Source organism: Monodelphis domestica, chromosome 2 (assembly GCF_027887165.1).
Source record: "Monodelphis domestica isolate mMonDom1 chromosome 2, mMonDom1.pri, whole genome shotgun sequence".
Classification (NCBI taxonomy): domain Eukaryota; kingdom Metazoa; phylum Chordata; class Mammalia; order Didelphimorphia; family Didelphidae; genus Monodelphis; species Monodelphis domestica.
In genome coordinates this window covers 32,496,062-32,784,419 of record NC_077228.1, presented here as the reverse complement: position 1 = coordinate 32,784,419, position 288,358 = coordinate 32,496,062, and the positions used below count along the sequence as shown (strand labels likewise).

At 41.8% G+C, this 288,358-nt stretch overlaps 7 protein-coding genes, 1 long non-coding RNA gene, 1 other non-coding gene and 1 pseudogene across 16 annotated transcripts; 3 read left to right on the top strand and 7 right to left on the bottom strand.

Annotated features, from left to right (window-relative positions):
- Positions 1 to 27,519: 27,519 nt before the first annotated feature.
- Positions 27,520 to 30,656, bottom strand: LOC130457059 (uncharacterized). The gene is made up of 2 exons (XR_008916052.1): positions 29,449 to 30,656; positions 27,520 to 28,117 (listed from the first exon to the last, which is right to left on the bottom strand). It is a non-coding gene; the product is annotated as an uncharacterized LOC130457059 (long non-coding RNA).
- An 8,844-nt stretch (positions 30,657 to 39,500) lies between these two features.
- On the top strand, positions 39,501 to 41,400 carry HPDL (4-hydroxyphenylpyruvate dioxygenase like). Its single transcript, XM_007480254.3, has one exon. The coding sequence runs from the start codon at positions 39,771 to 39,773 to the stop codon at positions 40,947 to 40,949; it is 1,179 nt and encodes a 392-aa protein (XP_007480316.1). The 5' UTR covers positions 39,501 to 39,770; the 3' UTR covers positions 40,950 to 41,400.
- A 13,943-nt stretch (positions 41,401 to 55,343) lies between these two features.
- MUTYH (mutY DNA glycosylase) lies at positions 55,344 to 59,831 on the bottom strand. Of its 4 annotated transcripts, none has more exons than XM_007480251.3 (16): positions 59,693 to 59,831; positions 58,910 to 59,093; positions 58,613 to 58,734; positions 58,481 to 58,520; positions 58,337 to 58,410; positions 58,077 to 58,118; positions 57,930 to 58,001; positions 57,625 to 57,738; positions 57,386 to 57,483; positions 57,138 to 57,282; positions 56,971 to 57,052; positions 56,660 to 56,851; positions 56,295 to 56,434; positions 56,075 to 56,224; positions 55,950 to 55,991; positions 55,344 to 55,537 (listed from the first exon to the last, which is right to left on the bottom strand). In XM_007480251.3, exons 2-16 carry the CDS (start codon positions 58,968 to 58,970, stop codon positions 55,454 to 55,456), a joined length of 1,458 nt encoding a protein of 485 aa, XP_007480313.2. In that variant the 5' UTR covers positions 58,971 to 59,093; positions 59,693 to 59,831; the 3' UTR covers positions 55,344 to 55,453. The 4 variants fall into 4 exon arrangements, with proteins under 4 accessions (XP_007480313.2, XP_016285292.2, XP_056671211.1 ...); XM_016429806.2 differs by having other exon boundaries at positions 59,519 to 59,696; XM_056815233.1 differs by lacking the exon at positions 57,625 to 57,738.
- A 117-nt stretch (positions 59,832 to 59,948) lies between these two features.
- TOE1 (target of EGR1, exonuclease) lies at positions 59,949 to 65,969 on the top strand. Of its 3 annotated transcripts, none has more exons than XM_007480253.3 (8): positions 59,949 to 60,086; positions 63,396 to 63,529; positions 63,620 to 63,660; positions 63,843 to 63,939; positions 64,010 to 64,168; positions 64,361 to 64,620; positions 64,719 to 64,893; positions 64,973 to 65,969. In XM_007480253.3, exons 1-8 carry the CDS (start codon positions 59,975 to 59,977, stop codon positions 65,669 to 65,671), a joined length of 1,677 nt encoding a protein of 558 aa, XP_007480315.1. In that variant the 5' UTR covers positions 59,949 to 59,974; the 3' UTR covers positions 65,672 to 65,969. The 3 variants fall into 3 exon arrangements, with proteins under 3 accessions (XP_007480315.1, XP_001375931.1, XP_056671210.1); XM_001375894.4 differs by having other exon boundaries at positions 59,975 to 60,155; XM_056815232.1 differs by lacking the exon at positions 59,949 to 60,086 and adding an exon at positions 62,841 to 63,069.
- On the bottom strand, positions 65,888 to 251,800 carry TESK2 (testis associated actin remodelling kinase 2). The gene is made up of 11 exons (XM_001375884.4): positions 251,486 to 251,800; positions 226,344 to 226,640; positions 189,938 to 190,059; positions 150,358 to 150,406; positions 93,694 to 93,840; positions 71,355 to 71,437; positions 71,072 to 71,156; positions 70,604 to 70,687; positions 70,429 to 70,515; positions 67,801 to 67,918; positions 65,888 to 67,673 (listed from the first exon to the last, which is right to left on the bottom strand). The coding sequence occupies exons 2-11, from the start codon at positions 226,563 to 226,565 to the stop codon at positions 66,949 to 66,951; spliced, it is 1,722 nt and encodes a 573-aa protein (XP_001375921.1). The 5' UTR covers positions 226,566 to 226,640; positions 251,486 to 251,800; the 3' UTR covers positions 65,888 to 66,948.
- Positions 90,695 to 90,810, bottom strand: LOC130457640 (U5 spliceosomal RNA). The gene has a single exon (XR_008916933.1). It is a non-coding gene; the product is annotated as a U5 spliceosomal RNA (small nuclear RNA).
- Positions 127,697 to 146,867, bottom strand: LOC130457588 (ribulose-phosphate 3-epimerase-like; annotated as a pseudogene).
- A 7,660-nt stretch (positions 251,801 to 259,460) lies between the features above and the next one.
- Positions 259,461 to 265,638, bottom strand: CCDC163 (CCDC163 homolog). 2 transcript variants are annotated; one of them, XM_007480246.3, is made up of 10 exons: positions 265,506 to 265,638; positions 264,779 to 264,818; positions 264,395 to 264,573; positions 264,219 to 264,300; positions 263,934 to 264,093; positions 263,599 to 263,666; positions 262,127 to 262,194; positions 261,700 to 261,800; positions 260,200 to 260,327; positions 259,461 to 259,868 (listed from the first exon to the last, which is right to left on the bottom strand). In XM_007480246.3, exons 3-10 carry the CDS (start codon positions 264,443 to 264,445, stop codon positions 259,735 to 259,737), a joined length of 792 nt encoding a protein of 263 aa, XP_007480308.1. In that variant the 5' UTR covers positions 264,446 to 264,573; positions 264,779 to 264,818; positions 265,506 to 265,638; the 3' UTR covers positions 259,461 to 259,734. The 2 variants fall into 2 exon arrangements, with proteins under 2 accessions (XP_007480308.1, XP_007480309.1); XM_007480247.3 differs by having other exon boundaries at positions 264,779 to 264,815.
- A 512-nt stretch (positions 265,639 to 266,150) lies between these two features.
- Positions 266,151 to 270,952, top strand: MMACHC (metabolism of cobalamin associated C). Of its 2 annotated transcripts, none has more exons than XM_007480248.3 (4): positions 266,151 to 266,327; positions 268,455 to 268,649; positions 269,041 to 269,193; positions 269,701 to 270,952. In XM_007480248.3, exons 1-4 carry the CDS (start codon positions 266,247 to 266,249, stop codon positions 270,103 to 270,105), a joined length of 834 nt encoding a protein of 277 aa, XP_007480310.2. In that variant the 5' UTR covers positions 266,151 to 266,246; the 3' UTR covers positions 270,106 to 270,952. The 2 variants fall into 2 exon arrangements, with proteins under 2 accessions (XP_007480310.2, XP_007480311.2); XM_007480249.3 differs by lacking the exon at positions 266,151 to 266,327 and adding an exon at positions 266,415 to 267,373 and having other exon boundaries at positions 268,535 to 268,649.
- A 596-nt stretch (positions 270,953 to 271,548) lies between these two features.
- PRDX1 (peroxiredoxin 1) lies at positions 271,549 to 277,358 on the bottom strand. The gene is made up of 5 exons (XM_007480250.3): positions 277,248 to 277,358; positions 275,803 to 275,956; positions 274,984 to 275,106; positions 274,010 to 274,140; positions 271,549 to 271,984 (listed from the first exon to the last, which is right to left on the bottom strand). Exons 1-5 carry the CDS (start codon positions 277,351 to 277,353, stop codon positions 271,899 to 271,901), a joined length of 600 nt encoding a protein of 199 aa, XP_007480312.1. The 5' UTR covers positions 277,354 to 277,358; the 3' UTR covers positions 271,549 to 271,898.
- Between the last annotated feature and the right edge of the window lie 11,000 nt (positions 277,359 to 288,358).

Below are 288,358 nucleotides of genomic sequence, written 5' to 3'. Positions count from 1 at the left end.
TCCATGATTCATGTTCCACCCCTCCAGCCGACACACAATTCCACTGGGTTTTACATGTGTCATTGATCAGAACTCATTTCCATATTGCTGATATTTGTACCAAGGTGATCGCTTAGAGTCTACATCCCCAATCATATCCCCATCAAATCATGTGATCAAGCAGCTGTTTTTCTTCTGTGTTTCTACTTCCACAGTTAAAAGAAATTACTTCTGATTGAAGAGAACAGAAAGGAAATAACCTGTAAGAGTAGGACAAATGGGAGCCAAAATGGCAGAGAAGGTACACAGACCATCTGATGGCTACCAAATTGCCCTCCAAAAAACTATGATATTACACAAATGAATTCTGGTGGCAAAACCCACAAAAAGGCAAGTTAAAGTAATGTTTCAGCCCAAAACAACTTAGAAGGCTGACACAAAAGATCTAGTGCACCAGAGTAGAAGCAGAGTGCAAAGAAGAATGCAAGGTAGACTGCACTGTGGCAACAAGCCTTGGGGGTGGCTGAGTCAGCAGCAAAAGCTTCTGGAGTTATCAGTCACAGACAGTGGGGTGGGGTTGGTGGGGACAACTGCTCAGAAAGAGATAACAGAGATCCCTTTGCTAACTCTAGGTGCAAGGCTCTTATACAGTGCCCATACACAGATCCAGGTGGCAGTCCTGGGTTGGGGTCTCAGGATGAGGAGGAGCACCAGCATATAGCAACACTTGCAGCCACAGGGGAGGAGGGGACCCTGCTCACAGTTCCAAGATAGAAAAGAATGCTTGGGGTTACTCACAGATCAGAGCACAGGCTGGGACAGTATTAAGCAGCCTCTCCTTACATCATACCACCTTGGAAGAACTGGAAGCAGATAGATCCCCAGTGCCAGCTCTGAAGGCAGCACAAAGAATCTGAAGCTTGGAACAATGCTCCCTTCACCACAGTTACCAAGCCCAACTTTAATAGTTTTGTTTTGTTTTTTCAATTAAAAGGTAATAAAAAAAAATATGGGAAAAGAGCCAACAACCAACAAAAGAAACTCAGCATGGAAAGATAGTTTGGTAATCTGGTCTCAGACACTTCCTAGCTGTATGACCCTGGGCAAGTCACTTAACCCTCACTGCCTAGCCTTTACTACTCTTCTGCCTTGGAACCAATACATAATATTGATTCTAAGGTAAAAGGTAAGGGAAAAAAGAAAGAAAGAAAGAAAGAAAGAAAGAAAGAAAGAAAGAAAGAAAGAAAGAAAGAAAGAAAGAAACAAACAAACAAACAAACAAACAAACAAACAAACAAACAAACAAGGAAGGAAGGAAGGAGGGAGGGAAGGAGAGAAGGAGAGAAGGAAGGAAAGGAGAGAAGGAAGGAAAGGAGAAAAGGAGGGAAGGAAGAAAGATATTTTGGCAATAGGGAAGACCAAAATGCAAACTCAGAACAACAAAGTCATTACTGCTTCATCTAAAGCCTCCAAGAAAAATGTGAATTGTTCTCAAGCCAAAAAAGAAGTAATGGAGGAGCTCAAAAATAAATAAAAATCAATTAAGAGAGACAGAATAAAAGTTGGGAAAAGAAACAAGAGTGATGCAGGAAAATCATGAAAAAGGAGTTGATAGCCTGGTAACAGAGGCACCAAAAAAAATGCTGAAGAAATCCATATCTTAAAAAATAGAAAAAGTCAATTGGTAAAAAAGGCACAAACATCCACCAAATAAACAAACTCCTTTAAAAAGTAGAACTGGCCAAATGGAAAAAGACATACAAAAATGCATCAAAAAGAAGAATTTCTTAAAAGGCAGAATTGGAAAAAGAGGGGGGAAAAATCACTGACGAAAAGAATTCTTTAAAAAGTAACAAATGAAAAAGAAGTTATATAAGTTTACTCAAGAAAATCCTGTCTTAAAAATTAGAATTGGGCAAGTAGAAGCTAATGACTTCATGAGACTTCAAGCAACAATCCAACAGAGTCAAAGGAATGAAAATATAGAAGAAAATGTGAAATATCTAATTGGAAAAACAATTGACCCAGAAAAATAAATCCAGGAGAGATAATATAAGAATTATTGAACTACCAGAAAGTCATTATAAAAAAAAAAAGCTTAGACATCATCTTTCAAAAAATTATTATGATATTCCAGGACCAGAGAGAAAATTAGAAATGGAAAGAATCCATTGATCACCTTCTGAAAGAGACCCCAAAAGGATAACTCTTAGGAATATTACAGTAGAAAATATTGCAAGCAACCAAAAAGAAACAATTCAAATATCATAGAGCTACAGTCAAGGTAACACAAAATTTAGTAGCTTCTACATTAAAGGATTGGAGGGCATGGAATATGATAGTCTATAGGGCAGAGGAGTTGGGTGTAAGAATGTAACACTAATCTGAATCCTTATTCTTTTGAGGTTGCAATTCAATCCCACCCTTTGAATGAATTAAGAACAAGGGTTGGGGCTTAACTGTATAAGGAGAATGCACTCACTCTCTGGGAAGACATCAGAAGTCTTCTAGTGCCCTGACACCTGGAAGATATTTGCTTCTTGCCCCACGTGACTCCTGGCATCCAGAAGACCAGCCTGATCTGGATGGAGGTCAAGTCCACCAAATCAGGGAAATTTAGAAAAAAAATGGCATCATGGAAAGATATTTTTGGGTCTGGAAAAAAAGGGAGCCTCTTGGGCCCTGAAATCATGGTGAGAGGAAGCAACCAGGTAAGCTCAAACCCAGATAAATGCTTGCTAGGAGAGGAGGCTTGTGAAAGGAACATCTGGCCATAAGTGCTGGTGCCTCTTTCCCCCCTTTAACACACTCTTTTAATTTATTTAATAAATAATTATTAAGATACAGTCTCTATAGGATTTTAATCTTTTTTTTATTTTATTTTTTTTTAAAATAAAACCCTTACCTTCCGTCTTGGAGTCAATACTGGGTATTGGCTCCAAGGCAGAAGAGTGGTAAGGGCTAGGCAATGGGGGTCAAGTGACTTGCCCAGGGTCACACAGCTAGGAAGTGGCTGAGGCCGGATTTGAACCTAGGACCTCCCGTCTCTAGGCCTGGCTCTCAATCCACTGAGCTACCCAGCTGCCCCCAGGATTTTAATCTTAACATAGGACTTCAACCAAGAATGCTTACCTAGTAGAATTGAGCATAACCATTCAGGGGAAAAAATGGGTCTTCAATAAAATAGAGGGCTTTCAAACATTCCTGATGAAAAGACTGGAGCTGAATGACTCTCAAATACAAGACACAAATGAAGTCTAAAAAGGAATACAGAAAAGAGAAATCAAAAGATATTCAATAAGGTTAAACTGTTCATGAATTTACCTAGGAAGATGCTTCTTATAACTCCCAAGAACTTTATTATTATTAGGGCAGTTAAAAGTAGAATGCACAGAGGGCAAGGGTGTAAGTCAAATAGTATAGATATGATATCTAAAAAAATAAAATTAAGGAGTGAGAAAGAGGAATGCATTGGGAGAAGGGGGAAGGGAAAATAGAATGGGGTAATCATCCCCCATAAAAGAGGTATGAAAGAGCTTTTATAATGGAGGGGAGCACATGAACTTTACTCTCATTGGAATTGGCTCAATGAGGGAAGAACATATACAATCAAGTGGATATAGAAATCTATTGTACCCTACCAGAAACAGGAAGGGTAGGGTATAAAAGAAAGGGGTGGAGTTGATAGAAAAGATGACAAATTGGGGAGGGGAGGTTAGAAACTAAACAAGGGGAGATAAGATGGAGAGTAATACACAGTAATCATAATGATAAAAACATTTTTTTACAAGTCTCTCTAGTAAAAGGTTTTATTTCTCAGATAGAGAAATGAGTTGGATGTATAAAAATATAAGCCATTCCCCAAATGATAAATGGTCAAAGGATATGGCAAGCAGTTTGAAAAGTAAATAAAGAGCTTTATAGTCATGCAAAAAATACTCTAAATTCCTATTAATTAAAAAGTGCAAATTAAAACAACTCTGTGTACCATGCCACACCTATCAGATTGACTGGTAATGTTATATAGAAAACAACTGGTATATAATTTGTGTAAGCCACCTGTAAATATCCTGAAGAATAATCTCTGTTCTTAAGCACTTTGAAAATATTTCTAACTAAATTATTGTAAACTTTTTTCAATGGTTAGGGTGATAGCGATATAAAAAATGGGTTTTAGAGATGAAATCAGCCCCAAATTTGTAAATTAATTTTGTCTGTATGAGTGTGTCACAAACAAAAGAGTGGTTGCCTTAAAACTGTGACCATAAAAATATGGTTTCAAGACAGTGTCTTGCTTTAAATAAAAAATAAAGTGGTCGCCATAGGAAAAATTCCCAAATATGAAAATACCCAAGTCAGCTGGGTTTTATGGAGATTTTAATTAATACAAATAAAGGAATTAAGGAAAGGGAGAGAAAAGTAAGAGGGAATAGTAGAAAAAAGCCTAGACCAGCCTAGGTTTAAGAGAGACCAGTCAGTCTTTAATCACTCACCACAAGATTTTTCCAAGCAAAATTCTAGTGTTCAAAGAGACCCTCCAGTTTAGCTCAGGAAGCTCCACTTTAGCTTCCAAGGCTTCATTTTTATTCAGAGGCCTTCTGGCCTCCTTTTAAAGAGAATTTTCTCCTATGTCACCTCCCCTAAGTTTTCACATCTAACAATCACAGTAGATGTTTTCACAGGACTGACCATTCTTAATTCACATCTTCTTTAGTTCTCAACTTCTCTGGGTAGACTAAAACTTCTAAGTAAGTTCACACCTCTTTGCCCCTTGCAAGTTTGCAAGTTGCCTGACCTTTTAGTGATTAATTTGACCTTCATAGGTACTTAGCACCCTTTTGTATTACATCTAAAAATAGACCTAGCTTAAGGGATTTTGCCTTACTTTAAGTATGGGTTAAGTACTTTTCCTTGTTCAGTAAGGAGTTTACAACTTCATCTTCCCCTAAAGTATGCATAAGTATGGGTGGAGTAATGTTAGAGTTCTCACATTCCTGATCAAGTACCTTCATTGTTTAAAATGGGGAATGGTCTTAACCAAATGTTCTAAGGTAGAATCTGAGAATTTTTAACATTCACAATCTGAGAAATTTTAAGATTCACAAGTGAAATCTTTGTGAACACCATGGAGGTGTGCAGAAGGTGAGTGTTCAGCAAACCACTGTACAATTTTTTTCCATGTGCTAAAAATTGAGCCAAGCAGCTTAACAAGGCTTTGAGCTTTTCTACCTAGCATGCACTTGTCTCCTCACTGCCTCCAGGTGCCAGGCTACCTCCTCTCTCTCAAGGGTTTAAATTTGCCACTTCAAAGATCTCTATAAGTGATGATATTGTTGCCCTTGTTGTTGGCTCCAGAATATGTAAAACTGGGGATTACAGGAAATGGTGCCCCTCTGGCTGTCTTCCCTTCCATTGCTGGTCACCCTAGACATTAGGGTATGATGGTGGGCATGGGCCAGAATGATAGCTACAAGGGAGATGAGGTCCAGAGCAAGTACCCTAAAGTACCTCATTGAACAGGGTATTAGCACCAACTGGGATAACATGGACAAGATCTGGCATCATGCTTTCTATGATATTACACAAATGAATTCTGGTGGCAAAACCCACAAAAAGGCAAGTTAAAGTAATGTTTCAGCCCAAAACAACTTAGAAGGCTGACACAAAAGATCTAGTGCACCAGAGTAGAAGCAGAGTGCAAAGAAGAATGCAAGGTAGACTGCACTGTGGCAACAAGCCTTGGGGGTGGCTGAGTCAGCAGCAAAAGCTTCTGGAGTTATCAGTCACAGACAGTGGGGTGGGGTTGGTGGGGACAACTGCTCAGAAAGAGATAACAGAGATCCCTTTGCTAACTCTAGGTGCAAGGCTCTTATACAGTGCCCATACACAGATCCAGGTGGCAGTCCTGGGTTGGGGTCTCAGGATGAGGAGGAGCACCAGCATATAGCAACACTTGCAGCCACAGGGGAGGAGGGGACCCTGCTCACAGTTCCAAGATAGAAAAGAATGCTTGGGGTTACTCACAGATCAGAGCACAGGCTGGGACAGTATTAAGCAGCCTCTCCTTACATCATACCACCTTGGAAGAACTGGAAGCAGATAGATCCCCAGTGCCAGCTCTGAAGGCAGCACAAAGAATCTGAAGCTTGGAACAATGCTCCCTTCACCACAGTTACCAAGCCCAACTTTAATAGTTTTGTTTTGTTTTTTCAATTAAAAGGTAATAAAAAAAAATATGGGAAAAGAGCCAACAACCAACAAAAGAAACTCAGCATGGAAAGATAGTTTGGTAATCTGGTCTCAGACACTTCCTAGCTGTATGACCCTGGGCAAGTCACTTAACCCTCACTGCCTAGCCTTTACTACTCTTCTGCCTTGGAACCAATACATAATATTGATTCTAAGGTAAAAGGTAAGGGAAAAAAGAAAGAAAGAAAGAAAGAAAGAAAGAAAGAAAGAAAGAAAGAAAGAAAGAAAGAAAGAAACAAACAAACAAACAAACAAACAAACAAACAAACAAACAAACAAGGAAGGAAGGAAGGAGGGAGGGAAGGAGAGAAGGAGAGAAGGAAGGAAAGGAGAGAAGGAAGGAAAGGAGAAAAGGAGGGAAGGAAGAAAGATATTTTGGCAATAGGGAAGACCAAAATGCAAACTCAGAACAACAAAGTCATTACTGCTTCATCTAAAGCCTCCAAGAAAAATGTGAATTGTTCTCAAGCCAAAAAAGAAGTAATGGAGGAGCTCAAAAATAAATAAAAATCAATTAAGAGAGACAGAATAAAAGTTGGGAAAAGAAACAAGAGTGATGCAGGAAAATCATGAAAAAGGAGTTGATAGCCTGGTAACAGAGGCACCAAAAAAAATGCTGAAGAAATCCATATCTTAAAAAATAGAAAAAGTCAATTGGTAAAAAAGGCACAAACATCCACCAAATAAACAAACTCCTTTAAAAAGTAGAACTGGCCAAATGGAAAAAGACATACAAAAATGCATCAAAAAGAAGAATTTCTTAAAAGGCAGAATTGGAAAAAGAGGGGGGAAAAATCACTGACGAAAAGAATTCTTTAAAAAGTAACAAATGAAAAAGAAGTTATATAAGTTTACTCAAGAAAATCCTGTCTTAAAAATTAGAATTGGGCAAGTAGAAGCTAATGACTTCATGAGACTTCAAGCAACAATCCAACAGAGTCAAAGGAATGAAAATATAGAAGAAAATGTGAAATATCTAATTGGAAAAACAATTGACCCAGAAAAATAAATCCAGGAGAGATAATATAAGAATTATTGAACTACCAGAAAGTCATTATAAAAAAAAAAAGCTTAGACATCATCTTTCAAAAAATTATTATGATATTCCAGGACCAGAGAGAAAATTAGAAATGGAAAGAATCCATTGATCACCTTCTGAAAGAGACCCCAAAAGGATAACTCTTAGGAATATTACAGTAGAAAATATTGCAAGCAACCAAAAAGAAACAATTCAAATATCATAGAGCTACAGTCAAGGTAACACAAAATTTAGTAGCTTCTACATTAAAGGATTGGAGGGCATGGAATATGATAGTCTATAGGGCAGAGGAGTTGGGTGTAAGAATGTAACACTAATCTGAATCCTTATTCTTTTGAGGTTGCAATTCAATCCCACCCTTTGAATGAATTAAGAACAAGGGTTGGGGCTTAACTGTATAAGGGGAATGCACTCACTCTCTGGGAAGACATCAGAAGTCTTCTAGTGCCCTGACACCTGGAAGATATTTGCTTCTTGCCCCACGTGACTCCTGGCATCCAGAAGACCAGCCTGATCTGGATGGAGGTCAAGTCCACCAAATCAGGGAAATTTAGAAAAAAAATGGCATCATGGAAAGATATTTTTGGGTCTGGAAAAAAAGGGAGCCTCTTGGGCCCTGAAATCATGGTGAGAGGAAGCAACCAGGTAAGCTCAAACCCAGATAAATGCTTGCTAGGAGAGGAGGCTTGTGAAAGGAACATCTGGCCATAAGTGCTGGTGCCTCTTTCCCCCCTTTAACACACTCTTTTAATTTATTTAATAAATAATTATTAAGATACAGTCTCTATAGGATTTTAATCTTTTTTTTTATTTTTTTTTAAATAAAACCCTTACCTTCCATCTTGGAGTCAATACTGGGTATTGGCTCCAAGGCAGAAGAGTGGTAAGGGCTAGGCAATGGGGGTCAAGTGACTTGCCCAGGGTCACACAGCTAGGAAGTGGCTGAGGCTGGATTTGAACCTAGGACCTCCCGTCTCTAGGCCTGGCTCTCAATCCACTGAGCTACCCAGCTGCCCCCAGGATTTTAATCTTAACATAGGACTTCAACCAAGAATGCTTACCTAGTAGAATTGAGCATAACCATTCAGGGGAAAAAATGGGTCTTCAATAAAATAGAGGGCTTTCAAACATTCCTGATGAAAAGACTGGAGCTGAATGACTCTCAAATACAAGACACAAATGAAGTCTAAAAAGGAATACAGAAAAGAGAAATCAAAAGATATTCAATAAGGTTAAACTGTTCATGAATTTACCTAGGAAGATGCTTCTTATAACTCCCAAGAACTTTATTATTATTAGGGCAGTTAAAAGTAGAATGCACAGAGGGCAAGGGTGTAAGTCAAATAGTATAGATATGATATCTAAAAAAATAAAATTAAGGAGTGAGAAAGAGGAATGCATTGGGAGAAGGGGGAAGGGAAAATAGAATGGGGTAATCATCCCCCATAAAAGAGGTATGAAAGAGCTTTTATAATGGAGGGGAGCACATGAACTTTACTCTCATTGGAATTGGCTCAATGAGGGAAGAACATATACAATCAAGTGGATATAGAAATCTATTGTACCCTACCAGAAACAGGAAGGGTAGGGTATAAAAGAAAGGGGTGGAGTTGATAGAAAAGATGACAAATTGGGGAGGGGAGGTTAGAAACTAAACAAGGGGAGATAAGATGGAGAGTAATACACAGTAATCATAATGATAAAAACATTTTTTTACAAGTCTCTCTAGTAAAAGGTTTTATTTCTCAGATAGAGAAATGAGTTGGATGTATAAAAATATAAGCCATTCCCCAAATGATAAATGGTCAAAGGATATGGCAAGCAGTTTGAAAAGTAAATAAAGAGCTTTATAGTCATGCAAAAAATACTCTAAATTCCTATTAATTAAAAAGTGCAAATTAAAACAACTCTGTGTACCATGCCACACCTATCAGATTGACTGGTAATGTTATATAGAAAACAACTGGTATATAATTTGTGTAAGCCACCTGTAAATATCCTGAAGAATAATCTCTGTTCTTAAGCACTTTGAAAATATTTCTAACTAAATTATTGTAAACTTTTTTCAATGGTTAGGGTGATAGCGATATAAAAAATGGGTTTTAGAGATGAAATCAGCCCCAAATTTGTAAATTAATTTTGTCTGTATGAGTGTGTCACAAACAAAAGAGTGGTTGCCTTAAAACTGTGACCATAAAAATATGGTTTCAAGACAGTGTCTTGCTTTAAATAAAAAATAAAGTGGTCGCCATAGGAAAAATTCCCAAATATGAAAATACCCAAGTCAGCTGGGTTTTATGGAGATTTTAATTAATACAAATAAAGGAATTAAGGAAAGGGAGAGAAAAGTAAGAGGGAATAGTAGAAAAAAGCCTAGACCAGCCTAGGTTTAAGAGAGACCAGTCAGTCTTTAATCACTCACCACAAGATTTTTCCAAGCAAAATTCTAGTGTTCAAAGAGACCCTCCAGTTTAGCTCAGGAAGCTCCACTTTAGCTTCCAAGGCTTCATTTTTATTCAGAGGCCTTCTGGCCTCCTTTTAAAGAGAATTTTCTCCTATGTCACCTCCCCTAAGTTTTCACATCTAACAATCACAGTAGATGTTTTCACAGGACTGACCATTCTTAATTCACATCTTCTTTAGTTCTCAACTTCTCTGGGTAGACTAAAACTTCTAAGTAAGTTCACACCTCTTTGCCCCTTGCAAGTTTGCAAGTTGCCTGACCTTTTAGTGATTAATTTGACCTTCATAGGTACTTAGCACCCTTTTGTATTACATCTAAAAATAGACCTAGCTTAAGGGATTTTGCCTTACTTTAAGTATGGGTTAAGTACTTTTCCTTGTTCAGTAAGGAGTTTACAACTTCATCTTCCCCTAAAGTATGCATAAGTATGGGTGGAGTAATGTTAGAGTTCTCACATTCCTGATCAAGTACCTTCATTGTTTAAAATGGGGAATGGTCTTAACCAAATGTTCTAAGGTAGAATCTGAGAATTTTTAACATTCACAATCTGAGAAATTTTAAGATTCACAAGTGAAATCTTTGTGAACACCATGGAGGTGTGCAGAAGGTGAGTGTTCAGCAAACCACTGTACAATTTTTTTCCATGTGCTAAAAATTGAGCCAAGCAGCTTAACAAGGCTTTGAGCTTTTCTACCTAGCATGCACTTGTCTCCTCACTGCCTCCAGGTGCCAGGCTACCTCCTCTCTCTCAAGGGTTTAAATTTGCCACTTCAAAGATCTCTATAAGTGATGATATTGTTGCCCTTGTTGTTGGCTCCAGAATATGTAAAACTGGGGATTACAGGAAATGGTGCCCCTCTGGCTGTCTTCCCTTCCATTGCTGGTCACCCTAGACATTAGGGTATGATGGTGGGCATGGGCCAGAATGATAGCTACAAGGGAGATGAGGTCCAGAGCAAGTACCCTAAAGTACCTCATTGAACAGGGTATTAGCACCAACTGGGATAACATGGACAAGATCTGGCATCATGCTTTCTATGATATTACACAAATGAATTCTGGTGGCAAAACCCACAAAAAGGCAAGTTAAAGTAATGTTTCAGCCCAAAACAACTTAGAAGGCTGACACAAAAGATCTAGTGCACCAGAGTAGAAGCAGAGTGCAAAGAAGAATGCAAGGTAGACTGCACTGTGGCAACAAGCCTTGGGGGTGGCTGAGTCAGCAGCAAAAGCTTCTGGAGTTATCAGTCACAGACAGTGGGGTGGGGTTGGTGGGGACAACTGCTCAGAAAGAGATAACAGAGATCCCTTTGCTAACTCTAGGTGCAAGGCTCTTATACAGTGCCCATACACAGATCCAGGTGGCAGTCCTGGGTTGGGGTCTCAGGATGAGGAGGAGCACCAGCATATAGCAACACTTGCAGCCACAGGGGAGGAGGGGACCCTGCTCACAGTTCCAAGATAGAAAAGAATGCTTGGGGTTACTCACAGATCAGAGCACAGGCTGGGACAGTATTAAGCAGCCTCTCCTTACATCATACCACCTTGGAAGAACTGGAAGCAGATAGATCCCCAGTGCCAGCTCTGAAGGCAGCACAAAGAATCTGAAGCTTGGAACAATGCTCCCTTCACCACAGTTACCAAGCCCAACTTTAATAGTTTTGTTTTGTTTTTTCAATTAAAAGGTAATAAAAAAAAATATGGGAAAAGAGCCAACAACCAACAAAAGAAACTCAGCATGGAAAGATAGTTTGGTAATCTGGTCTCAGACACTTCCTAGCTGTATGACCCTGGGCAAGTCACTTAACCCTCACTGCCTAGCCTTTACTACTCTTCTGCCTTGGAACCAATACATAATATTGATTCTAAGGTAAAAGGTAAGGGAAAAAAGAAAGAAAGAAAGAAAGAAAGAAAGAAAGAAAGAAAGAAAGAAAGAAAGAAAGAAAGAAAGAAACAAACAAACAAACAAACAAACAAACAAACAAGGAAGGAAGGAAGGAGGGAGGGAAGGAGAGAAGGAGAGAAGGAAGGAAAGGAGAGAAGGAAGGAAAGGAGAAAAGGAGGGAAGGAAGAAAGATATTTTGGCAATAGGGAAGACCAAAATGCAAACTCAGAACAACAAAGTCATTACTGCTTCATCTAAAGCCTCCAAGAAAAATGTGAATTGTTCTCAAGCCAAAAAAGAAGTAATGGAGGAGCTCAAAAATAAATAAAAATCAATTAAGAGAGACAGAATAAAAGTTGGGAAAAGAAACAAGAGTGATGCAGGAAAATCATGAAAAAGGAGTTGATAGCCTGGTAACAGAGGCACCAAAAAAAATGCTGAAGAAATCCATATCTTAAAAAATAGAAAAAGTCAATTGGTAAAAAAGGCACAAACATCCACCAAATAAACAAACTCCTTTAAAAAGTAGAACTGGCCAAATGGAAAAAGACATACAAAAATGCATCAAAAAGAAGAATTTCTTAAAAGGCAGAATTGGAAAAAGAGGGGGGAAAAATCACTGACGAAAAGAATTCTTTAAAAAGTAACAAATGAAAAAGAAGTTATATAAGTTTACTCAAGAAAATCCTGTCTTAAAAATTAGAATTGGGCAAGTAGAAGCTAATGACTTCATGAGACTTCAAGCAACAATCCAACAGAGTCAAAGGAATGAAAATATAGAAGAAAATGTGAAATATCTAATTGGAAAAACAATTGACCCAGAAAAATAAATCCAGGAGAGATAATATAAGAATTATTGAACTACCAGAAAGTCATTATAAAAAAAAAAAGCTTAGACATCATCTTTCAAAAAATTATTATGATATTCCAGGACCAGAGAGAAAATTAGAAATGGAAAGAATCCATTGATCACCTTCTGAAAGAGACCCCAAAAGGATAACTCTTAGGAATATTACAGTAGAAAATATTGCAAGCAACCAAAAAGAAACAATTCAAATATCATAGAGCTACAGTCAAGGTAACACAAAATTTAGTAGCTTCTACATTAAAGGATTGGAGGGCATGGAATATGATAGTCTATAGGGCAGAGGAGTTGGGTGTAAGAATGTAACACTAATCTGAATCCTTATTCTTTTGAGGTTGCAATTCAATCCCACCCTTTGAATGAATTAAGAACAAGGGTTGGGGCTTAACTGTATAAGGGGAATGCACTCACTCTCTGGGAAGACATCAGAAGTCTTCTAGTGCCCTGACACCTGGAAGATATTTGCTTCTTGCCCCACGTGACTCCTGGCATCCAGAAGACCAGCCTGATCTGGATGGAGGTCAAGTCCACCAAATCAGGGAAATTTAGAAAAAAAATGGCATCATGGAAAGATATTTTTGGGTCTGGAAAAAAAGGGAGCCTCTTGGGCCCTGAAATCATGGTGAGAGGAAGCAACCAGGTAAGCTCAAACCCAGATAAATGCTTGCTAGGAGAGGAGGCTTGTGAAAGGAACATCTGGCCATAAGTGCTGGTGCCTCTTTCCCCCCTTTAACACACTCTTTTAATTTATTTAATAAATAATTATTAAGATACAGTCTCTATAGGATTTTAATCTTTTTTTTTATTTTTTTTTAAATAAAACCCTTACCTTCCATCTTGGAGTCAATACTGGGTATTGGCTCCAAGGCAGAAGAGTGGTAAGGGCTAGGCAATGGGGGTCAAGTGACTTGCCCAGGGTCACACAGCTAGGAAGTGGCTGAGGCTGGATTTGAACCTAGGACCTCCCGTCTCTAGGCCTGGCTCTCAATCCACTGAGCTACCCAGCTGCCCCCAGGATTTTAATCTTAACATAGGACTTCAACCAAGAATGCTTACCTAGTAGAATTGAGCATAACCATTCAGGGGAAAAAATGGGTCTTCAATAAAATAGAGGGCTTTCAAACATTCCTGATGAAAAGACTGGAGCTGAATGACTCTCAAATACAAGACACAAATGAAGTCTAAAAAGGAATACAGAAAAGAGAAATCAAAAGATATTCAATAAGGTTAAACTGTTCATGAATTTACCTAGGAAGATGCTTCTTATAACTCCCAAGAACTTTATTATTATTAGGGCAGTTAAAAGTAGAATGCACAGAGGGCAAGGGTGTAAGTCAAATAGTATAGATATGATATCTAAAAAAATAAAATTAAGGAGTGAGAAAGAGGAATGCATTGGGAGAAGGGGGAAGGGAAAATAGAATGGGGTAATCATCCCCCATAAAAGAGGTATGAAAGAGCTTTTATAATGGAGGGGAGCACATGAACTTTACTCTCATTGGAATTGGCTCAATGAGGGAAGAACATATACAATCAAGTGGATATAGAAATCTATTGTACCCTACCAGAAACAGGAAGGGTAGGGTATAAAAGAAAGGGGTGGAGTTGATAGAAAAGATGACAAATTGGGGAGGGGAGGTTAGAAACTAAACAAGGGGAGATAAGATGGAGAGTAATACACAGTAATCATAATGATAAAAACATTTTTTTACAAGTCTCTCTAGTAAAAGGTTTTATTTCTCAGATAGAGAAATGAGTTGGATGTATAAAAATATAAGCCATTCCCCAAATGATAAATGGTCAAAGGATATGGCAAGCAGTTTGAAAAGTAAATAAAGAGCTTTATAGTCATGCAAAAAATACTCTAAATTCCTATTAATTAAAAAGTGCAAATTAAAACAACTCTGTGTACCATGCCACACCTATCAGATTGACTGGTAATGTTATATAGAAAACAACTGGTATATAATTTGTGTAAGCCACCTGTAAATATCCTGAAGAATAATCTCTGTTCTTAAGCACTTTGAAAATATTTCTAACTAAATTATTGTAAACTTTTTTCAATGGTTAGGGTGATAGCGATATAAAAAATGGGTTTTAGAGATGAAATCAGCCCCAAATTTGTAAATTAATTTTGTCTGTATGAGTGTGTCACAAACAAAAGAGTGGTTGCCTTAAAACTGTGACCATAAAAATATGGTTTCAAGACAGTGTCTTGCTTTAAATAAAAAATAAAGTGGTCGCCATAGGAAAAATTCCCAAATATGAAAATACCCAAGTCAGCTGGGTTTTATGGAGATTTTAATTAATACAAATAAAGGAATTAAGGAAAGGGAGAGAAAAGTAAGAGGGAATAGTAGAAAAAAGCCTAGACCAGCCTAGGTTTAAGAGAGACCAGTCAGTCTTTAATCACTCACCACAAGATTTTTCCAAGCAAAATTCTAGTGTTCAAAGAGACCCTCCAGTTTAGCTCAGGAAGCTCCACTTTAGCTTCCAAGGCTTCATTTTTATTCAGAGGCCTTCTGGCCTCCTTTTAAAGAGAATTTTCTCCTATGTCACCTCCCCTAAGTTTTCACATCTAACAATCACAGTAGATGTTTTCACAGGACTGACCATTCTTAATTCACATCTTCTTTAGTTCTCAACTTCTCTGGGTAGACTAAAACTTCTAAGTAAGTTCACACCTCTTTGCCCCTTGCAAGTTTGCAAGTTGCCTGACCTTTTAGTGATTAATTTGACCTTCATAGGTACTTAGCACCCTTTTGTATTACATCTAAAAATAGACCTAGCTTAAGGGATTTTGCCTTACTTTAAGTATGGGTTAAGTACTTTTCCTTGTTCAGTAAGGAGTTTACAACTTCATCTTCCCCTAAAGTATGCATAAGTATGGGTGGAGTAATGTTAGAGTTCTCACATTCCTGATCAAGTACCTTCATTGTTTAAAATGGGGAATGGTCTTAACCAAATGTTCTAAGGTAGAATCTGAGAATTTTTAACATTCACAATCTGAGAAATTTTAAGATTCACAAGTGAAATCTTTGTGAACACCATGGAGGTGTGCAGAAGGTGAGTGTTCAGCAAACCACTGTACAATTTTTTTCCATGTGCTAAAAATTGAGCCAAGCAGCTTAACAAGGCTTTGAGCTTTTCTACCTAGCATGCACTTGTCTCCTCACTGCCTCCAGGTGCCAGGCTACCTCCTCTCTCTCAAGGGTTTAAATTTGCCACTTCAAAGATCTCTATAAGTGATGATATTGTTGCCCTTGTTGTTGGCTCCAGAATATGTAAAACTGGGGATTACAGGAAATGGTGCCCCTCTGGCTGTCTTCCCTTCCATTGCTGGTCACCCTAGACATTAGGGTATGATGGTGGGCATGGGCCAGAATGATAGCTACAAGGGAGATGAGGTCCAGAGCAAGTACCCTAAAGTACCTCATTGAACAGGGTATTAGCACCAACTGGGATAACATGGACAAGATCTGGCATCATGCTTTCTATGATATTACACAAATGAATTCTGGTGGCAAAACCCACAAAAAGGCAAGTTAAAGTAATGTTTCAGCCCAAAACAACTTAGAAGGCTGACACAAAAGATCTAGTGCACCAGAGTAGAAGCAGAGTGCAAAGAAGAATGCAAGGTAGACTGCACTGTGGCAACAAGCCTTGGGGGTGGCTGAGTCAGCAGCAAAAGCTTCTGGAGTTATCAGTCACAGACAGTGGGGTGGGGTTGGTGGGGACAACTGCTCAGAAAGAGATAACAGAGATCCCTTTGCTAACTCTAGGTGCAAGGCTCTTATACAGTGCCCATACACAGATCCAGGTGGCAGTCCTGGGTTGGGGTCTCAGGATGAGGAGGAGCACCAGCATATAGCAACACTTGCAGCCACAGGGGAGGAGGGGACCCTGCTCACAGTTCCAAGATAGAAAAGAATGCTTGGGGTTACTCACAGATCAGAGCACAGGCTGGGACAGTATTAAGCAGCCTCTCCTTACATCATACCACCTTGGAAGAACTGGAAGCAGATAGATCCCCAGTGCCAGCTCTGAAGGCAGCACAAAGAATCTGAAGCTTGGAACAATGCTCCCTTCACCACAGTTACCAAGCCCAACTTTAATAGTTTTGTTTTGTTTTTTCAATTAAAAGGTAATAAAAAAAAATATGGGAAAAGAGCCAACAACCAACAAAAGAAACTCAGCATGGAAAGATAGTTTGGTAATCTGGTCTCAGACACTTCCTAGCTGTATGACCCTGGGCAAGTCACTTAACCCTCACTGCCTAGCCTTTACTACTCTTCTGCCTTGGAACCAATACATAATATTGATTCTAAGGTAAAAGGTAAGGGAAAAAAGAAAGAAAGAAAGAAAGAAAGAAAGAAAGAAAGAAAGAAAGAAAGAAAGAAAGAAAGAAAGAAAGAAAGAAAGAAAGAAAGAAAGAAACAAACAAACAAACAAACAAACAAACAAGGAAGGAAGGAAGGAGGGAGGGAAGGAGAGAAGGAGAGAAGGAAGGAAAGGAGAGAAGGAAGGAAAGGAGAAAAGGAGGGAAGGAAGAAAGATATTTTGGCAATAGGGAAGACCAAAATGCAAACTCAGAACAACAAAGTCATTACTGCTTCATCTAAAGCCTCCAAGAAAAATGTGAATTGTTCTCAAGCCAAAAAAGAAGTAATGGAGGAGCTCAAAAATAAATAAAAATCAATTAAGAGAGACAGAATAAAAGTTGGGAAAAGAAACAAGAGTGATGCAGGAAAATCATGAAAAAGGAGTTGATAGCCTGGTAACAGAGGCACCAAAAAAAATGCTGAAGAAATCCATATCTTAAAAAATAGAAAAAGTCAATTGGTAAAAAAGGCACAAACATCCACCAAATAAACAAACTCCTTTAAAAAGTAGAACTGGCCAAATGGAAAAAGACATACAAAAATGCATCAAAAAGAAGAATTTCTTAAAAGGCAGAATTGGAAAAAGAGGGGGGAAAAATCACTGACGAAAAGAATTCTTTAAAAAGTAACAAATGAAAAAGAAGTTATATAAGTTTACTCAAGAAAATCCTGTCTTAAAAATTAGAATTGGGCAAGTAGAAGCTAATGACTTCATGAGACTTCAAGCAACAATCCAACAGAGTCAAAGGAATGAAAATATAGAAGAAAATGTGAAATATCTAATTGGAAAAACAATTGACCCAGAAAAATAAATCCAGGAGAGATAATATAAGAATTATTGAACTACCAGAAAGTCATTATAAAAAAAAAAAGCTTAGACATCATCTTTCAAAAAATTATTATGATATTCCAGGACCAGAGAGAAAATTAGAAATGGAAAGAATCCATTGATCACCTTCTGAAAGAGACCCCAAAAGGATAACTCTTAGGAATATTACAGTAGAAAATATTGCAAGCAACCAAAAAGAAACAATTCAAATATCATAGAGCTACAGTCAAGGTAACACAAAATTTAGTAGCTTCTACATTAAAGGATTGGAGGGCATGGAATATGATAGTCTATAGGGCAGAGGAGTTGGGTGTAAGAATGTAACACTAATCTGAATCCTTATTCTTTTGAGGTTGCAATTCAATCCCACCCTTTGAATGAATTAAGAACAAGGGTTGGGGCTTAACTGTATAAGGGGAATGCACTCACTCTCTGGGAAGACATCAGAAGTCTTCTAGTGCCCTGACACCTGGAAGATATTTGCTTCTTGCCCCACGTGACTCCTGGCATCCAGAAGACCAGCCTGATCTGGATGGAGGTCAAGTCCACCAAATCAGGGAAATTTAGAAAAAAAATGGCATCATGGAAAGATATTTTTGGGTCTGGAAAAAAAGGGAGCCTCTTGGGCCCTGAAATCATGGTGAGAGGAAGCAACCAGGTAAGCTCAAACCCAGATAAATGCTTGCTAGGAGAGGAGGCTTGTGAAAGGAACATCTGGCCATAAGTGCTGGTGCCTCTTTCCCCCCTTTAACACACTCTTTTAATTTATTTAATAAATAATTATTAAGATACAGTCTCTATAGGATTTTAATCTTTTTTTTATTTTATTTTTTTTTTAAATAAAACCCTTACCTTCCATCTTGGAGTCAATACTGGGTATTGGCTCCAAGGCAGAAGAGTGGTAAGGGCTAGGCAATGGGGGTCAAGTGACTTGCCCAGGGTCACACAGCTAGGAAGTGGCTGAGGCTGGATTTGAACCTAGGACCTCCCGTCTCTAGGCCTGGCTCTCAATCCACTGAGCTACCCAGCTGCCCCCAGGATTTTAATCTTAACATAGGACTTCAACCAAGAATGCTTACCTAGTAGAATTGAGCATAACCATTCAGGGGAAAAAATGGGTCTTCAATAAAATAGAGGGCTTTCAAACATTCCTGATGAAAAGACTGGAGCTGAATGACTCTCAAATACAAGACACAAATGAAGTCTAAAAAGGAATACAGAAAAGAGAAATCAAAAGATATTCAATAAGGTTAAACTGTTCATGAATTTACCTAGGAAGATGCTTCTTATAACTCCCAAGAACTTTATTATTATTAGGGCAGTTAAAAGTAGAATGCACAGAGGGCAAGGGTGTAAGTCAAATAGTATAGATATGATATCTAAAAAAATAAAATTAAGGAGTGAGAAAGAGGAATGCATTGGGAGAAGGGGGAAGGGAAAATAGAATGGGGTAATCATCCCCCATAAAAGAGGTATGAAAGAGCTTTTATAATGGAGGGGAGCACATGAACTTTACTCTCATTGGAATTGGCTCAATGAGGGAAGAACATATACAATCAAGTGGATATAGAAATCTATTGTACCCTACCAGAAACAGGAAGGGTAGGGTATAAAAGAAAGGGGTGGAGTTGATAGAAAAGATGACAAATTGGGGAGGGGAGGTTAGAAACTAAACAAGGGGAGATAAGATGGAGAGTAATACACAGTAATCATAATGATAAAAACATTTTTTTACAAGTCTCTCTAGTAAAAGGTTTTATTTCTCAGATAGAGAAATGAGTTGGATGTATAAAAATATAAGCCATTCCCCAAATGATAAATGGTCAAAGGATATGGCAAGCAGTTTGAAAAGTAAATAAAGAGCTTTATAGTCATGCAAAAAATACTCTAAATTCCTATTAATTAAAAAGTGCAAATTAAAACAACTCTGTGTACCATGCCACACCTATCAGATTGACTGGTAATGTTATATAGAAAACAACTGGTATATAATTTGTGTAAGCCACCTGTAAATATCCTGAAGAATAATCTCTGTTCTTAAGCACTTTGAAAATATTTCTAACTAAATTATTGTAAACTTTTTTCAATGGTTAGGGTGATAGCGATATAAAAAATGGGTTTTAGAGATGAAATCAGCCCCAAATTTGTAAATTAATTTTGTCTGTATGAGTGTGTCACAAACAAAAGAGTGGTTGCCTTAAAACTGTGACCATAAAAATATGGTTTCAAGACAGTGTCTTGCTTTAAATAAAAAATAAAGTGGTCGCCATAGGAAAAATTCCCAAATATGAAAATACCCAAGTCAGCTGGGTTTTATGGAGATTTTAATTAATACAAATAAAGGAATTAAGGAAAGGGAGAGAAAAGTAAGAGGGAATAGTAGAAAAAAGCCTAGACCAGCCTAGGTTTAAGAGAGACCAGTCAGTCTTTAATCACTCACCACAAGATTTTTCCAAGCAAAATTCTAGTGTTCAAAGAGACCCTCCAGTTTAGCTCAGGAAGCTCCACTTTAGCTTCCAAGGCTTCATTTTTATTCAGAGGCCTTCTGGCCTCCTTTTAAAGAGAATTTTCTCCTATGTCACCTCCCCTAAGTTTTCACATCTAACAATCACAGTAGATGTTTTCACAGGACTGACCATTCTTAATTCACATCTTCTTTAGTTCTCAACTTCTCTGGGTAGACTAAAACTTCTAAGTAAGTTCACACCTCTTTGCCCCTTGCAAGTTTGCAAGTTGCCTGACCTTTTAGTGATTAATTTGACCTTCATAGGTACTTAGCACCCTTTTGTATTACATCTAAAAATAGACCTAGCTTAAGGGATTTTGCCTTACTTTAAGTATGGGTTAAGTACTTTTCCTTGTTCAGTAAGGAGTTTACAACTTCATCTTCCCCTAAAGTATGCATAAGTATGGGTGGAGTAATGTTAGAGTTCTCACATTCCTGATTAAGTACCTTCATTGTTTAAAATGGGGAATGGTCTTAACCAAATGTTCTAAGGTAGAATCTGAGAATTTTTAACATTCACAATCTGAGAAATTTTAAGATTCACAAGTGAAATCTTTGTGAACACCATGGAGGTGTGCAGAAGGTGAGTGTTCAGCAAACCACTGTACAATTTTTTTCCATGTGCTAAAAATTGAGCCAAGCAGCTTAACAAGGCTTTGAGCTTTTCTACCTAGCATGCACTTGTCTCCTCACTGCCTCCAGGTGCCAGGCTACCTCCTCTCTCTCAAGGGTTTAAATTTGCCACTTCAAAGATCTCTATAAGTGATGATATTGTTGCCCTTGTTGTTGGCTCCAGAATATGTAAAACTGGGGATTACAGGAAATGGTGCCCCTCTGGCTGTCTTCCCTTCCATTGCTGGTCACCCTAGACATTAGGGTATGATGGTGGGCATGGGCCAGAATGATAGCTACAAGGGAGATGAGGTCCAGAGCAAGTACCCTAAAGTACCTCATTGAACAGGGTATTAGCACCAACTGGGATAACATGGACAAGATCTGGCATCATGCTTTCAACAATGAGCTCCCTGTGGGCCCTGAAAAATACCTGTGCCGGTCACAAAAGCCCCCAGATCCCCAAAATCAACAGAGAAAAAATAGCATATTTGAGACCTTCAACACCCTCACCATGGACATCGGCCATCCAGGCTGTGCTGTCCTGGTATGCCTCTGGCTGTACCACTGATACTGTATGGATCTGGCTGGCTGTGATGTGATGGGCTGCTTCTTGAAGATCCTGACCAGGAGTGGGTATGGTTTTACTATCACAACTGAGAAGAAAATCATAAATGACATCAAGGAGAAACCGGGTTATGTAGCCCTAGGCTTCAAGCAGGAGATGTCCACCAATCCATCTAGCTGTTGTCTGGAAAAGAGCTACAAGCACCCTGATGGTCAGGTTATCACCACTGGCAATGAGAGGTTCCAGTTCCCAGAAATTCTCTTTCAACCATCTTTCTTAGGTATGGAATCCTGTGGAATCCACGAAGCTACCTTCAAAAAAACTCAACCAAGAAATGTGATGTTGACATATGTAAGGATTTATATGCCAATACCATATTATCTAGTGGTACCATCATGTGCCTAGGCATTGCCATTAAGATGCAGGAGATTACAGCCCTAGCTTAGAGCACAATGAAAATTAAAACCATTGCCCCACCCGAGGACAAATACTCTCTTTGTATTGGAGACCACATCCTGGCCTCCCTGTCCCTCTTCCAACAGACATGATTCAGCAAGCAAGACTATGATCAAGACTTCCATTGTCCACCACAAATGCTTCTTTTTAAAAAAAATTAATTTTAATTTTTTAATTTAATTTTATTGATTAAGAAAAATTTTCCATGGTTCTATGATTTATGTTTTCTCCCTCCCCTCCTCCCACCCCCTCCTGTAGCCAACAAGCAATTCCACTGGGTTTTACATGTGTCATTGATCAAGACCTATTTCATTATTATTGATATTTTCACTAGGGTGATCATTCAGAGTCCACATCCCCAATCATGTTCCCATTGACCCATGTGATCAAGCAGTTGTTTTTTTTCTGTGTGTCTACTCCCACAGTTCTCTTTCGGTGTGGATAGCATCTTTCTCATAAATCCTTCAGAATAGTCCTGGGTCATTGCATTGTTGCTAGTAGAGAAGACCATTACATTCAATTGTACCACAGTGTATCAGTCTCTGTGTACAATATCTGGTTCTGCTCCTCTCTGCATCAATTCCTGGAAATTGCTCCAGTTCACATGGAATTCCTCCACTTTATTATTCCTTTGAGCACAATAGTATTCCATCACCAACAGATACCACTGTTTGCTCAGCCATTCCCCAATCGAAGGGCATCCCCATATTTTCCAATTTTTTGCCACCACAAAGAGCGCAGCTATGAATATTCTTGTACATGTATTTTTCCTTATTATCTCTTTGGGGTACAAACCCAGCAGTGCTATGGCTGGATCAAAGGGCAGACAGTCTTTTAGCGCCCTTTGGGCATAGTTCCAAATTGCCCTCCAGAATGCTTGAATCAATTCACAACTCCAACAGCAATATACATTAGTGTCCCAATTGTGCCACATTCCCTCTATTTATTACTTTCCTTTGCTGTCATGTTAGTCAATCTGCTAGATGTGAGGTGATACCTCAGAGTTGTTTTGATTTGCATCTCTTTAATTATAAGAGATTTAAAACACTTTTTTTTTTTAAACCCTTACCTTCCGTCTTGGAGTCAATACTGTGTATTGGCTCTGAGGCAGAAGAGTGGTAAGGGCTAGGCAATGGGGGTCAAGTGACTTGCCCAGGGTCACACAGCTGGGAAGTGTCTGAGGCCAGATTTGAACCTAGGACCTCCCGTCTCTAGGACTGGCTCTTAATCCACTGAGCTACCCAGCTGCCCCCTAAAACACTTTTTAATGGGCTTACTGATAGCTTTGATTTCTTTATCTGAAAATTGCCTATTCATGTCCCTTGTCCACTTATCAATTGGGGAATCACCAGGAATGCTTCTAAAAGAACTCTTTCCATTGGATTGGCCAGCTTGACAAAAATGGAAAATGTCAAATTCTGCAGGGTTGTGAGAAAACAGGTACACTGATATATTATTGGAGGTGTGATTTGGTCCACTCATTTTGGAAAGTAATTTGAAACTGTACCACAAATGCCATTAAATTGTGCCTACCTTTTGATCCAGCAATACCACTATTAGTACTATACCCCTAAAGAAAATGAAAGAGGGAAAGGACCTAGGTTACACAGATATTTAGAGTAGCTCTTTTAATTGAGCCAAAGAACTGGAAACTGATGGGATGACCATCAATGAGGAAATGTCTGAACTATAAAGGTTAAAATTATGGTTGAGACTGAATGTAATAATTATATTTGGTCGCCAAGGATTTTATTTATAAAATCTTAATGAAATACCCAAGTCAGCTGAAAAATTTATGGTGTTTTAATTGATAGTGGAGGAGATTAAGAAGGAAGAAGGAAGGAATAGTTCCCCACCCATGGCCTGGCTAGTACCAAGCAGGGAGATTAGGAGATAAGGTTTTGGAGTATGAAGAAGGAAAGAGTTAGCCTGAACTCAAAAAAGAAAGGGCTAAGCCAAGATGCCCTGAACCTGAAACAGCTCCAGGGCAAAACTCACTGCCAAACCCAGACAAAATAACTGTCACAACTCCAAGATGGCAGAATGCCTAGCATGCTGCCAGCTACAGTTGCCTCTCCAGGGAAAGAGGAAGAGAGAGGAAGTGACGTGCCTTATATAGACAGTTTTACATCACTTTCCTGCATCTCAATTTTACCAATGATAGCTTAGCTTGACTTAGGACAGTCCAGGTGTCTGTCAGCTGTTTCTGCACATGTCTGTTGAAGGCCATTTCCTCAGATAATTAAATCTTTGACTTAGGTGCAGACCTTTCTAATCTTGTTAACTAAGGAGGGGGGAGAAATGTAGAATTTCCAAGACCTGATTCTGTTAGTCCAAGTATCTATTGTTATTGATCAGGAAATAGCTAAATCAGATCTTCTATAGTAAGGTTGATTAGGGTGGAATAGTTTTAAAATCCACAGAACAAATAGTGGTATATGAATGTAATGGAATACTATTGTAAGAAATGATGAAGGGGATGGTTTCAGAAAAACCTAAGAAAACTTATATAAACTGATGCAAAGTGAAGTGAGCAAACCCAGAAAAAGAAGTTGGACTAACAACAGTATTTTGAAGATAGTTGACTGTGAGACTTAGAAACTCTGATCATCACAATGACTAGTCACAACTCCAAAGGACTTGTGATGAAACATGAAACATAGCCCGCTCTTTTTTTTTACATTTTTTTTATTTTTATGGCCCCCTAGCTAGATTTGTGCTGTAGGGGGAGGAGAAAGATGAAGGTGTCAGAGTAAAGCCTCAGAATGTCATATCCTTCATGTTATCAGAGTAGCTTTTCAAACCAGCTGAGGGCTTCCCACAAAACAGGAACCACAAAGCAAGCCCACATTCTCCATTCATGGTTCTGAGACATTGAAAAAAAGCTCCAGTTCTATTTATTCTATCTTCTACATGACTCTCTTTAGCATTTTATACCACATGTATTTTTAACTTTCTTTCTCTGCATCCCTCTCCCCAAAATTTCTATTTGGGGAAATGAAAAGATGTATAGGAAAAGGGAAGTGTGCATTTGTGTGTGACCCAAAAATATTTTTATAGGCTGATCATAATGCAGTGCTTATATGCATTAAAACAATTTTATATTCCTTAATTGCTTAAATTAACTTGCTTATCTGATTGTTTCATGTATTTTTTTCCCTATTAATATGCCTACTATTTTTCTTCTCCCTCATATTTATTTTTTTTCCATTTGGATAAGTTTATTTAATCAATTTAGAACATTATTCCTTGGTTACAATAATCACATTCATTTCCCTCCCTCCCCTCCACCCACTCTTCCCTCAGCCAACGCCCAATTTCATTGGGTATTACTTGTGTCCTTGATCAGGACCTATTTCCATGTTGTTGTTTACACTACGATGTTCATTTAGAGTTTACATCCCCAACCATATCCCTTCGACCCATGTATTCAAGCAGTTGTTTTTCTTTGGTGTTTTTACTCCTGCAGTGTTTCCTCTGGATGTGAATAGTGGTTTTTCTCATAGGTTCCTCCAAGTTGTTCAGGGTCATTGCATTGCCACTAATGGAGAAGTCAATTATGTTCGATTGTACCACAGTGTATCAGTCTCTGTGCACAAGGTTCTCCTGGTTCTGCTCCTCTCACTCTGCATCACTTCCTGGAGGTTGTTCCAGTCTCCATGAAATTCCTCCACTTTATTATTCCTTTGAGCACAATAGTATTCCATCACCAACAGATACCACAATGTGTTCAGCCATTCCAAGTGAAGGGCATCCCCTCATTTTCCATTTTTTTTTGCCACCACAAAGAGCGCAGCTATGAATATTCTTGTACAAGTCTTTTTCCTTATTATCTCTTTGGGGTACAAACCCAGCAGTGCTATGACTGGATCAAAGGGCAGACAGTCTTTTAGCGCCCATTGGGCATAGTTCCAAATTGCCTTCCAGAATGGTTAGATCAATTCACAACTCCACCAGCAATGAATTAATGTCCCAACTTTGCCACATCCCCTCCAGCATTCATTACTTTCCTTTGCTGTCATGTTAGCCAATCTGCTAGATGTGAGGTGATACCTCAGAGTTGTTTTAATTTGCATCTCTCTGATTATACGAGATTTAGAGCACTTTTTCATGTGCTTATTAATATTATTGATTTCTTTAACTGAAAATTGCCTATTCATGTCCCTTGCCCATTTATCAATTGGAGACTGGCTTGATTTTTTTGTACAACTGGTTTAGCTCTTTATAAATTTGAGTAATTAGACCTTTGTCAGAGGTTTTTGTAATGAAGATTGTTTCCCAATTTGTTGCTTCCCTTCTAATTTTGGATGCATTCGTTTTGTTTGTACAAAAACTTTTTAATTTGATGTAATCAAAATTATTGATTTTACATTTTGTGGTTTTTTTCTAGCTCTTGCTTAGTTTTAAAGTCTTTCCTTTCCCAAAGAAATGACAAGTATACTATTCTGTGTTCATCTAATTGGCTTATAGTTTCCTTCTTTATATTCAGGTCATTCACGCATTCTGTGTTTATCTTGGTTTAGGGTGTGAGATGTTGATCCAAACCCAATCTCTCCCATACTGTCTTCCAATTTTCCCAGCAGTTTTTATCAAAAAGTGGGTTTTGGTCCCCAAAACTGGGATCTTTGGGTTTATCATAGACTGTCTTGTTGAGGTCCATAGTCTGCTCTTGATAGCGAGTTGATGGATTCAGAGTAGAATAAAGAATCTTTCTTTTTCTTTCTCTTTCCTTCCTTCCTTCCTTCCTTCCTTCCTTCCTTCCTTCCTTCCTTCCTTCCTTCCTTCCTTCCTTCCTTCCCTCCCTCCTTCCCTCCCTCCCTCCCTCCCCCCTCCCTCCTTCCTTCCCTCCCAGAATTCTTTTTTTGACTCAAGAATCCTTTTCCCTTCATTCATGGTAGCAATGTTATGTTATTGTTTTTAAGCTGTGTGTAACTCCTCCCTGACTCTCTCTTTTTCCCACATGCGCAGCTAGGTGAGCTCTTCTCTTTTTCTCTAGCCTTTTATTTTTCTTTTTGCTTCAAGTTATTAATAAATCTTATTAACTATAATACTTGGAGGATTTTGGATATTGATTTTTAACCTACATGAGGTCCCTTCTAGGTCTAAATCTTCTTTTTCTTTTTCTTTTTTTGAGATAAGAGTCTTCCTATTTCCCTTTCTGAAAGTACAGCCACTCATGGATCTGATTCTAATACTGATTGGCGTGAAAGCTTTAATCTATTCTCTTTCTGACTTGGCCCAGTTAGCTTCTTCTGAGCCACCTTGGTAACCCTCTACTCTAAGAGCTCACCATATCAGCACCAGAATGAGAGGGGACACTGACTGGACTTGGCCCTACTATAGCACAAAACTCTCATACTTATAATAAAGATAGATAATCTGTGGGAGAATAGTTCTAGTTGTGGTAGTTGGATATACTCTGGTTGTGAGTAGAGAACTACTAGGGAAACCTCAGGCTGCCTAGTTATAATGGAGATAGATATATTTCTGAGAGATAGAGAGATGCTACTAGTAGAGATACTCTGGGGGTGCCTATTGATCACTATTAGTGGTTAATAGATCAAGATATTTCCTACCCTTCCTCCTCCCTTCACCTCCCAGTTTCCACCCATGCCCTTCTGCCTCCCTTTCCCCTCCCCCGGTCTTAGGCAGCCACCTTATAAGTAACTCAGGGGAACTATAAGATTTCAGAGAAATATTCTTTACTTTTCTTTTCTCAAGTAAGGGGGTTTATTGGGAACAACTGGATGGAGAACTGAAGTAAAATGAGGTGAGAGGGATGAGGGTTTCCCTAATTTATAATGAGGGATAGGAGGAGTTTGGGAAATGTCAGTCCTGTCACAATTGTGACTCAGGGACAGTCAGAGGTGGAGGACAACTGTTTAATATTCTTTTCTTCTTTAAACCAATCAGATAATCTTTGCTTGAGTAATTCAAGTCCAGACTGTCTAAAACCACAAAGGTCTCTCTCTGCCTAGGTCAGAAAAACCAGTCCCTTCTTTGGTCAGAAACACCAGAGAAGAACTCTCTCAGTTCATCTCCTCTGGCCAGGCTCCAACTGGCCTTTCCTAGGAACATTCTATTTTGGAATTTTCACCTTGATTGGCAGATCAGGTCCCCAGCTTTTTATCTTGCATGCATGAAAATTCTCTCTTCCTTCATGCCTCTTCTACACACTCAAGAGATCCACTAGCATCAGCTTTCCCAGTGGCAGGGACTATAGACCTGCATTACCACACTCAGCCAGGTCTAATTTAAAATGCTAAGATCCTATAAACCTGCCCTATTAGAAAGAAGAAAACAACAACAAAAAGTTATTAATATGAAAAAATGGGAAATGGATAAAAGAACAGACATCAGTACTGACCATTATCATTTCCTACATAAATTCCATTCATGTCAAAACCAGGATTTTAATCCACATGCTCTGAAGCCACAATGTATTTCCCCCTTTCTTCTCCCTCAGACAGGATGATTACTGAAGTCTGTTTGAGTTCTGAAATTCTTTGATTCTGTATTTTCCCTATCTATAAAAGAGGTCAGGGATCCCCCTTACACAGTGGGTCTAAACTGTAGGAAACAGAGAAATAATAGAAGCTCCCACTACAGGCTCGGTGGAGAGCTTAGACCTTGGTCAGACATTGAAGACCCTAAGGCAGTGGTTCTCAACCTTTCTAATGCCGTGACCCCGCAATACAGTTCCTCATGTTGCAGTGACCCCAAACCAAAAAATTATTTTGGTGGCTACTTCAAAACTGTAATTTTGCTACAGTTATGATTTGGAATGTAAATACCTGATATGCATTATGTATGCTCATTGCTACAAATCAAACATAATTTAAACATAGTGATTAATCACAAAAATAGTATTTAATTATATGTTGAGAAATATTAATCCAGCAGGAGGCAGCCTGAGTGCTGGGGCGGGAGGTAAGTCCTGCCTGGGGAGGGGGCCTACAGATGCTGCCTTCTTCTTCCTGTCATCTCCCTCCAGCTTGAGCTGAGGCTTCACTTTGCTGGGGTTACTCGGCTCCATTATCCTTTCCGGGACTCGTTCTTAACCCCTCCAGAGCCAGTGCCCGGGTGCTCTCTCTGGGTCTCTGTTTGAGTTCGGTCTCCAGGCAACAGGGTAAATCCATTGCCCCTTATAGGGGGAGGGCTGCTGATAGGTAACTGATATTAGTACAATGTACGGGCAGCAGGGTCCCCGTTCTTTCCGAGATCTTGCTGTAAAGTAGCATGATTTCTCAGAGGCTAAAGCCATTGGAAATATGTATTTTCTGATGGCTTTAGGCGACCCCTGTGTTTTGGTCGTTTGACCCCCACCAGGGTCGCGACCCACAGGTTGAGAACCGCTGCCCTAAGGTTATTCACTACATCCTGGGTCATCTCCAGTCATCCTGACTCTTATATTGCCATTGAACGTCAATGACTCTTGAAGAGAAAGTGAGACTGATGACTTGGTGCAACTCTGCCTCCCTTAAATCCAATTCACTCACAAATCAAGACATCACCCTACCATATCACTGATCCTCTTTGAAAATGAAGGCTATCAAACAACGTTCATGTTCTAATGACATTGAGGGAATCAATGAACTTTGCTGAAGGACTTACCTGTAGCCAGTGGTCCATTCCATCACTATGGAAACCTGCTGGAGCCAGATGAACCTCAAAGCTCCAGTCCTGGACCTTGGGCCTCACCCCCTGAGTACCGTGTCCCTTGCACCATGAAATGAATACCATAATATTAGTTGTTCTTGTTATAGCCAGAAAGTTCACAAAAGACTTTCATAAAATCATAGACTCTAAGACCATTGAGGCCAACCTGGGCCTGAGCTAGAAATCCCCCTGTGCAAAGTCCTTGAAGCATCATTCAGTCCCTCCCTCTGGTAAAGTGAACCTTCTACCTCCCCAGGCAGTGTAAACCTTAAAATTTCCCAGACCCTACTTTATAAGATTGGATTAAGACCATTCCCCATTTGGGCAGTGAATTCTACTTAAAGCAGGAATGTGAGAATTCTACTTTACCTACTTGGGTCTGCCCTAGGGGAAGATAAAGTTATAAACTCTTTTCTGAACAATGAAAAGTACTTAAACCCATACTTTTCTTAAGCTAAGTACCTATAAAGGTCAAGCAACTTGTGAATTTACAAGGAATAAAGAACTGGAAAACTTACTCAGAGCTTTCCTGGTGTGAATTACTCAAAAATCCACACCTTCTTAGGTGTGGACTAAGAATGGGCGGTCCTTTAGAAACATCTACAGTGATTGGTAGATGTAAGGACTTAGGGGAGGTGACAGAGGAGATTTTGCCCTTAAAAATAAGAACTCAGGGAAGAGCTGGAAAGTCATTCTGAAACATAGAGACTCATTCTGAGGAGACTGATTCTGAAACATTCAGATGGAGGAGGGAGCTGGTGAAAGCAGCTGAGATGCTGCTGGCCTGGTGTCATTAGAAATCCTTACTTAGACAGATCTTATGGTGAGTTATAAAAAACTGACTGATTTCTCTTTTAAGACTCAGGTCTAGGCCATATTGGCTTGAGGCCCTTCATACTTATTCTTTTCTTACTCTCTCTCTCTTTCTTTGATTACTCATTGTATTGTTAATTAAAATCTCTATAAAACCCAATTGACTTGGGTATTTGAATAATTGGGAATATTTCCCTGGCGACCACCTTATATTTGATTTTAAACCCAAGACACTGTAGTGAAACATATTTCTGTGGTCAAATTTACTCACCCTCTCTTATATCTATCACAATTTATATCTTCCACTATTTTAATCACTACAGTTTAAGACCTCAACCATTTTAAATCTCACAGCAGCCCTGGCTGCTCTGGGGCTAACTCACATGGTTAGAAAGTTCTTCATGATGGATGAACAACTTGTGGCATGTGATTATAATGGAATACTATAAGGAATGATGAACAAGATGAATGCAGAAAAACCTGGAAAACTTATGTGAACTGATGCAAAGTAAAGTGAGCAGAACCAGGAAAACACTATATACAATAATAGAAATATAATACAATGATCGACTGTGAAGGGTTAAATTATTGTCGGCAAAGCAAGTCTCCAAGATAACCACAAGGGACCCGTGATGAAAACACTCTCCACAGCCAAAGAAGGAACTGTTGGAGTCCGAGTGTCCATCAAAGCAGGCCATCTTCCGCTATATTTCCTTCATGAGGTTTCTATTGTATGTGGGATATGTGTCTTCTGCATATATAGAATATATATATATATCTCCATAACAAGCAATATAGAATAACGTATGATATGAAAATACTGGCGTAACGTATATCTGACTATTCACTGTCTGGGGTGGGGAAGGGAAGGAGAGAGAAAATCTGATTCCTAACAAGTCAGAAAACAGTTGTCAGAAATTGTTTCGATCTGTAACTAAAAAAAGAGATTCAGTAAATTTTTTTCAAAGGAAAGTTCTTCTTGCTATCTAGCCTCAATTTGCCTTTTTTTCAATGCTCCCCATTGATTTTGGTCCTTTGCTATAGGACTCTGCAGACTGATTCTCCCTTCCCAGGACAACTCCCGTGCCCTTTCTGAGTCTTCTCTAGCAGAATCAAGTTCAACACACCCAGGCCTTCAACCCGCCCTCATAAAACATGCACTCAAGGCCCTTTCCATCCTAATTGTGCCCCTTCAACAACCTGATCACCCTCCCCTGGCAGAGCTCCATTTCATCGGCTCCTTTGGGAACAATGATGAATAGAAGAGAGTCCAGCACCCCTCATGTGACCCAACCAAGGGTTGAGGGCAGGAGGACCCGCTCATCTCTTGGCCTGAGGGACAGGCATACGACAGGTTTCTTGTTTTACAGTGAAGAACCCAAGACTCGGAGACATGAGGCCCCTTGCTTGGGTCACACAGTCCATGGGCAGGGAACTGCCATTCAAACCCAGATCTTGACTCTGCAGTCAGTTCTCTGCATCCTTGGCTCTCAGTGTTCCGGGGCCTCTTCCTCCCATGGGTCTTGGTCCATAGATGATTCTGGAGTCCCATTTCTTCCTTTTACTCCCATTTTCCTCCCAGAAGTTTGTCTGAGACCCATAGCAGCTCTCCTATAGGTGGCCTGAGGGGAAAGGGCTTTGATCACAAGCAGGTCCTGATCCCCAAGGTGGCCCCAGTGCACAGATCCTCTTGGCCAGGCAGAGAAGCAGACACAGGAGAACATTAACCAAGATGGGAAGGGAAGGAGTCCGGAGCCACAGAGCCTATCAACCCACAACCAACCAGGGAAAAAGGCTCTCAGCCCGAAATCTCTGGACTTGACCCAGAATTCCAGAATATCAGACTCAGACCAGCTCATCCAGCCTGTACAGAATCCCCTGCAGTGAGTATCCAGCCTCTATTTGTAGACCTCCAATGATGGGGAACTTATTACCTCATCAGGCAGCCCGTTACAGGATAAGACAGCTTTCACTGTAAGGAAATTTGGCCTGCTATTAAATGTCAGTCAGCTTCTTTGCAACTGCTTGGGAGCAACTGTTTACTGTTGCCTATATAGCTGGAACTGTCAGCATCTTCAAAAAAGCTGAATTATCACTGGCTGTGGGCTGTGTTTTTACTGCTTTCCAGTCTGTTGGTAAATGTTTAACAAATAGGTTCTCCTTGGGGGGGGGGGGGATGTAAGTGCGGGCACACACACACACTTTAAAATTTAATCTGCATTAAAGAGATGAATTAAAGAGAAAGGGAAATTTTAAAAAAAGATTTAAACCTAGAAGGGACCTCACGTAGATTAAAAATCAATATCCAAAATCCTCCAAGTATTATAGTTAATAAGATTTATTAATAATAACTTGAAGCAAAAAGAAAAATAAAAGGCTAGAGAAAAAGAGAAGAGCTCATCTAGCTGAGCATATGGGAAAAAGAGAGAGCCAGGGAGGAGTTACCCACAGCTTAAAAACAATAACAAACATAACATTGTTACCTTGAATGAAGGGAAAAGGATTCTTGAGTCAAAAAAAGAATTCTGGGAGATGGAGTCCAAGGGTTCAAGATTTTCTAATCACACACTCAGAAGTTATCTAATCCAATCCCTAATTTTACAGATGAAGAAACTAATGTTCATAGAGGCTATGACGAACCCTTCTCCCTCATTACTATGAGCTCTTTGAGAGTAGGGACCATTTTTTGCCTTTTTTTGCATGCCCACAGCTTAGCATAGAGCTTGGCACATAGTAGGTACTTAATAAATGCTTGTTGATGACTTAACTTGACTTTTTTATTGTTGTTTCATTGTCTAGTTATTTTGGTCATGTCTGAGGACCCCATTTTGGGTTTTCTTGGCAAAGATAATGGAGCCATTTGCCATTTCTTTTTCTAGCTTATTTGATAGATGAAACGGAGGCAAACAAGGTTAAGTGATTTGTCCAGGACCACACAGCTAGGAAGTATCTAGCCCAGATTTGAACTCAGGAAGATAAGTCCTCCTGACTCCAGCCCAGGCACTACCTAGGTGACCCCTAGGGTTGTACTGCTTGTATCAAAGGTGAGTTTAGTATCAGGAGTTAGAGATGCTATAATCCTCCAAGGAATTTCTTCACTTATCAAATGAGGCTATGGGTTTTTTAATTAATATTCAATAACTAAGTATTATATTTAAAAAGTTTTTTATTAATAATAACCAAAGTAAAAAGAAGTACCTGAACTCAGCCCCGAGGGAGAGGTACAGCCCAATTAATTACCATCACACAAACCTGGAGGATGCAGGGAAAGGGAAAAAGATTCTAGGTAATACAGAAAGGAACTTTGGGTAATGTAGTTTTAGTGGTCCAAGAATGTCTAACTATACAAGGCAGGTGAATTAACATGTGATAAAATGGAATATTACTCAAAAGATTAAAATATGAAATTCAGAAGTTCACAAGCCCATTCCCCATTTTGCCCTCAAAGGCAAAGATTCAACAATTTGGCATATAGTGACCACAGAGGTTTTTATAGGGTGCATGCATAAATAGTTCACATTGTCAACTAGAAAAAAAACACAGAACTATCACTCTTTAATCAAGGGAAAAGGGGTTAGCGCTGCTACTACGACAACAGAGCTGATTTCAAAGACTGCACTGGAGTCAAGACGCCCTGGTCACCAGCCCCTGGGAGTGCCACCGACTCAGGATGGACTCCGAGGAACAAAAGAACTTGGGGAACTGTATATACCACTCTAGGTGACCTGGGGGCTTTAGGATTAGAGGGACAGTTGATTGACCTTACAATGGTGAGAAAGGGAAATGAAGAGTTCCAGACAGGAATAATAGTGAGGGGCTGGGGCCCCACAATGGACACAAAAGGGAAAGACTCAGCCTAGGGCTGGGTCACCTTGGTCATGGACCATAGCCTAGGGGGAAGAAACCATTGGGACAAAAGGGATGTTCAATATTGGATGGGATTAGCTGTTCCCACCCAAACTACCAGGAAGTTCACTGTCTGGTGAAGAGGGACCTTCCCTCAGGGGGAAACTCTCCTGTGACAAGGTCAAAACCTGGGGTTTCTACACTCAGACTAAATAAACTGGGGATCTCTAGATTTCCATGTTGACAACATGTATCTATCGGTCAATTTAGAAGCATTTATGAAGGGACTGGCTTATAAGCCGAGAATGCAAAAAGGTGAATAGTCAGTCACTGCCCTCAACGAGCTTATGGTGTTATGGTGGGCAGATGTGTTCCCCTGGGGTTTGGGAAGGATACCTTTTGCAAGAATGCAAGACTCCAAAACTTAGCTTAAAAACAAAAAGAGAAATTTATTAGTTTAGGGAGTAATGTTGAGAATGGCCAGGAGGATGGTACAGATGGAACAGCAAGATGGAAGGCTGCTCCTTGGGAGGACAGCATGGATGGAAAGGCCATCCCCCAGACGACATCAGTTCTGGGGATTTTATACTCTTTACAACAGATGTGTGGACGGCGACCTAGAGAGCTAGTCACTCAGGCATTTGGTGGGGTGAGGTGGTCTGCCTGGAGGCATAAAGATTCCTTAACAAATCCATATCCTGTGATGTAGCCTGATCGGATGGATCACATCATCTCAGGACCCTAGAGGGGTCATTGGTTGTTTTTAGGCTCAGAGACATGAGGATGCAAGGGAGGGAGGGAGTTTCCCTGATACTAGTTTGCCTGGGTTTCTGGGGGTACAGTGCCCATGTCAATGGTCCGGTTGGGAGAGACAATGTGCATCTATGTAAGAGTGACCCTCTAAGGGTCTATCTCTGACTCATTTTGAACATAGGTTTGCTCACTGTTCTGAGAGAAGCTGTTACCAAAGTAGTTATTGTCAAAGTCCTGAGACAGCAGGTCCTTATTTTGAATGGGAGGAGCTATAATATTCTGGAGCAATATGGATGCCCAAATCTGGGATTATGGTTCAAATGAAATTTGTCTGTTTATAGACAGAAGAGCAGTAAGGAATATATGCCAGGCCAGGGTGATTGTTTACAGAGATGAACCAGAAAGAAAAGGAAAAAAAGAGATCAATGACATCATCCAAGTTGAAAGTGATAGAAAGTGATGCTGTTGAGAAACAGGTCCAGCTAAATTGAGTGAGGCCATCAGAGATACCATCCAATGGATTGAATAATTTCCCTGAGGCCATGTAAAGAACAGTGTGGATTAACTCAGACTGGGAGTGGAAGTTCCTTTTTGCTACAGCCATCACATCCATTGGGTAACTTTTATGGACAGTTTCTGCATCAGAAAAAGGACACCTAAATTTAGGGTTCCAGAGTGGTGAGTAACCCTGAGTTTATGGGATATCCTCATGCCCACCTCTTCTTGGTAGGTTGTTTTCAGTGTATGGCTAGTCCCCGCCCCTCCTCTACATACTCCATGAATTGGTGGGAGAGTGTAACCCAGTTTGGGTGTGGATTGTGATGTGTTTCTTCCCACATTTGCTTTAATATGTTAACATGGAATCTAGGAATCCCAAACTTGTGGCCTAGTGAGATCTGGTGAACTCCAAGTTTTAGGACTAGCTTATAGGTTGGAGACCCCAAAGCTTGTCCTTGTTCCTTTTTCCCATGGGAATCTACCCTCTAGGGAATCCCAGGCTGGCTGTTTCAGACTGAGAGACCCTCAGGGGAATGACAATCCTAGTTGGGTGGGACTAAGCATATGCTAAAGACCCTCTTTATTTTAGGTAATCTCCCCTATTGTATCAGGACCTTTTCCAAGAATCACATCTGGGCAGGAACCATCCTTTAGTATCCATTCTAAGTAGCCCCTCCTCTTACACCCTAGCCTCTAGCTATGAGTTCTTTCCCAAGCTTGATTGTATCCTGTGTATCAGTGTAGTTTGAACACTCCCATTTTCTTTGTAGCTATAGTGATCTTTCCTTGATCTTTCAATCATCTTTCCTTGTCCCTGGATTCCCCAAATTCTTTTGTTCCCTGGATTCCATTTAGTGAGGTGGCACTCCCAGGGGTCAGTGACCAGAGCAGCCAGGGTTCAATCCTCCGACTCTGTGAAGCTGGCAAGCAGCTCCATTGTCGGGGTCTATTATTGCAATGAACCCCTTGTTCCCTTGATTAAAGAGTGATTTTGACTATTTAATAGTTCTGTGTTTTTTTCCCAGTCGACAAATATATGAGATTATTTCATCTGCCTTATCTTTAGGTAAATGGTTAGGTTCAAGATGGAAGAGTGCTAGCATTATGAGTGATTGGTTGTGTGTAAATGGAAGCACATCGGTGAGGACCTGAGAACTAGAGTGAAGAATACACCTAGTAGTACCCTGAGAGAATTTGAGTATAATTCTGTGATAGTGATCCTTCTCTGGGGAATTAAACCTGGCAGCATGATAGCAAGCTGGGCTGAGGAAGCAGCTCCAGAAGAGCAAGTGGGTAGCCCATTCTCCAGGTGAAAGGGACTACCATGAGGTGGCCACTGCCACACACATTTAGGCATATGTAAAAGATACCAGATGATGGGGGGAGGCATTGGTATCTTAGATAGGAAAGGCTCTGGTGACTGAGGACTGCCTTCTCTGATGGGCACTGACCATCCCAAAGCTGCCCTTTTTCAATGGGTTATTTACTTTTACCCTTCTTGTCCCCTCTGTCCTGTCCCTTTTATGGTAGCCAGAGCAGCTAAATAACCCACCCCAGAGATGTTACTTACAGCCTGGATCTGGGTTGAGCCTTTTTTTTTTTAAACCCTTACCTTCTGTCTTGGAGTGCTCCAAGGCCGGAAGAGCAGGAAGGGCTAGGCAATGGGTGTTAAGTGACTTGCCCAGAGTCACACAACATGGAAGTGTCTGAGGTGAGATTTGAACCCAGGACCTCCAGCTCTCTATCCCTCTCTATCCCTAGTTGCCTGAATCTTGGCCAAGTCTTGAGCAAGTACCCAATAAAGCTCCTATTTCATCAAGGAAAAAAACGAACCAAAAAGCTACCTACATATCAGGTGCTGTTGGCATTGTTGCTCTGGGGCCACAGTTAGGATGGACACCTCTGATCCCTTGACCTGTGGGAGTTCACAAGCTCACTATTAGTCAGTGGAGTGGAGAAGGAAAACTCCCTCCTTCTCCGCCCCCCCCCCCAAAGGCAATTCCTCTTGGGTGACCACCCCCACTGGATTCCTCTGAGCTGGAATGTGAGATTTCAGACCCGACTTCTTGTGTTATGGCTGGGTCTGAGGATGTGTCCAATTCTTTCAGCCAATCACAAAGTACTTCCAAGGTGGCCATTATCTGCTTTTCTCCAGGGACCCAAAGCACCCATGATCTTGCAAATTGCCAGGTGATTTATTTACATCAAATATCCTTTTTTTTTTTTTAACATTTCATGTTGAATTTTATGATATACTCAAAAGGGAAAACCAGTGACATTTAACCGAGATGGTTCCAGGCACCAAGTAGGACAGAGGTTTGGAACCAGGAAGCCCAGGGTTAGAAGCCAGCCTTAGTCACTTACTAGCTATGTGACCTTGGGCAAATCACTTAATCTGTAGCCTCAGTTTCCTCAACTGTAAAATGGGGTAATAATTGTACCTACCTCTCAAGATGATAATGAGGACCAAACTTTTTTTTTTTTTGGCCAGAGTGGTACACAGTAGGTGCCCAATCAATGTCCCCCCCCCCCCTTTTTGTGTGTTTTATTGTGTCCATGGACATCTGCATGCCCTTGGACTTGTTAAGTTCAGAATAAGAATGTAGAACTCTGGGTACATCAGAAGGCCAGTGGTGAAGGCTTGGCAGAGAATGAAGCCCCGGCCCCAGTACTGCAGATTAAGCTTCCTCGGTGCCCCTCTGCCCTGCGGCCCCCATATCCAAAGGCTTCCAGACCCTCAGATGGTGAAAGTTCCAAGGTTCCAGTCAGTTCCCAAAAAGTCCACGTGGGATGCTCCCCACAAGTGGCCGAGTGGCCACGCTGGGTGAGAGGCAACACGTGGGTGGCTGCCAGAGATGGGGGGAGCTCAGGGCCTCTTTCCTTTATCATAAATGGGGGATCCTCTGCTTTGGGCCTCACCATAAGCCCTGCAAGGTAAAAAGTACAATTCCCATTTTACAGATAAGTGAAACTGAGGTCAGTGATAGGGCCACTGCTACAGAGGTAGTAAGGGTCTAGGGCTGAATTTGAACCCAGCGCACACTTGCTTTGCCTTGCTGGGGGGCCTCTTCAGACATTCGCACAGAAGTAAGAAACCTCGGCAGATTGGTCATAATTCGAGAGTGCTTGGAAGATAAAATGTACGCCTGAGAGATGGGATGAGGTCCTGGGTTCTGGCCTCAGCCACTTCCTAGCTGGGTGACCCTGAGCAAGTCACTTAACTCTCACTGCCAAGCCCCGACGGCTCTCCTGCCTTGGAAGCATACACAGTGCCGATTCTAAGACAGAAGGCAGGGGTTAACAATAAATAAAACAAAAATACAGTGGATAAGGGTTCACAGAAAACTTTTGGAACCTGAACTCAGCTCCCCAAGGACAGAATGGGGGGTGGGGCATGGATATCGGCAGGATGAAGGGGCCGCCAGGGAAGGCAGTGAGGGCTCCCGCCTCGGATGCAGGAGGGGGTGTGGGGGTGCCTCTGCCCTCCTCGGACCTCTCTGCTCCCGCGGAGCCATCGGAGCTGTCTCCTCCGTCTGCCCATAGGGAGCAGGCTGGGCGCTCTCCCTCCCTTGGGCCTCTGTGTCCGCAGCAGGGACGGACCTAAGGGCCCCGCCAGGCTCAGATGAAGGCGCTGGATTCGTTCGTCACGAAGCGGGGCTGGGGGCTGCGAGGTAGCCGGCCGGGTGGCTGAGGCACCGGGAAGCCGGGATGGGTGGCCCTGAAGGGTCTTTGCGCGGAGGCTGGACGACCTCTGGTGGCCAAACGTGGTAACTAACGCGTGGGCCATGTGCTCAGCAGACAGGCTGGAGCAGTCCGGGTAGCCCGGGACGGGCTCATGTTCGGATTCGGGTCGTCCACAAATGCTGAAGTTCTTCAAAGCTCTGACACTGGATATGACCGGGGGAGCGGGGAGGGCCTGGGACACCCCCCTCCCCAGCTCGAGCACGTGCGGGGCGGTTCCCGGAGGACCCACCCCCAGCCGAACGTGGATGGATGCCCCCCAATCTCCCTGGGGCTCCCATTCTCCTACCGGGCTCCGAGTGGGGTGAATCCTGGACGCGGGGAAGGAGCAGGGGTGGTCCAGCGTGGAGGGGTCCAGGCCAGGCTACCTCGTCCTTGCAGCGGCCCGCCCTCCTCCCTCCTTCCCGCCCGTGTCACCTGCCCTGCCCTGCCCTGCCCCCGCCCCGGGCCCGCCCCTCGCTCCTCCTTAGGCCCCACCTACACTCCGGTGCCCTCTACGGCACCCGGGCGGACCGACCCCGGCCAGATAGAGAATCTCAGCTCCTGCAGCCCGGGACCTCAAGCTGTCTGCTGGGAGCCCTCAGACAACGGGAAGCTCACTCCCGGCGGTCTGCTCCTCCGTCCCCATGGCTGCCCCGGTGACCCGCCTCTGCCACATCTCCTTGCACGTGCCCCGCGGGCAGCCCCTAGCCCGGGACCTGCAGCGCTGCTTCGGCTTCCGGCCGCTGGCCATGCGGGAGGCGGGCGGCTGGCACCAGCTGGCCCTGCGCTGCGGAGACGCGGTGTTCTTGGTGAATGAGCGCGCCCAGGGCCCGGGGCCCGCCTCCGACGGGCTCCTCTACGACGTGGACCCCAAGCACCCTGTGCCCACCGCCTCCAACGTGTGCTTCGAGGTGGCCGACATACAGGGCGCCGTTGGGGCGCTGCGGGCGCTCGGCTGCCCGGTAGCCGTGGCGCCCAGGGCCGTGTCTGACGCCCAGGGCACCGTCACCTACGCCGTGGTGCGCTCCCCGGCCGGCAACCTGATCCACACGCTGCTGGAGCGGGGCAACTATGGGGGTCCCTTTCTGCCGGGCTTCCGGGCCTGTGGCCACCCGAAGGCCCCGGACCCCAGCGGCCTAGAAGGCTGCTTCAGCCACGTGGATCACATGGCGCTGGCCTGCCCGCAGGGCGCTTCCCAGACCTGGCTGCGCTGGTACCAGGACTGCCTGGGCTTCCGCTGCTTCCCCCTGGGCCCCGACGAGCAGCCCCCAGAGCAGGGCTTGCAGATCTGGGCGGGCCAGGCAGGGGGCCTGCAGCTGACTGCCCTGCGGGCACCCCCAGGTAGCAAAGCCCCCATGCTGGTGCTGGCCGAGTCCCTGCCTGGCCTGCCCGGGGCCCAGGACCAGATCGAGCGGTTCTTGGCCCAGCACAGGAGCCCAGGGCTGCAGCACGTGGCACTCTACACCCGGGACATCCTCACAGCCACCCATCTGGTGGCTGAGGCCGGTGGCCGCCTGGTGGCCCCTCCACCCACCTACTACCAGCAGACCAACAAAGTGGCCCAGATTGTGGCCGCTGGTGGAGAGCCGGAGAGGCTGGCCGAGCTGGGCATCCTGCTGGACCGGGACCAGAAGCAAGGCTCTGGCACCAGTTTCCTGATGCAGGTCTTCACCAAGCCTCTCTTCTCTGAGGAGACCTTCTTCTTGGAGCTCATCCAAAGACAGGGCTCCTCCACCGGCTTTGGTCAAGGCAACATCCAGGCTCTGTGGGAAGCCCTGGAGGAGTACCTGACCTCCAGCCAGGGGGCTGGGGAGCCCCGCTGAAGAAGAGCTGCCCCCCCCCTCCAGTTAGGCCTTGCTGCCCCACCTGCCCTGCAGCCACCTTGAAACCCTCTAGGGCAGCAGCCCAGCTTCCTCCCCCTGCTGCTGGCATCCCAGGGAGAACACTTGACTTGCCCTCTTCTCACTCCCTCCTGCCTCTCACTGCCCCTTCATGGCAAGGGGTCTGTTTTCAACTCTGGACTTAAGGCGCCCTGAGAGGACCCCTGACCTCGGCCTGCCTCACTGCCCAGGCAGGATTGAGTCTCTGAATTGCCTGCTCTGACAGGGCCTCCCCTTGGCCAGGTATGACAGCAATGACAGGGGCCAATGCTGGTTCCTTGGAAGCTGCCCTAAAGCAATGGGGATGACCAGAAGTGTCCGGAAGCTTCAAAGGAGGCCTCGCCTCATCCCCCTACCTGTCCACCCTCTACTAATAAAGACCTTCCAAACAGCACTGCATGGTTGGCTTTCACTTCTCCCCAGGGTTGGGAGGGCCCCCTCTGGTGTGATGAGGGAATGGGGGTGTCTAGCAGCTGTTCTGCTCTCCCTAGGTCATCCAAGGCCATTTTCAGGCTCATTGAGTTGTCCCAGCTGGGGCTTGACCTGGAGATCCTGGCATGGCTTGCCATGTTCCAAATGAGGAAAGTAAGGCCAAGGAGGTTGAATGACTTGTCCAGGGTCACACAGCTACTAAGTGACTGAGGTCAGATTTGAATTTGAGACTGAGTCTTTTTGGCTCCAGGGCCAGAACTCTATGCAATCTCATTACCTAGAAGCCACAGAACTAATTGACTTCTTTGTGTTCCTGAACAGAAAGTTAGATCACAATCCCCAGGCTTATTGAAACAAGACTTGGTAAGGGAAGAAATCCAATTGAAAGAGGATGCTGGGGAGACTCCACATCACATGTTGCTCTGAAGGGCAGCTACTGACTCAGATTGAGAACCAGGACTAGTGAGGGAAGTCCTGAGTTCAAATCTAGCCTCAGACACTACTTAGCTGTGTGACCCTGGGCCAGTCACTCCCAACTACTAAAAGAAAGGAATAAGTATGAAGGGCCTTAAGCCAACATGGCCTAGACCTGAGTCTTAAGAGAGAGAGATCAGTCAGTCAGTCTTTTATCACTCACCACAAGGTCTGTCTAAGCAAGGATTCTAGTGACACCAGGCTCCATCTCAGCTGACTTCACCAGAGAGAGTTCCAGCCAGAGTCCTCCTCAAAGAGAGATCCAGCCAGAGACTGTTTCAAAGGGCTTCTCTCCAGAGCCTCCAGAGGGACAGAGTCCCCTCAGAGGAGCTCCAGCGAGACCTCCTTAGAGATTGTTCTCCAGAGCCTCTCTCAAGAGATTCTTCCCAAGCAATCCTCATCAGAGAGCTTTCTCCAAAAGGATTGCCTTTTCAAGAGATTCTGCTTTTTCTTATATAGGGGGTTTTCTCCTATGTCACCTCCCCTAAGTCCTTACATCTACCAATCACAGTAGATGTTTTCCAAAGGACAACCCATTCTAAAAACACTGCTGGGTCGACTAATCCCCTCAGTAAGTCTGAACCAGAGAAAACACAGCTGAGTCGACTAATCCCCTCAAGAGAAAACCTCTAAGTAAATTTTCACCTCTTTGCTCCTGGCAAGTTTACAAGTTGCCCGACCTATATAGGTACCTAGCATCCCATTGTATCAATTCTAAAAACAGGCATGGCTCAAAGAACTCCCAGCCTCATCATAAGCATGGGTCCAAGTACTTTCATTGTTTAGCAAGGAGTTTTCTCCCCTAAAGCAGGTGGAGTAGAGGTCCTCCCATTTCTGATCCTGGCGAGTTCTCACAGTCAAAATGGGGAATGTTCCCAGTAGGGAATTGTTCCAATTGAGAATTCCCCGATGGGAAAATTTTTAACATTCACAAGTCTGAGAAATTTCAAGATTTACAATGATCTGGGATAATTCTGAAAGACTTATGATGGGGGATGCTACCCACCTCCAGAGAAAGAACTATTGGAGTTGGATGTAGATCAAAGCATACTATCTTTTATAACCATTTATTTATGGTTTTATTTATAAGGAACATTACGTCCCCACCTTAAAGCCCTCATGTAGCCATGTCACATGGTGGAAGGAGTAATAAGATGGGAAAACTAAAGCCAGGATTGATAAATTACTTGTCCACGACAAAGTAGATGGACACAGCTTGTATGCTAACTCCAAATCCAGGACATTACGATGTCCTACTACATTGCATTTGTTGCCCCAGAAAAATGTCCCAATTCATTGCCTGAATTTAGGTGACCAAGTTCATTTCCTGTCCTAGACTGCTTTCTGGATTCTAGCATAAATCAGATCTTGTTTTTTCTCCTTCCTATTTCTGAATCCAAGAGAAAAGAGACTATTTAGTAAGAAAGGGTGGTCAGTAGTGTCAACTAGTCATATTTCAGAGATATGGTTTGGTTCCAGATAATAAAGAAAATATTATAACAAATTATTTGGTTTCCCAGTGCATATAAAAGTTATGTTTAGGGGGCGGCTGGGTTGCTCAGTGGATGGAGGGCCAGGCCTAGGGATGGGAGGTCCTAGGTTCAGATATGACCTCAGACACTTCCCAGCTGTGTGACCTTGGGCAAGTCACTTGACCCCCATTGCCTAGCCCTTACCACTCTTCTGACTTGGAACCAATACACAGTATTAATTCCAAGATGGAAGGTAAGAGTTTTAAAAAAAAGTTATATTTACAATGATATATTGATATATGTATATATATATATAAATAAACAAAATAATAAATAGTGTAATAGAATTATGTCTAAGAAATGTGCATACTTTAATTAAAAATACTTTACTACTAAAAAATGTTAGCCAATGCTAGCTTTCAGCAAGTAGTGATCTTTTTGCTGGTGGAGAGTCTGGCTTGACATTGATGGCTGCTGACTGATCAGGGTAGAGGTTGCTGAAGGTTGGGGTGGCTACAGCAATTTCATAAAATAGGACAATGAAGTTTGCTTCATTGAATATCTCTTCTCTTCACTTGAACACGTAAAGACCATTATAGGGTTATTCATTGGCCTAATTTCAATATTGTTTTGTCTCAGGGAATAGGGAGGCCTGCGAAGAGGGAGAGAGATGGGAGAATGGTTAGGGGATGGAACAGTCAGAACACCCATTTATTGATTAAGTTTATTATTTTTGTATGGTACCCCAAAACAAATACAATAGTAATATCAAAGATCACTGAGCACAGATCACTGTAATAGATATAATAATGATGAAAAGATTTGAAATATTGTGAGAATTACCAAAACGTGGCACAGGGACACCACGTGAGCATATGTTGTTGGAAAAATGGCACCCGTAGACTTGCTTGAAGTAGGGTTGCAATAAATCTTTCAATTTCTAAAAAACTCAATATCTGCAAAGTGTAGTAAAGCGAAGCATAATAAAATGAGAAATGCCTGTACTGCCAGAAAAGTCCAGAAGAATGAGGCCTGGAAAATGAGCCAATGGATTTAACAATTAGGAGTTCATTGGTAGCGTAGCCCAAGGGCAGTTTCAGGAGGGCGATGTTCTGAAAAGGGGTTGAGAAGAGAAGAGGTGTTGGATGTCGGCACTTGAAGAACTCTTTCTTCCTAGAAGTTACAGAATCACAGTATTTGAGAGATAGAAGGGACTTCTGTGGTCTTGAAAGAAAGTCTTCAAGGAAAAGTTGGATGACCATTCAAGTCCAAGATTCAGTGATTCTGTGAACCTTTTCCAAAAGTTGATTAATAAAGGGGAGAAGTTCCATCTAGAATGATTTAAGCAATAAATTAATCAATCAACTATATATATATGTGTGTGTGTGTGTGTGTGTGTGTGTGTGTGTGTGTGTGTGTGTGTGTGTGTGTGTATCACTATAACAGGGTCAGGAGGACCTGAGTTCAAATCCAGCCTCAGACATTTACTACCTATAACCCTAGGCAAGTCACTTAACCCTGTTTACCTTATTTTCCTCATCTGTAAAATGAATTGGAGAAGGTGATGGCAAACTGCTTCAGCATCTTTGCTGAGAAAACATCAAATGGGGTCATGAAGAATAAGACCATGGCTGAAATGACTCAATGACAATGGCAAAAATATACCAGGCACCATGATAGGTGTTGAGGACACAAAAACAAAAATGAAACTGCTCTTGCCCTTAAGGAGCTTTCATTCTATTGAGCTATGAAGGTTGTCAACTGATTCCAGATCATTGAACAGAGTCCATTGGTAGTTAGAATGAGAACTTAAGTCTATTGACATTAGTTGCACTAAATTGAATTCCCAAGGAATTCTTGTGGAAGCAATTCTATGTCTCCTCCAAAGGAAAGCTGATGGCTCCCTCAGGCTGGATAATGGCCCATGTTTCATTAAGGATCCAGAGGACTGGAAGGTTCCTCTCTCCCTCCCTTCCTCTCCAGGAGCTTGGAGGACAGAATTGTTCTAGGGTGAAAGTATGGTTCCATCTGTCCAATTCCTGGCCTGGGATCCACCTCAAAATCTCAGAAGAGGCAAAACACCAGCCTGCTAAGAATGAGTGTCTTCAAGATGGAATTTATCTGTTCAGTTAGTTTCTACTGAGGGTAGAAACTGCTTCATGATCAGCCATCTGTCCAGTTGCTAATGATCTCTAATCTCTGATATCCTGAAGGAAGCTCAGAGAGCAGCAGGATTCTGGGAAGTGGGGGAGAAAGGAGGGAGATACCTCTGAAAACACACCATCACATCATCTGGAGGAGTCCTGCCTGATTATTCCTGAACTCCCTGGCACAAAGCATTACTTAAGTTGGTAATTGTAAAGTTCTTCATCACTTTTCCCCTTCTCCTCCCTCTCTCAATTAATCCTCCCTCCAAGAGAACCAGATGGTGGCAGAATCTGCATATCCTCTGTAGAGAGCTCCACCTGTAGGGAAGAACCACAGAATATTAGAATTGGAAAGGCCATGGGGATCATAGATTTAGAGCTGAAAAGGACCTCAGAGATTATTTAGTGTAATGCCATCATTTTATTTTTATTTTTAATTGAATTTTTTTCAGTTAGCAAATATCTATTTTCTCTCTCTCACAACTCCTGTCCCATTGAGAAAACAAAAAACAAACCCTTTAGAACAAATATGCAATAGTGAAACAAAATGAATTCCCATATTGGCCACATCCAAAATTATATATCTCAATCTGTACCCTGAATCCAACTAATTTCTAAAATTATTATTATAGAATCTTCCTTCCTTCTCTTCCTTCTCTTCCTTCTCTTCCTTCTCTTTCTTTCTTTCTTTCTTTCTTTCTTTCTTTCTTTCTTTCTTTCTTTCTTTCTTTCTTTCTTTCTTTCTTTCTTTCTTTCTTTCTTTCTTTCTTTCTTTCTTTCTTTCTTTCTTTCTTTCTTTCTTTCTTTCTTTCTTTCTTTCTTTCTTTCTTTCTTTCTTTCTTTCTTCCTTCCCTTCTTCCTTCTTTAACTCCCTTTCTTTTCCTTTCTTTCTTCTCTCTCTCTTTTTCTTTTCCCATTCAGATATAAGCTCCCTGAGGGCAATAACTGTTTCCTTTTTGTTTGTATTTGTATTTCCAGTGCTTGGCACAGTGCCTGGGATAGAGTATGACCTTAATAAATACTTGATTTTTGACCTAGAGTGGTGAGTATGTATGCGAGCATGTACTATGTGAGTACAGAGAATTGGATTAATTTCAGAGATGAGTGGAGGAAGAATCACAACTTCCCAACTCATTGATAAGAGAGAATAAAGAGCTGGAGATGACTCATAGGTTATGAACCCAGAAAATAGAAGGATAATGTTTCCCTTGGAAGAAAGGGAGATTAAATAGAGAAGAGATAGATTCCATTTTGATTATGTTGATTTTGAGATGCCAAGGTCAAATCCACTAAGAGCTGTCCAATAGATCCTGGTAATGTAGGGCTGAAATTTAGGAGAGAGATTAGTAATGTGATTCATCTGCCTAGGGATCCTAATTGAACCCAAGGGAGAAGAAAAGAAGAGGGTTGAGAATGCTTACACCTATGTTTAGAAGGTGGAATATGTATAGAAATTTAGTAAAGGAAACTGAGTAGGAAAAAGACTAGGAGAAAGCAGTGTCATTAAGAATGAAGGAGAAGGGAGGAGGGGGAGGAGGGAAAGGAAGATCAGCAGGGTTAAGGACAGAGAGGGATAGGGGAAAGTCAAAGAGACAGAGAGGGATAGAGACAGAGTCAGGGAAAGAGAGAGAGAAAGGAGAAAGAGCAGGAGGGAGAGAGGGAGAGACAGAGAGCCAGGGAGAAAGAAAGAGACAGACAGAGAGGGGGAGGAGAGAGAGAGAGGAGAGAGACAAAGAGACAGAGAGAGGGAGAGAAAGAGGGAGGAAGGAAGCGAAGGAGAGAGAGATAAGAGAGAAAGAGATAGAGATAATAAGCATGAGAAAGAGACAAGAGAGGTATAAGAGAGATAAAAGGAGAGATAAGAGAAAGATATAAAAGAAAGACAGAAATAATAGATAGAGATAAGAGAAAGAGATAGAGATTAAGAGATAAGAGAGATGAGAGATAAGATAGGGAAGGAGATGAGAGATAAGATGAAAGATAAGAAAGATAAGAGATGAGAAAAAGAGATAGAGGTAAGAATTAGAGAAAGAGATAGAGATAAGTTAGGGAGAGATAAGAAACAGAAATAAGAGATAGGAAAGATAAGAAATAGAGATGTGAGAGAAATCGAGATAAGAGAGAGATGAGAGATAAAAGATAGATAAGTGAGAAAGAGAGGAGAGAGATAAGAGAGATGATAGTGATAAGAAGAGGGTGTGAACCTAACTCCTAAATCCAGAGAATGAATTGTTGCAGAAAGATGCCAGAAAATCCACACTACATCAAGAAGATCAAGAATGAACTTTGGATATGGTTGATTGAACTGAACTTTGACTGAACATTTATTGTAAATGTATACATTTATGCCAAAAGGGACTGCCCCTAATTTGGCTTTCTGTCAATGTGCCTAGCAAATCATTGGTTTTGCTTTCTTTCTTTCTATTCCTCCCTTACTACTCTAATTTCCTCTTAGAAAATTGAATATTGTATATATCTATAGTTAGAAGTGCATTTAGGACTACAAGATGATTATGTTAAATGATCAATGGGGAGACTAGTCTCCCAATGATCATCAGGGGGGATTGTGAACCTTAAAAATTCTCAGACCCTACTTCATAGGGTTAGGATTGTAAACCTTAAAAATTCCCTATTAGGACCATTCTCCATTTGGGCAGTGAAAGTAACTTAGATCAGGAATGTGAGAACTCTACTTAGATCAGGAATGTGAGAACTCTACTTCACCATACTTAAGCATGCCTTAGGGGAAGATAAAGTTGTAAACTCTTTGCTGAACAATGAAAAGTACTTAAACCCATACTTATAGTAAGACAAAAAGTTCTTAAGCTATGCCTATTTTTAGGACTAATACAAAAGGGTGCTAAGTACCTATAAAAGTCAGGCAACTTGTGAATTTACAAGGAGCAAAGAGGTGAGAACTTACTCAGAGATTCTAGTCTACTCAGGTGTGAATTACTCAAAATTACTCAAAACTACTTCTTAGGTGTGAACTAAGAATGGTCTGTCCTTTGAAAAACGTCTACTGTGATTGGTAGATGGGAGAACTTAGGGGAGGTGACATAGGAGAAAATTCCCTTTATAAGGAGATGACAGTGTCTTGAAGGGGAGTCTCTTGAAGCTGTTGAAGACAGTCTGAGGGAGGCTGACTCTGGCTGGAACTCCCTCTGAGGAGACTCTGTCCCTCTGAATCCTTACTTGGACAGATCTTGTGGCGAGTGATAAAAGACTGACTGATCCCTCTCTTCCATGCCAGCCTAGGCTGGTATAGCCCTTTCTCATTTATTTCCTTTTTCTCTCTCTCTTTCTTAATTCCTCATTTGTATGAATTAAATTCTCTATAAAACCCAGTTGACTTGTATATTCATAATTGGGAATATTTCCCTGGTGACCACCTTATATATTGATTTAAAAACAAGGCACTGTAGTGAAAACATATTTTCTGTGGTCACAATTTACTCATCCACTACTACAATTTAAGTCTTCCACTATTTTAACTCTTACAAGAGACAAGAGAGAGAAAAGAAGCTAACCATGGACAATCTTGACTTTTCCTTTACTCTTTATTACCTCAAGTCTATGATTCACAGCTGCTAGACCAAGGTAAGTTCAAACATGTTTTTTCTCTTTAAAATAAATAGAGCACAGCTATTTTAAGTCCTAGAGCAGGGCTCTGAGGTCTCACCTGGAGAAGTTGTTTTCAACCCCCCCCCCACCCCCCTCAGGGGAATAACAACCCAATGAACCTCCCTCAGGATTTCACATGGGGGTGGGGTGGGTGGGGTGAAGCAACCCCTCCCTGTCCAACAAAATATTATCTCCATATCAACCCCCCCTCCCCCCCATATTGGAGAAAGTTAGTCAGTCATTTGTTATTAGAGAGTGATTGTTAAACTGATGTTAACAAAGCTTTAGCCTTGTTTTGCTCCAGGAAGTTGACTTTCCCTTTTTCAAGGTGTCTCTAGAATTAACTTAAGTGAGAAGTGAAACCTGGGGAGATCAGTCAGGAAGAGCAGCATTAAAGTAACAACAACAAAAAAAAGGTCCATTTTACCCAATTTTTATAAACTCTTATTGCCTGAACCAACTCAGAAAAATAGCGTTTTTGCCCAAAGAGGGAAAAACATGATCAGAAGCAGGTGGTTCTAGCATTTTAGCCTGAGGGGGAAGAAAACTCTCTCAAACCTCTTAATTAAATTACAGGCTGTACAAAGCTTCAGTAGCCTCCCTGTTGCCCCTTGGCAAAAGGCTTCCTGACCTGCCCTCCACCCAAAAGTGAATTAGATCAAGGTGTGTCTACATTCTTAAAGAGACCACACCCTGACCCTAACCCCCAGCCAACAGCGCCATCTTTTGGCAAAAACCAGATTTACAATCAGTTTAATAATTAAATTTAAACATGATATAAAAAAAACATTAAAAATGATTTTTAATAGCATTTCCCAGACTGGAACAACATTGTTTCTTTGACATTTAAAATGGCTCATAACCCCAGAGAACATTTCACAATGGATCTATTTAGCACTGCTCCTGGGGATACTAATTTTTTATTGAATTGAAATTATTTATTTAACTAATTAATTTAGAATATTTTTCCATGGTTCCATGATTCATGTTCTTTCCCTCCCCTCCTCCCACCCCCTCCTATAGCCAATGAGCAATTCCACTGGGTTTTACCTGTATCATTATTCAAGACCTATTTCCATATAATTGATATTTACATCAGGGTGATTGTTTAGAGTCTGCATCCCCAATCATATCCCCATCAACCCACATGATCAAGCAGCTGTTTTTCTTCTGCATTTCTACTCCCACAGTTCTTTCTCTGGATGTGGATAGCTTCTTTCTCATAAGTCACTCAGGATTGTCCTGGGCCATTGCATTGCTGCTAGTAGAGAAGTCCATTACATTCGATTGTGCCACAGTGTATCAGTCTCTGTGTACAATGTTCTCCTGGTTCTGCTCCTTTCACTCTGCATCAATTCCTGGAGGTCTTTCCAGTTCATATGGAATCCCTCCTGGGGATACTTATAATGACAGGATATGTAGCATTTCATCTGCCTCTCTTTAAAAGAAACTTGACAAATAGCCTAAGTAATCTAGAGATGCAAATAAGAGATTCATCTCAGCCTCACCCTGTACCGCGCATTTCCTGTCCAACCCAACCAATTACCCCTTCTACTACTCAACAAATTGTGGAACAAAAAGCTCAGATTGAGTAAAACTCAAGTTGATTGGAAAATGTGGAGGAGAGTTTGGGGTAGCTCAAGGCTTTTATGAAAAGCATGAAAAGAACTTAAAAACCCCCCAGAGTGAGAGAGATTTATCTATCCATACTTTCTCATCATCAGAGTCAATTCAGTCTGTCCCATCCAGTGATGATACTGGGGAGGGGAAGGAACCTTAATGAGTCTAGAGGTGAATTTTAAGCCTTTCCAGATCCCATTGCTTAATTGATGTAAACTGTTTGAGTCTGTTCCCCTCCAAAATAGTAAAGAAGCCTGTAACACAATTATCGGAATTGGAAAAAAAAATTGGAGAAAAGGACTCTGGAATTCAGTGCCTGTATCCTGTCACATATATTGTATTTGCTGATTGTTTGTTTTTAAGAATTAATTTCATTTGTTAAGTTCACATGTTAATCTATTCTATAATGTTCCATTATTTGTACCTCCCCCTATGACTGGACTGGAAAAAATGCCACTGTAAAAGTCCATAAACAAGTTGTGAAAACCCTTTTCCATAGCAAAACCATAAGTCTTTATAGATGCTAGCTCTGTCACTAGATCCATGGAGGTCACATGTTGACTAAACAGCCTTTTGCTCTTTTTAGACAACCTTTGGAGAATTTAATGACTTAAGAATTTAAATTGATTTTAAGGGGTCTTCAGAAGTGCTGATAGCCCCAGTACCTCTGACTAATCATTTTCTTGCCTTTGAGTTGTTTGTAACGAGAGGTAAAGGGTCCATGTAGTAACTGAAGTGAAGTGCTACAGCATTATTATATTCCCCACCTCCGCATTTATAAAAAATGTAATGGATGAGACATATAATAGTCTCATACCAGAGGAGCTGAGAAGGTTTTCCTAGGGTGTGTGGCATCCCTGAATGGCTCCCAAGAGGGAGATTTCCCATGAAGCTAAAGTAGCTTCTGGATACTTTTTAACTCTTCAGCTTAATCTACCTCCACCAGAATGATCTAGATTCTTGGTGACATTTTAGACCCAAAAAGGTTTTCATCAGCAATATAGAGGTTTGTGTTTTTCTTCTATTTGTTTTTCTTTTTATGTTTTTCTTTTGATAATTGACTCATACACCCCATAACTCAACTATGTATCCTAAGCTGATCTGGGTGTTGGTCAATACTCTCCTCAGGGGATATAGTATATAGTTTCATAAAATCCACAATTTAAAATTTTGTTTGCCTCAGTTTCCTCATCTGTAAAATAGGAGGAAATGTCAAACCAATGTCTTTGCCAAAGAAACCCCAAATGGGGTCACAAAGAATCAGACACAACTAAATGTCAATAGTATTTATGAGACATTCTATTTTCTAAAGCATTTGGCAGATGTGTGTATTATTTATAATTTAAAATAAGAATGAAATAGTATTTCATCTTATCCTTACAACAGCCCTGGGAGATACTTACTATATAAGTACTATTATTATCCCCATTTTACAGACAGAAACCAAGGCAGACAGAAAAGAAATTATTTATTTGAGGCTACACAGCTAGAAGGTATCTGAGGCCAGATTTGAACTCCAAGTTTTTCTGATTGCAGGTCCAGGACCATTCTATTCAATGCACCATTTATCTACCTACCTCTAGGATGAAACTAAGTCCTAGAGTGGAGATTTGCCCATAAGCAATCACAAGGCTTTTATTTCAACTCAGGAGCAAGTCCTCTTTCTCCCCTACCATACTGCTTCTCCCTTGACCTGTCTGGGGTCTACATGAAAGACTTCTGACATAAAGAATTTACTTATCCATGTCCTTGTTGTAGCACCCTAGTAGATTAGAAACTTGCTGAGGGCAAGGGTTGCTTCATTTTTGCCTTTGATTCACAGCAAACTGGTGCAATGCTTTGCACATTATAGGAACTTAAGTGTTTTTTGAATTGAATTTAATGACTTTCCACCCAATAATTCCGCAGTAGGCAGTATAAATATAATTATTTCCATTTTATAGACGTGGAAACTAAGGTTCAAGAAAAATGATTTGTATAGGGTCAAATATTTGTAAGAAATGGAGCTGGGAATCTAGATTTCAGGTCCAGAACTCTCCACTAAATTATATCAACTATACAGAAGGCAGCTAGATTGGCACCATAGTATGCCAGTGTCCATTAGTCCAGGTTTGTATGATTTATAAGAAATGGTTCAGGAAATTTGGATTCTAAGTCCAGTACTCTCTACATTAAATTATGATGATACAAAAAAAAAATTCTAAATCCCTTCTGATTAGATAAATGCACATCAAAACAATGCTGAGATACCACCTCACACCTAGCAGATTGGCCAATAAGGCAGCAAAGGAAAGTAATAAATGCTGGAGGGGATGTGGCAAAATAGGGACATTAATGCATTGCTGGTGGGGTTGTGAAGTGATCCCATCATTCTGGAAGGCAGTTTGGAACCATGCCCAAAGGGAGATAAAAGACTGTCTGCCCTTTGATCCAGCTATAGCACTGCTGGGTTTGTACACCAAAGAGATTTAAAAAAATGGAAAAGGTTGTTTGTACGAAAATATTTCTAGCTGCACTTTTTGTGGTGGCAAAATATTGAAACAGGAAGGGATGCCCCTCGATTGGGGAATGGTGGAACAAATTGTGGTATATGATGGTGATGGAATACTACTGTGCTCTAAAGAATGATAAATTGATGGATATCTATAAGAACTGGAAAGACCAACATGAACTGATGCAGAGTGAAATAAGCAGAACCAGGAGAACATTGTATACAGTAACAGCACTATTGTGGAATGATCAAATGTAATGGACTTTGCTACTGGTAGCAATGCAATGATCCAAGACAGCCCTGAGGAACTTAGGATAAAGTTCTGGGCCTGGAGTCAGGAAGATTCATCTCCCCGAGTTCAAATCCAACCTCAGCCACTCCCTGTGTGACCCTAGACAAGTCACTTATCCCCGTTTGCCTTTATTTTTTCATCTGTAAAATGAGCTGGAGAAGGAAATGGCAGCCACTCCAGGATCTTTGCCTAGTGAACTCCTGAACGCCACTTTTCCCTTGTCGGATGCCCCAAGATCAGCCTTGGATTTTGGAGGGCAAGTTTCTTCTTGAGTTTAAAAATAGCCCATTCTCTGACTGAATTAAGAATAAAGGCTGATGCTTGTATGCCGACAAACTACTTCAGATGAGGGAAAGCCGTGGAGGGAGGCGCCGTATGGCTTGTGGCTCCCTGATGCCGGAGATGCCCGCCTCTTGTCCCCCCCAACTCCTGGAGCCAGGAGGAGCGGCTGCTGATCCAGACTGAGTCTGAGGGACTAGGCAAAGGGAGAGCACTCAAAGCATAGTTCTGGGTCTGGAAAAGAAGCTGCTCTTTTCGGCCAGGATTTTCGGAGCGAGACACCAGCTCGGGAGCCTGGTGGAGGTTTGGGAAGGGCCAGCTGCCCTCGACAGGAGGCCTTTTCCTTCTCTGACCTGCTCTACCCAACTCCAAGAGACAGCCTGGTCTGAGGATATCTACAAGCTGCAAAAGAATTGCGAACTACTGAATTTGGTACTAAAAACGTTTTTAAAGTTAAAAAGTGTTTTGAAAAGTAATCGTGTAAAAAGGAATTTCAAAGGATCAACGATCCCATGAACATGATTATTTAATCATAGTAATTCTCCATAAGAACTAAAAATGGACACACATATAGCCCTGAGAGCCTTGTATTTTGCTATAGACAAAGATACTGGCATAGTTTGCCCGTTTCTTCTCTGGCTCACTACAGATGAGGGTCCTGAGGCAAAAGGGATTAAGTGACTGGCGCAGGGTCACAGAACTAGGGTCTGAGGCCAGATTTGAGCTCAGGTCTGCCTTTGTGACAGGGAGGGGTGGCTGTGACCCCGGGGAAATCCCTTAAGTGGTTTCCTCATCTGCAAAATGGGGACAATAATAGGAACTCCCCGCCCGTTGTGAGGACAGAATGAGAAGAGGGAATCCATAGAGAGCATGACAAAGCCCAGTTCTTCAGCAGGTTCCATCAGGCCTCCCAGGGCACGAGCTGAGCTGTCTCTCTCCCCGGCCAAGGCAAGGCCTGGGGGTCCAGGATCCAGCCAGAGGACGCTGCCTTTCCCTTGAAGTGTCCAAAGAGAATTCTGGGGCTGTTGGAAGGCGCTCCTGAGCTGCTCTGGAGGCCGGGGAGGTCTGGGCAGAGACGTGCCATCGCCCACCCTCAGAGGCACATCAGAGAAGGCCCAGCCAGTCTCCTCCCTGGGGGTGGCGTCCAGCCTGTGCTCGGCCCTCGGAGGCCCGGCGCTCCTCCCTCCTCCTAAGGCAGTCCAGGCCCCGGCTAACTGGCTCCCTGGAAAAACAGTCCAGGGACAACAACAACGGGGCCTCTGGGAGGCCGGAGAGCCAAGTGCGTCCGTTGGCAGAGCAGGCAGGGAGAGGGCCGGCTGTGACCCAGGAACGTGGGCTTTTACTTCCTCGCTCGCCAACCAGCTGCTGAGGCACAGACACCTGGCAGGGCCGGGAGAGGCTCGCGTGCCCCGGGGGGAGCGGCCTGGCTTCTGGCCCCCACCAGCCCTGCCGTGAGGCATGCTGGGCACCTTCTCTTCACCTTCTTGGTAAAGGCACCAGGGAGAGTCTTTTAAAAAAGCAGCTTTATTTACACAACAAGAATCTCATTGCTGACCTGCAGCCAGGTGGGAGGGAAGGGAAAGGGGCAGCTGCCTGGGGCCTGGCCGTGGGGCCAGTCAGGGGGTAGAAGTTGGCTTGAGAAAGGCACTGAGGGTCAGCTGGCGGCCGGAAGCAGCAGGACCTGGGGACCTTTTGGAGGCCTGTGGAGGAAGCCAAGAAGATGGGGGTCCCTGGCAGCCAAGGGAGGCCGAGAGCACAGAACCCTCGTGCCAGAGCTGGCATGAGGCAAAGATAAGACTAGGCCTGGACGCAGAGAACTGAGGCTCTGACGCTGACTCACAGAGGGACTCTGGGCAAGGTCTTGATCTTCCCAAGCCTCAGTTTCCTCCTCTGTCTAATGGGGCCAATCCTTTCCCCGGCTCCTTTCCACGCTTGTGACGGGGCACAACTAATAAGCCTTTGAGGGCTTGCCATTGGGTGCTGTAGAGGCGCCAGTGCAGGAAGTGCTGGGAGCTGGTGTGGCCTGGGCTTCAGTTACACCCAGACTTCTGAGCTGCATCACCCTAGGCAAGTCCCCTGCCCTCTCTGGGCTCCGAGGTCCCAGGAACTTACCTTCCCTCGGCCTGAGCGCTGGCCCTCAAACAGCCGGAGAACCTGCCAGGGATGGGGTCGGGAGGCTGGTGAGCGGGAGGGAGGGTGGGTGTCCCCCAGCCTCAATGCCCCCTCCCCCTGGGTACCTTTTTCATGGCTGTGGGGACGGCTGCGGCCTGGAACTCAGTCCGGGTCACCCAGCGGGCACCTGGGGGGGGGAGGCCCTGGAGGGGCTCTGCCAGGGCCAGGCCATACACCACGTAGGTCTGTCGGATGTGGGAGAAAACATGGACCACCTGAGGAAAGTGGGGGTGAGCAGGGGCCGCGGGGGCGGCCACGCTGCCCCCCTCTTGCCTCTCTGCTCACCTCGCCCAGGTGCCGCAGGCTCCTCAGGGGAAGGGGATGATCCACCCAGGTCCTCAGGGCTTTCCCAAGGGCCTGGCGCTGGACGGCCTCGGGGCCTTCGGCCTGCACGGAGGGGAACTCCCAGAGGCCGGCCAAGAGGCCTGGCGGAGAGAAGGCAGCGGTGTCAGGCCACGGGCCTCCCTCCTCCCCAAGGAGAGCTCGGGGACCCCAGGCGAGGGGAGGACCCTGGGGCGCAGGAAGGCAGGGACTTTCCCCAGGTCACCAGGCTGTGACAGGAGAGGATCTGAATCCAGGCCTTGAGGCCAGATCAGCGCTTGGTCCCCGACCCTCCGCCTGGGTCCGGTGCCTGGGTCCGGTCTCCGTACCTGACTTGGGCCTCTGCACCAGGAGGAAGCGGCCGCTCTCAGAGCCCGGCTGCTGAAGGACACAGACGGCCGCCCGCTGCTCCCGGGGGGCTTTGCGGGCAGGCTGGCGGGGAAAGTTGGCCACGCCGAGGTCCTGGCGCCACGGCTGCGCAGGGGGCAGGCACAGAGGGCACGGGGCGGCATTCTTGGGGGCTGGAAACGGAGTCAGGCTGGGGCGGAGGTCTGGGGGGGGCCCATCTCCCTCTTGGGGCCGACCCACACCCAGGCACCGAGGGGACCCGAAGCTCCCTGAGCTGGGCCCGGACACTCACCACATTCCTCCACGTCAAGGGGCGTCCCCCGCTCCGGGCTGCCCCGCGACGTCCGAGCCGTCTGCTCGTGCTCCCTCTCCACCTGCCGTCAGGGATGGGGCACTCGGCTGGGGCTCCGGCCCTCGGCCCTCTCCTCCCCCCAGGCCGCCCCGCTCCGGGGTGCTCACCCTCTTCTGGGCCCGACAGAAGTCCCGCACGGGGCACTCCGGGCACAGGGGGCTGCGGGGGGTGCACACTGTAGCGCCCAGCTCCATGGCCGCCTGGTTGAAGTCCCCCGGCCGGGCCGGCTCCACCAGCTGCTGGGCCAGGCTCCTGCCAGACACGTCGGTGGGCCGCAGCTCCCCCCAAGCCACCCCAGAGAAGAGCCGCCTCCAGACCCCTTTGCCCAGGCCCCGCCCAGGCCCGCTCAGCCTACCAGAGATGCTGGGTGACGAGGGGACTGCCCGGGTCGGCCCCAATGGCTCGCGTGCGGCACAGCACTCGGCTCACGTTCCCGTCCACCACGCCAGTCGCCTGGTAGAGAGAGGAGCGGCCCCGGGCTCACTGCCCCGCCCCGGCATTCCCCCTCCCCCAGGGAAGCAGCTGTGAGCGTCCGCAGGGGCCGGGAGGGGGACCCAGAGTGGGGGGTCCCCCAGGTCGGAGGTGCTCCCTGACCTGGCCGAAGGCGATGGAGGCGATGGCCCCGGCCGTGTACCTCCCCACCCCGGGAAGCAGCCTCTGCAGCATCTCTGCCGTTCGGGGTACGCAGCCCCCCAGCTCCTCCACCACCTGTGGGAGGGGGAAGACGCGCCGGAGTCACCCCAACAGCTCTGGGCAGGCACGTGGCAGCTCGTTCCCCTGATGCTCCTGGGATGGGCACTGAGGAAGCGCCCGCTGCGTGCCAGGCCGAGACCCGCCCAGGTGCCGCAGCGGGATCCGAACTGGAGTCTCCCGCTTCTGTCCGCTCTGCGGCCCCTCACCTTGCGTGCGCCCTCCTGCAGTCTCCGGCCCCGCGAATAGTAGCCCAGGCCGGCCCACAGCTCGTTCACCTCCTGCAGGGACAAGACACGCACGTCAGCGGACGAGGAAGACCCCCGACGCCCCCCCTCCCGCCTCGCGGCTCTCACCTCCAAGGTCGCCCCTGCCAAGTCCTGCAGCGTCGGCCACTTCTGCGGGCCAGGAAGAGACATCAGAGGTCAGTGGGGGAGGCGGGACCTCCCTGGACCCTGGCTACTGAGGGGGTAAACTGAGGCACAGGGGCGGAGTGGGGCACAGGGATCCACCCGGGGCATGTGGGCCTGCAATCCCTCCCTGGGCTGGGGATGTTGTGATGTCTGGGGTCAGGGGTGGGGGCGGGGGCGGGCAGCGGCCTGGGCTCAGACATCACCTGCATCCACTTGGTATAGTAGCCGGTCACTGTGGCCACCTGGGTCTGCTGGAGCATGATCTCAGACACCCAGACTGCGGGGAGGAGGCGGTTAGAGCAGAGGAAGGGCCCCCCAACCCCACGTCCCCCGGGGCCCCCTCTCACCGGAGTAGGCCCTCCTGTCTGGGTCCGGCTCTGCGGCCGCCTGAGGACAGAGTTGGGGGGCTGGAGCTCAAGCCGGAGGCTGGACTCGGGCCCATCCCCTCCCCTGCCCGGCCCAGCCTCCCCCATACGCACCCTCCTCCGCCAGGGCAGGTCGCGCTTGGCCCGGTCATACCAGCTAAGGAGGCTGGCGCGGAAGCCGGCGACCTCGGCATCCCCAAACAGATGGTACACGGCCAGGCCGGGGGTCCCTGAGTCTGTGGGGACGGGCGACAGGTGAAGCCCCCTGGGGCCAAGTAGGGGGTCCCCCTGCCCTGCACTGCCCAGCTTCCATGTGCCAAGGGGAGGGCCCCTGGTCTGGAGACTTTCCCTACCCCCAAACAGGTTCTGTAGGTTCTGGGCTGCTCCCCAAAATGGAAGGGGGCCCCTCACCGGTGCCCAGGCCGATTTGCTCCCTTCCCTTCTGGCTGCTTTCCTTTCGGGGCTTCTTCATGGTCGGCCGAGGGTCAGGATGGACAGGGCTGGGGTCTGGGTCAGCTGATGTCCGCTGTGCCAGGGAGGTGGGGTCAGTGACCCCAGGGAAGAGCCTTCCAGCTCTTGGTCTCAGTCTCCCAATCTGTAAAATGGAGATGCGGCCTCCTGGTGCTTGGTGCACTGAAAAGTGCCACACGAGACCAGGGATCTCTCTAGGCACAGAGGGGGCATTCCATCTCTAGCCACCATGTCTTTGTTTGGGCTGCCCCTCCAGCCTGGCACACCCTTCCTCCTCCTCTGCACCTAGAGAATGGGAGCAGCCTTGGTGCTCTTAATCCCGGCCGGAGATCATCTGGTGCTAGGCTAGGAAGGTTTCACTGTACAGAGGTGGGGCTCACCTCTGCCTCCCCCCCCCCCCACCGTTTTCCCAGGATCTGGGGGTCCCCCATCAGGACCAAGGACTGCCAGGTGCCCATTTCTGGGTCTCCTTTATAAGACGGATCAAGACCCTGGCCTTCATATGGCCAGAAGTGGGGGCTTCAAGTCTCCCCAACACGTGCCCAGGACCTGGAGGCTCCAGTAGAACCTTCTGTCCCAAGGGAGGGTGACGTGCTCGAGCGCTGGAAGACAGTGGGGGAGGGAAGAGGCGGGGAGGGAGAAGGGGGGAAGGACCGCCCGCGGTGGCTAATGGGGGCGGGGGAGGGCTTGAGAGGCCACGCGTGCGCTCAGAATCCTCTTTACCGTTATCCAGTTACCGCGCTCCCGCGGAAAGCCTGGAAGAGTCGGAGACCTCCGGCCAATCCCAACCCGAGCAGGGGCTCGGGGCGGGATCTCGGCGCAGCAGCCAATGGGCTCCTAGCGCGAGTCAGGTCCGCTGAGGGTCCTCGAGGCTAGGCTGCCCGACCGTACGCCTGCAGCACGGAGTCGCGCGCGGGGTGTCGAGAGGCCGAGGCAGGCGTTCAGGCAGTGCCTCAGAAAGGTCCACACGGAGACGGTGGTCCCGCCCCGGACTGTTAAGGCGTTATGGCGGCCGGCGCGGAGGCGGAGGCGGAGACAGACACAGACACGGAGGCCGAAAACGAGACCCCGGAAGTCTCCAGCGAAGACTCAGGGACCGAGATACCGATTTCTATGTGTGAGAGCGAGAAGAGAACCCGGGAAAGGGAAGGCCGGGAGGGGGAAGGCCGGCCTGGGATCCGCAGAGGTGAGGCGGGGGCTGGCTGACTTCAAGTCCCAGGATGCACCGCAGTGTCGTCCGGCTTGAGCGGGGGTGGGTCGCTGGTGTGAGGGCCCTTTGAAGCATGCCGGGAGCGGTTGTGGGAGGGGGGCGGGGCCGGGGAAAGACCTTGAGGCATGCCGGGAGCTGTGGTTTTAGGCAAGGAGCGAGGCATGCCGGGAACTGGCATGAATTATCTGAGCTGAAAGATTCTAACAAGGAAATTTATTCTCTGTCCAGTCTACGTTTGTGATGAACGAGGCATGGAAAAGCGAACGGGCCCCCTTGGCAGCTGGTGGACATCCTTTCCCATTGCTCTCTAGGCTGGGGCTACTCCGGGTGTGAGGGTTGGACTGGACCTGGAGCAAGCCTTTCCCCCTTCTACCTCAGTTTTCCAAACTGTAAAGAATGGGTTCAGGCCTATCAGAGGCTAAATCTGTCGCGACATTAAAGGAGTGGGGCTGGGGAAAAAGAATAAGCCCCTCTTTCTCCTGATGGAGTTGGGACGAAGCATTCAGTCATCAAGCATTTATTATTATTTTCTCCCTCACCTTGCCTTAGAATCAATACTAAATATTGGTTCCAAGGCAGAAGAGAGACAAGGGCTAGACAGTGGGGTTAAGTGACTTGCCCAGGGCCAAATTTGAACCCAGGACCTTCCATCTCTAGGCCTGGCTCTCAATCTACTGAGTCACCTAGGTGCATTTGTTAACCATTTACTATGTGCCAGCTGTCCCATGCCAATGTGTCAGGGCATAAAGGTCATGGAGGGAGGAGGTCTTGGAGTTGAGGCAGCTGAGAGGAAGGAGACACCTGGGCATAGGGATCCACAGCCATGGTAGAGGAGGTCAGGCCCAAGTCAGGGAGAGCAGGGCAGCACCAGCTGGGCCAATTTAGGGAGAGATGGATGTCAGTCAGCCTGCACTTAAGTTCATACCGTATGCTAAAAAGATGGGCTGGGCCTGGAAAGGACCTAGAAGCAGAGGCAGTTCCTAGAGCTGCCTCCTGAGCAGAAAAGACTGGGAGGACCTTTGGTGACCACCACACAAATGGGAGATTTTGCAGAGAAAGGAGTTCAGGCTGTCTTTGGTGGGACCAGTTCAGAATGTCTAATGAGCAGTTGGATCTATATTCAGAGCTAGAGGAGTCATTCACTTAAAAGAAGATGAATGGAGGCCCAGAGGAGTTAAGCAACATACCCAAGGTCACTTAGGGCTGGGGCTCTTTTCTACTGTGCTGCCTGCTTTCTTGAGGGCAGTTCTAGAGCTCAGGGAAGAACCTGGGACTGGATATCCAGGGAGATAGGAGTCCCCTGCTTAGGAGGAGTGATTGAACCCTAGATGAGGTCACCAGATGAGATAATAGAGAACCAGGATTCAGAACTCTTCAGGCAGGTGATGAAGCCTGGGTACCTCTTCTCCAAAGAATGTTTTAAATGTATCAGATGGAGAGGATGACTCGGGTCCCAGATTCTGTGGAAATACATTTATCTGAATACTGAAAACAAGTCTTGGGCCCTAGATTAAGAATGCCTGGTGTAGGGGGTCCAGGATGGAGCTCTGGGGGACTCCCAGGGTTAGGACAGGATACAGAGGAGATCCAGGAGAGAGCAGGGTCACACAACTCTGCAGAGAGGATGATGATCAGAAAAAGGTGCTTTATACTGGCTTCTCCAAGGCAGACATCCCTGGTGCTTCCCTTCACTGCTGCCTGCTCATGTCTCCTCTGTATTTCTCCATTGTATGTCTGCTGCTCCAAAGCTGAGACTTATCAGTTTGTGCTCCCAGGCTCCTGGCACTGTATCTTAGGTAGGATCTGGATCATGAATTTGTTTTCTTCCTTTAAAAAAAAAACTCTTATCTTCTGTCTTAGTAGCAATTCTAAGACAAAAGAGTAGCAAGGGCAAGGCAATTGGGATTAAGTGACTTGTCCACGGTCACACAGTTAGAAAGTGTCTCAGGGGCAGCTGGGTAGCTCAGTGGATTGAGAGCTAGCCCTAGAGACGGGAGGTCCTAGGTTCAAATCTGGCCTCAGACACTTCCCAGCTGTGTGACCCTGGGCAAGTCACTTGACCCCCATTGCCTAGCCCTTACCACTCTTCTGCCTTCTGAAGGTAAGGGTTTAAAAAAAAAAGAAAGAAAGAAAGTATCTGAAGTCAGATTTGAACCCAGGCCCTCCTGACCCTTGCAACATCTCCTGTGCCACTTTGCTGCCTCAATGGACCTTGGATTTCATAGGAGTATAAAACTCCTGGTGTGAAAACTTCATTGCTGAAGATTTTCAACTAGTTTTGAACTAAGAGCATTGAAGGGTGCTGCCAATCAATATAATGTGTGCCCTGGACATAACAGGCACTTAACTAAATTTCTTACATTTGTGTAAATAATAGGAAGTAACTCAGTTGGCCTTCTGTTTTCTAATCTATAACATAAGGCTCAAGGCTCCTTCTGGCTTTTTTGAGGCAGTTGGTGGCTCAGTGCCAGGCCTGGAGTTAGGAGGACCTAGATTCAAATCTGGCCTGAAATACTTCCTACCTTCTTTGTCTCAGTTTTCCTCATCTGTAAAATGGGGGTGATAGCAGCCCAGGATTGTGGCGATAGAGCAAGATATTTGTAAAGCACCTAGCATCCTTCAGGTGCTATAAAAAATGTGAACTATTACTACTGTTCTGTGTCATGGACTCTCAGGCTTTGCCCCATCCTGGTGACCTTCCTCTGGATACTTTCCAGCTCATCAGTGTCCTTCCTAACCTATGGCGTTCCAGAGGGAGTCTGGACCATCCTCTGTGTTGTCTCATTGAGGGCAGCTCAAGATCATGGGAACTTGCAGTCTCCCATCCACCCTCCAATCTTCTTTTCACACCAGGTTTTCTGCCAGGCCTTCCTATTTTGTACTTGTGGAGGTGAGGCTCTATACTCCTTATTTGTTTTAAAGAATCTTTTGTTAGGCTGCGCCTAGTTCTACATGGAAGAGTCCTTTTGGAATGACCCTGTTGTCCTGTGTGCACACCAGCCAGGCATGCTTTCTGTATAATCCAAGTCATTGATGAAAGAGCGAAGCAGCCCTTGGGCTTTCCTTTGGAGATCTTCCAACCTGATATTTTCATGACCGCTCTTGGTTTGGTTTGGCCAGCATCTAGCTGGGTTAGGTTATCTGGGGATTCCTGGGCGGAAGTGATCCATGGGGTTGCAGCCGGCCTGCCTCCATGGTTTCCATTCCTCCGTTCAGGTTGTGGCATGGAGCTCCCAGAGCCATCTTCTCTTCAAGTACCTGTGGTGGATGTGCAGATAGATAACTTCAAGGACATGTGGCCTTCTATTCTCTTGGCAATCCAGACGGCCAGCTTCGTAGCTGTGGACACGGTGAGGGACCAGGGTACAAGGATCCTCTGGGCTAGGTTGGCCAAGGCCTAGCTGTGTTCCTTCATTCATTGTCTTCTCTGCTTCCCCCAGGAACTCAGTGGGCTTGGGGAGAGGAAGAATTTGCTGGATCAGTAAGTCAAGTCCCTGCCCTTGTCCCCAGTACCTGGCCCAGCCCTCTCAGAGCTCTGGGACCAGGAGCTGGTTTGTCTTCTGGGGAGGAGCCATCCTGGGAGGTGGGCTCTGAGCAGGGGCTGGGGCTGGGGCCTCTGGGTGGGATATTCTTCCCCAGCTTGTGGGACATCTCTTCTGCCAGTTGCATCGAAGAGCGATATAAAGCCGTGGCCAAAGCAGCTCGGACCCGTTCTGTCCTCTCCCTGGGCTTGGCCTGCTTCAGGCAACAGATTACCAAGGTAATTACCAAAGGAGCCAGGGGGCAGGGCCAAGCTTCAGATCCCTCCTTGATGTCTGCCTCTCTCCCAGGCTGACCACAGTTACCTCGTGCAAGTGTTCAATCTCACTCTGCTGTGCATGCAAGAGTACATCATCGAGCCACAGTCGGTCCAGTTCCTGGTGCAGCACGGCTTTGACTTCAACCGGCAGTACACCCAGGGCATCCCCTACCACAAGGGCAACGACAAGGTAGGCCTGCACTGCACTCCTGGCTGTGGACACCCTGACCAGGCCTGGAGCTGGGCTGGTGAGGAAGCTCCCGGGCTCTGCACAGGCTGCTTGGGATCAGAGGCTCAGACAGCTGGGACTTTGGGTCTGGAATGGGACGTGGGCACTTGGGGGGTCAGGGCAGAGGGGCCACCCCTGCCTCTCCGCCCACAGGGGAATGACAGCCAGATCCAAGGAGTCCGGATGCTGTTCCTGGAGCTGATCCGTGCCCGCCGGCCGCTGGTGTTACACAACGGGTTGATCGACCTGGCCTTCCTCTATGAGAGCTTTTATGCTCACCTCCCGGACAAGCTGGTCACTTTCACGGCTGACCTCTTTGAGATGTTCCCGGCTGGTATCTATGATACCAAGTATGCTGCTGAATTCCAAGCGCGCTTTGTGGCCTCCTACTTGGAATATGCCTACAGGAAGTGGTGAGGGAGCCCATCCCTGCTCAGGAAGCAGGCTCAGGGCTTGGCAGGGGGGGTGTGTGTCTAGGACCCCCCCAACATGTCATGTTTGCTGATTGCAGTGAACGGGAGAATGGGAAGCAGCAGATTGCTGGAGCTCCCCACGTGGTCTTGGATTTCTGCCGCTACCCATCTAGTATGGACTCCCACATTGACTACCGTGGCTGTTCCACACCCAGGGCCCGCACCCACTTGAGCTCCAACCTCGCCACTTCTGGCATCTGTGACACTTTTTCCGTGAGTGTCTTTCTGGGGCGGGGGGGCATAGAGGGAACTGAGAATCTCCTTTCTTCTTGCCTCTTTTCTTCTCTCTCAGGCCTACGGCTGGTGCCCCCTGGGCCTGCAGTGCCCTCTGTCCCATGATGTTGACCTCATCATCAGCACAGATGAGGCTATGGAGGACAAAAGAAGGCGGCGGGGCCGGCGGAGGAAGCGGTGGAAGGCACGGCAAGGCCGGACTGGGCCTCTGCCCACGGATGGGCCAACCCCTACAAAACAGACCTGCAGGGAAGGCCTTGGGATTGAATGGGAAGATGGGAACAACCCCCTAGGGGACGAGGATGAGGGCGAGGTTGAGTTTAATGCTGAAGCCGAGGGGGAGTTTGATGCTGAAGCTGAGGGTGAGGCTGAGACCGAAGAAGGTGAAGGTGAGGCTGAGATTGACGATGAGGCTGAGGAGTTGATTTCGTGTGGTCCAGAGGCAAGTTCCAGTGAGGACCTGGAACCAGAACTGGAGCTGAGGCCAAGGGAAAGACCTAGGTCTAGGGGTCCCAACATAGGAGGTGGGCTGCACCGTGCTGGCTTCGATGCTTTCATGACAGGCTACGTCATGGCCTATCTGGGGCTGAGTAAGAATTCCAAGCCCTCCAGCCATGACCAGCTTTGGTTACCAGAGTGCCACAATAAGGTGTATCTGAGTGGCAAGGCTGTTCCCCTGCCCATTGCCAAGAGCCACTTCTCTAGGACCTCAAAAGCCCACAATGAGAAGATGAAGCTGGCCTGGGGCTGTAGCTAAGCCAGACCGTCAGGGAGCAGTGCCGGGGGGAGGCTGGGCCCCTGGGCTTCCTCTTCTTTGGCTTGCCCTTTTACCACCCCACACCTGGGAGACGGGTGTGGTCAGGGCCTGGATTGGGGCAGTTAGAGCCTGAGACGATAGAAGCCTGTGAGGAGAGCAGGACTCCTGTGGATAGCATCCCCTTCCCAGGGCCCCAGAAAGCCAAGTCTGACCAGCTACCTGCAACTCTTTAATTTTTAAATCTGAAAGCAACTTGGTAAAGTTTTACAAAAAAGAAAGAAATTATGAAACAACTTAACTGGCTTCATCTTTGGTTCTGCTTGCGGCTCCACCAGAACAGCCCCTCCTCCCCCCCACCCCACTTAGAAACAACCCACTTGCTCTCGCTTCACACGTTCCCAAACAGACACATTAGAAACGTGTGCAAAGCCAGCTTGGGCAGTGCTAACAAAGCTAGGGCTGGGGACCCAGGCAGTGGCCAGAGCCCCTGCTCCCAGTCACAAATTGAGCTATTTACAGATGGCCAAGTTTTAAGACTCCTTCATAAATATGAAAATAGATACGTCATCTGGACATTCTAAATGTTCTAAACTCGGGAAACCCAAGGTTAGGCAGCCTGCTCAGTCCTGGCTGCCCCGTGTGCCCCCACCTTCCCCTTTTGCATAGAATCCACCTTAGGGACAGTAGGACTGGAGCAGTAAGTGCAAACGAGAGATCTGAAATTCAAGTGTCATGTACTGGCAAGAAGTGTCCGCGTCCTTAGGTGGGAGACTCGGCCCCCTCCCCTCCTGCCACTGCTGGTTTGTCCATCTGCATCAAAGTTTAGCTCTAGACTCCAAAAAGGAGTTTGTGGCCCCAGCAACCTTGCCATGGGCCTGGGGAGGAGGCCCAGGGTCTAGTGTGTACCCCTGCCCCGTCCCCCCACTCTGACAGAGCTGTGCTGGGAAATAAAGATGCTTATTTGGAATCAGCTGAGAGGGATGGCCTTAATGGTCCCCAGAACAATTAGGAAATAGCTGGGATTGGTGAGGCCACAGAGAATGCTGGTTCAGAGGGCCCTGGATTTAATGGGCTGAGCTCTGGACCAATGATAAGGGGCCAGGGAAGGCCCCACATGAAGCAGGCCAGCTCCTTGTCTCTCCATGTAACTGCTCTCCACTTCCTGAGAAGGGGCTGGACACAGGAGGGCTCAGAGCTGGGGCAGGGGTGGAGCCGAGGCTCAGGTTTTGTAAGAAATCGCCCCTGAACCGGAATCTGGCCCTGTCCAGGCTCGCCCGTCACACTAGCCGAACTTGGCTGCTTCTGCTGCCTGCTGCAGCGCTGACAGGGCTAGGCAATAGGTTCAAGGATTGCTGGGAATCCTCGATTTCCATAGCCTCTGGGGCCAGGGGCCCAAAGCCATTCTCCTCCTGGGAGCTAACAGTACAGGAACAACAGTCCATCGCTTCCTGCTCTGAGGCATGGGAGGAGGCTGGGCCCCGGAATGGGGGGATCTCGGTGACACCATACTTAAGGCTGCTTAGTAGCCTCAGGGGGCCCTCAAAGGGGGTCTCTTCTCGACCCCCAAAAGGGCCAGCCTCCTGCTGTAGGAACTCGGGGCAGCTAGGCAGAGAACGCCAGCGGCGGAGAGGCTGGGCTACGGGCTCCTGCCATTCTGCAGGAAGACGGCTAATGCCCCCACCAGAGCCCCCAGGCCCGGGAGCGTCCAGGTCAAACACTAGAGAGATGACCGACTTGCTGGGCATGTCAAAGAATTTGATTTTGCCCCCCTTGAGGTCCTGGCGGGCACTGAAGGGATTAATCTTGGGGGTGTGGCTCCCTCCGCTGCGCTGGGGTACATAGTAGGGGTCTAGCACGTTCACTGCGCGCGGGGGTTTGTGGGAGAAGATGTCTGACTGGCTTCGGGACAACCAGATGGTGCGACGTGGACGGGGAGACTTGGGTAGAATCTTGTCGTCCAGGGAGCTGGGCCGCTTCACACCGGGGCCCTTCTCCAGAAGCCCTGAAAAGATGGAGGCCGTCAGGGCTCGCCCACACGTCCTGCCTGGTCCCCGGCTGCCCCTCTCCCACAACCCTGGGCTCCTCCCTGGGTCAGGGCCCATTTCTCCTCAGGGGCTGCTGGGACTCACCCTTGCCAATGGACACGGACTTCCTGTCTTTCTCCAGTTCTTCTTTCTGCAGGCGGCTCAGAGTCTCTTCCAGGGTCTTCACAATTTCTGCAAAGGGGGGCCGGAGCTTTGGGTCCATCTGAGAACACAGCAGGGGTGAATGAGCCCCATGGATCCCCGGCCGCCCTCCTCCTGGGGCCGGGGGAGGGTTCCAAGCTCAGCAGAAGACGGCTAAGGGCCCCCCGGCCGCCCATTGCCAGGCCAACTCAAACATTCAGCCCCCCATTTCTGGAGGTCTCACCCCTCTTCCCTCCGAGCTCCCCACAGTGCTCTCTCCTTCCCAAAACTGCCCTGAAGTTCCCTCAGTCATCAGGGCCAGGCAGTGGGCTAGGTTGCAGGGGGGCAGAGAAAGAATCCCGGCCCTCGAGACATCCAGGGGATAAACGGCCACATCCATATTAGAGACGGACAAGGCAAATGGGAGTGATCTTAGAAGGGAGGCATCAGCAGTGGGGGTCTGGGGGCATCTAGAGAGGGTTCCAGAGGAGTCCTGAAGGAAGCCAGAGAAGCCAGGAGGCTGAGGAGAGGAGGGAAAGCATGCCCGGCGTAGGGGATGGCTAGTACAAAGGTGGGGAGTCGGGAGACAGCGTGTGGTGTGTAAAAACAAGCAGAAGGCCTGAGAAGGAAGGACCTGTTGTGTCCCCCAATAGAATGTGGGCTCCTAGAGGGCAAGGATCCTCCTCCATTTCTCTGCCTCCCTCATTCCTCCTTCTAGTCAAATGGGCTAACAATGCCCTCTCCTGCCTGGGGCCTTGACCCTGTACCCAGAACGTCCCTTCTCAGGCCCTGGCACCATCCTGCTCCCCAAGAATGCCTCCTGCTGCCATCATTGGCGCTCTTCTACACTTGCATCACAATATGGGGACACCAAGTCACTCCCATAGACCGGAAGCCCTTTGCAGACCAGGGACCTTTTCCTGGGCGTTTCCCCAAAGCCTGGCTGCATGGCAGGAAGCACTCTCTAATCCAATTCAGTTTTACAAACCCTGAGCATTCCCTAACCCCAGAGGTCTCGGAGCTGGCTGTCTTCTGGGGCACAGGCCAAGCTGGAGCTCGGTTTGCTTTTTTAACCTCTTACCTTCCTTCTCAGAATCAACACTGTGTGTTGGTTGTTGGTTCCAAGGAAGAAGAGAGGTAAAGGCTAGGCAATGGGGGTCAAATGTCTTGCCCAGGGTCACGGCCGAATTTGAACCCAGGACCTCCCGTCTCTAGGCCTGGCTCTCCATCCACTGAGCCACCCAGCTGCCCCCACACCTTGCGGGTTCTAAGGGCTCTAACCTTCTCCAAAGAGGGTCCCAGACTACCTGCGTAGGAGGGAAAGGAAATCTGGCATTTGAGACCCTGCCTGATCCCGAGACCAGGCACCACTGTGGTCTCTACCTCAGGCTTCTGGGTCAGTGTTCTTTTCTCTCCTCCATCCTCCCCCAGCAGGTTCCCTAATAATAACAGCTAGCACTGACAGAGTGCCTGGAGCATTGCAAAGCACTGCACCAACAATCCAGAGGAGGCCTGAGGAGGCCCAAAGACAGCCTGACGCTCACTGCCTTGGTCCTGAAGGCAGCCCCAGAGTCCGTGCTTGCCTTAACACACTATTGGTGAGTGAGGCTGCGGTCCACTAGGAGCCCCAGATCTCTTCCATCCCATCCTGTCTCCCACTAGCCTAGACTTAGGAAGGTGATCTTGGAACCGAGCTGTATGGCGCTGGTCCTGCTGCCTTTTACCTTCTCAGACTCAGCTCCAGGCTCATGTCTTGTCGAGATCCTTTTAGCTTCTACCTCAGACATCAGTGTTTGCTATGCCACACTCCAGCTTGGAGCCACCTGCCAGTCTGATGAGCCGGGCACGAATGCCTTTGCCAGCTCATTGGTAAAAGTATCAAACAGCCCAGGGCCAAGCCCGGTCACTCAAGCAGTCAGTCAATAAATGTTAGTGGTGTGCACGCTGTATGCCAGGCGCTGCGCTAAGGGCTGGGAATGCAAAAGGGGGCAAGAGGCAGTCCCTGCGCTTTGGAGCTCACAGTTGAATGGAGGAGACCACAGGCAGACAGCTCTGGGGAGTCAGGCTCTCCCCAGAGGAGAGGCTTCCTGGAGGAAGTGGCATTGGGGGAAGGGCAGGCCGTGGAGATGAGGAGGGGGAGAGCTGCAGGCATGGAGCAGCTGCCCTTGTGGAGACGGAGCGCCCGGAAGTCAGGACAGGGCCAGATTAGAGGGCTTTGAATGTCAAACAAAGGCTTTTGTATGTGATCCAGGAGGGACAAGGAGCACCTGAGATCACCCCGGGAGACCGTCAGGTCAGGTCATGTTTTGCACCCCAAATCCTGGGACTATAATAGAGCAAGTGGCCAGTAAAGATGCTGGCTGACTGACCGCCGCGGGGGGATGGGGATTCCCCGGAAGGCCCCAGAGACACAGAGGCAGACCACAGCTCAGGCGGAGCCCTCAGAACCACTCGCGGATGGCAGGGGCTGAGGGGGCACTAACTGGGGGTCGTGGTGGAGGTCCAGGCTGAGCCGCGGCCTCTGAGGTCTGGCCCGGCTCTGGAGGATCTGAGCCCTGGTTCTGCCCGCGGCCGAAGAAAGGGGGAACTCACGTTGCAGCAGTTGAAGGCGAGCTGCAGGAAGTCTGGAGGACAGTCTCCTACCATGTGCTGGAAGGCATCATAGTCCAGGCCAAAGTTCTGTGAATGAACATGGAGGAAAGTGGTGGGACGGGATGACCGGCGGCCTCTCCCGGGCCCTGACCCGACTGGCCCAGGGCTCACCCACCTCAGTCCGGGGCAGATAGTCTGGGTCAGCTTGGATTCGGGCGATGATCTCACAGAGGATGATCCCATAGGAGAACACATCGGCCTGAAGGGAGACAAGGAGGGCACGTGAGGCCCGCCCTGTCCCCGGGAGCTCATTTCACCCCCCCACATCCTATACAATATGGCCTCTTCTATTCTGGAAGCCCGTTAGGAGGGGATGAGCCTGGAGAGGGTCCCCAGAAAAAAAGGGGGGAGCAAAGCAGCAGCCCTCCCCCTGCCACGCTATAGGCCAGGCCAGGCCCAACCTGCAACTCCCAGCATTGGCCACAGCTCAGCCTAGGCCTCTTGCTGCCTCCCCAGCGACCAGGCTCCTGAAGACAGGCCACGTGGGAAGAAAGTAATGTCTGTTCCCCCAAGCTGGGGGGTTCCTGGGTCCTGGGATTAGCCCAGGCCCTCCAGCAGCCTCCCCAGCTCCTGACATACTTACCTTCTCATTGTAGGGCTCATCTCTGAGAACCTCCGGTGCCATCCAGAAAGGGGAGCCCACCACGGCCAGCTTCTCACTCCCTGCCCTGTGGGAAGGCAGAGCAGTCACACGCCCAGGAATGGAGAGGTAGAGAGGCCTGGGAAAGCCTGGGCGGGCTGGCACGTAGGCCTTAGCCCCGGGGGCAAGCCACCCCCCAGCAGGGGGCCCGGATGTCAGCTGGGACTTCACAGGAATGCCAACGTCCGGGGGAGCTCTAAGCCTCTCTTCAGAAGGCATCACCTACCCACAGTCAGGTATCTTCTCCGCCAGGCCGAAGTCAGCCACCACAGCAGAGTAACCGTTTTCTTCATTCTTAATCAGGCAGTTCTACATTTTTGAGGAAAGGAGAGGAAAAAAGACTTTAATCTGACCCACTGAGCTTCCTATCTGTCCCCCTCCCACGCTAAGGGCGCCCAGGAGCACTGGCGTTGGCATCTTAGACGCCACCGAGTCTAACCCCTCATTTTACAGATGGGGCACCTGCGGCGGGCCGTGAGCTGCATCTTCTCTGCTTCAGCACCCGGGCTGAAAGCCGCTCCGTCTCAGGGCTGTGTGCAAGCCCGCTGAAGCAGGGAAGCCGCACTGGCTCCAGGGCCTGGTCTAGCTTGGGCAGCTGGCTTCTCCGCTCTTCCTTCTGGAGACTCCGTGGATCCGCCACATCGACCTGTTTGCTTAATAGAAGTTCCCTTTCCTACCACACTTGGCCTTGTTTCAAAAAATGTTTTATTGTCCCAATCACGCGTATTAGCAATTTTCAACATACATTTCCCCAATTATGAGATGTAAACCGTCTCGCTCTTCCCTTCCCTCCCTGTTCCCGGAGACAGAGACCGATTTGGTCTGGGTCACCCACGCAGAACGCTTCCACGCTGGTCCCTGTGGTGAAAGAGTACCATCGCAGCCCACAGCATTTACTGGCGATCCCCAAAGCCTGAGGGTCTGCACTCCAGGCCTTTCCCATTATGGCCCAGGCTGCCTCTCTCTGAAGCCACAAGAGATCCTTTAGCCCCTGAGCTCCCGAAGCGCCTGGGCTGTGTGCGGGCAAGGCCGGGAGAGCTCCCCACTCATCCCTGGAGCTTTCCCTGGCTACCAGGTCCTGGGGCATAGGAAGGGCTCAGAGATGGTCCATGCCCTCAGGGAGCTCCTGGTCCAACAGGGTGCAAATGCCAAACAGGAAGTAAAAAAGAGAAGCTGAGCCAAGCCCTTCCCAAAGATCACATCCGTGGAGGGCACGCGTGAAGGCGGCTTGAAAGGACAGGCAGAACTTGCCCCCTGGGGACGGTGGCAGGAAGCGGACTAAAGACAAGGGCTGGCGGAAGGCATCGGGGAGGCCCCTCTGGGCCGTGGGGAGTCGTGCTGCAGAAAGCCCGGATCGGGGAGTCTAGATAACCCCAGGCTGAGGAAGAGGGGGATTCTCTACGGCCAGAAGGGAGCCACGAAGGCTTTTCAGCAGATTGTCGTGGTTTGAGGAACTATTCAATAAACGAGAGATAGAGATGAACTAAAATATTCTGCCAATTGACTTGTAGCAATAACCAAACCCGCCTAAGAAAAGTCATTGAAAGCAGCCCAACTCAAACGGAGTTCCCAAGAGGTCTCCGATCCGTCTGCTGCCCCCCAGGCCCCCCATCCTAATTCAGAACACTGCCGGCTCTCCTTCGCTTTGAGGGAGTCGGGCCAGGATGGCTGCCTCAGCCCCGGCAGACCGCACGTCCTCCTGGGCACTAGCAGTGGAGTCCGTGGTTTCGTTTCTCCCAATGACCCAAAAGGAGCCCCCATTTTGTTTTCGACTTCTCATCACTCCAAACTGGCAGCCCGTACTCACTCGTTTCCCAGGGGGCATGGCCCTAACCACTTGCCAGGGAAGTGGGCCTCGCTTCAGCCTTCCCAAGAGCCGTCAATGCCCTCATTCATAGCTGGCCTGCCAACAAGGGCGGAGCGAATCGGATCTGCTCACCCCTGGTCCCAGGTTCCAACATGAAATTCTCCTTCTCTCACCCCTAAATCCCACAGGAGAGCCCCTTCTCTTCCTCTGACTAAAACACTGTTTTATGACCCTGAAAAAGTGTCTCTTGAAAGGCCGCTTGGCCACTGGCAACGACCCACAGAGGCACTCTCTCACCCTTTGTTATCTTGCATCAAAGCCTCCATTGATCAGGCCCCGAGTTCCTGTGCTCACCTCAAACCACCCTGGAGAATACTCTCGCACCTGGGCTTCTCCGTTTGCACCGCGGGCCCTGGCCCGGGGCCCGTCCTGACATGGGACAGAGGACCGGGGAGGGCTCCGCGAGTCTAATCGGATGGAAGCCACAGGCTCCTCTTTACTTAGAAGCAAACCTAACGGGCTCCCCCCTCCGGGGCTGAGGACTGGCCACATTTGATCTTCACTGGACAAGGAGAAGCCTTCAAGGCAGAGAACTGCACACAGCCTGGCCTTGGCCATTAGGCACCCTGGGACCTGGACAGCAGCTCTTCCACTCGGGGCCGAGTCGCTGAGCTACATCTCTGTTTCCCTAAAAGGTTGGGGGGGGGTGATAATCGACTGAAATCACGTCAAGTGCTTTGGGAAATGCTATCTCCATGTGGCCGGGACTATTACGGCACCGAGAGGGCTCTCAGCTGAAGCTCCTGCCCTCCCAGCCGCGTAGGCCCATTTCCCAAGGCTCCCATGAGCTTGCGGAGGCCTCACAGACTTTGGGGCAGTGCCAACCTCCAAGGTGCAGACATGCGCTCTGGGGGGGGGGTGCAGGGGGCGGTGTGGCCGGGACGCAGCCTTGCCCAGGCCCGATGGCGAGAGATGGCCCCGCTTATATGTACTCAAGAAGCTTCCTCACCCTTCTGCCCAGCCAGGGTGAGCAGGGGCCTAGCTAAGGCTCCACAGAGTCTCACTGAATTCAGAAAACCAACGATGCTGGGCTCAGCCTAGAACGCCTGCACGTCACAGGCCTCTTATGGTTTGTCGTTCAGTTGGTTCAGTCGATTCTGACTCATCTTAACAAAGATACCAGAGTGGTTTGCAACTTCCTACTACAGCTCATTTTACAGATGAGGAAACTGAGGCAAGCAGGGTTAAGTGACTAGCCCAGGATCACCGAGCCAGTACGTGTCTAATGCCAGATTTGTATCAGAGGTCAGCAAACACAGTCAGGACTGGAACATATATTCCCTGACAAAATGCAGAGAAGGGGTCATTTCATGGTTGCTTGAAGACCTCTACGGATGGCAGCCCACGTCCCTCTGGAGCAGCCTTCGCAGTTAGAGATTATTTCCCTGGGCCAGGCAGCGCACCCCTCCTGCCTGCCATAAGAGAGCCCCTCCAATACTTCCTCTGGATCCATCCCTGGCTTGGCTTCCCTTCTTAGAATGTCCAGAGCCACCATTTGGCTCATAACATTGCTATGAGGTAAGTCATACTAGTGACTTGCTTAAGGTCACCAAGCTAGTGCCCAAGTGAGAGGGCATTTTGCTGGCAGCCGGTGGTATAGTGGACAGAATGCCAGACTTGGTATCGGGACTTCAAATATGGCCTCAGATGCCCATTAGCAGTGTGACCTGTGGCAACTTACTTGCCTCTGAATGCCTCCATTTTTCTCATCTGCTAAATGGAGATAATATTGGGACTCACTTCCCAAGATTGTTGTGAGGATAAAATGACGTCTTTGCAAAGGGGCTTTGTAAACCCTGAAGTGCTATCTAAATGCTCTTACTACTTTTGGTATTCATACTAAATATCTTTAGACTAGGGCCACTCAAGAATTTGCCTGGGAGATTCCCAGCCTCCTAAGTAGGTTTGTACTGATAACTATACTACTGGCAGAGGCTAGAGGGACAACTTTTTGGCAGTTCAACCCTCTATGGGGTTGCTTGCTTAGAATTAAGGTCAGGTAGGACTCAGAGGTAACCTCCCACCCCCTTCCCCGTCCCCATCCCCATTCCAGGACTTCTTTTTGAAATGCTGGATTTAAAAAGAAAGAAAGAAAAAAAGATCCAAAGAAAGGCCAGGGGGAGAAGGGGCAGCTTGTTCTCTGAACTCAACTCAGATGCTGCTTCTGTTTTTCTGCCAGGAGTTTGATCACTGAACTCAGAACGATGGCCCAAAAATGGGCAATAGGGATTTGAAACCCAAGCTCAAAAGGAGCCAGTTAAGAGTGTCAGATTGCCCTGGCTGAGGGTGGGTCACCAGGCTCAGCCAGCCTAGAGCTCAGAAATGAACTGAAAGGGCTGGCAGCTGTGAGTGTTAAACAGGAGTAAGTGATCTTTCAATATCTGGAGAGGATGCTTTGCCACAGAACAGAGAAAAGGCAAATATCTCAATTTTCAAAAAAAAAAAAAAGTGGGGGTGTGGTGGGGGAAGAGAGTGAAATCTCTAACCCAGGTGTTCTTAACCCTTTTTTTGTGGTATGGAGCTTTTGATAGCTTGGTGAAGCCTATGGATCTCTTTTCAGAATGTTTTTAAATGCATAAAATAAAATACAAAGGATTATATCATATCTCCATATAAAATATATTAAAATCTATATTGCCATATTGAAATGTATAAAATATATTGAAATAAGGATGTAATTTTTTTCCCATCTAAGTTTACAGATTCCATGAAATCTATGCATGGGCCCATGGGAAAGAACTCCTGTCACAAACTATAGAATGACCCTCTTTCCAGACTCTCCTCCTAGACTCTTATTTTTAAAGTAGGATACTATCATTTCCCCTCTCCTAATCTCTTCCAGATTCCTTTTGTGTGTGTTGTCTTCACCCTTTAGAAAGAACATAAGCCCCTTTAGAGCTGGGACTCTTGCTTTTTTATTATATTTGTATTCTAAGAAAATGCTAGAACATTATCAAAGAGATGGTTTATGAGTACTCAGAAAAGGAAGCAGTAATCACCAATAACCAGCATGGTTTCATCTAAAACAAGCTAGAGGAGCCTAATTCCCTTTTTCAATTGGGTTGCTAACATACATCAGGGAAACGTCAGTTAATAAGACAACTGGCAAAGTTTTTTATAATATCTTCTGACAAGATAGAGAGAAATAGGTTAGATAATGAGAATTAGAGTATTCAGAACAACTTGAACGGCTGATCCCAAAGAGTCTCATCAATGGTAGAGCACCATCTAAAGGGAAAATACTAGGAGATACACAGGGACTTGTGATGTGGATCATTTTTATCAAGGGCTTGCATGAAGCTAGAGAAGGCATGCATATAGATCTGTCAATGAAGCCAAGATGGGAGGGCTACAACACGTTGGATGGCAGAGTTAGTACCCAAAAAGATTTCATCAGGTTAGAATGATGGATCAAATCAAAGACAGGGCCATGTAAAGTGAGCTGGATCATGGAAGTGGTTTGCCCAGGCTGAGGGATGCTATAAGATGCACAGGACAGGTAAGAAGCACTGAGATGCTGGTAAATGTCCAGGTCAAGTCTGTCACTATCACAGTGCTAACTAGCATCTCACAGGACTTTGCTGGGACTCATCACAGCAATGCTAAAGCTCATCCATGCCTCTTCACTCTGCTAAGACTAGGCAAATCTGTGGTTAGATAGGACTTGGACCAAGACCCGTGTTTCATACTTCACCTTTCTCCTCTAGGACTTAGGTAAGGACTTAGGTCAAGACTGACCTAAGCTATCAGGACCTCCACTGCAGGGAAGAGGGTGATATCACCAGTGGGTGACATAAGATAGATTGAAGAGAACTTAGGATCACACACACACACACACACACACACACACACACACACACACACATTTTCTAACCAAAGAATTCTGTGTGTGTGTGTGTGTGTGTGTGTGTGTGTGTGTGTGTCTCTGTCTGTCTGTCTCCAGAATTCTCTGCTTAGAAAATGAGTCCATGGCACAAAGACTTGTACAAAAATATTCACAGCTGCGCTCTTTGTGGTGGCCCAAAACTGGAAAACGAGGGGATGCCCTTCAATTGGGGAATGGCTGAACAAACTGTGGTATATGTTGGTGATGGAATACTATTGTGCTAAAAGGAATAATAAAGTGGAGGAGTTCCATGGAGACTGGAACAACCTCCAGGAAGTGATGCAGAGTGAGAGGAGCAGAACCAGGAGAACATTGTACACAGAGACTAATACACTGTGGTATAATCGAACGTAATGGACTTCTCCATTAGTGGCGGTGTAATGTCCCTGAACAACTTTCAGGGATCCAGGAGAAAAAAACACCATTCATAAGCAAAGGATAAACTATGGGAGTGGAAACACCGAGAAAAAGCAACTGCCTGACTACAGAGGTTGAGGGGACATGACAGAGGAGAGACTCTAAATGAACACTCTAATGCAAATACTATCAACAAAGCAATGGGTTCAAATCAAGAAAACATCTAATGCCCAGTGGACTTACGCGTCGGCTATGGGGGGTGGGGGGGAGGAAAAGAAAATGATCTATGTCTTTAACGAATAATGCTTGGAAATGATCAAATAAAATATATTTAAAAAAAAAGAAAAAGAAAATGAGTCCATGGAAGGATCCTTGAGAAATCCTGATAAGATCCTTGAGAAAATAGAGGGCACAGGACACCCTGGGGTATACTCATGTAGAGAACATATGACAGGTGTGATGATCCAAGGGAAAGGGTGGTTTTAAGAACCAAGAGAGAATAGCATTACCAAGACTCAGGGTGGAGGAAGTAACTGGGAAGAAGGGATGGTTAACAGTATCAGATGGAGCAATGGAGACAATAAATCTAAGAGCTGTTGGATTTCACAATTAAAGATTATGAATAATTGTGGAGAGAACATGTTCATTTGAATTCTGAGGTTGGAAGTCAGATTGCAAGAGGCTGAGGAGTGAATAGAAGGTGAGGAAGCAACAGCACAAAGTAGAGAAAGCTTCTTCTAGGAGTTGGGCTGTCAGTAATCTAAATGTGAGATCTTCATCTAGTGATCGACAAGTGGATACACTATCCAATGTACTGAATGATGCACATTTGGGGATGTTTTGTGGGAAACTAGAAGACAAAAGGAAACTCTGACTCAATGGAAGAATGGCTTATAGGTTCTCTCCTTGGAGAGGCAAAAAAAAGGAATTGGCCAAGATTTTTTTTTTATTATCCATTCAAAGGCAACAGGAAATATTTCAAGACATTTGGTTATCTTGTATTTTTCATGTTAAACCCTTGCAAAAAAGACTGCAATTAAAATAATTGCACTTTCATCTGTTATGTTGTTGTTGTTTAGTTGTGTCTGACCTTTCATAACCACATAGACCATTGCTATTTGTTTTCTTGGCAAGGATACTGGAGTGGTTTGCCATTTCCTTCACCATCAGGTTCTTTTCTCGTGCAATCAGAGGTTAAGTAACTTACCCAGGGTCATATGGCTAGAAAGTACCTGAGACCAGATTTGTACTCAGGTCTTCCTCACTTCAGGCCCAGCATTCTATCCACTGAGTAACCTACCTGCTTCCTAGGCATATGAAGGTTATGTGACTTGCCCAAGGTCACACAGTTAGGAAGAGTCTGTGGCTGGAATTTTAACTCTGATCTTTCTGATTCCAGGCCCAGTGCACTGAGCCACAACTGACTCTACTTCTGTTATAAAGGATGAAAAAATAGAGATACTCTATGAAGAACATGACAAGATCCTCCAAATTAATAGTAACATATTTTATAGGCATGTTACATGTTTTTACATGTTTTATATATACATACTTTACAATTTCAATATTGATGTCATCAGGGCAAAATGTCTTGAATTAGAGACTCCCAGAATCTAAGACCTAAAGGTACCTTTAGAATACAGATTTAGATAGCCCAGATGTGATAAAGAAGGCATTCTAAAGTATTATCAACAAGAGGTCAATTAGCATTTGTTTGAAGACTCCTAACAAAGAGGAGCCCAATAACTTTTAAGGTAGTGCCTTCCATTCATTAATACCATGTGATTCTGCCCCAAACCCAGAGCTGCCCAGCAGGAAACTTTATTTTCTAAGACCCAAGAAGCCCTGGCTCCTCTTCAGAACAAGGAGATAGCATCAGATGTCATATTAATCCAACTGATTCCATCTCAGCTCCACTAACCTTTATGGAGCACTTACTTCATGCTATGCTAGGTGCCTAACAGACAAAGCCCTAGGAGGCCTTCTCACACTCCCAAGAATCTAGTAACTGGGCCATCAAAATCACCCAGGGTCTTCAGTAGGTCCTGTAATGATGAGTGCATGAGGAAATTTTGGAATCTTGGCATCAGGAGTGAAGGACACAAAGTGTTGGTTGGAGAGTAAGGCATGCTGAGAAAGGAAACTAACCTGAGAGAGATCTAGATGGAATTCTTGGCCTTTCAGTTGAGTCCTTGACCTGGCAGGACGTGTTTCCTAGCTGGAGGATTTCACCGAGAGCCACAAGAGAATATCCTGTTCCTGTATTCAATTTCTTCTGTAGATCCATCACCTATCTAATATCTCCAAGCACCTCTTAACTGAGAAGATCCCTCGAACCCCAAAGTGGGGCTGTGGACTCACAGAGGAGAGAGCCCAGCTCCCTTGCCCTTCCTATTTATAGATTTTATAGGCTACACACACAAATTATAGGGTTATTTAATTGGGGAACAGGCGAAGAAACCTGGGTCCATGAAACTACGCTGCCCAGGTGATAGACCATATTAGGAAAAAACATTAGGGAAACCAACACCTACTTTCCATCTCCCTATTTGCCTACAATATCACTATTAAACTTTACCAACTGCAGTCAGATTTGTCCAGTTTCTTGGCTTATACTTGAGGAGATATCTGAATCAAGTTCAACAGAGAGACAAGTCCATCCCTCACTGAAGCTTGTCTCCAAATCCTTTCTGTGCCAAAGAAACTGAGGTTGTCCTTGGACTTATTTGGTAGGGGAACCTTGTTGTTAATACTCCATCACCCCATTCTGTTAGGGAACCTCAATATGCAGCTATATAAGGGACCTTCACCTCAATCATGAGTAATCACATTGAAACTCAAAACCAAAGAGCCCAACCCAGCTGAACTTAGTCCCATCAAAAGCCTCAGGAAGACAGGGAAGCTCAAACTACAACAGCCCTCCCCCACAGACTGCTGGACTTTAATTTAATACAATCAAAAGCCTCCAGAGGACAGGGAAGCTCAAACTACAACACCCTTCCACCATAGACTGTAGGGAGAGACCTTCTGTCAAAGCTCCTAGAGGGAAGACTTACAGAAACCCCCAAAACAAAAAAAATTAGAGGAGCAAGAGCAAGACAAATACGGGGAGCAAAGAAGGGGTAAATGTGAGCAAACAACAGAAAAAGAAGAAAGAAATTACAATAGACAGCTTCCGTACAGGCAACGAGCAAAGAGCAAACAGAACATAGGGGGAGGGATCAGCAAAAGATAAATCAGAAATTCCAGCAAATTGGATACAGGCTTTGGAAGAACTCAAAATGCAATTCAAAACACAATTAAGAGAGGCTGAAGACAATTGGGAAAAGAACTTAAAAACTAAGATAAGTCATCTGGAAACAGAAAATAGTGTTTTGAAAGCCAAAATCAACCAGCTTGAAAATGAGGCAAAGGAGATGAAAAATGACCTCCAAAGAAAATCAGACCAGAAGGAGAAGGATGACCAAAAATCCAGGGATAAAATCTAGTCTTAAAGAACCAGAATACAACAACTAGAATTAAGTGACCTCACAAGGCAACAGGACACTATAAGCATCTCATTCACAAAACAGAGGATTTAGAAAATTGTTCAAGGAGAGACAATTTAAGAATAATTGGTCTACCAGAAGACAAAAGAAAAAGCCTGGACATAAAACTACAGGAAATTATTCAAGAAAACTGCCCTGATATTATATCACAAGAGGGAAAAGTGGAGATTGAAAGAATCCACAGATCACCTCCTGTACTTAATCCCCAACTGACAACACCCAGGAATGTTATAGCCAAATTCAAGAATTATCAGACCAAAGAAAAAATATTACAAGCTGCCAAGAAAAAGTCATTCAGATACCATGGAACCACAGTGAGGATAACACAGGATCTGGCTACATCTATACTGAAGGACTGAAAGACATGGAATGTGATATTCCGGAAAGCAAGGGAACTATGTCTACAACCAAGAATCAACTACCCAGCAAACCTGACTATATTCTTACAGGGGAAAGTATGGTCATTCAACAAAATAGAAGAATCCCAAGAATTTGTAAAGAAAAGACCAGACCTGAACAGAAAATCTGATATCCAAGCACAGAACTCAAGAGAACCATCAAAAGGTAATTTAAAAAGAGGGAAAAAAGAAAAACAAAGCCCCCCCCCTTTTTTTAGACACTCAATAAGTTAAAATGATATGTATCCCTATAAGAAAAGAGGTCATTGGTAACTCTTAAAAACTGTTATCACCTGGGCAGCTAGAAGAATTACACTTAGAGGGAATAGTGACAAACTGTATAGGATGAAATAACAAGACATAAATAGGTATATAGATATATGTATGCATAAATACATATACATGTATATAAATATATAAATATATTTATATATTTACAACTAGGGCTAATAAAAGAGGTTAATACTAAAAGAAAATGGGAAAAGAAACAAAAGGGGGTAAATTTATGTCACAAAGAAGCTCATGGTGGGAGGGGGGAGAACATCAATACACTGGAAGGGTAAAGAGGCTGAAGATAGGAAATACTCAACTCTTACATGCTCATTGAAATTGACTCAAAGAGGGAAGAACATTGGGGCAGAGAATAGATTCATGCCCTATAAGGGAGTAGAAGGGTAACAAATGGACTGATGGGGAGGGAAGCAGAATAAGGGAGGGAGAGGGTGGGGGGTAGTTTTAAAAAGACTGTAAAGAAAATAAGGGGGGGGAATAAGAAGGGAGGGGGTAGAAAGGGAAGTAAAATAAGGGAGGGAACTAGGGGGACTGATTAAAAACAAACACTGGTGTAGAAGGAAATGGTGAAAGAAGAAAAGGCAGGACTAGGAGTAGAAATCAAAATGCTGGGAAATACACAGCTAGTAATCATAACTCTGAATGTGAATGGAATGAACTCACACATAAAATACAAGTGAATAGCAGAGTGGATTAGAATCCAAAACCCTACCATATGGTGTCTATAAGAAACACACATGAGGAAGGTAGATACGCATAGGGTGAAAGTAAGAGGATGGAGCAAAATCTATTGGGCATCAACTGATAAAAAGAAGGCAGGAGTCGCAATCATGATATCTGACAAAGCCAAAGTAAAAATAAATCTAGTTAAAAGAGATAGGGAAGGTAATTATATCCCGATAAAATGCAGTATAGACAATGAGGAAATATCAGTACTCAACATGTATGCACCAAATGGCATAGCATCCAAATTTCTAAACGAGAAACTAGTGGAGCTCAAGGATGAAATAGGTAGAAAAACTATACTAGTGGGAGACCTGAACCTTCCTCTATCTGAACTAGATAAATCAAACCAAAAAAATAAATAAGAAAGAGGTAAGAGAAGTGAATGAAATCTTAGAAAAATTAGAGTTAGTAGATATGTGGAGAAAAATAGGGACAAAAAAGGAATATACCTTATTTTCAGCAGCACACAGTACATTCACAAAAATTGACAATGTATTAGGGCATAAAAACATTTCAAACAAGTGCAAAAGAGCAGAAATAATAAATGCAACTTTCTCAGATCACAATGCAATGAAAATAATAATTAGTAAGGGAACATGGAGAGGTAAATTAAAAATTAATTGGAAATTAAACAATACAATTCTCCAAAACCGGCTAGTCAAAGGACAAATCATAGAAACAATTAATAATTTCATTGAAGAAAATGACAATGATGAGACATCCTTTCAAAACCTATGGGATGCAGCCAACGCAGTACTCAGGGGGAAATTTATATCCTTGCATTCATATATTAACAAATTAGGGAAAGCAGAGCTCAATGAATTGGGCATGCAAATTAAAAAACTAGAAAGTGAACAAATTAAAAATCCTCAGAGGAAGACTAAATTAGAGATCCTAAAAATCAAAGGAGAAATTAATAAAATTGAAAGTCCAAGAACTATTGATTTAATAAATAAGACAAGAAGCTGGTACTTTGAAAAAACAAATAAAACAGACAAAGTACTGGTCAGTCTAATTTAAAAAAGGAAAGAAGAAAACCAAACTGACAGTATCCAAGATGAAAAGGGAAACCTTATCTCTAATGAAGAGGAAATTAAGGCAATCATTAAAAACTATTATGCCCAATTATATGGCAACAAATATGGCAATCTAGGTGGTATGGATGATTACTTACAAAAATATAAATTGCCTATACTAACAGAGGAAGAAATAGATTACCTAAACAACCCCATATCAGAAAAAGAAATTGAACAAGCCATCAAAGAACCCCCTAAGAAAAAATCCCCAGGTCCAGATGTATTCACAAATGAATTCTATCAAACATTCAAAGAACAACTAATCCCAATATTATACAAACTATTTGACAGAATAAGCAAAGAAGGAGTTCTACCAAATTCATTTTACGACACAAATATGGTACTGAATCCAAAACCGGGCAGGTCAAAAACAGAGAAAGAAAACTATAGACCAATCTCCTTAATGAATATATATGCAAAAATCTTAAATAGGATACTAGCAAAAAGACTCCAGCAAGTCATGTGATTTTTAAATTCTCTCTATCTTGTTTGGTTTAGCACCTAGGAATGTGCGCACCCACACTACATGGGCATGTGCTAGCTAAAGACAAATCAGAAACAACTAACTGCCCCCCCTGGGATGTCCTAAACCAAGCTTGAGCCACCATTGGCACATGTGAGACACAGGAAGTGAAGTAGAGAACAGCCTCTGGAGTTCTCACTACTTCCTGTGGAGAGGGTGAGACGCCAGTTCTATCCTGGAGCTCGAGCATGGAGGAGCCCTGCAGACAGCTTCTCTTCAGATTGGTCACATGAATGATAAGAACTGACTCCCTTCTCTGCCTTGGCTCTCCAAGGCCTTAGACACCCACCTTAGCTCAGCCTGAGCCAGAGAGGTTTTTGAGTTAACTTCCTTTTCCTTCTCTCCCTCTTTCTCTCTCCCTCCAATAATTTCTTCCTCCTGTTGTAATTAAATCACCATAAAACTCCATTCTAACTTGAGTGTTTCATTTTAGGATTTTATAAGTAAAATCCTTGGTGACCTAAAATTATTATACTCGGTTTTAAACCATAAATTTAACACTAACAGTCATCACAAGGGTTATTCACTATGACCAGGTGGGATTCATACCAGGAATGTAAGGGATGGTTCAATATTAGGAAAACCATCCACATAATTGACCATATTAACAAGCAAACTGACAAAAATCACATGATTATCTCAATAGATGCAGGAAAAACCTTTGATAAAATACAACATCCATTCCTATTGAAAACACTAGAAAGTATAGGAATAGAAGGGCCTTTCCTAAAAATAATAAACAGTACATATATATATAAAACCATCAGCAAACATCATCTGCAATGAGGATAAACTAGAAGCCTTCCCAATAAGATCAGGAGTGAAACAAGGATGCCCATTATCACCTCTATCATTTAATATTGTAATAGAAACACTAGTAGTAGCAATTAGAAAAGAAAAAGAAATTGAAGGTATTAAAATTGGCAATGAGGAGACCAAGCTATCACTCTTTGCAGATGATATGACGGTCTACTTAAAGAATCCTAGAGATTCAACCAAAAAGCTAATTGAAATAATCAACAACTTTAGCAAATTCGCAGGATACAAAATAAACCCACATAAGTCATCAGCATTTCTATATATCTCCAACCCATTTCAGCAGCAAGAATTAGAAAGAGAAATTCCATTTAAGATCACCCTAGACAAAATAAAGTACTTAGGAATCTATCTGCTGAGACAAACACAGGAACTATATGAACACAACTACAAAACACTCTCCACACAATTAAAACTAGACCTAAACAACTGGAGAAACATTGATTGCTCATGGGTAGGACGAGCTAACATAATAAAAATGACAATCCTGCCCAAATTAATTTACTTATTTAGTGCCATACCTATTGAACTACCAAAAAACTTTTTTACTGAACTAGAAAAAACCATAACAAAGTTCATTTGGAAGAACAAAAGATCAAGGATATCTAAGGAAATCATGGGGAAAAAAATGAAAAGAAAGGAGGACTTGCAGTCCCAGATCTCAAACTATATTATAAAGCAGTGGTCATCAAAACAATTTGGTACTGGCTAAGAGACAGAAAGGAGGATCAGTGGAATAGACTATGGGTAAATGACCTCAGCAAGACAGTTATTATGATAAGCCCAAAGATCCCAGTTTTGGGGACCAAAACCCACTATTTGATAAAAACTGCTGGGAAAATTGGAAGACAGTATGGGAGGAATTAGGTTTGGATCAACATCTCACACTCTACACCAAGATTAACTCAGAATGGGTGAATGACCTGAATATAAAGAAGGAAACTATAAGCAAATTAGGTGAACACAGAATAGTATACTTGTCAGATCTTTGGAAAAGGAAAGACTTTAAAACCAAGCAAGAGCTAAAAAAAATCACAAAATGTAAAGTCAATAATGTTGATTACATCAAATTAAAAAGGTTTTGTACAAACAAAACGAATGCATCCAAAATTAGAAGGGAAGCAACAAATTGGGAAACAATCTTCATTACAAAAACCTCTGACAAAGGTCTAATTACTCAAATTTATAAAGAGCTAAACCAGTTATACAAAAAATTAAGCCATTCTCCAATTGAAAAATGGGCAAGGGACATGAATAGGCAATTTTCAGTTAAAGAAATCAAAACTATTAATAAGCACATGAAAAAGTGCTCTAAATCTCTAATAATCGGAGAAATGCAAATCAAAACAACTCTGAGGTATCACCTCACACCTAGCAGATTGGTTAACATGACAGCAAAGGAAAGTAATGAATACTGGAGGGGCTGTGGCAAAGTTTGGACATTAATGCATTGCTGGTAGAGTTGTGAACTGATCCAACCATTCTGGAGGGCAATTTGGAACGATGCCCAAAGGGCAATAAAAGACTGTCTGCCCTTTGACCCAGCCATAGCACTGCTGGGTTTGTATCCCAAAGAGATAATAAGGAAAAAGACATGTACAAGAATATTCATAGCTGTGTTCTTTGTGGTGGCAAAAAATTGGAAAATGAGGGGATGCCCTTCAATTGGGGAATGGCTGAACAAATGGTGGCATATGTTGGTGATGGAATACTATTGTGCTCAAAGGAATAATAAAGTGGAGGAATTCCATGGGGACTGGAACAACCTCCAGGAACTGATGCAGAATGAGAGGAGCAGAACCAGGAAAACATTGTACACAGAGACTGATACACTGTGGTACAATCGAATGTAATGGACTTCTCTATTAGTGGCAATGCAGTGATCCTGAACAACTTGGAGGAATCTATGAGAAAAACCACTATCCACATTCAGAGGAAACACTGTGGGAATAAAAACACCAAAGAAAAATAACTGCTCGAATACATGGGTCGAAGGGATATGGTTGGGGATACAGACTCTAAATGAACATCCTAGTGCAAACAACATCATTGAAATGAGTTCTGATCAATGGCACAAGTAATACCCAATGAAATTGCATGTCGGCTGTGGGAAGGGTGGGTGGAGGGGAGGGAGGGAATTAAAGTGAGTATTGTAACCAAAAAAAAAAAAGTTCTCGAGAATGTCCTCGTATCCCTTCTGCTGACTTCCATGTGAGCCCTTGCCTTGTATGAATTCTCTATAAAATAGTATTTTAGGCAAGCATTCATTTAGCATTCCAACATGGCCAGACCATCGAAACTTGAGAAAGGACTTCACTGTCAAGTACCTTATCTTGCCCAATTGACCTTTAGAACCTTCCTAAGACAATTTAAACAGAAGCAATTATGTTTCCTGGCATGGCACTGGTATGCTGTCTAAATTTCAGAAGCATACAATAATGAGGTTAGCACAATGGCTCTGTAGGCCTTCATTTGGGTAGGCAGCTTTAATATTTCTACTTTCTTACACTTTCCTTTAGAGCCTTTCAAACACTAAGTTAGTTCTGGCAATACATGCATCAGATTTATTATTTATGTAGATATCCCTGAAAAGTACTGTCAAGGTAAGTAAACTTATTAATACTCATTTGCTATATCCAGTGGTTCCACATATGGATGATATAGTGCTAGCTGGTAGAGGAACCAGCTATTTTCTTGATATTAATTTCCAGGCTAAAATTAGCATAAGTGACAGAGAATTAATTCATACTCAGTTGTATCTCAGTCTTAGAGGCTGCACTGAGTGTACAATCATCTTCAGAAAGAAAGTCATACACTAACTCCCTCTCTACTTTAGTTTTGGTTTATAGCCTTTTCAAGTTAAATAATTTATCCTCAGTGAGGTTGTTCATATTTATGTTGTTTTTGTCCTCATTGAAGGCATCCAATAACATCATTTTCACTTTTACTTTTGATGGAGTTAAACATTGCCTTCTTACAGCAGGACAAACCATCCTGTTGGAAAACACTATGGAATTCTCATTTTTCATATAGTAGCTTCTGAATTTCACTATCATTTTTTATTAAGCCAATCCTCATATAATTATTCTAGCACAGATGAGTAAAAGTAGTGCTGTGCACCAAATCTCTGAAAACTTCCCTTTCCTTTTCTCCTCCACTGTTATCAACTGTGCATTGGCTCTGATTTCCATCCAAGTCTGCAACAAGTTGTTAGGGCACAGAGGAACACTCTAATCTGTTGACATTGTCTTCTGGCAGTTGTTTTGCTTTGAGGTTTCCACCTTTGTTGAATGTGAATGTGTAGCTTGGAGAGGATAAGTCTATGATCAGTCCAGCACTCTGTACTATGAATTGCTTTCATTACTCTCACATTCTGTCTTGACTCTTTTCCTTAAAATAATATAGTCTATTAAATGCCAATGTTTATCGAGAGAGTATATCCACAAAGTTTTATTGCATTTAGGTAAATGGAAGACAGTGTTGAGTGATGAGAATATCATGAGACTATGACGTTGGTGATGGGAAGATCATGAGACCAAGCCACTGTGTAAGGCGAAGAGACAGGCAGAACATAAGAGTGACTGCAAGAAAACCTCAAATGGGAGCATAAGAGTTGAACACAACTGAAACAAATGAACAACCACAAGAATATTTTGTATATGTAGCTCCTGTAATTTTTGCAGATCCTTATCCCAACTTCCACTCTCACTGAAAAGTCATGTCCCCAGATTTGGACTCCATCACCCCCTTTGGGTTTTAGAGGGTACCCTATGTGGATGGGATGATTCTCTAATGTCATGGGCTTAAGCCCCCATTAGTGAGCTTTTCTCTGATTATCAGTTGAAAATCACTTTAATCAGTTTAATCTGGATCAGTGACAGGTTCTGGCTGTTTTTGTACTCTGTCCCAGTTCAGGTCCAATCCCTACTGTTTCTGCTATTGCTCTTGACTCTAAGTTCCAATCTCAGGCCCTAGTTCAGTCCTCCCATGAGGACTCTTTGCAGCGACTGACTGGCTGGATATCCTTCCTAATAATACTCACAGGCCTTTTTTTGTTTTCTTATGTGGACTAAGTCTGGGGAAATGACTCATGCTTTCTCCTTAAGACTTCTCAATCACTATTCTAGATCTTTGTTGGAGTAGCAGTGTGGAAGAACAGAGCTCTTGTGATTTCTCCTACTCCACTTTACTGTTCCCTCGCACATATTATATAACAGTATGTCTACTAATGAGTCTCCTTGATTCAACTTTCTCCCTGCATTGGTTGACCTTCCACCCAGCTATGAAAGTGATTTTCCTAAAGCACAGATCTGATCACATCCCACTCCTAATCAAGAAATGCCAGTGGCTCCCACAGCATAAAGTTTAAACCTTGTTTAGTTTTTAAAGCCCTACACAACCTAGATCCAAGCTAGAGTTCCAACTTCATCGGACATTATTCCACTTCTGATAAAAGATGACCTAGATCAGATCATATGAGTTTTTACTAGAAGGGAGGAGAGCCTCTCTCTAACACAAAGCCCCAACCAAAGAAGGGAGAATGGAAGAATGCGTGACAAAAAAGATAAGAGTTTTGATGACGTGAGGAATGCCCAAAATGCAAAGCCATCAATGAAGAATAACTCCCAAAGTATCAAAGAAAAATATAGCTTACAGAAATCAATTGAATTCCTAGAAGAAATTATGCAAGAATTTGTGTTTTTAAAAAATTAAAATGATATTATAAGTGAAATGGAGGTAATAGAGGAAAAATTGATAAAGAAATGAGAGCTATGATGAAAAGATTTGGAAAAAGAATGAAAAGCTTATCACAGGAAGTAAAAAATCTTACACAAGCAACAGATTCCACAAAAATTACAATGGACCAAAGCAAAGTTGCTGATTACTTAAGACAAGCAAAATGCCCATAAATTCATTGGTGGTAAAGTGTCCAGAAGGCAAGTTACTAAAAAACTGCTCCCAAGAGTGAGTCCTCTCCTGGAGGGGTCAAGAAACCATCATTACAGGTTAGGTTCTGTTACTCTCCATGAAATCAAACATTATCAGATGTCCACCAAACATATGACTTATAAACTCCCCTTCCAGCATCTGGTCCATGAAACTACTCAGGGCTTCAAAATATATCTGGGTTCCCAGAGGGCAGCAATTGGGACTTTGCAGGAGAGAAGGCTGGCTTGTTAGAGGACACCAACTATATGTTATCCACACTAAACTTTGGTGTGGATTGGGGTGTGTCACAATCATCCCAAAAGATATCCAGTCAGCACAGTGGAGGACATGCTTAAACTCCACTATGATGGGAAATAGGCTTCATCCTCAAAACAGAAAAAAAAAAAAAAAGATCTCTTCTTCCCATTATCATTAGTTCTAAACATGAGATATTGGTCAAAACGACCCTAAGTATATGACTGTAAGAGGAAAAATAAAGGTCAGAATCAACAATTCACCCTTATAACAATTACAAATAAACCTGCTGGGGATGACTAGGTGGCTCAGTGGATAAAGTCTCTAGGACAAGAGGTCCTGGGTTCAAAGCTGACCTCAGAAACTTCCTAGATGCTGAGCAGGCCTTGCATTTATGTGACCCTAGAGCCAGTGGGAGCCAGGAAAGATTGAGACAGGATAGGTCAGGCCCTGGGGTTTCCATTAATGATTTTGGAAGTGGGGGGAGGACCAATTAGGAAGGAGAAAGACTAGAGTCAAGGAATTTCCTGCGGGAAGAGGGGCAGCAGAGAGATCTCAGATATGGGGATTCAAATGGGGCTAAAGAGTTGGATGGACTTCCACTCCCAATTTGCTCCTTGTGGGGGTGGGAAAGGGCAAGGGAGGGAACCTAAAATGCCCAGCTGAGTTGACTGACTAGTCTCAAGAGACTGAAGAAGGAAATAGGCTTTTGTGGCTTTAGCATAAGTTTCAGTGAAAGCAACTCACCTCACCTCATAGGTTCTGAAAATAAATTAAGCTCAGCGATCAGCGTCACTGATCAGTACCACAGAGAGAAAAAAAAGCAGAAATATGGAAGAAAAGCCTGAGAAGAAAAGTAAAAGAGCTGAGTTCTTACTTTTTCACTACAAAGATAACCTCGCCAGAGCGAGGTCTCTAAAAATTAGTTACTGACTCTTGGTCGTTCCTCTCCACGGAAATCTTTAGTAAAAGGCGAAAGATTTATACGATCTGAAGAGAAACCAGAGTATGACTTCGGTCTGAAGCCTGCCCCAGCCCCAGAGACAGGACCCCGGGTACACTCAGGGCGACTTTCTCCTGCTATGCAAAGTACGATTGTGAATATGCAGATTAAGACCGAAAGCTCGCTCCTTCCTCAGGTGCGGGAGCCAGAAGGCAGAGGGGGCGTGGCGCCTCCCTCCACGTGAGGCTGCACCGGAGCTGGAGCTGGAGCCTCAGCTGCTCGGGTTCTCTCAGCTCTGGTTCTAGCAGCCAGCCAGGGAACCAGATTCGAACCCTTGCAGCCACTTAGGCTTTATGGAGCTTTGGGCTAAGTGGTGTTTCTGCACCAGGATCTTGTTTCTCTTTTTGCCGGAAGATTACTCTCACCCCTCATTTCACCCACAAACTCCTAGAAGTTGATAGCTGCAAATAGTGGGTTTGCACCCCCACTCTGGCCCCTCATCTCCCTGGTCCTCCCTAGTTGGGGGTACCGTTTCCTCCTCAAACACAGCACGTTTCCTGAGGCTACTGAGAAGTTGGAATAAAGAACAGCACAAAACCAAAAAATTCTGAAAGACCAGCATGACCAAGGTGACCAAGACTTCAGCATGACAATGATCCCCAAGGACACATTTTGGGGGACATGGTTACCTCGGGAGCTTGTTTGGCTCGACTCTTATTTAATTGTTATATGGGTTTTGTACTTTTTTTATGAACAGGGGAGAGATAAGAGGAAAAAATATATTCTTGATAATTGAAAAAAAATAAATAGCTTTAGGTAAAAGGAAAAAAAGAAGAGATGACATTTCCGTAGTACTTTAAGGTAGGAATTTTAGATTTTCTCCACCCTGCTTAGTCTCTAGAATTTTAGCAACCAGGAATGTATACATCCCACTTAAGGATTAAGTGTGAGGGAGGAAGGTCTATGACCTACATGTGCTAGCAAGTGACAAATCAGAAACAACTGACTGACCCCCTGGGCTGTCCAATAGCCAAGTTTAAGCCACCATTGGTACATGTGAGACACAGGAAGTGACATAAAGAGCTACCTTTATATTTTGCATCACTTCCTATGAGAGGAAGTTAGCCATGAGACCTCAGACTGCTTCCCTTAGACTGTCAGATGGTGAGTGCTAGATTTAATCCTCTGCCGCGCTCCCCCCCACTCCTATCTGGTATCTCTCTCCTTTTCTTCTCTTTCTTCCTTAATATCTTCACTCTATTGTAAATAAACCACCATAAAATTCTATTCTGACTTGAGCATTTCATTGGGATTTAGAATTTAAAATCCCTGGCGACCAACTAAAAATAAATTCAGTCCAACCCTAAGTTTTACCCCTAACAAAGGTTTGGGAAGTTCTTGACATCTATTGTTTAATTTAATATTTTTCTTATATATATTTATCTGTTTTTAAGCCGTTATCTTCTGTCTTGGAATTGATATCAATTCCAAGGCAGAAGAGAGGTAAGGGCTAGGCAAATGGGGTTAAGTGACTTGCCCTGAGACATAGAACTAGGAAGAGTTTGAGGCCAGGTTCTCTATCCACTGAGCCACCTAGCTGCCCCCTGTAGATACTTAAATATGTATTTGTCTTTTCCCTGAGTAGAATGTAAATTATTTGAGAATTGTTGTTCAGTCATGTTTGACTCATATGACCATATGGACTTTGTCCATGGAGTTTTCTTGACAAAGATACTGAAGTAGTTTGCTGTTTTCTTCTTCCATGTGTCCCTATTTTATGAGGCAAATAGGGGTTAAATAACTTGCTCACATGGCTATTAAGTATATGAGACTAGATTTGAACCCAGACCTTGCTGATTCCTGGCCAGGGGCTCTATCTATCGCATCACCAGCTGCCCCCTTGAGAATTGGAATTGTTAAATTCTTTGTAATAGGGCTTAACACAGTCTGGCACATAGTGAGTGTTTAATAAATACGGGATTGCTTGAACCTTGAGTTGGTTGGCAAGAGATCTTGATTCTTGCCTTTATTTCATCTCTGACTCTGAGCTCACAGACCAGTTCCTTCCCCTCCTGTTACGTCAATATTGTTATTATGTCAGTTATAATACTGACTTTCAGTCTCCCCATCTAACTGGAAAGAAAGCCCAAAGACATCTTAAAATCAACATGTTCAACACTGGCCTAATTCTCGTTCCCTCCCTAGGGCTCTGCCACACTCTCCGTTTACACAGGTTCTAAATCTAGGTGTATCCTTGACTGCTCACTTGCCCCTCCCCATATCAAATCGATTATAGCCAGCTTCTATCTTTTTCTCTAACATCTCCTACGTGGCCTCTTCTCACCCCTGACACGGTTGCCCCCCCTCATGCCCTCACGCCTGTTGGTTTCTCTGCCTATTCAAAGCCATCAAAACACGCACACTCACACTCTCGGTGTCTGCTTGTCTCTCTGCCACTTAAGTTCCAATAGGCACACAGGCTATTTTGCTCCCTGTCACACCTGACCAATAAACCAGGCCTTTAGTCTGGCTGTCTCCCTCCCTGGAATGCTCTCCCTCCTAATCTCCAATCTTGGCTTTTTTCTAAAACTAAACTCAAATCCTGCCTTTTGTACGAATCCTTTCCCAATCTCTGTCCTCAATGCTAAGGCCTTTCCTCTGATATTTTCTCCAGTTTCACCAGCATATATCTTCTAATGTTTGCGTTTGAATGGAAGCTGCTTGAGAGCGAAGTTGACTTTGCCTTCCTTCGTGAACTCACTAATTAGCACAGTGCTGGGCACAAAATAGGTGCTTAATAAATGCTGGTTGCGTCAATTTACTAACTCCAGGGTTCCATCCTATCTGAGATTCTATGCTTGATATAAAGCATTCTGACAGGAAGGAGGACCAGCACAGTCATGCCTATCAATTGGAAGCCGGGGGAAACCCTTCCAAATCTTTTTTGTACCTTGGATGTGAGGTCCCGATGGAAAATGCCCTTAAAGTGAAGGTAGCGAAGTCCCATAGCTATGTCACAGGCCAGCTTCACTCTCACCGTCCAAGGTAGGTGTTGGTCACTGTCTAGGAGCTGTTCCAAGTTCCCACAGTTGATATACTGCAAAATAGGACAGGGAAAAAGAAAGGTTGTCAGATACAATGACGTTGCCTATGACATCATGGAGTTCAGTTCATCTGTGTCCGCCCCCCATGGAGCGGAGCACAAACCCCATACGCACCAAGTGCTCAGGAAATATATGCCGAATGAAACTGTGAATGAGGGAAACAAATGCAAAGGTAAAATGAATGAATGAATGATGCCAGCTTATTTGCTTATATATCTTCCATGATGGGCCTTTTTTATTTTTAAATTTTTACTGAACTTTTTTATCTAAAAAGAATTCTCTTCCCCCCACCCTCCACCAGGCGGAAAACAGTCTGCTATAGGTTAGACCAGTGCGTTCATACAATACATATTTCCATATTCCTCAGGCCAAGACAGACACATCCATGATGGACCCTCTGAAGCGAGGAGTGCTGACCCTACCACGACATCCACTCAAACATTTGCCAAGACTCTACCAGCCAGTCAACCAGCATTGGCTAAGTGCCAAGGCACCATGCTAAGCACTGGGGCACAAAGAAAAGCCAAAGATAGGCTCGGCTCTCAAGAAACTCAGGCTAACGGGGGCACAGCAAGCCAACAACTACTGCAAAGATGCAATACACAAGCTAAGTTTCAGGTAATGAATAAGGAAAAGGTACCAGCATTTAACAGGATGGGCAAAGGCTCCTTACACTTTAGCTGACTTGAAAGAATCCAGGAAGGCCCAAAGGCAGAGATAAGAAGGAAGGGCATTCCTCTGGGGGGATGGGAGATAGCCAGAGATGTTATAGGTGGGAGATGGAGTGCTTTGATTGAGAAATAGGAGGTTCAGTGTCATTAGGGCTCCCCTGTATAATGAATGGGAAGACTGTAAAGGTAAAGAGAGGTCAAGTTGTGTAGGGCTTTATAATCCAAATAGAAGATTTTGTATTTGGTACTAGAAACAATAGAGAATCCCTGGAGATGACTGAATAGAGGAGTTATAGGGTCAGACTGAACTTTAGGGAGACCCATTTACGGGCTGGAAGTAAAATGGATTGAAGTGGGGAGACCCTGAGGCAGGTAGGCCAACCAGACGTTTATTGTAACAGTCCAGTTGTGAGATTCTGGGAGCCTGAACTAAGGTGGTGGTATTGTAAGAGCGATGAAAGGGGAATAACCAAGAGATGTCATGCTGGTAACAATCAATGGGCCTTGGCTAAAGTCTGAACATGGGGCTTTGGGGCTGAGTAGTTGAGGAGGACATTTAGATTTTGTGCCTGGGCTGTTGGGGGAAAGTGGTGCCCTTGACAGAGTTTGGGAGAGGGAAAGGCTTAGGAAAGTTCATTTTGGAACTGTTGAGGTTAAGGCGTCTTGTCTGTAAGACATCCTATCTGAAATGTAGTTCTAATATGTAGTTGGAGATGAGACCGAAGGTCAGTAGAGAGGTTAGAGATGGACAAATAAAGCAGAGAATCACCTGCATAGAGATGAGATTCCAGCCAATATGCCACGATTCTTCATAGTCCTCAAGTCCTGGGCTTGTTTCAGAAAGGGGCTACAAAGGACTTAGAGAGAATCTATGGCCATATAGTTAAAGTGAACCAACAGGAACTCACTAGTAAGCTACATGGCTTTCCCCCAGGTACCAGGTTACACCAGTGCATGTCATGGAGAGAAGACTCAACGAAGGCAGGTATTAAAGAATGGAGTATAACAGACAGTCATGCAAATGTAGTAGATTTAATCCTGCTTGAGAACCCTTGTCAGAAAAATCTCAACATGAGCTGCTGCCATTGCCCTCTCCCTGGCCTAATCTTTAAAGTCCTGTATTTTTAACACCTATTTTCAGAGAAGAATTTCTGGGCCCTTCCTTGGAGAGAGAGAGACAGACAGGCAGAGACAGAGAGAGAGAGAGACAGAGAGAAACAGACACAGAAAGAGAGACACAGAGACAGAGTTGAAAGGAAACTTGGAAACCTCCCCATAACAAATACTTGCAATTTGCTACTCCCATCATTGCCCTTATACCAGAGCAATGACTTCCTTGTTCCCCAAAAGTGGTTTTTGGGCCTAGAAAACCTATCCCTATTTCCTATAATCTCTCTGGACTAAAGTCCTTGCTCCTAGCTATTTGGGCCCTAAGCAAATCCTTCTGGAGTCAGAGATTTTAACACTATACTGGTATAGGCCTATTTAGCTCTTAGGGGACAAAGAGACTTGGGCTCTTTTTCTCTCCCCCCCAAGAGTCTTAAAAAGGGAGATATTATTGTGACTACTTTGAAAATGTATATTTCTATTTTTGTATATCTTATTTTATTTAAAATAAGAAGTTTTATTTTATTTCTATTTCTGTTCCTGATTTCTCAGATCCCCTAACATTCCATCAAAAGACATTAGTATAATTGCTTCAAGGCTTATATAGCACTTTATAAATATTATTCTACTTTATTCACACAACAACCCTGAGACATGTCTTTTTTTTTTTAAACTTCTTTGGGATACAGACCTACTAGTGGTATTTCTGGGTCAAAGGGTCTGCACAATTTTGTAGTCCTTTGGTCCTAGTTTCAAATTGTTCTCCAGAATGGTTGGGTCAGTTCACAGCTCCACCAACAATTCCTTTTATGGTTCTTCTTCTTATAAATTTGGCTTAGTTCCCTACATATTTGAGCAATAAGAACTTTATCTGAGAAACATGCAAAGATCTTTTCCCAGGTTTCCTACTTTTCTGTTAACTTTTGTTGCTTTAGGCTATGATTATGATGAAATATTATTGTGCTATAAGAAATGATGGGCAAGATGGTTTCAAAATCCTGGGAAGACATATGAACTGATAAAATGTGAAGCGAACAGAACCACGAGAACATTGTACATGGTAACAGAGATACTGAAATTAGGGCCATGAAAGGCTTATTATCTACTCTGATCAAAACAATGATCAGACATTTCCAAAAGACCCATGATGAAAAATGCTATCTACCTCTGGAGAGAGAGCTGATGAACTAAGTGCAGATTAAAGCATATTTTTTTAATTTCTTTATGTTTCTTGCTTTTCATTTCATTTTTTGCAACATTGCTAATGTAGAAAAGTTTTACATAACTTTATACGTAAAATGGTTATAGCATTTCTTGACTTCTCAATGGGTTGGGGAGGGCTGAAAAGAAGGAAAGAATCTGTAACTAAAAATTAAAAACAAAAACAAAAACAAAAAACACCCCTCCAAACCTGGGATATGAATGACATTACTGTCCTTAGAGAAATGGGGCACATAGAGGTGAAGTGACTTGCCCAGGGTCAGAAAGGTATTAAATGTGTGAGGCCATATTTGAATTCAGCTCTTGTTGACTCCAGGCCCAGCATTCTCCCCACTGCAGAGCCTTAGACACAGATTACAGAATTCTGGGAGCAAATTCCGACTCTGACACTTGGTAGGTATGTGGTCCTCAGCAAGTCATTTCATGTCTCTGTTTTCCCATTTCCTCACCTATAAGATGGGGATAACAACATCTAGTAGACCTACTGGAGGTACTGTGGTAAAAGGCCTCTTGGGACCACATGTACAGATGCTTCACAGACTCTAAGAGGCCAACAAAATCTCCAGTATGGCTATTCTCCTCTAATGCCTCATCTCAGCTTATTAGTGATTTGAAGCATTTTTTCATACGGCTCTTGACAGCTTGGGTGTCTTTTGAAAACTACCTGTTCATGGGCTTGTTTCTTCCCTCCTTCCTCTGACCACTTATCAGCTGGAGAATAGCTTTTTTTCTTTTTATAACCCATATAAATTCACTGCCACAAAAAGAGAACAAAAGCAGCTAGAAAGAAATCTTAAGTCAGCAAATATCTGACTTACTTGTCAAATTGAGAGAATTGGCTGCTAAAGGCAACATCAGCTTAGCATATAAACTCATTTGTAAAAAATTACCAAGTAGGATAATGGATAATTATAAGCAATATTGGCTCATAAATCAAAGAAGCAGTAGTAGATGCATAAAACTAGTTTAAATGAGGCTTGGCAAGGCATCTATTTTAGCAAAGACATCCCGAGGGCATTTAAAAATGAATATGAAAGAAAGGCAACTGAAGAAAAATGGAAGAGATTTTTTCAAATTGTTATAACAAACTATTTTATCTATTATGGCTGGTGGAACTACTATACTATAAGCATCCGAGAAATGGAAATGACCCCAAAGAGAAAAAAGTTAGGAAAAGCACCCAGATTTGTCCAACATATATGGAGGCAATCTGTGCAAGGGCTGATACAACTATGAGATCCTCTCATAACTGACCTGTTGTTGTTCATTTGTTTTAATCATGTCTGACTCTTGTGACCTCCATTGGGAGTTTTCTTTGTAAAGATATTGGAATGGTTTGCTATTTCCTTCTCCTGCTCATTTTATGGATAAGGAAACTGAGGCAAACAAGATTAAGTGACTTGCCTGGGATCACACAGCTAGTAAGTGTGTGAAGTTAGATTTGAATTCATTCATAAAAATGGGTCTTCTTGACTCCAGGCCCAGAACTTTATGCACTGTATCACTTAGCTGCCCCTGTAACCTATATATAAGAAGCTAACGGAGGGGAATGGAGCTAAAAGAGTGGAAAAACTTTGGTCCTTTTTTATTCTGAAATATGCCACAATTTGCATAGCCATGACCCAATTAATGGACATTCTTTCACTTTCCAATTCTTTGCCAACACAAAAAAGTATTATAAATATTTTTGTATGTATAGGCACTTTTCCCTTCTTTTAAAAAATCTCTTTGGGATACAAACCTAGTAGTGATATAGTTGAATCAAATAATATGTATGGTTTTATGGCCCTTTGGGTATAATTCCAAATTGCTCTCCAAAATGGTTGGATAAGCTCACAGCTCTTCCAACAGTGCTTTAGTGCTCCAATTTTTTCTATATCCCCATCAACATTTGTCATTTTTCCTTTTCTGCCATATTAGCCAATCTGATAGGTGTGAGGGGGTACTTTGGAGTTGTTTTAATTTGCCTGCCTCTAATCAATAGCGATTTAGAGCATTTTCTCACCTGATTATAGATAGCTTTGATATTTTCATCTGAAAAATGCCTGTTTGTATTGACCATTTCTCAATTAAGGAATGACTTGTATTCTTATAAAATTAACTCAGTTCTCTATGTATTTGAGAAATAAGGCCTTTATCAGAGAAATTCGCTGTAATTTTTTTTCACAGTTATAATTACTTTATATTTTACTCTATCATACTTTTTCCCATTTATCCTTCTCTCTCTCCCCCCTTTCACCCTTTCTGACCACTGCTTCTGTTAACTCATTCTCCCTTCATCAGCCTCATCCCATTCTGTTATCCATTTCTCTTCCTACTTCCCTGTAGGGTATGGTATATTTCTATACCCAACTGAGTATGTATGTTATTCCTTCTTTGAGTTAATTCTGATGAGAGTAAAGTTCAAGCATTGTCTGCCACCCTCTGATCTTCCCCTCTACTATAAAAGTTCATTTGTTCCTCTTCTATATAAGACAATTTCCTCTTTTCTACCTCTCCCTTCAATCAGTGCATGTCTTTCCCACCCCTTAATTTTATTTTTTTAGGAATCATCCCCTTAGAGTAAAAACTCACACCTATGCCCTTTGTCTGTATATACTTTTTCCAACTGCCCTAACAATGATAAAGTTCTTAGGAGTTACAAATACCATCTTCCCATGTGGAAATGTACAGTTTAACTTTACTGAATCCCTTATGATTTCTTTCTTGTTTACCTTTTTATGCTTCCCTTCAATCTTGTATTTGACAGTCAAACTTTTTATTCAGCTCTGGTCTTTTATCAGGAATGCTTGAAAGTCCTCTATTTCATTAAATATCCATTTTTTCCCCCTGAAGGATTAGATTCAGTTTTGTCGAGTAGGAGATTCTTGGTTGTAATCCTAGTTCCTTTGCCCTCCAGAAAATCATATTCTAAGTCCTTTGGTCCTTTAACATATTTTCTTCAGTGAGCTTTCATACCTCCTTTTCCATTTAGTCAATTTTAGTTGTTAAGGAATTCTTTTCTTTTTTTTACCCTTACTTTCTGTCAATACTGTATGTTGGTTCCTAGACAGAAGAGCTGTAAGGGCAAGGCAGTGGAGTTAAATGACTTGCACAGGGTCATACAGTTAGGAAGTGTCTAAGGTCAGATAAGGAAAAATGCATATATGCTTTTAAAGAAATTCTTCTCTTAGGGGGCAGCTAGGTGGCTCAGTGGATTGAGAGACAGGTCCAGAGATGGAGGTCCTGGGTTCAAATCTTCCCTTAGACACTTCCTAGCTGTGTGACCCTGGGCAAGTCACTTAACCCCCATTGCCTAGCCCTTACCACTCTTCTGCCTTGGAGCCAATACACTGACTCCAAGACAGAAGATAAGGGTTTAAAAAAAAAAAAGAAATTCTTCTCTTCAGTGGATTTTTATATCTCTTTTACCATTTGACCTATTCTGTTTTTAAAAGGGTTATTTTTTCAGTATTTTTGTGCTTCCTTTACCAAGCTTTTTTCCCCATGTATTTCTTGCATCATTCTCATTTCTCTTCCCAATTTCCCTACCTCTCTTATTTGATTTAAAAAAAAAAAAAACCTTTTCTAGGAATTCTTTTTTGGACTTGAGACCAATTCACATTTTTCTCTGATGCTTTTGTGGGTTCTGCTGCTCCATAATTTGTTTTGAGAAGGAAATTTGAGAGAGCTCAGGTAAATTCTTATATTTACTTTGCCATCTTAGTTCTACCCCCAAGTATATAGTAGATACCTAACAAATGTTTATTCCTTTATGCCCAAAGTACTTTAAAAGAATGCATACCCTTTGATCCACTAATACCACTACTAGGTTTGTACCCCAAAGAGATAACTAATTAATTAATTAATTTGGAAGATTTTCCATGGTTATATGATTCATCTTCTTTCCTTCCCCTCTTCCCTCCCCTGTCCTTGAGCTGATGAGCAATTCCACTGGGTTATTTGTCTATCATTGTTCAAAATCCATTTACATATTATTCATATTTGCAATAGAGTAATCTTTTAAAACCAAAACCCCCAATCCTAAAGCCATAGAACCACGTGAGCAATCATATGTTTTTCTTCTGTGTTTCTGCTCCCACAGTTCTTTCTAATAAATTCCTCTGGATTGTCCTGGATCATTGCATTGCTGCTAGTAATAAAGTCCATTACATTCGATTGTGCTACGGCATATCAGTCTCTGTATACAAGGTTCTCCTGGTTCTGCTCCTTTCAGTCTGCATCAATTCCTGGAGGTCTTTCTGGTTCACGTGGAATTCCTCCAATTCATCATTTCTTTCAACACAATAGTATTCTATCACTATCAGACACCACAATTTGTTCAGCCATTCCCCAATTGAGGGACACCCCCTCATTTTCCAGCAATACCACTGCTGGGTTTGTACACCAAAGAAATAATAAGGAAAAACACTTGTACAAAAATATTCATAGCTGCGCTTTTTGTGGTGGAAAAAGACTGGAAAATGAGGGGATGTCCCTTGATTGGGAAACAGCTGAACAAATTGTGGTATATGATGGTGATGGAATAGTACAATAAGGAACAATAAACTGCTTGATTTCCATACAAGCTGGAAAGACCTCCATGAACTGATGTAGAATGAACTGAGTAGAACCAGTAGAACACTGTACACAGAGACTGAAACATTGTGGGACAATCATATGTAACGGACTTTGCTACTGATTGTGATGCAATGATCCAGGACAATCCCAAGGGACTTATGAGAAAGAGTGCTATCCACATCTAGAGAAAGAACTGTGGGAGTAGAAACACAGAAGAAAACCATTTGATTTTTCATTTGTTTATATGGGTATTGGTTGTGGGGTTTTGATTTTTAAAAGACTATTACAAAAATGAATAACATGGCAATAGATATTGAGTGATAATTTATGTATAACCCAGGAATTGCTTGTCAGTTCTGGGTGGTGGGAAGGAAAGAACATGAATCATGTAACTACAGAAAAATATTTAAATTTAAAAATTGAGAAAAATAAATGCTTATTCCTTTTTCTTATCCAATATCAGGTCCACCATGCCACTTCCCAGCTTTGCTACTACACCAAATGCCACTGTCTTGCTTACTTTTATTTGCATCCCCAGTGCTTAGCACAATACCTGGCACATAGTATGTATTTAATAAATAGTTTTTTTTCACTTATTCATTCAAGAAGGATTCCCTGTAGATAATAAGGTTCTCCAGATATATTTGTATTCAGGTAATTTCATGATTGCCTCAAGCCTCAGAATCTCGCAGAGCTTCCAAGAACTCAAGGGAGTTTGACCTGACCATCTACAAAGAATAGACCAAGAAGAAAAAGACTATCCATTGCCCAGATTCCATCATGCATTTAGATGGACAACCTATAGAATATATTTATCAGTATTTATATCTGGGAAACATATTAACAATAGACAATAAGTTGGGGCTGGAGTTGAACAAGAGGAATACAGTGTGTTGGATTTTGTCTTTGGGAAATTACATAGCTTTTTTAATGACCTTCCTATAAAAGCAAACCTTCCTGTGAAAGCAGAGGCCTATTCTTTTTAGTAGCAATATTCTTCTGGTGTTACTGGCATTACTGTATGGCAGGTGTAAGAGAGGAAAATAGATCCAGCATGCAAAAAGATAAACTCAAGCGGGAAAAGGGCAAGGAATACAGAGAATTCCAGGAAGGAACCCAAAAGAGCTGAGGAGAAAACTGCCAGATTCAACTCACTTCTCTTTGGGAGCTCCTCTAGAGTGGTTGGTCTAAGAGAAACCTCTGAGACAAGACCTTTTGAGCAGCAATGACTATCTCTCAGGATACTCAAACCCCTTGGATCCAGCTGGAGATAAAAGGAATGGATGGGACTTTATTATAAAGCCATCCACCCAAAGAAGACTTCTCTCTCTATCCCCTAAAGTTGTCTTGTTAACTTCATGATACAACTAGGATAAATAGAAGTCAGGACAGAAATCATAAGTGACCAAGGGGGGTCAGGCAGATAGCCTGATCCCTCAGGATCTGGGGAGGGGGTAAGGGACCTCCCACTATCCACTTCCCTTACTCAACAACCCTATTCTCCTTGTCCTATGTGTCCCTTTAGTATAAAAGAGTTATTACTCCTAGACCAAGTTTGCCTGCCTCATATCATCAAGGAAGGGAACTGAAGCTTTGGGAGGAAAGCCATACTTTCTCCTCAAGGGAGGAGAGTCAGCTTCAGTCCTTAACCTTTATACTCAACCCAGTTTATGAAGGGACATATTCTGTCCCTCTAAAAGACAATTTGTTTTGTCTTTCCTAGGGAAATAGAGAGGAGGATCAATCTATCTGATCTCTCCATCTCCTGGCTATGTCACACCTCTCTCACTCTCTAGTCCCCAAAGTAAACAATAGGTGACCCTATTCTGGTCATCTATTACACAGGAAAACATGGAATATGCTCTCTTCTAGCTAGAAGTAGGGCAGGCCTCGAAGAAAAGAAGCAACTGTTGTCTCTTCCAGATTCCCTTCTAAAACTATGAAAGGCTTTTTGCAGAACTGAAGGCTAAGAAGGTGGCTGCAAAAAAAGTTTTGGCAGATAAGAAGGAAGGTCACCTACGAAAGAACTAAAATCTGCCACAAGAAAAACAGAGAGTAGTGAAATCTAACCAGCTAGAAAGACACAAAAACTGGCAACTACTATATGCTAAACCCCAGCTGGCTTTGGAAATAAAAAGAGGCGTCCAGAGTGCCATCCCAAAGGTCTATAAAGTCCTGCCGCACCTGTACCATTGCCAATTCTTCAATGGCATGTTTATGAAACTCGACAACCAGAACTGCTCATTTAAGTTGCCAACAATCACTGAATTTCCAAGTCCAATGGCCTTTTCTCAGTCTATATCCTTCTTGACCTTACCTGGAAGCACTCTTCTCTAAATATTTGTGATGGTACTTTTTCATGGTTCCTACTTCTTCCTGCCTGACAACTTCCTCCTTAGTTTCTTTTGCTGGATCTTCATGAAGGTCATGACAGCTAACTTGGAGTATCCCAGAGTGCTCTATCTGGCACTTCCTCTGGCTGTCCTTTGGTCCTGAAATACTTTTCCTCTCATCTCCACCTACTGCTTTTCCAGGTTTTCTTCAAGTTCCAGCTAAAACCCTATAGGAAGCTCCAATAGATTCGGAGCTTCTTGAGATCAGAAAACATGCTTTCCCCTTTCTTTATAGCTCAGTACTTATCCCAGTGTCTGGCACATCGTAGATGCTTCCTAAATCTTCGCTGACTTACTAACCATGACCCCCAGGTTAATAACTCCTTATCTCCCTGTAACTCCTCATTTTATAGAGGGATAGAGGCCCCAGGTAATAAAGTGCAAAGATGGCTTGGATCCCAAGTCTCTGACTCCAAGCCCTGTGTTCTTGCCAATAGCTAGCACTAGTTTCTCCTTGTTTCATTAGGGGCCAAATCTTCAGACAAGTTCAGCACATAGGAAGAAAACCGGCAACCCAATTCACTATGGCTAAAAAAGTCATAAAGCAATATCATTCAAGCCAGGAACAGCTAAAGCTAGTGCCAAGGGCCAGTTCTCCTCTTGAGATGAAGTCAAGGCCCTTATGGAGAAAGGCCAAGTCTCTGCCCTACTTTGCAGGGAGACCCAACAATGCTCTTCCTCTGTTTGTTTGTACTTGTGGAGTTGTAGCGAACACAAAACCTGTAGAAAAGGAAGCTTTATTTCTGCACTGTCTGAAGCAACACCCCCAAACCAGACTGTGGGCAGTGCAAGGTATAAGCCTGGAAACCTGCTTTTCTCAGCTCAAGTCTTTGCTGCCACTTTGGGAACACAAGACTCAACCGCTTTGTTTCCAAATCCCTTCTCTTTTCCTGGTCAGGCTATCCTTCAACAGCAGGGGTCTTGCCTACAGGAGGAAAGAAAAACTGAACCTACCAGAAAAAATGCTAAGGATGGCTCATCTAACCCCCAGCATGTTACTTCTCACCTTGGGGACAAGTGTCTTTAGAGCCTCTGTTACTGTACACAAAATCTGTACAAGTACCACCTTTTTTTCTTGATTTTTGAATCAAAACATAAAATCAGTGTCAGTTTACCATTAGGAGAGAACAGCATTTGGTGAAATAATAGACAGGGACAACTTTCACTGATATCCTTTTCCTTATTTACTTGACATTTTTACTTATTTTACCTGTAACTTATTAAATACTTATTATATGCCCAGCACTATGCTATATGGTGATAGAAAGGTCCAGTGGTCCTTAGGATACACTGCTGAGGAAGAGGAAACCTCATAGAATTTGGGTGGGAAAGGCTCGGCCTGAAGCTATTATTGCATGAGGGGGATAGTCTCAAAGGCAGACTGCAATTAGTCTAGGGTCAATGGGGAATGAAGGACAGGACATACTTTATCATCATTAGTAACAGTAATAACAGCTCACATTTCTATAGCACTCCAAGATTTTCAAAGAGCTTTGTGTAAATTCTCTTAATTAATTCTTTCAACAACCCTGTGAAGCAGGTGCTATTATTATCATTATAAGATGAAGAAGAAAAGTAGAGTGGATAGGAGCAGATGTCACAGCCAACAAAGCCACTCAGGGAATGGAGGATTATACAAAACAGTGGAAAAGGTTCTGTATTTGGAGTCATGAGATCTGGGTTCAGATCCCACCAGTATCAATGATCAAAGGCAAATTCTTGGGCAAGTCAGGCATAGACTCTTTGGGCTTCAATTTCCTCAAACTAGGAATGCTTATAAAGATACCTGGAGAAAGAAAGAAGGAAGAAAATGATAGAATCATTATCTTAAAGTCTTTGAATGGTTGCAACCTGTAAGAGAAAAGAGATGTTCTGTTTGGTTGCAAAGGTAAGAATGAAGAGCGACAGGATTTAAAGAACCAAATTTAGGCCTGATCTGAGGGGAAAACACAAACAGGAATTGAGCTGGATGATACCAAAGGACTTTTAGCCATAAATTTGTGATTCTACAGATACTTGCCTAGGTTCCATCTTCCTAACATCCAGAAACAAAAAGGTGATTGTAAAAGCCAGTCTCTATTTTAAGGGTTCAAAGTCTAATGGGGGAGCCATATTATGGAAACAAGTATGTTCAAACAAGCTACAGACAGGAGAAATCAGAGAGAATTGAAAGGAGGGAAGGCACTGTATTACAGGGGATTAGGGAAATGAGGAATACTTTGGAAAGTGTGACTTTAGCTAGGACTTGAAGGGAGCATAGAGGCAGAGGTGAGGAAAGTGTTTTAGGCATATGGAACCACCACTGAAAACACCTAGAGTTGGCAGATGGAGTGTCTTGTTTGAGGAAGAGCAAGGAGGTCAATTACAGATCATAGAACAGGGCTTTAAAGGTCAAATAGAAATTTGACAAACTAAACAAGGATGAATTGACAGTATTCAGAAGTTCAACCGGCTTGTGAAGGACCTTGAGATGAAGGAATAAGGAGATGTTTAGCTCAAAGAAGAAAAGATTCATTGTAAAAAAAAGAGAGATTTGCTTAGCTATAAGGGCAGAACTTGGAACAATTAAGCAGTTTGCAGAATGACAAATTTAAGTTCAATATAAGGAAAATCAAGGAGAGAGATTGAGAAGCACTGGGTTATGCTCAGAACAGATGCTTAAGAAAAGGGTGAAGGAAGGGACAGCTGGGTGGCTCAGTGGATTGAAATCCAGGCCTAGAGGTCCTGGGTTCAAATTCGACCTCAGATACTTCCCAGCTGTGTGACACTTAACCCCCATTGCCCAACCCTGACTGCCCTTCTGCCTTGGAACCAATAAACAATATTGATTCCAAGATGGAAGGTAAGGGTTTAAAAAAGAAAAAGAAAAGGGTGAACTTAAGCTTCTCAACTCCCTCCCAACTTCCCTCCCAACTCTGAGAATCTGCTGATTGTTCCTATCTCAACCCCAATCAGCAGGCTCTTTAAGCATCAGTGGCCACCTTCAGTCAAGAAGAGAGAATGGAGTTCCAAAATACACTACATTTATCCATTGTTAGTCAACAACTGACAATTACCCCTCAGGCATGGCCTCCCTGCATAAAAGAGAGAAAATCAATTTTAAAAATCTAATCAACATTTATCTATTATCCAGTGCCTAAGTACTGGAGATAAAAAGAGGCAAAAGAGAGACTCTGTTTTAAAGAATTTCACTAGCTAATGGAAGAGACAACAAGTACGAAAATATGTACAAACAGGTTACACATGAGGAAATAAGAGAAGGAAGACACTATCATTGAGAGAAGCTGGGAAAGACCTCCTGAAAGAGAAGGCAAGGACAAGGTGACTCTTTTGCCATCTTAGGTGCACAGGCAGTTAACTACAAGAGCCTAGGCTGGCATCGCCTTGTCTTTGTTTTGTTTGAGGTCTAAGTTTTTTACTGATTTGTTTTTTAATTACTTCCTGATCCTCCTTTCCTAATGCTAGCACAGGACCTAGTCCACAGTTGGTACTTAATAAATGCTTTTGGATTGACTGATGCCACAGAAAGATTTCAAAAAGAGAAAAAAAGCAGTTGAGCAAAAATAATGTCAAGTGAGCCTCATACAATATATACTGTTCTCCACTTATCGTCAACCACAACAGCAAATAAGGGAGGGGGATCGATTTTCTAAATATTAAAAAATATTATTCAGCACTTAAACACCATTTTAAAAAGCATTTCTATATACACAGTAAAAAAAAAAAAGAGGATTGTATAAGGGACCATGAATATCTATTTCATAGTGCTCACTTTTTAAAGTCTATTATAACTTCAACATGTTCTCAAACTGTCCTGCTCCTGGGTTTCTTTCTGGACTTTGTTCTGTTGTTTTGAAGGTCACAACATCTCTTGAATATATGCCCCTTCTCTCCTTTGACTATGCCCACACCCTAGGACAGGTCTGCCTCACTTCGTGCCTGGACTATTATAATAACCTGTTAGTGTGTCTGCCTGCCTCAAGTTTCTCCCCATTCCAATTTATCTTCCATTCAGAATACAAGTTTGGCTGTGTAACCTCTCCTCTCCCCATCCCCTATTTCAGTCAGTTCCTGAGGCTTTCTTCCCCCCAAGGCCAAATATAGCATCCTCTGTCTTTTATACCCCTTCATAATCTGGTCCTCTCTTACCTTTCTAGTCTTCTTACTTCTTGTACCCTGTCCCCATGCACTCTGACATCCAATGACAACAAGATAAGCCCTTTCTTGAATCTGAGTATTTTCACTGGCTCTCCCACCTCCTTAGAACTCTCTTCCTCCTCATTGCTTCTCCCTAGCTTCTCTGGCTTCCTTTGATTTCCAGCTAAAAAACTTTGTGGAAGTTTTTCCTAGTCCACCTTAATGAGAGACTTCCCTCTGTTGATTATCTCCAATTTATCCTGTATGTATCTTTTTGTAGAGGCAACAAGGTGGCACAGAGAATAGAGTGCTGGGCCTAGAGTCAGAAGGACATGGGTTCAAATCTGATCTCAAATACTCATTAGTTCTGTGACCCAAGGCAAGTCGCTTCACCCTGTTGGCCTCAGTTTCCTCATCTGTTAAATGAGTTGGAGAAGAAAACAGCAAACCACTTCTGGATATTTGCCAAGAAAAATCCCAAAGGAGTCATGAAGAATCAGATACAACTGAAATGACTGACAACAATCTTTTTGTACATAGTTGTTTTTGTGTCATCTCTTCTGTTAAACTGAGCTTTTTGAGTGCAGGAAATATGTTCTTCCTTTCTCTGTGCCATCAGCACTGAGCACAGAATTCATTGGCTCAATGGACTCTTTTGGGAGGCAATACTATTGCTGCCTCTCTTCATCCTGAACCCTTGTCTCCCATTAAACAGAGAAAAAACAAAACCCTTATAATAAAAAGACAATCAAGCAAAACAAATCTATAGCCTGTCTACCCATTAGAGCAGATGCTCTTTAAGAACAAGTGAGGACTTTGCTTTTGCTTTTCCTCATCTCAAGTGATTACCTGGCATGTGGTAAGGGCCTGCTAGATGCTCTTTTTGTACTCTAGGTTCATTATTTCTGAGAGTATGTAGGTAACATGCTTCAATACAGGTTCTTTGGAGTTAGGGCTGGTCATTGCTTTCAGTGGGGTTCTTAAGCCTTTTAGAAAACCCTTTTTTGACTGCCTACTCTTTGATCCAGCCATAGCACTGCTGGGTTTGTACTCCAAAGAGAAAGACTTATATAAAAATATTTATAGCCATGCTCTTCGTGGTGGCAAAAAATTGGATAATGAGGGGATACCCTCCAATTGGGGAATGGCTGAGCAAATTGTGGTATCTGATAGTGATGGAATACTACTGTGCTCAGAGAAACAATGAACTAGAAGAATTCCATGTGAACTGCAACGACCTCCAGGAATTGATGCAGAGTAAAAGGAGCAGAACCAGGAGAACATTATACACAGAGACTGATACATTGTGGCATGGTCAAATGTAATAGACTTTGCTAACTAGTAGCAATGCAATGACCCAGGACAATTCTGAGGGACTTATGGGAAAGAAGCTATCCACATCCAGAAAAAGAACTGTGGAAGCAGAAATGCAGAAGAAAAACAACTGCTTGATCACATGGGTCAATGAGGATATGATTGGGGTTATAAACCCTAAATGATCACCCTAGTGAAATTATCAATAATATGGAAATAGGTCTTGATCAATGACACATGTAAAACCCAGTGGAATTGTGCATCGGATATGGAAGGGGGCTGGGAGGAGGGGAGGGAAAGAACATGATTTTTGTAATCCTGGAAAAATGCTCTAAATTAATCAATTAAATAAAATTTAAAAAATATGAGGGGAAAAGAAAAAAAAACAAAAAGAAAAACCTTTTTTTCTTTAGAGTGTGGTTATCCTTGCATAACTGAATTTCTAGTTATACTGATTTCACTCTGCATCTAGTTCACGCTACCCAAATTCTTTAAGATCTCTTTCGTCATTTCCAACCATACAATACTGTTTGTTCTATCATATCCATATACATAATTTTTTCAATTGTTCTCCATATACCTTTAGTTTCCAGTTCTATTCAATTCTTTTAAACCTCCCCCTTTAAGATCAGGAGATTTTTAGCCTGAAAAATTCCCTCCCTAGTAAGAGAGGACAAAACCAGGAGCACTGGGAAGAAATTGCAAAGAGGCAAATTTAGTCATATAATCAAGATAAACTTTTTAACAATTAGAGTGTCTAAGATAGGCTGGGGTGGGGGTGGGGGTGGGGGTGGGGAGAGGGAGAGGGAGAGAAAGGGAAGGAGAGAGGGAGGGAGAGACAGAGAGAGAGACAGAGAGAGACACACACACACTTCACTTTCCCTCAGTGGTTTTTCATCAGAGGCTAACATTCCATTCCATCATATAGGTTATATAGCAAAGGTTCCTTTTATGTATGAATTGAACTAAGTGGTCACTGCGATCCCTTTCAACTCTCAAACCCTGTGATTTTATGACATGACCTCAACATTCTATTCTTGAGGCAGCTAAGTGACCCAATGGATAATCAGTGTCAATAAGATGAATTTTTTAAAAAGTCAAAATACTAGATTCTGTCTCCTCAGACACTTATTAAATATATCTTGGGAAAAGCTGTCCATCTCAATTTGCTTATCTGTAAAATGGGGATAATAACAGCAAATTCCCAGGGTTCCTATGAGAATAAAATTAGATAATATTTATAAAGTGCTTTATAAACCTTGGAGCACTACATAATTGCTAACTATTATTATCATCATCATAACTCTGACATTTTATGATTCTAGGTTAACATTCTATGTTAGCATTAAAAAAATTAAACTTCCTCCAACTGTTAGTACTCCTATACCATGGACTATCCCAAGAATCTGGAAATAAGAATAATTTGTTGAAAAATTAAGATGACAAAAATGATCAGAATAAATCATACTACAAATCTGACTTGGTTGTAAGGTCCCAAGTAATAAATGTTGGAGGGGATGTGACAAAATTGGGACATTAATACATTGCTGGTAGAGTGGCAAAGTAATCCCACCATTCTGAAAGGCAATTTGGAATTATGCCCAAAGGGCTTTAAAAGAATATATGACCTTTAATTTAGCAATACCACTACTAGGTTTGTATCCCAAAGAGATAGATCCAGTAGATAATGGCACCCAGGAGATAACGGTCTGGACCAGGGTTACAGAAGCCTAAGAAACTGGAAGCTCTGCATTAAACTCAATATTCAGGTAAAGTTTGGATTAAATATACTTAAAGTGCTTTCAAATCAAATCCTAGTATTCAATATTTTCTAAACAATTTTTAATAACTGTTAACCACTTGGTCTTTACTAGGATGAGCAGCTCCCAGTTTAGTATTCTCTATCAACTTTGGCCTCCCCTTACCCTCCCTGTCCCTAGCACTACCTCAATAAAGAACATAAAGAAAACAAATTATGCTGGGAGATTGGCAGGAATCATAAAATATCTGGTGCTTTTCTAGTGCTTTCAGTTTTGCAAGACACTTTACATAGATCTTCATTTGAACCTCGCAACTGTAATCTGAACCTAGACCTTCCTGCTCTGCAGGGTGTCATGCTGGTTCTGGGTATATGAAAAGTGCTCATTTCCATAAGCCACAAGACATTCTTCTCTTCGTTTCAATTATAGTTAGCTAAACAACCTGTATCCTGTCAAGGTTAGTGTACTTAGAGTAATAATAACTAATCAATCACATCTTTCTAATCCTAGATGCATTAATTTTGCACATGAAAAAGCTTTTCAAATTTATGTACTGAATTTTCCTATATTATCTCCTCTATTCATTCTTTGGTTAAGAATTCATACCCTTCTATGACAAAATTTCTGGGAAAACTGGAAAATAGTATGGCAGAAACTAGGCACAGACCAATATCTCACACCCTATACCAAAATAAGTTCAAAATGGGTATATGATTTAGACTTAAAGGGTGATACCATAAGCAAACTAGTAGAATGTAGAGTAGTCTACCTGTCAGATCTATGGAGAAGGGAAGAGTTTGTGACAAATAAGAAACAGAAAACATTATAAGATGTAAAATGAATAATTTTTATTATATTAAATGTAAAAGCTTTTGTACAAACAAAACTAACGTAACCAAGATTAGAGAAGAAACAACTGGGGGGAAAAACCCTTTGTAGCAAATTTCTCTGATAAAGGTCAAATTTATAAAGAACTAAGTTAAAAAAATTTTTTTTAAATAAGTGTCTGAGGCTGGTTTTGAACTCAGGATTTTCCAGACTCTATCCACTGACCCATCTAACTAACTCAAATTTGTAAGAATAGAAGTCATTCTCCAACTGACAAATAATCAAAGGACTAGAGCCAGGAAAATTTTCAGAATTCCAAGAGCAGATTCTGGCCATGAGAGCTGCTAACGGAATCTTCATACTGCTAGCAGGGGGAGTGGACTCTGGCTGACAGGTAGCCATCTTGGATAGAATTCTATGTTCCAGGCACTCAGGGAACATTCTGCTGGGGCCTACCACACTGCAGTTATATTAGCATATGTCAATATGCTAATATATAGTTGTATGTAGCATATATTAATATGTAATGTTATGTCTGTGGTGGCTAGAAGTTTATGATGGATATTACAAAGATATAATGTGTATGACTAGATGACTTTTGGTGTTGATGAATTACAGAATATGGTTATTGCATTACAATTGAAACTGGATAAAACTGAAACAACTTGTGAAGAATTGATGAGAATTACTGGAATGGCAAAGGATCTAAAGCAACAGAAACTAGTGAAGCTTGCAGGGGCTAAACAACAAGCTCCTACAAAGCTGGAACTAGAAGCTGAGGCTTTAGAACATAAACCAGTTACAATGTGTCCTTTGAGAGATGTCTCTTACGTTACACCCGACCAAGTGCATTGTGCATATTAGACAGCACAAGAATTTTACTCAAGGAGAACTGGAATCTTTAAAGAAATGGATCCCGAAATATGAAGACAAACCAACCTAAGTTGTAAAAGAGCTAGAGAGAGTTATCAAAATCTATAATCTGAGCTACTAAGATTTTGATCTTCTTTAGGACGAGATTTTAACTAAGAGAGAGAAACAGCATATTATAGAGCAAACAAGTACCAAATACTGCTCTCACTCCACAGTTGCCTGAGTACAATGATCTTGAGATAAATTCTGTGGAGAATTACAGGCAACTGGGAATGGCAAGGGAGTCTCTCTTAGAAACCACAAGAGCAAATTATAAGTGCCCAGGGACATGGTCAAAATTGGAGAGGTTGAGGCAAGACAATGGGGAGACTCCACCTAGCTTCCTTCACAGGATTACTGATTGTGGGGAATGTTGATTTGGCCTAGATTTACTCTCTGAGGAAAATGTAAGTTACATAAGGAGGCAATTCGTGAAGAATGCCTGTCCTGTGGGGTGTGAACCTCTGAGAAAGGCCTATTATCTTGAGACTCCTTTCCCCTGGCTGGGACTTGGAATTTCTACTTGGCCCAGAGGAAGCTAGAGCTCTGCCTCTCTCTCTCTCTCTCTCTCTCTCTCCCCTTTTCTCTCTTCCTTAATATCTTCCCTCTATTGTAAAAATAAACTACCATAAATTCCATTTTACTTTAGTAATTCATTGTGGGATTTAGAAATTAAACCCCTGGTGACCACCAATAATATATTAAGTCCAACCAATAAAATTTAACAGGAGAATATCCAAAAGGGTGATTTGCAAAAGGGAGTCTGCTCAGCATAAGGATGTGATCAATATGGTATGATTAAATTAAGTTTATATACTGATTGTGGGAAAGAAATTGTTGATGATAAAGAATTAAAAGAATTTTTAAATGATGAGGTAATTAATGAGAATTATGAAATAATTAATGAAAATACTGAAATTGTAAATGTAAGCAATGGAAATATAAAGACAAGTGGAATGTGTAGTGAGTCACAAAAATCCTGGCAAAATGTTAGCAGTGTGCAAACATGGGACAACAAGGATGTAGAAATAAATGGGGAGGTGGAAAGTGATGGACAGGAGCTGCAGCTTTCTGCTCCTGATGTGCTAGCTCCTATTATAGGAACACATTCTCCACTGAGCAACACAGAGCCTCATGTTACTCTGAAAGTGGGAGAACAGATTTAATATTGCCTTGTGGACATAGGGGCTTATAAATCTGTTCTGCAAACATCCCCAGAAGATTATAAGGCTATGGGAACTATGGAGGTGGTAGGAGTAATTGGGAGACCACAAAGGGTAAAGAAGTTGCAACCCAAAATGGTAACATTGGGTCCTTTATCTGTAGAACACTCTTTCTTGCTAATGCCCAACTCACTTATGAATTTACTTGGGAGAGATCTTTTATGTAACTTAAGAGCCACAATTCAGTGCACAACCAAAGGAGACATATCTTTAGGACTTCCTGAAAGAGCTATGGATCTTTTCCCAATGTTATTTTTTGATACAGTTGAGGCAGAAGGTGAAAGAAGGAGAGTTTATCCTATATCTGATGATATACTAGAACATGTATGGGCTTCTCATTCTACAGATGTTGGTCTATTAAAATGTGCAAACCCCAGTTAAAGTTAAGACCAAAGGAAGTCCTCCACCTTGCATAGCACAATATTCCCTAAGTAAAGAGGCAGTAGCTAGTATCACCCCTATCATAGAATCATTACTGAAGCAAGACATTATAGTCTCATGTATTATGGAATTCAATACACCCATACTCCCAATAAAGAAACCAAAACTGGATGAAAATGGGAAACCGTGTTATCGATTCATCCGAGATTTAAGGGCTATTAATGACTATGTGGTAAAATCCCACCCAATTGTTCCAAGTCCAGCCACAATTATCTCATCAATACCAAGCAGTACCAGATATTTCACGGTAGTAGACTTATGTTCCACTTTCTTTTCAATACCAATACACCAAGACTTACAAAAGATATTTGCTTTCACTTGGCAAGGAAGAAGTTTCTGTTGGAGTGTTTACCTCAAGGGTTCTGTAAAAGTCCATCTCTTTTCACAAATCCTTAATAAATATCTAGAGATAATCAGATTTAAAGACAACAAACTTGTCCACTTTGTGGATGGCATACTTTTAGCTTCTCCCAGTGCAAAAGTATGTTTAAGGGATAGCAAATTTCTTTTATGTGAATTGTGTAAAAGGGGACATAAGGCAAAACTTCAATGGTGCTTACCAAGAGTTGAATATTTGGTATTTGTTTTATCTGGGGGTTCTAGAAGCATTTCCCAAAAATATAGTGGACATTCGAAAGCTAAGTACCCCAAAGACTGAAAAACAGCCAAGAGCTATACTGGGGACAACAGGATTCTGTAGACAATAGATCCTTGGGTATAGTGAATTGACCAAAATACTTAAATATTTAACTAAAGATACAGAACCTGAACTGCTCAAATTAAAGCCAGAACGTCTACAGGCAATAACTAAACTTAAGGAAGCAATTCTTTCTGCTCCAGCACTTGGGATCCCAGATTATGAAAAACCTTTTATACTATTTGTTCATAAGTGGAAGGGGATAGCAGAGGGGTTCTTGCACAGACTTTAGGGCCAAATTATCTCCCAATTGCATATTGCAGTGCACAGCTAGATCCTATTGCAGCTGAGATAGCTCCATGCTTGTGTGGAGTGGCTGCTGCAGCATTGTTAGTGCACAAGTCTACAGACTTAGTTCTTGAGTTCCCATTGACAGTCTTTTATCCACACCAAATTGAAGCCCTTATGTTAAAATATTGCACTTGGGCTTTTTCTGATCAACATATAGCCAAATATGACATAGTTCTTCTTGGGAATGAAAACACACAAATCAAGAGGCATAGTGTTTTAAATCCAGCCACATTATTACCTGATTTGCTTACAAATGGGGAACCATTGCATGACTGTACTGAAGTGGTCCAATTAATAGAACAACCAAAGCAGGATTTGAAAAATACACCACTTGACAATCGTGACCTTGTGCTTTATACAGACCATCTTTCATGCAGAAAGGTATCCGTTTTACAAGGGCAGCAGAGGTAACTGAGTCTGAAACACTGTGGTATGGATGGTTCATTACCCAAGCACATGAGTGCATAAGGGGCAGAGTTGGTAGCTTTGAGATATGCCTATATGTTAGCTGAAGGCAAAAGGGCTAATATATATACAGATTCCTGTTATGCATTCTCTATCTGCCATGCAACTGGTTCCATCTGCAAGCAGAAAAGTTTTATTACATCAGGGGGAAAACAGATAGCTCATAAGAAGATTATCACAGAGTTCTTGACTGCTATTCAAAAACCAAAAGAATTGGCTGTGATACACTGCCGAGGTTATTCTTTTGGCAGAGATGCAGTTTCTTGAGGTAATTATCATGTTGATGTTACTGTTCATTCTGCTGCACAAAATTCCTCAATTTACATAACGAATTTCTCAGTCAAAGAATCTGAAGATCTTGAAAGAACATATCTAGACTCAGAAATTCAAACATAGCAGCATAGTTTTGGAGCTAGGAAAGAGAATGGCATTTGGATATCATCAACTGGAAAGTCAAAACTCCCAAAGGCATTTTTCAATTGTATTTGCCAGGCTATTCACAACAAAGGCCATTTTGAGACACAGGCTTTGGTTGACACTGTAAAAAGAGTATGGAGTACCCCAGGAATTACCACTGTGGCAAACAAAACTTGTTCCAGCTGTTCTATTTATCAGAAATTCAATCAGGGTGTTTTTAAGAAAAAAGGTCTAGGTGGGAGACCATTAGTTTGAACTCCTTTTGAAAATCTGCAAATAGATTATATTACTATACCCAAAGCAGAGACATATAAGTATTGCTTAGTATTGGTAGATAAATTGACAAGATGGCCAGAAGCATTTTCATCTGCTAGGAGCATTTCAGCATTTGTAGTTAAGATCTTGCTGAGGGAGAGTGTTCCAAGATTTGGAGTATCAGTCAGAATTGACTCTGATAAAGGGGCCCATTTTACAGATAGCATTCTAAAACAAGTGTATGAGAACTTGGGAATTTCAGTAAAGATTCATGTCCCATACCATCCACAAAGTTTAGGTCAAGTAGAAAGAATAGAGAAATCAAGATTATGACGGAAACTTTTTACTGAGACATGTCTGAAATGGCCAGACATTTTACTCCTAGTGTTATTCTATATCAATACAAGATCAAGAGCTGATATCTATATTTCACCATTTGAAATGTATGGTCATCCACCTTTACAAGCCAAAAGTTGTAAAACTGTCTATGCATCAATGTTAGGGGGAGACATCCAGATAGCATCCTATATAAGCGCCTTACAAAACAGATTAAGAGAACTGCAAGATATGGGACTTCTAGTTCAGAGTGGTCCTCTGGACTATTCATTACATAACATCAAGCCAGGTGACTCAGTTTACATAAATAATTTTAATAAAACCTCAGCAACACAGCAATCATGGGTTGGTCCATTCACTGTAATTTTAACTTCACCTTCCACAAAAAAAGTATTAGACAAAGAGTCATGGTTCCATTGCTCACATGTTAAAAAGGAAGAAGAAGAAGAGGAGGAGGAGGAGGAAGAGAAAAGAGATCCAGAAGAAGAAGATGAAGAAATAGCTGAGAGATTATCATCAGGCAATATGTCTACAGGCAAAAAGATCAGGGAAGAGGTCAACAGATCAGAAGGAGAGGACTGAAGATAGAAGACATCGTAGCAGAATCCCAGAGGAAGTACAGCAGACTGGACATTGACAGGATAATAGACTTACACAAGAATCTACTACAGAAAAGGATGATAGACTGATTTGTATTTAATTTGTAAGGTTTTGTATCATGTTGCACACAGCATATGTTCGCTATAGATACATGCATCAGTACATATTATAATGCAGACAGAGTAAGAAAATAGAGGAGACAATAGACAATATGGGAAGAGGAGTATCTGAAGATCTGGTGAGTATAATTTTATCCAACATATACATTTAGGACATATTAATCAAAAGATATTCACATTAGCTCTATGAGGTCTTATCTGGATGAAATGTATTTGGGACATCTCACTCAGGTAATAGCAGGACACATATAGGATTATATAGATTTTTTTTGTTTTGTAGTATTATCAGAGGATGGAGATTTTCTTACACAAACATGTACATATCTGTAACATACTTTGAATTTGTATCATAGTTTAACATAGGGTAAGTGAATGTGTAAATAAGTGTGTAAAATATATAGATATAAATTTTGTATAGATTTTGTATATTGTATATTTCTGTATATTAATGTATATTTATGTATACTTGAGTGTGAATAGTTGAAAGAGTGCAAAAGATATACTTTTATAATCTGTATATATTTGTAAATTTGTACAGAAAAATTTTTACAGAACTATAAAAATATGTGCATAGTTAAAAGTTTCCAAGGATAGGATTTTGGTAGGATAAGATAGTTACCAAGTTTGACAGATTGTTTTAAGATTTTTAGATACATCAGTGTTACAGTGAAAGGTTGTTATCTTGTTTTGGAACTGTTTGAATTTTGCATTTTGCAATTTTGATGTTCTTGTTATAATTTTGTTGTATTCTGTATGTTGAGTTTTACTATTGTTATTGCAACTTGTTCATTTGTTCTCCTTTATGTAATTGCTTATTGTAATTCCCTTTTCCCCTAAATTCTGTAGTGTAAGGTAGATGATAGAAAGGAATAGATAGATAAATTTTAGATAAGAACTGTTTGTTGTGGGATTAGGTAAAATAGAATAGGTTTAGAGTAAAGGGGGATTTATATAGTGATGAGCATATGGCAAATCTATGATTTGGTCAGATGCTCAGAGGGTGGAATGTAGGAATGTAAGTAAGGGATAGAGAAAATTCATAGATTGTCTTTAAGAGGGAAGGAGGAGAATTTGGATATAAGCCCTGGAGGGGAAAGATTCTGGAAGGAGAGGAGGATCTTGGGGTTTGACTGGTTTTAACTATCACTCCTGATTCTGGCTTTCTACTGAGCTGGAAGGAGGATTTTTGCTCTGGCATTCCCTTGGAAATCCTGATCTTGTGGAAAGATTTGGATATTCCTGGGAGACTTGTCTTTTCCCTGGAGTACTGAGATTCAACTGTCTGAGAGCTGCCAGTCAAAGACCACTTGGCTCAGGTAATTCCAAGGGTTTGTCACCTAGGACTCTGGGTTACCTAGGAAGCCAACCCCAGGCTTGAGAGGGAATTCAGGCTATTAAGTGAGTCCTGTCTTCTTAGCCTTCTTAAAGACAATCTGGGTAGTTAGGTTAGCAGACAGTTAGATAGTATTTTGGGGTTTTAGGTAAGAACAGGGAGTAGACAGGTAGGTCTTACAAGGTGTATAGAAGGTGGGTCTGAATTTAGATCTGTAGTTTAAGACCCTTCCCACCCTTTCCCTTTACCTTAGTTATTCAAATAAACTTGGTTTCAAAAGCCCAAGGGTTTTCTGCTTTGCTGGTCCCTAGGTGGGTGTTTCTCATCTCCCATCCATTTAGGCCTTTCCCAAACAATCTACCTCCCTTTGGAGGAAGGATTTTATTTCAACACAAACAAGCGTTTTTCAGATGAAGGGAATCAAAGCTATCTATAATCAAATGAAAAGATGTTCTAAATCCCTCTTGATTACAGAAATGCAAATTATAACAACTCTGAGAAGGAGGAAGGAGACAAGATGGTGGCTAAGTAGTAGTGAAAACTGAAACTGCTCTGGCAATTCTTCCAAACCAATCTTTAAAAAGCACCTCAAAATGAGAGGAGTCAAAAACCAAAAGCAAGACAGAGTGACAGGGCTCTCCCTCTGAATACAACTTAAAAGGTAGGCAGAGAAAGTTGATTTTCATGGGTCAAGGGGGAGTCAGAAGCAAAACTGGACACAGTAGAGTAGTGGCCAACCATCCCCCTCACCTACTGCACCAGGCTCCAAACCTAGGCATAATTTAACTTCAGAATCTCGGGACCCTGCCTACACTGACAATAGAGCATCTCACACCCTAGACCCACCCCTTGAAGTCCCAGGCCCTGGCACCAGCCCTCAATGAGGCTTGGAAGTCCATAGTGCTGAGCCCTTTCACCCTAGCCAGAGACCTAGTCCTAGGACAAACCCTTTCAAGGCAGCAGAGGAGACAGAATCAGCAAGGAACTCTCAGAATTACCAGTGTATGGGCAAAAAAAAAAATAAGACTTGGAAAATGAGCAAACAACAGAAAAAACACTTAACCTTGGAAAAATGGGGGAAAGAAATTAAGTAATGCAAAAAGAAAATAACAGCTTAAAAAGCAAAACTAGTCAACTAGAAAAGAGGCCCAAAAAAGTTTCTTAAAAAACAGAATTGACCTACTGGAAATCTTTAAGTAAATTAGGTGAACACAGAACAGATTGTCTACCTGCCAGATCTATGGAAAAGGGAAGAATTTATGACTAAACAAGAGATAGAGAACATTACAAAATGTAAAATGAATAATTCTGATTATATTAAATTAAAAGTTTTTGTAAAAACAAAATGAATGCAACCAAGATTAGAAGGAAAGCAATAAACTGAGGAGGAAATTTATAACAAATTTCTGTAATAAAGGTCTCATTTCTCTAATATGTAAAGAACTAAGTCAAATTTATAAGAATACAAGTCATTCCCTAATTGACAAATGGCCAATGGACATGAATAGGCAGTTTTCAGATAAATCAAAACTATCAATAAGCACATGAAAAAGTGTTCTAAATCTGTTATAATAAAAGAAATGTAAATTTAAAAAAAAGCTAAGGTACAACCTCACACCTAGCAGATTGGTCAATATGACAGTAAAGGAAAATAATAAATATTGGAGGGGTTGTGGCAAAATCAGAAGACTAATGCATTGCTGGTGGAGTTGTGAATTAATCCAGCCATTCTGGAAGGCAATTTGGAATTATGCTCAAAGGACTTTAAAAGAATACATACCTTTTGATCCAGCAATACCACTACTAGATTTGTACCCCAAAGAGATAAAAAGGAAAAATACTTGTACAAAAATATTCATAGCCACACTCTTTTTGGTGGCAAAAAATTGGAAAATGAAGGGTTGTCCCTGGATTAGGGAATGGCTGAACAAATTGTGGTATATGATGGTAATGGAATACTGTTGTAACTATTGTGCTATAAAGAATGATGATCTGGAGGATTTCTGTATGAACTGGGAGAACCTCAATGAACTGATACAGAGTGAAATGAGCAGAACCAGGAGAACATTGCACACAGAAAGTAAAACATTGTGGAACAATCCAATGTAATGGACTTTGCTACTAGTAGCAATGCAACAAGCCAGGGCTCTCCTGAAGGACTTATGGGAAAGAATGCTAATCACATTGAGAGAAAGAACTATGGGAATAGAAATGCAAAAATCCCCAAACATATGACATTGCTTATCACATGCATATATGGGTATGTGATGTGGGGTTTAGGTTTTAAAAGATCACTCTATAGCAAAAATGAATAATATGGAAATAGGTATCAAGTTATAATAATTGTACAGCCAAGTGGAAGTGCTTGTTGGTTCTGGGAGGGGGGAGAGAAAAGGGGAGGAAAAGAAAATGAATACTGTAAACATGGAAAAATATATAAAAATTAAAATAAGAAAAAATATATTTATAGCCACTCTCTTTGTGGTGACAAAGAATTGGAAACCAAAGGGATGTCCCTCAACTGGGGAAAGACTGAACAAATTGTGGTATATGATAGTGATGGAATACTATTGTGCTATAAGAAATGATGAACAGGATTTCAGAAATAGATATAAAGACCTACATGAACTGATGCAGAGTGAAATAAGCAGAACCAGGAAAACATTACACACAATAACAGCAATATTGTGGAATGAACAAATGTGATAGACTTTGTTACCGACAGCAAAACAATGATCCAGGACAATTCTGAGGGATTTAGGACAAAGAATGCTATCCACCTCCAGAGAAAGAACTGTTGGAATAGGAATGTGGATGAAAACATACAATTTTTCACTTTAGTTTATTTGGGTTTTTATTTGGGGGTTTTGGTTTTATATGAGAATTCTCTCACAACAATGTCCAATATAGAAGTAAGTTTTGCATGATAATACATGTTAAACCCAGATCAAATTGCTTACCATCTCTGGGAGGGGGTAGGGAAGGGAGGAATGGAGAAAATTTGGATCTTTTAGTTTGGGTAAATATATGTGGAAAATTGTTGTTGTGTATAATTGGGAAAATAATATATGTGTGTTGATAGATGATAGATATTTATAAATCATTCATCCCCTCCTACCTTGCTGTGAAAAGTCTATGATTTGCTTCTTTTCCATTTTTTTTCCTATTTAATGTAATGTATTTGAAATGCTTCCAGAAAAGTTTAAGGTCATTACACAAAAACATTCTCCTTTATTCAAGCCTTTTTTTCCTGGGCCGAACTGGAGCCATCTCTTTGCCCAATACTTAGCCAGTCTGGGACTCATAATCTCCTCAAAGGATGGTTCCACTCTTTCCCTTTCTAAACATTCTCTCTTCTCCTACCTGCCTTTTTTTTTTTTAAATCAGTGGTAGCCTACATTAACTATTACCCGCAAGAAACAAATCACTTTCTATACCTTCCCCTATTTTTTTGGTAGAGGTGGAGGTTCACAAGTGTGGAACATTTCATAAAATGTCAGAATTTTTCTATATATTGGTGAGTTCTGCTGAACTTTTTATTTTTTCTTTTTATTTAAACTTTATTATAAGAGTTGGCTCTCTAGGGATGACGGAAGGAATATAGTGGAAAATGTAGGTAATATAAAAATAGATATCAGTCAAATTTGTTTTTATAAATATTTACAAGGCCTTGGGAATCAACCTTAACTATGTAAAAGTATGTCCCATACACATTATATTTCTGTTCAAGGAATCACTAATCCTAGGTTCTTTCAGTCACCCTGATTCATAACCTTGGAGTTATCCTTGACCCCCACAATCTTAAGTATCTTCAGTCAATTTGTTGCCAAGTTCACTCAATGTTATCTCCATGACATCTTTCAAACCACACAGGAGCATATCCTATGCATACTCCTTAATTGTGCCCTGACTGTTCTAGATTAATTCCTTCACTCTTCAGTTCACCACATCTTTAGTTCTAAATATTCTCTTCTCTCCTTATGTTATCTGTACCATTTATTCCCTTTTCCTCAGCAGAGAATCTGGTATTATAGTTAAAAATAAAATAAAATGAAGATCCTCATGAACTCCCTCTTTTCTCCAGTTTTACACCTAAAATTACCTCAACATTATACTCATTTTCCCCTTCTTTGAGTCTTTTAGGTCATTTTTCTCAATGCCAACCCAGAAGTCTGCCTTTGAGTCAAATCCCTTCCTGTCCTAAAAGTAACCTGCTCCTTCAATCAAGCCCCTCCCTCCCTAATTTTCTATATCTTTTTACTCACTGACCTTTCCCCTACTGCCTATAAACATGTCCATATCTCTCCTATATTCTTAATCTTTACTTGGTCCTACCATTTCCTCAAACTATTATCCCAGCTCTTTGAAAACCAAATTCATAAAAAATGTTGTCTACATATTATCTCCAATTCTTTTTTTTTTAATTTTATAATATTTTATTTGATCATTTCCAAGCATTATTCGTTAAAGACAAAGATCATTTTCTTTTCCTCCCCCCACCCCCCATAGCCGACGCGTGATTCCACTGGGTATCACATGTGTTCTTAATTCGAACCCATTGCCATGTTGTTAATATTTGCATTAGAGTTTCGTTTAGAGTCTCTCCTCTGTCATGTCCCCTCAACTGCTGTAGTCAGGCAGTTGCTTTTCCTCAGTGTTTCTACTCCCACAGTTTATCCTCTGCTTATGAATAGTGTTTTTTCTCCTAGATCCCTGCAGATTGTTCAGGGACATTACACCTCCCCTAATGGAGAAGTCCATTACATTCGATTATACCACAGTGTATTAGTCTCTGTGTACAATGTTCTCCTGGTTCTGCTCCTTTCGCTCTGCATCACTTCCTGGAGGTTGTTCCAGTCTCCATGGAATTCCTCTACTTTATTATTCCTTTGAGCACAATAGTGTTCCATCACCAACATATACCACAATTTGCTCAGCCATTTCCCAATTGATGGGCATCCCCTCGTTTTCCAATTTTTGGCCACCACAAAGAGCGCAGCTATTATATTCTTGTACAAGTCTTTTTCTCCATTATCTCTTTGGGGTACAGACCCAGCAGTGCTATGGCTGGATCAAAGAGTAGACATTCTTTTGTCGCCCTTTGGGCATAGTTCCAAATTGCCCTCCAGAATGGTTGGATCAGTTCACAACTCCACCAGCAATGAATTAATGTCCCTACTTTGCCACATCCCCTCCAGCATTCATTACTTTCCTTTGCTGTCATGTTAGCCAATCTGCTAGGTGTGAGGTGATACCTCAGAGTTGTTTTGATTTGCATCTCTCTGATTATAAGAGATTTAGAACACTTTTTCATGTGCTTATTAATAGTTTTGATTTCTTTATCTGAGAACTGCCTATCCATGTCCCTTGCCCATTTATCAATTGGAGAATGGCTTGATTTTTTGTACAATTGATTTAGCTCTTTATAAATTTGGGTAATTAAACCTTTATCAGAGGTTTCTATGAAGATTTTTTCCCAATTTGTTGTTTCCCTTCTGAGTTTAGTTACATTGGTTTTGTTTGTACAAAAGCTTTTTAATTTGATGTAGTCAAAATTATTTATTTTACTTTTTGTGATTCTTTCTATGTCTTGCTTGGTTTTAAAGTCTTTCCCCTCCCAAAGGTCTGATATGTATACTATTCTGTGTTTACCCAATTTACTTATGGTTTCCTTCTTTATGTTTAAGTCATTCACCCATTTTGAATTTATCTTGGTGTAGGGTGTGAGGTGTTGCTCTATTCTTAATCTCTCCCATACTGTCTTCCAATTTTCCCAGTAGTTTTTATCGAATAGTGGATTTTTGTCCCAAAAGCTGGGATCTTTGGGTTTATCGTATACTGTCTTGCTGAGGTCGCTTTCCCCCAGTCTATTCCATTGATCTTCCTTTCTGTTTCTTAGCCAGTACCAAATTGTTTTGATAACTGCTGCTTTGTAATATAGTTTAAGGTCTGGGACGGCAAGGCCCCCATCATATGTGGTTTTTTTTCATTATTTCCCTGGATATCCTTGATCTTTTGTTATTCCAGATGAATTTTGTTATGTTTTTTTTCTAAATCAGTAAAGAAATATTTTGGGAGTTCAATGGGTATGGTGTTAAATAGATAAATAAGTTTGGGTAGGATGGTCATTTTTATTATATTGGCTCATCCTATCCATGAGCAGTTAATGTTTTTCCAATTGCTCAAGTCTAGTTTTAGTTGTGTGGAGAGTGTTTTGTAGTTGTGTTCATATAGGTCCTGTGTTTGTCTCGGGAGGTAGATTCCTAGGTATTTTATTTTGTCTAAGGTGATTTTGAATGGGATTTCTCTTTCTAGTTTTTGCTGCTGAGCTGTGTTGGAGATATATAGAAATGTTGATGACTTATGTGGGTTTATTTTGTATCCTGCAACTTTGCTAAAGTTGTTGATTATTTCAATTAGCTTTTTGGTTGAATCTCTAGGATTCTTTAAGTAGACTTTAAGATGACTTCTTTGTCATCTGCAAAGAGTGATAACTTGGTCTCCTCCTTGCCTATTTTGATGCCTTCAATTTCTTTTTCTTCTCTAATTGCTACTGCTAGTGTTTCTAGTACAATGTCAAATAGTAGAGGTGATAATGGGCATCCTTGTTTCACTCCTGATCTTATTGGGAATGCATCTAGTTTATCCCCATTGCAGATGATATTAGCTGATGGTTTTAGATATATACTGTTTATTATATTTAGGAACGACCCTTCTATTCCTATGCTTTCTAGTGTTTTTAATAGGAATGGGTGTTGTATTTTATCAAAGGCTTTTTCTGTGTCTATTGATATTATCATGTGATTCTTGTTGGTTTGTTTGTTGATGTGGTCAATTATGTGGATGGTTTTCCTAATATTGAACCAGCCCTGCATCCCTGGTATAAATCCTACTTGATCATGGTGGATGACTCTTCTGATCACTTGCTGGAGTCTTTTTGCTAGTATCCTATTTAAGATTTTTGCATCTATATTCATTAGGGAGATTGGTCTATAGTTTTCTTTCTCTGTTTTTGACCTACCTGGTTTTGGAATCAGTACCATGTTTGTGTCATAAAAGGAGTTTGGTAGAACTCCATCTTTGCTTATTATGTCAAATAGTTTGTATAGTATTGGGATTAACTGTTCTCTGAATGTTTGATAGAATTCACTGGTGAATCCATCAGGCCCTGGGGATTTTTTCTTAGGAACTTCTTTGATGGCCTGTTGGATTCCATTTTCTGATATGGGATTATTTAAGAATTCTATTTATTCTTCTGTTAATCTAGGCAGTTTGTATTTTTGTATATATTCATCCATATCACCTAAATTGGTATATTTATTGCCATATAATTGGGCAAAGTAATTTTTAATGATTGCCTTAATTTCCTCTTCATTGGAGGTGATGTCCCCTTTTTCGTCTTTGATGCTGTTAATTTGCTTTTCTTCTTTCCTTTTTTTAATTAGATTGACCAGTACTTTGTCTATTTTGTTTGTTTTTTCAAAGTACCAGCTTCTTGTCTTATTTATTAAACCAATAGTTCTGTCACTTTCGATTTTATTAATTTCTCCCTTAATTTTTAGGATTTCTAGTTTGGTTTTCTGCTGGGGGTTTTTAATTTGATCGCTTTTGAGTTTTTTTATTTCCATTTCCAATTGATTGATCTCTGCTCTCCCTAGTTTGTTAATATATGCACTCAGGGATATGAATTTACCTCTGATTACCGCTTTGGCTGCATCCCAAAAGGTTTGAAAGGATGTCTCACCATTGTCATTTTCCTCGATGAAATTATTAATTGTTTCTATGATTTCTTCTCTAACTAAATGATTTTGGAGTATCATATTGTTTAATTTCCAATTACTTTTTGATTTGGTTTTCCATGTACCATTACTGATCATTATTTTTATTGCCTTGTGATCTGAGAAGGCTGCATTCATTATTTCTGCTTTTCTGCATTTGTGTGCTATGATTCTGTGACCTAATGTATGGTCAATTTTTGTGAATGTGCCATGTGGTGCTGAGAAGAAGGTGTGTTCTTTTTTATCCCTATTTATTTTTCTCCATATGTCTACTAATTCTAATTTTTCTAAGATTTCATTCACTTCTTTTACCTCTTTCTTATTTATTTTTTGATTTGATTTATCTAAATTTGATAATGGTTGGTTTAAGTCTCCCACTAATATGGTTTTACTGTCTATTTCTTCCTTCAATTCTCCTAGTTTCTCCATTAGAAATTTGGGTGCTATATTATTTGGTGCATACATGTTGATTAGTGATATTTCCTCATTATCTAAAGTCCCTTTTAACAAAATATAATTACCTTCCCTATCCCTTTTGATCAGGTCTATTTTTGCTTTGGCTTTATCAGATATCATGATTATCACTCCTGCCTTCTTTCTGTCAGTTGAGGCCCAGAAGGTCTTACTCCATCCTTTAATTCTGACCTTGTGGGTGTCAACCCACCTCATGTGTGTTTCTTGAAGACAACATATGGTAGGGTTTTGGATTCTAATCCATTCTGCTATTCGTCTACGTTTTATGGGTGAGTTCATCCCATTCACGTTCAAAGTTATGACTGTCATTTGTGGACTCCCTGGCATTTTGATAACCTTCCTTAATTCTAACCTTTTTTTCTTCGGCTCTACCTTTTAGTCCAGTGATTTACTTTAAATCTGGCCCCCTTATCCCCTCCCTTGATATGTTTCCCTTTTTAGTCCCTCCCCTTTTGTTCCCTCCCCCTCCCCCCTCTCTTTCCCTCCCCTTTTGTTTTCCCTCTCCCCTCCCCCCTTGGTTTTCCCTTCTCCCTACCCTTATTGGGTAAGATAGAATTCAAGATCCCAATGGATCTGGATGTTCTTCCCTCTCAGAGTTGATTTCCCTGAGAGTAAGGTTTAAGTAAAAACTCTCTTCCTCTCCTTCTTATAAGAGTTTTCTTCCCCTCCCCTTCCTGTATGAATCTTTGTGTGAGAAAGATTATTCTATTTGGTCTTTCTTTTCCCCCTATTTACACATTACATTTTCCCCACATGTTAGTATACATAGATTGATATAAATGTAGTCCTTATAGAAGAGAGTTTGGGTAAAAGAAAAAGATAACATTTTTCTCCTTTTCCCTTTCCTTAATATTTACCTTTTCAGGTATTCCATGCTCTTTGATTTTCGATATCGAACTTTCCACAGAGCTCTGGTCTTTTCTTTGCAAAAACTTGGAAATCCTCTATTTTGTTGAATGCCCATACTTTCGCTTGGAAGTATATAGTCAGTTTTGCTGGATAGCTGATTCTTGGTTGAAGACCCAGCTCTCTTGCCTTTCTGAAGATCATGTTCCATGCCTTACGATCATTCAGAGTAGAACTTGCAAGGTCTTGTGTGACCCTGATTGGCATTCCTTTATATCTAAATTGTCTTTTTCTGGCTTCTTGTAGGATTTTTTCTTTTGTTTGAGAGTTTTGGAATTTGGCAATTACATTCCTGGGAGTTGTCTTTTGGGGGTTTAGTGTAGAGGGTGTTCTGTGAGCTCTGTCAGTGGCTGTATTGCCCCCTTGTTCTAGAATCTCTGGGCAATTTTCTTTAGTTCTTGTTTTAAGGCCTGGTTTTCCTTTTCAGTTTGGTCAAACTGGTTTTGTAGATGTGTGAATTTCTTTTGCATTATTTCCCACTTTTCCTCCCAGAAGGCTTCCATCCTTTTGATCATTTCTGATTCATATTCTTCATGGGTTTGTGGAGAGTTTCCATTTCCTTTGGAAGGTTTCGGAGCATTTGCTTGTGTTTCCTCTTCTGTCTCCTCTGTGTTTTGTATTTTTGCTCCATAAAATGTGTCCAAAGTTGCCCCCTTCTTCTCGTTTTTTTTTTGGAATTTGGGGGCTTTTGTGCTTCAGTGTAGTTTGCCATCTCTATCTGAGTGGGGAGGATTAGCTTTTCTTATCTCTGGTGTTCAGAGGTTTTAGCCCCAGGCAGATTGTCCTTTCTATGAAGTTGTTGTTCTGTCTTCCAGGGGGAGCCAGGAATTGCTGGTGTGTCCCTGTTACTGCTCTCCTCGGTTCCATCCCAATGTTTCTCTGTTGCCTTACTTCCACGCTCTAAGCCTGGCTTGGCCCTTGTTTCTGTGCCTTAGCCAGCCAGATGAGCCTGCTCTCTGAGGGGAAGGGGCCGCGGCTTCCCAGAGCTCTGGGCGAGGGCTCCTGATAAGAAGATTAGCTTTCCCTGGGTTGAACTGAGATTCGGATGGAAGGATCCAGCCAGGGGGTTATGAGCTCCCCCGTCTCTCTCTGTTTCCCTGCTGTCTGGGTGCCCCTGCAACTGGGTCAGGTTGTTTTCAGGAAGAGGCCTTCAGAGTAGCCGGCCCTGGGGTCCTTTTGCTGGCTCTTAAGTTTCCGCTGCTGCCTCGGACTCAGTGCTCTGGGTTGGGGGGGGATGGGACCTGGGACCTTCCTTCTGCCTACCCCTTAGGTCTGAGTGATCTCGGGTTCTGGCTTTTGGGGGGGGGGGCGTACCTTTTGATCCAGGTCCAGGAGGAGGATTCCCGGGGTCTATGCTGTTGATCGTTTTGAATTTCGGTGCCCTAGGAGCATTCGGTTTGAGATCGGTAAGGAAAGGTTTCAGGAGATCTGAACTTTAGCTTTCTCTAAGCCGCCATCTTGACCGGAAGTCAGGAAGACTCCTATTATCTCCAATTCTTAAATTTCAAGATATTATTTCATTCCTGTCATTATCTTTAATGAAATTATTTCTTTCTATGGGTGTTCATTGAATGACCCACTCTTTAGGGTTATGTAGATTATAATTAATTTTTAATATATGCTTCAAAGGCCCAATGCTAAATATAATTTTTATTACATTATGGTCAGAAAAAAAGACATGCATTTAATGTTTCTTCTTGTTAGTGAGATTTTAATGTCCTAATACATAGCCAATTTTTGTGAAGGCTTCACACATCTGAAAAACGGATCCTACTTTTCTATTCCAATTCAATATTTACAAAAGTCTATCATATCTAATGGGAAACTAAGTGGTGCAGTGGATATAGTACCGTGTCTAAAGTCAGAGACATAGCTTTTTGAGTTCAAATCTAGTATCAGACACTTATTAGCATTGTGATCCCAGGCAAGTCACTGAATCCTGTATTAGTTTCCTCATTTGTAAAATGAATTGGAAAAAGAAATAATAAAGCACTCCAATGTCAATGCCAAGAAAACCCAAAGGGGATCATAAAGAGTTGTTCAGCTGCCTTTATGACCACTGGAACAAATTATTCTCATCTGTCCATTCTGCTGGGGAAAGTCTTCACATGTTTGGTGTAAACATCTCCATAATTCACTAACAAGTTTGAGGCCTGTTGGTTATCCTCAACCTATTTTAGCCCATTTACCAAGATGCTTTAACTGAGCTATGGGGGTTGCTCATGCTATAGCTTTTTGGAACCACAGATGAGAGTTGGGAGAGTTGGGTGTGTATAATATAATATATATAATTGACAAGCATTCCACTGGGTTATACATATACATATACATATACATACATATATATATATGTAGAGTGTTTGTCAATTCTGGGAGCGGGGTAGAAAGAGAGGAAGAAGAAAACATGAATCATGTAACCATGGAAAAATTTTTAAAAATGTAATTTAATTTTTAAAATAAAGGGAAAGAGAATCCTGAAAGGAAAAAAAAAGACTCATTATCGCCTTTCCTCTGAGCACCCTCCATTTACACTGGACATATATTGTATATACAGAGCTCTTTGCATGTAGTCTCCTCCCACTAGAACAAGAGCTAGAGGGCAAGAACTACGTTCAGGCCTTCCCTTGTGTTAAACATAATGTCTATTGCCCAGTCAACGAGAACTTTCTGATCCCTATTCCACACAGCTGCCACATTGATCCTTCCTATCACATGGTTCTGTTTATGTCTCTCCTCTTTTCATGAAGTCCAATGCTCCTCATATCTCTGAGGTAAAATGCAAACTCCTTTATAAGCTGACTTCCAACTAACTTTCCAGACAAATTACACATTACATCTCCCCCTCCCTCTTCACTCCCCCCACATACTCTCTCTCTCTCTCTCTCCACCTCCATTCCACCCCTCCAGCTAAAGTGTCCTATTCCGTTCCCTTGTTCCCTCTACATGGTATTCCATCTCCTGCCTATAGGCACAGGCTGTCTTTCCAAGCCTGGAGCACTTTTCCTCCCTTAGAACGTCCAGCTGCCTTTGAAGTTACATTACCAGAGTCCTTTCCTGGTTTTCCCAGGTGTCCAAGAACCTTCCCCCTAATTACTTTGCATTTGTTTTGTATATACTAGCTGGTGCACATCTTGTACTCCCACAAAAGAAGGTGAGCTCTCTCAAAGATAGAGACTGTCACGCTTTTTCTGTTTCACTCCAGTGCCTGGCATAGGGTAAGTAAATAAATGCTGCTTTAATTGAGTTGAAAGAGCTCAAGTGATCAGATTGCCACAATTGGAAGCGATCTGGGGAACCAACTTAGAGCTTCTCCATTTCATCAAGTCAAGTTAATTTAATTAAGTTTTCTATATATTCTTGTTCAGGAAAAGAAGGCCTCCTAGGTTATGGAAAAATTTTAGGGCCAGGTTGGAAGCAGGGCCGTGGTCTGGGGCAGGGGAAAGTATTACAATTACAAGGGCTCTTGGATTCAGGGTCCTAGGTTCTTTCCATCTAGGTGGAGGCTAGTGGTGGATTGACATGCCTGACACATACCACCTTCTGACTCCTTTTAGAGGCAATGGTAGAGCAGGTCCGGTTTTCTAGAAGTAAATGGTATTACTGGGGCTCTTGAGCTTATTCCATCAGAGTAAGTGGAAGTTGGCATTTAATTGATTGAGCAGTGTAAGAAGTGTGGGGGGTCAGTGGGACCCTTCTTCACAGGGGTTATTCTTTTGGATGATGGGTGGGGGGGGTCGAGCTAGAAGCAGGTCTGGTGGCCTGGAGGTTGTTGCTATTCCTGAAGTTCTGGGATTCATGGTTTTAAACTGTCTTTATTGGGGCCTAGTGTTTCATTCATCAGGCATATGCTGCCTCCTATCTTATCTTCAATGGTCCTTCAAATTCCTTTATCTCACAGCTGGAAGCAGTCAGCATAATGCTATCAACAAGCAAGAGGCACTGTAAGGAAGCCCTTTTACATATGGATTCTGCCCTGAGCATCCTTCACAACAGTAGCAAACATCTTTAGTTACTATCTCTTTGTTTTATGGCTCATGTGAAAGGGATAAGAAGCTATCACCATATCGGAGAACCCTGTATGACAACTTATGTATAGAAGGCACCTGGTTAATAAGATTGTTTTACTCTACACAGTCAAAAGGTGCTTTACCTTCCATCTTGAAATCAGTACTAAGTATTGGTTCCAAGACAGAAGAGCAGCAAAGGCTACGGATTGGAGGTTAAATAACTTGTTCAAGGTCACACAGCTAGGAAGTGTGTGAGGTCAGATTTGAACCCAGCACATCCTGTCATATTTTCATTAGCCTTCTAATATTTTCATCAAAAAAATCATATATCTAAATGTATGCATATATCAATGTATATGGAAATACATATATATGAGAGAGAGTATACAAAGGTTATGGAGGGATAGGTGGGAAAATAAGCATGTGTTAACATTTATTGATAGCCTCTTAAATACCACTGGTTGGCAATAAATGCCATTGATGATTTTTTCTCTTTATCGCCAAACAAAATCAGCCCCATAGCAATTTCTACCTATTGACTCCAGAGGGCAGAACTAGAAGCAAACAGAACCAGTTTTTAAACTGTATTCCACATGATAGTCCAACAAAAACTTAAGGGCAGCTCAAATGTGCTCAATCAGCTTCTTATTTTCTAGGTTAAACATTCCTGGTTCCTGTAACTTTCTTGATGTGGCATTATCTCTGATCCCCTACCTGTCTTGGCCATCCTCTACTGAGCATTAATTAACATCTCTCTAAAAATAGGGTGACCAGACCTGAAAAAAAGTACTCCATAAGTGGTTTGACCAGGACAGAGTATAGTGGAGGTCTGGCCACCAAAATTTTAGTCACTTATCTCTTCAGACAGGATTATTGTTAGACACCATGACACTTAGCTGGGCTTGTAAGCATCACAACCACTTATTAACCTTCGTTCATTTTTCACATCAACTACTATCTAACCAAGTCTCTCTCATCATTCAAAGTTGAGTTTTTGATCCCAAGGATGAAACTGTACATTTATCCCTAGCATATATCATCTTATTAGAACTAGCCCAACATGCAATTCTATCAAGATGTCTTTCAATACCTTATTCTGTCCTATACGTGTGAGTTATCTCTCTCAGAATCATGACACTGACACACTTGGTAAGCAAGACATACAAGTCACTATTAAATATGGTAAAAAGAACAGGGCCAGCTTTCAAAGTCAAGAATGGCAGAGGCGAAGGAAGTGGTATGGGGCCCTCCTCCAACAATGGTCAAAAGAGAAACTATAGTCAGTTGCTTTTCCAGCCCAAGGTCAAAAATTCAATCTACAGGAAAGTGACCAGGGCAGGAATTATGAGAAAGGAGTATATTGGAATCACAAACTCAACACCTACCTAGGCCTCTAATGTAGGCCAGCAGTGAGGGGTGCCCACCAACCTAGCCTTTACAAGCCTTGGATCCAAGCCAATAACAGGGACACTAAAAAGGATATCCTAAACAATTTCACAGGATATGGTGGACTCAGATCTCCCAGACTAGCATCTTGACACTGAAGCCCAAACTCAGCATCCAGAACCTCCAATCTGCCCAGAGCAGATCTTAGATCCAAGACTCAGAAATGCAGTATAGGGAAAGAGTCTCATAGAGGGGAAGGAATCAGAGTCAGGCCTGAAAGAGTTCAAAGCTAAGTCAGCATGAATCCTCCATTTTTTTTCAAAGCTGGAATCCCTCATTCCCCTAAGGACCCTGGGACCAGAGGCTCTCACATCTGCTACCCTGTGTACCACAGACATAGGTTGCAAGTCACTGGAAAAATAACTAAACAAACAAACAAAAAAAAGATAAAGTTATTATGAGGCCAGGCATGCCCAGGATACAAAATCAGAATAGTAACTCAAAAACACCCACAAGCAAGGTCTCAAAGAAAAGGCTTGCCTGCAAGATCAATAAGAATTCCTAGAAGAATGCAAGAATTTAAAAGTGAAGGGGAAGTTAGGTGGTTCAGTAGATTGAAAGCCAGGCCTAGAGATGGGAGCTGGCCTCAGGCCCTTCCTAACAGTATGACCCAGGGCAAGTCACTGACAGAAGGAAAGGTAAAAAAAAAATTTAAAGAGAACTTTAAAATGATATTTTAATGAAGTGATAGAGAAAAGAACTGAAAAAAAAAAGAGCTCTAAGGAGGAGAGATTTGGGGGGGAAAAATCAATAGCTTGGCACAAAAGGGATACAACCTCAACCAAGCACTGGACCTCTTGAAAATTAGAATGACCAAACAGTTCATGATTTCACAAGACACTAATTAAAATTAATTAAAAGATATTAAAAGTAGAAGAAACTGCAAATTAACTAATAAGAAACAACTGACTTGGCAAACAGATTGGGGGACATAATTTAGGAATAATTAGATAATCAAATCAATTCGTAGCTGTGGCAAGGGAGTTGGACCACTCCCTGATCCTCAGTGCCATTTTCTGGCTCTCCCTCAATCATCATCGCTCAGCAACCTATCCTTAATTATTTACTCAATCCACTTCATTTCCAAATCAAGATCTGGTAGTTGCTACCTTTCCTCAATGAGTTCAGTGCCCAGTTCAGTCTCTCACTTTCCCAACTCCTGCCCTTTTACTATAGAACTACAACATTCATACTGATACTCCTTGAAATACTCTAACTTCCCAGTTCCTAAATCTACTCAATCCCCAACCCCTATTCCTCTGCCTTCACAGAGATGTTCATATTCCTGATCTTGCCATCACCCCCAAGTATTCAGTTCCTTGTTCATGAAGACTGAAATGATTTGATCATGATCATTCTAACGCTCCCTCTGCCTTGTAACCCCAAACCCTCTTCTTTGTCCTCAATGTGATCTCTAGTCCCTCAATTCTTCAGTTCTTTCCCAACTCATTTTCCCTGCACATACTCTTCTCCTTCCTTCTCCACCATGACTCCTTGGCAAGTCAGTTAAACTCTCCTCTGTCCTCTTTTCTTAAGTCCCTTGAGAAAAAGGAAACTTTTATCCAATCAAAGATCTTGCCCTGATAAATCTCAGCTTTAGATTACTCTCACCATTTGCTTCCTGCACAAATCACAAATGAAGCTGGAAATCACAAAACCATGCCAACTAGGTCCACTACAATTTATGTTATATAACCTCAGCTGGGCCTTCACTATGACAAAGCAATCCTTTTCTCCCTTTCTAACTCATTCACTATTTTATTCACCATAGCATTTTCTCCGGACCCTTTAATTTCTCATTAAAATTCCCTTAGTTCCCTCCTCCCAATCTCTTGGCTGAGAACTTTTCCTCATATTTCACTGAAAAAAAAAAAAAAACAAACTGAAGCCATTCACTGAAAGCTCTCTCTTCTCTCCTCATCTCCTATTACTCAGAAGCCTAGAGCTACTCTCACCCATTTCACATGAAGAGATGGCCCTTCTCCTTGCTGGGCAAGTCCTATAAGTATACAAATGATTTTGTTCTATCTCATCTTTTCCAGCAGACTACCCCCTCATGCAGGCATTTTATGAGAATCTGGGTTAGATAATTACATATTGACATATGTGAATTTTAGATTTACTCCACCTTGCTTAGTCTTTAGAATTTTAGCTACCAGGAATGTATACACCCCCACTTAAGGATTAAGTGTGAGGGAGGAAGGTCTATGACCCGCATGTGCTAGCAAGTGACAAATCAGAAACAACTGACTGACCCCCTGGGTTTCCAAAAGCCAAGTTTAAGTCACCATTGGTACATGTGAGACACAGGATGTGACATAAAGAGCTACCTTTATATTTTGCATCACTTCCTGTGAGAGGAAGTTGGCAGTGGAACTTGACTGTGGAGGAGCTCAAGCTGGAGTGTGACAACTCAGACTGCTTCCCCTTAGACTGTCACGTGGTGAGTGCAAAGCTTATCACCCCTTCCCCCTTTCCTTGGCTTTTCTGGAGGCAACAGCCTCTGGAAAGGCCCATCTCTTGGGACCTCCTTTCCTTGGCTTTTTATGGAGGCAATAGCCTCTGGAAAGGCCCCTTGGTTGAGGCCTCTGAACTCCTGTGGGGTTCAGACCAGGCCGGGCAGCTATCCTTCCCTTTTTCCTCTCTCTCTCTCATTCTTAATATCTTCTTTCTATTGTAAATAAACCACCATAAAATTCTATTCTGACTTGAGTATTTCATTGGGATTTAGAATTTAAATTCCTAGTGACCAACAACAAAAAAATATATATATATATATATTCAGTCCAACCATAAATTTACCCCTAACACATATTGATTTATCAGCCTATATAAAACCATCAAGATTCAACGAGATAAACTAAGTCCATCGTCTTCATCTTGTGAATTATTGACTTTCATTGTATAAGACTTAATCCCTCAGCATGATTCAAACTCTCTATAAAAATGTACCTGTAGTCAATAAATATTGTCACTGATTTGCAAGCAGCTTGTCATTGACCCTCTTGATCCCAAAACCTACTCATCTCTTCCATCCCATCCTTGGGACCTGCAATAACCTTGAGAGTAAGTTCTATCAAAGCACTAAATAGGAAGCAGCTGGGTATCTCAGTGGATAGAGAGCCAGGCCTAGAGATGGGAGGTCTTAGGTTCAAATCTGGCCTTAGATACTTCCCAGCTGTGTGACCCTGGGCAAGTCACTTAGCCCCCGTTGCCTAGCCCTTACCACTCTTCTGCCTTGGAACCAATACACAGTACTAATTCCAAGACAGAAGGTAAGGGTTTTTGAAAAAAAATTTTTTTAAACACTATATAAAGGCTAGCTGCTATTGTTATTAGTATAGTATTATAATATATATATATTCTAATTATATTTATTATTTTAATATATAATTATGTTAATGTCAATAATATTATTGTATTTTCTCATCTCTTCTCCATCTCCAGGAATCACCAAAAATCACCAAGAGTGGTTCTACAATAACATTTGGTACTTTAGCAGTAGAAAGAGCATTGTACTTGAGTCTGCAGAAACCTAAGACTGACAGGGGCAGATAGGTAGCACAATGGATAGAGCACTAGTCTTAGAGTTAGGAGGAAATGGGTTCAAATTTGTCCTCAGACTCTTCCTAGCTGTGTGACTTAAACCCTAGCTCTTGCTGCTCTTCTTTCTTAGAATTGAAATACTAAGACAGAAGGTAAAGGTTTAAAAAAAAAGAAAGAAACCCAAGATTGACTCCTGTCCTGATACTAATTGTGGCTATGGGAAACATACTTAATCTCTCTCAGATTTAAGTTTCATCATCTGTTAAATGGAGATAATAAATGACCTAACTTATGGAGATGTTTGTGAAAATCAAGTCATCTATGTAAGAATTACTTTGTAAACTTTAAAGCACTAAATAAATCTTATCTAATAATAATAATAATAATAATGAAAAGGCTTCATGGAAAAGATGGCACCTGGCTTGAATGTGGAAGGATAGTAAGAACTTCTGAAAGTCAGGGATGAGGAGAGAGCATTTTTTAAGTACAGGAAACACACAGTCTCCAAATGTATAGAGGCATTCTCTCTGGTTGCAAGTGAATCTTAGATAATTTAAATGCCTTCTATAAAGGGACTAATGTAAGAGATAGGACAGGTCTTGATGACTTTAAAGGTAAAAGAATACTTAAAAATCATTCCAAGGAGTTGAGCCTCAGTGAATAATGAAGCCATTAACTAAAATAGTAAAGTTGAGAAGAGTAACATGATAACTTCCATTTTAGAGATGTGTATGAGATGACAGTAAAATATCCAAATGGAAATGTCACAAATTTTATATTTAGGGGGCAGCTGGATCTCTCAGTAGATGGAGAGCCAGGCCAAGAGATAGGTTTAAATCTGGCCTCAAGACACTTCCTAGCTGGGTATGCTGGGCAAGTCACTTAACCCCCATTGCCTAGCCATTGAGGTTCTTTTGCCCTAGGACCAACACACAGTAGTGATTCTAAGATGGAAGGTAAGGTGTTTTGTTTTTTTTTTTAATTTTATATTCAAACTAAAAGGAACTATGAGCTCTTTCCTTAAGACAACAAACACATCATCTCTCCTCTCTGGGTATTCACACAAGCTGTCTTTAGCCAAGAATAAACACTCTGTAGTCATCTCAATTTCCCAAGGAATCTTCACACTCCCCTCAAGACTCAGCTCAGGTATCAACACCTCAATGTGTATTTTGTTCTAATGCCCCTCCAGCTAAAAATGTTCTCTTCCAAATAGTCCATGGGCACCCGTTCTAGATCTCTCCTTTGCCAATATCACTCCTTACCTATTAATATAGTTATCAGTATATGACAGTAGCATGCTAGAGCCGGTTTATGATTGCTAAATTTTAAAGTAGGAAATCATCAAATGCTACAAATCAAGGCTTGATTTATTTTGTTAATTGTCTAGACTTGAGACAGTAATGAAGAAAATATGGATGATTCAGATTAAATTGAACAGTGTCCTGTTCACATTCTTTCCATAGACCCAATTGTTACACATTTATGAACACATCATTGGCATCCTTCCTATTTCATTATGAGGCAAATGAGCTGCAGGAGACTAAGCAGAGCTCCATCTTAGTTTTCATATCACAGACGAATACCACTCCTGATATTCTAATCATTCAGTGGATTCCCAAGCTCACCAGCATGGATATTCTCTCCAATGTGGAACAGTGGGAAATATTCTGGATCTGAATTAAGAGCACTAGCACTCACTATGTGCCCTTAATTTCTCTAGGCCTTAGTTTTGTCTCTGGTAAAATGAAGAAGTTTAATTGAAAATTGTTATTTAATTAATTAATTTAGAATATTTTCCCATGGTTACATGATTCATTTTCTTTCCTTCCCCTCCTCCCCTCACCATAGCTGACACACAATTCCATTGGGTTTTATATATTTCATTGATCAAGACTTATTTCCTTATTATTGATAATTGTACCAGGGTGATTGAAAATGAGGAAGTTTAACAAGATGATCTCTGCAGTTCCTTCCAGCTCTTAATATAAAAAACTAATGTGATACTACCCAACAAGAGGGGAGACAGCAGACAACAGCAGCAGAGAACATTACATAACATCTGGGAAGCTGGAATCTGAAGTTGGCTGCTGTCCATTGCAAATAATTGATGTGTTTCGTTACTTTACCCAGGGAGTCAACTTTCATTGCTGTGGTGGCCTTGGAAATAAGACTAAGGGAGGCTAGTGTAGAAGGAAAAAGTTGGCAGACTGAGTTCAACCCAAGATAGTTATTTTACTTTTCTTAAACTGCCAACCCAGAAGATTTCAACCTTTATCATCCCTTAATAAAAAATCTACATGTAAGTATATCTGTATGTCTCCAGAAAAAGCACTTGGAGCTCTCTTTGGGGCTACTCTGCTTTCAAATGAGCTGTTTCACAATTATCATTTCCCCATATCTGGAGCAACATGGCCCTGTAGATGAGTGCTGGTCAGGAAGACCAGCACCAAAGGACCTCCCACCCCTGACCTTTATATAATGCCTGGCACACAGTAGGCACATAATAAATGTTTGTTGATTAACCAACTGTGGAATAGTAATTTAACATCACTGAATCTCTTTCATCACAGGGTTTCTGTAAAGCTCAAATGAGACAGTACTCGTACAGCACTTTGCAAGCCTTCAATGCTTTAGAAATATCAGCTACCACCTCCAAAATACTCAAGTGAGTATATGAGCTTGATATGAGAATTCCCTCTGATGATAACCCATTTATGCCACCTGAGAAATGATTTCATATGGCCTCTCAGATGCATGGCACAGGAGAGTAGAGGCTTCCTCACCTTGGCAGGTACTGAGAAGGTACTGAGGGCTTCATCTACATTCTTTTAATACTGCAGACACCACAGAGCATCCCAATTGTCCACTGGCTATTCTTCATTCTCCCCATATGACTAATATCAAAATTGGGGGTTTTCACTCCCTTTCCTTGATAGCATCTTTTAGTCCAGTTCTCTTTCATGATTCCTTGTTTGAAAGGTGCGATAGCCTGCTCCAGCTCATCAGGCATCTTTCAGCTTACACTGAGGCAGGTCTTCAGAGACTGTAAAGTTCATGAGTCCTAGTCATCGACCATTAAGCTGTCAATCAGTCAGTTAGCAAGGATTGATTAAATGCTTACTTATTATGTACCAGGGACTGTGCTAAGTGCTTTGGATACAAAGAAGTTACAAAGAACAATATAAACAGAGGTCCTGCCTGAGCGTATGCTAATTAAGGAGATGATATATAATACAATATGTAAACTAGGCACACACAAGATGTACATAGGATAGATGGAAAGTAATGTGAGAGGGGAAGGCATTAGCATTTGGAGAGGGGAGTGATAGGGGAGCTAGAGAAAGGCCTCAAGCAGAAGGAAGGATTTGAACTGAATCTTGAAGGAAGTCAGAGAAACCAAGAGGCAGAGATGAAAAGGGAAAGCATTCCAGGCATGGAACATGACCAGAGGAGAGCCCCAGGACAGGGAGATGGAGGCTCCCTTGTAAAGAAGACCAGGTAGGCTAGTGTAAGGGCCTATAAAGAGCCTATAGGGAAGTGATGCCTAACAAGGCTGGAAAGGTAGGAAGGGGCCAGGTTATGAAGAACTTTCAAGGTCAAATAGAAAATTGCATTTTTGATCTCAGAAACAACAGGGCACTCCTGGAGCTCACTGAACTGCATAATACAGTCAGAGCTACACATTCAAAAATTACTTTAGCCTCTGAGTAGAGATTAGATTGGAATAAGGAGAGACAGGAAGCAAGGAGATCAGAAGATATTATGAACTAAACATCTCCAAAACAGAATTTACTGTCTTTCCTAAAAACCATCCCTCTTTTCCTATATTTCTTAGAATATCACCATCCTCCAAGTCATTAAGGCTCAAAACTTCAGTGTCATATCCAATTCCTAAATTTTACCTTTCTTAAACTGCCAACACACTCACCATGTGTATCCAATTTGCTGGCAAATCTTGACACCTTTCTCTTCATGACATCTTTCAACTCTGCCCCAATTCTCTCCATTCACATTGCCACTTCCTAACATAGGTCCTTATCACTTCTTTCCCAGACTATTGCAAAAGCCTTAATTTTTAAAAAAAGTGTTTTTTTAATTGATGATGCTTTTTTCCCCCATCACAATCATTTCTTTTAACATCCTTCTCCCTCTCACTTCCTGAGAACCATCCTACAAAATAATATTTTAAATGCGAAAAAGAGAAAAAGTCAGCATAACAGATCAATACATTTTTAAAGTTGGAAAATAAATGCAATGGAAAACACCTGTGGACTTCTCACCTCTGGAAAGGATTGTGGTGAAGATGGTGGGCTCATTTCTCTTCTTCTGAGCCATGGTTATTTTCTGTAATTTTGCAACTTTCATTGATTATTCTATTTACATTGTTGTAGTCATTGTATATATTATTTTCTTGGCTCTGTTTACTCCACTTTGCGTCAGTTTATGTAGAACTTTCCATGCTTCTCTGGATTCATATTTGTCATTTGTTTCATTATTTGTAAAGTTTTGTATATTTTTTTCAACTAGCAAAAATCTGCCTTCTCTCTTTCCACCTGAGTCCTCTTCCAAATGAAATAAAAACAAAACCCTTGTTACAAACATGTATAGTCAAACAAAATAGATTTCCACATTAGCCATGTCCAAAAAATTATGTCTCATTCTGAGTCCTTTATTTCTCTATCAAGAGGTAATGTGTTTAATCATTAGCCCTAGAATCATTGGTTACAGTGATTAGAATTCCTAATTCTTTCAAAGTTGCTTGCCTTTGCCATATTATCATTATTCAAACTGTTCTCTTATTCTGTTCACTTCAATATACATTAGTTCATATAAAACTTTCACGGTATCTCTGAAATAATTTCCTTTATAATTTCTCACAATACAACAATATTCTACCACATATATTTGGGGTTTTTATTCTGAATCTTTATTTTTTCTTTTTTTTAAATTTAGAATATTTTTCCATGGTTACCCGATTCATGATCCTCCCCCCACCCCAGTCTTCCCTCCCCTCTCCCAGAGCCAATGAGCAATTCCATGTTATTCATCTACAGTAGAGTGATCCTTTAACATCAAAACTCCAATCATATCCCTATCTCACTATGTAATTGATCACATGTTTTTCTAATGCATTTCCATTTCCATAGTTCTTTCTTTAGATGTGGATAGTGTTCTTTCTCCCAAGTTCCTCAGAATTGTCCTGGATCATTGTATTGTTGCTAGTAGTAAAGTCCATTATATTAGATTGTGCCACAGTGTATCCATCGCTGTGTATAATGTTCTCCTGGTTCTGCTCTTTTCACTCTGCATCAGTTCCTGGAGGTTGTTCCAGTTCACATGGAATTCCTACATTTCTTTATTCCCTTTAGCACAATAATATTCCATCACCAACATGTACATTTTATTGAGCCATTCCCCAAATCGATTGACACCCCCCCATTTTCCAATTTTTTGCTACCACAAAGAACGTGGCTATAAATATTTTTGTACAAGTCTTTTTCCTTATTATCTCTTTGGGGTACAAACCCAGCAGTGGTACGGCTGGATCAAAGGGCAGGCAGTCTTTTAAAGCCCTTTACGCATAGTTCCAAATTGCCCTCCAGAATGGTTGGACTAATTCCCAACTCCACCAGCAATGCCACATATATTTATCCAACCTCTTGAGTCATTCCAAAACTGACAAATGCTACCTCAGATTCCCATTTTTTGGTACTACAAAAAGTACTATTTTTGTGCATCTTTAGTTAGAGTTTGTTTTGCTTAGTACTAATTCCTCCATTAATTTGTCCTCTCAATAATTCTTCCTTCTCCCTTTTCCCTCCTATTTCCCTATTGAGTGGAATATATTCCTGTATCCAATTCTGTGTATATGTGAGTTCTTCCCTCTTTTGACTAGTTCAGATGAGAGTCGTCTCAGTCACTCTCTCCGTCCTTCAGCCTTGTTGGTATAGAAGTCTACTAATATACTCTAATCATGTAAGATAATCTTCCCTAAGCTTCCTTCCTCACCCAGAGTGTGGATCTGAGCCAGAACAAAATGTGACCTTTCTGACTCAGAACATTCTAACATACATCTGTGACTAAGAATTGGGCAGTAAGCAACAAAGTTATCAACTAGCACCTGTTCCAGTTGAGGTGCCCTAGTATAAATCTAAGTTTTTTCCTCTATGAGTCTGGGACCTCTGCTTGTCCCAATATGCAATAACTCCCTAGGTTTTGTGGTGATCTGTGTGCTAGGACTCTTGGATAGACCCCTCTTCCAGTGTCCACAAACTTTTCTTCCTCTGCCAACCTGGGCTGGAAAAAGTATTCCTTGTGACTCTTTCTTTGATTTTACCCATGAGGATCAATTCAGAGGAATTTTAGGGCAGAGCTTAGTATGCCACTTCCTGATGTTTTATCATCTTGACTCTATCTTCCATATTCCTACATTCATCTACCGTAATTTGTTCAGTCATTTCCCAACTGATCAGCATCTACTTTGGTTCTAATTCTTCACTATCACAAAAAGTGCTACCTTAACTATATTGGTGCACTTGGGGTCTTTCTTCTTATTGATTGTGTCCTTCAAGAAGAAGTCTAATTGTAAGATATCTGGGTTATAGGGAATGGACATTTTAGTTGTTTTACTTGCATAATTCCAAAGTGATTTTTTTTTTGCAGCTTCACTGTACACTTATTGTTAAGCAAAAATTTTACAGATTTTCCAGAAAATTAAAACTTGAATCTTGCTGTCTTGTCTCATACCATGATGTTCTATGTAAGTTTTTAAATTAATATTATTTCTATACAGCTTTTATAGTGTGAATGTGATTAAAATATTAGCATAATACATATTATAGCCCTTTCATAAGATACATAAAACATCATGAAAAAAACGTCAAAAAAGGAACACACCTTGGTAGTTCAACTTAGTTTTTTCACTAGCTTGCTTTGTGAAATTTTTTGCATTTATTATTTCAAAATCTTCCTTTTCCTGTTGCCTAAGACACAATGAGCAAGCAAGCCAGTCTTATTGAAACCCCCCTAAAAAAACTATATACCTTATACTTCAAACCCAAACTCCACATCCTATTCACTCATTCAACAAATATTAAATGTTTACAAGTAAAATCACTTTAATTAAAGACATAAATATTCACATAAACCTGAGGATTACGTTCTGCTTGTCCTGTTTTCTTGAAGCAGTCAATGTGGTTATTATCTAAATATTTACTTAAGTACTATAGTTGTAAATCTTTGACCATTGGATAACTCTGTATTACCACCTTCAACAGAGGAGAAAGAACAAATTGTCAGACATATTCCTACTAAGGACCTAGCCTCATACATCTAGAGATGTGAAGGACTTTGGAAGAGGACTCTAGAGTCAGGCCAACATCATACAAGTAATATAGGTCCTAACTTCAAATCCCATGCACAGGCACCTGATTGAGAAGGGGATCACTATCTGCGGCCTTAACACACTGCTCTAGGCTTTAGCTTCCTCAGCTATAAAATGTAAACAATAACTTTTCCTTCCCTTAAGAGTGTTGGCAGAATTAAATGAGAACCAGGATGCAAGAAGCACATTAGTACTCTGAAACATGAAAAGGGATATTAGGTCTGGGGTCATATCAAAGCATTAATTATATAAGTTGGAACTAGTGCAATCAAATGATCAGTTCTCTAAAGAAGTCATTAATGAGAATCATTTGGAATAGGCCCAGCTGCCATTTCCTTATTACTTGCTGAGTACTAGTCAGCTACCTGAAGAACTCTCTGAGGCCATACTTCTGAACCTCTTTTATGGAAAAAGAGAGAAGTCAGTTCCTGTGCAACAAGTGTTGAACATATTTTGCTACAGGCACAAAAGCCCCTGAAATAAATGTTTTTTTTTTTTAATAAGACATATAAAAAATAAAACACTTATAAACAACATTTTCCTCAGCTGTCTTATAATTTAGTTCAAAGTAGGCTACTGTCAAAAATGAAAAGAAAAAGTAGGGAATGATTTGTGTAAGTTGGTCAGCTAGGGAAAAATCAAGGAGGGTGATTAGGTACAGACAAAAATATAACCAAGCCAAGCACAAAGAGGGAGGGAGGGAGGGACTGGGAGGAGATAAAACTTTAAAAGGCATCATCTCAGGGCAGCTCAGTGGCTCAGTGGATTGAAAGCCAGGTCCAGAGATGGGAGGTCCTGGGTTTAAATCTAGTCTCAGATACTTCCTAGCTGTGTGACCCTAGGCAAGTCACTTAACCCCCATTGCCTTGCCCTTGCCACTCTTCTGTCTTAGAACCAACACTATTGGTTCTATGATGGAAGGTGAGGGTCTTTAAAAAAATAAATAAATAAAAATAAAAGACATCATCTCATTTCACTCAAAGCACTGAGCCTATAGGTTTTTTCCCAAGAAACTAAGCCCAGTCACACAGACAAATTGCATATATAAAAATTGACCGATAATACAAACAAAAGGACAATTGTGGGTTTTAAAGACGCTAATGAACAATGCAAACTTTTTATTAATGATGCATGAATGTTTCATTTGAGAGTTCTCTAAGAGTAAGAGTATTGTCCATTTTAGTTCTTTTTTGGTAAAAATTGCTATTTTTTTCTTCTGCCTTTGAGATGCTATTTGACTTTTCAACTTCAATATGAGGAATCATAATGTATTATTTTTTTTTCTTTTATCAAGTCTTCCAGTAAAAAAGTATATTCTTGATCACATAAAAATTTAATTCTCAACTATTAAAACGCTAGTGGTTGTCATATATGTATGCACCCATTTCCATTCTCAGTAAATCTACGTATTTGTTGAAGTTACTGAAGAGAAGACTGGCTACTCAGGATAGACTAAAGCAGTGCCATTTCAGCAGCAGCAACACAATTCTAGAGCTATGCTCTCTTATACCAGGTAAAAATAAGGCGGAATAAGCTGGTCTAGGAGGAGGCAGACTGGGCTCAAGGATTACAGCTGCCTTCAGATCTCATCTACCCAAAGAGTGTTCTGAACAAACATTTCTCAGGAGAACAATGATAGATCTAGGATCTTCTCTCTTCATGATAATATTACCACAATCATAAGGCCTCTGCCTCTGCCCATTCATGAACTGTATCAGGACCTACTCTACCATCCACCTCTACATCCAGAGAGGAAATTGGGTCTTCACCAAATGAACTTTTGGTATCATGTCTTCCATGAACTTCTGCCTTCTAAACCCAGGTTCCATTGCCATAACTAAAGTCATAGCTATTTGGTTGGCCTGTGGTACCCAAAACTCAACTGTAGTGCCATGTTTACTAGCAAGACCAACCTTCATCTCATTCTCTTGCACATCTCTAATCAGTATTCCAGGGGGTCTAACTAGCTTTCAGATGAAAAGTGCATTGATTTGTTCTTGCTATAACTACTGGCTTTACTCATTGTTCTAGTCTAGAAACCATCATATGCACGTCAGTGAAAGGATCTGGGCCTGGCTCCTTTCAAAGGCTTTCTAACAAAGGTGATATTGGGAACAAAATGCCTGAAGAGGAAGGATCCAAGTTCTAATGGTGTATGAGGTAATATAATAGAATAAGTCAAGATACATGCAGGTAGAGATAATCAGCCTGGAATCTACCATCTAGGTGCACTCAATCCCCAGGTAGTCCATGAAATTGTTGAGGATGGATGAACCTATTTTGCAGCTGGATGCCAAGATGCATACTTATGCCCTGGAAAATGGATTGCAACCAGGCCCATTCACTCCATGAGGGTGTCCCATCTCCCCACTCCTTTCCTGTCTGATCTTCTTCATATGGCCAGAAGGTGCCTCCCAAATGGCTCTTCAAAGCTGTAGCGTTTCACGGCACCACAATGGCAACTCTCCAGCACAGACTATTCTCATCTTTGGACACACTGGCAGGGGAAGAGGTGAAACCAAGGGGATATTCTCATGTGCAATTCTCTTCTCATGAGTGATTTGGTGCATTTGCCTGCCTGGGCAGGGTCCTCTGTTTTTCTTTAGAGATTTTTATTATCTTTGCTTCTCTGTTGGGGAATGGCTTCTAGTCACATACATTTGTTTATTGTCTATGTATCTTGGAAACCAACTCTTAACAAAGGTATCTCATTAAAAGATTTTCTTCCCCCGTTGATGATTTCCTTTCTTATCCTAGGTCCATTAATTTTGCCTTTGGAAGCTTTTCTGTTTCATGTAAGCACTATTATATGGTTTATCTTTTGCAATTTTTTCTATCCATTATTTGGTAAGAATAAGGTCACATGCAATCCTGAAAGACTTATGACAGGGAATGCTATCCACCCCCAGAGAAAGAATTGTTGGAGTTGTCTTTCACATCAGTGAATTTATGGTTTTATTTTGGTGTTTTGGTGTGTAGTTTTACAACAATGACCAATATCAAAGTGTGTTTTTGCATGATAATAAAAATAAAATTTTAAAAAGAAAAAGGTCACATGTCCATTTAGACTGTATTGTGAAATATGATATAAGGTTTTGCTCTAAGCCTAATTTCTGCCAGCTACTTTCCAGTTCCACAATAGCTTTCCATTTGGTTTCCTTGCCTCCAATTTCTTCTCATTCCAAACCAACTTCAGCTGCCAAAATCACATTCATAAAGTACAGCACTGAATGTGAGTTATACCCATCTCAGTGAATGTCAAAGACTCCAGAATGCTTCCAAAAGTGTTGTCTGGCCTTTAATACTCCTCATCTCCTACTTTTTCTGCCTCCTTAACCTTACTCCCTCCAAGAACTCTGATGTGGCTGCACTACCCTAGTTGCTATTTCTCACACATGACACTGCATTTACTGACACTATACATTTGCACAAGTCATCCCCACTGTGCCTGAAATGCTCTTTTTCCTTACTTTTACCTTCTGTCTTCCCTGGTTTCCTTTAAGACTTGACTCAAATCCTACCTCTTCAAGAGGTCCCCTTTGACACTAGTGACTTCTCTCCAAGACTACCTTTCATTTGTACTGCATATAACTAATATGTTCAATCTTTTGCATATTGTCTGTCCACATCAGAATGTGAGCTCTCTGAAGGCAGAAACTGGGCTTTTGTCTTTCTCTATATCACCATCACTGTTTAGTGCCTGGTATATAGTAAGTTCTTTTTTTTTTTAACCCTTACCTTCCTCTGTCTTAGAATTAATACTGTGTATTGGTTCCAAGGCAGAAGAGTGGTAAGGGCTAGGCAATGGGGGTTAAGTGACTTGCCCAGGGTCAAATAGCTAGGAAATGTCTAAGGCCAGATTTGAAACTCCGGTCTCCAGACTCAACACACTATTCACTGTGCTACTAGCTGACCCTAGGTCAGGAATTCTTAACCTTTATTTGAGTCAAGGAACCCTTTGGAAAACTATTGAAGCCTATAGAACCTTTCTCAGAATAATGGTTTTAAATGCATAAAGCAAAATGTGTGAGATTACAAAAGAAAGAAATTGTTTTGATATTATCAAATATATATATATATATATATTTTTTTTTTAAGGCAATGGGGGTCAAATGACTTGCCCAGGGTCACACATCTGGGAAGTGTCTGAATCCAGATTTGAACCCAGGACCTCCTGGCTCTAGGCCTGGCTCTCAATCCACTGGAGCTACCCAGCTGCCCCCATCAAAAAATATTTTTTAAAAAAATTCAAGGACCCCAGGTTAAGAATCTCTATTCTAAATAAAACCTTTCCTGATTCTCTCACACACTAGTATTATTATTACCACCAAGCACCTTATATCTTTCTTTTTTAATATATTGATATATGTACATATGGTATCCCTTGACAGAATGTAAGCTCTGAAGGCAGGGACTGTCTCACTTTGTCTTTGACTCCCAAGTACTGAGCTGAAGATCTATCATAGAGCGAGTGTTTGATGCTTCCCTGAAAGGCATCCCCAGAGCCTCATAGAGTATCTGGCATATGGTAGGCCCTTAAAAAAGCCTTTGAATGAAACCTTTCCAAAGAGAGCTTTACAGTCCTCTGTAGTACTGAGGCAGTGAGGAGGGTGAGTCATTTTAACCTCTGTGTGGTCAGTTTCCTTATCTGGAAAATGGGGATAATAACAGCACCTACCTCACAGGGTTGTTGTGAGATTCAAATATGATATTTGTTAGCACAAAGCCTAGTTTCTTCAGAGGAAGTCTGGACCTATATCACAAACAAATTTGGACCAGCAGGAATGAAAAATTATGCTATGAAATGTCAGAAATGTTTCAACAGAATAAACCAGACACTTGGATACTCAGGGCTATTGTGCCCACAGATATTAAAGATAGCTTAGCTTGATAAATACCTTGTTGCTAAGAGAGAGCTTGGATGGAATTAAAGCTATATAAATCTAGTAAAGATGGCTGGAATCCAGGGAGCCAAGACTAAATTGCTTGCACTAGGAATCTGGTCAGGTAATGGGCTGGACTTGGGAGTCAGGAAGATCTGAGATCAAATTCCCCCTTGGTCATTTATTAGCTAAGTGATTTACCAGCAAGTCAGTTAATTGCTGTCTGCCTCAGTTTCTTCACCTATAAAACATGGATAATGATAATACCATCTTCCTCCCAATGTTGTCATGATGATAAAATGAAATAATAGTTGTAAAGTGGTCTACAAACCTTAATGCACTATATAAATGCTATCCTTTATTATTACTATTATTATGATTAAGACTATCCTGGTGCTGTGGGCCAATGCCACCACTATTAAGGTTTTCAGCTTTTCAGTTTCATGTTTAATTTGCATCATCTCATTTGATCCACAACACAGCCCTGGGGAAGAAGCACTGAAGAGGATAGTTACCTCAATTTCATTCATGAGGAAAGTGAGGCTTGGAGGAAGTGAAGTGATTTGCATATGATCATACAACTATTGATTATACAAAGCAAGATTTAAAGCCAAATCTCTCCTGACTACAAGACCAGAACTCTTTCCACTAGCAAGTCATTAGAAAAGGTCATCTTTGCCACTGAAATAGCAGGGGAATGAGTGTGAGGTATCATGGAAAGTACACTTAATTCAAAATCTGGAGGCCTTGATGTGAAATCCAGCTCTGTCATATCCCCTGGGCCTCAGTCTGTTCATCTATAAGATGAGAGGATGAACTCTGACTCTAAGGTCCCCGTTAGTTCTAAATCCTATCAATTGAGAACATATTCACTGCTCTGCCACTTAGGCACATGCAATAAACATGGAGCCAGGAAATGTCAAGACTACACCTATGTTCTAGCTACAACATGCTGAAGGGAAGAAGGCAGAGATTTGATTGAGCATATTCACTGAACTCTTACCTCTGTAAGCGCATGCAACTGCCCTTGGTGTACACACACCCCCATGAACCTACAAAAAAAGAGAAACTTTTAAGAGTGAAAACAACACTGAACAAAAATATGATCCAGTAGGGCTGATTTGATTGCCCATTCATTTTTAAACAAGCAAACTTCAGCATCGATATAATGCTACTTACAGTCCAATATGTTGCTTACAGACCTTTTCCATTCAAAGGCATTCTTGCAATTCAATGCAAAAACCCACAGTTAGCCACCCACTAAGAGCAGGGCACTGAAGAAGTAGCTCTATGAGAAGCAGAGAGGTCACCAATCAAGCCTTTCTTAAATGCTTCCCAATTGCCAGGTGCCATAGTTAAGGTACAAAGAAAGGAAAAACTCTAGTCACTGCCCTCAAAGAGTTCATATTCTGAGAGTAACAGGCAAACAATGCTGCACAAGAAATACAGTCCAAATGAAAAGGAACAATAGAGGAGGCATGAGAAGTGGAAAGCCTGGGAAAAGTCTGTTGCAGAAGAGGGAACTAGAGTTGAGCCTTGAAGAAAGACATGGGAGATAAGAGATAAAAACCAAGAGAGAGAGCAAGTGGATCAGCAGAGCTGAATTGTAGTATGTGGAGAGGAATCAAGAATAAGAAGTTTAGGAAAATAGGAAGGGACCAGATTGTGACCTACTTTAAAGACCAAGGAAAGGGAAACTAGGGGGCACAGTGGATAGAGCAATGAGCTTGGAACCAAGAAGATTCATTTTCAGAGGCAGCTGGGTGGCTCAGTGGATTAAGAGCCAGGCCCAGAAATAGGAGGCCCTGGGTTCAAATTTGGCCTCAGACATTGAGTGACCCTGGGCAAGTCACTTAACCCCCACTGCCTAGCCCTTACCATTCTTCTTCTTTAGAATCAATACTAAGATGGAAGGTAAGAGTTAAAAAAAAAAAAAGATTCATTTTCATGAGTTCAACTCTGGCCTCAAGCATGTATTAGCTGTGTAACCCTGAACAAGTTACTTAACCCTGTTTGCTCAAGTTTCTTCATCTGTAAAAATGAGCTGGAGAAGGAAATGGCAAACTGCTCCAGTATCTTTGCCAAGAACCACCATGCCCCCCCCCCCCAAAACACTTTGTCGACATGATCAATTCCAACCAATTGGGGGGGGGGGCAGATAGGTGGCTCAATGGATGCAGATCCAAGCCTGGACTCAGAAGGGCCTGTGTTCAAATCTGGCCTCAGATATTTCCTAGCTGTGTGACCCTGGACAAGTCACTTAACCCTGGCTGCCTATTCCTTGTAGCTCTACTTCTTAAATTGATACTAAGAAAGTAAGGGTTAAAAAAAAAAAGAACAGCAAAGGATTTCATATTTAATCCTGGAAGTAATAGGAACCCCTGGAATTTACTGAGAAAGTAATATGGACAGGTACATGCTTAGAAAAACACATTGGCAGCTGAGTAGAGAAAGGACTGGGCTAGGGAAAGAGATTAATGAGGAGATAATGAAGTCATCCAAGTGAGATATGATGAGGCTAGAGTATAGCTATGTGACTGGGAATGAAAGGATATCTACAAGAGAAGTTGTGAAGGTAGAAATAAAATTGGCTTAGATATGTGTGCTGAAAAGTGAGTTGAGGCAGATACCGAGGTTTGAGCCTAAGGAAAATGGAAGCATCATGGTATCCCTGACAATAATAAAAAATTAGGAAAAGGTAGGTGGAGTTGGGAGGAAGAAATTATAATTCTATTTTTAGACACATTAACTTTGATATATCTATAGAATATAAAATTCAAAAGGACAAAAAAGTAATAAACGACTCAAGACTAGAGCTCAGAAGAGAAACTTAGAACGACATGGAGATGTAGGAATCATCTGCATACAGATGATAGCTGAACCCTTGGGGGCTGATAATATCATCAAGTGAAAAGTGAGATAAAATAAAATAGAAGGAAAAGAGAGGAAGTCCTAGAATGGAACCTTGGACAATAATCACAGTATATAGATGAATAAAGATACAACAAAGTAGATAGAGAAGGAGCAGCCAGAGACAAATAGGGGAAGAAGAGAATCAAATATCACTAAAACCTGGAGAAAGGATATCCATTTGGAATGAGTAGGTCAATATTATCAAAGACCACAGAGAGGTCAAGAAGGATAAGGATTGAAAAAGGCCATTAGATTTGGCAATTAATAAGTCATTGGTAATTCAGAATGAGGAAAAAACTTTGGTAACTTGGAGAGAATTTCAAGTAAATGATGAGGGTCAGAAGCCAGATTGCAAAAGATAAAAGGTGAGTAGAAGTGGAGACAGCTCATACAGAGAGTTTTCTCTAGGAGTTTAGCTATAGAAGGGATGGATGATAACTGAAGGGAATGGCTGGATCAACTAGAAGGTTTTTTAGAAGACGGAGAATAGGGATGATATGGGCATGTTTTGGGGCAGAAGGGATGAAGGCAAAAGACAAGGGAATGAATATTAGAGAGAATGTGGGTGATAGTGGGGGTAATCTGCTAAAGACAGAAGGAGAAGGGATCAAGGTTCATATAAGACAGGGGGAAAGGGAGTAGTAATAGTAAAAGGTGTCCTGAGTGATGTGAGATGAGGAGAGAAGGGAGAGCTCACAGAGAACGGACTAAATTTTTTCCAAGAACATATAAAGCAAAATTCTTAGCTAATAAGGTTGCAAAGGCATTTGGGAAGCTTGAGAAGAGATAAAATGGTTTAGAATAAAAGCTCTGGTAAAAGAAAGAGTACATAGAATGAGGCAAACCAATGTAACCAAAATTAGAAGGAATGCAACAAACTAGGAAAACATTTTTAAAACAAAATTCTGACAAAGGTTTGATTTCCCAAATATATAAGGAACTAAGTCAAATTTACAAAAAATCAAGCCATTCCCCAATTGACAAATGATCAAAGAACATGAAAAAGCAGTTTTCAGATGAAGAAATCAAAACTATCAATAACCATATGAAAAAGTGTTCTAACTCCCTCCTGATTAGAGAAATGCAAATCAAAACAACTCGGAGGCACCACCTCATACCTAGCAAATTGGCCAATATGAAAGCAAAAAAAAAATTGGAGGGGATGTGGCAAAATTGGGATGTTAATGCACTGCTGGTGGAGTTGTGAATTGATCCAAACATTCTGGAAGGCAATTTGGAACTATGCCCAAAGGGCTTTAAAAGAATGCCTGCCCTTTGATCCAGTCATACCACTGCTGGGTTTGTACCCCAAAGAGATAATAAGGAAAATTCTTATGCAAAAATATTTATAGCCATGCTCTGTGTAATGGCAAAAATGTGGAAAATGAAGGGGTATCAATCAATTAGAGAATGGCTGAATAAATTGTGGTATATGTTGGTTATGGAATATTATTATGCTGAAATTAATGAAGAACTGTAGGAATTCCATGGGAACTGGAACAACCTCCAGGAATTGATGCAGAGCGAAAGGAGCAGAACCAGGAGAACATTGTACACAGAGACTGAAACACTGTGGCACAATAATGTGCAATGGACTTTTTTACTAGTAGCAATACAGTAACCCAGGACAACACTGAGGAATTTATGAAAAAGAATGCTAACCACAACCAGAGAAAGAGCTGTGGGAGCAGAAACAAAGAAAAAAAACATGATTGATTACGTGATTTGATAGATATATGACTGGGGTTTTGGCTTTAGAAGAACACTAATACAAATATGAATAATATGGAAATAGGTTTTGAACAATGACATATGTATAACCCAGTGGAATTGCTTGTCAGCTCCGGGAGGGGAGAAGGAAAGAGGGAGGGAAAGAACATGAAACTTGTAACCATGGAAAGATATTCTAAATAAAATTTTTAAAAAAGGTTTACCTTGTTGAAATGAAAGCCCAGTTGATATTATGTAACATAATTGTGTATTAGACACTTTTCTCAGCCCTGTTCAGCAGCATGTGAATAGAAATGAAGGTAGATGATAGAAGTAATCTAAAATTAGGGTTGGGCAAATTGGAATCTGCAACAGAACACATGGCTAAGGGATTCAGGAATTGATGATACTATAGAATTAAAACTGATTTATTAAGAGGACAAGATGGGAAAAGAAAAAGTATAGCGTGGGGTGATGACCTGGAAAAGAATTAAAGGGTAGAGGGACAGGAGATCAAGGTGAGGATGAAGAACAGAATTCAGGTTAGTCACCAAGATGACTACCCTAAGAAGCACTTGGTCTAGTAGGGGAAAATCACATACAAACTACTGAAAAACAAAACAGAATATGACAGAAGAGAAGAGGTGACTGAGAGGATATGTAGAAGGCTAATGGGGTGGGGGTAGGAGTGGTGAATAAAATCATTATCTTCAAATATTTGAGAGATTTTCATATAGAAGGATTAGACCTATTCTTCTTGGTCCCAAGACGTAGAAATAGACGGCCAGTCAGGAGTGTCTTTTACAGAAAGTCTATGAGCTTACATCAAAAATGGCAGTGAGAGGCAAAGAAAACGGAGGAGAGGAGTGTATCAATTTGAAACTCAGCCAAACATACCTAAAGCCAGTCCAAAGATAAGGAGTTCTAATTTGGGAGAAGGAAAGGAAGGACCCCAAAATACTAGAGTTGTAGACCCAAAGAAACCCAAATACTAGCAGATATGAAGGAGAGGGCCAGATAAAGAAGCCAGAGGTGCAGGGGGAGCCTCATTAACCCAAGGGAGTCTTTTGAACTTCCTATTATGTTAGAAAATACTGGCTGGAAAACTGATTCTGTAGTTTTAATGAAAATTTAATTTTTATAATTTTGAACTTAACAAAGCACCAAATAAAATAAGTATTTCCCTAAACAATGGAGAAGAGAAAATGAAGATTAAATAGGAAACTGAATCTCCACTATGAATAGTTTTCTTTTCCTTTCAGATATATAATTAATTTAATAGGCATTCTGTAAAACTGTTCTACTTGTCTGTATTTCTTCTCTCCACCTTCTGTTTAAAAAAAAAATGTTTCAATAAATGTCTTGTCCTTATTTTCCACATTTTTCTTTTTTTGGGGCAACCTATTTTGGGGCAACCTACTGGGAACAAAAAGAAAAGAAAAGAAAACCCCTTGTTGCAGATATGGAGTAATGCCATGGAAAAACTAGGGGGCAAGCCAAACTTCAATCATTAAGAAGGAGAGAATCAAAATAGGCTCTATCTAATGATTTTGACCAGTACTAGGGGGTGAGCCTGGACCTAATATTGGTGAGAATCCTTCTAAAAGACAACTTTTATCGTGTCTAAAATGTAAAAGCATCTGATTTCAGTCCTCCACCTATGAAATAAAGAAAATGAGCATTCCACACTCCTGGCCCCCACAGCTTGACACACATTATTCTTGACAAGCATAAGGGATCACAGAATCTTGGCATTTAAAAGGACCTCAATGATTATTTGGTCCAACCTATATCTGATTTTAAAATCCTCTCTACATTTTATGACAAGTGATCAAACAGACTTTGTTCTAAAGACCTCCACCAGGGAGAATATACAAACTCTCTCAAGAAGAGAATGGGGGGGGGGGGGTTATATTTTTTGTGTGTTTCTGATAGACTTCAGTCAACAATAGGTAGACCATATTAAGAACTTACTGTGTGTTAGGCACTTTGCTAAGCACTAGGGTTATAAATATGAAAAATAAAAGAAAGTTCCTGCCCTCAAGAACCTTAAAATCTAACAAAGAAAGACATAAAAGAAATGTGAAAAGGATGAGAGGAGGATTCCTGCATATAGGCATGATTGAAGAAGATAAATCCAAAATGAGTATAGCCAAGTGGGAAATGAAATATTAGAGATGTCAGTCTTCTTCCCTTCCTAAATGGAGGAGTTTATGACTCCACCCTCCAATCAGAGAGGCAGAGGGACTAGTAGTCAGAACAATTTGGAGGGACTTATGAGAAAAAATGCTATCCACATTCAGAGGAAGAACTGTGGAAGTAGAAACACAGAAGAAAAACAACTGCTTGATCACATGGGTCAATGGGAATATGATTGGGGATGTGAATTCTAAATGATCACTCTAGTATAAATACTAATAATGTGGAAATAGATATTGATCAATGACACATGTAAAAAACCCAGTGGAATTGCACATCAGCTACAGGAGGGGGTTAGGGGAAGGGGAGGGAAAGAACATGAATCTCATAACCATGGAAAAATATTCTAAATTAACTAATTAAATAAAATTAAAAAAAAAAAGAGGCAAAGGGGATAGATGAAGTGTAAGTAACAAGGCTGAGTGGATATTGCAAGATAATAAGATTTCCCATTAATGAGTTTAGTGGGAGCACAGTGGAGAAGCCAAAGGAATCCAAAGTAAGTAGAACTGGGTAAGAAATGAGATGTCTAAGTATGTCATATTATCATCCTTTCCTATCTCCTTTTTATAAATTTAGAATTATTACAATCAACTGGGGGGGGGGGGGAGGACAGAATGTAGAATTTGGATAAGTATCCCAACCTTTTTGTTATGATAAATTTTATAAACATCAACAAACATAAGGATTTCCCTATATAACAAGGCAGATACTAATAGTAATACAATGATCCAGGACAATCCTGAGAGACTTATGAGAAAGAATGCTATACACATCCAAAGAAAGAACTGTGGGAGTAGAAATGCTGAAGGAAAGCATATGTTTTTATCACTTGTTTATATGGATATATGATTTGGAGTTTTGGTTTTAAAAGATTACTCTATTACAAAAATGAATAATATGGAAATGAGTATCTAGTGATAACATATGTATAACCCAGTGGAATTGCTTGTCAGCTCTGGAAGGGGGGTAGAAGAGAAAGAAGAGGGGAGGGAGAGAAAGTGAATCATGTAACCATGGAAAAATATTTTTAAAATTAAAAAAATAACAGGGCAGAAAAAGAGACCTGCTCACATGAATCTCCACTACTTTTCATTTGTTTTGGCATATTTCAAATTTAATATGGCATTTCCTGTGTGATTCTGCTTTTCTGTGTCCCCTTCTGAACTGGCTCTCTTTTGTTTAAAGAGAATTTTAAGTAATTCATTGATAGTCTTTTCTTTCTTTTTTCTCTCTTATTCTTATACTATCACCTAATTCTTTCTCCTCTGTCCAACTCCAGAGAAAGAATTGATAGAGGCTGAAGGCCGATTGAAGCAGATTATTTTTCCTTTTTTTTTTAAATGGGTTTTTGGGACTGTTTTCTTTCACAGCACTACTAATATGGAAATAAAATAAAATAATAAAAGATAAAAGCAAAGCAGATGATAAGTTTGCTTTGATGACAATTTCATCTTTCAAAAAGGTAATGAAAAAACTTCCAGCCAAAACAACTACCTGAGAGTGAGAGAAGGCAAGCAACCTAGCTCCCAAATACCTACTCTAGTAAAAACTTAAAATCTGTACCAAACTAAATACTGATCAAGAAATCCAATGAGAAACTATAGTAAGAGACTTCTTCCAATGCAAAAAGTCACACAGGAGACATGAGGAAACAGGAAAAGAGGTCACCAGTAAAGCCAACACTGGAATGGATTGTGCAAAGAAACTGGCAGCTTCTCAACCAACTAGGATAGGGCCACAGTTATGGGTAACCTGCAAGTCTTGCTTTCTAGAACAACAAAAGGATAGGGCTCCTCCCAAAACACCCAAGAGTAGCCAAAAAACAGAAGGGCAGACATCTTGGAAGACGAGACCACTCATCACTCAGCCAAGACAGCCCAGGGAAAGGGATTAGGAAGTCTCTAGAACTGTCTTGAGATGATAGAGAGCCCTGAGGATTCAGTACTCTGAATCTGAAATATCTAAGTGGCCTTTTTGTAATACCTATATATGTACATGTTGTTTCCCTCAATAGATTGTAAGCTCTTTGAGGACAGGAATTGTTTAATTTTTGTCTTTGTATCTCCAGCACCAAGCAGAGGGTCGGTATATAATAGGTATTTAGTAAATGCTTGGTGATTGATCATACAGATAAACTTGATGGTCAGAAAAGAGGGAGTGTCCAGTCACACAGCTAGAAAGAGACAGAGTTCACACTAAAATCCAGATTTTCCAAGTCTTTTGGTTCTTATCAGAGGCAATTAGGTGTCACAATGAAAGGAGCCCTGGGCCTAGAATCAGGATAACTTGAATTCAAGTCTAACCTCAGACATTTACTGTGTGACTCTAGGCAAGTCATTTAGCCTGTCTGCCTCAATCTCAACTGCAATGTGAAGGTAACGGCTTAACTTACTTCTGAGGGTTGCTGTGAACATCACAATAAATAGATAATATTTGTAAAGATCTTAACACTATCACTGATACATAGTAGGTACTTAATAAATGATCCTTCCATTTAGTCTGCCAATAAGAATTTACCAAATCCCAGGCTATGTTAAACCCTAAGATACAAAGAAAAATAAAAATATGTCCCCTGCCCTGGAAGAACTCCCACTCTAAAGGAAGAAATAAAAGGCTAACAGTTATGTACATACAAGATACATACGATATAAATAGGAAGTACAGTCAGAGGAAAGGCACTGGGGAGAGGAGGGAGATTTGGAAAAGCCTCCTATGGAAGGTAATATTTGAACAGAATCCTGAAGGAAGTTAGGAGGCAATTAGAAAAAAAGAGGATTCCAAGCATAGAATCCTAAGATGAAATATCATAATTGAGAGAAAGAGAGGAGGGAAATAGAGCATGTGAAAGAGAGTAAGAAGGCATGAAAGGCAGAAAGGCATAAGGCTGTGAAGGTCTTTAAATGCCAAACTGAGGCTTTTATATTTGATCCTGGATGACCTGATCAGACTTGGCAACTGGTAGCCTGGGATGGGAGAAAAACTAAGAGGAAAGAGAGTTGGGAGGCTGTGGCAACAGTCCAGGAATGAAATGCTAAGAGGCTGCACCAGAGAAGAAGGGAGATACATGGGAGGTGCTGTGATGGAAATCAAAAAGCCCAGGTTTGGAGGGTGAAGCATTAAGGATGATTGGGAGCATTATGGTGCATTTGGCAGTAAAAGAAAATGAAGAAAAAGATGGGTTTGGGGAGAAGAGAATGAGTTCTGTTTTGGACATATTGAATTCCCAGGCTTTTGGGTCAGTCCTTTCTTCATAGTGTAGTATATAAGGAATTAGCAATATGGCAACAATAAAAATCTGTGAATCATTTTAGGGAATGAGGGGGTCTCAATCAATAAGCATTTATTAAGCAAAATTCTGTGCAAGGCAGAGTGTTAATAAATGCTGAGGACACAGAGAAAGGCAAAAACAAGTTCTGCTCTCAAGGGCAGAGCTCATGCCACGAAAACAGGTCTACATATTCCAAACATGCAAGTTTGGAGGCAAATTGACAGCAAGAGCTGTCTCAACAGATGAACCTGGACAATCACCATGGACAACTCCAGGAAAACTAAGCAAAACCTGAGAGTTATTGTGTCATTACTGGAAACCCCCATACTTGTCAATGCAATTAAAAACAAATAGGAGCCCTTTCTCTTTCCCACAAATACCACACTCTACCAATCTGTATTTCTGTTTCTTCAACTGGTCAATCAACAAGCACTGATTATGTAGCCTATTAATAAATATGTCAGACTGTACTAAAAATCAAGTACAGAAGTACAAAAAATGAAACCACCTCTATGCCAAGAAGCTCACATGTTCACAGGGCAGAAAACACAGAAGACGGAAGATCATCTTAGAAGGGAGGTCTAGTCCACAACATGAGACTGGAGCTGAGTTGTGAAGAAAGCCAGAAGGTGGCAGTAAGGAGGGAGAACATTCTAGGAGAAAAAAAGCCAATAAAAAGGCATGGAATCAGGAAATGCAGAGTAGCTAAGAACAAAAAGGCCTGTGTATTAGGAAAGAGAGTGAAGAGGGAGGGAGAGAATAAACTTTAATTCAGCACCTACTATGTGTAGAATGCTTTACAAATTTTACCTCCCAACAGGTAGGTGCTGTTATAATCCTAATTTTCTAGTTGAGGAAATTTAAAAGGATGCTAACTTGATGCTGATTGCTAGAAGTCTTTTTCTCCCATTCATGGAGAAACTAAGAAGTTCCTCCAAGGGATAATGGAGCCATGAGTTCAGGCAGTAGTCTTTGACTCCCAATGATGACATGACTACCAGCTATCACCCTCCTGGGGGAATGAGGCAAGGATGTAGATGGGAAGATAGAAGGTTCAAAATCACTGGGACCCTTTGAAATTCTCAAGATCCTCCTCCAAACAAAGTGGGCAGGGGTGGGGGAGGGGGATGAGGAAGCCCTGGCCAAGGTCAAATTGGAGGTCTCTGTTTCCCACACCCCAGGAGTGTCTCCTGTAGTGTGCTAGAAAAGCCACACTTGCTCTGTTTCTGGAAATCTGGAAAGGACCAAGAAAAACTTCATGCAGAAATTGGGGTCTGAGTTGCATCTTGGAGGAAAAGGAATCAACAAGAGCAAGGTAAAAAGGGAGTACAATCCATGAATGTGGGACAGCCAGAACAAAAGCAAAGACTCAAAGTTAAAGCTTTGGGAAAGAAAGTCAGACTTTGAGGTGGCCTAGGGAACAACAAACCTCTCTTCAGATAGCCAATGAAACTGCATTTTGATAAGTGATCTCTCATCTTGGTGACTAACAAGAATATCTTATAAATGTTTCTTGTTCTCATGCAGACACTTAACTCTCCCTCAGTTCCTGCATATTGTAATCCTCTGTACAGCAGGCCCCTAGCCATATTCCCACCCTGACTATCCACACAGACCTCCCTGTCTCCCTTTGCTGACCTGGCCTACAAATAACACTCGCCATGATTTGGGGGGAATGTGGGAGTGACTAATCCATAAAAGCCATACTGCTTAAATACAGATTTCTAAAAATAGGCACTAACAAGACCACCAACAAATATAAAGAAATATATAGGAGAGTTTTTGTCTTTTAAAAAAATGTTCACTACAGAGGCTAAGAAGAACAGACAAATTCTCTTAAACGATTCTTCCACAAAGATTTAGAAAGTGCACCAGAGCAAGTTGTTATGGGGGAATGTCAAGAAAGAAATCATGGTGAATCCTATTTCCAGCCCAGATCAGCATAGAGAGATGGAGAAATAAAGGTGGAAAGTAGGAAGGGTTCTGGCCAGGGACCTGCTGTCCTGAACATTCTAGCATGCAGAAGATGAAAGAGAGTATGTACCAGAGCAAGAAGAGGTCCCAGACACACACAGAGGAGTCCTGACCTTTTGTAAGATATAAGCCTGCCTACCAAGTGGCAGGGCTGTGATTCACTATCGACGTACAGGTCACAGATCCAGGGTGAAATGAGGGGAACACCTATAACAACAGGAGTATTCTAGGGGGAGAAGCACTGAAATTTCAGAGTGAGAAACAGTACAAACCTCACTTAGTGAGGAACAAGTTTAGAAGCAAATAGCAGCCATGAGGTTCTGATCACAAAAATGAAGTAGGGTCTCAATTCTAGCCTCTAGACCAGTCGAAAGCGAGAATGGCAAATCAAAGGAGAGTCCACATTTCTGTTACTATGAATCTACATAGCTTTCCAGTTTGTTGATAGTGGTGGAATCCAGAAGAAGACTATACTAGAATTCCAAACAGGGGTAGGATCACAAGCAGTTGTGTAAAAACCAAACCCAGATCAGGAGCTTGAAAAACTCAGACGAGAAGGGCAGTAATCAGGTTCTATCCTAAATGAAAACATCATAGACACTCCAAAAATGAACAAGACTCCAGCCTGAGCTGTCCCTGAGATCCTGGAATAACAAAGAATTCAGTATTTGAAGAAAACAGTGGAAGGACTTAAAAGGGCAAAAGCTGAGCTGAGATATTGCACCAAAAGTAAAAAAGCCCCAATATCAAATCCAAAGTCAGGAAATAAGTTAGAAAAATAAGCAAACAAATTAAAAAAATAAAGAACCCCACTATAAAAAAAGAACCAACAAAACATTACAGACATAGGGCCTTTCATGACACAAAACCAGGAGGAAAGAATGATTCCCAAACATTTACAAGCAAGGTCTCAATGAATAACAGTGTGGGCACAAGCCTAGAATTCCTAGGAATTCCTGGGAAAAGGGTAACATAGTTGAAAGGAAAAAAAAAGAATACACATAAGTTAGAAGCTTTTAACAAAATAAAATTGATAAATTACTAGCTAACCTGACTTAAAAAGAAAGAAGGAAAATAAATTACCAGTGTTAAAAATTTCTAATTATAAATTCATAACCAATGAATAAATTTCAAAAATTGTTAGGAACTATTTTGCCCAATCCTATGTCAAGAAAACTAACCATTTATGCAAAATAGATATGTTCAAGAAACAGAATGTCCAAAGTAATAGAAAAAGAAATTTAGAAAACCTAAATAACTCAATCTTAGAAAAAGAAATTGAACAAATAAATGAATTCCTAAAGAAAAAACTCAAAAGCTGATGGATTTGCAAGCATATTCTAATAAACATTTAAAGAATAATTTATATCCTTAAATTTAAAGAATTATATCATGTTTATTATAGTATACTTAAATATAAAGAATTTGAAGAATAATTAATTTCAATATGACATAAATTATTTCTTAAATAAGAAAAGAAGGGATCCTACCAAATTCCTTCCATGATACAAATTTAGTCTGGATACATAAACCAAGGAGACTTAAATTTGAAAGAAAACAATGGACCAATAGCTGTAATGAATAATGATGCTAAAAATTTAAACAATATCATCAAGGACATTAGAATGGTATATTATAAAGATCATACCCTTTAAACAGGTTTGCTTTATATAAAAAATGCAGGGAAAGGAAAACTAAAAGCATAACTGACTAAATTAACAAGAAAGATTATATCATTATTTGGACAGATATTACACCCATTTCTATTTTAAAAAAACAACAACAACAAAGTAAAGCCTAAGAACAAATGGCACTTTCCTAAATATTATATATAGTATTTATTTAAAATCAAGAATGAACATTATCTGGAATGGGTATAAAGCAGAAAGATAAACAAGTATGTCCATTATTACCATTACTATTTGATTTAATGTAAAAAATGCTAGCTATACCAATAAAATAACAAAAGGAACTAGAAGAAGTAAGCATAGACAAAGAAGTAACAAAATTATTGGTATTTGCAGATGATATTATGTTATACTAACTTCTTTAGAACCATGAGAGTCAACAAAAAACCTAAATGGATCAATTAACAATTCATCAAAGTTGTAACATTTGAAATAAACCCACCTAAAATATCAACATGTATTTATATTATCAACAAAATCCAATAGGAAGGGAAAAAAAAGGAATTCCATTTAAAATGAGTATAAAAACTATAAAAGATTTGGTAATTGACCTGCCAAGACACACAGAGGAATTATATGAAAACAATTACAAAACACTATTTACACAAAGACAGATCTAGATAATTGGAGAAACATTCATTGCTTACAAGCAGACTAGGTCAATATAATAAAAATGATATTATCTAAATTTATTTACTTCTTTGATGTCCTATCAATCAAACTACCAAAAGATTACTTTATAGAGCTAGGGAAAAAAAGATTCATTTATAAGAACTTAAGGTCAAGAGTCAAGGAAATTATTTAAAAAGGGAGGGAGAGGTAGGACAAAGAGGGCCTATTATTGTTCTCAAACTATTCTACAAAACAGCAATCATCAAAACAATTTGGTACTAAAACAACAACAACAACAATCTGGTACTGGTTAAGAAATAAAGAGGTTCATCAGTGCAACAAATCAGGCACACAAAATATAGACACAAATGAGAACTTTAGCATAGTATTTGATACCCCCCCCCCAAATTCTAGCTATTGGGGCAAGAATTAACTATTCAAAAACAAATATTAAGGAAAGTAGAAAAAAGTGGAAAAGAAACTAGGTAATGATCAACATATAATACCATATACTAAAATAAGCTCCAAGTGTGAATTTTAGATTTACTCCACCCTGCTTAGTCTAAAAACAGGAATGTTTACACCCCTACTTAAGGAATAAGTATTGAGAAGGATTGCCTATGACAAACATGTGCTAGCAAATGACAAATCAGAAACTACTGATGGAACCCCTAGGCTGTTTTAAGTCACAAGTACCAACCACTGGTACATGTGAGATGCAGGAAGTGATGTAAAAAAATGGTCTATAGATTTCATGTCACTTCCTCTCTCTGGGCTTTTTTCACGGAGAGGTGGCTCTGGCTCTCATGGAGTGGCAGAGGCATCTTGGCATGGCAGCAGCTATTGTCTGGGTTTGGCAGTGAGTGTCCTTGATACAGTCCTGGGAGCATAGTTCAGGTGAGGCGTCTTCCCTGAGTTCTCTCAGAGTTTAGGCTGATTCCTTTTTTTCCTTTACCTTTCCTAAAAACACCATCCTCCTGGGAGGCCCCTCATCTCAGAGGAGGTCTCGTGGCTGGAAGGTTTCTGAACTCCCCTTGGCTCAGGCTAGGCTGGAGAAATCTTTTACCTTTTCCCCTCTCTCTTCTTAATTCCTTCCCTTGATATTAATTAAGCCACCATAAAATTCCCAAACTGACTTGAGTATTTTTATTGGGATTTTAATTAATCCCTGGCAACCATAGTATAATATATTCAGTCAAAAACCCCTAAATTTACCCCTTGTACAACAAGTACATACATGACCTAGATATAAAGGATGAAATAATAAACAAATTAGAGAGGCTAATAATAGTATTCATATAGCACTTTAAGATTTGCAAAGCATTTTACAAATATGATCTCATTATTCTCAGAACAATTCTGGAAAATAAGTTCTATTAATAATTCCCATTTTATAGATGAGGAAATTGAGGCACAGAATAGTTCAGTTACTTGTGCAGGTCATAAAGCAAGTGTCTTAGACAGGATGTGAACTCATGTCTTCCTGCCTACAAGTCTAGTACTTTATCCACAAGGCCACCAAGTTGCCCTCAGGTAAAGAAAGAAATTACTAGTCATATCTATGGATAGGGGAAGAATTCATGACCAAACAAGAGATACAAATGTTCACAAGAGATAAAAGGGACAATTTTGATAAAATAAAATTCAAAATATTTACATAAAATAAATGCAGCTAAAAATAGAAGAGAAACAGGAAATGGGAGGGAAAAAAACACATCTTCCAAGACATATAGGGAACAGAATCAGATTTCTAAGAATAAGAACCATTTCCCCAATTGATAAATGGCCAAAAGATGTAAATAGGCAACTTTCAGAGAGAAAACTCCAAGTTATAAATAACCATGAGAAAAAAATTGCCCTAACTCAGTAATCTTTAGAGAAAAACATATTAAAACAATTTTGAGGTTCCTCTTCATACCCATCAAAGTAGCAAAGTTGACAAAAAAGGAAAATGACAAATGCCAAAAGGACTAATGGGAAATGGGCATATTATTCTACCATTAGTGGAGCTGGTCCTGTCATTCAGGAAAGCAATTGGGAACTACACATAAAAAATTAGTAAGTTATGCATACCCTTTTAACTCAGTGATATGACTACTAGTTCTACCCCCCCCCCCCCGCCAAAAAAAAAAAGATCAAAGGAAAATAATCCATATGCACAAAAATATAACACTTCTTTTTGTTTCTCTCTCTCTCAATTGGGGAATGGATGAACAAATGTTGGTATATAAATGCCATGTGAAGGAAATCTTCTGAGGTCCCCCTGGACTTGTGTCCCCCACCTGGACTGCTAGCTCTATGTCATGTGAGTGTATGTCACATGAGTTCACCCCAGCATCGGTCACAAAACTGTAGCCTATGTATGGGATCCAGAGATGATTGAGTCTGACCCAGAAGGGAAGAAGAAAGGTAAAAGGTTTGAGACAAGGAAGTGCTTGCTCTCTATTCCCTTGGATGGGAGGTCCTGGATTCAAATGTGACCTCAGACACTTCTTAGCAGTGTAACCCTGGGCAAGAAGTAAAACTGTAGGCAATTTAATTTAAAAAAAAAATTAACAATAAAATTAAATATAATTGAATAAATCAAACTGAACTGAATAAAATGGAATATATTTAAATAAAATAATTATTAATAATTAAAAATAATATTAAATGAAATGAAATAAAACCAAATTAATAAAATTTAACAGAACCAAATTAAGCCAAACTAACTCAATGCAATATTAATTAAATATACTAATTCAGTGATTCACTACTTCAAACATCATAATTATTTTTAAATAGTAATAATAATTATTATTATTATACATATTTATTTATTATTGGTACTATTGCCTTGCAACAATTACTAGTGCCTTGCATTAGTTTCTTATTTAACCCTCCTCTAGTCTAGTAGCTCTCTACAATACAATTAAAGGAAGTTGTATCTCAAATTTTTTTTTAATGTTTTGAGATCCTTTCTTTGTTTGAATTGCCCTTTTAGCAATAGTCAGAGCAGCTCCTTACTTAAATCTTACAGTAATAGACTTGTATCACAGCTGCTGAACTCCTCAACAGTACCAGCTAAAGAGGAAGTCTAATTCAGATAGGCCCAGGAATTTTCCTAAACAGTTTAAGACAGAAAGACTAAAAATTCTTCTTCTAAAGAGTCAAAAGACCAAACATTATGGGAAATAAACAGAATAAAACCAGTACCTGAGGGTTCTCAGTTACATAGGGTACTGAAAGGAATTAAAATTAAGGGTTTGACTAAAATATATGACAATTATAAATAATATTGTGGTTGCCGATTTAAAATATTATAGCTCAAGTCAAATGACTTTCAATAGTTTTTATTTACAAAATAGGCGGAGAGAGTGAAAGTTGAGAAATACAAAAAGAGGGTAGATAAGATATTTAGCCTATCACACTAAATACTGCTCTGGTGCTCGACTCAGCCCTGTACAACTTGTTAACCCTCGACTGGAATTAATCTCTATCCAGAAGTCAGGAAAGGAAAGCCAGCTATTCACTCACCCAAGTTCCTTCCAAGAAGAAGTTCAAGCTGAAGATGAAGACCTCTCTAGGATGACTCCTAAAGCCGACATCTAGCCCCAGAAATTCAAGGCTTTTATAGTGATTTCTTGTCCCTTCCCCTCTTTACAGGGGCCAAATCACAGCTTTCAAAATGTCTAGCACTGCCCAGGGGTGGGGGTGGGGGTGGGGCAATGTCTTTTGGGATCCACTTCTTAACCTTTGGAGGTGTAAACTCTTATCAAAAGGACTCATAATTTCCTGACTGATTGAATTGTTACCCACTTTAGCAAATGACTTGCAAACACTCTTAAATTAGTGTTAACTCAAAATAGACAAAGAGAATAAAGAATTCCCTTTCTATGTTGTTGGAATGAACATGGGTTTCCTAAGGAGGGTTGGATGTCAAAAAAGGAGTGGAAAAAACTTTGCAAAGCCTGGACACTAAAATCCTTTTGCTGGCCAAGGTATGGTTCTTTTGGAGTTAAAATTTTAAAAGAATTAAAACTGTCCATTAATAACAATGCTTATTGTCTTTTATGGGCAAACCATCTTGACAAGTCAACCAAACCCAATAGCCCTGAAAATAACCTGGTTGACTCTGAAAATTCTGACAAACTGCCCTCATTGCCCTCCAGTCAGGAGGCTATTCCTTCTTTAGATCCAGACCATTCTGGTTTAACTCTTTCAGTTCCTTCTCCTAAACCACTAGTTAAATCTAGCAAGAAAGACACCCTGTCATTTTCCCAGCCTGCCCACAAGAAGGCTCCTTCTCTTTTTTTTTTTTCCAATTTGAATTAGTTTATTTAGTCAATTTAGAACATTATTCCTTGGTTACATAATCACATTATTTCCCTCCCTCCCCTTCACCCAGCCTTCCTGCAGCCAACGCTCAATTTCATCGGGTATTACTTGTGTCAAGGCTCCTCTCTTGATCCAGGCCAGGATTTGACTCCTTCCATCCTCCCCCTTCCATGCCCCTCTCACCTCCCAGCCCATCTTTAGTACTATCTCTCTACCCACTCTTACCATCTAAGTCTACCCAGTCTCTGCCTCACCCTGTCCACCCTTCCTCTTGCCCTGCCGACCTTCTTTTTGCCCTGTCCACCCTTTATCTTGCCCTGCCCACCTTATCTCTTGCTTTGCCCAGCTTTTGCCTGCTCATTGCCCAAACTCAACCTTCACCCCTTGCTCAGTTTCTTCCTCTGCCTTCGCCATCCCCTCCCCTTCCCCTACTGGCCCAGCCCCCACCTTTTTTCTCCCCACTCCTACTCTCCCTGATTGCCTCCTTCCCACCTCTGCTCCTACTCAATCTCCCTTCACCCTGCCTCTTCTTCCCCTGCCCCAGCCCCTCCCTCCCCTGCCCAATCCACCTCTCCCCTTGGCTCTATCTCTCCTTCCCCTTCCCTTACCCACTTAGTTCCAACCAGAGCAACAAGCCAAGCAGTAGTAATCACAGATGACTCAAATACAGGCCAGTTCCCTCTAAGAGATGTTCCCACTTATAACAAACTAGGGAATTTAGTAAATATTAGACATTATATACCTTTCTCTCCACAAGTCATTGAGATTCAAAGGCAAAAAAAAAGCCCTTTCTTTGAAGATGAACCCATTGTAGTCATAAATAAATTGGAAAGCATTTACAGGAGTAATCTGATGTGGATAACCGTGCAGGATTTAATGCATGCTCTGCTAACAGAACAAGAAATAAATAAGATTCTTTCTCTTGTTAATCAGGCCCAGGGAGAGGGGGGTGACTCATTGGCCTATGTACAGGATCTGGAGATGATTGAGTCTGACCCAGAAGGGAAGAGGAAAGGTAAAAAGTTTGAGACAAGTAAGTGCTTGCTCTCTATTCCCTTGGATGGCAGCGGTGGAGGACCTTGGCTGAGAGAGATAGTCATGTGGAGAAATACATGGTTAGATTAGAAAGAGGCTTTAACCTCCCTCTAGCTCTATGCTCTCTATTTCAAGTAATATTAATAAACTCTATAGAAACTAAGAACCTGTATTTTTTATTTAACTTTAACAATGCAATGGACTTCTATAACTATAGCATTGTAAGAAATGAGGAAAGGAATGATTTGAGAGAAACCTAGTGAGAACATATATATGAAGTGATATATAGTAAAGTAACTAGAACCATGAAAACAACTTCTACAGTAACATCCCTAATGTAAAAACAAACAGTTTTGAAAACCTTAACAACTTTAATGATGACCACAAAGAATTCCAGAAGACTCATGATTAAATATGCTACAGTTTCCTGACACGGAGATCAGATTGAGACATACATATCTTTTGGACATGGCCAGTGTGGGAATTTGCTTTGTCTAACTATATATATTTGTTGCAAGTGCTTTATTTTTATTTATTTTCCAAAATGAGATTGGAGAAAGTGAGGGGAAGAGAAGGCATATTTTAGTTCATTGAAAGAATAAATTTTTATTTTTAAAAAGAACAGTAAAAAGGCCTCAAAGTTTGCATTAATTCATAAATGACTACTCTGTGCCTACTCGTTCAATTGGTTCTGAATCTACTTCACTGTACTATCATCATCTTGTCCATAAGAATAACATGAAAAATAATCACATACTTTACTAAATTTGAGGTATGGTATCTGCAGAATTCTGTAGTGACACCAATCTAGTAACCTGCTTAAATATAAAAAAAGGCGGGGAGGAGCTGGCATGACCTGATCCTGTTAAAACTGTACTCGCTGCCTCTAGGGAAGCTAAAGCTAATGAATTACTTCAATTCTGTAGTAGGGTTATAAACCAATAATGGGATGTCTTCACTAACTTTGTTGGGAGTGGAAGACCACTAATCTGTCTAGTTTGGGGAAGTGAACCAGTCCAGAACAGAAAAATGGAGCAAATTAAACTTTCTGTACTGATAATTACTGATATTGGGCCCATTAAAAATATTAAAGTACAAGATGGTGGCATAGTAGCAGAATCTTGGAGCCACTCCCTTCCAACCAATCATTAAAAAGCATCTCAAAAGGACAGAAATAAAAATCAGATGAGTAAAGGGGCTCTCTCACTGGACACAATGTGAAAGATTGGCAGTAAGGGGGGAAAATGGTAAGAGTCAAAGCACAAACTGACCACCCCATCCCCTAACCACCTACTAGAGTTAAATCCAGGGCCTGGGAAATCTCCAAATAATCAGGGATGGCTGAAAGCACCAGAGACTTATCCCTGAGGGCTGTACCAGGCCTTGACCTAACTTGAGGTTAAATAACATGGAGCTCAGTCCTTGCAGTGGGGCACCACAGGCTACACACATACAAAAAAAAAAAAAACATCACAGATCTACCTGCCCACACTCAGGCCTCTAAGAGGGAAGGGAAGATAGCACCAAGGCAAAGCCCTGCAAGACAAAAGCTAAGAAAGCAATGACTATCAACATGCAGGAATCCCAATCCTTCAGTGGCAAAAGGAGTAAACAACAGCAAAAAAAAAAAAAAAGAGCTCTTGACCCTGGAAAATTTCTATGGAGTAAAAGAGCAAAATACAGAAGCAACAGGAAAGATTGAGAAACAAGAAAACAATCCAACCCCCTCCCCCAAAATGGAAATTGGTCACAAGCTCTGGAGGAACTAAAAAAGAAGTTCAAGAACCAAATAAGAAAGATAGAAGAAAAATAGGGAGAAAAGTGGGGAAAAGAAATGAAAGTAACACAAAAAAAGAAAATTACAGCTTAGAAGACAAAATTGCCCAAATGGAAAAAGGGACACAGAAATCAAATGAAGTAATGAGCAAATTGGAGACCAGAATTGACCTGCTGGAAGCCATGAAAATCAGGATAGATCAAACCAAAAAAGGAAAATCAAAAGATCATGGCTGAAAATCAGTTTTTTAAAAACAAGAATTAGGCAAGTAGAAGCTAATGATGTCACAAGACAGCAAAACATAATAAAGCAAAATCAAAAAGAAGTAAAAGAAAGAAGGAAACATGAAATATCTTACTGAAAAGAAATATTAAAGTAAAAAAGGCTACAAGGGTCTAACAAAAAAAAAATGAAGGATGGTGGCCTAGCAATACCAGATCTTAAACTGAACTATAAAGCAGTAATCAACAAAACAATCTGGTACTGGCTAAGAGATAGAAGGGTAGATCAAGAGAATAGATTATGGGTAAAATACCTCAGTAATCTAGTGTTTAATAAACCCAAATATTCCAGTTTGGGGGATAAGAACTCACTATCTGACAAAAACTGCTGGGAAAACTAAAAAACAGTATGGCAGAGACTAGCTGTAGACCAATATCTCACACCCTGTATCAGTGATGATGAACCTACAGCATGGGTTCCAAAGACGGCATGCAGAGAGCTCTCTGTGGGCATGTGGCTGCCCCCCAACCCCACCCCAGAGTTCATTACTAGAAAGGCAGAGACTTGGACAGAGCTGCTCCCCTCCCCCTCTCCACCATACCTGACAACATTTTTTCACATCCCCCACCTCTCTGCCCCTGGGGTCTTTGTTCTGTGGGAGCACACAGGAGATAAAGTGGAAGTCTCACAGGCAACAGAGCTGGAGGGGAGCAGAGCCCTCAGGCTCTACTCTCTCTATACTCGATGATGACATTTTCACATCACCTTCCCTTCCACCCAGCAGCTCACTACGAGTGCTTTCTCCCTCCCCTGTATGGGGTAAGGGAGGACAGGGTACCCCTTGCATTCAGCAGGGTGGAGGGGCACAGCACTCGGTCTCTGGGGGTGGGAGTGGGCACAGCACTGGGTTTGGAGGCTAGGGTGGGAGCAGATCTCAGCATTCCTTCTCTAAAAGGTTAACCATCACTGCCTTATACCAAGATAAGGTTAAAATGGATATATGATTTAAACATAAAGAGTGATATTATAAGTAAATTAAGGGAACAGAGAATAGCTTAACTGTCAGATCTATGGAGAAGGAAAGAATTTATGACCAAACAAGAGATAGAGAACATTACAAGATATAAAATGAATAATTTTGATTATATTAAATTTAAAAGGTTTTGTACCAAAAACAAACAAACAAACAAAAAACAATAACAATGTAATCAAGATTAGAAGGGAAACAACAAAGTGGGAAAAAATTTATTAAAAAATTCTCTGATAAGGGTCTCATTTCTCAAACAGATAAAGAACTATGTCAAATTTATGAGAATCCAAGTCATTCCCCAATTGATAAATGGTCAAAGGATATTAATAGGCAGTTTTCAGATGAAGAAATCAAAGCTATTAATAACTATATAAAAAATGTTCTAAATCACTCTTGATTAGAGATATGCAAATTAAAACAACTCTGAGATACCACCTCAGACCTATCAGATTAGTCAGCATGACAGTAAAGCAAAATGATAAATGTTGGAGGTAATGAGGCAAAACTGGAATACTAATAAATTGCTGATGGAGGTATGAACTGATCCAACCATTCTGGAGAGCAATTTGGAATTATGTCCAAAAGGCTATAAAAGAATGCATACTTTTTATCAGGTCTGTATCCCAAAGAATTTTTTTTTTTGGATGGGAAAGCAACTGTACAAAAATATTTATAGCTGCTCTTTTTGTAGTGGCAAAGAATTGGAAACTAAAGGGATGATCCCTTAGTTGGGGAATGGCTGAACAAATTGCGGTATATGAAGGTGATGAAATACTATTGTTCTATAAGGAATGATGAATAGGATGATTTCAGAAAGAGATATAAAGACCTTCATGAAGTGATGCAGAGTGAAATAAGCAAAACTAGAAAAACATCATACACAGTAAAAGCAATACTGTGGAATGATCAATTGTAATCAACTTTGCTATTATCAGCAATACAATGATCCAGAACAATTCTGGTGGACTTGTGAAAAAGAATGCTATCCACCTCCAGCGAAAGAACTGTTGGAATAGAAATGAAAATGAAAATATATGATTTATCACTTTATTATTTGGGTATATGTTTTGGGGTTTGGGTTTTATAAGATTATTCAATTACAAAAATGAGTACTACGGAAATGTTTTGTATGACAACACAAGTATAACTCAGATCAATTGAATTGTTTGTCAGCTCTGGGCAGAGAGAGGGAAGAAGAGAGAAAGACAATATGGATCATAAAACTTTGGAAAACTTATGTGGAAAATTGTTATCAAAAGTTTAAAAAACTGAAAATAAACTCCGTGAAAAATATCTATAATAATAATAATGGAAAAAGAAAAATGGAAAAATCTAAACCTACAATTTTATAGTAAAAACAACTGACCTAGAGAATAGACTAAAGAGAAAAATAAGAATCACTGAAAAGCTATGAGCAAAAATAAAAATTCCCCAAACCTAGACATCTCATTTCAAGAAATCTGAAAAGAAAATTGTCCAGATCTCTTATAACCAGAGAGCAAAGTGGAAATATGAAGAACCTACCTGTTACCTCCTGAAAGAAATCCTCAAATGAAAACTCCTAGGAACATCCACCCAGATCTTTCAGGTCAAAGAAAAAAATATTTCAAGTAATCAAAAAGAAAAAAAATCAAAAACTGAAGATCTGTAGCCAAAATCATACATGATTTAGCAGTCACAACTATAAAGGAATAGAGAGCTTAGAATATAAAGTTCTAGAAGGCAAATAAAATAGTCTCATAGCCATGAATAACTTAGTAAGCAAAAGTAAATATAATCCTACAGGTAGGAAAATAGATCTTTAATGAAAAAGAAGTCTTCAAAGCATTCCTAATGAAAAAACCAGAGCTGTATAGAAATTTCAAAATTCACAAGAATTAAAAGAAACATAAAATGGTAAACAAGAATTAACAATCCTAACAGATTAAACAAGGATGAAATGCTTACATTCTAATAAAGGGAGATGATATATGTGTTCCCTCTGAACCCCATCATTATGAGGGGTCAAAGATGGAATCTAAAGGCTTCACTGTGGTTCTCTTATGTTTTGATGATCTTAAAAAAGACTGAAGAGAGGAAGAGAAATACAAGGATGACAGGGGAAGGGAAAGAAGGTTAAGGAAAATTATCTCACATAATCAAATTCCACAAATCGACATCCATACAAGCAAGGAGGAAGGGGCAGGGAGAAATATCTGACATTTGAACTTCATACTCATTTGTGCTGATCATAGGACAAAGTACAGGTAGGTATGTATGTACATACACACACACACACCCCTAGGATTTGCAACTATATTTTATGCAAAAAGGAAATAGGAGAGAAAAGAGAAGGAGAAATTAAAAGGAGGGTAAACAAGGTCCAAAGCAAAACAAATTCTAAGTATTTACAAAAATATTTATAGTTTTTTCTGAAGTAGCAAAGAATTGGAATCTAAAGGGGTGGTTGAACAGGTTCTATTTTATTTTATTCATTTTTAAAACCCTTTCCTTCTCTCTTAGAATAAATATGGGGTATTGGCTCCAAGGCAGAAAATCAGTAGGGGCTAGGCAATGGGGAGTCAAGTGACTTGCCCACAGTCACACAGTTAGGAAGTATCTGAGGACAAATTTGAACCCAGGACCTCCCATTTCCAGGTCAATTCACTGAGCCACCTAGCTGCCCCTTGGCTGAACTAGTTTTAATACATGGATATAATATAATACTATTGTGCTGTAAGAAATGATGAAGGGGATGATTTCAGAGAAACCTGAGGAGATTTATATGAACTGATAACTAGTAAAGTGAACAAAACCTAAAGAATAATTTATACAATGACAAAAATATGGTAAAGACAAATAATTCAAAAGAATTAGGCACCTTGATTGATATAATGACCAACCATAATCCCAGAGGACTAAAGATGAAACATGCTATATACCTCTTGATAAGAGAAGTAAAAACTCAGAGTGCAGAATGAGGAATGTATATTTTTTGTGGCCAATGCAGAAACTATTTATATTTTGTAGGGATTAAATTTAGGAGTTTGACTAAAATATGAGAATTCAAAATCAATATTGTGGTCGCCGATTAAAAAATATTACAGCTTAAGTCAAGTGACTTTTAGTAGCTTTTATTTACAAAGGGTTGGAAAGAGTGAAAGTAGAGAAATGTAATAAAACAGTAGAGAAAATGTCTAGCCTTTCACACTAAATGTTGCTCCAGTGTCTAGCTCAGACCCTGCAGGGCTCATTAACCCTCAGCCAGAGGATCCAGTGAAGTCCTGGAAGTCCTGGATGGAACAAAGGTTCCATCAGTGCAGCCTCCTCCAGTAGAAGGAGGCCTCTCCAGAACTAATCTCTCCAGAAGCCAGGAAGGAAAGGCCAGCTACTCACTCACCCAAGATGAAGTCCAAAGGAGAAGATCCAGGAGCAATCCAAGAGTCAAGGTCCCAAGTTGAAGCTGAAGTCCAAGTCCAAAGCCACCTCTAAGAGGCAGGTCACCAGCCAAAGCTCCAGGCCAAAGATTCAATCCAAAAACCCTGGATGGGAAGTTCCGGACTTTTTATAGTCTTTTTTCCACGTTACTTCTTGTCCCTTCCCCTCTTCACAGGGGCCAATCAAAGCTTCCAAATTACCTAGTACTGCCCAGGGGGGCAGTGTCTGTGGGATCCACCTTTCATCCTCTGAGGGTATAAACTCTTATCAAAGGATTCACAAGTTTTTGACTGATTGAGTTAAAAGGGTGGAGCTCTCCAAGTAAGTGACTTGTGAACCTCCTTACTTAGTGTTAAGTAGTGGTGTTTAAGTTTTTGGTTGGTTAATTCAAAAAAGACAAAGAGAATAAAGAATTCCCTTTCATAATTTGTAGTTGGGATTTTGTTTTTCTTTCATTCTCCATGGAAGGTAGGGGTAGAGGGGAAAGAGAGAGAGAGAACTTTTAGTGATTGAAAAACAAAAAGATATTCAGACACTTCCCAGCTGTGTGACCCTGGGCAAGTCACTTGACCCCCATTGCCTAGCCCTTACCACTCTTCTGCCTTGGAGCCAATACACAGTATTGACTCCAAGACGGAGGTAAGGGTTTAAAAAAAAAAGATATATCTTTGGGGGGAAAAAAAGAGAAAACTGCAATAAGATTTTTATGATAACCTGTGCAGTTCACTTCTTAAATGGTCATCTGAGTTTCTAAAATGGCACTAGACTTTATCTTTTCTTCCCATATCACTCATAGCACCTACCATAAGCACAGTGGCCTAGCTGACATCCAAATAAATTCTTAAGATCTGAAGAGGATCGTACCCATTTGAAACCAACACTGCATGAATTACAATCCTATTTCCAGTAATGAAAGTGACATTTCATCCACTTTTTCTCCTGTGTGTCCCTTGTCCATGTTCTCCTCTGAGGCTGACATACAGATTCTAACTGTGGTGCCTGGAGCAGGGACTTCCTTTAGTTCTTTCAATGTCGAAAGGGCACCAATGAAGCCCACATGCTGGTTCTGTGTTATCCTTCAGGGTTACAATGTGGCCAGTCCACTTAAACCCTTACGTTCTGTCTTAGAATCAATACTGGGTATTAGTTCTAAGGCAGAAGAGCAGTAAGGGCTAGGCAATGGGGGTTAAGTGAATTGCCCAGGATCACACAGTTAGGAGGTGTCTGAGGCCAGATTTGAACCCAGGACCTCCCATCTCTGGGTCTGATTCTCAATCCACTGAGCCAACCAGCTACCCCCCAGTCACACATCTCTTTAATGATATCCTTTATGCTATTTTGGAAGACAATTCTTCATTAACAATATGCTGTAGTCTACTCCTATCCATCTGGTCCTGATATTCATGAGTTTTTTGTGTGAACCACAATTTTAATTGTTCAAAGACTTTTGAAATTCAATAAGTTACAAAGCATCAGCAAAAAACTGGCAAAATAACATTTGTAAAGCGTTTAGCACAGTGCCTGGCACACAGTAGGCTCTTATTAAATTTTTACTTTCCTCTTCCCCACTTGTGTTAAGAAACCAGGCTTTTGTTTCTTGGAGAAATTAGGGATTATTAAAAGTACAGAATTTCCCTAAAACAATAATAATAGCTATTATTTTTAATTTGCTTCTATTGCAAAGCACTTTATAAATCTGATCTCACTTGATCCTTACAATTCTGTCCTGTTATTATAACCATTTTACACATGACCAAACTGAAGCCTTCAAGACACCATGTCCAGTACTCTCTCCAGTATACCAGCCAGCTGCCTCTAAGCATTTAAACTTGACAATTAAACTGGGTTCTGTTCATTGTCAATCTGTTCTATGGACTGGCTGGTTCTATAGGTTGTCCTTCTAACTACACATCATTTTCTGGATGATAGGCATTCATTTGTTTTTTACATAGAGATGGGCTGAACTCTTATAGGTAATTACAGATCTCATTTAAGTAGCTCTGGGATGGCCTGGCGTTTAATGCAATTAGTACAAGATCAATTGGAAACAAATGGAAAAGTTGATCATCTAATGAGAATACTTTTCCCTGGACTCCATTTGAGTTTACCCTCCTGGTGAGTATGCAGGCCTTATTTTGTTTCTTACTTGATATTAATAATAATAGGGTTGAACAAAGTTTTCTCTGAAGTACCTCTCAAAGAATTTTACATAATTTTAACATATGCGATAAGACACCTTATAATAGGAGAGCCTTTGAAGAGACTTCCTCATTGATTCATCATACATCTGGCAAAAAAAAACAAAAACATTTGGGGCTCGCTCAGCTAAAGCAAATATTTTCCCATAGTCTACAAAGAGTAAACACAGTGGGTTCTTGTATTCTCTTTATCTTTCAGATAACTGTGTGACTATAAAGATGTGATCTCCAAAACAGAAGTAAAAAAAATCATTGATTTCTCATGTCAAGAATATCACTAAAGGGGCACACAAAGTCATCCTGGTATTAGTCTTGGAAAAGCTACTGTATGGGGCAGTGTACATGGCGTGGAATTGTATTACAGAACTCTGGCACAAGATATTCTAGAGAAAACAGTCTTTATTCAGGAGAGATAGGGACAGTTAGTACTAGAACTATAGGAGGCAGTTTACTGGTTTGTTTGTTTTTTAACTGATAAAATAGAGCAACTGATAGTATGACAACCAATCTTAAAATACCCTCACATACACACACACACAAAAAAAAACAACCAAGCCCAGTATAGTCACCTCCTGCCTGTCTAATTCACTTGACCCTTTCCCAGCTAGAAATCTGAAGGGGAGAAACAGCCAAAAATGGGGAAGGGAAGTGCAGCTGAAGGGGAAAGAAGAGAGGTGAGATCACAAAAAGGCTCTCAGCACTTTATCTATCTCCCACACAGTGATTACAGAAGCACCCAGATCTTAAGCTCCCCACCATCTGGCACAACAGATGCAATTCTTTCTAAAATACCAGGTGAGAGCATGTTCCTTATTTCCAGGCTTAGGACAGACTTTGCTACAAATCTGGGGCGAGCTTTGGCCTGTTCCATCTCTTTCTTTCAGTGTGGCTCTCTATAAGACTGGTCTAGTGACACTCCCTTTAGTGTAAAAATATCTGGAACTACTGGATCAATATCTGATATACCAATACAGGATAGTGCAACAAAGAGCTAAGACCCACATTCATTCAATAAACATCTGACAGAAGCAATATCAACATTCTGACTTGGGAAGTAAATTTTAACAGGAAACTGATAGACAATTGTAAAAGCACCTACAAGGAATGGTTAGGTGATTCAGTAGATAGGGAGCCAGGCCTGGAGTCAGGAGGTACGGGGTTCAAATCTGGTCTCAGATACTTCCTAGCTATGTAACCCTGGAAAAAATCACTAAATCACAACTGCCTAGCCTTCATCACTCTTCTGTCTTATATTCAATATTAAGCATCCAACTCAAGTGTTTAAAAAAAATTACTGAGCATGAGAGACAATACCCCCACACCTTCTTAAAACTCTAGGAACAGAAACTTATATTGAAATTAAAATTTAATAAGTCTTTAAAAAGAAATAAGACAAATGTTTCCTCTCTGGCAATGTTTCCCTGCCGTCAGCCACTGTAAGTGACAATTTCCTTCTGTTATATTCAAAGTATATGCACAAAGTAATATATGAAAATAGAGACAACTGAAAAGTTTTCTTTAAAAGGTAATTGGGGGCAAATAGTTGTCTCTGTGGAGAAAGAGTCAGGCCTGGAGATGGGAGGTCCCAGGTTCAAATCTGGCCTTAAATACTTCTTAGCTATATGACCCTGGGCAAATCATTTAACCCTAATTGCCTAGTCCTTACCACTCTTCTGCCTTGAAACCAATATTTACTATTTATTCTAAGACAGAAGGTAAAAGGTTTAAAAGAAAGGGGAAAAAAAGAATTGATATTAGGTATTGGTTCCAAGGCAGAGGAGCGTTAAGGACTAGGCAATTGAGGTTAAGTGACTTTCCCAAGGTCACATAGCTAGAATGTGACTGAGGCCAGATTTGAAACTCCTATCTTCAGGCCTGGCTCTCTATCCACTGAGCCACCTAGTTGCCCACTTAGAAGTGATTCTAAGGCAGAAGGTAAGGGTTGAAAAAAAAGAAAAAGAGCAATTAGCCACCAGATTATTCATCATTGTTTTAGAGATAGTATCTACAGAAAGAAGACCTGCAGTGATTAAAATGAAAATCCAGACCTGATTAAAAGTGTAGGAGTTGCTGCTTGATCACATGGGCCGACAGGGATATGATTGAGGATGTAGGCTCTAAATGATCACCTTAGTGCAAATATCAACAGTATGGAAATAGTTTTTGATCAAGGACACATGTAAAATCCAGTGGAATCGTGCGTTGGCTATGGAAAGGGGTGGAGGAAGGGGAGGGAAAGAACATGATTCTTGTAACTAAGGGAAAATATTCTAAATTGACTAATTAAATAAAATTTTCCAAAAAAAAAGTATAGGAGTTGTATGCTTTGAATTCGTTTATTCAATGGCATTTATGGAACACTTACTATGTAAGATATAATAATACTAACAACAACTAGCATTTACATAGTGGATTAAGGTTTGTAAAGCACTTGATAAATATTATTTTAATTTATCCACTCAACAACTCTGGGAGATAGGTACTAGTGTTATTCCCCTTTTTTCTTACAGATAAGGAACAGGCGGACACAGTTCAAGTGACTTGCCTAGGGTCACAAAGTTTGAGGCCAAATTTGAACTTAGGTTTTCCTGACCCCAGGTCTAGCATCCTATGCTGCATCATGTGGCTCCTTCTAATAAAGCTTAATTAAGGCTGGATCCTGGTCTATAGGAAATATATAATCTTTTAAAGGGATATGACACAAATACATCTGATTAGCATTAGAGAGTAAAATACTAGGGGATATAAAGTGAAGCCCTGTGTTCGAGGAAAAATGACTGTATTCACCTAGGGGATCAGGGAAAGCTTTGTCTCTGAGGCAATAGCTGCCTCAATCTTTGAAAGAAACATATTTTTTTCTTTTTAGTTAGCTTTGTTAACCAAAAATAAAAAATCATTGATATACAACAAACGGCTCAAACACAAAGGAAAAAGTCCTATCTGTACAAAAATATTTATAGCAGTATACTTTTTTTAGAGCAAAGAATTGTAGGGGGAAAGTGGATGATCATCAGTTAGGGAATGACTGAACAAAATAAAGCACAGGAATGTAATCAGATATCTTTGAACCATCAGACAAAAGGAATGGATCCAGAGAAATGTGGGGAGACACGTATAAACTGATGCAGAGGGAAGTAAGCAGAACCACACAAAATATTTATACCCATTGAATGCAATTAGAACAGTAAGTCTGAAAGACTCAAGAACTCTGGTCAGATCATGTCTACATAGACCTAAGATTAATCCTTGGCGGTTTAAAAAATTGTCAATAGAAAATGAAACACATATTTTCAGATGCAAATAATACAACACAAATTCTGTTTTGTTTGTTATGAGGAAGGGCTTTTGTTTGGGTAAGAAGAAGTGCTGGGGGAAAGAATACAGGTTAATGATGAAGCAAAAAAAACCACAATGAAACATATTATAAAAACCCACAAAAAGAGAGCAGAATGAAGTTTAGAAGGGGTACTCGCAGGTTAAATTTATGAATGATTCATTTTTCTATGGTATCTTAGTGTATGAAGTAAATTATTTAGAAGACGTTGACCCCAAGTAGTCTAGCCCTGGCATTGTGTCCTGGTGCAGCCAACATCAGCATGGGTGTCCCTAGCATCAACATGCCAGAGCCAGCTTAATGTCACCAGGTATGATGTTTGAAAGCCATTGGCCAAGGAAAGGAAGATGGAGCCAACAGGATTTTTTATGAAAGGTCTGGAAATCTAGTAAGGGCTCTTGACTTCCTTACCTGGGATAGGGATTCCTTATCTGATAAGAAATCACTGGCAAGCAGCGATGATCATAGCCATCCAGCAAAATGAAGTATCAGATCTAGTAGGCTGAAATCTAATATACTTATTCTCTTATATTCTCTCTCTCTGTCTCTCTCTGTCTCTCTCTGTCTCTCTCTGTCTCTCCCTCTCTCTCTCTCTCTCTCTCTCTCTCTCTCTCTCTCTCTCTCTCTCTCTCCCCCTCTCCTTCCCTTCTTCCCTTTTCCTCTCCCTCTCCCTCCCTCCCTCCTAATAAATGTTTATAAAAGGTGATTGAGGCTCTAGATCCTTATTTTTTCTCTCTCTCTCTCTTTTTTTTTAACTCTTACTTTCCATCTTAGAATCAGTACTAAGAATTGGTTCCAAGGTATAAGTGACTTGCCCAGAGTTACCCAGCAAAGAAGTATCTGAGGCCAGATTTGAACATCGTATCTCCAGGTCTGGCTCTCTATCCAATGAACCACCTAGCTGCACCCATTTATCTTTTTTATTCATGTCCACTGTTACTATTGCCTTACATGAAATCATGATGGCTATTTCTGCTTTTTTCTGGAGTTCTTCTGAAATATAATGATTTTGCTCCAGTTCCTTCTTTTACTTCCATGTGAACCTTTGAGTTTCAAATATGGTTGAAGTCTACTTACCAATACACTGAGCTATCTTCTTTTTGGATGAGTTCTTCTGGTTTGCTTTTGCAGCTATGATTATATTTCCCTCTATCTTATCCATTTAATTTTGCCTTCTCTTTGTCCTCTCTACCTTTATTTACAGAAGGTAGTAAAAAGGGATTGTTTAAAACACTAAAGATCTAAAATATAAGTGACACTTCCCCTCTTCTCTTCCTCTCTCTCAACCCTAAACATAAATTCTTACTTTTTCTTTCTTTCATTTTCATCTCTTCTTCCAACCTTGTGTGGCTGTAATTTGTTTTGCTTATAACTAATCTCTCACCAAATTTACCCTTCCCCATAAACTCTCCTTTGACCTGTTTCCCTCCTATTGATCTATTCAGTTTAATGTATTTCTACTCCAAACACTTCATGTATATATGTGATAGTCTAAGTGTAACCCTCTAAAAAATGTAGAAGTCCTCTACAATAGGTGCCTCTACTTCTCCTTCTACTCTCTTCTTAATTCTCTAGTCTAGTTTCTGACCTCATCATTCAACCAAAATTGCTACCTCCAAAGTTAACAATCATCTCAGCTGCCAAATCTAAAGGCTTTCTTCATCCTTCTTAACCACTCCGCAGCCTCTGATACTGTAGATGACCCTCATCTCCTCAATACTTTCCTTTGTAGGTTTTTTTTTTCCTGGTTCTCCTCCTAACTAGCAGACCTCACCTGTTCAGTTCTATTACACGGGGAATCTAGGAGAAAAAAGGGGATAGCATGACAATTGTCAAAAGGAGAAAAGATAGAAGAGAGAATAACATCATTGTTAGAATCAGAGAAATGTACTGAAGAGAACCAAAAGAAAGCCAGAAGGAGAAACAATTGGGACAGTTTTGAAAGTTCTTTGTCAAATTTATTATATACTTCAAAGGGAAAGCAAGCTTTATATAACAGATTCATTATTTCATGTGAAGTTCCTTTTTCTCCTTTGGACTTTATTATTTTTTTTAAACCCTTACCTTCCATCTTGGAGTCAATACTGTGTATTGGCTCCAAGGCAGAAGAATGGTAAGGGCTAGGCAATAGGGGTTAAGTGACTTGCCCAGGGTCACACAGCTGGGGAGTGTCTGAGGCTAGATTGGAATCCAGGACCTCCCATCTCTAGGCCTGACTCTCAATCCACTGAGGCACCCAGCTGCCCCCTGTACTTTAGATATGGAGATGATCAATGTATTTGGAGTTTAAGTTCAAAATAAAAATAACTTCTTAAAGTGCCTTACATATATCCCTTAATTTGATCCCTACAGCAACTCATTCTAAGGAAGATCATCCCTATTTTAACAGTGAAGAAGCTGAGGCATACAGAAGCAAGATAACATGCCCAGGAATCCCCATATCCCAAGATTCTCTAAGGCACCTCCACCTAGAAGCATATTTCTTCACTGTTAAAGTACTTTGTGACTAATTTCATGATCTATCTGATATCAGTGCTATTTACATTGGTTCAGTTAAACAAGCCTTCATTCAGGGAGGAACAACTTCATCACACCTGCCCAATGCTTTCCTACAACACACTATTCACTATTCCTGGACTCCCCTTACATCCCTACCTAGTCAATCTAATCTCTGTCTACCCAGGCTAATTTAAAAATCTCTGTGCCCTGTGAACTGATCCAAACCTTCGGGAGGGCAATTTGGAATTATGCCCAAATAGCTATAAAACAATGTATACCCTTTGATACAGTAATGCTACTACTAAGGTTGTATCCTGGAAAGATTGAAAAAAGGGGAGGGTGAGAACCTGTTTGTACAAAAATATTTATAGCTGCTCTTTTTGTGTGGGGGAAAGAATTGGAAACTAAAGGGATGTCCCTCAGTTGGAGAATGGATGAACAAATTGTGGTATATGATGGTGACTAAAATATTGTGCTATAATGAACAAGATGATTTCAGAAAGAGATATAAAGACCTACATGAACTGATGCAGAGTGAAATAAGCAGAACTAGAAAAACATCATACACAGTAACAGCAAAATAATGATCCAGGACAATTCTGAGGGACTTATGACAAAGAATGCTCTCTACCTCCAGAGAAAGAACTGTTGGAATCAAAATGCAGATGAAAGCATTTTCAATTGTTTATTTGGATTTATGTTTTGGAGTTTTGGTTTTATAAGATTATTCACTCACAAAAGTGAACAATATGGAAATATGTTTTGCATGATAATACATGTGTAACCCAGAAAATTTTTTATAAACCTATTTATCTGACATAAATGCCATAGATTCATATGACAGTGAATATATTCCACAATGCTTTTTTTAAATTCTAGTATAGTTTCAAATGAGATTTATAGATTTTATAATATAAATTTTCTTTCTTAATAAGAGTAATGAATCCAAAGATATATCAGGTTCTTCTGCTTACCTAAATAAAAATATAAGAATTTTTTACCCTCCAGTAAACATTTAAATCCCCCTTAGTCAGAAACTATCTACTCTTCCTCATATTTCAAATACTTTCTACCTTTGCTGATGATCTTAATCATATCCTATCTACGTTAGAATTATTATATAGTTATCGCAAATTTATTTATGTATGATAGAAAGGTAGATAATAGCTTATAAACACTAGCATTTATATACCATTTTAAAGCCGCAAAACACTTTACATATGTTTAAGTCATTGGATTCTCACAACCCAGGGAAGTAGGTGCTATTTATTATCCCATTTTACATATAAGGAATCCCAGAGGGAAAGAGCTTAAGTGATTTGCCCAGTCACACAGCTATTAAGTGCCAAAGTCAGAATTTGAACTCAGGACTTCATTACTCCAAGTCTAGTTCTCTATCCACTGTGCTACCTACCTGCCAACCTCAGGGAAAGGGTTAGCCTTGAGGTAAAAAAGACCTGGATTCAAGTCTGCCTCTCTCATGGATCCTACCCCAAAGCCCTTGTTCAGGAGAGTGGCCCTTTTGGAGTAGGGGATTGACAACCCCACTAAGAAGCACCCGGCACTGGTTCTGCTTCTAGCCTGCCCCTGGAAGCAACCTTAGTAAAAATGGGAGCCAGAAAAATAATAGCTTCTGGAGGATGCCACAGTTCTAAACTCTTTAGCAGCTACAGCTTCCAAGGACAAGAGAAGATTCTCACTGCCAAAATTCTCAGCACTGTTAAATGGTGCAGCATCATGAACGATTGTGGTTTTATTCATTATTATTAATTACTATATGCTGCAACCCAAAGGACATGGACTTCTCCATCTGGTTTGTAGCTGAAACTTCCTCTAAAGTTGGCTCTCCTTATTGGAAAATGAGTTCTCTGAAGTCAAGGTCTATCTTAATTTTCTATTTGTATCCTTAGCATAATGTTTTGACATAGTTTAGTATCAAATAAATACTTTTCTATTCCATCATTCTTCCATCCTTCAGATGACCCTGATCAAGTCACTTAGAAAGCTGGATGGGACTCTTAAGAGTTTAAAACCATAATTTACATACAATTTTTCAACAATGTACTGATGGCAGGAACCCACCATGCTGATGAAATCACAGATCTTGACCTCTTATAAGACAGAGACACATACACACACACATACACACACACATGCACTCATGCATGAATCTAAAAGAACACTAAGTACCAGGAGGGCAGGGAGTGGAGTGAGAAGGGGCACAGAAAAGGAAGGAGATATGATTAGTGAATTTATCTACTTTAGAAGATCTGATTTAGCTATTTCCTGATCAATAACAATAGAGCTACTTGGACTAACAATCAGGTCTTGGGAACTCTACATTTTTCCACCCTCCTTAGTTTAACAAGATTAGGAAGGTCTGCACCAAACTCAAGGATCAAGTATCTGAGAAAAATGGCCTTCAACAAACATGTGCAGAAAAAAGCAGACATACCCCTGGGCTGTCCTAAGACAACCTAAGCTATCATTGGAACAGATGAGACGCAGGAAAGTGACGTAAAACTGTCTATATAAGGCACATCACTGGCTCTCTTTGCTCTTTTTCCCTGTAGAGGCGACTCTGGCTGGCAGTGTGCTAGGCGGTCCGACATCTTGGAGTGGTAGCAGTTATTTGTCTGGGTTTGGCGGTGAGTTTGCCCTTGAGCTGATTCAGGTTCAGGGATCTTGGCTGAGCCCTCTTGGAGTTCAGGCTGATTCCTTCCTCTTTTACTCATAAAAACCTTACCTTCCTAAAGCCTCTAATCTTCCCCCTGGCTCAAGCCAGGTGAGAGAAATCCTAAGCTTTTTCCTTCTTCCTTCTTCTTAATCTCCTCCACTGTATCAATTAAATCACCATAAATTTCCAGCTGACTTGGGTATTTTATTATTTGGGATTTTCCCTGGTGACCAATTAAATTTTAGATTTTTAAGTCACAAAGCTAAAATTATCCTTTACAAAGCAAGGCTGCTAAAGGCTAGAGAAACCCAAGAGGACGACAAGGGCCAATTTCTCTGCCCTGGTACCAATGAGCCCAAATGTTAACCAGACTTCAGACAGCTGCTCTTTCTATTCTGAGGTCAGATCAAGAAACTAAGAGTAATAGCAAAGAGGAAGAGGGTGAGTGACATCCAAAGGGCAACGGAGAATAGTGATATGAGCAAGCACTAAAATGAGGCAAACCCAGAATAAGGAGAATCAGATGAAAAAAATGACAACAAAGAAATGTCCTGGTGAAAAAGAAGATGGGCTGGTCCCATAGTGATCCTGGGGGATGACTGACTGGTGGTCAGCCAGTAGGCCCCTCGAGTATCCTACAGATGTTAGGAGAAAAGGTGGGATCTACTGGGATATACTCAAGGCAAGCAGGGATGTAATTAATCTGGGTCTCACTGGAAAGAATGTGTACACTGATGAAAAAAAGAGCTTCCTTGACATTTTTCTGCTAATATAATTTATGATCACACTGTACTGCCAGCTTTCTCCAAATGTTCCATATTTATTATCTCAATTCATTGCATCTGAAACCTCACCTCATTCTAACAGGGTTACTAGATTAAAGAAATGCTAGAAAAATAATTTGCCAATATTTGAGCAAACCATCTAACAAACCAAGGCTGTCTGCCTGTCTTTCAGAAGTGTAACTGCTTTCCAAACTCAGCAGAAATTCTGCCTTCTCTAGGCCATTTTTCTCCAGTGGCTAAAGGCCTCTGACATTCACCAACAAGTACATTTTAACTTGTTCTGGGCCTACCCATATCAGTGGTTCTCACAGGCCATGAGATTTGCCAAGTATGCCACAAAACTCCAAACGCTGCAATATTCCCAATTCCCTGAGCCCTGCTGCCAGCAACAATCTGCTGCCTGCTCTTTAACAGAGAGGTCACAACAGCAGTTCTGTCTCCAGGGGGACAAAGCCACCTTCTCTGCTAGACAGCTTAGACAAGTAAGGAAAAAAGAGGAGGTGGCCAGTGGGGAGGGAAGGAGAGTCAGAGAAATCCCAAGACCTAGGGAATGAAGCTAGAGGCCCTAATGCCCAAGAAATCCTCTTTACTGCCATAATAATAAGAGCTAAAACTGAGATAGTGCTTGGTTCATAATGATAACACTGAAATGGAGGAGCTATTATTACTCTTGTTTTGCAAGTGAGGAAAGTAAAGCTGGTGGTAAAAAAGGTGAAGTGATTTGCCCAAGGTCACCAGCTAAAGGTCTAAGTCAGGCATCAGACTCCCAATCCAATATTTGGTTCACTACATAACCAACTGAAAAGTTTGGTTTTGCTCTAATTTCTCACAGCAAAGAAAGCTATACCATAAGCAAAAAGTTAAAAAAAAAAAAGGGGGATCACTACTATCCATGCTGATCCCCTGACCAGAAGGCAATCTCCCAAAGAGCAGGGACCATTTTATCCTGGTCTCCAAGTCCCAGTTTCTCATTTAGGACCTTGCTTACAGCTAAAGGAAGATGGGAGTGAAGGTGAGGGTTGGTCTAGATAATAATGATGGAGAGCACTTCTAGAGCACTTTCAGGTTTACAAAGCACTCAACATGTATTCTCATATTGAGTGAACATTAGGCAGCTCCAGAATCATTTGAATGGAGAGAAACCATTGAATAATGACAAATGATTCGATGTCAGCATGGCACATGTTCTCAGTAGAGAGTTCCAGGAGTTTTTTTTACATTTTTATCAAGGACTTGGATAAAGGCATAGGTGGAATGTTTATCAGATCTGCAGAAAACACCATGCTGTGATTGAAAGCTGAGCTGACATCCTAGGAAACAGGGTAAAGATCCAAAATGACCCTGACAGACTAAAAGACTCAACTAAATCTGCTAAGATTACATTAATCCCTATTAAGCTTTAAATCTTATACTTGGGCTCGAAAACTCAACTTAAGTGCCATACTAGATGTGTGGTTAAGCAGCAGTTTGTCTAAAAAGACCTCAGCTTTCCACCCAATTTCATATTAAATAAGAATCAATAGGAGATATGGAGTCAAAAACAAGGATGGAATCGAGGCAACTTAAGTAGAAAGGTGGCTGCTACTGTATTCTGCCATGCTCACAAGGGCCACAGTGAGAGAACTGCATTCAGCTCTAGAATCATTTTTAAAGAAAGATACTGAAAATCTGGAAAACATCCAAAAGATGAGGAAGCATCTGGAAACATATGGAATCCGTGGCATAAAGGAGCAAATGAAGAACAATGGGAAGATAGGATAGGATGGAGGTCTTCAACTATGTAAAAGGGTGACACTTGGAAGACAGATCAGAGTAGTTCTACTTGTCCTCAAGAGATAGCTCTAGAAGTGAGTGGAAGCTTCAAAAAGGAAAATCTAACCTTGATGTCAGGAAAAACATCCTAATACTGAGAGAGATGCCCAAAAGAAGAATGGGCTACCATGGAAGACAGTAGTTTCCCCTTCAGGGCAGAGCTTCAAGAAAAGGCTGGATATCTAGCCAGGATCATGAACTTTTGTTGGGGCTATTCCAGAGGAGGCTGCTTTTCAGACATGGGTTTGACTTGGTGGGCTCCATGGTTCCTTAACCCTGACATCCAGTAATTTCTCTTCTTTCTTCTACTGGAAAGGGCAGTAAATGTCCAGTTAGGATAAGAGAAAGGGGAAGTAATAGCAATTGCACTTCATTGGCTAAATAGCAAGAATCATAAATAGCCTAAAATAATAATAGCTAACATTTACATAGAATTGCTATGTTATATAAAACCTTTAAGTATATAAAGTACTCAACACATTCCATTTGATCTTCACAATAACCTTATGATATAGGTACTTTTATTGGTCACTATTTACAGATGGGAAGACTGAGGTTAAGCAATATGAAATGATTTGCTAGTGTCTGAAGCAGGATTTGAATTCAAGTATTCATGACTCTGAGTCATAAGGGCCCTATCTACTGGATCCCCTGAGTGCCTTATTGAGTCTCTTCCTCAGGAGGTTCTTATATATTAAAGAACACAATCCAATGGGGTATGATTTTACTTTCATTTTTACTTATGGAGATTTAATTAAAGGTTTTCCATAAAGCAATTAAGTAAGTTAAGAAATTCTATAAGGAATAGTCTTAGGTAAGAGAATTTGTCTAAGTAATGGGAAAGTAGTGTTATGAAATAATGATGAATCAGGATCCCAAGAGCATTAAAAAGAGTTAATTACCAAGAGAACAATGAAACTAGATCTTGAATAATGAGTAAGTCAGCCCGGCAGATCCAAACCACAGAGGGGATAGGTAGAAGCACTCTGATATAACCAGGGTCCCAGAGTTCAAAGACCAATTGGGTTCTTTTGGGTTTTCCATCTCAAATCAATGCTAGGTTCCTATTCTTCTTCTCTCTGATGCCAGAAAAAAGGGAAGGGGATGACTGACCTCAGGATGTTTGGATGAGACAGTCTGTTCATGAGCTGGACTTCCTTTAGCATATTCGCCCGGTTACTACTTAAAATGTTCATCTTCAGAGCCATCACTTGGTCAGACACTCTGTGACGAACCTGCAGGTCAGGGAAGCAAGAAGACAAAAGGGAAAATCAAAGTTCACAGCTGAATAGTGATCAGACCCTCCATTTGGAAAATCTGTTAACTATTAGTTCCAATCTAGAAACTTTTTTTTAGAAACAGGAAGCTTTTTTTATTATAAATGGTGACAAAAATTAAAACTTTATTATAAATGCTAAGAAAAGTTCAAACACATTGTTTCTTATTCTAAAAACATTCTAGTTTTTTGTTGAAATACCAGGAAAATATGGTTACAATGTATAGATATCAGACCTTTTCTATACTTTAGTGATGAACAAAATCCAAAGTGTTCCTCTTGAAAGCCAACTCAGAGCTGACCTTATTCAGCCCTGAGCCACTAATAGCAAGAAGTGCCTCTAGAGAGGCCCTGGACCAATAATGACCTGAGTCAGAAGGCCAAATCTCAAGTTCCAGCCCCAGCCCCTTATTGGCTGGATGACCTGAAGCAAGCACAGACACTGGACTCTAGGACATATGGTCCAATCTTGGTCTAAAGTATCAATCCCCTCCACAATGTTCATTTAAACATACAATTTTTTACATGAATTTAATATGGAGCCACTGTGCCAGGTGCTAAAGGAGACACAAAGTTTAGAAAAGACCTATGCCTTTCCTTTTTGGAGCTTAAAGTACAGAAAAACAAAACATTTTAAAAGATAGCAATAACAGACTTAGGAGAGGTACAGAAGGAAGTACCATGTCAGGATTAAGAAAGATCTTCATGGTATGGGAAGACACTGAAGGCAGGGACAGAAAGTCGAGGGTGTGCTGGTGAAGATGTGGCATGCGTGCCGCGGCATGCTGGAGGGGGCTGATCCCTTCTCCCTTCTCCCTCTCCACCATGCCAGAGGACATTTTTTGCATGCCTCACTCCTCTGTCCAGCCACCCAAAGCAAGCCCTTCCTCCCTCCAATCTTGGGTAATTCAGAGGGGCTCACAAGGCAGCTTGAATGTGCAGATCTGGCACACGATCTCTAAAAGGTTCACCAACTCCAGGGGACAAAGAGCATATAGTTTGGCTAGAAAAAGCCACAACTAGACCAAGGCTTTGATTGAGGGTAGGAAATTTGCTTAAGAGATCTCAGATATAAAGAGCTATTCCTCTATGCCTAAAGGCCTATAAAAGAATGTATACCCTTTGATCCAATAATACCACTACTAGTTCTGTTTCCCAAAGAGATTTTTATAAAAGGGGAAATAATCTACCTGTACAAAAATATAGCTGCTTTTTGTGGTGGCAAAGAATTGGAAATTGAAGGGATAATGCCTATCAATTGGGGAATGGCTGAACAAATTGTTGCATATGATAGTGCTGTAAGAAATGATGAACAGGATGATTTCAAAAAGAGCTGCAAAGACCCACATGAACTGATGCAGAACCAGGAGAATATTGTGCACAATAATAGCAGTACTGTAGAATGACCAACTGTGAAAGACTTAGCTATTGTCAGTAATACAATGATCCAAGACAATTCCGAAGGACTTATGACAAAGAATGCTGAGCATCTCCAGAGAAAGAACTGTTGAAGTTGGAATACATATGAAAACATACATTTATTCACTTGGGATTTTGGTTTTATATGATTATTCACTTACAAAAATGAACAATATGGAAACATGTTTTACATGATAATACATGTAACAACCCAGATCCAACTGCTTGCTAGCTCTGGGAGAGGGAAGGGGAAGGAGGGAGGGAGACAATTTAGATCATATAACTTCAGAAAATTTATGTAGAAATTTGTTATTACATGTAATTGGTAAAAAATAAAGAAAGAATGAAAGAAAGAAAGAACTGTTCTTGGGTATTCTAAAGAGGTGGGGAGAGAGAAGCAGTAGCTGCTGATGGTCAGTGGGTAGAATGGAGATAGGAGGCATCAAGGAAAAAATTATTATTTCCTTGTGTTCCTTGAGGATTCTCTAACTTGAAAGAGATTGGCTCTGACTTGCCTGGAGGTGAGAAAGGATGCTTGTCATTGGCCTAGCAAGCCTGTCCCCTCACCCATCTCTTAGTAAGAGTCCAAGTAATTCCTGGCCTGGTAGCAATGAAGCAGCAGTGCCAGGAAATTCCATAATCAGGACTCAGATAGTGTGTACACATAAAGTACACAAGTAAAGATACTGCTGGAGTATCAATGTTTCTTGAGTATAAGTCTGGTTCTCTGGTCTTTCCCTGCAAGGTTTCTCTTCCCTAATTTCCCAACCTTTCCTAAGTCCAAGTGGGGGAATGGGCACAAAAGGCAGATTTAGAATAGTGTGAGCCACTCAGTAGGAAATGGCAAGAGACCACTTCAAGCATCTTGGGCCTTGCAGAGAACAGGAGCTAGGCCATTCCAGATCTAAGCTTCCAAAAGGTCTATGAGCTTTCTACCAATTCACCAGGGTCTTTCCCAAGAAAAGAATACTAAGGAATAAGGACATTTCAGGTAAGGAAAGGCAGTGGGGAGAAAAACAGCCCCAAGTCTCTCAGCTCCAGGACCATTCTTTTCCTTGAATCTTTGGCCTCCCAGCTTTTTAAGTTTAATCTGGCTGTGAAAGGGAAGAGATAAGCAGTTTATTTGAGGGCGAAATACACACCTGAAAGGACTGAAGGGTCCTATACCCTGGGACACCTACTCTGGAAATAAGTGTTGGTTGTGCCCCTGAAGCAGGCCAAATGTTAATAAGTAGTCTAAAAGGGTTCAACTGGAAGTCAAAAACTGTACCTTAGGAAGTGACTGGACACTAACTCTAAATCTCAGTTTCCTCTTCTATAAAATAAAGAAGATGAGAAAAACAATATCCACAATGACTTCAACAAGGTGAACAAAAAGAGGAGTAAAATGAAATGGAACCTTGGGGAACTAAAGTGGCCAAACTTGGTCTCAGAAGAAATAAGGAAACATATCTCTCCTTTTATTGAAGAGGTAAGGGTCTATGGGTGTGGAATGTGGCATATATTGTTGGATTGGTTCAACTGATATGTTGATTCCTCTTTTTTCTTTCTTTATTATAAAGGAAGACTCTCTGTGGAGAATAGGGTGGGTGCGTAGTTTGAAATGAAGGTATGGCCAAAACAAAAGACATCAATAAAGCTCAAAAATATTCATAGCAAGGCGGAGTCAAGATGGCTAGAGAAAGCAACAGTTCAGACGTCCATAAACCCTTCCTCACAGATCAAAAACACAATGTTTCGAGGGGATTGAAAACCAAATCCAACAGGACAGAGCTAGGGAACCCTCCTCCTGGACCCAACTTTTTAAAAGATATGCCCCCAAACGAGCCTGAATTCTAGAACACATGGGTTTAAGGGAAAGGAAAATGGAAGGTTCCAGGACTCCTCCCCCACCTACAGTGCTGAGGCTCCAGCGGTGGCTGGAATCTCTGGGTGGGTAAGGGCCTTAGAAAAAAAACAAATAAAATAGACAAAGTACTGGTCAATCTAATTTTAAAAAGGAAAAAAGAAAACCAGATTAACAGTATCCAAGATGAAAAGGGAGACCTCACCTCTAATGAAGAAGAAATTAAGGCAATCATTAAAAACTATTATGGCCAGGGGCAGCTGGGTAGCTCAGTGGATTGAGAACCAGGCCTAGAGATGGGAGGTCCTAGGTTCAAATCTGGCCTCAGACACTTCCTAGCTGTGTGACCCTGGGCAAGTCACTTAACCCCCATTGCCTAGCCCTTACCATTCTTCTGCCTTGGAGCCAATACACAGTATTGATTTCAAGACGGAAGGTAAGGGTTTAAACAAACAAACCTATTTTGCCCAATTATATGGCAATAAATATGGTAATCTAGGTGATACGTTTGAATATTTACAAAAATATAAATTGCCTAGATTAAGAGAAGAAGAAATAGAATACCTAAATAACCCCATATCAGAAAAAGAAATTGAACAAACCATCAAAGAACTCCCTAAGAAAAAATTCCCAGGACCAGATGGATTCACAAATGAATTCTATCAAACATTCAAAGAAAAACTAATCCCAATATTATACAAACTATTTTACAGAATAAGCCAAGAAGGGGTTCTACCAAATTGCTTTTATGACATAAATATGGTACTGATTCCAAAGTGAGGAAGGTCAAAAACAGAGAAAGAAAACTACAGACCAATCTCCTTAAAGAACATAGATGCAAAAATCTTAAATAGAATACTAGCAAAAAGACTCTAGCAAGTGATCACAAGAGTTATTCATTATGATCAAGCGGGATTTATAACAGGAATGCAAGGATGGTTCAATATTAGGAAAACCATGCACAGAATTGACCATATCAACAAGCAAACCAACAAAAATCACATGATTATATCAAAAGAATCAGAAAAAGCCTTTGACAAAAAACAACACTCATTCCTATTGAAAATGTTAGAAACTATAGGGATAGAAGGGTCTTTCCAAAAAATAATAAATAGTATTTATCTAAAACCATCAGCAAACATCATCTGCAATGGGGATAAACTAGAAGCCTTCCCAATAAGATCAAGAGTGAAACAAGAATGCCCAGTATCACCTCTATTATTTAACATTGTACTAGAAACACTAGCAGTAGCAATTAGAGGGGGAAAAAAGAAATTGAAGGTATTAAAATAGGCAATGAGACCACCAAGCTATCACTCTTTGCAGATGATATGATGTTCTACTTAAAGAATCCTAGAGAATCAACTAAAAAGCCAGTCGAAATAATCAACAACTTTAGCAAAATTGCAGGATACAAAATAGACCCATATAAGTCATCAGCATTTCTATATACTTCCAACACATCCCAGAAGCAAGAATTAGAAAGAGAAATTCCATTTAAAATCACCCTAGACAATATAAAATACTTGGAAATCTATCTGCCAAGACAAACAGGAACTATATGAACACAACTACAAAACACTCTCCATACAATTAAAACTAGATCTTAATAAATGGAAAAACATTGATTGCTCATGGGTAGGACAAGCTAATATAATAAAAATGACAATCCTACCCAAACTAATTTACTTATTTAGTGCCATACCCATCATACTACCAAAAACCTTTTTTTACTGAATTAGAAAAAAATCATAAAGTTCATCTGGAAGAACAAAAGATCAAGGATATCCAGGGAAATAATGAAAAAAAATGCAAAGGAAGGAGGCAGTCCCAGACCTCAAACTATACTATAAAGCAGTGGTCATCAAAACAATTTGGAAATAATGAAAAAAAAATACATATGATGGGGGCCTTGCAGTCCCAGATCTTAAACTATATTACAAAGCAGCAGTTATCAAAACAATTTGGTACTGGCTAAGAGACAGAAAGGAAGATCAGTGGAATAGACTGGGGGAAAGCGACCTCAGCAAGACAGTATACGATAAACCCAAAGATCCCGGTTTTGAGGGGAGAAATCCAATTTTGATAAAAACTGCTAGGAAAATTGTAACACAGTATGGGAGAGATTGGGTTTGGATCAACATCTCACACCCTAAACCAAGATAAACTCAGAATGGGTGAATGACTTGAATAATAAAGAAGGAAACTATAAGTAAACTAGGTGAACACAGAATAGTATACATGTCAGACCTTTGGGAAAGGAAAGATTTTAAGACCAAGCAAGAGTTAGAAAAAACTACAAAATGTAAAATAAATAATTGTGATTACATTAAATTTAAAAAGTTTTATACAAACAAAACCAATGCAACCAAAATTAGAAGGGAAACAACAAATTGGGGGAAAAATCTTCATAATGAAAACCAAGAGCTAAATCAATTGTACAAAAAAATCAAGTCATTCTCCAACTGATAAATGGAAAAGGGACATGAATAGGCATTTTTCAGTTAAAGAAATCAAAACTATTAATAAGCACATGTAAGGGGAAATTATAGGGTTGTGCTTTAATCTAAATTTAATTGGTCACCAGAGAATATCCCAAATAAAATACCCAAGTCAGTTTGGAAATTTTATGGTGGTTTAATTAATATAGAGGGGAAGGAATTTAAGGAGAAGAGAGAGGGAATGGGTATAGTATTTCTCCCACCTGGCCTGTGCCAGGGGGAGTTCAAAGACCTCCGCCACAAGGTCTTTTCAGAAGATTAGAGGCTTTCCTAAGAGGACAGTGTTTTGGAAGGTAAAGGAGAAAAGAATCAGCCTAAACTCCGAGAGAGCTCAGAGAAGACACCTCACCTGAACTAGGTTACTAAGCTTCCCCCAGTAGTGTAAAAAGGACTCTCACCACCAAACCCAGACAATAGCTGCCACCACGCCAAGATGCCAAGACACTCAGCACGCTGCTGTCAGAGCCACCTCTCCACGAAAAGAGGCCAAGAGAGGAAGTGACGCAAAATATATAAACTGTTTTTACATCACTTTCCTGCGTCTCACATGTACAAATGGTAGCTTCAGCTTGACTTAGGACAACCAAGGGTTCTGTCAGTAGTTTCTGAGTTGTCATTTGCTAGCACATGTCTGTCATAAGCCCTCCTTCTCAATACTTAATCCTTAAGTAGGGGTGTTGTAAAAAATAGACTCGAATCCAGGACTTCAATCCCCAGAATTCCTTGCTCCACTTCCCCACAATGCTTTGTAATGTCACTGAATTCTCACCTGGACCGAGAACGAGATGGGGTATTTAACCTGATTGAAAAGGCTTTTGTGGCTCTTTTGGACTTCCATTTTGGAGCAGACGCATCTCTTCCATGATGTGAGGTTATCTTGTCTAGGCCTCTCTGGCCTAGGCATGTGCTTTCTTATTCTGTATTTTTTTTAATTAATCCTTAATCTTCAATAAACCTCTAAAAATATAATACTCCTTGCAGAGAGAAACTAATTTCTACCTGCCTCAGTCTACCCCTAAATTTTTATCTTTACAGTTGGCTTACCACTTCGGGAAAATGAAATACTCTCAATCTTCTGATTCTTTTACTGATCTTTAGTTCAGCCTTTAATACCTACTGCCTAGAAATTTTTTTCAAGCCACACTTCTCCCTGCCTGCCTGCCTGCCTGCCACCACCATCTGCTTCTCCCTGCCTGCGTGCATCCTTGTCTGCAGCCCCCACTCCAGGCTCCAGACCTGTTTGCAGATTGCAGCTCACCTGCCCACCCTGACTGCCCGCTCTGGCTCCCGGCCCTGCTTGCCTGCGTTCCTGTCGTTCCTGGCCTACCCCGGTGCTCTCTCTAGCTCACCCAGTCCCTGTTCAACCCAGATCCTTGGAGAAGATCGCTCAGGACTCATTTCTACCAGCTGGTAACAGGGGTATTGGCTCCACATGGGCGGGTCGGAGTGTAGGAAGGGAGAGAGAAAAAGGGAGAGGAGAAGAAACAATCTTTTCCAAACAGGAACTTAAAAGCAATGGGCTATTTAAAAGGATACCTTTTGACTGTTCTGGTAATTTCATTGATTTCACCTGCATGCCAGAAGAAAGAGTCAGCCCAAAGATTCAACTTTGAAGGGGCAAATGGGTGGCTCAGCAAACTGAGAGCCAGGCCTGGTGGTCCTGGGTTAAAATCTGGCCTCAGATACTTCCCAGCTGTGGGGCCCTGGATGGGTCCCTTAACCCCCATTGCTTAGCCCTTACCACTCTGCCTTCCAACAATAGACATTTAAATGGTTAATAACCCAAGGAACTTTAAAAACTGGAGGTTATGATTTTTAAGGCATTTCAGACTCCAATGGTTTATTAAAAAAATCTCTATATTTCTATTGCATTTTCCTGATTGTTTTGTTTAAGATATAACTTTGTGATTTTAAGTTCATATATTACTGGATTCAATATTATTCTGTTATATACTGTTTATTTTGAATGTACTGAGGATTAACTACTGTTAAATTCTGTTGTTTTCCCCCCTATAACTGTGCTGAACAAATATTATTGAATAAGCCCATATATGAAAAAACAGCCTTTCTATTTTGCCTTGTAAATTGTCACATAGAGGATAGATGGACTTCAGAACTGGTTACAATTGCTATAACAACCTTTGGAAAATTTAATGTGCTAAATATCTCAATTGATTTTAAGGGTTTTTTAAACATGATTTTTGTAATTTTTTTTTAACAATCTCTGGTTATTTTTGCCTGCCCCTACCATGAGGTGAGGCCCATAGCTGAAGTGAAATACAATTATAACCCCCAACCTTCCCACATTTCTAAATATGTGAATGGAAGTTGGTGCAGTTAATCTCAGGGCATTTGTACCCCTAAATAAGCCTCCAAAAAAGGACCATCCCTTTATTTATACTCTTCAGCTCACTGTTTACTTCCACCAGAATGATATATATATTTCTTGATTATGTTCTTAACCTAAGATGAGTTTTACTTTGTTTAAAAATATGTTTATCACCAAGGTTGAAAGATTTGCTATGACTGTAAAAACTTGTGACAAATATCCATCAATTCATAGGTTTTAAAAATGCCATACAGCAACTTACGTGAAATATGATAGTGTATTTGTTTGCTATTGTAATTAATTGGGCTATTGAGAATTTTGGGGATATTGATGCCACATATTTGTAATACTGTTCTTTAAAAATGAAAAATTGTTACCTTGTTCAATTCATTTGCATTCACTCACAGTAGATCATGGCCAGGCATGAAGAGGAAATGGATCTCATTTTTGGTGAGAAAGCCTTGCATTTTATATTTTCTTAGCTGACACAGAGTGTCAATGATTATAAGCTATATTTTTAAATTTTTTAAAGCTCTTTTATTATTATATTTTTCTTGCATGTGCAATATACTTTTTCAGTTTTTTTTTTTTTCTTTTCTCTCTTTTTTATATTTGAAGCACATGTCACCAGCATTAAGATTTTCTTTAACTTTTTGATTTTGCAGTACTATAAGTTTAAGATACATTTGTCAATGCATGCCCGAAAAGCTCAAGACTATATAAATGATGCCACTAATTGTTTAAAAAAAATTATGGGACTTTGCTTAATGATTCTGTCTGATTCCAGGAAAAGATATACACATCAGAGCCAAAAAAAAAAAAAGCCAATCCAGGATGGATTGATGCACTTCTAGGCCAATACAAAGGTCTTGAACCTAGTGTGAAGACTCAAGGTTACTGTGTTTATTGTGTAGACATAGGCTTTCCTTGTGTCCACACTCACTCTGAAAAGTATCCCCAAAACCTTGGCTCATATAATCTGGTCCCCTTTTCTGCCTTCCATAATGTGGTAACTTTCTGTAGTCCTGGCTACTGACTGGGTAAATGCATCATTGCTTAGATCATTTAATTGGGCCCTGATTCAAGGACCTATTATAGATTTATTTTTCTTTTTATGTGGAATTTTTAAACATAAGACTTTGATAGTCTATATTTTCATCCAGTATTTTCTTTTTTATTTGGATTTTTCTGATGTCTTTTTAATTTCTCTTACCAATTGGTTCATATACCTCATACCTCAGCCATGCATCCCTAAGTGATCCTGTATTTTTCAATCACCCACAACACAAGTAAATGTAAAAAAATATTATTGTTTAAATTGCAAAGTTTAAATTCTTTTTGAGAAGAATTTTAGGTAAAGAAAGATGATACCTCTCTGAATCCAGAAACTGAACTGTTGGAGAAGATACCATGAAGAAGCCTCCAGACCACAAGTGCACAAAAATGAACTTTGGGTGTGGTTGATTGAACATTTATTTGTATGTATACTTTCATGCCAAAGGGGACTGCCCTCTAACTGACTTTTTGTCAATGCGACCAGCAATTATTGGTTTTGGTTTTTTTTCCCTCTTATCCTCACATTATTGTAATCCGTAAGTTGATTGTGTTTTCATGATCCTTTTGGGGGAAAAAATTAATTTTTTCCAAAAATGATCACACAGAGAAATGTAAAAAATAGACTCAAATCCAGGACTTCAATCCCCAGAATTCCTTGCTCCACTTCCCCACAATGCTTTGTAATGTCACTGAATTCTCACCTGGACCGAGAACGAGATGGGGTATTTAACCTGGTTGAAAAGGCTTTTGTGGCTCTTTTGTACTTCCGTTTTGGAGCAGACGCATCTCTTCCATGATGTGAGGTTATCCTGTCTAGGCCTCTCTGGCCTAGGCATGTGCTTTCTTATTCTGTATTTTTTTAATTAATCCTTAATCTTCAATAAACCTCTAAAAATATAATACTCCTTGCAGAGAGAAACTAATTTCTACCTGCCTCAGTCTACCCCTAAATTTTAATCTTTACAGTGTAGACATTCTTGTTTTGTTAGACTAAGCAGGGTGGAGTAAATCTAAAGTTCACACACATAAAAAAGTGTTCTAAATCTCTTGTAATCAGAGAGATGCAAATCAAAATAACTCTGAGATATCACTTCACATCTATTAGGTCAGCTAACCTGACAGCTATGGAAAGTAATGAATGCTGGAGGGGATGTGGCAAAGTCAGGACATTAATGCATTGCTGTTAGAGTTCTGAATTGATCCAACCATTCTAGAGGGCAATTTGGAACTATGCCCAAAAGGTGCTAAAAGACTGTCTGCCCTTTGATCCAGTCCTAGTACTGCTGGGTTTGTACCCCAAAGAGATAATAAGGAAAAAGACTTGTACAAGAATATTCATAGCTGCGCTCTTTGTAGGGGCAAAAAAATGGAAAATGAGGGGATGCCCTTCAATTGGGGGGAATGGCTGAACAAATTGTGGTATAAATTGGTGATGGAATATGATTGGGCTGAAAGAAATGATGAACTGGAGGAATTCCATGTGAACTGGAAAGACTTCCAGGAATTGATGCAGAGTGAAAGGAGCAAGAACCAGGAGAACATTGTATACAGAGACTGATACACTGTGGTACAATCAAATGTAATGAACTTCTCCATTAGTGACAATGCAGTGATCCTGAACAACTTGGAGGGATCTACAAGAAAGAACACTATCCACATTCAGAGGAAAAACTATGGGAGTGGAAACACAGAAGAAAAACAGCTGCTAATGATTGCATGGGTCGAGGGGATATGGCTGGGGATGTAGACTCTAAATGAACATCCTGGTGCAAACACCAACAACATGGAAATAGGTTCTGATCAAGGACACATGTAATAGCCAATGAAATTGCGCATCGGCTATGGGAAGGGGAGGGAAAGGGGAGGGAGGGAAATAATATGATTCTTGTAACCAAGGAACTGACTAAATTGACTAAATAATTTTTTTTAATGGTAATAATAATAATACCCATCTCTCCAAATTGTTGTGAGAAGCAGATGAGATAATACAGGCAAGGTATTTTAACAACATTAAAGCACTATATAAATGTTAACTAAGGCTGGAAAGGTAGAGGGCACTGAAGGTTAAACAAATAATAATAAACTTTACCTAATGGGATAATAGGTGCTAATAAAATTTTCTGAGAAAATATATAACTAGATTTATATAAAAGAAAAATTATTCTGGCAATGATAGGAAAGAGAGGGGATAGGGAGAAGTCCATCTAGAAGCCTATTCTAATGGCTCAGGGTAGTAATGAGGAAATATTTGGGGGTGGAATAGAGGTGACTGGGATAGGCCAAAAGTAGTGATGAGAATCACAGAAATGGAAATTATTCTAGTTACTTTTGTCATAACCTGATGCAAAAAAAAAAATGTCTGAGGCTTATGAAGCATTCACTAAACACTAGTAAAATTTTCTCCCACATCCTCAAAATCTCTCCAGCAATGCTTTATTAAAAAAACACACATACACACACACAAACACATAAATACACAAGAAGAAAAAAATAAATAAAATCAATGTAGAAAGAAAGAGAGGACTCATTTACAAAAAATTCTGAGATGTATAACTACATTTATATAAATAAAAGTAATAAGAATATTACTGCTCTATAAGAAATGATGAAGAGAATGGTTTCAGAGAAAATTGGGAAAACTTCAAGAACTGATGATGGCAAAGTGAATAGAATCAGAATGAGTTACTTAACAACAAAATTCTAAATAACTTGGAAAGATTTGAAACCTATAAAGCAAGCATGTTATCCATCTACTGAGAGAGAAGTAATGGACTCAAGTAACAGAATAAGATACATTTTTTTTGATTGGGATAATGTGTAGCTTTGTTTTGTTTAATTATATTAGTTACAAAAGGCTTGGGGTTCCAAAAAGCAGAAAATAAAGAAGGGTCATTAAAACAAAAGAAAACAAAAGGAGTTCAGAAAAAAAAAGACAAACAAGGCAGCTTTGAAAGTAACATGTTAAATGTCATAAATCTTTTTCTAAAAAGGAGATGTAAATAATATAGATTCAGAGTTTCAAATCTAATCTTCATTTCTGTTCCATTTTGCCTTAAAAATGTTGTTTGTTTGTTTGTTTGTTTTTGGTGTCTACAAAATTCAGAATAAAGAAAAGAATGCCATTTGGCTCTGACATGACAATGCTTTTTAAGCCCCAAAGAACTGTGTAATCATGTCTGCATGTATTTATAAAAATAACTATACAATTTATGGTATCTGTGGATATTGAATAGAGTTTGAAAAAGACCCAGGGATTTGAGTTCTGGCTCAGTCAGGCTTCTTTCTGTGAGAATTCAGGGAATCCTCCATCTCTTTGAAACTATAGTCAACATGTTACATTATGTCTATACTTTAGATAGTGTGTGCAAATTGGGACACGGAATACACTGCTGGTGGAGTTGTGAATTGGTCCAACCATTCTGGAGGGCAATTTGAAATTATGCCCAAAGAGTTTTTTTTTTTTAAACCCTTACCTTCTATCTTGTAATCAATACTATATGTTGGTTCCAAGGCAGAAGAGCAGTAAGAGGTAGGCAATGGGGATTAAGTGACTTGCCCAGAGTCACCCAGCTAGGAAGTGTCTGAGGCCAGATTTGAACCTAAGACATCCCATTTCTAGGCCTGGCTCTCAATCCACTGAGCCACCTCGCTGCCTCAAAAAGGGCTTTAAAAGACTACCTGTCCTTTGATCCAGTCATACCACTGCTGAGTTCGTACCCCAAAGAGAAAATGAAAATACTTGTACAAAAATATTTATAGCCACACTCTTTGTGGTGGCAAAAATTTGGAAAATGAGGGGGTATCAATGGATTGGGGAATGGATGAATAAATTGTGGTATATGTTGGTTATGGAATATTATTTTGCTGAGAGGAATGATGAACTGGAGGAATTCCATGGGAACTGGAAAGATCTCCAAGAATTGATGCAGAGTGAAAGGAGCAGAACCAGAAGAACATTGTAAACAGAGATGGATACACTGTGGTACAATTGAATGTAATGGACTTCTCTATTAGCAGCAATGCAATGATCCAGAACAATTCTGAGGGACTTATGAAAAAGAACACTCTCCACATCCAGAGGAAGAACTGTGGGAGCAGAAATGCAGAAGAGAAACATATGATCGATCATGAAGTTCAATGGGGATATGATTAGAGTTTTGATGTTAAAAGATCACTCTACTGCAAATATGAATAACATGGAAATAGGTTTTGAACAAAGATACATTTATAACCCAGTGGAATTGTTTGTCACCTCTGGGAGGGAGGAGGGAAGAGGGGAGAGAAAAATCATGAATCTTGTAACCATGGAAAATATTCTAAATAAATAAATAAATCCTACATAGTGTGTGCATAAAGAAATTCTGAGTAGAAGCCGGAGTGACATCATTATTCTGATAATACCACATCAGGTACATATCCAGCATAATTACAACACTTATGTGTGCAAGAAGTCAACTACAACAAGATTGTACATAAACGCTTCTATTTTTTCTTCTATGTAACTCCAGATTTTAAAAGCCCACAAACTACTACTGAAAATAAGTATGTCATGAATTACCAGTCTCAATAATAAGGAAATAGTAAGAAAGCATTTCATCAACTTTTCATTCTTGCTGCCAAATACAAGATCCTTCCAAACAAAGAACTGTGGAAGATGATGAAAAGTTAAGAAATCAAGTGAAAAGAAATCTCCCTCCTGCCAAAAAAAAAAAAAAATTAAGTCCATTTCTGAAAAAGCTCAGAGAATTATGATACAAAAATGTCAACCACTGGAAATGAACCATGAGAGATGGGTGTGGGGAGGCAAGCATGCTAATGCATGGCTAGTGAAAATATTAAGTGGTTCCATTGTTCTGGATTTCAATTTGGAATTGTGTATAAAAAGTGACTACTATCTTTACCCTCTGATTTAATAGTCTCACTTCTGAGCATAAACCTCTGAAGAAGTCAGAAAGAAAAAATGTCCAATAGGTAGTAAATATATACCAGTATACAGTGATACCTCACCTGTCGTGGGAGTTACATTCCAGAAATCCCCACGATAGGTAAAAATTCACGAAGTAGGGGTGTTATAAGTTAAGAGGACAAGGAAAGATGCTGAATATATGGGCACAGTATGGGAGAGCAAACAGACCGATGCTACAGTCACTGAGCCAATCAGTACCCAGGATACAGAACACAGTGCCAATCAGCCTATAGTGTGCCGTGTACAATCTCACATTGGCAAACTTGTACAAGCAGTAGTGGCATACTGCATTTCCACTGTGAACAGTATGGTATTCATCCACAAAATCCCACAATATAGCAAAAACTCTGCAATACAGAAATAGATTTTTTTTAAAACCCACAATACAGTGAAGCTGTGATAAGTGAACCATGAAATAGCAAGGGACAACTGTATACCTTCTTACTCTCAATTTTACACTCACCAAGCGCAAACAACAAACACTAAGCATTTCATAATAAGCACTGGGATTTGAAAGAGGACAAAAGACAATCTTTGATCTCAAGAGGCTCAGAGTCTAATGGGGGAGACAATAAGCCAACAACTATGTGCAAACACTATATACAGACTAAACAGGATATATTGAACAGGGTGAAGGTGCTGCAATTCAGAGGGATTCAAAAGGCTTCCTTTTGACTTGGATTTGAAGGAAGCAGAAATAGGAAGGGGAAAGTCATCAGAGGGACAGCCAGAGAAAATAAAATGTACAGCGCAGAAAGACTCTTATTCAGGGAACAACAAGGAGGTCAGTGTTGTTTGACAGCAAAGTATATGATAGAGTGTGGTGTACGATGACTAGAAAGGTAGGAGTGAACTAAATTATGAAAGACATTGAAAGCTAAAACAATTTTTGTTTGATCTTAGAGGCAACAGGGAGACTCTTGCACTTACTGAGAAGGAGCCATGGTCAGAAAATCACTTTGGTGGCTGATTAAAGAGAGACTAGAGAGACTAGACTATCAAGTCCCATGGATTTAATTGTCATTTCTATGCTGATTCTCAGACCTTCTTGGCCAGCCCTAACCTCTCTTGCTGACTTCTAGTCTCAAATCTCCAGTTACCTGTTAGATATCTTGCCCTGAATGTCTGATAGACATTTTAAACTGAACATTTTCAAAACTGAACTCACGTCCTCCCTTCAAGTCCTACTCTCTTCCAAATTTCCTTATTATTGTAGAGAGTCCCACCATCCTCCCAGTCACCCAGGCCTTCCCCCCACCATACCATCTGCTTCTAAGACTTGTCAATTTTACCTTTTGCACCATCTTTCAAATACACCACCACATCCCTGGTACAGGCCCCCATCACCTCACCCTTGAACTACTGCAATAGGTATGGGGGGGGGGGGGTGAGGAGATGTGACTTGCCTGGAGTCTTTTCTCACTCCAGTATATCCTCTATATATTGTAGCAACCTAAGAGATTTTCTTAAAAATGAAGGTCTGACCATGTCATCCCTCTACTCTATAAATTCTTATCACTTCTAGAATTAGATAAAAACTCTGGTATTTAAAGCTCTTCACAACCCTGCCTTCCTAGCCTTCTTACATATACTCTCCTCTCTGCTTGTTCCTCACATGACATCTTACCTCGCTCCCCATCTTTGTACAAGTTGTCCCCCACACCTGGCATTTTTTTCTCTCCTCATCTCTACCTTGTGGAATCCCTGGTTTCCTTTAAGACTGAACTCTAGTAACACTTTCTGAAGATCTTTCTCAGCCCCGCCCCCATTTATAAGCCCCTTCCTCTTCAAGGTTACTTTGGGTCTCTTTAGCTGTGTTTGTGTTATAGCCCTACAAATGTCTTTCATAAATAACAATGGATGTGCAAGCTGTCACCTCCATTAGAGTATAAGCACTTTGAAGGTAGGATCTATTTCACTTTCATCTTTGTATCCTCAGCACCTAGCACAGTATCTGATACATAAAAAATATTTAATAAATGCTTACTTGATTAAACATTTATTAAACACCAGCTATGTGCCAGACACTAGATTAAGCACTAGAGATACAAAAACAGTAAAAGATAGTCCCTGCCCTTAAGGAACTAAGTCTAATGGGGGTGACAACCTGCAAACTCTGTGCAAACAAGCTACACACAGGATAAATTGGAAATCATTAACAGAGGGAAGGCTCTAGCATTTAGTGGGATTAGGAAAACTTTCCAATAGAAAGTAGGATTTTAAATGGGATTTGAAGGAAACCAGGGAAGATGATTCTGGGTAAAGAAATGGGGAAGGATATAATAGGAAATGAAGGTGACATAAAAGCAAAGGCCATCAATACAAATCTGTTTTCAAAGACAAAAGGTCTCAGTGAAATGCTTTATTTGTTTTTATGAATGTGTCATTCATGTAGGATCCTTGCCTGCTGCCTCAGTAACTTTGCGGTCATATACCTCATGACCACTGAAAGAAGAGCCACTCTCCTTGACCGATCTTACATGGATAAGTTTAAGAAAACACTGTTACACAAAGAACTCACTGACAGTATTTTTCCAATTCTATTTACTGTGGATAGCATGCTTTATAAAGGTCTCTTCATTCTAAAAGTCACTATTCTTTTTTTGAAAATCATCTAAGAAGCTGTTCCCCTGTATGTGTGTCAAAAATTGTCTTCTTGTGAAACACTGACAATTGGTAAACAAGGCAGAGAGAAGGAACAGGAGGAGCCAGGGGTGAATGATTTATGTTTCAACCTGATCAGAAAAACAGTTCTTTAAACAAAGAAGCAGTATGAGGTGCTGGGACAGGCAAAGAGGCACAAGGTAAGAGAACTGGGCCCTAGCCCGGGCCCAGTCACAACAGAGCAAACAGAAGAACAGCTCACATTTCTAGAGAGCTCTCTGGGACTAGCCTTCCTCACAACAACCTGGAGTTGTACATAGGACAAGGACCATCCCCAGCCATGAATGCCTCCCAAACTAGCTTGTATTTAACTATTTTCTATTTATTCTCTATTTATACATCTTCTGACTACTCTTTGCTGCATTTGCCCTGGCCATCCCCATACCTGCAATGTGCCTCGTTTCTCCCTTGCCCCTCCTGGCTTCTCTGGCCTCCTTCAAGACTCAGCTCAAAACCCTCCCTCTCCAAAGGCCTTTCTTAGCTTGTCCCCCCCATCCCCTGCTCTCAATTAGTGCCCTTCCTCTGAGCTCCAGGGGGTGAGAGGCTCCTGGTTGTGTCTATTCCCCAGTTCAGTAAGGACGTAATATGTGCTTCTTAGTTGACTCTATCTAGCTCTAGCCAATTTTTGGGGGTCTCCTATTTTTTTTAATTTCTATTTTTTTATTTACTTTTTAAATTTATTTATACTCTTATTTTATTTATTCATGGTCTTCTATCAGGAACTCTACTTGGTGTTCTCAACACACAATACCTCATTTCCCACCTCTATTCCTTTACACAAGATGTCCCCCATTCCCAGAATGCTCTCTTTCCTCATCTCTAGCCCTTGGTCACTCAAAGTTCAGCGTGAGTATCTCTTCTTTAAAGAGACCTTCCCAAATTTCCTGTTATTAGTGCTTCTCATCACTCTGCATGTTCTTCATAGTTCCTATGTGTGTTCCTGTAATAGAATGTAAGTTTCTCAGGTTCAGAAGCTGTTTCATTTTGGGATTTTACCTCAAAGGCCTGGCTCACAAGAGGCACTGACAGTCAATAAACATCCATTAAATGTGCTAAGCACTAGAGATAAAAGAAAAAAAAAGACAGTCTGTCCTCAAGGAGCTTACAATCTAACACACACACACACACACACACACACACACACAAGGAAGCTGAAAAGAAAAGTGGGTAGAGAGAAGCTATGGAGGCATGGCTAGAATCCAGTCCAAGGAGTACAGGAGGCTATGAAGAGCTAGCTGGTCTGGGAGCCCTCTTTATGTGGAGGCTTTGGGAAGTGTGCTTCACTCCCCTCCTCTGGTCCTCCAATCTGAGGGGCAGAGGGCACTGTCAAGGAGAATCATAACCCCTAAACTCTCATGCATGAGCAGTTAGGTAGCCCAGAGGATAGAGTGCCAGGCCTAGAGTCAGGACCTGGGTTTCAAATGTAGCATCAGATATTTCACAGCTATGTGACCTTGGACAAGTCACTTAACCCTAATTGCCTAGCCCTTGCTACTCATGTCTCTTATCAGTCCTAAAACTGATACTAAGACAGAAGACAATGACTTAAAAAAAAAATCATGCAACTGGCCCTATAGCCCCCTATTGTAAGCTAAGACACTGGTAAACTAGGGAGGCAGGATTTTATCTACCATATTCCCACAAGATCAGCCAAGACTTAGATGCAAGGAAATTGAACAGACTAAGAGCAGTCTGGGTTAATTTTGACCCAGGTGGGATGACCTGGGGTTCAGCTGTAGCACTTTTGGTTAACATAACGAATAAAACTGTTTTTAGGATATAGGGAGAGAGCTTGCTGGAAGTTTTTATCTTCATGAACTGCTTTCCACCACCACGGAAACCACTTACACAGGGGGCTTTGAAGATACTTTTATTAAATAAATTGTTTAGTTTGACCTTTAGAGCACCAGACACAGAACAACTGCATATCTGCCGAGGTGAGATCTCTAGCCATTGTCTTACTTCAATTACAACATTTTCCATTAAGTCACTTCAGACTTCCCACTCTGTACTGAAACTGACAGAGGTGGGCAGTAACGACAAACCAAGTCCAACATAATTTGCAGTGGAACAAAATACCTTCTCCAGGGCACCACTACCTTGCTTCAACAGGATCTAACTCTTCAGCAGAATTCCTACTGGCTGCTGAGCAAGGGTCTGCCAGCTACTGGGAAACACCAAATCAACAGACAATGGAATTGGATGATCATGAGAAAATAAAGGGACATTTGCTTTTTATTGTACGATGATCAACTATGAAGGACTTAACTATTCTCAACAATACAATAAACCAAGACAATCCCAAAGGACTCCTGATGAAAAAGTGCTATCCATCTCCAAAGAAAGAACTGATGGAGTCTAAATGCAGATTGAAGCAGACTATTTTTCTATTTTCTTCATTTTTTTATGATGTGTTATAATGTGATGGTTAATGTAGAAATATGTTTTACATGATCATACATATACAACCTATATCAAATTGCTTCCTGTTGGGGGGAGGGGGAGAATTTGGAACTCAAAATTTTGGAAAAAGAATATTTAAATCTGTTTTTACATGTAATTGGGGGAAAATATTAATTTAAAAAAAATATTTTTGTTGATATCTCTTACTTTTATTACTTAAGAGTCCCACTCTGTCCTTCTTCTTGCCCTTCTAGAGAGCTATCCTTTAGAACAAAGATTATTTTAAAAGTATAACAGGAGTTCTGTGGGTACCAAATCACTTAAAATGGAGCCACCCACATGGAAGATGCTGACAACCTACTTCTGGGGGATAGGAGAACTGGTGCAGAAGCAGGTGTTCTGCCCTGGCCTGCCACATGGTTGGCAGCAGTCCTTTTTCCTCTGGATATGTAACTAGAACTATTTTCATAGACTGAAATATCTACATCTTGAAAACTAGCTTTTTGGCCACAATCTGTTCTTTTTCCTACATTCAAGTCTAAGGGTAAAGGCCTCCATCACTCACAGCAGATGATGTCCTTCCATGAGGGCCACTTTCATCCACACACACCTTGAGCCATTTGGCCCTGAGAAATGGGATTGGATTTTCACTTGGAGTGGGATCCCTGACCTAAGGGCTCAAACTGTGGAACTGAGGCATCAAAGAAACCAAGCTTGGGGTTACAGACAGAACAGCAGCAAAACCTGAGGAGCAAAAGTCCCTAGTCCAGTGAACCTTTTTCCTGAACTTGGTAGAACTAATATAAGTATAAACTAAATTAAGCTATAAACCCTCAACTCCCTCCCTCCTCAGAAATTGAGTTAGAATATGTGGGGAGAAACAGCCACATGTTTGTTTATGCCCTATATTTGAAGTCAATGTTTTTTTTTTGTAAAAGCTAAAGGGATGTTAAGTGGTTAAATGGAACTGGGGTGCCAGTCATCTAACCCCTAAAAAGGGGAGGAAAATAATCAGTAGGGTTCAATCCAATGGCAAAGAATGAAAGATTACCCAACTTTCTCATGGTATGTTAGAAGCAAAGGGGAGACTAAGAAAACATAATTGACTGAGCCATCAAAATAGGACAAGAATCAAACCAATGTTACAAAAAAAAGGAAAAGAGGAAGAGAAATAAATTCAGCAAAACCATTTAACACACTGAAAAATTTTTAAATTATCTGCAGTATTGCAGACCTGTAGCTTCTAACATCTGCAAAGGAGGCGGAAAAGGTGTCTTCTCTTATCTCCTCTGGAGCTTGTCATCACAACATCCCATTTCAGCTGTTTTCTGGCTGCTATTCTTTTCAGGGAGATGCTATAGTCACTAGGTAGGTGGTTTTCCTGTCTCCACTCTCCTCAGTTTGCATCTGTTCTTTTCATTCTTTCCATTGTGCTGGTGATCTCTCACAGCACTACTTTTCTTTCTTTTTTTTATTAATTTATTTAGAATATTTTCCATGGTTACATGATTCATGATTTTTCTCTCCCCTCTTCCCTCCTCCCTCCCAGAGGTAACAAACAATTCCACTGGGTTATAAATGTATCATTGTTCAAAACCCATTTCCATGTTATTCATATTTGCAGTAGAGTGATCTTTTAACATCAAAACCCCAATCATATTTACATCAAACCATGTGATCGATCCTATGTTTTTCTTCTGTGTTTCTGCTCCCACAGTTCTTTCTCTGGATGTGGATAGCTTCTTTCTCATAAATCCCCCTGGATTGTCCTAGATCATCGCATTGCTGCTAGTAGAGAAGTCATTACATTCAATTGTGCCACACAATGTATCAGTCTCTGTGTACAATGTTCTCCTGGTTCTGCTCCTTTCACTCTGCATCAATTCCCGGAAGTCTTTCCAATTCATATGGAATCTCTCCAGTTCATAATTTCTTTCAGCACAATAATATTCCATAACCATCAGATACCACAGTTTGTTCAGCTATTCCCCAGTTGATGGACACCCCCCTCATCTTCCAATTTTTTGCCAACACAAAGAGCACGGCTATGAATATCTTGGTACAAGTCTTTTTCCTTATGATCTCTTTGGGGTACAAACCCAGCAGTGGTACGGCTGGATCAAAGGGCAGGCAGACTTTCAGTGCTCTTTGTGAATACTACCAAATCTCCCTCCAGAGCACTACTTTTTCCATTAATCAAAAATACCATATGTTTGACCATTGGTCAGTCAACAGCCATTACTTCATATCAATGTCTTTGAATTACAAAACATATTGCTGTAAGCATGCTGGAGTGGAAGGACTTTCTTTTTCATCCCTGACCTTCGTGGAATGTGTAGCTGCCAGGGAAAGCCAAGCCCTTCGGAATGTTATTTCATTTTCATGGTGGTGCATGAGTCTAACATAATAATCCTGAAGAACTATGTTTGGGTGCTATTCTTCACTTGCTGAACTCTGTCCCCACCTAAGTCTCTCCTCACCTCTTGACCTCAGAGGAGGAAACATGGGTATAGAGTCTGATGTTCCCTCAAACACCCTGAACCTCCCAGTTCCTTTGATCTAGTCCTCTTCATTCCACTTCAGCCATATACACATAAGAGGGTCAGACTTTTTTATCTAGCTATCACCCATCTTATAGCAAGGTGGCAGAACAAATATAGTGTTGGGACCAGAGTCAGGAAGACCTGAGTTCAAATCTTAGAAATATGCAGGCTATGGGACCCTGGGCAAATCACTTAATATGTCTGCCTCAATTTCCTCAACAGAAAATAAGGATAATAAAAGTATCTGTCTTTCCAGGGTTGTTGTGAGGAACAAATGAGATAATAGTTGAAAAGTACTTTGTAATTGTCAAAAATTGTTTCCATGTATAATTGAAAAAAAAAAGTTTAAAAAAAAACACTGAAAATCTTAAAGCACTTTATACATTACTACTACTACTACTGAATCCACAAGTGTTCTACTTCCATGTTCATGAATTCTCAGGCTCCTTTATCTAATCATAACCTTTCATCATTCCATTTTTCCTTCCCTTACAACCCCTAATACCTTGTTCCTCATCTTTACCTCTTAATTCTTTCACCCCTCAATTCTTTCCCAGGCCTTTCCTCTTGCTTACACTGGCTACACTCTCCCTGCTTCCTTAGATCCTCTGGCGAATCATTTCAACTGTGCACTATCCCCTACACTCAAATCCCTTGCCCTCCTTGTCCTATCACTGATTGTTCCTTGCCAAATCCTAGCTCTGGATTATGCTTGCCATCTGCCACCTTTGTTTCTATGAACCCTCAGCTGAATGGAGCTAGAGAAAGTCATGAAAATATGCTGAGTCGACTACAAATTTATGTTCTATAATCTCAATGGGCCCTTGATGCTCTGAGGTAATACTTCTTTTAATATTAACCTATTTTTAAGCTCTAATTACATATATGTATATATATATACATACTCATGTATATGCATTTATGCATGCATATATATATATACCTATTTATGTCTTGTCCTTTCATCCTATACAGTTTGTCACTGTTCCCTCTAAGTGTGCTTCTTTTTGCTGCCCAGGTAATAACAACAGTTTTTAAAAGTTACCAATGACCTCTTTTCAGGAGGATCAGTGGAATAGGGGGGCAAAAATCCACTATTTCATAAAAACTGCTGGGAAAATTGGAGGACAGTGTGGGAAAGATTAGGTTTAGATCAACAACTCACACCCTACACCAAGATAAATTCAAAATGGGTGAATGACTTGAACATAAAGAAGGAAACTATAAAAAAATTAGGCGAACACAGAATAGCATACATGTCAGACCTTTGGGAAGGGAAAGACTTCAAAACCAAGCAAGAATTAGAAAGAGTCACAAAATGCAAAATAAATAATCTGGAATACATCAAATTAAAAAGGTTTTGTACAAACAAAACCAATGTAACCAAAATCAGAAGGGTAGCAACAAATTGGGAAATTATCTTCATAAAAACCTCTGACAAAGGTTTAATTACTCAAATTTACTAAGAACTAAATCAATTGTACAAAAAATCAAGCCATTCTCCAATTGATAAATGGGCAAGGAACATGAACAGGCAGTTCTCAGCCAAAGAAATCAAAACTATTAATAAGCACATGAAAAAGTGCTCTACATCCCTTATAATCAGAGAGATGCAAATCAAAACAACTCTGAGTGAGGTATCACCTCACACCTAGCAGATTGGCTAACATGATAGCTATGGAAAGTAATGAATGCTGGAGGGGATGTGGCAAAGTGGGGACACTAATTCATTGCTGGTGGAGTTGTGAATTGATCCAACCATTCTGGAGGGCAATTTGGAACTATGCCCAAAGGGTGATAAAAGACTGTCTGCCCTTTGACCCAGCTATAGCACTGCTGGGTTTGTACCCCAAAGACATAATAAGGAAAAAGATTTGTACAAGAATATTCATAGCTGCACTCTTTGTGGTGGCCAAAAATTGGAAAACGAGGGGATGCCCATCAATTGGGGAATGGCTGAACAAATTGTGGTATATGTTGGTGATGGAATACTATTGTGCTAAAAGGAATAATAAAGTAGAGGAATTCCATGGAGACTGGAACAACCTCCAGAAAGTGATGCAGAGCGAAAGGAGCAGAACCAGGAAAACATTGTACACAGAGACTGATACATTGTGGTACAATCGAAGGTGATGGACGGACTTCTCCATTAGTGGCAATGCAATGCCCCTGAACAATCTGCAGGGATCTAAAAAATACTATCCACAAGCAGAGGATAAACTGTGGGAGTAAAAACACCGATGAAAAGCAACTGCTTGACTACAGGGGTTGAGGGAATATGACTGAGGAGAGACTCTAAATGAACACTCTAATGCAAATACCAACAACAGGGAAATGGGTTCGAGTCAAGAACACATGTGATAACTAGTGGAATCGTGCATCGGATATGGGAGAGGGAAAGGTGGTGGGAGAGGGGGCGGGGAGGAAAAGAAAATGATCTTTGTTTCCAGTGAATAATGTTTGGAAATGACCAAATAAATTTTTAAAAAAGAAAAAAATGAGAAAAAAAAGTTACCAATGACCTCTTTTCTTATAGGGATACATATCATTTTAACTTATTGAGTCTCTTAAAAAATTTTTTTTGTTTTGTTTTGTTTTTCTTTTCCCCTCTTTTTTAATTACCTTTTGATGATTCTCTTGAGTTCTGTGCTTGGACATCAAATTTTCTGTTCAGGTCTGGTCTTTTCTTTATAAATTCTTGAAATTCTTCTAGTTTGTTGAATGACCGCACTTTCCCCTGTAAGAATATAGTCAGTTTTGCTGGGTAGTTGATTCTTGGTTGTAGACCTATCCTCACTGTGGTTCCGTGGTATATGAATGACTTCTTCTTGGCAGCTTGTAATATCTTTTCTTTGGTCTGATAGTTCTTGAATTTGGCTATAACATTCCTGGGTGTTGTCAGTTGGGGATTAAGTACAGGAGGTGATCTGTGGATTCTTTCAATCTCCACTTTTCCCTCTTGTTCTAGGATATCGGGGAAGTTTTCTTTAATAATTTCCTGTATTATAATGTCCAGGCTTTTTCTTTTGTCATGGTCTTCTGGTAGACCAATGATTCTTAAATTGTCTCTCCTTGAACGATTTTCTAAATCCTCTGTTTTGTGAATGAGAAGCTTCATATTTTCTTCAATTTTTTCATTCTTTTGGTTTTGTTTTATAGTGTCCTGCTGCCTTGTGAAGTCACTTGATTCTAGTTGTTGTATTCTGGTTCTTAAAGACTGGATTTCATCCTTGGCTTTTTAGTCATCCTTTTCCTTTTGGTCTGATTTTCTTTGGAGGTCATCTTTCATCCTCTTTACCTCGTCTTTCATTTCCTTTTTCTCATCTTTCATCTTCTTCACCTCATCTTTCATCTGCTTTGCCTCATCTTTCATCTCCTTTACCTCATTTTCCAGCTGGTTGATTTTGGCTTTCAAGACACTATTTTCTTGTTTTAGTTCAAGTGCCTCTGTTTCCAGATGACTTATCTTAGTTTTTAAGTTCTTTTCCCAAATGTCTTCAGCCTCTCTTAATTGTGTTTTGAATTGCATTTTGAGTTCTTCCAAAGCCTGTATCCAATTTGCTGGGATTTCTGATTTTTCCTTTGCTGATCCCTCCCCCTCTGTTTTGTTCACTCTTTGCTCACTACCTGTGCAGAAGCTGTCTATTGTAATTTCTTTCTTCTTTTTCTGTTGTTTGCTTGAGTCTACCCCTTCTTTGCTCCCCGTATTTGTCTGTGCTCTTGCTCCTCTCATTTTTTTTTGTTTTGGGGTTGTCAGTCTCCCCTCTTGGAGCTTTGTCAGATCTCTTGGTACAGTCTCTAGGGGAGGAATGTTAGCTTCCCTGTCCTCTGGAGGCTTTTGATCGGATTAAGTTCAACTGGGTTGGACTGTATGTGCTCTGAGGCCGAAGACTCCTGGAAGGCTGGGCCGCCCAGGCTCTCTCCAGTTCTCTCCAGCTGCTCCTCCGCTGTCCACAAGGTTCCCCAATGCCTTTGCCCGCCCCAAGGTTCCTGTCCTTGCCAGAGGTCCTGCACTCTGGGGGGGGGGGGGGCGAGGGGAGGGGTCCTGGCCTCCCTGAGCTCTGAGGAGTCCTGATGGGATTAGGTTCAACTGGATTGGTCTGGATGTGACCCGAGGCAAAAACCTCCCGGTGAGACTAGAGCCAGATGGAAGGACCCAGCCATGGCCTGGTCTCTCCCTGGCTTCCTCCCCGCTGTCCACGCTGGATGCTCAGAGCCATCTCCTCTCAGACCCCAATGGAGAAAGCCCAGAAGCCTGAACCTCAAAGTCTTGAGAATAGCATTCCTTTCAGTCCAATGCTCTCAGCCACCACTTTGAGAAACAACATTCATAGAGATGCAACCTGGTCACAGCTCCTCCAGGTACTACAAACACAACCCCAGAAGACCCAGAAAGGAAAGTTCTTTCCACCAACAACCTTGTCACTGTCAAATGGCTCAACATCAAGAACTGATGGGATTTTATTAGTGGAATGAATTAAAGAAAAGGCTGACCATCTGCTTGGCCAATGAATCCTAAAAACTAGGAGATCTTTCTATCTGATGTGCAACTGAAACTCTCTCATTAGAATATAAGCTCCTTGAAAGCAGAGACCATGTTACTTTTCTACTTATAATCCTAGCACTTTGCACAAAGTAAAAGCTTAATAACTCCTTCATTTATTCATTTATTCTCTCCTCTATTCATATTACTTCAATTCCTTTTGCTACTATCTCCTTCATTCCTGTCTCCCATGAAGAGGTGGCCTATCTCTTTGCCAAGGCAAATCTTTTATATATATATATATATATCCTTGATCTCATTCCATCTTCTCCAACAAACTACTCTGTCATCTCCATGTTCTATCTATTTCCAGTCATTCCCTATCTCCTGGCTGTCTTTACTTCCTACAAGCAAATTCATGCCCCTCATCCTTTAAAAAAAAAAAACTCTCTTGATCCTACTCATCCCTTCAAGACATCATCCTAATAATCCTCCCTTTCACAAGGAAACTCCTCAAAGAAATTGCCTACACTCCCTGCCTCTATGTTCTAAACCCTGGAATGACTTCAAACCTTGAACTCAACTGAAAGCTCTTACTGCAAAGTCACCCATGATTTCTTCACTGCCAAATCTAATGGGCTTTTTTCTAGCCTCATCCTTCTTGGCCCCTGTGTCACATTTAATGCTATTAATCTCTTTCTTCATCAGGCAACTCTAGTTTTCATGACTGCTCACTCCTAGCTTTTCTCCTACTGATTTGACCACCAGATCCTCATCCAGATCAAACCTACTAACCATGGTGTCCTTCAAGGCTCTGTCCTAAGTTCTCTTCTCATCTCCCTCTATAGATTAACAAACTTGGTGTTCTCACTGACCCTTTCCCTACACCCTCCAACCCTCTATCTGGAGGAGGGGAAATAATTTGTTCCATAATAAGCCCTCTGGAATTGTGATTCATTGTCATGTTGGTCAAAGTTCTTATTATTGTTGATTATTTTTACAACAATAGTACTATATAAATTGTTCTGGTTCCTGTCACTTGACTTTGTGTTGATTTGTATGTCTTCCAAGGTTTTTCTGAAAGCAACTCTTTCAATATTTCTTTTAGTACAATCTTATTCTGTCATATTCAAAAATCATCCCTATAGAAATAATTCCCTAGGTCAGCTATGTGGCTCAATGGATAGAAAGTTAGGTCTGGAGGTGGGAGGTCTCTCTCTCACTCCTTCTTTCTCTTTAAGATTACCTTCCAGTGACCCCCCCAGATCTGCCTTGTAGAATCAGTTTCTGCATGCTATCTCTCCCCAAAGAGAGCCATGGGAAAAAAGGTGGTCTTTTGTCTTCCTTTGTGTCTCCAGGGCTTAGCATGGTGCCAGACAAAAAATAAGTACCTCAGTGCTTTGAGACTAATGGGGTGAGTTTGGAGAAGCATAAGGAGATTTATATGAAGAGATGCAGAGTGAAGTAAATGGAACCAGGAAAACAATAAATTTAATAAAAGCAATGAAAATGGAGAAAACCATAACAGGACAATTTAAACCTATTACTGAGAAATTATAATGACCAAGCTGGCCACAAAGAAAAGATATAAGGAAATACCTCCCTTTACTTAACAGGGGTGGGATACTGTGGGTAGGTAACAATGTGGATGTCACATTTTTCCCTAATTGGCTAGTTTGAGTATTTTCTATTCTTTTGTTATAAGAGATATCTGGGAAGGTATAGGAAGGATTCATTGGAAAATTAGGTGATATTAAAAATAAAGCAATAAAATAAATTATTAATGTCTTCCATGGGAGTACAAGAGCTAGAGATAAATTCTAGTAGTTATTACCAAGCAATAAAAAAGAGACCTTAGAAACCTAGCACATGCAACACAGACATTTCTTCAGAAGCTGTTGGAATAGGTTGATGCAAGAATATAATTTAAGACATAATGAGCGTAATTATTACTCAAGACGGTTTCAGATAAATTGGCCCAAAATTTCCTCCATTCTCAAAGCAGTTGCTCCTACTGCTAACATGTGACTAACTCAATATCCTCCAGAAGAAAAAAAAAAGGTTTCCACATCCTTCTCCCTAAGCCATGTCCTGCTTCTGCAGGACCCTGTAAATGTGCTGCCATTCACTACAACTTTTCACTGATTCCTTTCACAAAAAAAGGCTTCAGGCTGGCTCAAATACAACTGTAATTTTTTCAGTCATTCAGAAAATATGTCAAATCCCAGAACGCTCTACAGAGCCCTGGGTTCCAAATAAAAACCAACCAAATAAAAACTTCCCAAACACAGAAAAGCAAAGAATTCCTCCAATATACTCTTCCTGCGAACCCTTGGCTACAAGTAATCTGCCATCATTGCAAACCTATCTTGCCTGCCTCGCCAGGAATTCAAGGATTTTAAACTCTCTCATCAAGTCTCTGGTGCAACATATAGGTATTCCTCTCATCAGGGCAGTCTGGAAAACACCAGGTTAATTAATAAGGGCACATTTTCAAATGAGAGCTAAAAGGAGGCCCCAGAGATATGTAAACACAAATAAAAAGAAGCATGAGCAATGAAGGCCCTATCTCTCCAATAGTACTTGAATATTAAAATTAAAAAAAAAACTTTACTCTTTCAGCATTTCTCAAGGTGGAGATTTTTTTGAAAAGTTATGATGCGGTGTTTTTTTTTAAAGTCAGTCCATTTTTGCAACTATCTCTGCATACATGATCCATTGCAAGACATGAGGTATTTTGAAACAGCTTCCCAAACCCTATCTAGGAAGGAAAGAACAAGATACCTGCCACCAAAAGATGAAAACCAGGACTTCCTCTTGTAGATGGGGAAAGTATTGCAATCAAAAACAACAAATAGTGAAAAGCTTCCTTGCTGGTAACAGGCTGTGGCTAACTCACACTCTTCTTATTGTTGCTATAATATTCTACTCAACTATAGCTTTAGAATTAAATATTGCCCTTAAAAAGAAAGGTTCCCTTGTTTGGGGCAGAGGAAAGGTACATGATAGTAATTTCAGCCTTAAGGTTTTGCAAAACTGTTTCCATACATTAGTTCGTTTAATCTTCACTCACAGCAACCCTGTAAGGTAAGTGCTCTTATTATCCCTGTTTTACAAATGAGGAAACTGGGACAAAAAGGTTAAATGACTTGTCAGGCTCATCCAGCTTTTCAGGAAGTGCCTAAAGCAGGATTCGATGACTAAGTTGAACATGGTGTCCACCTAGCTACCTGGTTACCCACATGGGATCAAAGGACCTTAGAGACAGAAGGGACTCTAGGACACCCCTCAACTTACATGAAAGAAACCAAAGGCCAAAAGGGAACAGATGATTTGCCCTTGGCCACACAGAGCTGAACAGGATTGATGCCCCAGGCTCTAGACACCAAATCAAGTTCTCTTTCCACCACTGACTCCCTGAGTCCAATTCCCCAAGTCCATCAAAACTCCCAGCCTCATATTCTTACTCCCAAAGCCACAACTTTTGGGGTGAGATTCTTTAACAGTTGTATTTTTTCCTCCTCTACTATTTTTGTTTTCAATTCTTATAAAGATCTGATTTAATTACTAATAATTTTTATAATCATTTTATTTCTCTTTTGAATAATTGTCTTCATCAGATGTCTGTTGAAATTAATTAATAGCTGCCCCCCAAGAGAACAAGCTTGACAGTTAATTTAAAATACAACAAACACCTAATTGTTTTCAGTTCCAGATATATTTCCAGGTACTGGAATAAAAAGCAATGGAATCCCTGTCCCTACTCTCAGTGCCTCTAGACTGTCCATCTTCATTTTCTTCCAGATCCAACGAACTAACAATTAAACAAAAGTTGTTGTTTAATACCTGAAGCAAAAGCTATTAAGAAGGCAATGTTCAGGGGGCAGCTGGGTAGCTCAGTGGATTGAGAGCCAGTCCTAGAGACGGGAGGTCCTAGGTTCAAATCTGGCCTCAGACACTTCCAAGCTGTGTGACCCTGGGCAAGTCACCTGACCCCCATTGCCTAGCCCTTACCACTCTTCTGCCTTGGAGCCAATACACAGTATTGACTCCAAGACAGAAGGTAAGGGTTTAAAAAAAAAAGAAGAAGGCAATGATCTAATTAAATGATTTTTAAGGACTCCTAATGTTTCTATGCTTGCAACTTGTTTTAAAAAAAAAGAAGTCTATTCAACTAGCAGTAGACTTAGATCCACCCCACCCCACCCCATACCAGCACAGCAGCCTAAGCACAAAGTAGCCAGCACCTACTCCCACCCCCATGAACTAAAGAACAGGTACTGAAAGAGAACATCAGAAATTTCATACTCATCCCATAGAGACCTGTGATGCCTCCCTTTAGTCAGAGTTCAGAATTTTTCAGCTGACTTTCATTCCCCATCAGCTGCTCTGTGTGGTTTTGATTCCATAGACATCTGGGCATCCTTTGGCACCTGCTTCTTCCCTTTTGTGTGTTATTTTTCCCCTTTAGACTATAAACTCCTGGAGGGAGGAGACTGACTTTCTCTTTTTTGTATTTGTATCCCCAACATTTTGCACAGTGCCTAACACATAGTAGGTACTTAAAAATATTTATTGACTATTGACCCTTGAATAATTAACTATGTCCTCCTACACAAATTATCCTACTACTAATTTAATTTTTGCTGGAAGCCAAAAAAATTTTTATCCCTCAAAGACATAGTACTAATTAAATCATCTACACTGACACACTGAATAAGGAAACCTGTCCTGTTTCTATGGAATCACATCCTAGAGGAATCCATAGCTCCAAGAACATCATTTGCTACTGAAAGAGGCATTTTCTGAACTCAATTACAAGTACTCACCCACAAATAAAAACAGTCATTTTGGAAAGCAGCTTGTAACTTGAGTCTTAAAAGCTATTAAACTGTGAATCCCCTTTGAACCAGAGATACTAGGCCTACACCACAAATCGATCAAAAAAGAAGAAAAGGTCCCATATGTACAAGATTTAAATCACCTTTTTCCATGGTGTAAAGAATTAGAAACTGAGGGGATAGCCATCAAATGGAGAATGACTGAACAAGGTATGGTATATGAATATGACAGAATAAGATTGTACTAAAAGAAATATTGAAAGAGTTGCTTTCAGAAAAACCTTGGAAGACATACAAATCAACACAAAGTCAAGTGACAGGAACCAGAACAATTTATATAGTACTATTGTAAAAATAATCAACAATAATAAGAACTTTGACCAACATGACAATGAATCACAATTCCAGAGGGCTTATTATGGAACAAATTATTTCCCCTCCTCCAGATAGAGGGTTGGAGGGGTGGGGGGGACTTCCGGATAAGCATGGCAGCAGTCTAGATACGGGACTCTTCCTCTCCTCAGCACCCACCGATATAGACTACCTCAAAAGACCAAAAAAAACAAATTCATAAGAATGAAGGGACTCTACAGTAGGGCGCAGCTTTGAAGGTATGTGGGATTTGGGCATTTCCACACTATAAGGGTGTGAAAAAGCTCCCACCCAAATGTGAGCTGATCTACCCGCCCCCACCCCACCTATGAAGCCAGAGTCAGAGCCAGCGCACACCAGAATCAGCAAGTGAGCGAGGAGCACCTCTAGAGTGAGCAAGGGGCACCTCTAGGTCCTTGGGAGCTGACTAAGACCACCAAAGACCTACCCTTGAGAGCAGCTACACCTGAAACTCTGGCAGGCTGGGGAGCACAGACCGTGAGCCCTCTCGGGAAGGTGGCGCAGAGGAGGGCAGCGAACAGTGAAGGCTGCAGAGATTCAAGAGCTTGCCTCAGGCAAAATCCTTGCTCCTTAACTCCATACACAGAGTCTGCCCATCTCACTCAGATTTCTGACTAAAAAGGGAAGGAAAAACCTCCAGTGATGGTAAATTGTGCCCAAGAGCAACAACCACCCTCCAAGAAAAACAAAAAGAAGGCATTGACCTTGGAAAATTTTTACGTAGGAAAAACCCAGACTACAGAGGAAATTGAGGAGGAAATTCAAACAAAGCCAAAACCTGTCAAAAAATGGAAATTGTCCAAAGCTCTTGAAGAATTTAAATTGGAGCTTATCAAAAAGATGGAAGCCTTCTAGCAAGAAAAATGGGAAATAGTTCAAAGAGAAAAATAACAGTTTAAAGGACAAGAACTCTCAATTGGAGAAACAGCTGGAAGCCATGAAAAGCAGGATGGACCAAACTGAAAAGGAAAACCAGTCTTTAAAGACCAGAATTAGGCAACTGTAAGACAATGATCTTGCAAAACAGCAAGAATTAATAAAGCAAAGTCAAAAGACAGATAGAGGGGTGAGGGAGTCTGAATGAAAATGGTTTAAGCTGCTTGTTTTCCTAATGTTGAACCATCCTTATATTCCTGTTAGGAATCCTTCTTGGTCATAAGGAATGATTTCTTGGATGAATCACTTTAGTCTGATAGGATTTTGTTTAAAATCTTGAGTCAATATTCATTAATGAGATTGTCCTATAATTTTCTGAGTTTTACCTTTTAAGTAATTAGGACTATATTTGCCTCATAAAAGGATTCCGGTAGGGGTGTCTTCTCAGTTTTTCAGAATAATCTGGCTCAATTTGGTTAACAATTATATATAAATGAGAAATGATTGAGAACTTCAAAAGAGAGTCAGTATTTAGGACTAGCATTTAAATATGATTTTGGGAGACGTAGATGAGAAGTGACCCCTATGGAAAGTAATGAATAAATTTGTGAAGAAATATGCAAATCAACCAAGCAGAATACTATAGTGCTGCATTTCTTAAATGAAGGCATTGTATTCATATACTGAGATCAGCAGAAACCAAGAATCTCATATATGGAAAACTGGAAATTCTAGACAATTACTTCCAGAAGAAGGGACAGTGTGGAAAAGAGCATATAAATACTTTTATTAATATCAAGAAATAATTGCTTACACAGTAAGAAGAAAGAGAAAGTTCAATTTCCTTCTCCCTACAGATGTGAGAGCATGTAAATGTGGAATAATGACTATCTCATCAGTCTTGATTAATATGTTCATTCTGCTAAACTGATTTCTCTCCTTTTTTTATTCTTTTTTTTTAACAAGGTAAGAAAATAGGATTAACTCTTCCCTGGCCTAATTTTTAAATTAATCAACAAAAACACCCCTACTTAACACTAAGTAGGGAAGGTCCACAAGCCACTTGCTAAAAGTGGGTGTCAACTTCAGAAGTGAGTGACCACCCCCTGGACAGTGCTAAACAAATTTAAAGACTGCAACTGGCTCCTGTAAAGTGGAGGAAGGGATAGGAAGTGACATGGAAAAAGAACTATAAAAGTCCTGAACTTCCTGTCCAAGGAGGGTCTTCAGCCTCAATTTTTGGCTTGGAGGATCTTAGACTGGGACTTCAGCTGAGTATTGGGACTTTGACCTGGAACTCTGGCTCTTGGACTGCTTCTAGTAAGACTGCTCCTGGATCTTCTCCTTTGGAACTTTGGCTTAGGTAAGTGAGAAGGTGACCCTTCTTTTCTGGCTTCTAGAGAGATTAGTTCTGGAACTAATCCCCTTCTGGAGGAGGCCTCATGGATTGAACCCTTGATTAATTCACCACCAAGTCCTCCAGCTGAGGGGTTAACAAGCCCTGCCTGGGGACTGAAGCAACATTTAGATAGGCTAGACTTCTTACTTCACCCTCTTTTACATTTCTCTACTTTCACTCTTTCTACATCTTTGTAAATAATTGACTTGATCTATATTTTAAATTGGCAACCACAGTATTATCTTAGAATTCTCATATATTTAGTCAAACCCTTAATTTTAAACCCTACAAAGGGATGGATCACTTGGTAGAAAAGAGGGAGAGATACATGCAGAAATTGGGTTGTCTTTCAAAAAAAAAATCAATATATTTTTTAAATAATGATTTAGGTTCCCCCTACAATGAATTTATTTGCTAAGTTTCCAACCCAAATGGCTTCAGTTTTCGCATCTATAAAATTAACTAGAGAAGGAAACAATTCCAGTATCTTAACCAAGAAAACCCCAAGGAGAGTCAAAGAGGAATCTGACTGGAAAGACTGAATAGCAACAAGATTGGTGTCAGCAAGATTTTAACAGCAGTCCACAATAAAGATCTGCCCAATGACCACAAATCTCATTAAGCAATAATATACTCAAGTCACAAGCAATTACTACTGGCAATTGATCTTAACCTCAACTATCTTTCAGGTGAAAAAAGAAAAGGAAAAGATTGAATATCTCTTTAAGAACCACCACAAGAGCTGACATTTATTTAAGATCTTATAGCAATGATGGTGAACCTATGGCACAGGTGCCAAAGATGGCACACAGAGCATTCCCTATGGGCACCAGGGCCACCCTCCCCCTCAAACCCCCACCTTCAGAGTTCATTACTAGAAAGGCAGAGGGATTTCAGCAGCGCTGCTCCCTTCCCCTTTCCATGATGTCTGACAACACTTTTTCACATCACCCACCCATCTGCCCAGCAGGTAGTACTTAGGAGGTAAGATGGGGGGGGGGGTGCCACAGGCAGTAGAACTGGAGGGAAGCAGAGCACTCGGGCCACTCCCCTACCACTCTCCACATGCACCTCTCATCACCTACCCCTCTGCTCAGCAGCCCAATTGGAGCACTTCCTCCCTCCTCTGTCTGGAGTAAGGATGGGGGGAACGTGGCATGGCACTCAGTTTCTAGTGGGGGGCTAGCATGGCACTCAATCTAGGGGGTGGGGTGGATGCAGGGCCTGGCACTCCATCACCAAGTTCACCATCACTCCCTTATAGTGACATGATATGCCTTATCACCAATTCATTGGAAAAGGCCTGAATTAGCAGTGATTTGCTCAAAGTCACATAACAAGTAGGCAAAGTGGGACTCAAACCCAGATTTTCTGGCTCCAAGTCCAGGGCCCTTTGCACTAGACCATGTTACCTTTTATAGATATCAGAGAGCAAGGTTTCCTCTTCCCACTTAAAGACTAAATCCAGAAATAGTCTTGACATACAGATGTTGGGCCACTCAAAGTTTCCCCCGAAAGCCCCTTATAGTATAGGGTTTTTTCCATCCAGAAGGATTGAAGGAACATAGGAGACAGAAGTCCTATTGGTTGGGGAGAAGCCCAGGAACTCTGGAGTTCTCAGGGGTTTAGGAACACACTAGAGCAAAGACAAGCCAATTGCAAAGGAAGAACATATTACCCTAAGGTGACTACAATCATGGTCAGCTGGAGCTCTGTCTAACTTACTAATCCAATTAAGGAGAGATTTCCCTAGACTTTATCTAAGACAGAAAGAGCAAATTTATGTGTCTCCACTTCCTCCCTTCCTTAGCCTAGAAAAGAGACATCCCTTATCCATTAGTTTCCTGCTCCCTTTAAATCTTGCTTCTTTGTGGTCTATGCTTTTATAATGGACTTTGTCACCAGATAAAGAAAGGCTGGTTTTTATTGCATTCTGAGTGACTATTTGCTATAAATGAGTGGACCATGCTAGAGGGAAGGACAAAAGGAAAACCTAGAACCACCAGACCTAGACATAACAATGAGCCAATATTGAAGCCCTCTCTCCTCTTCTTTTCCCTTACTCTTCTCCCACAAAAAGAGGCTTCACTCTTATGTATGTATGTCCTAATAGACTATTTTTCCCAAGTACATCAGCATACTAATTCATCAAGCTCTCTCAGCCCATTTCCTGGTCTTGTATTCCTCCCAAATTTCTCCACCATCCACCCTCAGGATTTACCTGTACTAATATTCTGAATGTCCCATAATAGGAATTATAAAAGCAAAATGGTTCAGATTTTCCATTCTGCGTCTTACCTCTTTTCTCTAGTCCTCATAACTTTCCAAAAATAAATGACTGATGTCATTAAGAATGAGTTTCTTCTTTCTGAGAAAATTCTTTCTCAGCAGCTACAGTAGTCACCCTAATTAAAGCCCATGCCATAACTAAGAACAAATGGAAAAGTCTTGAAAGGTAATTCTGTCTACCTTTTGCAATAACTTTTGCAGAGTGCTTAATATGATGTTACAGACATTAACTCACCTTGAACACTTCAGAGAAGAAACCAGATCCAATCTTTTCCCGGGTAAAGTCATCTAAACGTGTAAGTCTAGAAAAGGCACTTATGAGAGCCCGATATGAAGATGGCCACACTCTTCCCATCTGGGCCACATTTCCATCCCCTCCACTGCCCCCTTCCAAATCTTCCAGACGCTCTAAACGAGGAGGAAATCCTGCAATGGAATTCCGTTTGCTCCGATCCATAGTCCCAACGATCACTTTTTTCTTCTTTTGAGAAAGGACTCTTCACATCTTAGGTTCTTGATGAGTTTTTCTATCCTGGTTTGGAATTAAAACAAAAGAAAGAGTAAAAAACTATTTTGTAAAATCCTTGCCTTCCTCATTAGAACTAATAGTATGTTTTGGTTCTATCACAGAAGAGTGGTAAAGGCTAAGCAATGGGGGTTAAGTAACTTGCCCAGGGTCACACAGCTGGGAAGTGTCTGAAGCCAGATTTGAACCTAGGACCTCCCCTCTCTAGATCAGGCTCTCTATCCACTGAGCTACCCAACTGCCCCCTAAAAAACTATTTTGCTAGTCCAATCAAGAAATATTATCCAAATAATAAAGTGGAGAAGTTCCATGGAGACTGGAACAACCTCCAGGAAGTGATGCAGAGCGAGAGGAGCAGAACCAGGAGAACATTGTACACAGAGACTAATACACTGTGGTATAATCGAACGTAATGGACTTCTCCATTAGTGGCGGTGTAATGTCCCTGAACAACTTACAGGGATCCAGGAGAAAAAAACACCATTCATAAGCAAAGGATAAACTATGGGAGTGGAAACACCGAGAAAAAGCAACTGCCTGAATACAGAGGTTGAGGGGACATGACAGAGGATAGACTCTAAATGAACACTCTAATGCAAATACTATCAACAAAGCAATGGGTTCAAATCAAGAAAACATCTAATGCCCAGTGGACTTACGCGTCGGCTATGGGGGGTGGGGGGGGGAGGAAAAGAAAATGATCTATGTCTTTAACGAATAATGCTTGGAAATGATCAAATAAAATATATTTAAAAAAAAAAAAAAGAAATATTATCCAAAACCTAAACTCTCAAAGAACACACAGATGGCCTTGCAAATTCTAGCTCCCTTCAAGGCAAAATTTCATAATTTCTATCTTTCAAATATTCCAGCACTATTTGAAGACCCAAAACAAAACCAGTAAGTCATTACTGCATTAATCACTTACTATATGCCAGACATTGTGATAGGCATAAGAAGGCATCACATTCTAATGGAGTAGACAATATGTCAACAACTAGGTATATACAATAAACATATAGAGTAGATGGAAGGGAATTTCAGAAGGGAAAATAAAATCAGGGAGGGAGGAGGTTAGGGGTAGGGGTGAGTTATGGAGTACAGAAGTCCAGAAAAGACCTCCTGTGAAAGATCTTGAAGAAGTCTAGGGATTCTAAGAGGCAGAGACAAGGAGATATAGAACTCTCAGGGCATCAAAGAATGCCAGTACAAAGGCAAAGAACTAGGAGAGGGAGGGTCAAGTGAAAAAAAAAAACAAACAAACCAGCAAGGGAGTGGGGCAGCTGAGTGGCTCTGTGTATTGAGAGCCAGGCCTAGAGATGGGTGGTCCTGGGTTCAAATCTGGCGTCAGACACTTCCCAGCTGTGTGACCCTGGGCAAGTCACTTGACCCCCATTGCCTAGCCTTTACCACTCTTCTGCCTTGGAACAAATACCAAGTATTGATTCTAAGACAGAAGGTAAGGGTTTAAAAAAATTTTTAAAGAAAACAGCAAGGGGACCAGTGTAGCTGGATTATGAAGCACAGGGAAGAGAAGAAAGTGTAAAATGTCTGAAAAGGTTCATAGGAACCAGGCTATGAGCAACAGAGCAGAGTGCTTTCTCTTTGATCCATGAAGTAATAGAGTAGAAAGCCCCTGAAGTATACAGAGGAGAGAGTGACATGGTCAGATGTGCACTTCAGGAGAATCTCACTAGATTGGAACTGGAAGAGTCTGGAAGAGACTATTCCATTTATTCAGCATACATCCAGTATTATTCAGGTGCTGGATTAGGCACCATAAGGAGGAATGAGGAATAGTCTCTTTTGTAAAGAGCTTGTAAACTAGATGCAGACTAAGCCACGTTTACAAATAATACTCTCTGACTCTAAGACTTTCAAAATGTGAGGAGGACGCAACCACCAGTATAAATCAGAGCCCCTGCTCTCTGCCTCCCTTTATGACCAAACTTCTAGTCCAAGGTTCTCTGTACTTGGTGAGGTTGGTGCACAAACAGGAAGTATAAAATCCATCACTAATTCTATATTGAAGGCTGGTAGAAGCTACCCCAGATCATGCTCCCTTGGCAAAGCCTTCAAGAACCCAAGGTCACGTCCATGACACAAGAAAAAATTCAATAGGGGTGTGCAAGTACCTCTAAAACCTATTATTTTAAATTTTAATATTTACCTTTGTTTTTTGCATCAGAAAAAATAATACTAATACATTATAAATTTCATAATGTATAGAAGAAAGGTTTTTTAAAGTGCCAAATAATCTAAGGTTATCACAAAGTTAAAAAGGTAGAAGAAAATAATTTAAGTTCACCAACTGCAAGTATGTGAAAAACATTTCTCCTTCCCATAACCCAGTTCATGTTGCTCCCTAGGCCTGAGATTCCATCCCCATCCCTTTCCACCTAACAAATGTTTACTCATATGCTACCTTCTCTAGGAAACCTTCTCAAACCAAGTATGGTTCCCTGGGGAAAGGCATAGAGAGGAAAAAGGAAAATCTAGATGACATGAAAACAAAAAATATCAGTTAAAAAAATGTTTTTAGAAAGAGGAGGGGAAGATACCATGGACACTTTTGGAAATCAGACTGTAGAACATTTAGAAGAGACTGGCTTTTGCCTTTTGTGAACTTAATGGCCCTTGTAGTGATTTCAGTAAGCACTGAAAGAGCCTGTCTGTATTCTCTCAGGTTAGAAGAGACAATATTGTAAGTTGAAGCTGGCTCTGGGGTTCGTGTTTTCCCATAGGCTAGTGAACTCCGTTTCTAACTGCAGTTCATTTGGTTTGGTTTGAATCTGTTTCCTGTGTCAATTTCAACATAAACCGCTGAAGCTATTCTTTTAAGAATAACTAGCATTGGGGGAAAAAAAAAGAATAACTAGCATTTCTGGGTAACACTCAATACCCTTCAGAAGCAAAAAACTTGTACAAAAAACTCCATCCTTCTTGCCAGTGGAGACACCTCACTGTAAAGGAGGCACTCCTCCATGTCATTAAAAGGAGTTTCTTGGTTCCGGTGTTCCACAGAAACCTCTGGTGGTACTACAATTTCACCACAGACCTAGACCTAAGAAGTACAAATGCTTAGTCAAAATGTTAAGCAAAGTGTGGGATGCTTTTAGGAGATTTTCCAAAGCTTTTCATGTAAACACTAATATGAAGAAGTTCCAGGCTCTACACTAATGCTGTCTATTTTCTCCTACTATCTAGACCACTTGATCTTCTTTTATTCCCTTATCATTCCCAACTTCACATTTTTTTTAAGCCTATGATCATGTTCCATTCTGTTCCTCTAATAGAATGTAACCCATAGGAGGGCTGGGATTCTCATTTTTACTTAGACATCCCGAGTTTCAAGAAAAAAAAATCTCCATTTTTAAATAGATTTTTAAGTGCCAAAATAAAATACTATAGTCTACTGTCACAGAAGAGAAGCCTTTCTGTCCTCAGTTTAAGCTCCATTCCCTTGGCCAGTAAACCCTATGATAACTTTACTACCTACAGAGCAGGCCAAGCCACTCCATTTCCTCATTTGGAAAGTGAAAAGACAGGGCTACATGACAAACACAATCCTTTCCAGCCCTAAGTCTCTGATGCTACAATTCCTTTTCAAATCCTTTAATGACATTTCAAAGGACTTGGTCTGGCTTGTTTTTATTAGCTATCGAGCAACAAAGGTAAGTGCCTAAGTAGAATCCCAAGTCACTCCATGAATATCCCACATATGAACAACAAATTCATATTAAAACCTATCAGTATTAACAGATTCTTGAATAAATGTATCGTTCCTCAATTGATGAATGATCAAATATGTAGGAAGGTAGTTTTCTAAGGAAGAAATCCAAGGTACCACTAGCTATGTGAAAAAAAAATGCTCTAAATTACCAACAGAAGTTTTTTTGAATTTGAAACAAAAAATTTTAAAACTCTTGTATTTCCATCTCATACTCATCAGATGGGGAAAATGGACCAAAAAGAAAGAAAATGGAAAATGCAAGAGTTACTGTATGAAAATAGATACATTAATGAATTAATATTAGTGGTGCTATGAACTGATCCAGACAATCTATAAAGCAATTTGTTACACTGTGCTGAAAGATATACAGTCCAGTTCCCCTGCAAAATTTCTATGATGATCTAGAAAATAAACCAAACCAAATCCTGATCAGGAAATTAAAAAAAAAAGTAACATAAACAGGATACATAAGTACAAGGCTATATATAATAAGAAGAAAGAAATCCATGGATGAAAAACTTGAACCTCACTCTCACCTAAAATAGGCAACAGAAGAATACAAGTACTATAAAAATGGAGATTTTAATCTCCATTTCTTCAATCCCCAGACTTCAATCCCCAGAAGTCCTTGCTCTGGTTCCCAGGATGCTTTGTAACCTCACCTGAATTCTCACCTGGGCCAAGAACAAATTATTATTTAAAGGAGCTCTCCGCCTACTGGGGTCTCTTTCCTACTTCTGCTTCCAAGCAGACTCATCTCTCATGATGTAAGTGAAATTGAATGGGCCTCCCAGCTCACCTAGGCATGTGCTTTCTTACTTGTACTTTCTTAAGTTCTTAATCTTTAATAAACCTCATAAAAATATAATACTTCTAGCAGAGAGAAACTAATTTTTACCTGCCACAGTTTGGCCTAAATTTTAATCTTAACAGTACACACACATAGTTAGATACAGAAATAATTTTACCCAACATAGAAATATGGTGGAAAGGGATAAAGAGAAAGAGGAAAGGACTTAGTTGGAAGATTAAAAAAAAAATTGTAAAAGGGAAGGGGAAAAAAGAGAAGTACAACAGGGTAGAGGGAAATATTTATGATTATAGTGTAAATGAAATCACCCATAAAATGGAAGAGAGCAGAATGAATTAGAAACCAAATCTAACAATAAGTCATTTATATGAAATGAACTTAAAACAGAAAAGTACAGATTTAAAATAAGAGGCTGGAGAAAAATCTATTATACTTCAGCTTAAGTTAAAAAAGACAAGAGTAGCAATCATGATCTCAAACAAAGCAATAGCAAAAATAGACATACTTAAAAGACACAAATAGTGAAAACAACACTAAACATAACAGGTACCAAAACAGGCATAGAATCTAAATTCTTAAAGGAAAATTAAATGAGTGACAGAGAGAAATGGACAATTAAACCAGAATAGAGGAACCTCAATTTATCTCTCAGATTTCTAAATTTTAACCAAAAAATAAAAAAGAAATGAAGGACATGAAAGGAATTTTCATAAGTTAGATATATATTAGACCTCTGAAGAATACTGAATAGAAATAAAACCATTAGCTAACCTGATCAAGCAAACAAAGAAAATCAAGTCACCAGTATCAAAAATTAAAAAGTAGAATTCACAACAAATGAAGAAAAAAATAAGAGCAATTATTAGATGCTAATTTGCCAAACTATGTGCAAACAAAACTAATACTAAATGAAATAAGTGAATGTTTACAAAAAAACATAAGTTCCCCAGATTCACAGAACAGGTAATAGAATACTTAACTCTATCTTAGAAAAAGAAATGAACAAGTCATGGAAGAAGAATTTATGACCAAACAAGAGATGGAGAGGTTCACAGAAGGCTACAATGACAATTTTTTTATTATACAAAAAAAATTCACAAAATTGAATAAACAAAACCAATGCATCTAAAAACAGGAGAAGCAGAAAATTGAGAAAAATCTTTGGGAGCAGTTAGGTGATTCAATGGATAGAAATCTAAGCCTGGAGATAGGAGGTCCTAGATTTAAACCTGGATTCAGAGACTTCCTAACTCTGTGGTGCTGGGCAAGTCACTTAATTCCAATTGCCCAGTACTTACTGCTCTTTTGCCTTAGAACTGATGATACCCAGTATTAATTCAAAGACAGAAAGTAAGAGAGTTCTTTTTTAAATCTTTACAGCAAGTTTCTCTAATAAAGGTTTCATTTCTAAGGGAACCGAGCCAAATTTATAAGAATAAAAGCAATTCCTCAACTGATAGATAAAAAGTCAAAGGATATAAACAGGTAGTTTTCAGGGGGAAAAAAATCGAAGCTATCAATAGCCATATGAAAAAATATTCTAAATAACAATTAATTGGAAGAATGTAAATTAAAACAACTCTAAGGCACTACTTCATATCTATCAGACTAGGTTTACAAAAAAGGAAAATGACAAATGCTGCAAGAGCCATAGGAAAGCAAGAACACTGATACCCAATGATACACACTGATGTGTAATTATGATGAGTAACTATCAATAATACTAGAAAGTATTTTATAGCTATGTCTAAAAAGCAAACAAACTGTTCACTCTTTGACCCAGACACCTCTTCTTAGGTCTATACTCCAAAGAGATAAAAGAAAGAGGAAAAGAAAAAAATGTACAAAAATATTTATAACAGCTCTTTTTGTGATGTCAAAAATGAGAAACTGAGGGTGTGCCATCAACAGGGAAATAATTAAACAAGTTGTGAATGTGAATGTGATGCATATTGTGGCAAAAGAAATGAGAAAATGGTTTCAAAGAAGTCTGGGAAGAACTATATGAACTGATGTAAAGTCAAGTGAGTCAAAAAAGGAAAACAGTAACAAGGACACTATAAAGACAAATAACTTTGAAAGACTTAGGAACTCTGTGATCAATACAATGACCAACCACAATTCCAGAGTACTCATAATGAAACAAACTACCAACCTCCAGTAAGAGACACAGAGTACAGGTTGAAGTACTTTTTTGGACATGCCAAAAGTAGAAACACACACACACACACACACACACACACACACACACACACACACACACACACACACACATATAACAAGTTTTTTTCCTTACTTCCTCAGTGGGTGAGGATGAAAGGCAGAGATATTAGAATTTAAAATAAAATTTAATTTAAAACAGTTATTTATACCTTTTGACCCAATAATGCCACTACTAGGCTTGTATCGCAATGAGATTAAAGGAAGAGGAAAAGGGTCCACACATACAAAAATATTTTTACCAGTTCTGTATGTGGTGGCAAAGAATTTGGAACTGAAGAGGTATCCATCTATTAGAAAATGGCTGAACAATCTAGGGCATATAAGTATTAGAGAATGATATTGTGCTATAAGGAATGATAAAGGGAATGGTTTCACAGAAACCTGGGAAGCTTTATGAACTGATATAAAATAAAGTGAGCAAAAATAAGAGAACACTGTAGACAGTAACACTTAGTAACTTGAATACAAATCACTGAAGTTTCAAAGAGCTCATAACGAAAAAAAAGATATCCACTTTCAGAGAGAAAACTAATAAACTCAGAATGTAAACTGAAGCACATTTTTTCTTTCTTTTTCTTTTTTTTGTTTGTTCTAGAATATAGCTAATAAAGATATGTTTTATATGACTTCATATTTATAATGTATTTTGTATAACTTGCCTTTCTAGTGAGTGGAAGAGAAGATAATGAAGGGTGAGAATCTGGAACTGAAAATAACATAAAATTAAATTAAGAAAAAGAAATGATACTGACAAGATTTGTAAGTTACACAGTGAAGTGAGTAGAACCAAGTAAACAATTTATACAATGATGACAATATTTTAATTGCAAACAAGTTGAAAGTTTTAAGAACTCTGATCAAAACAATAACTATCCACTACTTCAGAAAACTCATGATGAAGCAGACTGCCTACCTCTTGATTAAGAGGTAATGGTCTCAGGGGGCAGATGAAGACTTATTATTTTTTTATGAATAATGCAGGAATTTGTTTTGCTTGACTATACATGTTTTTGTTTTTCCTGCCTGTTCAATAGAGAGGAGAGGGAAAATAGGCCAGAAGGAAGGCAGATTATTTTTTAAAATAAAATTTAATTTTAGAAAATATGATTCAAGCATGCAATTTTAGAATACATTTGCTTTGGAATTACCTGTTTTCAGTCTATTCATATCAACATTAGCTTTGGATGCTAATATAGTTCAGTCCTCCTGCAAAGATGTGGGTATTTCTTGAATAATGACAACTAAAAATTTCTACCCCACTGTTATCTCTAGAAAAAAAGTACAGATGGGAAAAATCCCAAGGGTCCACACCTATAAAGCAGTTGAGATGGTTACTCTACAGAGGGGATGTGATCTGGTCCTGGGATTTCTCCCTTTACCATTTGATCTATACAACTTCCCAAGTAGCCTGGGACACTGAGAGGGCAAGTCATTAGGCCAAGATCACAAAAACAATAGTGGGGGGGGGGGGCAGTGCATGGAGGGGTCCTGAACAGGTCTTACTCTGAGGCCAATTCTCTCTCCACAATGCCAAGCTGCTTCCCACCACAGATTATATACAAGTGGCAATCACTTAATTGACAAGGACTTTATGTTCCTGTTCTGTGCCAGAGATTGTGGATACAAATATCATAAATAATATAGTCCCTGTCCTCAAAGAGGATTCTATGGGGAGGCAAAGGGTGGGGCTTGGGAACAACATGTACAAATATAAATAGAGCACATAGAAAATGCAGAGAAAATAAACATCATTTGCAGGGGGGGGGAGGGGAAAGGCACATGGAGGTGGGGAGAAGGATCAAGAAAGGCTTTATGGAGAGGTGGTACATGGGTGGAGTTTTAAAGTCATCCAGGCATTCCCAAAAGCGGATATGGCGTGGAGTGAAGGGAAAGCCTATGGGGAAAGCCAGGGCAAATGCACAGGTACAGGAAATAAAGTGTTATAGTCAAGCTACTTGCAAGAAGGCCAAAGTAGCTACACTGCCAAATACCCAAAGAGTAGTTATGTAGAGTAAGCCTAGAGAGATAAGAGGAAGCCAGGTTGTAAAGGGTTTCAAATGGCAGAGATCTTTACATTTTATCCTAGAAAAACAGGGAGCGATAGGAGCTTCCTGAGCAGGGTATTAACAAGGTTGGACCTAAGTCACTTTGGTAGCTGTGTGGAGACTGGATTAAAGAGGAGGGCAAAGGCAGCAACTGATTAAGTGCTTCCCCCATTAAAATGTAAGTGCCTAGAGGTCAAAGCCTATGTCTTGCTAGTAGTATTCATATCCTCAATGCCAGACACACTGAAAGTATTTAATAAACATTTTTTTTTCATTCATTCATAGTTCAGGCTAGAGATAATAGGGCAGAAACTCAGTGATGGCCATGTCAGTGAGGAAAAGAGAGAGATGCAAGAGATGACAGGAGGTGGACTTGAGGGCAGTTGGTAATCACTGAGTCGGGGAGGTAAGGAGGAGTAAAAAGGAGCTGAGGATGACTAGGAAGGTTTGGAAGCTGGCTAAATATGTTTGAATAGGAAAGTCAATCCATTTTAGGAAAAACAGGTCCAAACTTCACCAGACTAATGACAATGAGTGATCAGTCTTACTCCCAGGAATATAAATTAGTATTTGAGTTTTCAGAAGGCTAAATAATTATGTGGTTTTCAAAGTTACAATAGATTTTTCCAGTAATTTGTTTACAATTTCACTGGTTAATAAACTGGAAAGCCCAAAAAGGGATGTTTCCTTCACAAAACAGGTTTTTCTTCTATTACCTGTATAGACTAGTTTGCTATCTCTGAGCTAGTTCTGATTGATATTGAAGTGAATTAATTTTCCCAATGAGGGAAGGAGAGGAAAACATTTTTTAAAAAAGGAACTCAGATCTGAGAGGGAAGAAGCTGAAAGAAAATTAAAAGATAGTAATAAGAAAAAAAGTTGGTTTCCAACTGGTAGAAAGAAGTGTTAAATGTCTAATGATCATAATCATATTCTCTTGATTTGGAGATAATAGGAATTTGTTTCTCAAATCATTGTCAGAAAAAAACACACATTCATTTTTTAGGCCTTCCAATGTTGACAAGCCCTCAATTTCAAATAGCTCAAAAAAGCTGCCCCTCTCCCTGTGCTACAAGCTCTTCTTTTTTTTTTTTTAATCAGAAAAATATTTTCCAAACAAAACATGAATATTTGCCACATATTGCACTAAATAGCTAAGGAAGCTTTGGCTACTCTCCAACGCTTGTACCACTTATTGAGCAAGAAAATCAATTCTGGAAAAGCAACAAATTTCTACTTGGGACAAAAACTGGAGGCCTTCCCTCACTCACCTACAGCAGGCATTAATATCTTACCCATTAATATGAAAGACAAGTCAAAAGCATCAACAGAAAAGTTATGCTGACATTTAACATCATTTGCTACCAATTAAAAATCCATTGTCCCTCTTGCCCTTCAATCTACTCTGATAAATGAATCATACGTGTACCAGGGGCAGCTGTGTCAAGCCAGAGAGCTAAAATAGACTGGGCAGAAAGAAGGTGTCCCAAACTGGCAAGATTCTCCAATCTTATCATCCCTAGGCAAAGATATTCACCAAGATGCCCTGAAAAGGGCACAGAAAAGGACAAAAAAAACTCTAAAAGCCAGATGCTCTTTAAACCTCTCTGAGCTAGAAATGAAAACCAGAGTACATCATTTTAACATTGTCAGTTCTTTTCTATTTCTATAGCAGTTCCCACATGCTTAAGAGTAAGAACAGAACTCATCCAACAGCCAAGCAGGGCTCATCTGCCTACTTTTGATGTTAAATAATTGTGAAGGCTTCCTTCAGGATTAACATATGGATGCTGACAAGAGAGTTTTGGGTGGCCCAAACCAATAACATGGGTTTACATGGAAGATAGGTTTGCTCAGCAAGCATTGTTTCTAGGTCTCAAAACAGCAAGTGTATCCATTAGATACATTTAGGGATGTTTTTCTAATTAAAAATAGAATAGTGCTGTGCTGTTGAGTTTGCCATCCTATTGTCAAAGCTTCAATTACCATTCAAGTCATAAAAGCTATCATTAACTAGGTAATTTTCTCCACAAATACCCAATGGTAGATATCAAAACCTGATTCTTAAAACTGAGTTGAACTCTTTGAAACAAGTCTCCTATTTTTGAGTTCTCACAGTCTCCAAGGTCTAGAGAAGAATCATAAAAGCTCAGATCTGGAAGAAACCTTAGAAGTTTTCTGACCTGTTATGAAATCAAGAAGTAGAAGTATGTCCCCAAAGATGGGACAGGAGAAGACAACTACTCCCACTCCTCAGCAGAGGTAGAGATGGTGAATTGCATGTAATACCAGATTTTTTCAATGTACTGATAGATTTTGCTGATTTTTTTCTCACCTTAATCTTTTTTTTGTTGTTGTTATATAAGGAATGAGGGGGAAAAGATATAGGAGGGAATCTAGGCAACATGAAAACAAAAGATATCAATCAATCAAAATTTACTAAGTACCTACTATATGCCAGACACTATGCTAAGTGTTGAGGATACCAAGAGGTAGAAGACAGATCCAGCCTTCAAGTCGCTTACAATCTTATGGTCGTCTAGCCACACTATTCTCCCAGTGTAAAAAGATCTGTAGGTCATCAAATAATAAAGATTTAATAAATGTTTACTATGTTTTCCCTAAAATTTCCCTTATATTCCATCTTAGGATCAATGCTATATATTGGTTTCAAGGCAAAAGAGTGGTAAGGGCTTGGCAAGGAGGGTTAACTGATTTGCTGCTGGGAAGTGTGAGCTTAAATTTGAACTCAGGACTTCCAATCTCTGGGCCTGGCTCTAGGCCTGAGCCACCTAGCTACCCCCTTATTATTTTGTTCTATGATAGATAGTGATGCTATGAAAGTTACAAAAATAAGATAGTCCTTGTCTTCAAGGAACTTAAAGTTTTATTAGGATATGTTCAAAATATAGAGTGATATGGAGGGTCGGGAGCCACTAACCACAAATTTGGGGAATGAAGGAAAACTACTTAGAATAGGTAGGACCTGAACTGAACCTTGAATAGAGTAGGAGTTCCAAAAGGTAAGAAAGAAGAACATTTTAGACATGGTAGACGTCATTCAAAGGCACAAATGTAGGCAAAAGAGTATCAGGTACGGGGTATGGGCAAATATCAGGTAACAGCCAATAGGTCAGTTTGGCAGATCTTAAAGTACCTAAGGAAGAGAGATGTGTCATCAGTCTGAAAAGAGAGGCTGGAGCCAGAACACGAAAGGCTTTAAATGTCAAAGAGAGTCAGTCAAACATTTTCTTTTTTTTTTAAGTTTATTTAATTAATTAATTTAGAATATTTTTCCATGGTTCCATGATTCATGTTCTTTCCCTCCCTCCCTCCCACCCCCCCTCCTGTAACCAATGAGCAATTTCATTGGGTTTTACATGTGTCATAGTCAAACATTTTCTAAGGTGCCCAGCACTGGACTAAGTCATGGGGATACAAAGAAAGTCAGAAGACAGTCTCTACTCTCGGGCAGCAGACTGTCAAATGAGGGAAAGAACCTACAAAATCTCAAAATCTATCTACTATCAAGCTATATACAGGAAAAAATGGAGATAGTCAATAAAGAGAAAGAGCTAGCATTTAGGGGTATGTAATTAATTTCTATACCCTAGAACTCCAATTCCAAGCACCCCACTCCCCTTTTCACATTAAGTGTTAATGTAGGCAGGATATAAATTTTGTGTAGCTCCATCTCTCCCTCTCTCTTTCAGTGATAGCATACTGAGGAGGGGGAGGTAAGTAAGGCAAGAGGCAGGAAACTATTGTTCACATGGTCTTAATTTTGTTAATTATGTTTTTTATACTTCTATTTCCTTTTTATTCCTTCTACTTCAAGGGATTATTAACAAACTTTATAAAATTAATACTTGGAGTATTGGACATTAATTTAAATCTTACAGGGGGAATCTGGAAAGACTTCCCTGTAGAAAGTGAGATTTTGGCTGAGAATTGAGGGAACCAGGAAGATAGAGATAAAGAAGAATTGCAAAATGCCCAGAGCTAGAAGATGAAGTGTAGCCAGCCCTCATTTTTCTCTGAGATGTGTGTGTGTGTGTGTGTGTGTGTGTGTGTGTGTGTGTGTCCATGGATGATAACTGAATCCCTGGGAGATGATAAGATGGAATTTTGAAGACAAAAGGGGAAACAATTTTCAATGAGGAGACATAATTGGATTTATCTGATGAAACCAATGTGGATACACAGGGAATTCACTAATAACTTAGAATTTAGAAAAAAAAATGTCAAGAAGACAAGGCCAGGTAACAAAGGATAAATATAAGAAGTTAGCACAGTCCTGTAAAGAGTTTTGAGAATGCTCAAGCTTAGCATGAGCAGAAGAAGCTGGCAAGGGAAAACTGAGGAAAACAAAAGAGACAAAGCAAGAAGAGGACCTTTGCCTGGGTGCATAGGACAATGACTCCTGATAAGAGAGAGCAGAGCTGCTCAATCAGTATTTTGTTTGTTTTCTCTGCAGAAGAAAATTACACATTTATTCTGGAACGGATAGAACAAAAATAATTCCCAGAGAGATGAAACTCAAAATTAGTAAAGAGATTGGAAGAGAGATCCTGACTATCCTTGAGGAATCAAATGAGCTGGCCTGGATGAACTCTCAACAGCCTTAGAGCATAACAAAATGAGCAGGTGTGACTGTGGAGGCCCCTTCTCAGGTATGTGAGGGATTGTGGAAAAGGGAAGCTTTGCCACAAGATGGGTAAAGGGCAGATGTTCTGATTTTCAAAAATAGGAAGAGAAGGGTCTAAAAGCTAAGATCAGTGACCTTAACTTGAATTCCTGGGAAAAATCTATGAAGGATCATTAAAGAGGTGGCTGTAAGCTATCTAGAAAAGGAAATAGTGATGATGAGGAGCCAAAAGGCTTGATAAAGGATTTCTTAACTAGTGAATGAGCAAGAATGCCATGGCTTATCGTTCAACTAGATTTTAGCAAAACATGGGATAAACTCTCTTGAGACAACTATTCTTGTGGAGAAAATGAAGAGAGATGGATTCCATGATAATAAAGATGGATTCAGAATCAGTTGGATGGCTGGACTTAAAGGGTTGTAATAGCTCCCTGACAATATGGCAGCAATTCTTCAGTGGACTATCTCAAGGATCGGTACTTGGCCCTCTCTTGTTTAACATTTTTATCAGTGACTTAGAAAAAGTATGCATAGTATCCTCATCAACTGTGAAAGTGACATAAAGCTGGGTGGAATAGCTAGCACATTGGATCCACTTTGGTTAGAGCACCAGGCTGAACTTAACCAAGTTAAAACTCACTAGGCAATAATGTAAAGTCTTCCACTTGAGTCACCCCCAAAAAAAATCAACTCCAAAATGTAAAATGGGGAGGCGTGGTTAGGGAGCAGGTGTTCTAAAAAGGATCTGGAAGTTTTAGTGGCCTGTAAGCTCAGAGTCAGAAGTGTGGATGTGTTAGCCACCTTGGGCTGCATTAGAAAGGGCATAGCTACAGGGAAGAGAAGCAATAATCCCATGATAAGTGCCTTTGTCAACTTCTCATCTAGAACACTGTGTTCAGTTCTGGGCAATACAGTTTAAGAAGAAAGAACATTGATAGAGATTGGGGCAAAGCCAAGGTAGTGGAGTGGGGTGGCAGGAAAAAGTTTAGGGAATCTGCACCCTCAAACTCCACACAAACCCTAGTAAAGTCTTCCAAACACATCTGGAAAATGCACCAGACCAAATGCTAATGGGAAAATCTAAGAAAAAAGTCAGTGAATTGCTTTTCCAGTCCAGATCAGCATAGGAGGATAGATAGCAAGATCAGCAAAAATTCGGAACAAAGTCTGGCCAGAAGCCATGCATAGGGCAAGAGGATGTTCCATACCCCTATGGGAGTACCATGTGTAGGGTACAGGAACGGATGCCATGGGGCAGTTTTGTCCCTACTACCCAGATCTAAGTCAAAGATTTAAGATGGATTGAGAAAGAGTCTTGTGTTCAAGGATTAGAAGTAGTTAAGGTCCTGTTGTGTACTTAGCAAGGAGAAAGTTCTGAGGCAGACAGCAGCAATATGGCTCAGACCCCAGGGACAAAGAAGTCTTGGCTCTTCTAGCTTTTAGCCCACTCTGAAACCTTCAGGGAATAATGAGAGCAGGAATTCTAGACCAAAGGGAATCTGTAGTTCTGTCACCCTGAAACATCAAAGCTTCCTAGTTGGCTGACAAAGGCTGTATCCAGCCAGCTAATGGTGCTCAAACCCAAATCCCTGTCGAGAAACTGCCAAGCTAAAACCAGAAGGGCAGTGATCAGATTTTCCCTGGATCAGATCACTTTGGGAGTGCTGAAAGCTTGTTGGTCCCTAACTGGTTTCTGAAATCCTGGAATAACACAATATTTAAAACTTAGAGAAAGCAGTTACAAGACCAGCCCAGACCTTCTCTCTAGAAATAGAGGGAAAAACAGAGCCTGGTCCTAACATTAAATCCAAAAACAAAAAGTAAGCTAGAAGAATGATCAAACAAAAAGAGTATGCCATCATTTAAAAAAATCTATTATGGTGACAAGAACATTCAAGACACAACTTTAGAAGCAGAGAATAAAAATAAAATCTTTACAAACAAACCTTCAAAGGAAAATACAGCCTGGATACAAATTAAACTAAAATCCTTTAAGAGATGAATCAAGAGAATTTTTAAGAGTTTTTTAAAATTAAATGAGTGTTAGAAGAAAAAACTGGAAAGGAAATGAGAATCATAAAAGAAATCTTGCTCAAACAACAAGCTCCCTGAAAATTAAAATGGACCAAAGAAAAGCCAAGACTCCAAGAGAAAAAGAAATATTTATCAAAATCAAAATCAAAAGACTTTCAAAACGAATAAAGAAAAACTGTAAGATATCTCATAAAAAATATTTTAAAAATTAAAAAAATATATCTCATAGAAGAAACAACTAACCTGGAAAATGGATTGAGGAAGAAAATAAATAAATGAATGAATGAATAAATAAGAATTATTGAACTGCCTAAACCCCAAGGCAAAATTGTGGTATATGTTGGTGATGGAATACTATTATGTTCAAAGGATTAATAAACTGGAGGAATTCCATGGAGACTGGAACAACCTCCAGGAAGTGATGCAGAGCGAAAGGAGCAGAACCAGGAGAACATTGTACACAGAGACGGATGCACTGTGGTAGAATCAAATGTAATGGATTTCTCCATTAGTGTTAATGCAGTGATCCTGAACAATCCGGAGGGATCTATGAGAAAGAACACTATCCACATCTAGAGAAAGACTGTGGGAACAGAAACACTGACGAAAAACAATTGCTTGATTTCATGGATCAAGGGGGTTATGATTGGGGATGTAGACTCTAAATGATCATCCTAGTGCAAACATCAACAACATGGAAATAGGTTTGATCAAGATCACATGTAAAACCCAGTAGAATTGTGCCTTGGCTACAGGAAGGGGTGGGGGAGGGGAGGGAGGAAAAGAATATGATTCTTGTAACCAAGGAATAATGTTCTAAATTGACTAAATAAAATTTTCCCAAAAATAAATAAATAAAAAGAAAAGCCACGACAAAAAAAAAGGGCCTAAACATCATGTTTCAAGAAATGTTACTATCTCATTTGATCCTCACAGCAACCCTGGAAAGTTGGAGCTATTTTTATCCCTCATGTTACAAAATGAGGAAACTGAGGCAAAGTGAGTTTAAGTGATTTGTCCAGGGCTACACAGCTAGTGACTGACTAAGGCTGAATTTTAACTCAGATCTCCTTGACTCCAGACTAACATTCTATTCACTGTGCCAAAAATCAGGAATTTGTTCTGCTTGACTATACATATTTATGAATTTTGTTTTTCTTGCTTCCTCAAAGGAAAGAAGGGGATATAGGAAAGTGAAAATTCAGAACTGAAAATAAAATAAAATTCAATTTTTAAAATAAATAGAAGGGATCAGCTAGGTGGCTCAGTGAACTGAGAGCCAGGCCTAGAGATAGGAGGTCCTGGGTTCAAATTTAACTTCAAATACTTCCCAGCTATGTTCCCCAGGACAAATCACTTAATCTCCCCATTGTCTACCTCTTACCACTCTTCTGTCTTGGAATTAATACACAGGATTGATTCTAAGACAGAATGGGATAATTTTAAATAAATAAAAAGAAAGAATCCATCAATCACCTTCTGAAAAAAAAATCCAAAATGAAAACTCCCAGGAACATTATAGTCAAAATCCAGGGCTTCCAAGCCAAAGCAAAAATTCTCCAGGCACACAGAAAAAAAAAAAATTCAAGTACTGAGAAGCCACAGTCAGGATCATATATAGTTTAGCAACATCCACTTTTAAGGATCAGAGAGCTTAGAATGTGTGGTTTCTGAAAGCAAAGGATATAAATGAAGCCAAAATAACCTATCCAACAAAACTAAGTATAATCCAAAAGGAGAGAAAATAGATCTTTAAGGAAATAGCAGAATTCCAAATATTTCTAATAAAAGAACAGCTATACAGAAACTCTAAAGTATAAAAACAGAAATGAAAAGAAACATGAGATATATACTAACAATGATAAAGGACTAAATAAGGACAAGCTGCTTACATTCTAACATAAGGAAATGACACATATGTCTCGCCTTTGAACTTTATTATCATCAGGAATCACAGAGTCCAAAAGGCCTAGGCATAGTTCTCTTATGTATTAATGATATTTTTTTTAAAGGATGGGGAAAAAAAGAGAAACACATTGAAAAGAAATAAGAGAGAAGGGAAGGCTGGAGAAAATTATCTGATTAGATTCCACTAGAAGCAGTCTATACAAAAAGAAAAAAGGAAATCAGTTGGGAGAGCAGCTGACACTTGACCTCATGCTCACCTGAATAGGTCAAAGCACTAAAGAACCCTGATATGGGCACATTTATACACACACAAAGAGGTATAGAACTACATTTTACTCAACAGGGAAAAAAAGGAAAAGAGGAAGAAGAATTAGAGGAAGGGTAGATTATGGCAGGGATTAGTCCTAAGCAAAACAAACTCAAACTAAAAATATACAAAACCATTTATAACTCTTTTTGAGGTTGCCATGAATGGGAATCTGAAGGGACACCCATCAGTTGGGAAATAGCTGAACAGGTTGTGGTGTGCCGATGTGATGAAAGTGTCATTGTACTCTAAAAAATGAAGATGGGAATGGTTTCAGAGAAACTTGGGAAAACAACTATACTGATACAGAGTGAAGTATGTAAAACCAAGAGAACAATGTTATACAATAACAATAATATTCTAGTAATAAACAACTTTGAAAGACTTGGAACTCTGACCACTGTAATGACCAATCATGAGAGGTAAGAGGTATATAAACATATGTATATACACATATATGTTAACATATATGTAAATAAAAATATATTACACATATTTTTATTTTGCCAACTCAGAAATGTGCTTTTCTTGACTATAAATGTCTATAACAGGTCAGAAATGAAATATAAGGGAGGGAAAATTTTGTCATTTGAAAAAAAAATTTTTAAGGACACTAATAAACTAGAGAGTATCTTGAGAAGGGCAACCAGAATGGCGAAATGTCCTTAGTCCATGATATATAGGACAGATTAAGGGAATCAGGTGTGTTACCTGAAGAAGAAAAGGCTCAGGGGAGGCATGACAGCTATGCTGAAATATTTTAAGGTATATCATGTGAAAGGGGGATTCAATTTATTCTATTTTGCTCAGAAGGACAAAGTCATACCAAGTCTTATTCAAAATATTAGTCAATAGGACATCAGTAAGTATCAATCCACATATCTACTTTCCATCTCTATAAAATTTTTATGAGAAGCTTCTACATATTTATCAAAGGTGTCCTTAATGAAAGTATGACAAAGGTTCCCCAAGCAACCTTCTATAGCAGGTCATATCTTCAGTCACACAACTGAATGGTACAAAGAGCACAAGATCACAATGCATTTATTGACTATGAAAAAGTATTTGACTATGTAAAGCAAAACAGTGTTCAAGGCTCTCTGCCCAGAAGGCATCTTACAATTTTAAGCTACACCAAGAATACAAATCATTACAACAGGAAGAACCTTGGCTCTAAAGTCAGAGATCTTGGGCTCAAATCTTACCTCTGAAATTCCCTGCATGCCCTCAGATAAGTTACTAAACCTCCCTGGGTCTCAGTTTCCTTATCTATTAAATGAAAAGACTAGCTTAGACAGACTCTGAGGTCCATTTCCATTCTCATGCTATGATCCTAAAATTTCTTCATAAATGTACCTGAGGTCATTTTGTTCAATAATCCTCTAATTGTCAATGTTAAGTGAAGTTGAGAACAAAGATGTGGACCACTGTTCTGGAGAAAGCCCTAGGCACATTTCAAATAGAAGAGGGATTCCCAAGAAGTGGCAAGGTTTTCCAAATGTCCTGTCTGTCAATGACATTGTGTCAATTGCATCAATACTAAGACTACTAGGGGACCTTCTAAATGAGATCCCTAATCTCTAAGAAGGAATTTGCATAAAAATCCACAAAAGAAAAGCCAGATGGATGAAAAAGTTCTAATTCTGAGTCTATGATATACAGTTGAATGAGCAAACCATGGAGTTTATCCATCACCTTTATCCTGCCTTGGTCAAGCAAACATAATGAGCTGGGCCCAATATTGGATAAGACTATAGGCTGGATCTTATTTGGAAAAGTACTCTGAAAGCCAATATCCCAAGGTGCTCCAGTCCCCAAAACTCATTTTTCTAAGCTAGTGATGAGATACATAGTTGTGCCTCATGAAACAATTTCCATTCACAATAAAACTGCAAATGACCTAAAGACCAATGGAAAGATACAAAGTTGACTTGCATAAGCTATAAACTCATCACCAACAATTGTTGAACTCAAGGAGCATAAAATACAATTTTCCCAGTGTAGTAAATTCCTTGGGTGAGGCTACACCTACCAATGCCCACTAGCACCTGTTCTGTATGTAGCTTAGAGGCTTCAAGTTCTCAGGATACTGAGAAATTAAGACTTGGCCAGGGTCACAACTAGTACATGTCAGAGGCAGAACTTTAGTCTAGGTCAACCTAAAATACTAGCTCTCTCCACTACTCTTTCCTAGCATAAAAGATACCATCCAAGAATGTGTAATTGGAAAAGGAGGCAGCACACAGAACAGGTGTTCTTAACCAGGGGTCTGTGAATCTGTTTGATTTTTTAATATTTAGATTGCTGTATTCCAATATGTTTGGTTTACCTTGAAATCCCATGTATTTTATCTTAAGCATTTTAAACCACGATTCTGGGAAAATGTGCCTAAACTTCTCCAGACTAAGTGCCCAAGGTAGGGCTTAGGAGATGTCCAATGAAACAAAGTAAAGTATCCTTCTCTGCCTTTGAGAAGTCTCCAGTGCTCTATGGAGGTTTTATGGGAAAACATGGACAAGAATGGCACACAGAAATGAGGGAGCAACAAAGATCAATTAATTGAGTTTTATCTTCTTACAGAGACTGTAAGTTCCTTCCTGAAATAAGTATATCATGTGACAAGCCCCTCAGTAGGTACTCAATAAATAATTGCTAATTAAGTATAAAAGAACTGGGTGGCCAGCCTGATAAAGTAAACAAAGCTACCCTTGGATTCAGGAAGACCTGAGTTCTAATCCTGATTCTGACATTTAAGAGCTGTGACCATGGGTAAGTTACAACACTCTCTATAATGATTAAATCACATGCAGAAAAAGAAGGGGTTGGAAGAAAGAATTGGGAGGAAACACTAATCAGCAATGTGACTAAGAATGAACAGGAAAAAAATTTATCTTAGTGACAATATTAAAAAATCAGTAGTAAGATACAATGAAAGTTTTAAGAATAAAGAATCAGGATGGCTAGATAGTACAATGGTTAGAGTGCCAGGCCTGGAGTCAGGAAGACCTCAGTTTATTTTTTTTTAATCCTCGCCTTCCGTCTTGGAGTCAATACTGTGTATTGGCTCCAAGGCAGAAGAGTGATAAGGGCTAGGCAATGGGGGTTAAGTGACTTGCCCACGGTCACACAACTGGGAAGTGTCTGAGGCCACATTTGAACCTAGAACCTCCCGTCTCTAGGCCTGGCTCTCAATCCACTGAGCCATCCAGCTGCCCCCAGGACCACAGTTTAAATCTGGCCTTAGAAACTATCTAGCTATGTGACTTCGGGTAAGTCACTTAAACCCAATTACTAGCCCTTGCCACTCTTCTCCTTAGAATTCAGACAAAGGCAGAAGGTAAGAGTTTTTAAAAAAGAGAGAGAGAGAAAATGGTGCTTCTAGGCTGTACATTTTGTAGACTATAGTCTTAAGAGAAATTGGATCACTCAATTAAGTAGTCACTTCATTAAATTCACTTATTATATTTACACAAATTCATTCAATTTAATCCTATTTACCATATAGAAACAAAATGTTCCTAGGCATTGAAAAAGAAGTGAGAAGTAACTGCCCTGAGCTCAGACACATCACTGTGGAAGATACTTGAACAAGGGGATGGTTAAACTTATAATAAGATGTGAGATGAAATGGCTAGGTCCATTCAACATTCAACTGTAACAAAAAAGAATGTAAATAAGTTCAAAATTTTGTCTTACATGCAATCCCTTTAAGTCATGAAATTCCTCAAATCAATATCCCTATTGTGGTATTAAACTGACTCATCATACATTGTCATATATTAAAGGAGAAGCACCATAAAGGTATAGAATGCTGACAGTGAAGAATCTAAGAAATGTTTACTAGAATATGAAATGAGGAAGAGATTTATTCCTAAGTGCTCATTCTGCTGATCTGTCATTTTTCCAGTTCACCAGAAGATTAACAAAGCAGTTTCACTCTGGCATTAGTTATTTTTTTCCCTCGGCAGCCTGAAGGTCAATAGATTTTTTATTTTCTCGGTGTGCCCAGGAAATTAGATTAAAGCCACAGGGATTCATCTTAAGACATATAAATTTTCTTTCTGAGAAACTCTGCCAAAACTCAAACTTCCCACCAGTTACTATAAAACTGGGTAAACCTACATCCAGTACACATTGCATCCACATACTGAATATCCACATGTACAAGATACCTCTCCATTTTTAGAAGGAAAAAAAATGAGCTGCCCCTTTTACAAGTTAAAGTTCAAAGAGCTTGCTAGAGATGGAGAATAAGGCAGATTAAGGTAGGTTCTTCTTATAGATACATACCAGAGCACAGTAGTAAGAGCTCTACGTTCAAAACTGTTTCAGGATTCTTACAACTCAGGTTTTGAAAAATTCTATGTCCAGAACAAAAATTAGCCCCAAGGTCATGCTATCCCTCATTGGTGACTACATTATCAGTTACTTTATAAATGCACACACTTAGTTACAGAGCATTTTAAAACAGGAACACACAGAATGAAATGCAAGAGTGTTTCTTTTTCAAAAATCTCTCTTGGTTTTCGTCACAGAAAGTTCTTTCACACCATACTGAAATTAGTTGTCTTATTAGCTTTGAAAGAAAAAATGACAAGAACTCATTCTAGGAAGGAAGGAAGATTAATAACATTTTGTTGGTTTTTATGTTCATTTGTTTCAATCATACCTGACTCTCCATGTTTGGGATTTTCTTGGCAAGATATTGGAGCGATTTGCCAGCTCCTTCTCCAGCTCATCTTATAGATGAAGAAACTGAAGCCAACAGAATTAAATGACTTGCCCAAGATAACATGGTTAGCAAGTGTCTGAGGCTAAATTTGAACTCAGGTCTTCTTAACTTCAGGCCCAGTACTCTATCCACTACACCACCTAGCTACCCCAATAACACTTATTTTTAATACTAAGTATTGGTTCCAAGGCAGAAAAGTAGTAAGGCCTAGGCAATTGGGGTAAAGTAACTTGCCTAGAATCACATAGCTCAAAAGTATCTATTTGAATCCATGTCCTTCTGTCCCTAGGCCTGGCTTTCTACTCACTGAGCCACCTAGCTGCCCCGCCCCACCTCACCCCACCCCCATAACAACTTTACATGCAGAAAGTTATTTATGGCTTTCCTCATACTTTCACATTATCTCACGCAATTCATTCAAGAGCATTGTATAGCACACAGGGCACAGGTCATCCATCCCCATTTTTTAAACTAGTAAACTACAGTTCAAAGATTAGGCAAATTGCCCAAGTCTAAATAATAGGCTAGAGCTCTTTCTACTCCATATCTCATGACCTCTCAGAAATCTTTTTTTTTTTGAACCCTTACCTTCCGTCTTGGAGTCAATACTGTGTATTGGCTCCAAAGCAGAAGAGTGGTAAGGGCTAGGAAATGGGGGGGGGGGGGGGAAATCAAGTGACTTACCCAGGGTCACACAGCTGGGAAGTGTCTGAGGCCAGATTTGAACCTAGGACCTCCCGTCTCTAGGCCTGGCTCTCCGTCCACTGAGCCACCCAGCTGCCCCCCCTCAGAAATCTTAATGCATGAAGAGATCAATCTTCTTGCAAGGAAACTTTTCCCCAACTGCTGAGCCATATAGTACCCTGGGAATGCTAGGCCCATATGACACCTCTTAGCCAAGAATCAATCTATTCTTCTGTGAGACCAGAGATGTACAGTCCTCAGAAGGTGTCCATCCCACAGCACATCCATCCAACCCTAATCTTTATGCAACTCCAGCCAATCTCAAGTACTGTGGATTTCACTCTCTCCCTACTTTTTGAAGCCTCCCCAAAGGCCAAGGTCTTGTTAGCTCTTGCTTTCACCTAAAACTACCCTATACTAGGAAACTGTATGAATTCCAGCTCCCCCTGCCCAATTAAAACCACCAACTCCTTCAGAGGAAGGGTTTGGATTATTTTGCATCTAGGTATCCCCCAGGATCAGCAAAATTCCTAAGGGCCATGGGGTAAAAAAGGAGTCTCCACCTTAAAAATCTAGTGGAAAGCAGGCCTAAGAGAGAGAAAGGAATTCTCTGTGCCAAAATGGGAGACAGTCCCAAATGCAAAAATCTCCAAAAGGCAGGCAGGGGATCTCTCAGAATCATGGAAATGTAAAGATGATGAGAATGCCTAGGGTAGAAAATTCTAGAGGGGGGGGGAGTGAGGTGGGGCAGAACTACTCAGGAAATGGGGAAATACAAGTGAGACCCTTGACCAGAGAGACAATGAAGTGATCGGTAACCAGGAGAAAAGGCATGGAAGAGAACCAGCACCCAGGGTGTAAGAAAAGCCAAAGGATCTCCAAAGATGCCTTGGCGGAAGTGGAGGATCTTGGAGGTGGAAAAGGAATACTCTGGAAGGAACTGAAGTTGTTGGAGTGAGAGAGAAAGATAAACGTGGCAATAAGGGGAAAGTTCCTTAGAAATAAGGAGGGAAGAAGGGATAAAGGAAGTTACAGCAGCAATGAGGTTATGGGGGGAAGCTGATACTTAAAGATGAAAGAAGAACAGAGAAAAGGTAATAAATAGGGGAAGAAACCCCTTCGTCTTAGTCGGGGGATGAGGGGGTCTGAGGAAAGGAAAGTTGAGGGGAAGAGAATTGGGATGAAGGAAGATCTAGGAGGTGAGACAAGGGATCCCAGGAGGAGAGGGAACTCAGGTTGGAGGTGAGAAATGTGGGTTGGGAGGTGGCCTGAGAAGACTCTGAGTAGAGGGGAAGGACCCTTCAGAGAAGGGTGGTTCTCTGAAGGTTAGTGGACCCTCCCCTCCTTTAGGTGAATCCTAAATCCTGAATTGGGGTGCAGGGAGAGGGCTCTAGGAGCAGAGAGAAATATGAGAGTCTGGCCTTGAGGGGGTAGGGATCAGGGGGGATAAAAGACGTCCCCCTTTCACCAGAGTGAAGATCCTGAGGGCCGAGCATTATTGAGGGGGCGTGGCCTAAGGGGGAGACGCCTCCAGGGGGAAGGTCCTACGAGGGGAGGAGAGGGAGCCCTAAGAATGTGGCAAGGAGATCCCCCCATCTCCACTAGTGGGAAGAGCCTAAGGGCGGAGCGTATGGAGGGGGCGTGTCTAGGGGGCGGGACATGCGGCAGGGAGGCCGTGGGGGCGGGGCCTGAGGGGAGGAGGGGCAGGAGACCCAGGGTGGCTCACCTGAGGCTGAGACTGCGACTGCAGCGGCGGGCTGGAGCGGGGCCTGACAGCTCGGGCGCAGGGCTCATAGTCTTCAGCCCCCGGCCGCGGCGGCGGCGGTGGTCCGGGTCCCTGGCACAGGCACTGGGGGCGCTGCGGGCCAGGCGGTGGTGGCCATGTCCCTGTCCCCTTTGCTGTTCCTGTCCCCGGGCCGGAGCCAGGCCGCTGCCCCTCCTGGGGCCGCGTCCTCGGGGCTCGACAGCCGCGAACGACTGAGGCGCCCTCCCCGCCGGCCACCGGGCTGAGAAGATGGGGGCGGGGCTTCGGCTCCGCCCCCCCATAGCTCCCCTCCCCCGGGCTAGCCAACCCACGGCGGCTCTCCAGAACCTCGGATGCCTCATTGGCCCGTGCGTCCACGTGGTCTGGAAGGCCGTACGAAAAGGTATCAGAGCCAATGAACATACGGAACAGCCAACTCCGACAGACCCAGGGACCAATAGGAAAGTAGCCAAGGCATAAACAGTGGAGGCGGGGTGAGAATTGACTGAAGAGCAGTGCACTCCAGGCCCCGCCGAACTCCCAGAGGGCGGGGGTAAACACCGAAGTGGACCAATCAACTTCGGGAAGCCAGCTAATTGATGTTTCATAAAGCCAATTGACGAAGTGGCGCGGGGAATACGATTTCCTAAGGCTTCTGTTGAGTTTTAGGTGAAAGCTGGGAGCCAGAGGAGGCTGGAGTTCCCCAAATTCCCTGGCACGCCTCTAGCTCGAGCTGAAAGTGATGGTGCGTCCGGATTTTCGTAGGGATGGCTGGCAGAAAAGAATTACTAAAAGCTTAACTCAGCCTAAACCCTGGACTGAGACCCTGTGAAATATGAGCCTTCAAGAAGCTTCCACCCTAATGGGGCAGACAACACATGTGGTTTGGAAGAGGCCTGGTGGTCCACTGACTTACATACAGGGAAGATGAGCGCAGCCACAGAAGACAGGTTGATCCAACCCAACCAGGGACAGTGATCATGACCTCAGCATCACCCAGCCAAGGAGTTTTTCATCCTTCTTCAGTCTTTGTCCCTGAGCAGTCAGGTGAAACCCATGGTTCCTCTTCTCAAAATTATGTTTTCAATAAAAAAAATTATAGGATTGCAAAAGAAACTAACTGAATTGAAATACATTAATCAGAAAAAATGTTTTAACAAGTTCATCCTTTTTTATTTCCCAATTTTTGAGTTGCATGTGGAAACAGTTTTTGACAATTTTATCTGACATTTTTAAATTCAGATTTCCTTACTCCCTCTCTCCCTGACCTGGAAACCAAAGACCTCAAGTTCAAGTCCCACTTCTGACATACTATCTGTGTCCCTAAGCAAGTTGCTTAATTTCTTGGTGCTCTCTACTATTCTTTACATCTATGTGTTGCAGAAAAGGTATTGAGGGGGCAGCTCAGTGGCTCAGTGGATTGAGAGGCAGACCCAGAGATGGGAGGTCCTGGGTTCAAATTTGACCTCAGATACTTTCCAGCTGTGTGACCCTAGGCAAGTCACTTAACCTCCATTGCCTTGCCATTACCACTCTTCTGCCTTAGAACCAATACACAGTATTGATTCTAAGACTGAAGGTAAGGGTTTAAAAAAAGGGGGGGGGGGGTTAACCTGCATTGGCAAAGGGAATTTCCTCATATAGAAATTCTTGTACCAATGAAATCACAGGTGGTCCAATCTCTGTCCTATCCATTCTTTATGGTTCCAAAACTGGAATAGGTAGCAAAACTGTTCATGAGAAGATGGTCTGGGAATAGGGAGAGAGATAGAAGACTCTTTGAAGGTTACACAGTCCAAGCCCTTCATTTTGTAAATGAGCAAACCAAAACCCAGAAATGTGCAGGGAGTTATCAGAGGTTTCACTCAAGTAGTTACTGTCAGGACCTGGAAATCCAGGTCCTCTGCCTGAGGTCAGCATATTTAATAAAGCATTGCTAAGATAGTCTTCCTCACTCTATCCCACCCAACCTCCAAGTCTATGCTTTTGGGACTCAGGAGACAGAAGGTCATCCTCACAGGATAAGATAGTCAGTTTAGCAAGACCATAGAGTACATGAAGAGGAATAATGTGTAATGAACCTGGCAAGTAGGAAGAAGTCAGAGTTTGTATTTTATAGGTAACTACTGGAGTTTATTGGAAAGAAGGCATTCTCCAGCCCCTACTTTAAGATTATCTCTTTGGCAACTGAGTAGAGGGTTCTTTCCATGACATCAGAGAACATAAGGAACTTCTTAGGAAATGAGATTCCTAGTAGGCAATTTGAGGCCCAACTGAAAAAGAAAACCAGTTTTATACATAATAGAAACTATCTATCATATATTAGATTGTATCTCTCCAGCATTTAGCACAGATGACCTGGCATGTACATTCTCCTTTCTCCCTCCCAAACCTACAGGATTGCCCATAGGACACAAGGCTCATCATTCCTGGCACTTAGAGGCACTAGAAAGAGTACTGCCATGGAGTTACAGCACAGTTGTAGAATCCTGTCTTTGTTGGCTACTTCCTGTGTGATTTTGGGCAAGTCCTTTTCTGGGCCTCTGAAAAATGAGGTCCTTTGGAGCTTTTCCCATCTTATCATAGGATTCTTATTAGTAACACTGGCATAGTGATGCCTGCACTACATCCCTCACAGGTGTGTTCAGAAGAAAATACTCTGGGGAACCCTTTTTTTACCCTTCTTTCTGACTTAGAATTGCTATTTAGTATATTAGTTCCCAAGCAGAAGAGCAGTAAGGGCTAAGCAATGTGGGTTAAGTGACTTGCCCAGGGTCACATAACTAGGAAGTATCTGCGGTCACATTTGAATCCAGGTCCTTCTATTGTTAGGCCTACCTCTCAACCCATTAAGTCACCCACCAGTCCCATAATAAGCACTTTATAAATGCTTGTCTATTGAATACACAGAGAAAGCAGGAGGTCCTGGGTTCAAATTTGACTTCAAATACTTCCTAGCTGTGTGACCCCAGGACAGCCACTTAATCCTGATTGCCTAATCCTTACTGTTCTTCTGCCTTGGAACCAGTACATAATATTCTAAGAGAGATGGTAAAGGTTAAGGAGGAAAAAAGAATATTTCTCATCCAGACTCTGATATGCAGCTAGATGAACATCCCATTGAACTGATCTATCAGTATGTGCATCTGGAATAGTTCTTACCAGTGGACAATGAGTTAAATCCAGGATTGACCAGGAGAACAAAGCAGGCTAGACTGCATTCAGGATCCAAGTATTTCAAGTAGCTCAGTGAACAGAGCACTGGTCCTAGAGTAAGGAAGAACTTCAAAGCTTCCTTTAGATACATGAAACATGACCCAGGACCAGTCTCTTAACCTCCCCTTGCCTTACTTTCCTTATCTATCAAATAGGCATAATTATAGCACTTACCTCCTTGGGTTGATTATTATTAAATGAGATAATATTTAGAAAATACTTCATCACTTTAAAGTGTTCTATATATAGTGGCTATCATTATTTATTAATAGCCACTAACTTCTATCTTAAAATCAATACTAGGTATTGGTTCCAAGGCAGAAGAGTAGTAAGGGCTAGGCAATGGGGTAAGTGACTTGCCCAGGGTCACATAGCTAGGAAGTATCTGAGGCTAGATTTGAACCCAGGACCTCCCATATCTGGGCCTGGCTCTTAGTCCATTGAGCTACCCAGCTGCCCCCATTATTATTTTTTATTAAATGACTCCTCCCTGAAACAAAGACCATCTTTTTTTTTTAAACCCTTACCTTCCATCTTGGAATCAATACTGTGTACTGGTTTCAAGGCAGAAGAGTGGTAAGGGCTAGACAACGAGAGTCAAGTGACTTACCCAGGGTCACAGAGTTAGGAAGTATCTTCATTCAAATTTGAACCCAGGACCTCCCATCTCTAGGCCTGGCTCTCCATCCACTGAGCCATCCAGCTGCCCCCCAAAGACCATCTTTTTAATGCTGCTATCACTCTGTGGTTGTGGCTCATGGAGAGGGGGAAGGGAATAAGTATATATGTAGCACCTATTATGTATCAGGCCCTGTACTGTGTTTTTTACCAATATTATCCCATTTTGATAGTCTCATGGCATAGCAGTCTATCAGTAATGGAAGTTGAAGATCACCTGGAGAGACCTGGGTGAGCATAAGTGGCCTGAAACATTTTCAACCAAGAACTACATAGGAGAAGTCACAGCTACTACCAGTGTTGAGGAATTCCCCTTCCATGTGGAAATCCTCCATGACACTGATTAGCCACATTTGTGCAAAGGACACTGGCAAGAAGCCATCTCCATTTTGTGCCTTACTTGACAGCAATTGGGAGTCATTGCAGATAGCTCTCTATAGCTGAAGTTCTCAAAGAATGATCGTAACACTGAGTCCCTGAGGATTCTTGGCCCAATAAGAGCCTTTAGGAATATACTTTACTCTCTTGGAGCCAAATGCTTTTACTTTTTATCAGCACACAAGTGGACTATCCTTTTTGGTCCACTATTCCTTTGGAAAAACCTGCTCTTTACCTTATGCTTTCACCAAGGAGACCCTTGAAACATATATAGGTCATCACATATAGAAGCTAAAAAAGCTCATTCGTTAAGAGGAGAGGTAAGAGTCCCATTCTCCTGGACTCTGACCAGAACACGTCTGCAAGAATTGGCTCAGTTCCAGGCATGGCTGAGGAAGGGCATGTCTAGAAGTAGAGATCTGGATACTGATAAGACTAAAAACCACCTGGGTGGCTCCATACCACTTCTAGATCAGAAAAAGGAACTAATGATGGATAAACTTGAGAAAAGACCTCAGATGGTGGTGGTAGGGAGGACACAGGAGGGATTAAACCTATCCTACTTCAGTCCAGAGGTCCCCAGGGATTACCCAGGAAGTTCCTTCCAGTGGGCCTATTATCATGTTCCATAAAGGCAGGAAGAACAGTGTGGGACAGGATAAGGAACATTGGACTGGAGTCAGGACACAAGGTTATAGGTCCATTTCTGCCACTTATTAACCAATTGACCTTGGGCTAGTCACTTCCCAGATGGTGAAGCCACAAGGAGACTGATTGATTCCAGTTTATGAAACAGTGAGGAACAGTAAAAATAGTGTTGGATTTGGAGTCAGAGGACCGGGATTCAAATCAAGGTTATTCTAGCACCAGCTTGACTGGACTCCCAAATCGATTGTCACCTCCAAAAATGCTACAAATCAATGATTATTATTTTGTTTTCTTAAAAAAAAATGATACAGAAGGGCAGCTAGGTGACTTAGTGGATAAAAAGCCAGACCTGGAATTGAGAAGACTGGGTTCAAATCTGTTCTCAGACACTTCCTAACTGTATAACCTTGGGCAGGTCACTTAACTGCTCTTACCATTCTTCTTCCTTGGAACTAGTACTTAGTATCAATTCTAAGACAGAAGGTTAAGGATTTTAAATTTTTTTTAAGAAAAAAATGTTAATGCAGAATAAATTTAAAAGCATACCATGGTTACATTTTTTTTTTCCTTTGGTGTGTTAGTTATTAAACCTTTACCGGCATACCTAGTTCAAACTTGACTTCTTCTTTGTGACATGGTGCCTTGGGCAAATGACCTCACCTCTCTCAGCCTGGTTCTTTAACTGTCCAAATAGGGAACAGACTAAATGCCTAGCTCTATTTTAAGGATCCTATAAAGGAAAGGCATCCTAAGGTAGAACAGGCTGACTAGAAAGATTCTGAGCTCCCCATCAGCAGAGATGCTCAGACAACTGCTGGGGAAAACTGGAACTTTGGGTAGGATAACCAGAAAGGCCTCTCTTCACTGCAGCCCCAAGTCACCTGGGACTGACCAGTCCAAGGTCCTAAATTTTGGATCCTGTCTCCACTTCCTTAAAGGCCTTGACTTAACAAGGCCTCTTACCCTGATAGGATTGAGATTTAGAACCAGAAGGGCTGTCAGAGACTGTCAAGCCAAATCTCTACCATCCGCCCAGCATCTTATAGATGAACCCTGTCATATGGCCTGGAATCACACAGCTAGCAAATGTCTACGATGGGATTTGAACCAAGATCTTCCTGACTCCAAGACCAATACTCCATGCTGCTTCTCCATGAATTGAGACAAGGAAAATTTCTAAAGGGCTTCTGCTTCCAACACAAATGGAGAAGAAAGTCATTCCTGGCCCCTCAGCTTTGTCCCTTTTCCCTGGGATTTCCCAACTCGAAAAGTGCCACCTGTGTGCCAAAGCTGCCTGGTGCTTCAGGCCTGGTAATGGCACCCAAACAGAGGGCACTAGTGTCTCTCAGGCCCCGGGTCTTCCTGGGAATGGTTCCTCACTGCTCTGAAGCTGCCCAGTTTCAAAGTCCTCAAACAATGCCACAGTGACCTCTAGTGGCATCCAGCCTCTCAGCCCAGCCAAGGCCTGGGAGGGCTCTCTGGCATGTCCTACGCTGGACCTCACAAGGGTTCTTGGGACCCTCATCAGAAAGGAGTTCAGACCAGGCCTCTGATGCTTTCTAGTTGTGAGGCCAAGGGCAAGTCACTGCCCCTCCGTCTGTTTCATCATCTGTAAAACACCTATATTAGCCCCTCCAGAAGGGAGTGACCAGGACAGCATCAGATAAACTTATCTGGACCTGGGATTTCTCATTTTAGTATTTCTTAAGGCACGCTGCTGGGCCATCACCTTCTTTCCCTATTCTGCTCCTTTTATCCAACCATCCAGAAATGGACTATGATGGTTCTATTTCCCTTCTGGCCTAAACTGCACTCCCACCCTTGTCCTCCTCTGTGGCCCTGAGCACATAGCTTAAGTATAGACACACCAACCTGCAGACTGATTGCCTGCTCCTGTGAATACCTGGGCATTTTGACTCTTCTTCAGTCTTTCAGCCTGATGAGAAGTAATTGGACAAGCAGGTTCACACACACACACACACACACACACACACACACACACGCACACGCACACGCACACACGCACACACGTGCTCGCTCTTAATTCCTTGGGTACCTTACCCAGCATTCCTGTTTTAAGCCAGGATCCCAAGTCCATTCCAGGTAACATCTTTTTAACCTGCTCTTTAATCCTACAACCTATTTCTCAAAAAGCAGAGAACAAAGCAATGCCTGAGGTCCCCAGCCAGGACTCCCTACAGGCCATAGCAATGATGCCTCAATCATGGTGGCAGTAATGTGTCTGTATGGCTCACTAAAAGATGGTTACAGACACCACTCGGTTTGACAAGCCCTCCATCTTTTATGTGTAACCCAGGAAGGCAGAACTCTGGGACTATCAGGTTGGCAAACAAGCGCCTCAGTGCCCTTCCTGAGGAGCCATCATCCACGGGCCCAGGTCTCTGACCTGACTCAAATGGTTCTCCCTCAACAGCACCAACTCTTAGCTGCTCCCTCCTTGGGAAGAGTCCCTAGCAATCCTCCTTTCCCTTCCTCCTAAGCCTCTTTTGGGTCTCTTCTTATCCTTGTTTTTACCTTGAAGCCTTCTTGCATTTGTTCCAAAATAACCTGGAGTGTGGAGTGGCATTCAAAGCCTTTTTCTACTAAGAGGAATGTCCACTGTACCCCTGGGACCAGATGCCAGATGGAAGCAGTGATTCTGCTGCTTTACTCAGCCACAGACCCTGGGCCCATACATTATTGTTCAGTCTAGGCACTGGGGCTAGAGCCTCAGCTTCACTGAAAGGAACTCCACTGGCCTACCCTTGACTCTCCATGCATCATCTTTAATGCTCATGGCATTGCTGAATACCAGCCTACCAGGAATACCACAGCCTGCCACGAAAAGAGACTCCCACAACCAGGCCCAACCCAGAGAAGCTGGAGGGGGTGGGAAAGGCCTACTCCAACCTATCCAAGATGGATGAGAAATGAAAGCCCCCATTGAATCCCCCAACATGCTAAAGGCCTGGCATTCTGGGGTTCAGCTTCAACCCTGGTTGGGGGAACTTTCTCCAAAGACTACAGTGGGCAAGGATAGAGTTAACACTTTTTATTCCAGATTTGGGGGATGGGGGAAAGGGAGAAATCTTGGGGGGAGATGAGAGGGACAGAAGGGAGCCAGTAAGCAGGCTGCAAGGATTTGGGGCCAGCAGCCCATCAACAAATCCTTTGGGAGGGACAGCCCCTCAAGGCTCCCGGGAAAGGGGAGGCTACGGGGAATGAGATGCTTCCCTCAGTTCTCTCTCCCCTTTGCCCCAAGGCTGTCCCTTGTCCTTCAACAGGCCAAGACAGAGTGCTGGTCAGCCCTTTCAGAGGTCACTAAGGAGCAGCTTGGGTGCCTGGTTCGACCGGTTGGATGTCTGGGGACTCCTCGTAGAAGTGAGGAGCTCCGTGCTGGATTCAATGCTCGATGCAGTGTTGCTATGGGGGTCTGCTGGCAAGGCTGAGTGGGGCAGGCCCAGAGAAGTGGTCAGAGAAGCAGCTATTTCAGGGCCTTCCTCTATCCTGGTTCATTAATCTCCCCAGGGATCAAGGGAGTTTTAGGGGGCAGAGGAAAGAGGGTATGTGACTATAGCCTGTGGCTGGAAACCCTTAAAGAAAATAAGGACTAACCCTGCCCAAAAGACAGTCAATTCTGAAGTGAAAGGTGAAGGTTGAAAGGGAGCAGGCAGGAAGACTGTTAATTTACCCTAGGCACCAAGGACTGTAGTTGGGGACAGGATGGGGGAGGTAGTGAGGGGAAACACACTCACAGGCCTACCAGGCTCACCCACCTGCCTCCCGAGAAGGTATATCCCAGCTGCTGTCACTGTCTAGGAGGCTCAGGTCAGAGCTAGAGACTGCAGAGTCTGGCCGAGGAGGATCCCCTCGAAGCTGAGCCTGCAGAGAACACACCATGGCCCTGTGGGGGCCCTCAGGGTCAGGCAACAGAGTCCTAGAGAAGGGGCCAGAGCCTGATGCCAGAGCCTCACAGAGCCAGGGCCTCTACCCATACCCAAACGTGACTCAGTTTCTCCTACATGGAAGATGAGGGTCACAGAAACCATGGGAGTTGAGAGGAGGAATACACTGTGATGTGGAATAAGAATTTGGGCTTAGAGAAATAGGAAACAGGAAAATGCCCTTGGGGAAGGGAAAGGGAGCTGTTAGCTTTTGCCTCTGTGTCCCCACGGCTTATAGCAGGGTGCCCTATGTCTGATACATAGGAGGCATGTTGGAGTGGTTTAATATGTCCTTCTCCAGTTTATTTTATAGTTGAAGAGACAAACTGAGGCAGAGTTAAGTGATTTATCCAGGGTCACACAGCTAGAAAGTATCTGAAGTCAGATTTGAACCTAGGATTCTATCCACTCTATCCATTCTATCTTCGTTGCCCATATTAATGACTAACTAGAGGTTTTATAAGCTACTCCCAAAGGTGAAGTAGCCTGCTCTTGGTTACAGAGGAGGCAGAACTTAGCCCTTCAAGATCCTAAGGAAACGAACCATCTGTTCCAGCAAGCTTGGAGAGAGGGAGAGGGCACAGTAAAAAGAACAGCATTTATAGGGCTCACTATCTCACTTCATCCTCAAAACAATCCATTTTATAGATCAGGAGCCTGAGGGACACAGACACAGCTGGTAAGTGTCCAAGACAAGATTTGAATTCCCATTTCTTCACTATGCCACCTGCTCCCTCTCTGCCCTGGGCAGGGTGCTAGGAAGTATGGGTTCAAAGCCTGGCCCAAATGCCTTCCAGCTGCATGAGCCTGGGCTCAGGGCCCCTCTCTCTCATCTGTGATTCCAGAATAAAGGTTGGGTTCTCTTCCTCCCAAAGGAACAGGTCTGGGACCAGAGTGGGGCTGGCCTCCTCCTCCTCTGAAGTCTGGGATCTGGGCCAAGACTCTTCCAAAGATGTTTCACCTCCCCCTCTGGCTGTCCAGCAAGAGGATTATAACAAGGACAGATGGCTTTGTTGGCCAGTATCAGGGCTAAGCCTAGGAGCCAAATCCTATCTCAAGCTCTGCCTCACTGTACCCCCTGCTCTGGCCCTCCTTCTTGTCCTCTTGAACTTCTACATGGACTGGGCCATGTAGAAGCAGAGGGGATACCAAGGGGTAGGAAGAGGTCCCCAACTTCATGGTCAACACAAGGAAAAGAAAATCCAGTAACTTCCCAAAGTCAAGTCAATAAATGTGACCCATCTCCTTCCTCCCTGACCTCTCCTAGAACCAGGGGTCCCTCTATTCAGCCACTCCCCTGAATCCCTCCCAGCCCCAGCCTGAGCCCCAGACCTGACAAGATCAATCTCCTGCCGAACATCCCGGGCCTCCTCCCTGGCAGCATCCACCACCCGGCAGTGGCCTTCTTGATCACTCTGTAACTGTTCCAGTACCTGTCCAGGCACAACCCCACATCGGCAATGGCCTTAGACCTTTTCCTTCACCCAGGCCATCCTCCCTTGTCCCCCACAGTACTCTCAATAAGTCAGGGTCCTTGGCCAGGGGAATTTAGAGGACAGTGAGAAGGGGGGCTCCCTAAAGGGGTGCTGTAGGAATAGGGGGCAGTAATACCATTTCTCCAAGGCACTCCATCCTCCTATAAGGCTAGGAGAAAAATCATCAGAGTTGGCCCAAGGTTGCCCATCTCAAGATGTTTTTCAAGGATAACCCCTTGTCAGGGAGGAGGAACCTTTAAATGCTGGGGTTACAGGACCCCTACCTTCCAGCTCCGCCCTTGTGCTTGCCTGGCTTCAGCCATCTGCCTCAGCAACAATTCCTGCTGCTGACCTGAGGGAGAGAGAGAAGGTCAGCAACCTGGACCCTGTAGCAAAGAAAGGAAAAGACTTTCCTTCTTTCTCCCTTCCAGAACTCAAACCTATTCCCTTCTTTTCAATATTCCTTCCTTCTTCCCCTTCTCCATTCTCCCTTCCCTTCTCTCCTTCCTTACTCTTTTCTTTTCTTCTTCCCTTCTTTCTTCCCCCTTTTCCTCTTCCTCTCCCTCCTTTCCTTCCTTTTATTCTCCTTCCCTCCTTTTCTTTTTTTCTCCCTTTTCTCCTTCCTTTCTCCTTTCATTCCTTTCCCCTTTCTCCCCTCCTTCTTCCCCCTTTTTCCTTTCTGTTTTCCTCTCCTTTCCTTCCCTCCTCCCTACTTCCTCCCATTCTTTGATGCCCGTTAACATGTTTGCATTGGATGGAGGGAACTGAGCTCCAAAGGATCCCACAATCAAGTAGATGAGGGTTTGCCCTCTCCCCACAGCCCTCAGGATGGATGGATGACCATTTCAACACTTTCAGTCATTCTCCATTGCTGCGACAGAAGTCTCCCTTAATCTTATTCAACTCATATGGTATCACTCTTCTCTACACATGGGTCTTCCTATCCTGAACCCATACTGTGCTCTCTGGCATCCGCCCTCTGCTTAGGCTGTTCCCAATACCTGGAATGACTTCCCCGTCCCTTTTCCACCTGAAATAATTCCTTCAAGCCCACTTCCCCCCCCTTCCCTATCACTACCTTACTGCTATACTGCCAGCTGCCTGTATTCCCGGCCTAGGTGCCTCCAGTGGCCTGTAGGCAGCCAAAGGGCAGAGCCGTAATCTTCCATAAACTTGATCATTGGCTTAGTACCTATCACAGAAGTGTGTCCACAGCAGGGCCCACTGGATAAAAGCTCATTGAGGGGCAGCTGAGTAGTGCAGTGGATTGGGAGCCAGGTCAATAGATCAGATCCTAGGTTCAAATCTGGCCTCAAACACTCCCTAGTTGTGTGACCCTGGGTGAGTCACTTAACCTCCATTGCCTATCCATTACCACTCTTCTGCCTTGGAACAAATACACAGTATTTATTCTAAGGTAGAATGTATGGACTTTATAAAAAAAGTTAAAAAGCTCACTAAGTGAATGATGCCCCCATACTCATCCTCTCTCCAGAATGGGAAGGATCATTAGGACTAGGGCTGGAAGAACCTCTAAAATTCATCTGATCCAATGTTCTCATTTTGTAGGTGAGGAAATTCAAATCTAGAGAGAAAAATGGCCTGCCCGCCCCACTCTGGCAGTTAAATGGTCAATTTATGCTCTCAGCCAGAGCATCTCCTGCCTCCCCAACTCATAAGAACCATTTTGAAATTCACAAAGAGGCCTCAAGGGAGGGGGAAGAGGTGGGAGAATTGGAAAGGGAGGCCTGCTCACCCAGTTGGTCCCGAAAAAGCTTCAGCTCCCCTTGAACAGCTTCATATTCCTCCCACAGGAGCTGGCGGCTAAAAGGGTCAGGGGGTCAGTGAGGCAGGATTCCAAGGTTCCTATGTAAAGCTATGCAGGGAAGAGGATACCCCCATACCCACTACCCTCTTGCCAATCCTGCTCCTCTAACAGAGAGCAGAGAACAAGTACTCTGGTATGAACACCCCATCAAAATCTATGCAGATGAGACTCCCTGGAGGGTACCATCAGCCTGCCTGGGAAAGGCTAGGGGATAGGCCAGTTAGGGGCCATGTGTGATGGAGTCCCAGGATATCAGTACTCACTCATTCTGTAGCTCTTGGCGCAAGAGAGCAGTCACGCTGGCCTCCCCTGGACGGGCTTGGAGTTGCCGCCGTAGGTTCTGTAGCTCTGAGTTCAGGTCTTCTACTCGTTGCTCCAATCTTGCTCGCCCTTCAGGAGTCCCTCGAAGCCGGCCCAGCTCATCTGGGCAGCAGGAAAATGTCATCCCTACCCAACAACTCCTGCTTCCCTCTCCCACAGTAGGGGCTGATCCCATAGGGCTTCATGTAGGAATGTCTGCTGTGGGGGCCCTTCATCATAGGGGTTACCTTCTAGATCATCAATCTGACATTTCTGATGCTCTCTGTCTTCCATCAGACCCTGGATAGCCTGACTCATTAGCACCGTCACCTGGATCAGACCAGGAAGAAAAACAGTTTTCCTGGGTCCCAGAGGTGCAAGAGGGCCCTCTACCCCAACCCCACAGATACATGCCCCACAGCACCTGGGCCTGGGTCCGGAGCTGGCTTCGAAGAGTGGCAATTTCTTCCCACATCGATAAGGAAAAACAGGCTTCATCCCAGGTCTTCCCTTCAGTGGGGGGTTCCAGAGTCCAGATCTGACGAGGCAGTTCCCCTTCAGGATTAGAATGGGATATCCAGGGTCCAGAAGGAGTCAGGCTTGCTACAGGAAACAAAGGGTGAAACCAAGGCTGGGCCTCATGAACCAGCTCCTTTCTTTGGAGAAAGATGGAGTTCTCAGGGCCCAGAGATGACCAGATTTCCCTTGGGGTAGAAGATGGAAGGAAATGGTCAGAGCCAGAGGGAAGGGAACAAATAAGTCAAACCCCAAATCTGGGAGAGAGAGGGATGGAGAATAACACACTTACAATCACCAGTTGCAGAGACCCCAAGGGGGCAGAGATGCTGCTGTGGAACAGAAGGGGAAAACAAGAAGGGATAAATATCAGCGGTCAGATTCTTCTCTTTGGAGCAAGACCTGAGTTCTCCCCACCCTCCTTTGGCTTAAAAACACTAAAACCTTCAGGGGCTTTCCAGTCTATTTGGTCCAATTCATCTTACAAGTAAGGAAAAGGAGTCCCAAAAGCAGGTTAGAACTAGAACAAGCAAACTGAAGCTTGAAGGTCAGACTCCAATCTAATGTCATTTTAATTCTGCCAGGAAAGGGGCATAGGAGCCCCCAAGAAATAAGAACAAGGAGGCTCTCTGTGACCTTAGGGTCACTGAGGCAGCAGGGCAGCAGAAAAGACCCCAGACCCCTCTCCAACTCGAGACTCCCTGAAGGGTCAAGACCAGCTCAGGGTGGAGCACTCTAGGTACCATCTAACTCCAGCATACCTTGGGGAGTATAGTCAGACAAAGCTCAGGGGGACCAGATGTAGTAAAGCTTTCCCTCTAAGACAACTCCGGGTTCCCAGAAGTGGGTGTGGCTGTTAGGAGGCGGAGCCATTCCGAGCTCCACCCTCAGAGGCGGGGCGGGGCGTGGGCAGTAAGCAGGGGAATGTCACCGGGTTCCCAGAATAAAATGGGCCTGCCAGGTGGGTGAGACCTAGGACGCCAGGGGCTTTCCCGCGACACCCAGCCCGGGTTGCCCACCTTGATCCGGGCCACGTTGCCATCGGTGGCCTGCAGGAGTGAGTCCAGCTGCTCGGACCACTTGGAATCCTCGGACCCTGGGGGTAGTCTGAGGCACGGTGGCTCCAGGGCGGAGGGCAGTAGGCCGCAGCCGGGGCCCGAGGGCTCCAGCAAGGGAGCGGCGTGGGGCAAGGGCACCCGGCCTGGCCCCAACAGTGAGCTGGTTGCGCAGGACTTTCCGGGGGTCAGGCCGGGCCTGCCCCAGAGCCAGGCCGAGACGCTCAGAGTGAGAGGCGGCGGGGGGGCGGTCCAGGACCGCCGCGGAGGCCTGGGCTCGAGAAGCTCGGGACTCAGCGAGAGCTCCGAACCGCAGAGCCCGCTGCCGCTACGGCCCGGCCCCCAGACACAGGAGCCATGGCCCCTGATCCGCCCCCACCGACGCCACCCAATTCAAACCTGGCGCGCCGGCTCCGCCGCGGGGCCCCCTGGAACACTGAGTCAACCTCCCGCGGTCCCAACGGGCTGTGCGCGACCTCCGAACTACGACTCCCAGAAGGCTGTGCGCGCGCCCCACCCGCCGACGCCGGCCGCGAACCCTACCGGGAAGCGCAACACGCCAGACTGAGACACTGTTGTCCCATCACGCCTGCGCGATGAACTGTAGCAGAGCACGCTGCCTGCGGCGCCAGGTGGGAGCTGCAGACAGAACTGCGCCGGTCCAGAGGAGCCTTGCATTGGGGCTACGTTACGCGGCGCGACGCGATGGAATCGAGGGTGGTTGAGCTGGAGCGCCGGATACGGACTGCGCTAGAGCCGTTCGGCTTCGAGGTGCATCCCTTCCAGGTGTGCATGCGCAGCCTCGCACGTGTCTTGCTTGTGTAAACGCGTGTTTGGTGTGCGGGAGGGGGAGGGAGTTTGTGGGGCACGCGGGCAGTGAGGGGAGGGGAAGCTTGCCTGATGCCCATATTGGCCCTTCGGCCTCAGCCAGGCCCCGTCTTGGGTCTAGCCAAAGGTCGTTTGTCCTTGGAACAACCCCTGGCCGGCGTGAGGGGATAGGCGAGGGGGGTGGGGCCACCGGAGCCTCCTCTGTCATTAACACGGAGTCCCCCAGATGTGGTTCCCAGACCATGACCACCAATCCCCCCAAAATCTGGTGACTGCCCTAGACATGTGGTTCCCAGCATGGCCTTGATCGTTGGACTGAGCCCGGAGACCGCCCAGGAAGGCAGAGTAGGAGAGGTTCTCATCCACAATTACTCCTGACAGAAATACAGGAGAGCACTAAACCGAGCAGAGATGACAACCTCCAAGGAAAAGTTACAGTGAGCCTTTCTTCCAAGCCAGCAGGGCGCAGGAGACTGGAGACAGGGACCAGCTAGGAGAATATCATGCTTTGGGTACACTGAAAGTTTACAGATATCTAGCCTGAATAAAAAAGCTAGTACAAGGAGAAAGCAAGTACAGGACCCAAAAATATAATGAAAAGGACACAAACATCCCTTCCAGAAGTTCATAGAACCTGACACTAACACAAACTACTAAATAAAGAAATAAAGCTGGAAGCATGGGCAAAAAAAAAGGTTCCCAGTATAAAGAAAAATCATAGGTCTCCTAAGGACACAAACTCAGCAGTGAATGACTCCAAAACATCAGTAAGCAAAGCATCAAAAACAAGCCTTGGTTTTAAGGTCAACCAGAGTTCCTAGAAGAAATTTAGAAAGTGAAAAAAAAAATAATTGAAGAGAGTGCTTGAGAAAAGAATTGGAAAAAATGAGAACAATGGGAAAAGACTTGGAAGATTAACTGCTTAGCACTGGATATATAAAACCTTACCCAAGAAACAGACTCCTTGAAACTTAAAATGACCAAACAAATGACTTCATGAGACAGTAAGAATTTTTTTTTTCCAAAGCAGAAGGAAATTTAAAGTACTTCATATAAAATAGATCAGGGAGGGGCAGGTAGGTGACTCAATGGTTTGAGAACCAGGCCCAGACATGGGAGGTCTTGGATTCAAATGTGGCCTCAGATACTTCCTAGCTGGGTGACCCTGAGCAAGTCACTTAACCCCCATTGCATAGCCCTTATCGCTCTTCTGCCTTAGAACCAATACAAAATATTGATTCTAAGAAGGAAGGTATGGGTTTAAAAATAAATAGATCAAGAAGAGATAATTAGACTCTGAAAGCCACAACCAAAGCTAGCACTTGGACAAGAAGTCATGCCCACATCTCTTGAGAACAGAAATGGGCAAAAATGAAAATAGCTTTCACTGGTCACTTCTTGAAAATGTTTAGGAATATCAGACCAAATTCAGAGCTTCCAGGCAAAGAAAATAGTGCAATTATAAAGCAGCTATGATGCCTGGCACTGACCCTAAGCATGATATTAAGGCAGCAGCTCTGAGGCCCAGTGCTGACTTTGATATTGATATTGATTCCTCTAGCCTGAGGCTGCTTGCTGGAAGGCTCATTCTCTCTCCTCCTCCTCTCAGCTGTGACTTTGCTCACACAATGTCCCTCTCCTATTGACCTCTCCAGGCATCACTGGTCCTTTCATTTTTTAACTTGTCACTACCCTCTGCTGCTTCCTGCCAGCTCCTCTGCTTTGAGGACCAGCAACCAGTCGGGGAAGTAGAGAGCGCCAGCCCTGGGCTGGGAAACCTAAGCCCAGATGGATGGTCCAACCCTGCCCAGTAAGGGGGTATGCTCCAAGACTTGTGGTCATGTGACAGAGGAAGGGACTGGCCCAGGGTCACTGGGCTCTGGCACATTGGTAGACCAGGCTCCTCCCTTCCTCCCTTTATAAATTGGCAACATTCTCCTTGCCCTCATCGAAGAGGACCACTTGAGGTCCTAAGGGACTTGTAAAGGCCTCTTTCAGTGGCCAGCGTTGAGTAGAGATCAAGGAATGGGGAAAAGTTTGACCTGGTGGATCTCTGGAGAGCCCACTTTGCCTGTCTCTGTCCAGGTGGGATGGTACAATGCATTGCTGCCTCCAGCCTTCCAGCTGCCCCTGCCTGGGCCCACACTTGCTTTTGTGGTCCTCAGCACACCTGCCATGTTTGACCGGGCCCTCAAACCCTTTCTTCAAAGTGCCCACCTACAGCCTCTGAAGGACCCAGTGGACCAGTGCGTAGCCTACCACTTCACCCAACTCCAGAAGGTAAAGCCAATCCCTCTGCTCCTCCTGTGATACTCCAAGGAAATATCTTCCCCTCCCTAAATTAGATGATCTCTTAAGTCCCCTTCCAGATATCAGGCTGGCCCCCACCCCTGTTCCCCAGGCAGCCTCTTTGCTTCTGGCCTCTCCCTCAATGAGGCCTACTTATTTCACAGCCAAAGCCCTGGAAGACTCCCAAGAGTTCCCCACCTTTGACTTCCCTCCTGAGCCAGAAACCATTCCAGGCCCCTGCCCCACTGCCAACATCAGACATGTAGTAGCATCCTTTGATCACCCAAGCCCTTCACCTCAGGTCAGGGGCTCCATCTTTCTCTCTGGCAGATAGTCAGGGGACTGTTACTTGTGCTGGGATGACTATCTCTATCCATCCTAGAACCTTCCAGAGCAGAAGATAGACTTCATCACAGACTATGACATGCACCCGAACCGGCGCCCAAAACTCCTGGCTCAGACAGCTGCCCACGTGGCAGGGGCTGCCTACTACTACCGGCGACAAGATGTGGGATCTGACCCCTGGGGAAACAAGGTAGGTGAGGTAGACCCTTGAGGCCCACCCTGGGAGCAGGGAGGGCAGAAAGGAAGGCCCTGGGGACTGGAGAAAAGGGATCCTATTAAGATTACTCTTATTCCAGCCAACCCTGCTGAAAGGGAGGAACCTAAGCCTGTCTCAAGTGATCATTTCCCTAGAGATAGCATCAGTGGCACCTGTCACTAGCTGGGGTTAGAGGAAGAGGTCAGGAGGCCTGACTTCAACCCAGCCCTTGGGTGACCCTCAGCCAACCCCTTGTCCATCCCCTTTGTTCAGGAATGCTGTAAAAGGGTTCCTGCATTCAAGCAAGTTGGGCTACATTCTTGAGGGTTGAGATTTAGGGCCCTGGAGCCTGCCTCCAATCCTTCATTTTATGTGGCATAACTATAAAGCTTTCAGCTGGGACAGGGGAAAGACTTGATTACTCATGCCCTCCCCGGGGGGTGAAGGAGCTTCAGGTCCACGGACTCAGCCTTTAGGGTTCCTTCTCTCTCTCTCCTTCAGAAGATAGCTGGTGTGTGCATCCACCCCCGTTATGGGGGCTGGTTTGCCATACGGGGGGTGGTGCTGCTTCCAGGGGTAGAGGTGCCGGACCTGCCACCCCTAGCACCCCCTGACTGTGTGCCCACCCAAGAGGGACGAATTGCTCTGTTGGAGAGCTTCAACTTCCACTGGAAAGACTGGACTTATCGTGATGTTGTGGTCCCTGTGGAACGCTACTCTGAAGAGCAAAAGACCTACTTCTCCACTCCACCTGCCCAGCGACTTCACCTGCTGAGGCTACTCCAGGACACCCCCCTAGACCCCCACAAGCCTTTGGAGGTTCAGCCCAAAGAGACAGTGGACCCAAACTGGGTCGGGCATTTGGTTGCCCCTAGGATTTTTGCACCTGTACCACAGGGGACCTAGTCCAGGTCCCTTTTCTAGCCTGAGCTGCACAAAGTTGGGGTTTTTTGGGTATGGAGAATGAGGACCAAAGAAGGGATAGGCAGAACTTGGTTTTAAGAGATCCTAGGAAACTATTCTGGTAGCAGCTGAGATGGGACAGGGCAGGAAGTTCCTGAGCCTCCAAGCCCTTTTACTACTGATCCTCAAGGTTCCCATATGTAAGGGTGGTGGTGGTCATGAGCTTGACTTTACTTTCCCTCAAGGAAGGAATAGGAGACCCCCTGGATAAGGATTGAAATGCTTTAGGAATGGGCATATACTTTCTCCAGCCATTTTAATCCCTTCCCTCCACCAGAATCCTGCTTTAGAGCAGTTATTTCAAAAAGGGGCAGTTGAGCCAGGCCATTCCTTAATCTTAGTTATTTGAGTGCTCTGGGAACAGGCCCTCCCTAGACCACAGTTCAGAGACAGGGCTGACTTTAGCAGTCCTGATTGTGTGCTAAACTCTGAGGATGAGACCTGATTAACACCTCATCCATAAGAGAACTTCCCCATCAGCAAGAATCTCATTTTGTCTGGTGGCCTCCCAAGTTCCTGCTATACCTGCACTGTCTTTGGAAAAGGGTCTTGCTTGGATAGTGATCTTCCCCGAGTTCTGAGGAAGGTCCCTGAGGCAAACCATTGTGGAACCCATGACAGTGGCCTTGACTTTAGAAGGAGCCATCCCTATCCCAAGGTCACAGGGCAAAGAACATGAGCTTGAGTCTACAGCTCAGCCCATTTCTGAGTCCTGGAAAACAACACTGCTAATGGTACTTACCTCACAGTTGAGTATCAAATAATACATGTGCTTTGTAGCTTTTAAAAACTGGTGTGTTTTATGGGGGGGGGGGGGGGGTAGTGCTATACTCTCTAGGGTATTTGAGTCCTCTTGCCCACCCATAAACCATCTTTGCCAAATCCTGTAAACAGACAATATCCTTTGTGTGTGCATCCTCCCCCCTTGCCCAGTTTATCTTTCTAAATTGCAGGTATGGCCCAATCACATTCTCCCCTCTCTGCATCCACTATCCTATTCTAAGTCTTTGTAAACTGGCCTCTTCCCCACCCCCCCAGCACTTAACACAGAAGGCATTCCATGTGCTTCCCCAGGCTGTTCTCCCCACTTGGATTCTCATGGCCTGGCTAACCTGAGGTCCCAGTCTCACCTAGCGGGGCCTTGCCTGTTGATTTTCCTTGGCATGACTTTGAGCTCCTTGAGGGCAGACACTTGACACCTGTAAATCTTAATGCTTCTTTTCATGACCACCTCCCTTTTCAGGCCAGTTGTTTTTAAATGCCTTCCGGCTCCTAGCAGCCACTCCCTCCCTGGGATGGAGAGGTGAAAAGCTCTTTGCCCCTAACTCAGGTGCTTAGATATATCCAGCAAGTTCTGTCTGCATAGACTGAAGGCCCCCAGAAGAGTTTTCTTAGGACAAGTTTAATACAACTACAAAAATATCAGATGAGCTCAAGCCCCAAGGGCCGACTACGGTACAAACGTTGTTAACAGCACTTGGTCATTAAAGAGAAAGAAACACAGCAGGCCTAAGGCAGGAGCTCAACTGCTGCCCTGAGAGGAATGATCTGAATCAAGGCCCATGAGGTGCGGATATGCCCAGCTACCCCCCACAGTGTCTTGGCTCCCCTATGAAGGCCTTCTAGTTGAAAGCTTGGGAAAGGGTCAGGCGTGTTTTGTTTTCCCTTGACCTGCAGACAGCAGCTAGGTGTGTCCCCAGGCCCCCTACATCGGGATATCTTCAGCAGATAACAGCTCAGTTCTGCTTAGAGAAGTATTCCTTACTCCCCTTCACATCAGGCTTGATGGTATCGCTTCCAGGTTTCCAGCCAGCAGGGCACACTGAAAGACAAAAAGGGTGGCTTTGACCTTCCATCTCTCACTTTCAGAAGCCAGGGAGAGTTCATCCCCCATTCCTAAGGGTCACTTGCCAGCTCTTTACATATAGCTGAGCCTTATACACAAAGGAGGATCACAGATGGGGGCTGCAAGCACTCAACCCCGAGCACAAGGTCACTCAATAAAGCCCAGAAAATAGCGTTCAATTCATCTGGTTTAATGTTAGGGGCTGGCCTACCTAAGCCTGGGTTCCACAACCTCTCAACTGGCACCAGACCATAACAAGGAATTTTTAAACTCTCCTCAGGCTCCTGTACTCCTGCCCCTCAACTTTAGGACAGAGAAGACTAGATGCCTTCAGACACACTTCCATGGCCCCTATCCTTCAGCTGATCATGGACTTGTCCAAGGGCCTCAGAGGCAGGTACAGGCCTGGCCTGCCGTGCCCTTCTTACTCTCCTCTGGGAGCTCAGGAACTTCTGTGCTGCCCACTATGGCCACTCTAGGTGAAATGCCTAGCTATCAGCCACTGTGCAGGCCTCACACCTTACAGCAAGGCATGCTGGGAGGAGGGGGAGCCACTAACAAGAAAGGGTTGAAGAGCTGCATGAGACATCTTTTATCTCCACAGTTTCTCTTCCTTTCCAACTGCTTCCATGATGCCCTTTCTGTCCTGTCTTAGACAAGTAATCCAGTGCTTAAATGGGTGCTTAAATCCCACTTGTGGCTTTAGCTCTGGAATCCATCTGCCATGTCCCAGGGAAGCCTTAGACTGGTCCCTTCCCCTACACTTGGGTTTCCAGAAGTCAGACATTTTCCCAGAGAGTCAATTAAAGGGCTTCAGTACTTGCTAAGGGAAGGAACAAGATACCAGTCAATACTGATGGTGGATATCATTAACAGGATTCATATGTGAGCTCATACTGAGATAAAGTGCTAGATTAAAAGACACATTGCTGGGTTCCAAAAATCCTCCCCTTGTTCAGTGACTAGGAAAGGAAAAGAGAAGTCACTTTTGAAATCAGTTTTCCTCAACTGTAGAATGGGGTTGCTTGAGGGGCTAGATAGCACAGTGAAGAGTACCAGGAAAACCTGGGTTCAACTCTGGCCTCAGGCAAGTAATCCCATCGAACAGCTCTTCTGTCTAAAAATTGATTCTAAGAGGGGAGTGAAGCTAAGGATTAAAACAAAAAGGAGATCATCATTAGGAGCTACTTAGAGAGCTCAGAATGAGATTTTATGTAAAATAACCAGATGTGTGAGAACCTCCTTCCCTTTTAAGATAAAATTTCGCCCCAGGGTTATAGAAAGCAAGTCCAGCTAATTCTATGCCACTCCCAACAATGCATAGATCATCTACAACACCTAAGGGCAGATCCTTTCCCTCCCCCCCATACCTCCACCTAAAATGGGAGTAGAACTAGTGAGACTGGGGAGAAAGCCCCTCCCCCCCCCCAGTGTTTATGGCAAAACAAGGGTGCACAGGATGAGCAATTGCCTCAACTTTTTCTCAAAACACTCATTTTGGTAGGGCTGAGTCAAAGGTTTGCTACCTAGTTCAGCTGAACTGTCATCTTGCCCCATATCTTGCCCTTACAGTCAGTGCCCAGTACTCCTGGTTGTCACCTTTTATCCTAACTCCCAGGGGCTAACAAAGTAAGGTTGGGGAGGTCTTCCAACCCCTCCAGCCTGGACTTGATAGTCCTGGGAGGCCAGGTCTGACCCTTAACTCAAGGGACCCAAGCTATTCTCCTGACTCAAGAATAAACTCTTCCCTTTTCAGTTTCTGTATCAGCTTTATGCCACAGAATATTATTCAATTATATCTATAGCAGTACACATACCCAAGTGAATAAGGCAGGAGGAGCATCCCATGTACCCAAGTCCTCACATTTCAGGACAGGATTTGACCCCAAAAGCTGGGATCCTGGAAGCTAAGAAAACCCAACCTGGTCCTCCCTAGTACTTAAGATGGCCCTTTCCCTCAGTGGCCTAGTGTCCTCTCACTCATTTGCTCTTGAGACTTACCTTCACCATACTTGTCTGTGAACTGGAAGGCCTGGATTAGCCGCAGAGTTTCATCTACAGAGCGGCCCACAGGAAGGTCATTGATGGTGATCTGTCGAAGGATCCCCTTCTCATCAATGATGAAGAGACCCCTAATGAAGAAGTCGACACCGTGGAATTTTAGAACTGAAGGAGCCAGTTTGTATCAGGAGAAAGGGTCTTTCACGTACAAAAGTATTCATAGCTGTGCTCTTTGTGGTGGCAAAAAAATTGGAAAATGAGGGGATGACCTTCAGTTGGGGAATGGCTGAACAAATTGTGGTATATGTTGGTGATGGAATACTATTGTGCTAAAAGGAATAATAAAGTGGAGGAATTTCATGGAGACTGGAACAACCTCCAGGAAGTGATACAGAGCGAGAGGAGCAGAACCAGGAGAACATTGTACACTGATACGCTGTGGTACAATCAAATATAATAGGCTTCTCCATTAGTAGCAATGCAGTGATCCTGAACAATGGAGGGATCTATGAGTAAAACCACTATCCACATTTAGAGGAAACACTGTGGGAGTAAAAACACCAAAGAAAAACAACCGCTTGAGCTTGAATACATGGATCAAAGGGATATGTGGTTGGGGATGTAGACTCTAAAGAACATCCTAGTGTAAACAACATGGAAATGGGTTCTGATCAAGGACACAAGTAATACCCAATGAAATGCTGTTGGGGGGGGGGGGGGAGTGGATGGAGGAGAGGGAGGAAAATGTGATTATTGTAACCAAGGAATAATGTTCTAAATTGACTAAATAAACTTATTCAAATAGAGAAAAAAGAATGGGTCTTTAAACACCCTAAACTTGAGAACTAGGTCCCAAGTATCACATTCAGTAAGGAGTCTTATCTACTCCTTTCTAGGCTCCAGCAGACAGATGTATGGCTAAGAAGAATCACGCAGCAGCTGAACTCCATTTTTTGTAATATAGCAATGCTCACCTGAATGAAATTCCCTCATCTGCCTTTAAGACTCCATAGTCTTGAGCAATAGTGCGTTTGGCATCAGACACCAGGGGGATATTGACAGGTCCCAGGCCACCTTGCTTTTTGACTGTGTTTACCCTGGAGAAAAATAAGGCAAGAGACACAATGCAACTGAACTAGTATGGCAAGTTCTTATTCAGGCGTTGGACCTCCTGAAGGAAGAGGTTGGAAGAAATACACCAAAGTGCCCTTAAGGTGCTTCTGACTTTATTAAAGAGTATGAGCTAACTGCATGGCATGCGCCCTTCTCTAGGCCTGCAGTAATTAAGGGCTGGGACATCCACCCCTTGGACTGCTGGATTCCTCAGCTAAGCCCTGCCTCTTCTGCTCTCCTCTCACCAGCCCAGTTGCCTTTTGTCAAGACTCTTCTCTCTTCAAATGACCTTATACAGTAATGCCTCTCCAGCCTCATCTCAAATTCTGCTTTCTCCAAGAATATTTCCTTCTCATTTCTCTGGATCTAGAGCCTGTTTGCACATCATTTTCAGCCCCATTAGACTGAACTTCTAGAAAATTTTTACTTTTCCTCGTACTCTTAATACTTAGCAATGCCTGCCTACCAGGTAGGAAATACAGCATCAATGTTTTCTCATTGACAAGACTGATCTGGCGACTGTTCTATTCCTCTAAGAAACTGGGAGGTATAACTATTTAGTGTTTGCTGACTTGTACTGAGGAGCCCCAGGTCAAAGTCCTCCATTAACTAAGAAATCCAAGTCAATGCTCAGGAAAGCCGTCCTCACACCACTACTTCCAAGGTACAAGAATAGTTACCAGGCAAGGTGACAGAAGTGGGAGTCCACAGAAGCCCCAATCACTTGGCAGTTGAGTTTCTTAAATTCTTCAGCCCGATCACTGAATGCAATAATCTCCGTGGGACACACAAAGGTGAAGTCCAAGGGGTAAAAGAACAACACAACATATTTCCCTGGATGGTAAAGAGGGACTGATGAGTTCAGGTCGCCTGGTTTCTTGAATGATCTGGGAATCCTAAATTGGCAGTTATACACACATCCTACACACAGATAGAAGGGGCTAAGAGGCCAGACCCAAGTGCCTTCCACCCAATGCATTCTTCTCCCCAAACACAGTGCCAAGCTGTGCTAGGCAATGTACAGGTAAGCTTGTGCTCTGACAAGTTAAAGCTGTCATAAGCTAGCTAGCCAAGGATTGAGCACCAAGCTCTTTATTCTGTATCCCAGCCCCACTGGAAGGAGACTTGCCTGGTAAAAAAGCAAGCCCCTCTACCCTTTTCTCCCACACCTGTATAGGTTCGTTCACTGATAAGACTACCAGAATTGGTCAGCCTAGGTATGACAGCTAAACCCTGTTAACTAGGTAGGTAAAGATCTTTCTTTATAATAGAGGAAGTGAGGCTCAGGTGATCAGTCAAGGTGCTAGGAAAGCAGGATTCCTAGAACTGAAATCCAGATGTTGGGCCTCTCAGCAAGACCCCAGAATCTCTTTAAGTCCTCTCCACAAGGCCTGCCTCCATCTACTGTCTAAAGGACATAGATTTGATTCTAATTCTCAAGAGACTAAGGCCAGAATCTCCCCTATTCTCAGTACCTGCAAGAGGAAAGCATCTTGAACCACTGGCACTCCAATGAGAGCTACTTTCTGGGGGTAGGGGCTCGATGAAGAGCCACACCTCCTCCCCAACTCTGCCAACCAGCTAACCTGTAAAAGGCCCAGACTCCACCATGACTGGCCTCACTCTCATCAGCTTCCACAAGGAGATAGCACTAAAGAAAGGAAGCTGTATGTGCTAAGGAATGTGGATACTCTTGGAACCCAGGAAACATTGGAGGCCTGAGAACTATGGAAGAAGAGAGCTCTGTTCTTTTGTCACTCCACCCCTACCATCGCTCCTCAGGAAGGGAGTTAGAAGCAGTGAAGTCTTAAGTCAAGGCACAAGAAAGGAGAGCCCCAGAAGGAAAGAGGCTGGCCAAAGTTCTCCAGGCCACCAAAGTCGTAAAGCTTTATACAAAGGGAGATAGATTCCCAAGCCCTTCAATATCGGAACTAGAGGCAGACAGGATGGAAATAAGCCTGCATCTCAAGGGGGGAGGAGTGGGATCATCACATCTCCAGTGGGGAGAAGGTCTTTGCCTCTTTCAGCTATGGTGGAAGGCACCCAGAAAGGGTTCAAAGCTGCTTCTGTTATGGAGATTTTGCTAATCAAGAAATGTAAATCAATTTCGGGCAATTCAACTCACCTCTGTAGTCAGAAAGGCTGATGTCTTTGAACTGCTGATCTGGCATAACAGCTGTGGCCCTGAAATTGGGGGCTGGGCGCCCAATCTTAGCATTTCCTGCCGACATGGTGACAGCCACTGTAGACCAAGAGAGAGGCAGAATGAAGCTGGACAAAGCTGTCTCCAGAAACGGCCCCAAGCTCATTCTCCAGAGTTGCCACACCCCATTCTGAAGGCAGCCCAAGCGGCTCCCCCTTAGGGGGCCCAAAGCAGCTCACCTACCACAGGTGACCCTGGGGGCAGGCCGAACCCTGACCAACTTCCAGTGAGGAGCCCTCAGCCTGCAGCTCACACATTGCAAGATTGCCTAGTCTCAGTTCTTAAGGTAAAGTCCTGGCTGGGGGCTGCCCCCGGCACTTAGAGAGCCACTGGTTTCTCAAGCCCTGGTTCTTCTCCTACAGGGATCCTCCTCACCAGCTGCACGGAAGGCCCTCTCCCAAAGCAGCCAGTCCCCGGGGAAGAGAAGGGAGGTGGTTGATTGAGCTCTGGTGCCTGCGTTGGATGGAAGGCAACTGAGGCTTGTGCTAAGCAGAGATAAGGTATCAAGCTGAATTGGTTTCCAATCTGAGTGTTTCCAAGCCAAGGGGGGCCAGGGAGGACAACACCTGTCGTGCCCAATGCCCTCTCCTTCCTTCCTCTCTTGATTTCTGCCATCAGCTTCTATCTGGCCTGTCTCAGCCGCCACCCCCCACCTACCCCCCCCCCCCCGGGCTAACTCCCCATCTCACCCATCACTAGACTGGAAGGGAACGGACACCAGTAGACCCCCATCCCTTTACACCTCTTATCCGGTTCCTCACCCAGAAGCTCAGATAGAGGCAAAACGACTAATGCAGGGTCAAGGCTGGGGTCTGGTTTGAGGCGACACGCGATTCCAGGCCCAGCACTGACCACCAGCTGCCTGAGTGACCGCAAGCATTGCACGGCCTGTAGGGTCACTTCTTCAGCTTCCCAAAAGCACTTTTATTGGAGCGCCCAAGGGGACCGCAGGACTCAGTCGCGGCTTTTTAGGCTGGATGTTCCACCCTCCACCCCTTCGGCATCATAGCCCCCAAGGGTCCCACTAAGGAAGAAGTAGGGACTGCTGCGCCTAAGGAGACTGCCCGTGTCCTTGGGACACACTTTACGGAGGGGAAAACTGAGACTAGAGGTTAAGGCGGCTCCTGCAGGGAGCCAAGCCCAAGAATACACGGGAGAGGACCCAAAACGGAGAGGGGGTGGGCTCCGGACGCAGGATCTACTTTACTCCCGAGGCCCCCTCCTCCGCCGCGGGGAGAAGTGTTCCCTCGATTCCCCGATCTGTACCTCAGTTTCTCCGTCGGTCCCTCCCACGCCTGGGCCTCAGCTCTCTCCCTTAGCGGATGAGAGGTGGCCGCCCCCCCACACCCCTCAGCGAAGGTTCCCGAACACGCCCCCACCCAGGCGGGCCACGTGACCACGAAAGCCAATGATCGGCCTTCGGATCCGGGGGGGGCGCTGGCCCGCCAGAAGATTTCCCCAGCCTTTCTGCCCACCCTCCACCGCCAAGAGAAGGGCGAAATGTGCACGACCCCGAGTAGATCAGGTGCCGGCAGCGCCCCAGCCTCACCAAATAGGATCCGCACACACAGTTCCGAAAAAGAACAAACACGTGAAGACGACCTGGAAAAAGCGAGGAAGGTGCGCCCGACACTGCCTTTATGTCCCACGAGATCTCGCGAGAGGCTAAGGGACGGGAGGGGGCGGGCCGTACCCTAGGCCATGCCCTATCCCCTCGTCTCCCACCCCCACCCCCATTGTCTCTCCGGCGCGCTCAGCATGACTCGGCACTTTCCTGAGGTCAGGCTCCGAGCGCCCCTCCCCCCGGGGGGCCTCTAGCCTTGCCCCGAGGCCACCTATGGAGCCTTACCCCCGCCCGTGACGTCACGGGAGAGGGGAGCCTCACGAGCGGGAAAACTCCCTTGCCTTCCCACCTTCCCGGGTCTGTGCTGAGCTTTAAAAGAACAATAGCAATAATAATAAGGAACAGTCTAATCTCATGGTAGCAGAGGGCCCCCAACCGCCCCGCCTCCCACACAGCCCCAAGTGGTTGTCAGGTGGCCTAGGCTGGTCTCTGACTCCCGGTGGCTGTGTGACCCTGGGCAAGTCACTTCACCCCGGGCCCTTACCTCTCTTAGCCTTAGAACTGATCGTTGGTATCGATTCTAAGGCAGGAGGTAAGGGTTTAAAAACCAGTCCGTCCATAGACATTTATCAAGCCGCCTGCCCAGGCAGAGGGCAGTGGAGTTCGCCAATGGCTGGCATCAAATATACAGCTAATACACGGCCCCGAGGGGCTGGCACCCACCGAGGCAGCACTGGAAAATACAAGCTAGGAGCACTTAGGCCCAAGCTAAGAACATGAGGCTCAGGAAGGAGCCATGGCAAGGGGAGCACCAGGGCCCAAAATGACACTTCTGGGGCCAATAGGGAGCCAGTGTCGGTCCGCTGGAGCCCCTTCTGGAGCAGGAGGAGAAGCTGGAGAGAGAGAATTGGGCCTGAGCTGATGGAGTGCCCGCTGGGGCCTCCCGGAACAAAGGCAAAAAGGAGCCCAGGCCCCGCCCTCCACAGCCTCCCTTCCTGGGGCTTACCGTTAGGGCTCCGTCGGATATGTTCTGGGGAGTCTCTCAGGCCTGGGAACAGAAAGGGGGAGACTTCCAAAAGGCCAAATCAATTAAGGTTCAGTGTTAGAAAACCCTCCCTCGATTTGGGGGCTGACCAGAAGCAGAAGCCGTTTCTTTGGGAAGGTAGTGAGCCCCCCATCCCTGGAAGTCTCCAGTCAGAAGCATGGGGATCCGTGGTGGAGGATATTGGAGGGGGAATTCTGCTTCAAGGGTGGGATTGGGCTCCATTCTGTGAGAAGGTTGCATGGGAAACAAGAGGAACCAATGGGAAGGGGTGTCAGGGGAGAGGGTTGTCCCTGGGCAGGGAGGGCAGCCACCAGGGCTAGAGTCAGGAATGAGAGAGGAGCCTGGGGGTCGCAGCTCCCTTTCCCGTGGCCGCAGGCTCCTGTGGGCTTTGTAACACCTGATACCTTTGCTGGGCCCAGAGCCTGGAGCCCTGCTCTGTCCTCACCCCCACCCCCTTCCCTTCCGGGATCCAGGCCTCTCCTCCCCCTGGACATGGCCTTTGTACTCAGTGAATCCTTCCTCCTGGCCCAGTCTTTCCGGATTATGTTGTAAGCTCCCAGCCTGCCATGTGCTGGGGGAAAGAAAGGGTAGAAGAAGGGGTCCTCCTGGGAACCCTTTAGAATGGCCAGAACAATCAGTGAGTGCAGAAGAAGCCAGGGGAGACCCTCGAGAGCAGCCTAAGGAGGCTGCATTTTATCCTGGGAGTAGCAAAGAGCCTCCCTCGTTTGGGAGCCCGAGGAGTGACCCTGAGAGCCACAGGTTGGGTGCTTAGTTAGGGAGCCTGGCAGTGTGGATGATGGGTGGTGGGAGATCACTAGAAGCCAGAACAGCCAGGGGGCTCCCTACTGATTCACTGACTCCCAAACCTGGCCTCCACTTACCTTTCCAGCCCCAACTCTCCTCCCACATCTAAAATGCCCTTTTTTACCTCTTCTATGTCTTAGAGTCCCTCTTCCTTTAAGATACAACTTGGGCCTCACCCACCTTCTGCATAAACCTTTCCTGAGCCCCCCAACTGCAGGGGCTCCCCTTCCCTAGTTACCTCCTTCTATATTGTAGTTATTCGCTTCATATTTGTGCAGTCTGTGCTTGTCTAGAGACCTATTGTCTCCCGGGATGGAATGTAAGCTCCCTGCAAGTGGGCAGTGTTTCATTGCATTATTTATTGATTTCTTTTTTACCAATTACATGTAAAAGCAATTTTCCACATAAATTCTCCAAAGCTGTCTCCTTTCCTTCTTGCCTCTCCTGTCCCAGAGCTGACAAGCAATTCAATCTGGATTATACTTGTATTATCTCATTCTTTGTTGCTGGTCAGTTATATCTGACTCATAGTGACCCCATTTAGGATATTCTTGGCAGAGATACTGGAGTGGTTTGCTATTTCCTTCTCTGGCTCCCTTTACAGAGAAGGAAACTGAGGTAAGCAGGGTTAAGTGATTTGCCAAGGGTCACACAATTAGTAAGTGCCCGAGGCCAGATTTGAACTCAAAAAGATGAGTCTTCTTGATTCCAGGCCCAGTGCTCTAACCATTGGACCACCTACCTGCCCTTCCACTCTTTCTACCAGGCACAAATACCTTTGACGCTCTATAAATACCTTAGAAATTCCTGTAAATTCTTACTGTCTGCCCTAGTAACAACTCTAAGACTTCAGAAGAACAAGGGCTAGCTAGGCAAATGGGGTTAAGTGACTTCCCCAGGGTCATATAGCTAGGCAATGTTTGAAGCCAACTTTGAACCCAGGCCCTCTTGACTCCAGGTCTAGTACTGCTATGCCCCTACAAAATTAAAAGCATTATTATTAAATTATTAATTATAATTTACAATTATAATTAATTGTAATATAAAATTAAATTATTATTAAAAAGCATTATTAAATGCTTGTTGCTTGATTAGGGAATGTGGCCCTTAGCTAGGAAGGAGGCATTGATAGTGGGGGGAAATCCAAAGTTGTTATCAAGTATTTTGGAGATCCCTTAGGCAGCCAGGACTGTCAAGAAGCTATCAAAATTGGTCTAGACCAGAGTGGTGAATGTCTGCTCTTGGCTACTGGCAGCAACAGTGGAGACAGGGTTAGGGTCCCGAGGTCTTTCTCCTCCACTTGGAGCAGGAAAGTCTCCCAGGAGTCACCCCACCCAGTTTGCTGCTTTCACACCAGAGTTCAGATGACTTGCCCTGAGTCACACGGCATTATTGTGAGAATTTCAGTGTCAGCTTGACACAGACCCACCCTGCCTTTCCTATTGTTGCTCTATCCCAATCACAGCTTCTAAGGACTAGGTTCATTCTTCACCATACCCTCCCCTTGACATTAACGAAATAAATAGTGATGGTGCCTGGGAAAGAAGAGTAATGCAGGCACCCTGGGCTCAGGGTAGCCATTAGCCCTCATTGCTGAGGTTGCCATGACCTTTTTTATAGTTTCAAAGGTTCCCCACATTTATGACGATGTTTCCACCCCCATAACTTGTTGGAAGATAGATAGGGCCTCATTAGAGCCATTTTATAGCCAGAGGGATTCAGGGCCCAGAGCCAGAATTCCCACCATTATCACTCAGCTGGATCGGGCCCTTCCTTGGTGAAATTCTGGCTAAAAGAGAGCAGAAAGGAGGAGTTAAAAAGGAGCTGATTCACCCATCCAGTGCAGCCTCCCAGGGAATAGTCCAAAATAAGCTTCCAGGATTTTAAAAGAAGGTGGGGGGGAGTGGTAGTGTCTCAGTCTGTTGGAAATTCATCCTCTGAGCAAGCAAGTGCAAGGTCCCCGTGCCCTGAAATCTTCAAGTGAAGATAGATTGTGTGACATCTAGAGGTCTAGAGGGGCGAAGGGGGAGCTGCCACCAGATGCCTTCTACCCATCCTCAACATCTGGCTGACAAAATTGCCTCTTTCTCTCTCTGTTGGTCTTCACCCCAATGCTTTCTGCCATGCTCCCTTACTGACCCAAGGATTGTTGCGTTATGGGGCCATGCAAACCACAAGGTTTTCCCAAAGGTTCACTACACGACCGTGTCTTTAGCTAAATCATGGTCGTTGACTTGGACAAAGACATAGAGGCTGATTCCATCAAGTCCTCTTTTTTTAACTTTTTAACTCCTCCTTTCTGCTCTCTTTTAGCCAGAATTTCACCAAGGAACGTTCAAAGCCAGGAAGGCTGTGTTAGCTCACATCAACAGAATTTAGAGTCATCCTGAGGGGACAGAATCAAAGCAAATGACTCCGTTGCTTCATAGTGGGAGAGGAAGTAGATGGGGGATGGGGATGGGAAGTGGAGCACCCAGGGGAGAACTCGAGCCTGCAGACAGTGAATTAACCAAGAGTCAGATTTCAGCCCTGTAGTCTGGAGCAAGTCCAGCTCAAATCCAAATATGGAAATTGTAAGGGCCACAGGACAGAGAATGTTTCAATGAATGAATGAATGAATGAATGGAGGATCATTGGCTGTTTGGGATGGCGGTGGTATTCTAGGGGATACTCCAGCATAGAAAGGGAGGTTAGATCCAGCCTCTGAAATACTGATTCCTGTATGTGGGTGAAGGCCAAGAAGGCAGACCAGTGGAAACAGAGACCTTCTCCCACAGACTGACTTCTCCAGCTTCCACCCAGAGGAAGTAGCTGGGACTCTGTTTCCTGAAAGCTGTTAACTAGAGAATAACTGGGGTGGCTTGGCATCTTCTCTAGTTTCCTTAAGCATAAACTGGAACTCTGTTTTTCACACTGTAATATGTTGGGGGGTTTTTCTGCCCACTTAGGTGGTTTGAAGACTTTTACCTTTGTGTGGGTTGTGAGGACAGGACTCTAGTAGCTTGGGGTTCAGGGGAAGGGGAAGGTGGTCAGAGTCAAGGCTGTGTGACAGTAGGTGGGAGGACCCTAGCAACTTCCCCTGGAGTTCCCACTATCAACAATGCCCCAGAACTAAAACTCAGCTTCACAGCATCCGAGGACTAGGGGGCAAGAAGGTGGCAAGCTGTGTTTGGGTGGGCACTGTAGATTTTTTTTTAATGTTTTAGATGTTTTAATGTTTAGATCTTTTAATTAGAGATGTTTGTATGGAGATACTTCTATAAGATCTCCTGTGGAGGAAAAAGACAATGGGAAAAAGAGAGAGAGAAAGAATACGGTTCTTCCTATTTCTTAGAACACACATAAAAAAACAAAGGTAAAAAGGTCTCCCTGCCCAGGAGGCTCTATAACTGGGAAGCTGGGAAGCAGCTGAGGGTTTCACAGAGTCCTGTGGCCTTCTTTCTAAGGGGCACAGTTGGATAAGAGGCAGCTGGGATTCCTGCTCTGTCCTTTTAGGTCCCCCAGCCCCCAATACTTCCCAGATCTGTTCCTCTGAAGACAACTCCAGAATCAGTTCCATAAAACCCGGTCATGAGGGGCAGCCAGGTGGGTCAGTGGATAGACAGCCTGGCCTGGACACAAAAGGTACTAAATTCAAATTTTGCCTCAGATACTTCCTAGCTGTGTGACCTTAAGCAAGTCACTTAACCTCAATTGCCTAGCCCTCATCACTCCTCTGCCTTGGAAACAATACCTAGCATTGATTCTAAGATAGAAGGAAAGGGTTTAAAAAAACAAAACCCCAGTCACGATCCACTGCCATCACAGGCTAGCTATCACCTGAGCATCCTCTGATGGCACTGAATTATAGAACCACAGTTGGAAATGTAAGAAGTCATCTACTCCAGAGGCATCCAATATGATGCCCTCAGCTCCTGAATGCCAGGGAACCCACTAAAAACAAAATTGAGATGTCTAACAGAATAAATGAAAATAAAATAAAATATAGAATATATTAAACTTTAAAACTAAGTCAATATGTTTTATGTATGGTTTAATGGGTCCCACTATTGAATTTGACACCACCGAGATGCTCCATCCACCCACAGCTGCCTAGTTTCTGCAGAAGTGCAGAATCCATGAGGAGAGTGGGCACAAATTTCAATTAAGATAGTGGTAAAGTACATGTGGCAGGAACATCTCAGAACCTGGCGGACAGGCCTTGGGCCCAGGGGTGGTCTGGTCCTAAACCCAGCATCTCTATAGGCCAGGTGACCCAGTAAAATCCCTGGGCTTGTTCCTCAGTGGGCAGCTTCTGTAGTATCCACCACTCCCCAGGAGATTCTCCCTTAAAAAAAAAAAAGACAAAACACTTAAAAAAAAACATCATTATAGGAAGGATCATCCAAGGCATCTGTCCAAAGCTCTTCTAGAAGGCTTCATCATCCTTTGCCAGACACAAAGCTCCACTGAAATCTGAAATGGAGCTCTTCCTCCCTTCATTCTAAAAACTGGCAGAGTACAGTGGGCAGAGTTTGCCTCTTCTTGAGTCTGTGACTTGATTGTTACAACCTTAAAGGTTCTGCCAAGGGAACACACCCTTATGTATATAAAGATGTAAGACAGGTAGACTGAGAGGGGAAGGCCCAGGCAGCTACCACTGTGGGGAAATGACAGGCCTTTCTATATTGGAAGAAAGCAGCCTTGTTCCACCTAAGCTTCTTCTTCAGATAAAACAGCCCTGCCTCCATTCACCTGCCCTATGCCCCGTCCACCTGCCTCCAATCTAGGCACAATGTCCCCGATTCCCTTAAAATGTCTTTTTTAAAATTTTGGTTTTTTTCCCCAATTATATGTAAAAAGTTTCCAACGTTTTAAAAATAATTTTGAGCCTCAAATTCTCTCTCCTTCCCTCTCACTGATATGGTAAGCAATCTCATATGGATTTTACAGGTGCAGTTATGTCAAACATTTTTCAAATTAATCCTTTTATGGAAGGAAACTTGAACAAAAAAAAATTAAGAAGGTGAAAAAAGTTTGCTTTCGTCTGGGTTCAGACTCCATCCTTTCTTCCTCTGGAAGCAGCTGGCCTTTCTTATCAAGAGGCCTTTGGGATAGTTTTGGATCATGGTTTTGCTAAAAGTATGCCTTCTCTAGACAGGTGCTGAGCAAAGAGGAGAAGTAGGGCAGGACCTTTTGTTGCCCTTTTCTGAAACAAATTTAATCCCAGCCTTGAAGAATCTGTCATTTTGATCACCCCAGTGCAAATATCAACAATATGGAAATAGGTCTTGATCAAGGGCACATGTAAAACCCAGTGGAGTTGCATGTTGGCTTACAGGAGGGGCGGGGAGGGGAAGGAAAGAACATGACTCTTATCACCAAGGAAAAATATTCTAAATTGACTAAATAAAATTTTCAACAAAAAAAAAAAAGAACGAAAGAATTTGTCATTTTGTTGGTTTGAATATATCCTCTACTAACCCTGTATCTGTAAGAAAGGGGGTGATCACTGAGAGTTGTGGCACCTGAGACTCAAGTGGGCTGGGCACCCCTGATACTAGCTAGATCTCAGACACTAGACACGTAGACTACTAAACACTAGAGTTCGAGACACTGAATACTGGGGCCAGAGTTAGTGCTGGAAATGGATGAACTCAAATGGCCTCTGGGTTATTTCTGAGACTGGTATTGGCCTTCTTTGCCAGTTATCATATCTGGCAGTACACCTCCGCATTGCACACCTGAACACAGGCTGTTCCCCCTGCCTGGAATGCTCTCGTTCTTTATTTCTGCCTCCTGGTTTTCCTGGTTTCCTTCAAGTCTCAGTTATAGACTCATTTTCTGCAAGAAAACTTTCCCAGCCCTCCTTCTTTCTACTGAATATCTGCAGGTCACCCTTTATATACTTTCTTTGTCCATTTGTTTGCATGTTGTCTCCTCCGTTGGACTGTAAGCTCCTTGAGGACAGGGACTGTCTTTTGCCTTCCTTTGTATCCCCAGCACTGAATGAATGCTCTTTGACTTGTCCAAGATCTGTCACTCATCAGAAATACTTCAATTAAGAGAAAAGAAGGCTGCCAGGCTGCCTTGGCCAATCTGGAATGTAGAGTTGGGATGTTGAGGGGGAGTGCTGTATCCCTTCTTTGTGGGGAGGCCCCCCAAGGGACATATTCCTATTCCTTCATTTGGGGTTCAGCCCTGGCCTCATGATCCCCAATTTCTACCACTAAAATGCCTCTTTCTGCTGCTTCCCCCTTTCAATACCATCTCAAAGTCATGCTTCTTTTTTAACCCCCAGTGGAACAAGCAAACAGGACTCCAGGGATGATATATTGGACTGTATTTCACGAGAAGAGACTTGCTATCTCCCTGAGCTTTGCCCTGGCAGAATTACCCTCTTTGTAAGATACAGAAAGACCGTGATTGACCTTGGAGTCTTTATCTTGGCATGCCTCCTCTACCAGTTGTTACATTTTAGACATTTAAAGGACAAACTTGTCAGATAAAAATAAATCTGAAAGGGCCTTTTCTTCTCTGACCCATTAAAACAGCCATTTTTTTCTTTTAAATTTTAATTTTTTCCAGCAATATTTTATTTTTTCCCAATTATACATAGAAACCATTTTTAATATTCATTTTCTCATATGTTGAGTTCCAAATTCTTTCCCTCCCTCCTCTCTCCTTTCCTGAAACAGTAAGGAAGCCGTTTGATATCCATTTAACAGCCTTCTAACTTAGTTCCTCATCTTCAGTCATCATTGGGATGACTGATCTGGGCAAGCAAGGCCCCCCTACCTCCCCACTCTCATTTTTAAAAAATGAGCTTTGATTGAAATTTTCTGTTTCTTACATCAAAAAAGTTATCCCAAATATCCCTTCTCCTTCCAGAGAGATATTTCACATAACAATATTTTTTAGAGAGGAAAAAAGTCAGCACAACTCATCAGCACACTGAAAAAATTCAAAAACATAGAACATGTGCAACACTGGTGGACCTCCCACCTCCAAGAAGAGGCGGGTTAGGAGGATCTTCCCATCCTTCCTCATTGGAGTTCTAATTTGAACTTTCAATTTTGCTTCATTGACTTTTGACTTTTGTATTATGATTTTAAACTACGTTTTGTGTATTTCATTAAATATTTCCCAATTGCTTTTTTAAAATGTTAACATTCATTTAAAAAAAGTTAAGTTCCCAATTCTCTCTTTTCCTCCCACCCCTTCTTACTCTTGAGAAGGCAAATAATAAATCCATTACACATGAGAAGTCAAGCAAAACCTATTTCCTTACTAGCTGGTTGCATTATTTTATTTTTTTTTTGGTGCGTAGTTCTTTCCATTTACATTGTTGTAGTTACTGTGTATGTTGTTCTCTTGGCTCTGCTTACACCATTCAGCATTAGATCATACAGATCTTTCCCTCCTTCTCTGAGTTCATCACATCTATCATTTCTTGCAACATAATCATATTCCATTTCATTCAGGTGCCACAATTTGTTTAGCCTCCATGGATAGACATCCAATTCTTAGCTATGTATAAATGGAGATTTTGAGCCTTTGGACTCTCAAAAATCTCCATTTATACATTTATACAGCTATCACAGAAAATTATTCTTATTCGTCTGGCTTGGGGTATAGACA

Bases quoted from the DNA above. Each gene is read 5' to 3' on its own strand.
- TOE1 (XM_001375894.4), top strand. From the start codon at position 59,975: ATGGCGGCCGGCGCGGAGGCGGAGGCGGAGACAGACACAGACACGGAG. The intron at 63,940-64,009 runs GTAATTACCAAA...CCTCTCTCCCAG, and splicing joins TCAGGCAACAGATTACCAAG to GCTGACCACAGTTACCTCGT. The intron at 64,894-64,972 runs GTGAGTGTCTTT...CTTCTCTCTCAG, and splicing joins GCATCTGTGACACTTTTTCC to GCCTACGGCTGGTGCCCCCT.
- HPDL (XM_007480254.3), top strand. From the start codon at position 39,771: ATGGCTGCCCCGGTGACCCGCCTCTGCCACATCTCCTTGCACGTGCCC.
- MUTYH (XM_007480251.3), bottom strand. From the start codon at position 58,970: ATGAAGAAGCCCCGAAAGGAAAGCAGCCAGAAGGGAAGGGAGCAAATC. The intron at 57,283-57,385 runs GTAGGCTGAGCG...CGTGTCTGGCAG, and splicing joins CTCGTCACCCAGCATCTCTG to GAGCCTGGCCCAGCAGCTGG. The intron at 56,435-56,659 runs GTACGGAGACCG...TCTCTCCGCCAG, and splicing joins GGTGCAGAGGCCCAAGTCAG to GCCTCTTGGCCGGCCTCTGG.
- CCDC163 (XM_007480246.3), bottom strand. From the start codon at position 264,445: ATGTGGGAAGAAATTGCCACTCTTCGAAGCCAGCTCCGGACCCAGGCC. The intron at 263,667-263,933 runs GTGAGTACTGAT...TGACCCTTTTAG, and splicing joins CGCCAAGAGCTACAGAATGA to CCGCCAGCTCCTGTGGGAGG. The intron at 262,195-263,598 runs GTGAGCAGGCCT...TCTCTCCCTCAG, and splicing joins GCTTTTTCGGGACCAACTGG to GTCAGCAGCAGGAATTGTTG.
- TESK2 (XM_001375884.4), bottom strand. From the start codon at position 226,565: ATGGATCGGAGCAAACGGAATTCCATTGCAGGATTTCCTCCTCGTTTA. The intron at 71,157-71,354 runs GTAGGTGATGCC...GCCTTCCCACAG, and splicing joins GAGAAGATACCTGACTGTGG to GGCAGGGAGTGAGAAGCTGG. The intron at 70,688-71,071 runs GTAAGTATGTCA...GTCTCCCTTCAG, and splicing joins ATGAGCCCTACAATGAGAAG to GCCGATGTGTTCTCCTATGG.
- MMACHC (XM_007480248.3), top strand. From the start codon at position 266,247: ATGGAATCGAGGGTGGTTGAGCTGGAGCGCCGGATACGGACTGCGCTA. The intron at 266,328-268,454 runs GTGTGCATGCGC...GTCTCTGTCCAG, and splicing joins TCGAGGTGCATCCCTTCCAG to GTGGGATGGTACAATGCATT. The intron at 269,194-269,700 runs GTAGGTGAGGTA...TCTCTCCTTCAG, and splicing joins CTGACCCCTGGGGAAACAAG to AAGATAGCTGGTGTGTGCAT.
- PRDX1 (XM_007480250.3), bottom strand. From the start codon at position 277,353: ATGTCGGCAGGAAATGCTAAGATTGGGCGCCCAGCCCCCAATTTCAGG. The intron at 275,107-275,802 runs GTAACTATTCTT...ATTTTTCTCCAG, and splicing joins CACTTCTGTCACCTTGCCTG to GGTAAACACAGTCAAAAAGC. The intron at 274,141-274,983 runs GTGAGCATTGCT...CTTCTTCATTAG, and splicing joins GATGAGGGAATTTCATTCAG to GGGTCTCTTCATCATTGATG.